Raw genomic sequence first — 224,019 nt, forward strand, 5'->3', positions numbered from 1 at the left:
AAAACATAACACATTCATTTTGAGACATTAGTATAATTACAACACGACAACAGCTGCATTTGAGGTCCCTGGACCTGATTTAGCAGGACCTCAGGTGGATTGATTTACAGCAGAAAGTGAAAGAGGGGACTGTTCTCCCCCTGTTAATGAAGCTTAGTTTATGGCGACAGAAAATGATTAAAGGGGAGAGCAGTGGATGAAAAAGTCACTTTAAACTTCCTAAGGGAAAATACACTCAACAACCAAAGCCATTAAGCATCAAAATGGCACAATTATAATGAGATATGACTTCTTATCAAAAATGTAGCAGCGATAATTATGTCTTTTTAGATAGAAAATATAGACAAGTGTTTTGAAGTTATAAAACTACATGTAATAGAAAAACGCCCTTTGTAGAAGTCTAAATCCTGTATGACTAAAAGGACAGATTGAGGAGACCATTGAGACCATGATAAGATAAACTAAAGACCCAACCAATGAGAGCAGGGAGATGAAGTCGGGAAGGCAGAAGGAAGACCTGATAATGGAGGAGGTCAGTGAATGAGGTCATGGAACAGAGCAGGTCAGAACTCAGCTGGTTCCCGCAGGGCCATTGCTCCCCTTTTGTGTCCATATATACACACACAGTGTAATTCTCAGAGGGCTTTTGCACACACACTCACACACTCACACACTCACACACTCAGCACTGGTCAGCAAGCCCTGAGGGGCCAATGACTAGTGCCTCTAGACACGTAGCAGAAAACCAGAGCATGAGAATGCGTCCGGGTGTGTGTGTGTGTGTGTGTGTGTGTGTGTGTGTGTGTGTGTGTGTGTGTGTGTGTGTGTGTGTCAGCCAAGTCTACTTAACTCTTCTTCAACATAATGTGCGCAGGGGGATGCAACTTAATTTGCACATTTCAAAATCACCACATCTGTTGTGCTGTAGTTGATTGATTTTTAATTTTATGCCTCACAAAGGTCAAACATCACTTTAAGATCCCCAAAACCAGGAACCATTAGCAAGGAATGTGAAGGTCAGGGCCTGGTCTGATAATATTCCCATGATTGCACCACCATCATGTCACATGAGAATGATCATGTTCTTTTTTTTTTTTTTTTTAAATAAACCCTGAGAGGGTTTCAGTTAGAGAACTAATGAGCCAAGCATCCGCTGGACAGCTAATGTCATTATTATTATAGTATCAGTCTATAGTATCAGTATAAGTCCTTTGGGCGTCTTTGGAATTTAACAAAACGTCATTAGCCTTGTTCCAGTCCAGGTTAATTTTTTTTTTTTTTTTCTTTTGTAGGTGTGAAACTGTAATGTAACACTTACTGTCACTGTTCATGATGTGGCTGAAAGACTCCTTCCATTTCTTCAGCTCAGCTGCAGTCAGGACCCTAAAACACAAATGAAGAGAGGTTTTCTAAATAAGGTTGCACAGAATCTTAAATGTATGAATGCAGCTATTCCTATGTGTATAGTAAATTACACTCCAGAGATTCACACAATTTGTGTTCAGATTATGGTTTAATTCAATGTTTATCCCATGCAGGATGTATTCCTATTGGTGGATTTTGTATAAAACTTCAATTAACAAGGTCTAATGAAGAGTTTGTTGTTACAGTGATTCCTCCACTGAACAGGTAGATAAACTGCTATGCTGGCTTCCTGATATCCCATTCGAACAAATACAAAAAACTGCATTTGATATATTGTCTCAGTGGTATTTACATCACAATATGGCATCTGTGTGAGGAGGTTTCTTTCCTTTTAGAACTAAATGAGTGCAGTTCATCCTGATGCCTGCTGCATGAATTCACTGATCAATAACGGCAGCAAATCTAATCATACCGTCATGCGTCATCCGACATTTGCACAGCAAAACCTATCATCGAATAATTTTTCCTTAAAGATTTAATCGCCTCAGAAACAACAGCAGTAATCAGAATAATTAATAGCTTCTGCCCTTTTAGGAAAGAATAATCTATATCCCTATAAATCTCTTGAATGGTGCGCAGCTCTAAAGCATGTCTGTGTTGTGAAGGGGATGAGGGATACAGCTGCTAAACAATCACAGCAAGGCACCTGAATACTAATTATCTATAACTCCCTGAATGGGCTCCACCATTCTGAAAAGGAAAGGTCAGGGTGAGTGTCATCGATGCTAACCTGCTCATAAAGAACAATAAGAGGGAACACGACCGGAGGACAGGTCATGAAGTCCAAAAAGAGGCTCAATGTGTTCTTCGGCAGATGTGATTCAATATCTCAAACTACACAGCGTACAGAAGCAGTGAGCACTCCAACAAACTAATATCAGTCATTTTCTCCATGGCACAAACCAACACCTGCAATACAACAAGGAGATGAAGGCTGTTTTAAAAACAAAAAAAGGAGGCATCACTGAACCTAAATATTAAAAAATGAAGTGATCTATTTCTCATGGAATGAAATGGCTTCTCAACTATGGCAGTGCAACCTCTGCTTCCACTTCACCCCTTCATCTCTCTGAAAACGAACCCTTAACAACTGGAGGCAATAGAATAAAGAAAATGGTTCATTCAGGGGCCTGTCAGTACAGACAGTCAACAGTTTGATTTTGACCTTAAGACTTGAGCCCCTGGTTTTTGGAGTGTAAATTGTCCTCAGACTCAAAATGTTAAAGCTCCCACCTGCAGTGTTTAAAGATAACAGCTGAATTAATGGAACAAGTTTATCATGAAGCAGCATTTATCACTTTATAATCAGGCAATGTATCTTCTTTGAGGCTGCTACCACAACCACCTTCATCATACTTCCCTGCGCAGCACTTCCAGATGGAGACACATTTCATGAATTCCCTTTCTAATGCAACACACACAGAGTTTCTCTCAAGACACATGAATGAAGGGTTATAATCTGTGTGACTGGGGTTAAACTCTCTTTGTGAGGGAAGCTTAATGCGGGAACTGAAGAATAAACACAAACCAGAACAGATGTGTTAAACTGTACACAAACTGAAGCAGCAGAGATGAGTTCCTCTGACCTTTTTGCAGCAGCAGCAGCCACGTTCTTCTCCTTCAGCTGCTTCTGATCCGCTGTTTGGGGGTCAGGCTTCTGGAGTAAGAAACTTATTTTGTGCTTGATGTCTTTGGCGCTGTGGAGAGGCAGATGAGAAGGCAGTGAGTGAAACTTTAGTTTGTTTGCATTAATAATATCTGCACAAAGGCTCGCTTGTGTGAATGTCTACTGGTTCCTTTTCTGCTATATATAACTGTTGATTTCAGGTTTCTTTTTTTTTTTTTAGTACCAAGTGTCAAGGCACCCGCATTTGCACAGATCATCCTGAAATATTCAAAAACTACATTTTGCAGTTAGTTTTGCAGTAAGATAATATCAGTACCCACCTGTTGATGAAACCAAATGAGTCTTACCTTTTCAAGCATGTTGCCGGAAGTGTTGCAAGTCCTTTACACATAGTGGACTGTTAAAGATCCAACGTCAGTAATGTTGCTGCTGTGAATGACAACAGGGAGACAACAGTGTGACTGCGAGGAGCAGAGTTTTTACAGCAGCACTCTTCAGTATTAGGCAGCAGGCTGTGGGAGTCTCCACCCCCAGCAGTGGCTTTATACCTCCAGTCTGCACGCTGACAGAGAACTGACCAATCACACCAAGCAGGGAGAGAGAGAAAGTGGAAAAAAACACAGTGAGGGAGGGAGGATATACTGGGGGGAATTTAGGGATCATATATAACCAAAACAAAAGGTGTTTTCCACTGAGGGATTTTAAGAATTGATGAAGTCATCCCTCTGTGGAAAAAACAGACAGATTCATCAAAGTGAGCAACAATCTGATCCAAGCAGGGACACAGCTGCCAGTATCTTACATTTCAGCTAAGTGCATTCAAGGAGGTAGGACGGTGTTGTCATGTGTTTTTCTTGGTCGGCCCACCCTTCCTCAGCACGCAGCAGTGAGAGTTTACAGTCAAGCACCAAAGAACCTACAGTTCATTATGAACCCCATTCAGTCTAATACAACCGTCCTACAGTACAGCCTCCCTCATCAAGGTTATAATGATCAGTGATTCAGATGTGTGATCTTTTGGAGGCCGTAGTTTGACCAGCTGTTGAACTGTATCATTTCTGTTATTCAGCCTAACCTCACTGATATAAAGGGGCTGGGCAAAATAACAGAAACACTTATCGGTATAACAACTTTTGAATCGTACTGCCTGTTAAACTTCACAAAAAGGATGTGTATTTATTTGTTTTTATCCCTCAGTTTTATGGATCTGTCTCTCCACAATCCACAGTTTGTTTCAATGTTGTTCAGCTGTTAGTAGCTCCCTCATTTCCTCTGTGCATTGCAATGTGAAACAATAGTGTCCACCAGTGCACTCAAACCAAGGAAATGTATGTCCCAGTTTCATACCAGACACTAACTGCATACGATATGTACTATATTCTAGAGTTCATAAGGACTGATATCACTATATGTAAATAATATTTTTTGAACTTATGATGCCAGTTCCAACCAGGTCTACTAACAATAACTAACTTGGTCAAGTGAAGATGAACAAAGGAAGAAAACTTGAAAACTGACCTTACTTACCTGCTGAGGAGCAACAGTTAGATCCAGATGTCCAGACAGCTGGACTTTAGATGAGCCCTCTGCATCTCTCAACATCACTGTCTGATCAGGACCTGTTTCAACCTCAAGACGACCTCCATCCATCCATCCATCAATCCAAAACCAGCTCATCAATATAGCGAGGCCTGCTCTGGTGTGTTTGCTGAAATGGTTTTGCTTTAGTTTGGTCTTCCTAGCCGAAACTATTGCCAGAAATTTTTCTGTTTACTAGCCTACCATAATTGATATAAATGGGAGTGATAAAATAATAGAAACACCTCTCTGTATAACACAAAACAGTTCAACAGCACCACAAACTGCTGCCATAAAGTTGTATCACCACATCTGTAAAACAGTTTCAACACAAACTGAACATTATAACAGTTATGAAGGAGGATTTATTACAGGACTGTTGTGTTAGTTTTATCTAAGTGTAATAAACTTTCCAACACGAATACTGGCCCAACACAAATGTTATTGAAGGTAAGTTTGAAAAGTAAACTCAGAAAAATACTTTGTGGCAAAAAAAGTCTTTATCAAAAACCATCTCTTACAGACCAAGATAAAATCAATGCAGATAAATTTGATAGATAATAAATAAAACTGAAGTGTCAGAGACCAGGTACACATGCTGTCAATCAGAAAGTTAGGGAGGCCAGTTGGACAAGGAAATTGTGATGTTTTTACACTCTGTTTGCTTCCTGTCTCCTACCGACAATCAGCACTGGCTTTCTGTTGACCATTTCCCAAACTGTAATGGCGGCAGATCAGAAAATGTCCTTTATCATTCAGGACTTTTTGTGACTGAAACACAATCTCTGTGCAAAGTTGTTTTGAAGATCTTGCATGACACTGTCTATGAGGAACTGCATAGTTTCATACTTAACTGATGTTTTCACTGCCCAGTTTCCACAGCTACACTGTCAGAACAGTAAATAACCTGCAGAGAAGCAAAAGCCAGGGAGGCTCCAGCATGATCAAAAATATTGTTTGGTTTGCTTTTGTTTTCAGTAAGAATTAAATATTAAAACTTCTTCAGTACAGCTTGAAAGTACACATCATTGTTTTGAATGAGGTATCACCTGAGCTGTATTTTCATATCATCATCTCTTCTTTCTAAGTGTTGAGGGACTGTGAAGCCTCAGACTTCAAGCTGTGCAGGATCAAACAGCTGCAGCCTCACTCTCGAGTAATAAATAAATTACATTAAGCTTTAGGCAGATTTAAGTTCAAAGCCTGAAAGATAACTTTCTGCGAAAAGCATGCACGAAAATCAGCATCACCTCCTTGTTTCCGTCTCTCTGACTCCTGGCACCTCTTGTACACATGACTTCATATCTAAATCTGTAGCCCTGAACCTGTTTTCTTTTTATTTGAAGCCTAAAAGCAGCTTGGATTGTTTTCTCTACGTGATCTAAGAGCAGCTGAAGCAAACGTACCTCTCTGATTTGTTGCTAACATATGTAGACATTTAAGGCATGGAGGACTGCCAAAGGTTTCCTTTAAAGGAAGAATGAACTTAAACAGTGTGTCCAAGTTTTTAAAAACTGACTACAATCAGAGAGGAGGTCATGGTGGTTGTTTGTACATTAGGCAAATGGTCCTCTGATACCATTCTAAAAACTTCATGCTTAAGAAATTGTGTTTGTTCTTTAATTTACACATAAGAGAAAATGTTCAAACGTTCACAGTCAACATTTCAACTGTATTCTTCTTCCTTATGCATCACTGGGATCTAAACTGATTCAGACAGTAATTTAATTAGGTAAAGTAAAACAGCAAATAGGGAAAATATAAGTTTTCACACCACACACAGTCTTCATCAATAAAAAGTTGTCTGTATCACTCATCTGTTATAACTTAACTTTTAAGTATCACGGTTCATTTTTGACATTGTAAAATAGTAAACAGTAGAATCCCAATCCAATATCTGCTGATGAAGATCATTTGCTACAGCTGAAACCTCTGGAAAGGTGAATATTGAGTTGGGATTGTTGTGTCAAACTATTATTTCCAAGCTCAAGAATGCTATCAACTATTTTGTTTAGTTTTTTTCATCTTTAGGTATTAAAGACTGAAATTAATATAAATACATAAGAAGAAAAGTTATCAATTTTCAAAGTCATTCAAAAGAGCATTTCATTCATTATGAATCACTGATATCAAATCATCTCAAGTATTACATCATTACATTTTATTGTTTCAATGCTTCATGACTTTGCCATAACCAACAGGGTGGAAGACATTAACAATGTGATCAGTGTGATAAATAATTTCTCCATCTTACTGCCACCAAGGGAATGGTGACGTGCAACATCATCCTCAGCTGGCGACGGTACTGAGTGACCAAAAATAAACTGAGCTTTACAAACTTCAGATTGGTGAGATCGGCAGTTTTTCTTTCCTTTCTCGGGATAGAATACAATCATTTGTTCCTCCTCACAGTTGTCGGCCAGGTAAAATATCTCTATTCGTTTTCTGTCAACAAGGGGTTGATTATCAGTGTAGCCGTTCAATCTCCTGTTGCTAACCAGCGCTCATCCAGACGGCAGGATGTCATTAGAGTGCCAGAGGCACAGCTTACACAGCAGCAAGATGATGATGATGATGATGATGATGATGATGATGATGATGATGATGGCTCTGTGTGTTCCTGGCACTTACACACTCTCTGTCACACATTGCACCCATCTCTCAACAGGCTTTTTTAAGCCTCAGTACACCTCATCATACACCGCAGCAGCTACACACAGATGTGCAGGTGTTGGGTAAGACCTGTCGATAGACAGCAACAAATGCACAGAAAAAAAGAGCGTGTCTAAATTATAGATGAAAGACAAGAAAGAAATGTAAGCATGTGCACCACTATATTTTACCCAATATATTTTGTGCACATCACAGTTGTATGAAAACCTCTAATAACATTTTATTATTGTAAATGTTTGGGAGCTTTAAGACAGACTATTTGCTTCTGAACCAGTTTGTGAAGAGTATCAGTTCTTTATGTACTATAATAGTAAATATGTTATTATTATATAAATTATATATTATATGTGTGTGTGTGTGTGTGTATGTATATGTATATGTATATATGTATATATGTATGTGTATATATATATATATATATATATATATATATATATATATATATATATATATATATATATATATATATATATATATTATTAGTGATGGTTCTAAAACTGATGGAATTTAACAAAAGAAATAGGTCAAATAACCTCTGATGGGTTCATCCTTTGGAAGAGCATGAATTAAATGAGCAAATTTCTTAGAAATCTGCATTTATGAGATTAAATTTATGAGATTATACTGTGTGCAAAAACTGACTCCTTGATATGAATATATATATATTCATATCAAGGAGTCAATTTTTGCACACAGAGTGTGTGTGTGTGTGTGTGTGTGTGTGTGTGTGTGTGTGTGTGTGTGTGTATCTGAAAGACAAACCTAGTCATCTGCTTCCAAAATGACCTATATTACTAATCCACAATGGATTCATATGGGCATTTTTTCTGATCCGCACCCCTATAGCGGGTTGAGGCAACTAAACTTCTTGGTTCTGGTTAGGGAAAGATTGCCTTGATTGCCTTGATTTTTTTCAGGTCCATAAACTTGATTTTATAAAAACGTTTTTTTTGTTTTGTTTTTTTTTTAACAGTTAAAGCTACACTTAAAGACTGTAAAGACAGATGGCAGTTTACCATACCATGCACCCACAGTCTTTGGCACCACAAGGGGATACTGCACAGAAAAATATAGGTCACTATTGATCATGCTAAACCTTCATGTAGGTAACTTTAAGTCAACAGGGTTGTGGGTAAAATGCTATACCCACAACTTTACCCCTTTACCCATGCTTTAACCTCATTAGTTAATTAGTAAATAACATCAGGTTATTTTTTTCTGCCATTTTCTGTTGCTGCAGATTACAGATGTCCCCTAAACGCCTCACCAGACCACCACCACATCATCAGTGGTCCCACTTAGGGGGTTTTGTATAGCACCTTTATGGGAGATTTAAAGGCTTTATAGTTCTAATAGTAAAATGTGCCAATATGAGGGGCCATCAAGGGCCCCATTCCCCCTGGGGGCCCCTAACATTTGCCTCTCCTCACGGTGTACTTCCGACCTTTCATTTCCATTTCTATATTCTACATACATTTGGATTTTTTACTTTATTGCAATTGTACTGACCATAAGTTACCTCAGAATACCCTTGTCCTGTAGGTCATGTGAGGGGGATTAGCCTCCAGTGTTTATACAGATTCAGATTAGAAATCTTTCTCTTCAACTTTGTACTGAAGGTTTTGATTAGGTTGTGTTTCCAAAGCAAAACATCAAAGATGACACGAGTACTGACAAAAACAAGTCTGCTCAATGAGGCCAGCAGCATTTGGTAGGAAGGCAATCATCAGAGTTTAAAGTGTGTGTGTGTGTGTGTGTGTGTGTGTGTGTGTGTGTGTGTGTGTGTGTGTGTGTGTTTAATGGACGTGGGACACACCACATTTACAATTTTCTATCCATGGCTTCAAAGGTCAAGAGAAGCCAAGGTAGCATCAGGGCAGTGGATATGGACCCTCATAAACCACATAAGTTGACAGGGAAAAGCCTTGGTAATGGCTTAGTCTCAATAAATTATGCTACTCATGCCTCGTCCCAACCTGACAGATCTCACAACTCCTCAGAGGAGGGACAGTACAGCCCTTCATAAGCCATCTACTCCATTCCCATCAGTTAGCGAAGGATAATTGCACGTCTCATATGGTCAAGAGCTGCATCTATCATCTGGAGAGACACTCAGTGAGACAGGTAAATCTGTCAGCCAATGATGTGGAAATTAAAGCAGGGGAGCTAGCAGTCCCAGTCTGACATTATTATTGCTTTTTGACGTTTCTTGTTTACTGTGCTTCTTTTACAATAAGATAATACTGATAAGAATCTTGAGAGAACCAAAAGCAGTGGCTGGTAATGTATCCCAGTTCACATGTGGGTCTGCATTACCTCAACATTCAAAATATCCTATTCATGGTCAAATTTCAGATTAGGACATGACCACATGATCAGTGTAACCTATATAACGTACATGTCCTTAACCTGAACTGATAATAATAAGAAGATCCATTCATTATAGTTGTCCTCCCATTTATGACTCATCAGGTAGATACAGCAGAGCAGGATCCATTTCGTCATCCCCTCTCTGGCTCAGGGTGTCACCTCTAAGGTGACAACATGGGCAATAAATTTCCCCATGCAACAACTTTACCCTCATATGGATGAGAAGCAGAATGTGTTCATGAGAGGAAAAAAAAGGCTGCCATCTTGTTTATATGCCGTGATAGTAAATTATTATTTTGAATATTATGAATGATTTGTGCTCATCCATCGCATGATTAAGTTTCAAGATTCATGGGTTTTTATTTTTGATAAGTATACAAAAACATTTAAGGGAAACGTGAGCATTAAAAGCTGTTTACTTAAGTCTGGAGGAAAGATCAAACTTTATTCCTTTACTCACCAAGAGCTGTCTCCAGCAGTGGAAAGTGACACTCTGTTTTGCCTCTATTTCTATCACTTCTGTTCTTCTACTGAAGTTAGCATGCTAATGGTCTCACTTTCCGATACCGAGTCACTGTAGCATCCAGGCTGCCCTGAAGAAGAAGCATTGCTCAGACTGCACATATAATCTCTTGTACTGTAAATGCAGCAGAACTGACAAATAGACTGTTAAACTTGGTTGGTCACTGGCTGAAAGTTGTGGAGTAATACACTTTGTTCCCTTCTTGTTTGCTAGCAGCAAAGGTAGTTGTTTTCATGAAACTGCTCCAGTTGTGCAGCTGCTGCAAGTGAAGGTAGAATTTTTCGAGTAAACACAGACTCATTCTCAAACCACGCAGGCTCCACATGAGGACATGGACAGGACAAGCTGTTTGAAGAAAACATCACACATGGTAACTTGTGGCATGACAGTTTAAACACCAGCTCCAATAATAAAAGGTTGCTCAGGGATTACCGTAAGGACAGCTTTCATTTTACGCCCTGAGCCGTGGCCCGTTAGCATATCGAACCCAAACAAAGAGGAAAACTTTTCCAGCTCCAGCTAAATGACCCGTGGCACAGAATTCCACGGTGCTGGGGCAGAGGAAGAGAGTAGGCTAATGATTATTTAAAGTCCTGGTCAGTTAAGTCAGTCCATAATGAGCTGTGATGAGGCTACGTGTGGAACAGCATGCAGGTTCAGATACCTATCAGGATCGCTGTTGTTGGGTGGCCACACTCACAGCTTTGATCAAACACGGGGACAGCGCGATGATGGATGAGTCACTGACGTGTGTGTGTGTGGTCGCGCATGCTTGAATCTGTGTCATGTTTGGCACTGAGTGAGCGAGTTTGCTGTGGGATTGCCTGCATGTAGTGTGTAACAGCTTTCTCATATGGGGAGAGTTAAAATGCTTTGTCTCCTCATTTGTATCAAAGTCATGCATACCTGGTGTAATAGGAGCCGCACTCACTCGATGACAAATGGCGTGAAACTGATAGATACATGTACACAAGGCCACACTGATCCATCTTTGGCTTGATGTTTCAATTAAAATTTCATTTTCAACCCCAGCAAGGCTGAGCTGCTGTCATGTCTCAGTTGCTTTACGGCTCTGTCGACTTTAAAAATCACACTTACTAGACTCACTTTGTCACATTCGCAAAATGTCACAAGACATATTGCTGCCACCCTCTCATTGGAAAAAAGAAAGGTCAATTTAAAAAAGTACTGCTGTTACTGAACTTTCTTCCCTGATTTGTGATGTTTAACATAAGAAACTATGAATTATTCTACCTTTGATTGAATAATTACAGCTTGCTGGCCTGCACTAGACACATAAAATCAGTTGTCTGTGTTTAAGCCTCTCCAGCACAGAATTGGTTCCTGTGGGCAATTTTGAAATATCAAATTTATTACTCAGGAAGACAATTTAAAACTAGAGAAGTGCTCTCAGAACTGCTGATCCCATTAAATCGCTTCTTGTACAACACTATATACACAAATCATTTGTGCTGGTGATGTGAAACCTGCCATGATGATAAGATCATTGATGCATTTATTACATTGCACTCATTAAGCTCTGCTAGTGATAATTACCAGTCAGTGTACTTGACCTATAATGGTTACAGTTTAATGCTTCATAAATGATGTGGTGCATGTGGACATAAACACACACACCATCTTTCTATAAATATAATGACATTTGTGGTTATGTCATATAAACACTGACTATTACAGTCAGAGACTGATTGACCATTGGCCCCTCTGGAGACAAACTTTAAGACTGCGGGTCTGCAGACGGCCTGTAAGTGTTTTCCGGTGCCATGATGTGACCATCAGACAGCCATGTCATAGCCGCAGGCCACAGCAGCTGGACTGGAGGATGATCTGTGTAATAACAAATCCCAGAGTCTCCTGTGACAGAGAGAAAAGGGGAACCTCTGCGTATTGTGATAATGTCAGAGTGCGCATGGTTTATTACGCATCCAGCTTGTTTTAATATCAGCAGACTACCTGCCAGACCTTGTATTTCTGCTTTCCAGTGCAATATATCAGCAGTAAATATCTACATGGCTCCTGAAGGAAAGTAAACAACTCATAATGCATTGTGGGTGTGATGATGATGATGATAATGTTATATTACAATACAATACTTGGCACAGTGAAATGCGGTTGTAGCACTGCCATGCTATAAACACAGAAAATATCCACCGGATGTTGGAAACTTTCCTTTGAGATTCTGCTCAATGATCACGTCATATCATTTCTGCAGATTTGCCTGCTGCACATTCATGTTGCCAGTCTCCTGTCCTACCACATCCCTGAGGTGTTCTCCTGGATTCAGATCTGGGTGGAGACTGGGGAGGCAGTGAGTTCACTGAACTCACTGTCATGTTCATGAAACCAGTTTGAGACAACTTCTGCAGTGTGACATGGAGCATTATCCTGCAGGAAGTAGCCAGTAGAAGATGGTAAACTGTGGCTACACAGGGATGCACATTGTCAGCAACAATACTCAGATAGACTGAGCATTCAAACCATGATTGATTGGCATTACAGAGCTCAAAGTGAGCTAAGAAAACATTTCCCACTCTATTACACCACCATCATTCTGGACTGTTGACACAAGGCAGATTAGGCCCATGAATTCATGCTGTTTATGCCGAATTCTGACCCTACCGTCCAGTGTTGGTGAGCCTGTGCCCACTGTAGCTTCAGATTTCTCTTCCATTCTGAGATGCGTTTCTGCTCACCACAGTTGGAAAGAGTGGTTATCTGAGTTACCGTAGCCTTTCTGTCAGCTCCAACCGATCAGGCCATTCTCCTCTCTTTCATCAACAAGGTGTTTCCTCGACAGAGCTGATGCTCACTGGATGTTTTTTTATTTTTCACAACACTTTGAGTGACAGAGATCAGCAACAATTATGTCATGTTCAAAGTCGCTGAGATCACACTGTTTCCCCATACTGATGTTTGTGTGTTGTGAACATTAACTGAAGCTCCTGAGCTGTATCTGCATGAATAAGCAGGCGCACACGTGTTACTAATAAAGTGCTCGTATGAATGAGTGTGCCAGCATTTTAGTTGGGTTGCACTTACTCATAATTCAAGTGTACAATCCAGTAAATATTGATGTCTTATAATCATTGCTTGTCCATGTGTGTAATGTATTGTGTATTTCTGTCTAGTAAATAACGTTGATTCAAAAAGCTGTGAAATGAGTTTTCCTATGCGCAAATCTCCTTTATGTGCGTGATCATGCATATGCACATGTCAGAGTGTGTGTGTGTGTGTGTGTGTGTGTGTGTGTATGTGTGTGTTGTCTGTCCTTTCCCTGCCAAAGAAACGGTCACACCAGGTCCTCCATTAGCTGGTCACGAGGTGCTTAATTTGGGGCATTAGGCTGCAGTCAGTGATGCCGTCTGCCTGTGTTTGTCATGGAAAATGCTACTTCAGGCCATTTTCCTCTTAACTGTCGTTCAGCTCTCACAAGGACAAGGAGCATTTCAGACTACAGTGTGAAATTAATTTGGGATTATGCTTTGAAAAAAAAAGAAGCTTCACCATACTTGAAAAACAAATTAAAGTTTGTCAGTTAAAGTTAAGTTTTTTCTAATTTGTACAGTTCAGCCACTGTTTTTTTTTTTTTGTTTTTTTTTTGGTTTTGTTTTTGTGTTTTGGACTGAGTATCCCTGCTCTGTGCTGCAGAAAATAGTTTTTTGAGAATCTGCGTTGTTATGTAATAATTCAGTGTCAACACGGATTTATAACTAGTACAAAAAGGATCCGGCTTCCAGGGTCAAAATGCGCACAACTAATCCAAGTTATATTGATGTTTTTTAAATCAACAGGTAAATTTTACCATCCCCCATGAATTATTCAGATGCTCTCTCCCCAGTCAGTAACAACATGTACTGTTATCTGACCATGTCATGGTCCACCTGATTCCCAGATACAGGCAGAAACTAAAACTGTGTAAACCTGTTGTTTACAAGAACCTCCAATTGCACCAATCACCAAAACAAATTCCTTGTATGTGGAAACATACTTGGCAATAAAACTGATTCTGATTCTGATTCTGATCTCCTTACAAGGTTCATTAAGATCAGGCTGGTGGTGCAGTAGCTACATCCTGTAAAGGTAATTCAACACATGAGGGAAACCTGCTGCTGCGCTGCTCTTTACAGGTCAAAGTGCTCTGATCCAAGTACCAGTACCACAATCAGACAGTCCATTACAAGTAAAATTCATGCTTTTCAAATTAACTTCCCTAGAGGTAAACAAGTGATATAATGCCCTAAAGTTTTTTAATATGAGGAATAGCATGATTGTTATCATGTTAATTGATATTTGGCCACTAGGGGGCAGAACCCAAGCTGACAGAGGTGCAGCTCTAACATATTACCACCTTATTAATGTACTAAGGCTGACATGAAAGGGAACAGTTGCTTTTTTTTACACATTGAGCAAACACAGAGCATCATTGGCATTAATTTGAAATATATACATATACATACACATGTTTTGTGCACCAATATTCACTCACTTCTTTTAGCTCCGGTTTGTTCTCCTCCAACTCAAGAGAAAAATGTCTGCCTCTTTAGCTGTTATATGTCCTACAGCTGCTCACCACTGAAAACATGATGATATTGTTGAGACTGAAGCACACAATAAAAACTAACAATAAAAACTTGGCACTTTAAAGAAACTTTTTGTGTGTGTGTGTGTGTGTGTAACCCATCCTGAGCTTCATTTATTAGCCGACATTACGCTGAATGCAAATAGTTAATCTCCTCATTTTCATTGACAACAATCATATAAATGTAATGGTGTAAAAATAACTTATATATATAATATTTTCTTAAAATGTGGAGCTTTTCTGATCAAGCGTCAGTACCTACTAGTTTGAATACAGAGCTTTTGTATTTGGTCCGTCTCTGTACTTCTCACCACACACATCAGTATTGGAAGTTAAATGTTGATTACCGTACTAACTTTTCACCAATCAGAAAAGAACAACATCTTATGTAACACCTACAAGAGATTTGTGTGTGTGTGTTACAGATGGGTTTGACATAGTGTATAGAGCACTCAGTGACCTGTGCTGTATGTCCTTGAGGGAGGACTGGCCCACCAGTGCAGTGAACACTTGATCCCACAGGGTCAGCACAGAGCAGCACTGGGAAACATCAGCAGCTCTAATCTCATGTACAGCTCAGTTCATCAGAGATTAACCCACCTAAACTCCTTAATGTCCACTTCTTTTCTTATTTAACATCATGAATATGAAATTGAAGATAAGCACAGGAAAAGCTCCTCTTAATGGGCTGTTTCTAAGTCTGTGCATAACTATATTCAATTGTACATTATCACAGCAACTACCCTGAGGCTTTACTCTAGTTATCTCACTGGTGAAATGAGCATTATATAAATGTTACACTGTGGCCTGGTATAGAGAAATAATGGGCATGGTTGTTCTTCTCCTCCTCCTTGTATTATCACTTACAGAGAGCTGTATTAAGCTAATTCCATTTATTTAGTGTTTTAAATATATTATTGCCTTTTGTGGTAAAATAATACAATAATGTTTTCCTGAGAAATGACAGTTTTTGATGCTTGTTTGTGAAAGTTTGCGTTTGTTGGACAAAGATACAGTAAAAAATTATGTAAGTAAATTATGATTTTTAAGTACAGTTTTAAATCCTTTGATTTGTCTTGTACAAAAACAGAAGACTAACACAGACTCTATCACTATATACCGCGTCACCTGACTCCCTCTGAGTCTTTATTAAGCTGCTGGTGCAGTCGACCTTTGGGGTCGTCCTTCACAGGGAGGAACAGTCTCTGAAATCCAGATGTATTATGTCATACACCATCTAAAGAGAGACTATCCAGGTGTGAAGTGACAGGCGAGACCTGAAAGTGAGATGAGATTAACTGAGCCACAGTTGTTCCTCATCTTCCCTTTAACTTTTTCTTTTTCTCCTGCACTGTTCACTGCCCTCTATTATGAATCCATGTGGTCTTTGATGTAAATATACATATATTCCGAGTAAACCAATAAGGCCTCCTCAACACCTGCTGTAGCATTACCTCACACTTGTAAACAAGCTATTATAACCTCAATATGTGAGTTAAACCAAGTGTCTGTTTTTGGTCTGATGTTGCATTATACTGTAGCACCACCTTGTGAGAGAACCTGAGAACTGACACAGTATTTCTAGGACCACTTGGCTAATTTCCAACCTTATCTTTACATCCTTGTCATAGATCCTCATGATTATATATACACTGTTATTTTTCTGTTATTTACTCTACATACATGTGCAGCCACAGTCCAAGAGGTAGGTTTTCTTAAAGGCAACTTTTCCCTTTCTTCTGTTACGTCCGGCTCAGAGACCGCAACAAAGTAGGGAGATTAACACTGGAGTGCGGCAATCATAAACTCATATTTATTAAATAAAGAACAAATAGTCAACAGAATAACAAGAATCAATTAGGTGTGGGAATCAGAATCAGTGGTGTGTGATGGTGTATGAAAGGTGAGGGATGAGAGGTGCATGTTGTCAGTGTAAAGCAAAATAACCCAACCAAACAAAGGAGAGCGTGTCGAGCTCGGTGGTGGGTGAGAAGACCACCCGTGGCATCTAGACTGGAGGGCTTAAGTAGCTTCCAACACTGGCCAGGTGTTGGAAGTTACTGTGATGTGTCCTCAGCCCCACCCAGCCAAGGACCTGCAAGACAAAACAACACACACTACACTGGGCAACCCATATATTTCTATTATTTTCTATAAAAAATACAAATGAAACAACTAAGTATCAAAATATATAATACAAAAAAAAAAAAAACAACACCTCACCATTTAAGTTTCCCACAGAAGCTTACTAACAAGGAGCCCGGGACAACGCATCCGCCACAACATTGTCCTGCCCCTTGATGTGTTGGATGTCCAGACTGTAAGACTGGAGGAACAGAGCCCAACAAACCAGCCTCTGATTAGGACACTGTAAAGAACTGAGAAAAGTTAAAGGATTGTGATCTGTAAAGACCACCACAGGCGCGGAGTTGATGTACACGCTGAAGTACTGCAAGGCCAATATTAACGCTAATGTTTCCTTTTCTATAACTGAATAACTCAGCTGATGTCTGTTAAACTTCCTAGAAAAGAAACAAACTGGTTTGTCCACTCCCAAATCATCGGCCTGCAGCAGCACCGCCCCAGCGCCCACGTAGCTGGCATCTACCTCAAGCTTAAACGGCCTATCCCACCGCAGGGCAGCCAGAACAGGAGCACCACATATGAGACCCTTCACACTATTAAAAGCTTTTTGGCACTCTGCTGACCAGACATATTTAACCTTAGCTTTTAACAGGTTTGTAAGGGGCGCGACAACAGTAGAAAAATTCCTACAAAAACACCGATAGTAACCAACTAGCCCCAAAAAACACATAAGCGCCTTTTTAGTCGGTGGCGGGGCGTAGTCACCTTAGCACGTACCGGGCACACTCTACCTTGACCCACTACACGACCCAGATATGTGACTGTAGCCTTTGCAAACTCGCACTTAGCCAGATTAACAGTTAATTGTGCGTGAGCCAAGCGGTCAAACAGTTCCTCAATCCGGACAAGATGACTATCCCAATCATCTGAGAAGACGACCACATCATCTAAATACACTGAGCAACCTTCCAGATCTCCAACAACCATATTCATTAAGCGCTGAAAGGTAGCCGGTGCATTCCGCAACCCAAAGGGCATTACTGTGTAAGAATATAATCCTGTCGGTGTAATGAACGCAGCAATCTCCCGTGCCCTCTCTGACAAGGGAACCTGCCAGTAATCCTTCAGTAGATCAAACTTACTAATGTACTTCGCCGCCCCGACTTGATCGACGCAGTCTTCCATCCGAGGAAGAGGAAAAGAATCAGATTTTGTGACATTATTCACCTTACGGAAGTCTGAACAAAATCTAGGAGTGTTAACGGCCTTTGGCACAAGCAAACAGGGTGACGCCCAACTGGAAGAAGAAGGCTCCGCAATACCATTGTCAAGCAAGACGCTTCTCCGGGTGAACCCGATAAAACCCGATAAAACCTCTGCTTAATAGGTTTACTATCCCCAACATCTATATTGTGCTCCACCAAATGTGTACATGTAGGTGTATCTCCAAACAGACATGAATACCGCTTAATCAAGTCAATCAATTGACTGCGTTGGGATACCTCCAAATGGCCCAACAAGCTCTCCAGATCCGTCAGCAACTCGGAATTCTTCAAACGACCACAAAGTACAGCCTCATCGGGTCTCAACAAGTCTTCCCCCCCTTGTCCTGCCACAGCATGAGGGGACACAGACACTGACAAACAACACGGATGTACACCAGAAACCTGTGCTTCCTGATCGACTGACTGATTTTCACGAGAATAGTATGGTTTCAACAAGTTAACGTGACAAAGCTGAGTAGATGATCTACGATTTGGAGTGGCTATCACGTAATTCTGATCCAATACTTTCTTCAACACGAATATGGACCCGAGAACTTAGCCTGAAACGGAGAGGTAACAATAGGCAACAGAGCCAGTACCTGATCTCCTGGGAGAAAAACACGATTCTCAACCTGCCGATCATAACGTTGCTTAATTTTTCCCTGTGCAGAGGCCAAATTTTCCCTGGCCACCCCCTGAGCTCTATACAACCTATACCTAAAACCATTCACATGCTCGATAAGGTTTTGAGGCGGCTGTGCCTCTTTCCAGTTGTCCTGCAGAAGCGCCAAGGGACCACGTACCGTATGGCCAAAAACAAGGTCATTGGGGCTAAACCCCGTACTCTCCTGGACCACCTCCCGGGCTGCTAACAACAACCAGGGCAAACCCTCCTCCCAGTCCCGGCTCATTTGGATGCAGTACGATCGCAACATGGACTTGAGAGTTTGATGAAAACGCTCCAATGCGCCTTGGCTCTGCGCATGGTAAGCAGACGCTTGATTATGGTCTATACGCAGTTGCTTCAAAACCTGTGCAAACAAACGCGAAGAAAAGTTTGACCCTTCATCCGACGGAATGACTCGAGGAACACCGAAGACAGAAAAAAACTGCGACAGTGCACGCACCACAGACCTGGACGTAATTCTGCGTAAAGGATAAGCAGCTGGGTACCTCATACCCTGGCACATTACTGTAAGTAAATAACTAGCACCCGACTTAGATGGAGGCAAAGGGCCAACGCAGTCAATAATTAGATGTTCAAAGGGTTGACCCATAGCTGGTATTGGGCAAAGCGGAGCAGGCTTTAACCTCTGATTAGGCTTACTAGTTAACTGACAGACGTGGCATGACTTTATATAAGCCGAAACATCTCTTTTCAGCCGAAGCCAAAAGAAATACCTCAAGATGCGATCATACGTCTTCCTGACTCCTAAATGACCAGACTCATCATGGGAAATCTGCAACACCATGCTACGAAACCTAGAAGGCACAACAACTTGATGAACAGGTTGACCAATAACATGACCACTATGAGGAACCCATTTCCTCATCAGTACATCATTCTGAATGAAGTACCCCTGCACATGATTTTTTATCTCACTCCAGGGCCAAGCCATCTCCAGCAACATCTTGAAGGAACCATTGGCGCGCTGCTCCCTCACCAACTCATCATAAGACACAGACCATGGGAGCTCAGGGACTAACACTGATGCTAAAATAAAAGATCAAAAGCACCAGTGTCCCGTAATATCCTGACAGGCACTTTTTCCTCACTGCCCACCAAAGAAACAAAACCTTCCGTAATGAAAGGCAAGTAAGACTCTAGGTCCGGACCACGCACCTGTGATTTTAACTCATACGCTGGAACCTCCAACAACTGTTCCGAAACTGGCACAGCGCACTTCGCCGGCTTGGGCTTACTACCAGGTACAGACTGCTTATTCCGAGATTTAAAAGCGAAACAGTCTCTTCAGTTTGTCCCCGGCATGCGTCAGGACATAATCGTCCGCCAGCGCAGCGGCCTCAGCTGCCATCTTAACCTTGTGCTCACTGATATAGGTTGCAATCCGCTCCGGAACCGAATTTTTAAACTGCTCTGGGATCATCAGGTCACGCAGAGGCTCATAAGTGCCCGCCCCAGCTGCACAACATCACCGGTCAAACTGGGTGGACAAATCGCGCGCAAACTCCAAATGGGATTTATCACCCCTTCTCCAACTCCTGAACCGCTGGCGATATGCTTCAGGCACAAGCTCATACGCCCTGAGAACCGCAGACTTCACCACTGCATATTTCAAACTGTCACTATGGCTCAAAGAGGAGTATGCCTCCTGAGCTCTACCAGTGAACACACACTGCAACATTAATGTACAAGTGGAATCAGACCACCCACGTGCCTCGGACACACGCTCAAAGAGTGAGAAAAAAGTTTCAGGATCCCTCTCATTAAATTTAGGAACTGACCTCACATCGCTCATATCCAACTTCTCCGAGGTGCTGCTGACAACAGAGAGATCAGTTTTTCCTTCTGCACCTCAAGCTTAGCCTGGTCCATCTCCTGTCTCATTTTTTCCACTGACAGTGCCTTCTCCAACTCGATACCCTGCCGCATCTTCTCCACTGCGACCTCCTTCTCAGTTTCTAATTTAATCCGCAACAAGAGCAATTCTTTTTGTTGCTCAAAAGACAAACCCGCACCAGGACTCACTAACGGCGGGGACGAGTCCTCTGTAACGGCTCCAGCCACATCCAACACTTTCCTTTTCAACAAATTAAACTTCAAATTTGCTTTCACGGTCTCTTTATTCCGCTTATCACCAACATCAACACTGTAATAATCAGCTATTTTAACCAACTGATCCTTGATGCAGTCATCCAAGAATCTTTCAGCTGGCGCCTCCACAAATGCTTCACCACTTCGTCCAATTCCCCTTAACCTGACGCAGGAGAGCCTAATCTCCCCATTAAAGGATTTCCCCACGCACAGATAAAATTACACCTTTTATTCTTTTAAAAGAAAAAAATTGAAGTCTCTTGGATCCAGTTCCCACATTGCCCCTTTGCTGGCTTCAAGATGTGGCCTGTGCTCATACATATACTGTATATAAATCATTACTGTGCCCACTTTCACTCAATCATAAAAACACAACAACTTATGCTAAAAACACTGTTCACCAATGCAATAAAGATGACAAATATGTTTCTCCACCTTGAATTCAACTTGTAAAAAAACTGGAAAACCCTTTTGTAAAGGGAATATGTGGAGATCCTGGTTTTGAGTGTCCACATACTGTATGTAACCCTTCACCTCCATTCACTTCAGTTCTCAACTCATATTGTTGTGGTGTTTAAACTACTCCAGTTATCCGGTATCACCCGACCCTCACTGTACATGCAGACTCGTTTTAATTTGAATCTGTACATTTTAAAAAGAGCACTTTTGGCACACTGCATTTCCCTGCAAAAGCTCAAATATTTTGAAGTGTATTTCTGTTTGCGCCTTGAATAAGAACTGTCTTTTTTTTTTCTTTTTTTTTTTTTCAAAAACTGCAAGAAAGTGCCAGCTGAAATGTTAACATGTAGTCAGCACATGAAGTATGTTTTTCTTGTTTTAAGTGTTTAACCTTTACTTTCAAGTTTTTCAAATATGTTTTACTGATTAGCTAACATAAGAAAACGTCATTTTTGTGATAGTCTTCAGTTGTTCAGTTGTTCAACACAACAATTGCATCATGCTGTATCATTTGCATTTCATGCATTCACATATACAATATGACCTCCATCGTGACCTCCATCTGAGAATCGGTGCTTACTTCATTCAGATCAGTGTGTATGAGTCCAAACAATTCTTATATAAGTGTACCTGATAGAAGTTGCAACACAGCAGCTGCACAGAAAACATTGATTTTTAGCCTGGTGATTTCATGGACTGTTTATTTTGTTATGACAAAGGTTAACTTGATTCACTATTAGATTAAGCAAAACATTAGTACAGATGTTGATCAGTGAGGACCAAAGACTTCACAGGTGAATTTGAAGTGGAATATACCTAAAGAAGGTCGACTAAAGTAATATGTAAAAATGTCTACTCTATTTTCTACCTTCATGAAGTATTTTGAAGTCACCTTACTTAAAGCCTCCTCTGCATCTAGTATCAGCTGCTGTCTTGTAGAATAACAGGGAATTTCTAGCTGTGGTTTAAGGGCTCCCTGAGTAGAAAAGAAAATCACATCTAATCTCACAGAAAAGTACTGAATCAATGGAAAGAGTGAGGTCACTGCTGCTACATTCCTCCGTGCTTTACTGTGATATAATCATGGACTGACCCTGGAGGCATCAGTTCATTTTAACGAGGACAGTGCACACCTGACACTGCTTTGGTCAGCTGGTAGCTGGTTGTAGAGTGTTTACATCATTCTTTTAAACAGTCACTGTCTTGGCAAAGCTGGTTTCCTGAACAAGAATTAAAGAATGCCGAGAGTGGATCAAGGGATCCCCTACCCTGTCCCCACTGGTCCCAGAGAAAAGAGTATGACTGCAGATCTGATCATCTCCCTACTGATAAGCTTCATTGTGCAAGTCTGTACAGTAGCTGATTGGATAGATCAACAGATGCAGCATTCCTTGATAGGGCCGTGAGTTTTGAGAGGGGGTGGGGGGTCAATGGTTATATTTACTTTAGTTGACACATGAGGGCAGTGATTTTGTGAGTGTGTGTGTGTGTGTGTGTGTGTGTGTGTGAGAGAGAGAGAGAGAGAGAGAGAGAGAGAGAGAGTGGGTGTAACAGTTGCAGGATATAAAAGGTCACACAATCCCCATCTGGGTATCTCAACGGAGGCCTTAACCATGAAGCAGTGTGTGCTGTTGTCGCTGTTGTTGGCGCTGGGCTGCGTGCACGTCCACGCCGCACCGGTGGAGCAGGAAGGCTTGGAGCAGGGGTCATGTGAAGACGCGTCAGCGTTGGGTGCTGCAGGACTGGCTCTCACCAAGATCAACCAGGACCGGCAGGAGGGCTACATCTTCAGACTGCACCGCCTGTCCAACGTGCACATGGCAAAACATGTGAGTCACTTCAGCGAGCGCTACCATCATGTAAAACCATGTAATATTCTTAAATGCAGTGTTGTTTCTCTTTGGAAATTGACCAAGGCTGTTTAGGAGGGGAATCCCTTTTCTTTCTTTTCTAGCAGAATCACTGCCCACTACAACTCCAGTTTGTTCAGCCATTCAAACAGAATGAAGGACTAATGCCTGGAGTTAAAATAATCAGTTTGATTATCTGTCTGATTATCGTAACAGTCTGTGGCAGAATCCACATCTGTCAAACATTTCCCGTGACAGCATCAGAAACAATGGATTCCACTAAATAAATTCTCACTATCAACCAGTTACTTATTTAAAATTAACAACAAATACTGACCGTTACATTTTTCTATTACAATGTAAAGTGTGAAACATTAGGTTAAATTTGAACCAAGAGATAGCAAACTTTTTATATTGTATTTCTACACTTAAGCTGACAGATAAAAGATTATCATAACAACTGATGAAGGCTAAAATCGTCAAAATAAGATCCATGCGTCTTAAAAGAGGGAATTCTTCATGTGATTGCAGGTAGAGCTCCACCCAGAGACTCAGCTTTGTGTTAGTCCCACCTGCTGAGTCTCCACAGTGAGAGACTCGGATAATAAGAGTGTGTGAATTATATCTTAGCTGTGAAATTCATTATAAGTTAATTAAGAGTCTAATTGTTATTAATAATGTGTCAACTGATTCGTTCTGATTCTGTGAAAGATCAAGAGATACCAAGGATTACTGGAAGGGTAATGGTTGTCATGGAAACTTAGGGCTTCATTTATCATCATTTAAACAGTCACACATTTTCCCAGGATGTTACTGACTGTGATTACTGCTCCCTGTGTGTGTTTGTGTGTGCGTGTGTGTGTGTGTGTGTTTGTGTCTCACAGGGAGAGAACGGCATTGTTTTCTACCTGACTCTGGATGTTGTTGAGACCAACTGCAGCGTTCTCAGCAGGAAGGAATGGAAGGCCTGCGAGGCTCGTCCCACCCACGACACACCGGTTAGAAAACGCACACAAACACACTTTTGCATGCACACATAAATATGCACTCATAATCAGCAAAAGTCCCCATTCATTAATGTTTTACAAAACACAAATACAAGGCTTATTTTGTTTTATGTCCCAGGTTTTCTTTTCATTATGTCATCTTTTCAGTCCTGTGAAAACCTAAAAACCTAAAAATCTAAATATAGGTCAAATTATTTTGCTCATGCATGTGCAGCTCACTAAGATATTGTATGTGCAATTATTGTATTTGTCTATGCAGGTATATGGACAGTGCAAAGCTGCCATCTACATCAGTAAGGTGCACAGAGTGGTGCGTCTCTACAAATACAGCTGCACTGTCAGACCAGGTAAAAAAAATGAAATAAAAAAATACAAATACAAATAATAAAAGCAAACACAAGACCTCAGTGTTTTCTTTTAAATTCAGCTGAAATACATTGTTTAAACCAGAAAAACAGATAAGATAAATTCTGCCAGTAGAGTGACAGTTTCACATCTCTTCAGCTCTGTCTGACATGTTTGACTCTTGGTTTGAAAATGAGAAAATATAAAACTGATTTCTTTTATTTTTGATAAAAATTGCAACTCAAAATCTTCTCTAGAAATCTTGAGATATGTGCACATTTAAAAAAACCTTTTCTCTCTGCTTAGTTCCTGCAGCTAGGGTGAGTGAAACCTGTCCCGACTGTCCATCTTTAATGGCCCTGGACAATGCTGAGATTCAGAAGACTGTGTCTCTCTCACTGGAGAAGTTCAACAAGGAGAGCGGGCTGGGCAATCGTTTCGCTCTGCTCAAAGTCACACGTGCTACCGCTGGGGTAAGTTTTCCATGTGTGCAAAACACCAAGATGTCACATAACGTATTCTGAACACACAAGCCATGCAGAGAACATGGTGGCTGATACAGACAGTTATTTTGAGTTGGGGGGAGGGCGTGAATGCTCCTGAGGCTACCAACAAAACCATCTAAAGCCTTGCGGAGTTTATAGATTGTGGATAAAATCCCACAAACAATGAACTTGTAGACTGGTGGAACACATACCATTTAGGCTCAGTCCTTACCGCAGTGGCCTGGGTTCAAATCCAGCCTGGGCCCTTTGCTGCATGTCACTCTTTCACTGTCCCTATCCCAATAAAGTAAAAAAACACTGAAGAACTTGTTGCAGGAGTTGAAGAAATGCAACATGTTCACACTGTACCTATAATAATTGACTCAAACTCTCAGACCACTCCTGCAGGAAAATCCATTTTCACGAAAAGCTGACCATGAAATCAACAGTATCACCCCCACCTGCTTTTCTATTAGTCAGAAGCTCACTAACTCACTCACTTGCAACCTCAAAAACTCCCGACCAGATACATCATATTGTTATATTGCAATGCTTGTTCCTTTGCTAAAACCTTTCTGTTTGTGTCCGTGTGTGTAACCAGATGGCCATGAGGATGTATTACCATGTAGAGTACTCCATCCAGGAGACCACCTGCACCAAGAGCACAGCGGAAGAGGCAGCTGATAAGTGCCCAATCATGGAGTGCGAGTTCGCTGTGAGTCAGGACAAACTGTTATTTCACTGTATTTTTTATTTTATTTTATTTTATTTTTTGCATGATCAAATGGATTATTTTAACTTCCAGTTTAGCTGAAAAGAGACATAGGACACCTTTGTGTTTATTAATGCTTCCATCAGTTAAACATTCAGCTCATTTTCTCATTCAGCCTTTTGAGTGAAATAATTCAATTTAAGTCGGATTTTTATTATGGCTTTCTGGGTTTAGGTGAAATAAATCAGGAGATTATTTGTTTGATTTTTTTTTATAATGCTGTAACAAAAGTCCTCCCAGAGCATCCTCTTTTGCTCATAACTCTGGACCAGAATATTTTGGATTCACATCAAGTAGCAGAGGATTACTTTGAAATTTGGTAAATCCACAGGCATGACCATGCCTCTGCTCTGTCTTCTCTCTTATTTGTGTTTTCTTGTTCTCTCCTCAGCACAAGGGCTTCTGTAAGGGATCCCATTACCTGACTCCCACTGGTGACAGCGAGATCAGTGTAGACTGTGAGATCTACGAGCCTGAGGTAAGACTTACAAAGCCGACACTGTCGTACTGACTTACTAGGTTTTATTGAAAAGAGATAAATGGAAAAAGCAAACGAGAATTCTTCTGTCTTAAATGTATGAGAATTCAATTATAGCAATAATGAAATGTCATTCTATCAGTGCTGTTGACTTGAGACTTTGAGTCAAGTAACAAAAAAGACAAGGCCAAAGTAATTAACAGATGTGGTGGATCATAGGTTAGAGATGGTCAGTCGCCAGGTCAGACTGTGTGGTACTGGGCAGCTTCCAAGTATGAATGTGTGTATCTGTGTGAATTGAACAGGGAGTTCCTGTAAAAGAGAAGCTTTCTCACAATAAAATTATCCTCAATAAATAATGGTTAAAGATCCAATATTGTATAAAATGAGATTTCAATGTCTTTTTTGATGATAAAACGGGTCTGAGCTCTATATTAATACTGTGAAAGTATCAAAGCCTCAGTCCACAGAGAAATGCATACAGTCTGCATTCAGAAACTGAGCCTTAAAACGAGCCGTTAGGACTTATGTAACTCTGTGATGTCACAACAAAGCAGTCACCCCCCCCTCAGCCACGCCCCAAGCCCCATCCACCTCGACCCACCATCCAACCATGCAGGATTTGCTTTCTCTGAGTGTTAACCTGAAAATCTGCTATATTTGTATTTGATCACACAGAAATCAGTCAGCCAATCAGAAGAGAGACTCAGAGCTTCTCTTCTGATTGGCCCATCAATCTATTGTTGCTAGAGCTCCAGAGAGAAGCCTGAGGGAGGAGATTCAAACTATATTGAGATGATTTTTAATGGTTCTTAAAACAAATATATCTTCTTATGGATATCAACACTTCAAATAAAACACTGGAAAAGGGAAATATGGGACCTTGGGACCTTTGCTGAGACTTCAGTGACGTCCAATAGGCCAAAGACATTCACAGGTTGTCTTGCTGGCGTCCACGGACTGATAAAAATGTTATCACATTCTGTGATATGGCAATGGCCAAACCTACAAAGATAAGAGACTTGAGACTTGACCTGGACTTTGCCAGAAAAATGGGTGTAGTAGAAGCTACACACATGTTCAATCTAATTAATACAAATTATCCACCATTAATCACTTATGTTACTTTTCTGTGTTCTCCAGGCTGCTGAGAGAGAGAAGAAACTGCACCTGCTGGGCGGGGAGACTGACCACAGTCACACCGATACACACACACTTAGCGGCGACCATGACCAAGCACACACCGCCGACCAGGCACACACACACGACCACGTGCACGACCACACCAAGAGCCACACTGATCACGTCAAAACCGCCACGCACACTGAAGACAGCGATCACCACCACACTCACGACCACAACGTGGGTAGCGCCCACAAGCACGCTCACGATCACTCCCACGACCACGGCCACGGCCACGATCACGTGCATGCGCATCACGCCAAAGCACACAACCACAGCGGCGACTCCCCCAACCACCACCACGACTACAAGCATGCCGACGGTGTGCACACCCACGATCACGACCACGAGCTCGCTCTGGACCACGACCATAAGCATGCTCATCTGCATGAGCACGAGCACCACCACCATCACCATGATCACGACCACGAGACCACCACCCACGACCACCCAGAGGGCACAGTGAGGACGCTGCCCGCCATAGACCAGCCCATGACCCTGCCCTCCTTCCCTGATGCCCCCGTCGGTGAGGTTGGAGTTGTCCTGCCCCTCAAGCCCGACCCCCAGATCCCAGGAGAGACAGAGCCTGTAGTGCAGCCTTTCCCCACCTCAGTCTCAGCCCAGTGCGCCCCCCCAGCGGCAGGAGAAACTCTGGTGGAGAAGCTCTTTGCTGAGGACCCCATGTTCAAGCCAGCTGCATAAGGTGGTCCATGGAACTCAAGTAGAAACTGAATGGAAACTCACCCACAGGCACAGACTGCAGTGTAGTAAAAGCAGGAAAATGTAACACTTGACAAATTAATAGACAATGCAACACATCTGGATCATGTCATAAACTGAGCACATTATAAAACACCACATTAACAACATCAACCCTGTTTCTTTCCTCATTTTCTCCATGTAACAACAAAACAGCCGACCATATTCACATAGAGGAACCTTCTTCAACAGTATGGACCTTCAAATTGTCACTGCGCAATAAAGAGCAAACATTTTCTGTGTTTGTATATTATCTGTGCTTGGCTGCAAAGAATAATAAAAGATACCACAAATCATCCCCGTTTTCTTTTTTATTTTGTGTTTATTAAGACCATAGGTGGCATGGTGGTGCAGTGGTTAGCACTGTCACCTCAGAGCAAGAAAGATTCTGGGTTCAAACCCCGGGTGTGGGGCCTTTCTGTGTGGAGGCTGCATGTTCTCCCCGTGCCTGTGTGGGTTCTCTCCGGGTACATACGGCTTCCTCCACAATATGCAGATCTGGTTAATTGGGGACTAAATTGCTCGTAGGTGTTACTGTCAGTGTGAATGGTTGTTTGTTTCTATATGTCAGCCCTGTTATACACTAACGTCCTGTCCAGGTGTACCCCGCCCTCACCCAATGTCAGCTGGGATTGGCTCTAGCCACTGGTTCGTATAAACAGTATAGATAATGGATAGATGAAGACCATGGTAATCCATTTAGCCAACATCCTGTTTCTTTTCACTGTGATCTCACTATTGTTAATGCTGTCAAATGATCTTCAGATGGATTTTCTAACCAATCCATTATTCTTAGAGAAGTGCTGTTTCACGAATTTGCTGACACTGAGTACACCAAAATATGATATGAAATCAAAATATCTGTTTTAACAGGCGTTTTTGTGATCATATCCGTAACATGTGCGCCTAAAGTATATAATGTAAACAATGTATTTAAAAAGGCTGACAGAAATCTTTTCTCCTTCTTATTATATCTAAACTGATTCAGAGCTTTGAATACTGTGTGCATTTTTTTGCAGGCCTAAACTTCCTCAGTAGCCTCTTAACCACTGACCTCTCTTGTGTCTCTTTGTACAAAAGTCCTTTTACAGACCACAGAATAATCTAAATTTGTTGTTTAAATACTGTAATGAATACATTTAATAATAATTATTATAATTTTGATGATATTAATCCTGAGAAATACGAGTGCTACACCGGGACTTCAAATTTGGGTTAAACTTTGGTGAACATTGATAATAGCAAGTACTGACAAGAGCCCATAATAGAGGAACCTATCTTTGCTTAAAGCTAAAAAAAATATATATATATATATATATATATATATATTTTTTTAATGAGTTATGAGACAGGGATCAATGGTACAAACACATCTTTGAAATAATGGTGTGAGAGTCCAATAAATTTCATAGGATAGTATGAAGGTTTATTATTTATTAATTATGGCTTAAACAGAGCCCGGAAGATTCTGGCAAACCAGTTATTTTGAATTGTGTGAAATATTTACCAAAAAAGAACTGTGATATAATGCCATTTGAGACTCAGATGAGTTCACAAGATCCTACTAATTAGAATAGGTAATGTTAATATAGGTTAACTGTGGAGGAAGAAGTAAGGGTTAACTTTTTGTTGCTGTCACACTGCAAACACAACAGCAGCTGAAACTATTCACCCACTCTTGTAACATTAGCTTTACACACTCAGCAAACAGCTCTTATCTTTGGTCTGTAGCCTGTAAACACAACCCAGACCCGAGTCACTGCTGCAATCCTGGTTAGCTGCAAAAATGGGTAGAAAAACAAATGCTTTCACAGCAAAAAACTCCAAGTACAATGTGCAATAATGTGACTTATGTAGGTGATCACGGATTATGTTTGTCTGCTTGTTTGTTTTTATGGTCAGGTGAGCTCACAGGAGGTTCAATGTACTTATTACATTTTTACATAAAGAAGATGCAGTGGCCAGTTGGACAAAAGGATAAAATACCTATTGTTCTGTATTTATTTGACCCCCACCTCTGCTAAGAGTATGACATGCAAAAGACTTTATGATCTTTAAACAGATGGATTAAACTGTCTCATGAGGGCGCCCCAGTGGCTCACACGGTAGAGCGCGTACCACAAAGGCTTGGTCCTGGCCCTACCAGTCCCCCAACCTGAACAACAACACAGGTCATTTTTTCAACCCTCTGGTATGACCCATAAGAGCGTCTCCTGAAATAACACCCTTAAGGTGGCAAGCATACTGCACATTGGTTGTCATGGTTACAGTGATAAAGATGCTGACTGTATTGAGAGCACTGTTACTATAATAATACTATACTTATTACTATTAATACTATAATAATGGTCATGGCTAGTGTAGGTTTAGGAAAAGATGGTGATTTGGGTTCCTTCCTCATTCCTTCCTCAACATTAGACAATCTTTGTTGTCATGGTTACAACAATAACAACGTGGTTAACTTTGTTGAAGGGTCACGGACATAGACTGTACATAATAGAAACAACATAAACTACTACTCCCTCATGGGAATCAAAGCCTTGTCTCTTGTAACAATGTCATATGTGTTGCTGACCCATCCATCCATCCATCCCAACCTCCTCCTGACATGGACTCTGTCACCTCATATACTAAATCACATCACTTTTCCCTTTGCTCCAGTCATAATTTTGTTGGTCGCTAGATGTCACCTACCAAAAAAATGTAACTATGGGTCATAATAACCTGCTGCACAAACGACCTATGGGCTCATTTTTGACAATCTCCCACCAGGGTGAAAACAGGTGTAATGCACACTGCTGGTGATTAGAAGGTGACTGGTTATCTGTGCCTGCCTATTCATCGTCAAATCAGGTTTGCCCTGATGAAGGCTGATAGACCAAAAGCTTAGAAACTTAAGTGAAGACAACTGTGCTCCTTCACATATGTTTACATGACTAAACTTCCAAACTACCAAACAATCCCCAGGTATGGAGGAAATAATACAACATCCAGTTTTGTAAATGCTTTAATCAAACAATCAGTGTAAGGATTGTTGGTTATAACTATCTTCCCATTTTACTTCTAGGTTACAATTTCTTGTCTTTTGTGACTAAATACATCTTGCAGGAAAGATGAGCCCTCCAGCCAGTCAGAGTATTAGTTCTTCTATACCCAGATTGTGCCTGCATGGGCCGGGGCAAGAACTGGCTGCTGGGGCAGATCTGGGAGAGGCAGGCTGCTCCACCACAGTCCCAAGGGAGCCCCGTGGCCTGGAGTCTGAGCTGGGTGTGGCTGAGTGCATGTGCTCATGGGGGTGCAGGTGTGTGTGGTTGTGGTGCTGATGCTCAGTGTGCCCACTGTCTGCTTTTGCATGGGCCTGCTCCTCCACAACAGCAGCCTATAGAGGAGGAAAAAAGAAAAAGAGATGGCGTGGTCATCTGCTTGAGCTTCCACTGGGATATCAGAGATGTGGTTCATAGATTAATGGAATTACTTGTTGTTTAAAATCTTGAGGAACAGATATATTGAGACTTATTGTGTGGGTCATCACTGAATTGAAGCAGGTACCTGAGGTTCATAGATCTCACACTTCACAAATACAGAATTCCTTTCCTGAAATGAGCTGTCTTTGTTTCCAGCAGAGGGTTTGTGTACAAGCATCTCCTTACGCCTCATGTATGAGCCCACACACAAGCCTCTATGCTGAGAGAAAAGAAATCAAGAACAATTAAACATGGATTTACAACCTGTTGGCATCATGTTTTTGAAAGCAACTTTGAGCTTTCTGGCATAGCTTCGGCTATTTTCAAGGTGCATAGAGAAGGGAAAAAGCCAAAACTCCAGCAACACTTGCAGTAAACAGAAGAACTTTACTATAAGACCAGACATGTTTCAGCTTGTGGCCTTCATCAGGGTCATCACAAAACACATACACATCTGCCAATAGGGCTTCTACAAAGACAGATTAGGTATATGGTGATGTGGCTTTAGGCCAATTGTTTTCTCAGGCTGGTAGAAAAGTTCAGAGCCTGAAGTTCTTGTGTAAATTTACATGAGTGGAAATAAAAGCTGACTGTGATATACATTTTGTGTGTCCATGTCTAATGAACTCTTAGAGCCGTCCTTCATCAAGACTGTAAAACAAGTATCTAACAGCCAAATTGCATGTCACTGTAATTTCACATCCAGCAATCAAGTATTCCCACTACATCTGTGTGCATGTTACTCACGGCAAACTGGCAGTCCATAGGTGGGCAGCTGCTCAGTTCACTGGCATCTGTTTTATTTGAACACACTGTCTCCACAATGGTGAACTCCACAAAGTAGGATGGACCAAACACCCACTGACACAAAGTACACAAAGACACAATGTAATAATAATGCAAGTGTTAGTATGCAAATTACTTAAATCATGAAGTATACAAATGGTTAATGGTTGGGAAGGCATCTAATTTAATCAAGATTTCTAAACCATTACTTCCTCACTGAGATGATTATGACCAAATATCATCAATCTGATAAATGTGTTACACATCGCTGCCACATTTAACAATGAGTCACATTGGTTAAATGATTACTTAATTATCTTTTAACCTGTGAACTGGCTTTTGTGATGTTTTCCAGAGTGAAGTAGTTGGCCAGACGGCTCTCTTCGTTGAACCTCTGCAGGGAGAGATTGGCTGTCTCCTTGACAGCGGGCTCATCCAAATTAACAGCTGTGGGACAGTCCGGGCACCGACGCCCAATTGCACTAGCAGGAACTAAACACAAGGACCAACAGGGTCGAGGTCAATGGGACGTAGCTGAGGCAAAAGTTGATGTTGAGGATTGAACCCACCCAGACAGAGTGACAGGTACTTCTTCTCTAACCTCCATCCTTCAGCATCTCTCTCTCTCTCTCTCTCTCTCTCTCTCTCTCTCTCTCTCTCTCTCTCTCTCTCCCCCTCCCTCTCTCTGTTTACTTGCCTTATGGTGGTATTTTTTGGGACAGAGAACATTTACAGAAAGAAGAAACAACATTTATCTACCTTCATGAAGTACACAGGAGTAGCTTTGAAGTTTGACGTGAGTGTCGACAAAAGCAGATACCTCACACTCTCCATACACCTGAAGAAGACAAAGACACAGGTACAGGAGCAGACACATGCGCACACTGGCAGCCAGGCCAACAAAAACTCAGAGTTTTGTGTTTTTTTTAACCTGTGAAATGATCTAATACAAATAACATTTGCAAACAATAAACAAAACTCAAATTTTGTATCTCAAATCATGTTTAAAAAGCAGATTGTGTTATAGTTTGGCCTTGGGATGAGCTGAAGTCGATTGTGGCCCACAAAAAAGCACTAACTGTGTTGAACCTAAAGAGTGAAGATACACCATGTACTTACTGGAGATTCACTAATATGTCTCACTCTACATTGTTTCCAGGGTGTTCTGCTGATGATGTGGCATTTGGTCTCAATGACATCAATGGTCAGATTGTAGAGCGACCCATCTTTGTCCTGAACACACAAACAGGCACACTCACATATTTTAATACTAATTTTTTTTTTCTTCTTTTTTTAGGCTCTGCACACATGCTGCTGGTCCATCCACCCTCTTTCTGCAAATATTGTTGCATTTTTCAAGATGCAAGATGGTGCAGAACCCCCTTCATGTTTTTGTGCATGCATACGTGTATACCCTCACCTTTTCAGGAGTGTGAGAGAGGTCGTACAGTCTGTTGAGGGACAAGATGTATCCATTTGTCCGGTCCTGGTTGATCTGCTCCAGAACCTCCTCTGCCACTCTCACTGCCTCAGAGCTGTTGCAGCCTGGAGGGTCTGGACTGGCTCTTCCCTCCTGCTGCAGCAAAGCCACACATAGCACCAGCAGGTACACACTCATCCTCTAACACACACTCTGAGGCCAATAAGAACCTTAATTTCACCCAGCTGAAATGCTGAAGCCTACCCTGGTAGATAATTTAACATTCAGGCTTATAAATGCCCTGGCCTGTAAATCTCCCTCTGTGAGACCTGTAATCCTGGTTTTTCCTGACAGGGTTTGGACAGACATGTGAGGCTCATGGTGGACTTTCCCCTGTCTCCCAAAAGATGAGCAAACAGCTGCTATCTGCTGCTCTACAGGTCAATGGCTGGCTCAGACTGATTCAAAGGTCATAATGCACTGGGGAATAGGGGAAATTAATTGAATCATTAAAAGCTCCTCAAATACAGCACAGCTCATTTTGATAGACTGATAAATAAATAGTACTTTATTGTTCCTAAAGGTTTGTAGCTTCGTCGTAGTAAATTTCCCTATTTTTCGCGAAATGGGATTTGAAGAAATCTTGTTCCACCTGCAAAGGAAGACATTTGCAAATACTGTATGAACTAGATCAAAGATCCAACAATTTTACAAGTCCTGCTGTGGGGACATATCTTAACCAAGTGACTGCAATGGTGTACTCCTGAAAGTTGTAAAAGCATTTCTCCATAATAGGAAGCAAACCCTTGAAACATATGCTGTCCTTGATGATGGTTCACAACGTACCATTCTGCTGCTCAGTATATCCACCTGAATGGTAAAAGTAAGAAATTATTACTCAGAACTGTTCATCAAGATGTTTTTGTTTTTTTACTTTCTAATTCATTCAGATCTTTCCTGTCACATACCCTAAGAAGACTGTCACAGTCAAACATGCCTTTAATGCAAGTCAGATCAATTCAGACTATTCTTATCCTGTAACATCCCTTCAAAGAAAATAAAATCACAGAAGAATCTTGGTACATTCTTCATCATATGGTAACGCATAACAACAAAGATTGCATAGTATTTGACTGCTCATTCACTTTCCAAAGAAAATGCCTTAACAAGTACCTATTACCAGGACCAATCCTTGGGCTGTCAGTCCTTGGTGTGCTGCTGCGCTTTGGGGAACATGCTGTGGCAGTAAGTGGTGCCACATGCATGTTCCACTAAATTAATCTCCTACCTCAAGAAAGGCCTCTTCTTCGATTTCAAAGGTTTGACGTAAATAAAGATGCTCCCCCTTCAGTGTACCAATGGCAGGTTCTTCCTTTTGGTAACACTTGTAATCCCTGCTATATGATTTATGCTCTGCAAAGGTACAGAGCATAAATAAAAGAAAGATGCGCAGTATTCAGTAACCCAATGTTTCTATGACATTTACCTCCAAAGCTTTCCCTCATCAGTGACAGCTCAAATACTCCTTGACAAACTGAGACCTACCCTTTTGGCAGGGGGCTTTGACCTCCACCAGTGGGCGAGCAATGATCCCTCTGTGATCAGCCATTTACCATCCAAAGCAAGGTCTGAAAACAGTGAACTCTGGCTCTCTGAAGATTGGACTGATCCCTAAGTGTGTACACTGGGATTGCTGTGGAACTGCAAACCCTACCTTTTCAAGTACAAATACAGAATCTTGGAAGCACATTCCATAACAATGCGACACATCTACAGAGTTCTTGCTCATCTCGATGATCCATTAGGCTAACTCTTACCTTTCACAGCTGGTGCAAAAATTCTGGTTCAATAGCTTTGGATAAAAGAGTGGGAATGGGATGATCCCCGTCCTCCACATGACCTCCTAACAGCTTGGAAATCCAGGGAAGAAGAACTCCATTATCTTCATCAAGTCACCATCCCTCGCTGTTATACTTCTGAGAGTTGAACTTCATACTAGTTTGTTCATGCATCTCCCCAAAATGTCAGTTGTTCATCAGATGAACCCCATGATGATCAAGCAAAGTTGAGAAAGTTTTACTTCTGTGTTGCCATCAATACCATTGCTAATATTCCAAACACCAACAGTTTCAAGATTTACCAAGACCATCTGGATGTTACTACCTGATCTCTCTCCAGTGTAAATCCTTCTGCAGCTGACTACCTTAAAGCAGACCAGGATCGCCTATGACAAGCACAGAGTGATAGCTTTGGTGAGGGTTGAGCCTACCTCCAATTACAAACCACTTCCTCCATATAGTCACTTCAACAGTTCAGATCTTGGAGAGGAACACCAAGTGAGTTCTTATGTGATATAGGAACCAACTTCAAGGGAGGTAACAACTGATAGACCAAAAGCTTTGAAAGTGAAGACACTGCATGAATCTAAGTGTGTGAAATCTTTGCAATTATTTAGGACTCAGAAAAAAGACATAAACCAGTGGTATAAATATTGATGTAAAAGGGTTTTCAAAGTCTGACAGCACACCCTCAGAAAAAACTGAGACCACTGTGCTCCTTCACATATGTTTGCATGACTAAACTTCCAAACTGCCAAACAATCCCCAGGTTGGGAGGAAATAATACAATGTCCAGCTTTGTAAATGCTTTAATCAAACAATAAATGTAATTTGATTATTTACAAGGATTACTGTTGGTTATAACTGTCTTCCCATATTTTACTTCTAGGTTACAATTTCATGTCTTTTGTGACTAATTACATCTTGCAGGAAAGATGAGCCCTCCAGCCAGTCAGAGCTTAGGTCTGTCTATACCCAGATTGTGCCTGCGTGGGCCGGGGCAAGAACTGGCTGCTGGGGCAGATCTGGGAGAGGCAGGCTGCTCCACCACAGTCCCAAGGGAGCCCCGTGGCCTGGAGACAGTGAGGTCTGAGCTGGGTGTGACTAAGTGCATGTGCTCATGGGGGTGCAGGTGTGTGTGGTTGTGGTGCTGATGCTCAGTGTGCCCACTGTCTGCTTTTGCATGGGCCTGCTCCTCCACAACAGCAGCCTACAGAGGAGGAAAAAGAGAGAGAAAGTGTAGCGGACTGCTTGAGCTTCCACTGGGATATCAGAGATGTGATTCATAGATTAATGGAATTACTTTGTTGTTTAAAATCTTGAGGATCAGATATATATTTAGTCTTATTGTGTGGGTCATCACTGAAGTCAAAGCAGGTACCTGAGGTTCATAGATCTCACACTTCACATCTACAGAATTCCTTTTCTGAAATGAGCTGCCCTTGTTTCCAGCAGAGGGTCTGAATACAAACTGCTCCTCAAGCTCCATATGAGAGCCCAAACAGGAGCCTCTGTGCTGAGAGAAAAGAAATCAAGAACAATTAAGCATGGATTCACAATTTTGTAGCATCTTGTTTGAAAGCAAAGTAGAGGTTTCTGGCACAACTTCAGCTACTTCCACAGTGCAGGGAGAAGGCAAAAAGTCGAAGGGGGTGAAAAAAACTCTTAAAGTAAACAGAAGAACTTTACTAAAAGACCAGACATGTTTCAGCTTGTGGCCTTCATCAGGGCCTTGACAAAATACGTCACAAGCAACATTTAAATAGGGTAATTATGCAAACATATACATATCTACCAATGGCACTTCTAAAAGATGGGTTGGGCATAAGGTGATGTGGCTTTAGGCCAATCGTTGTTTCAGGCTGGTAGAAAAGTGAGAGTAATGTCCAAAAGAGGACATGGGTGGCACCATATTTAGTTTAAAACTTAGAAAAGTGCACCAAGGGGATGGTATGTGAGTTTATATAAAAGAAACCTTGCCTCATAATGTGGCAATTGGCATGGCATAGGCCCACTTCAATAATAATAAAGTTATTCTGTATATGGCAAGTGTTGCTGGAGATTTGACGTCTTTATGCATCTTGTTGCAGCCATAAAAGATTCAGCAGTGAAGTGTAGTTTGGATGGAAGCAAGGTGATGTGCACAAGCAACATCTCCCAAAAAGTCATTTAAAAAGTGATAAATTAGCTTTTGAGGCCTGAAGGTCTCAGGGACGTTTCACATCCAGCAATCAGCCTTTTTGGTGTTTGCCACTTGTTAAGCTTTAAACTTTAGCCCTGTTTGTGCTGAGTGAGTCTTATTCATTCAAATATTCCCACTACATCTGTGTGCATGTTACTCACGGCAAACTGGCAGTCCATAGGTGGGCAGCTGCTCAGTTCACTGGCATCTGTTTTCTTTGAACACGCTGTCTCAACAATGGTGAACTCCACAAAGTAGGATGGACCAACCACCCACTAATACAAAGTACACAGAGGCATTATGTATACACACGTACATGCACTTGTGTTAGTATGCTTAACAGCTGCAAATTACTTAAATCATTAAGTATAGAAATGGTTAATGGTTGGGAAGTCAAGTTTTAGATTCAGTCAAAATTTCTAATCTTGTACTTCCACATTTAGATAATTATGCCCAAATATTGTCAATCTGATATAATTGCTACACATCGCTGCCACATTTAACAATGAGTCACATTGGTTAAATGATTACTTAATTATCTTTTAACCTGTGAACTGGCTCTTGTGATGTTTTCCAGAGTGAAGTAGTTGGCCAGACGGCTCTCTTCGTTGAACCTCTGCAGGGAGAGATTGGCTGTCTCCTTGACAACAGGCTCGTTCAAATTATCAGCTGTGGGACAGTCCGGGCACACATCCACCACTGCAGTTGCAGGAACTAGGATCAATAGGGTAGAGGTCAATGGGACGTAGCTGAGGCAAAAGTTGATGTTGAGGATTGAACCCACCCAGACAGAGTGACAGGTACTTCTTCTCTAACCTCCATCCTTCAGCATCTCTCTCTCTCTCTCTTGCTTTATCCAAATGTATTCTACTTCACTTTGCCAAATTGTTCACTTGCGAGAATATTTAGAGAAAGAAGAAACAACTCCAATTATCTACCTTCACGAAGTACACAGGAGTAGCTTTGAAGTTTGACGTGAGTGTCAACAAAGGCAGACACCTCACATTCTCCATACACCTGAAGGACACAAACACACATGCGCACACTGGCAGTCAGGCCAACAAAAACTAAACTCAGGGGTTCTTTTGTTTTGCATTTTTTACCTGTGAAATGATCTAATACAAATAACATTTGAAAACAATAAACAAAACTCAAATTTTGTATCTCAAATCATGTTTAAAAAGCAGATTGTGTTATAGTTTGGCCTTGGGATGAGCTGAAGTCGATTGTGGCCCACAAAAAAGCACTCACTGTGTTGAACCTAAAGAGTGAAGATACACCCCCATGTGGTACTTACTGGAACATCACCAATATCTCTGATTTCACATTGTTTCCATGGTTTCCTGCTGATGATGTGGCATTTGGTCTCCATGACATCAATGGTCAGTTTGTAGAGAGACCCATCTTTGTCCTGAACACACAAACAGGCACACTCACATATTTTAATACTAAATTAGTTTTCTTCTTTTTTTAGGCTCTGCACACATGCTGCTGGTCCATCCACCCTCTTTCTGCAAATATCGTTGCATTTTTCAAGATGCAAGATGGTGCAGAACCCCCTTCATGTTTTTGTGCATGCATACGTGTATACCCTCACCTTTTCAGGAGTGTGAGAGAGGTCGTACAGTCTGTTGAGGGACAAGATGTATCCATTTGTCCGGTCCTGGTTGATCTGCTCCAGAACCTCCTCTGCCACTCTCACTGCCTCAGAGCTGTTGCAGCCTGGAGGGTCTGGACTGGCTCTTCCCTCCTGCTGCAGCAAAGCCACACATAGCACCAGCAGGTACACACTCATCCTCTAACACACACTCTGAGGCCAATAAGAACCTTAATTTCACCCAGCTGAAATGCTGAAGCCTACCCTGGTAGATAATTTAACATTTAGGCTAACAAATGCCCTGGCCTGTAAATCTCCCTCTGTGAGACCTGTAATCCTGGTTTTTCCTGACAGGGTTTGGACAGACATGTGAGGCTCATGGTGGACTTTCCCCTGTCTCCCAAAAGATGAGCAAACAGCTGCTATCTGCTGCTCCACAGGCCAATGGCTGGCTCGGACTGATTCAAAGGTCATAATGCACTGGGGAACAGGGGAAATTAACTGAATCAAATAAAAGCTCATCAAATACAGCGCAGGTCATTTTGATAGACTGATATATAAATAAATAGTACTTTATTAATAGAACTGAAAACCCACTGCGTGTTTTGGTCGTCAGGTACATTGTGAAAAGTGTGTTGCTTGCTTCTTACTACAGCTTTGTCAGCTTGGACAACAACAGCTACAAAAAAATCTATGAGTCATGGTGATAACAAAGATCATAAATTACTAACTCTGCAAAAAGTAACAGCAGCATAATCCACTTCCCCACTGTCCGTTTGTATGGTAACCTTTCGAAGACTGGTGTCTGTTTTGTGGTTAATGTGGATCAAGATGGTACACAGTGACAGTATGACACTTAGTTTTAAAAATAGTATATTTTATAGTAATATTTTTTCTAAGCCCGAATGCAAAAAAAAAATTAAAAAAAAATAAAAAGTCACCCTTAGTCAAATCACAACTACGATTTAGCTTCAGAGCATGAACAGAGAAACAAATGTTTTTATTTCTGTCCCTACACACTGCTCTGGATCAGCTGTCGTCCCCTGTTCTCCGGTCCCGCGGACAGCTCGCCGTGATCGTATAGTGGTTAGTACTCTGCGTTGTGGCCGCAGCAACCCCGGTTCGAATCCGGGTCACGGCAGGTTTTTGAGGAGCGCCGGGGCAACTGCTCCATGTCAGACAGACTGTGGAAAATACAAAGGCACACAACAGCGGACAAAGCTGCCGAAAGTCCACTAAATCGCATCCACGGCAACGACGTGATGCTCTTGAACCTGTGTGAACACCACAGGATAAGAATCGGCTGATTCGTACACACACAGTCTGCGTGGATGTAGCCCTATGTAACATATTGAGGTGGGATTTCTGCAAATGCAGTCCAACTATATATTCTTCTCAGGTTCAAAAATTCTTCATCCCATTGTTTTGATTTGTATCTCCTTCCACACGCTTCAACATAGAAACTCCATTCAAACTTTAAAATGTTCATCTCAATTAGGACATTATCAGATGTAGGCCTATTCAGTTTTTTTGCAACATTTCATTCTTTCCAAAAGTTTTTCTGACATCTTTTCCCATTAAGATGAATGAACAGAGTTTTCAAAATTTCCAGTTTCACGTCTGTCTTCTGTCAAACAATTTCACCAAGATATAACTAAACGGCCTAATTGTGCAGACACATATTTTTATAAATAGACATTGTTTTGGTCAGAGAAGCTGATTGATAAAAATTCTGAACTTCACCTTGTGTCCACATGGTGTCACTCTTACTTTTGCTTTCACTTCACTGAATTTGCAACTAAAGTTTGATCAGATGTAATATGGTCTATAAGATGAGGTTTGACTTTTTATCTTATGTATTTTTATCACAAAAATAAATATGGTCCTGCCAGAAATATAGAATAGACTTTTGATTGGAAAATACAGAGAAATACTGGGTACGTCCACATCTTGAGGCTTGTGAAAATTGTTTAAATGAGCTCACTGGAGTAGGAAAGTTACGGTTCATGTCCATGCTAAGGTCATCTGTGAGCATTATAAGTCAAAAAGGCTGCAAACCACTGGTTGTTTTTATTGTTCTGAACTGTTAATTTAAAACCAATACTTTTCTCCTTTTGCAATGAAAGCTGGGACATTCATGTCCCCCTCAGGATGAACTTTAATAACTCTGGTGACCCCCTGATTTTCCATCAGACTCAGCTGTCTCATGTGTTAATTAGCAAATGTTAGGATGCTAACTTCTCAAGCCTCTAATGGATGGTGCACCTAAGCCATTAAACTTCTCTACAGTCCAAACGTTTTGTCATAAATAAAGCATTAAAATGGATTCAATAAGTACAGCAATATGATTAGTGTTGTAGATGTCGGTTGCTAAAAGTTATTAGCGAGCCCTCTGGAGTCTAATTTAACCAAACATCTCTGTGAAGGGATCCTCTTTTTCAAACATATCAGCTGTCTAAACTCTAAATTTTAATAACATTAAACTGAGGTATTCAAGTGAGTACTATGCTGAACATGCTTCCTTTTGACTGTACCCTCACATTTCCATTTTGGTGCCTCAACAAACACACAAACAAAGAGTCATTTAGCTACACTCCAAGCACATTACTTAAATGAAACTGGGTTGTATAAGTGTGTACTCTAATCAAATCATTTTTCAGCTTGAAGCACTTGTTGTCTGTCCCGCTGTTTCCCTTCTTGTCTGTCAGCTCTCCAGGAGAACTCAGTCTAGTCCTCATGTTGTGTGCCCCACATTCTTTAAAAATCGCCATTACTAATTCAGTTTAAGAAGCTCTCAAAATGTGTGTGTGTGTGTGTGTGTGTGTGTGTGTGTGTGTGCGTGTGCGCAGTGTTGTACACACACAGTCACTAGTGTGTGCTTGCAGTTGCTTGTGGCTGAGATAAATGCCACAGGGAGGATAAGCAAGGTTCAGCACTTCTGCTGACACACTGACCTCATATTGAATGCAGCTGGCACCAAAAGGAAATATTACCTCTATTTCACACTGAAACACAAACTAGGTGTGTTCAAGAGAAAAGAGAGAAAAATCCAGGTTTTGGATGTGAAAAATGTCAGTTTAGTGTGGACACAGACAAAGATGAGTTTTCAGATCGAGCCAGATTACTGTGAAAATAGGCCCAGACTTCCTGAGCTAGCTTCGTGTAGCTCTTCGTGGACTCATTTGAACCAAGTGGGACCGCCATGAACACAAATAAGAAAGAACAAAATAAATACGATTAGTACAGTAGGTAGTGATTCTAGCAGAACTCTCAGCTGCCTAAAACAAAGTGAAAATGTTAACTCTCTCTTCACTGTGCTAATTTTTTCATCATACTTTAAAGGCCCCCCGTGTAATTTTCTTGTATACAAATTATGTTATGTTTACATTCAGTGTTTCACTCCAAAACCCACTGCATATATCCTCCAGGTCCAACATAGAGGTCCATTTCCATATAAACGTTCCAGGGCTGACTTTTCAGGCTTGTATTGTTTACGTACTGTACATGTTTACTTAGGCTGGCAACTGCTGTCTTTCTCGTCTGTGCTCTCATATTGCTCCAGTCTATCGCATGTTACCACCTCAGATGATCAATAAGTGGAACAGTGTGAAAGTGTTCGTTGTCAGTTGCATTAGAAACAAAAAATGCGGTAGACAGCAACTCATGCTGCTACCTCTCTTCCCTCTTCTATGGACCGAAACAAGGGACACTGTAAACCAGTTACTTATAACATAGACTGCATTGTCTCATTTTTCTACAATATATACTGTATGTCGTCAGAATACTTGAAACATGCTAAAAATTCTACTTCAAATGGTAGAAAATAATGCACTTTGGGGCATGCAACACAAAACCTGAGGATTTGCAGATGCAAATGTCGGGATTACACACCTTGTTAACACAGACACCCATGAATATCAGCCATCCATTCTTGTTCTAAACCTCCTGTTTTATTCAGTTTCTTGGGATGCTGAAAGCTATCCCAGCATGCACTGGGCAAGAGGCCTTGTGCACCCAAGACACATAAGCAATGTTAAGCTTGACACAGTTCACCTCAAACAGTAACAATTTTACCGTATCCTCTAACCTTAAGGAAGCACTTCTTTAAACCTAACCGAACCTCGACCGCTCCACAACATTAACTGCCTGTTTATTACTGTTACCATGACAACAAAGGTCTAGTACACCTGCTGCTGGTATATTCCTATGGGTCCTATGTGTCTGAGCCTAAGGACAAGTGACCTATATGGTCAATTAGGTGGGAGGACTTGTTGAGAACACAGTATTACAGCCAGGTTTTGCTACATGGCTTTGAAATCCTTGCCTGTTGCCTTTTGTCTTTTAAAATGAACAGTGCTTTTTTTGGCATACTGCTTACCAAGATCTACTTCATGAAGGCAGTGTATGCTTTAAAATCCAAAACCCTAATCAAAAGATCACATGTATTTGAAGACCAGGCAGGGATTAGATTGCTCTCTATCCCTTTTAAGAGCCTTAAGAGCACTTGGGGTCCCGGAGCGGGGAACTGGTTTTATTCAGCAATAATTCCTCATGCAGTGACAGCAGCTGTTCTTGTCTGCCATCTAGTTCCTTTGCTGTCACGAGGGTAAGAAAAATAGTGCAATACAGCAGTTAAATGGAGATATCCTTGAAATATCTATCTATAGAATAAACTGTGGCAATAATATGAGTACTGTGTGGGCCTCATTGGCAATGTGCTTGAAAACCTGAGGCTTAGATATTTAAAACCTGGAACATTTTGCTTCTAGTCATTTTGTCTGTCTTCAGTTGCTAAATGGGGAATTAATTTTGATGAATGATGATCTTTATGTTTTAATTTGACTGTATTAAGTGAAGCAAAGCAATGATCAAGAGGAGGACTGACAAAATCTAGTAGCCAGATCCCAGTTTTGAACCCAAGAAGAGTAAATCATGTGCAGCATCCTCCTGCTATAAGCCCTCAGGTCACCATTAGCAGCAGTGCTTGATATATTTCTGAAGAGGTAGTGAGAATGTGAATTACTGCTGCCCCACTTCCCCTTCCCTCCATGCCTGGGACCACCTTGAGGGGAGTGCTGCATCTTTACTCCCAGGGTGATGCAGATGGTCTGTGCATTATACAACATGACAACTGCATTAAACATGAACACGGCTCGAGTGTGCATACTGACCACGCACCAGTGTGGTTTGTGAAAGGTCTTCATACTGGAGATGCTTTCACAGAATGTGCGGAGAATGCTCAGCGTGGAGAATCTCAAACACTTCTTTTTCTAGCATTGTTCAGTATCTTAAAATGTATTCCTGACCCTTGCTGCTGCAATTCTGAATCAGTGTTATGTTTGTTAAGTAGGCGACAGTTTTGATATTACAGAACCCACAGACGCTTGAACAGCTCTTTATTATTAATCTTTGTGATTGTTGCATGAGCATACTTGTTATAACCTCTATGGCCTCAGGTCATTTTTGCTGTTTTGCCTTGCATTCAGAAATGAATAGAAGTCCTTACCTAAAAGCTACTTGAGCTTTTCATATTAAAATGAAGGTTAAAAAAATGCCTTTAATCCTTAAACATTCAAGGATTTAAGTGGGTTAATTTTATGTGTCTGCCAGAGAAAGAACAGATAAATCATATCATTTCTTATTACATTTTCATCTTTTATAATATCTCTACAGGAATTCCTTGTATCCCAGGTAGGTGCTAGCAGATATGGCCACTAGTTGGTAGCCTCGCTCTTTTTATTTAATTCAGAAGCACAGATTTGTGATTAATATACAACCACCTCACCTGTAAAACCATGGCAACATTTCTTGTTCTCATTTACTTCCTGGTGTGCAAGGAGCAACCTCATCTTCTAGCCAGTATCATAGGTGATGAATAAAGCACACATTTTCTGACGTAGTGTTGTTTTTCAGTCAAATAGAGGCTCTTCCTTTTGCATTTTTATTTTCCCAGTGTGCATGTTGTGCTTAGAAACGTTGCAAGTTAATGTATGATTTCTGTTACTAACAAAGCCAGAGTTTACAGAATAGAAATGTGAGTGTATAGTAGGCTACACCACGCCTTAGTTTGGAGGAGTGACATTCAGGTTTTCCCTGTGTGTGTGTGTGTGTGTGTGTGTGTGTGTGTACTTGTACTTGCTACACAGTGAGGACCAAAAAAAGTATTTTACTAACAGAGTGAGGACATTTTGGGAAAGTGAGGACATTTTGGCCGGTCCTCACTTTTTGAGACACCTTCAAATCACATTTTGAAGGTTAAGACTTGGTTTTAGAGTCATGGTTAGAATTAGGTTTAGGTTTAGGTTAAGGTTAGGGTCAGGCTTAGGGAATGCATTATGTCAATGAGTGTCCTCACAAAGATGGAAGTACAAGTGTGTGTGTGTGTAAAAGAGGCAGGGCAGGAGGGGGCAGGTACCAACTTTGGGCCCCGCCTCCACAGAGCCACGGTGAGCCTGTGTTCCAATGGAAACAGGTGGGATCCCCGTACTCCTCCAATCACACCCTCCCTCTGTGCGGAGGGGAGCTCTGTGTGGGGGGGTGTGTGTGTTTGGGGGGGGGGGGGGTCAGGACAGGAGGCAGGACCCAACCAACTTCCACACTCACCACTGGAAAAGTCGGGAAAACACACTTGCCCCGCTCCCGGCATGTCTCTGTGTCTGCTGGCCTGCGTGTGTTTTTGACGCTAGTACGGTGAACCTTACCGGGGCGGCAGGTCGCCGGAGCGCTGGTGGAGCAGTTGCCGCCACTTGTCCGCTGTTGAAGGCGGTGTAACAGCCTCACGGTGCCGGGACGGTTCGCTGCCACGGAGAACATGAACTGACTTGGATTTGTGATTGTTTTCTCCCGGATTACCCGCTGTTCAACCGACCCGGGCCGCTTCCCGTTGTCGCTCTCTCGGTTCGTCTGGCTGTGTGGGAAGTATTAAATACTTTGAAAATGCCTGGAAAAACCAAGTACAACCTCGTCGATGATGGACACGATTTGAGGATCCCGTTGCACAACGAGGAAGCTTTCCAGCATGGGATCAACTTCGAGGCAAAGGTGAGTCGACGAGCAACTTTTAAACGCACACGGTTCAAGCCGTTAACGTCTGATTCAAACCGAATTCACCAACGTCTACATTCAAATGACGCGTTTTTGACCGTTTGTCTTCGTTAGCCAACGTGAGTCAAACGTTTAACGCTAACACTGCTGGGGGAAGCTACCGTATCCAAAACCCGCTGCTAAAATAACCGAGATAACGACCTTTTCTGAAACCGAAATGTAATCCTGCAAGAGATCTGACTGGCAGGTAAAGTAAGTTAAAGCTAGTGGAGAATTGTGCCGAGTTAATCAGTTATCTTAAGCGAAAAACTGAGTGAAAGCTAATTAGCGATCTAGTTTAATTAATGTGTTGTACCTGCCGTGTTTTCTTTTTTCCACCTTCGTGTTCACAGTACATCGGCAGCCTGGATGTGACGCGGCCGAGCAGCCGGGTGGAGATCGTGGCTGCGATGAGAAGGATACGGGTGAGTGGAAGCTTTCAGAAGTTCCATTCAAAATCTGGCAATTTAACATATCTTCATTAATCAGCCAATGAGTATATCAGTGGGAGTACGGCCTGAGGTGCTTTTGGATTAAGTGGAGCTCACTGTTACATTCGGCATGAATATGATTAACCAAAGAGCTGCTTAGATCAGGAAAGCGTTAACTTTTTGAGTTGGTTGACTTTCCACCCTGGTGAAATTAATTGTGGTGGAAGATTGTGAGCCGACTGAGGCAATATGTGGACTGAAACATTACTGAAGCCGCCTGTGGTTTGAGTTTTATTTTTAATTCAGAACCTAGGAAAACAGTCATTATAAAAGTGAGATGTTGCTTTTGAGAAATTTGCCCTGATAGAGAAATTTGATCAGTTTAATTGTGAAATATATTTAGTGGGGTCCAAAATTCTGAGTATTGTTTACTAAAGGCAAGAATTGGTGGTTTGAATAATGGTTGGACCACTTGGTGACCTTCCCCACTAAGGCCGCAGAGAATGTCATGATAAATCACCACAATGATTCATAAAAAGTGTGACAGAGTTCATTGGACGCACAAACTACAGTGTTATCACTGAAACATAGAGATGGTGTGAGTGGTAGTTATGAAAGCACCATGGAGTTGAAATGAACAGGCTTTGTACTGTCCCGGACTCGGGTGGCCTGGCTGGAGGTTTTGGTCTCCCATGTGCTCCATCACAGTTTTGAAGTTTCCTTTGAAGCAATGCACTGGAGTGTGATCTCTCTCCCTCTCTCCCTCCCGCCCTCTCTCCTCTGCTATGTAAACCTAAGATGTGCAGCTTTTTCAGCTCCTGAGAGTAGACTTAATCTTAATCAGTGTGTCTGCCAGCTTGGCAGCAGTTGGTTTAGCAGCCTAATATAGGTTGTGCCAGTGGTGTGGAGGTATTTGAGGATTATGGTGATGAACTAGTAGGTGTGCTGTGTAACATCAATGATCCCTTCAAGACCTCACAGACAAAAACACACTTATGGCTACACAGGCAACACAAGTACACGTTTTTTTTTGTATTTTATTACCTAATAATTGTAAATAAGTTTGAGAGGAAAAATTTCAATAGGGTTAAATACGGCTTTGCAGTTCCTGAAATTTTGTTTCAAATAGCTGCCATTTTTTTATTCACTGACTATAGGTTAGCAAAGCCAGTGGCTGCTGTGGTGAAGTCTGTATCTGTTGTTATGTACTGATGATCATTCCCGCAGGACACTCACTCTCAGATACATGTGTGTGCACACAGTTGAGCAAAAGGTGCAAAATGTTCTTATTGCCCTTTTTTTTGAGAGGTGACCCGCTCCTGTAAAGTGGACCTCCCAGTGTGCTGCCATGGCAGCTGTTGTCGTGGGCAGGAAAACAGACTTTGGTTTGGCTCCTCCAGTGTCAAAATGGTTTGACACTGGCTTGACAACACAATCGAGGGAAACCACAGGTACCCAACTTGGAAGGGCAGTCACACTGGAAATCATGGGACCACTGAAGGAGCTCTGAAACCATTTATTTTACTTGGGTCGCGAGTAAGCCAAAGCTTACTTGAATGTTGATCTAATGGCAACAAAAAAAAAAAAGGTTGTTATTATACCCTAAACTGCTGGATGTGTTTTTTTTCCAGCAGTTTTTGTCCAGCAGCTACAGAAAGTGCTGGAGTGTTTGCTGACAAAGGCACAAATCAGAGGCTTCCACTTCTATCTGTTGAATGAACAGGAATATACAGATGCATCAAAACAATGACAGTACAGACTGCATTACTCACATGCAGTACACAGACTTTTATTTAATCTATGATGGTCCTTACAAAGACTTAAAAGCTTTTCCACGCCTCACAACGCCTGTTCTGTCACTACAAGATGTGGGTATAAACTTTTGGAATCAGAAGAGACGTAAATTCATTTAATCATGTCGTCTGGCAGAAGTTTAACGTCACCACAGAAATTTCTTCCCCTCAAATGAAGTTAAGCTGACACTGCTATTAGTTGCATCGAGCGCAGTCTTTGTACCACTTTCTACTTCAGGGACATCGCAGCAAGGACAGACTCGTCTGGTTTCTCGTTTACGATTTCATGTAATCTTTCGATGCCTTGTGGAGTTTCTGAAAGAAAGTTTTGCAAAATGATGCTCCCCGCACTGTCTGGTCTTTTCCAAGATTTCTATCAGCTCCTTCTTTCTGCAGAGTCAGTCAGAGCTGATCTGGTTGCCAGGCAACCGGGTTGATGTATGGTGTCATTGTTCATTGTGTGCATGAGTCACCTGTAAGCCAGTAGCTGATAACAACCTAACGACATGGCGGAGCAGGAAATAGATACCTACAGTGCAGCACTGCGCACAGCGCTGCAGGATCGGTTGTGGTTTTGTTGCTCTCACATGTTCGTAGTCACACACGGACACATACACACACCTTCTGTTGTTCATGCTATTCTTGAATGATTTATTCCTCTTCCCAGAAATGAAAGAGGAAATACACTTTAGCAAAGATTGAAATGCAATTTAAGCTTCACTTGGTGAAACTTCCTGCTTTTGTTTACTAGTATCTGAATTATGTTTAGGGTTGCAAATCATGATTACTTTGATTATTGATAAGTCTGTTTGTTTTCTTGTGATTATTTGATAATTCAATTCATGTTTTTTTCTATAAAATGTCAGAATATAGTAAAAAAAACATTTCTTTCGAAGAACGTGAGACTGAAACCAGCTGTGTGACATTTTTGCTAGGTAAATGACTTACGAGGTGTATTGAACAAAATATTTGATGAATTTTCTGTCCATTGATAATTGGACTGATAATTGCAGATGCTTTAGCTATGAGAGATTTGTAGGTAAATGATGTAAGCGGCCTGATATGGGCTGAAGGATCTTTAGAGAGAGACCTTCATGAAGTCTTCTTGTCTCGCTTTTTCACGCTGTCAGCTGGAGTCCACACAAAGGTGAATGTGCTGTACAGTGTAATATACAGCTCTTTATAAATTAGATTTATTATTCTCATCGTCTGGCAAAGTCTGGTAGCTGCTTATCTGGTTAAAAGGAGGAGACCTTTGCAGTGAATTAAAGGGATTAATTTCTCATTAATCTTTCTTTGCTGGGTTAACTGACTGTAGGAAGACTGAACAGCATGGGATGAGGAGATTAGATGTGTCTGAGGAGACGTCAGTAGAGACTGGAAATGCGCAGTGGTGGTGCTGGAGAGGGGGTAACAGAGAGAAACGGAAATGCTTGGGCCATCCCTCGAGCAGCCAGGCTGAACAAGGTGGGCCAGGACCTTTTGTGCCTCCACTGGACAGCTAGCGCGCATCTTTTTGACACTGGTGATAAGAAAGCACAGTAGAGGCTCATTAGTCTGGATTTCACTGTACATTTTAGTGTCCCATGATCCTCTTTTGCTTTTCATGAGTTGTGTTCTGGAGTGCAGAAATGTACAGAAGGCAGTCTGATCACGCAGTATATCAGTTTAATGATGCATCATCGGAGAGCAATAACATGAACAGTGTCTTTGAAGACAGTTTCTCTCCGGGTGGGTGGTAGCTGGGATCTCTACAGCATTGACCGACGTGTTGTGCCACTGGGATTGACATATAACACTTTCATCTGATGGCTCTAGTGGGAACTCATCTACCCCCAGGGCCTCATGCAACACGTGTACAACAATGTTATGAGAAAATGTGAAGATCATGGAAATGTTAACACCTGGTCTGAACAGTTTGGTTGAAATCCTATCACCAGCGCTGCAACTAACTGTTATTTTCATTACTGACTAATCTGCCGACAAATTTTTTGACGAATTAATGACTTTTTTTGTCTATGAAGTGTCTAAAAAATAGTGAAACATGTTGATTAAATGACAGATTCATCAACCAGTAGATTCAGCTCTAATCATGATCTTGTTATATATCTCGAAATAGTACATTTCTGGAAAGTTAATGGTATAGTCACAACTGCTAACTTTTGTAGCTCACTCAATGAATTAAATATCTGACAAATGAGGTTATTTTGTCTCTTTGTCAATGCAAAAACTCTATGAATTAATCCAATTCCAAAGACTCATATTTGTGAGCACATGATTTTTTGTCAATCAACCGATCAAATGAATTTGTGAAGTTTGAAATGATTGAATATCAGCGAACAGTGACTTAATTCATCCATCCTCCTAAACTGTCTCAGCTGGGATCAATACAGTATCACACTAGCATGAACAAGCTATAATCATTGTGGTGAGGCAGCGCTATGACCTAAGCTAAGATGAATGACTCAGTGAAGTAATTATATGGTCGTTAGGGCCTTTGACTTAGACGATAATATGCAAAGTCTATCTGCTATGTAAACAGGAAAATACACTCATACAGTCCTTACACTCATGATGTCGCGGTGACTGTATTTACCAGCCTTTAAAGGGGCCTTCTTATTTGTAAGTCCTGACATGGATGTTTTGATATAGAACTAGTGTGTGATAGAGGAAAGTGAGCAGCAGAGGAAAAGAGGAAGAATGAATGAGGTAGAAACCTGATGATCATGATACACTATTGATTCATGAAAGCGTCAGCTGGAGCGTTGTTTATTTCGGCCACTATCTCACATCTCTCCTTTTAATGAGTGGCAGCTGTGATTAACCTGGCTGACTTTGATTGATGTTAATGAGACATAGAAGCTCTGCGTCTGTCTAGTTAATCCACTAGTGTTAATAAAAGTGCTTTTCAGAAGAGGTGTCTCGCCTCAGGAAAGACATCAAGCACTCCTTCATCAGCTATCTATGCTCCCGTTGAATGCAGGGCTTTTTTTCTTTACTTCATGGCTTAAAGTTATTTAATCAGCACTCAGTAGTGTCATACTCTGCAACCTCAGTTGCTGTGTAATTATTCACCGCAGCTGCGATATTGAAAATTACTTTAGTTTGTACTTGTAATAATGGAAATAAACTATGGTGTGCTCTAGCCTTGGCTCTGGGTTTATGATATAATTATATTGCTGTATTTTATGTTTCAGTTAATTATATTATTGTATTTTATGTTTCAGGAATAAGTCATGCTGCCACTTAACAGCAGTTCAGAGTTTTATTTGCTACATGCCAAGGTACAATGTACAATAAGAAAAGCAGTGAAATGAGGGTCAGACTTGGCAGCAGCAGACTGTGCAAAACTGAAAAGAAAAATTAAAAAAAAAAAATTCAGTGTCATCAACTCACTGAAAAGTGGTTTCATCCTTCTTAAAAAATATATTGCTGGAATGTGTTTCAGAGAACCAGCATTTACTTTGAAATACATCTGTGCAGCCAAAAACCAAATGGGAACAAAACCAAGCTCAGTTTATTAAGGGCTTGGCAAACTTGGCTGCCATTCTCCATACATGCTTGTGTATGATCCCCTCTCACCACAGCAACAGTGGAGTAGCAGCTCAGTGTGTTTAAACATGTCTGAGTAACACACGAGTCTGAATCACTCTCTGAGGAGCAACGCAGCAGACACAGCACTGTCACTGTCGAAGTCGGAGGAAATACACTCACGAGCCTGTTCTGCTGCTTCTATCTGTACCTGTCATCAGCCTCACGTGCCTTCCTATTTTACCTAATTGTGCTAGAAACCATGAGGTGGAGAGGAGTAAGGCTCCCTAAACCGAGTTTTTTTTTTCAGTTGCAGACTTGATATCATTTTTGGGCTCTTGACTAAAGTAGCTCTGTGCCATTTCCTTTTTAAGTGTGGTGCTTTGAATGAAGGTGCCCTTCACTTAAGTAAGGTCTTGACCTTACCCTGTAAAGTGCCTTGAGATAATGTATATTATGATTTGGCGCTATACAAATAAAATTGAATTGAATTGAATTGAATTCACTTAGAACCAGAGAGGTTATTCATTCCCTCAATTAAATCCTGTTTGCTGACCCCATGTAGCACTGGCACTGACTGTCAATTGTCATCGGGTTCCTAAAATTGCTCTGAATAAGTGGGTCTGAAACAGGAAACAGCGTCATTTGAGATCATGTTTTCATCCAGATGTCACTGAAGAAACACTGACACAGCTTTACAACAGAATATCTTTGACTTCTGTAGCAACACTGTTTTCATGGACAAACTTGTGAAAAACTTTTTGTTGTATGGTTACCCTGATATGACATGAAGTGGGCGGCTTTAATTAATGACCTCATTCAGGCTGCAGTTAGGGCTTCAACTTATTTTCTTCCTTATTCAATTTACCATATAATGAAACATGAGAAAAATCCTCATATTTCAGAAGCTGAAACCATCACAAGAGCAAGAAGGTTCTGGGTTTGAACCCCGGTCCTCGGGCCTTTCTGTGCAGAGTTTACATGTTCTCCCCGTGTCTTTGGGTACTCTGGCTTCCTCCCACCGTCCAAAGATGTGCACGTTAGGTTAATTGGTAAAACTTGAGTGATTAGAGAGATTTATGTGTCATTACCAGATTAATGTGTCATTACCAGTGTAATGTGTCATTACCAGTTTAAGTCACAACTTCCTCAGTCAGTTAATATGTTGCTTTTACTCTGTGAGAGCCACTGCTTGTTTTTCCTGAGGCTTAGTATGATATTTGATAGTATTTGTTGTATGTTAGCGGAGGGCTCTCTGTGTTTCAGGTCAGATAGTTAAGTGTCTTAGAGCCTGGCGTGCTCTCTCTGTGTGAACTATCAAAGAACCAGCCTGCAAAATGCTGTTGATGTAGAAACAGACAAAAGAAAAAAGTGGAGACACGGTCTTCTCACTGTGGGTTTGTTTTGAGCCTTAAATCCAGGCTCATTGGACATTCATAGTTTCGGGGAGAATGGAGGAAAATAGATAAAAAGGCATTATTTCACCCATGTGGGACTTTGACCAGAAAAGCGACAAAAAGAAACAGAGAGTCAAAAAGACATAACCAGATCAATGTTTAAAAGGTCTGGTTCTTGGTGTCTTGGCCTGTTGTTTGCATCATTGTTGAAAGTTAAACTGTTTCTCTCCTAAATAGGTTATTAAGGTTAATAAGTGGCGTCTCCTTTGATGACAGGTGTGGTGTATTCACTGTCCTCTGGTCTGATTTGTGAGTCATTTCTGCCTCATTCATAAATGTCACGATTCAATGAAATTACAACATGAATGGCAGACATGCAATTCACCTCAGGTAGAAACTAGAGAGCAGGAGCATCTGCTATAAAGCTATAAAAGGTTATTACCACATTTTTCAGACATGTACGCTCACCAGGGGCCTATTAGAAATCCGGCAGTCTCCGGCACATCAGCATATGAAGAGGCCTGCTTTTCTCGCCCCTTTGCAAAACATGTTTTTTTTCCTGGAGAAGATGACCTTCAATTTATGTTAGTCTTCTTAGTTTAATTTATATTTAATTTTTGCAGAACATTTTATTTCTGAATAGAAATGAAGATTATTGTAAAGCATCTCTTTGTATTTCTTCAAGCCCTTTCTTTTTTCTGCCCTGAGCTCTGACATTGTTCAGAGGCTCTTTTTTTCCAACTCAGGGTCACAGTTGAAAGGTGAAAAAGTGAGCCAATAATGACCCATGCATGGTCGATTACCCACTCCCTCCCTTTTACTCCTCAACTTGTGATTTTCCTGCACTTGAGGTGATTGCATTGGTGGCTCTTTTTGAGCGTGATGGGTATTTGTGTAAGTCACATTAATGTGTTATTCATCACTTGCTGGATGCCACGTTTATCCACGCAGTTGCCACTTTCTCCTGTCCTTGCTGGCTGTTAGTGAAGTGCTTCGGAGGCAGGCTCTAAATCCTACATAAGCCGAGTGTATTTGAAAAGTGGCTAATGCTTAACTAGCTTTATTGTTCACCAGATAGTAAATGGGTTGGCGAGCTGCTGATTGTTGGCAGATGACATGTGCACAGCCTGATAGAGCGTGAGTCAAAGTGGAAGCTGTCAAACCCTGGAAACTTGTCTGTTGTAGCTACTTATGACTCGGCCGCCTGCTACAAGATGCAAAATGAAATTACTCATAGCTAAAGGCGCAAGTATGCAAGGCTTTATTAAAAGTGTTAAGTAACTCAATTGTGAATTAAATATGATTTATGCAGCCTGATGCTGCAGGAGGCTACCTTGCATGCCAGCACATCTTAAAGGAAGCTGAAAACAGGCTGAAGTGAAAGGAGTAAAAAATAGTAAAACAGTTCAGTAAAACAGAAAAAAATCAGATGAAACACTTCAGTGTCACGCACGTCCAATTTCATGCTTAAGATGTATTATTCATCAGGTATTTGGTCTTTGTCAGGTGCTTGATGAATCTTGCATTAGGCGGCTGGGGTGCGACCGGGGATCAGTGTTGCATGTCGTTCCATTTCTCTCTCTCTCTCTCTCTCTCTCTCTCTCTCTCACTCTCCCACTTTCCCCTCCTTCCCTGACATCTCTCATAATTGTACATTATAGTTTTTAATCAGGAAACAGTCTGTTCATAAGCAAATGCAGCCGTGCATTCTCCTCCTTTTAGTCTGGCCAGGGTCACAGTGGCAGGTAAGCTAAGCACATTGCGTTCCACCTTCACCTGAAGGATCCCAAGGTCTTCCAGCAGCAAACTGGATATAGAACTGAATGAAACCTTTATTTGTCAGCCTCTGAAGCAGATAGAAACTCAACTTGAAATAAAAAAAAGCATTTCAGACCTCAAAACTTTGTCTTTTATTGTAAATCCTTGGATTTACCCTACACGATCAGTAAATATTATATCGGGCTGCTCTTATCCTTCTGTGTGTTTTCTGTCTTCGACAACTCATTCCCTTTCTGTTACTTGCATACACACACATACGCTGTATACACACACCTCCTGTCTGGTTTTCCCATTGAAGCTTAGGACCTTAAATCGACCATAAAGACAGTTTTCTCCTGACCCCTCTGCCTCTCTGCCTCCTACAGCTTGAACTTTTTCTCTTTCTCATATTTCTCTCTCCCCTGCACCTTACACCCTATCCCCTACCTTTTTCATTTCCCCCCTCTTGGTATCATCCAGTGGGGCTGGCCTCTCTCCCCGTCCTTTTCCCCTGAGCAATCTGTTAAGCCTGTCACATTGTCCTGCCCTTCATCAGAGGCCGAGTGAAACTTTGGCTGATTCACGATTCCTTCTCTCAGAAACAGAGGGGCCTTTGTGAGTCCTTGCTTTAATTAATGGAGACACTGACTTAATTCGATCCCACCCTTCTAATAATTAATGTCCGCCATGCCACCGAAATATATCTCATCCTGCAGAATTTTTATTAACATTTTAATTTCGGGAACATTAAATAACCAAGAAGTAGAGCGTTCTCCTTTACTCCTGGTTGGAGGAGCAAGGATTGTGCTTCTGATAATGTTGCTGTAGGCAGGAAATTGGTTGACAGATTAAAAAAAAAAAAAGGAGGTAGATATTTTTCTTTTTATTCATTTCAACCTTGCGAGGATATGTAACTGATAAATGACAGTTGATCACATACATTTTTAGGATGTTTTGTCTCTTACAACATTTTAGAGAGTGTCTTTTTATCTGTGTATGAAAGATACATGGTATGTTTGCTGCTGGTTTAGTCATGGAATTAATCCTGATCCAGTGAGTTTGAGTGTTTATGCGTGATGAAGACATTCCCAGTTTGAGGAGAGCACACACCTCCCTCTTCAGCCTCCAAGCTGGAAATGACAAACTAGGCAATCGGCCTCAAACTGAGCTGTCAGCAGTATTAACTGCACTCCAATTACATCTTAACCTCCTTTGATCCCTCCCTCCACTTTTTTTTTTGCTTGTATTTCTGGGATGCTTCTCAGATGCTGCTGTTCACAACCCACCGCTTTGCTTGCTCATCTTCTTTCTCTGACAAGATAATGTAATGTAATAGCACACAGATGCTGCAGGATTCCCTCCCAGTGTTTCACTTGTCCCACCCCACACAACACCGCACAATGTCACCCCCACGCACAACACCTGACTCTCCACCCCCCACCCCCTCCTGTAAATGTCAGCAGTAAATTGGAGAAGGAGTCTAGCTTGTGCCCTGAGCCAGGAGGCGAGACGGTGGTGATCTAGGAGAGTTGTAAGGGGATGTTAGAGCGCTGACTCGGTCGCAACTTTGACATGGTTGCCCTGCAGCATCAACATGGGAGGGTGCCATCGTGCTGGCAGAGAGGGGAGAGCTTTCAGATGTAGAGGGAAGGTCAGCTTTAGAGGAACATCAGTGTGTTATCCATCAGCTGTCAAAAGTAAAACACCTGCTTCAACATAAGTAAAGCTGAAGGTTTAATTTGCTGAAAGTTTTCAATCTTCTTCATCATCTTTTTTTTCTTGATCTGCTCTGCTGCCAAGTCTGACCCTCATTTCACTGCTTTGCTCACTGTACATTGTACATTGGCATGTGACAAATAAAACTTTGAACTGCTGTTTGGTGGCAGCATTACTTTTACCTGAAACATAAAATACAATAATATCATTATATTATTTTAAAAAATCCCCCTCACCTGGGAAAAAAAGGTACATGCCAGTCAGTGTCATGCATGAAATGTATAGTAAATATATTTCATGTAACTGGAGAGTTGTAGTGTCAGATGATGATCATTTCCAAACTGAATACTGAATACAGTGATTCTTACATCCCTTCTCCACCAGTCAATGTGTCACTTAGAGTTTCACATTATTGTGTCGCCAGCATTTGTATGTGTATGTAATGTGATGTAAGCTTTGTTTTTGAATGGTTCATTTGAATAAATGAACTTTTTAGCTCAGCAGCCAAATGTTATTGCTTTTTCTACAGAACAGAGAAGTGATCAATGAGGGAGCCAGTGAGCTGAGTCTTAAAATGAAGCGATCATTTGTTAGGTCTCTGTTAGTTAACAAGTTACGCTCTGAGCCTTTCTTGCAGCACCATTTCCTGTAGTGTCAGAGCAAGATATACTGCAATACTAGTTGCAACAAGTGTGTGTTTCCACGTTGCTTACTTTCTCAATTGAAATTATTGCTCATGTTAATTGATTAGAAGAGTGATGGAAAATTAATTAACAATAACAATTACACTGCCCTCTGCGTCAAACAAAAAATACCAAATACTTTCTAGTCAAGTGTTAGGATTTGCTTTAGATAATTGAATTTCTATGGGTTTTAGAGTGCATTTTGTGTTTTGATGAATAATGCAAATAAGCACCAACACTATTTCGACCACTGAGGGGCTTGTCTGTAACCACGGTGGTCTGCAGACCTCTGTGTGTGTGTCCGGCAGTTTAGAGAAGTGTGAGGTGTCCCTGCTGAGGTGTCAGGGTGCAGACGTTCGATGGCTGGTGTTTCATTGCTGTTGCTGTCTGTAAGTGCTGCCTGGATGCCTCTGTGGTTGTCCACTGTGTCTGTTCAGAGGTGTCACTCTCACTGTCTCTGTTTTCAGACTGTGAGAGGGAGGGAATTAAAAGCTACAGACTCTGGTTCTTCTTCTGCGCTTCCTCGGCACATTGGGCCATTAGGCAAATAAAGGCTAAGAGGGCAAGATCGAAGGAGAACAAGCAGTGAGACAGAGATTACAATGAGGTTTTGGCACCTCCAGCAACCGTTCTACAGGATTACAAACCGCTCACTGACAGACCACACACACGATTGCTCCTACAGCCTGCTTTTCAGCCTCAGTGCTCCTCCTCCCTTCAAAGCCTGCACCCCTCTGCTTCCATTGGCCTCTTCATTATCTGCAAAGCAGCCACTTTACAGTTGAAAGTGGACTATTTATGATCGCCTTCAGGAACAGGTTGAGAATCAAGACATTCAGCGTTGTGCAGGAACTTCTCCCTCTGGCTGCTTTTTCTGCTTTCCCTCCTCTTTCGCGTCTTCTCATCCTTTCTTCTTATCTGTTTCTTTACTTATCTCTCTGGATTTCCTCTCCCAAGATCTGTCCTCTCCTGCTGCCTTAGCCTCACCCCATCCTTTAGCTTTCCCTCTCCTCCTCCACTTCTTTACTTTATCTTTTCTACCTCCTCTTTTAACCCTATCCCTCCCCCTCCTCTCACTTTTTTATCTTTTTCTTCATTCCCTCTGTTCCCCTTCCCCCTTCACTCCTCCCCTTTGTATTTTTCCCTCTCCTCTTCATTCTTCTTTAGTCCTTCCTCCCTCTTCATTCCTCCCCTCCTCTCATTCTCTTCATTATGCTCCTCTGCCACCCCCACTCCTCCCTCCTCAGTGTACTTTCAATCATTGTTGGAGAGTTCGCTGTCCCTGCATAGCGCCTGCATACTTAGCATGGTTTTCATAGCTCAGCCCTCAGCTAGAGTGACTCTTCCCGCTCATACACACAGAGCATGTGCGTGTTTCCATATTAACCAAAGGTACATCAGTTAATTAATTAACACTTTAAGCAAAGATTGGCCCAAACTCTGTTTAAATGTACCACTGGACAATGATAATAAGTTGGGTATGAAATTAATGGACTTACTTCCACAAGTTACTTGACCTGAAAGTGACATTTTCACAACAGTTCAGAACCAGAAGAAAAAGAGAAAATCACAGTGTGTCACCTGATTTTTCTGTCCACAAATTGTTAATAGCAGAATAGTAATCTAGGAATAAATAGTAAGAACTAAACCATTTAACTTAAGAGAGGCTTGGCCAGTTTGTCTTTTATTTATGAATACAGCCTTTTATCCTTTTATAAATACCAGTATATTTTTCTTACTTTCCTTGTGATTAATAATTTTATGATTTTACAATAAAACACAATCACCTGGAAAATCTGGAATACGATTGACCAGTTTTCCAGTCATGGAAAAGTAAAATGTCCTGGAAAATATTGCATTGTTCTGGACAATTATTTCAGCATTTTCCTATTTTAGGTCAAAGCTGTGTACGGGATCATGTCGACGTTCAGATGGTAGGCGAGTTTACGGATGGCAGTGTTTTGAATAGTTTTTGGCAATGATGCAGGTTGGATGAGTTACAACTGAAGTGGCCAAAACTCTGGAGAATGTTATATATTCATTATAGATGAACATATTCTTCCCAACTTTACTCTTTTACTGTTTAACTGTTGAATAATGGGTTAGCATGTTTGGTTCAGTTGCTGAAGTTGACGTGCTTGCTAGCTTGTTTTGTCTATAGCTAAAGGTTTAAGGTTTGTGATACAACTCTGCAGGAGCAAAGGTTTTAAATGTGTGTTGAGTCATTGGTCAGGGTTTGATAACAATAAATTGGAAGCCGGGGTCAATACAACGATGGGAGCAGTAAATTAGTCAAACACCGGCTAAATACTCACTAACAGCACTTTTTATTTTGCTAGCATCTTTGATAGCATCACTTCAAACCCCAGAGTATGTTGTGCAGGTGAAACAGACCATAATATGTAATAACTTTTGTAGAGGTGGCTCACAGTGGGTGTGATTAATCTCCTTAAAGATGTCACTTCCTGTTTGTAGTAAAGGGGCTGAGGTGTGATAAACTGTAAGGCCCATAGACAGTAGATAATATTAGCAAATTCAGCTTTGAATCGTATCTTCAGCTATGTAAAGTTCAGTTTCGATTTGTCCATGGGGAAACTTATAGGCTATCAAAAACATCATGACAGTGATGCGTAGAATACTTAAAAGTACAGCATTACCAAACAAATGTATCCCTCAGTTACTTTGCACTTTATGTAATAGATTACTGTTAGTTTTATGACCTGGAAATGCAATTAAACACCTGATAGATAAGAATGGTACTGCCCCCATTTCAAGTGATTCTCCTCCACCTCATCAAGCAGCCTTTATGATGATTGTTCTATGGCAGCCAGGTGACCAAGAGAAGTGTGCCGCAAAGATGAGGCTTTCCATTCTTTGACAGGGAGTTTCCATCCTATTATAAGAGGTTCCTTTTATTATTATTATTACTATTATTATTATTATTATAATTTACCGTTTCACATGTAAATGAAAACCCATGCAGGTCTGAGAACTAGTTCTCAACTGTTCCAGATATTGTGAAGCCGAATGTTGACATTTTGGGTTGAGTTGATGAATATGTATGTGGTTATCTCTTAGCTGAAGACGCTGAAGCTTATAAAGAGCAGATAAAGACGACCATCACTTTCAGCCAAACGCTGAAGTCTGAGCTGGACACAAACTGTAATTAGATAAATATCGGACTTCTACCCATCATCCAGACTTGGATGATACTGCCTGATGCTTTTGGAGTCGTTTCAGAGTCAGGCTGTGGATGTTTCCAGCTGTGTGTTGTGTTGTGGTTGCATAGTTTACATTCAGTCCTCGTAGATTTATACCTGTTCATCCTGTAAACTCACAGATGTATGGATGTATAAAAACACACACTCAGCAGCACACCGCTGAATTATAATGTTATTCAGTCATCTGCCTCTCCCAGGCTGACCTTGGAGCTGCCCTCATCTATCAGCCCCGGGGCCTCTGCGTTATCTGGCCACTGTAACCATCCCTCTCCCTATCTCCTCTCTGTGGCTGTGTCTCAATCCTGCAGTCGGCCCTCCTGCCCTTATCTGCTTCCCTCTGCTGTATCTTAATGCTGCTAGTAGCATTAAGATCAGAATACCTCTCCTAACCTCGGTTGTATTTCGGGGCTCCCAGTTCTTACCCTCTCTGTCCTCTGCTCCAACTAACCTCCTCGAATCCTTCGCATTTCCTTTAGCCAAATTAAAGTCTGCCAAACAATGATCCCCCTTTAAAATGTCTTTTTGAGCTGATTGGAAATAACTTTGTTGTTGTTTGACAGCCACTTCTATAACAGTGTTTGAAACCATCATCCATGGTACATCTGTGAAACAATAACGATATTAAACGCTATACAGCTGTCTTGAATTCTTTACTCGCTCTGCTGCTGTGAGGGTTTCCTCTGGCTGTAACTGCCACCACATGGGCTATAATATTTTCTGTGCACTAAAAAGAGAAAAATTGGCAAGCCGAGCAGAGTATCAGAGCACATCCGCCTATTGCTTCAAATGATTCCCCTGCCTTTTAGATCAGCACAAATGAAAGAGAGTCAAGGAAATAGGGAGGTTACAGAGATTGTTAGCTGTCCAGAGTGAGAGTGACTGTGTGTGTTTGTGTGTGTGTGTGGGCTGCAAGGATGAAAAGATGTTGCCCTCCAATATGGTTTTAATGAAACCTTTTCTCCTCCACAGACGTTTTCATTAAAGCTGCAGGCTGCTGCTGCCAGCCCTGCTTTACCCACAGCCACTATGTGGATAAACTCCTCCTCAGGAAGCCCCCCAACCCACGAACACTCCTCAGTCCAGTATTATGTTTCCCTGTCCTTTATCTTCCTTTGTTTTCATCTCTCTCTCTATTGCTTATTTCCATCTCCCTTTATTCCCCCATCCATTGCTGACCCTCCTGCTTCTTATTGTCTCTTTCAACCATTTAATTGGCAGCAGCAATTGATCAGTTATCAGCAACAATACAGACAAAAGGCACTTGTAAAGTACAGTTTTTAAATTCAACATGTTGAGATGATTTTATGCTCTGAAAAAATCTAACATATACCTGTGACTAATTATTTTATTTAGGATTTTCTAATTAATAGATTAATAGATTAATTAATAAAATAAAATTGTATTTATAATGATATATAGTAGCACTTAGAGGTAATTTTAAAGTTAACTGCTTTAGCATTTGAAATATTACTAACTATGACTACTAATGCTCACAGTAATGATAATAGTCTTATGACGTAGTGTTGCATCCTTGAAGAAAAAATCTATTCAGAATTTTTAAGTAATTCCCAATTTGTGTTTGTGTTATTAATCAGTCCTTAAAAGATCTCATAAAGTGAGATTTCTATTGCTTTTTTGATCATAAAGCGGGTGAACCTAGACCTCTAGGTTCTCTATTAATACTGTGAAAGTATCAAAGCGCTCAGTCCACAGAGAAATGTTCTCAGCGTTATTCAGAAACTGAGCTTTAAAACGAGCCGTCAGGACTTCTGTAACTTTGTGATGTCACAACAAAGCAGTCACCAGCCCACCTACACCCACCATCCAGCCTTGCAGGATTTGGTTTCTCTGAGTGTTTTTAACACTTGAACCTTTGGTGGTATAGAAACAATCTTAAGACCTGTGGTTTCTGGGAAAAGTTTTTCTGACATTTCAGTCAAACTATGAATCATTAAATTTAAGAAAAAGCGATTACCTGATAACAAAAAAATAACCATTGTAGCCCATAGTCTCCATTGCAGAGAGGGGCGACAGTGGTTTGATGTCTGTCTTGGTATCAGCCCAGATTATCAGACCCGCTCACTTATCTCTGTAACGCTGTTTTCTTGCTGTCGTCTCTTCACTGTGCTTCTTCACCCGGCTTGACAAGGCTGTCATTTTTTCCTGCCGTACACGTTGTCAGAGATGGAACGAGGCGAAGATGATGTATATCTTGCTGATTGTCTCTTTTACAGCTTAGAGAAGAGCACAGCGCTTAATTGATTCTGGTTTAGTCTTGGGGGGTAAAGTAGCATGGAGACCATCCATCACTGTCATCTTCACCCGCCACCTCCCAGTGCTGGAGGTGGAAAGGCTGAAAAACACAGAGTGAGGAGGTGAGAAGCTCAGCGTCCCCTTTTATTCACTCTCCTCTCTCCTCAGGGTCTCTTATGTCCTGAAAAAGTCTGTGGAGGAGATTAGTTGGCATTGCATGTTAAGTTATCTTTATTATTCCTGCACCCAGCTCCCATTAGCTGTTACGAGTTAAGAAAGCATGGAGTATTACAAGCATGCAAACTCGCTCTGAAAGGTCTTGAAACATTTTTCTGCTTTTCAGTTTCTTGAATTTTATTTCAATGGGCTTTAAATCATCTGAAACTTGCAGACATGCTGACTTTCCGTCTGCTCTCTGCTGTTTTACGACACCACAATTAGAAAGTGATGAATTCACATTGCTGTCACCCTGCTTGTTCAGCAGCTATGGAGCTTAGACTTTTGAGATGAATCCAGTAGCTAACATTTGATTTCTGTATATGTCTATACACCAAACATACCTGCACTTTCTTCTTTTCCACGTTTGTTTCTCTGTGTTGGTGAAGAGTTCGATCACATAGTTTGAAGAATCCTGAAAGTCTAATTATAACTCTCTCCTCACCCTGGTTGTTCAGCCTGACCTGTCCATCCAGCCCAGCCGCTTTGTTGCCTATTTCCACCAAATATGTCTGCTTATTGTGCTGTTATTGTCTTTGATTTTTTTTTGGTGAACTGGAGAACTAACAGTTTTAGCTTCATCATTAAGAGTGACACATGGAGTATGTGCTGGGGAGCAGCCAGAGACTCATGCCAGCCTTAAATTCTGTGTCAGATATGCACAGAGTAAATTTATTGATCAGCATCTTCAATCTCTGTTGTTCAGAGACTGAGCTGCATAGAATTAGAGTTCTGTCAGTGACTCTGCTGGAAGTGATGCAGGAATCTTGTTTGCTGTTTTATGATGGCAGCAGTACAAATCATATCTGTTTAAGCTGTACTGTTTCCATGTGGTGTATTGCATTGAGCTCTATTGAGTCTCATTGGGTCATGTTATTTGACACAGATTGTTGCTCTGCTTGAATCAGCTTTGAGAAAGAAGTGGTTGGAGCTGCAACCTGCACTTAGTGAGTCAGAGTTATATATTTTTGTAAGGTAAAAATAATTTATGCAACAATGGAAATACCTGTTTTTGTATGGTGGCAAAATCTACTTGAATAAATTCAATGTAGAACAAACACTATGACATCAAACTCGGTAAATGGAAAGCTTAAGAGATGATATGGTAAAGCACTTGCTGCTTAACTTTGCATATCAATGAGGAAAAACTGATTATTTTTTTAAACGAGGATCAGCCCTTTATCCTTTAGGTGCAAAGTTAATGTTGCTGCCACCTGCGCAAAAACTCACACACACACACACACACACACACACACACATTACTATGTTTTCATTTTTAAAACAGTGTTTAAACGGCTCGAAAACTTGTGGATGAGAGACGAAAACAAAGTAGTGTGGATGTGGCCCAAGAAATTGCAGAGCAATGAAGAATGAATTGGCTTCATTAGTTGCTTAACTATCGTCAGGAATTATGTGAGTATGTCACAGTGTCTCTTGACTCAGTTGAGAAAAAAAGGAACTTTTGTTTTGAGAAAGCAAAGACTCTGTGTATTTTTTTAATATACCTAAATGCTGTTTGACCTTTGCTTAACTGCAGAGTTTCTCAAATGTTTTTATGCCACAGATGCTGCGCTGAAAATGCTGAGAGCCACAAACCCTTATTTGATCAAATTTAATCCAATGGAATCCTCGCACTTTAGCGTGCGAGAGATGATGAGTTTCATCAGCTATACTTTTCATGGACACACAGTTTGCTGAATATTGTTTTACTCTAAAAGGGTTGATTTGGCGCTTTCAGTGAAGTTAATGGCAGTCAGATTTTTATACCTACATTCTTTCTTGGCCAGCTGCCAGCATTTATTATCTCATGTTAATGCTCAAAGTGGTTGGCAAAGTTCTGTTTTTTAACTCAATGAAATGATGTTTCTGTGATAGTAAAACTCTGGGTTAATGCTCTTAACACAGGGCTCACGATCGCATGGCAGATCCCATTGCAATAATTTAATTGAAACTTACAGAAAAAAACGCTGTTATTGGATGGCACTGACCTCCTTAACGGAAGAGGCGTAAAACCATACACAGTCTCATTCTCACCATCTCCATTAGATCTGAGCCCTGAGTGATTATTCAGAGTTGTAGTTTTTCACAACACTCATTCATTTGCAGTTGATGTCCTGTTCCTGATTTTTTTTTTTTGTCTCTACTTACATTCCTTTGCCATTGTGTACCCTTTCTACTGCATTGCAGAGCATTGCCTTCAGCTGTCCTTACATGAGTTCAGGAGGTCAGAATTATTTCCTGTTAACAAGCTACTTCCTGGTGTGGAGTTGAAATTCACTGGAGACATCCAGATCGATAATAACAAACCTCAACTTGCACAGTGCTTTTCATTTGCGGCAGATTTTGAAATGTTTAATTAATGCTGCTTTTCCCACGTGTCCTGCCCCCTTAGTGTTCTCGAATCACTGGTGAGCAAACAGAAAAGTTAGAAATAATTCACCAGTTATATAAGCTCGACAAATATAATGAATGGAAGAAATTGTCTCTTAAATATTTCAAATAACAATGTTCTCAAGACTAGTGAGTCACTGGACGTGCTGCTGTGAAGGTAAAGCAAACAGACATTGACAGCGTGAGACTTTAATGTTTGATTTAACTCTAAGACTCTTCTTCATGTATCTAGTTATGAGAGTTTCAAGCATAAATCCAGTGATCCAGCTCCCCTCACATCCCACAGGTTTTCATAAGACAAACTCCGTCTGAGTGGAAATCATTTTCTGGGTCTGCTGTGACTCTTCCAGCTCACACTCGTCACACAAATTGCCCCTGCAAAGCAGTATGATGAAATTTCATCAGGATAACCCACCCCCCCACACTCACACACACACACATTCTGTCGTTGAATCAGAATAACTTCAGGGGCAGCTTCAGACCTCGGCTGCACTTGGTTAACTTCAGCAAAGTTTACAAAACTGCGTCTAATGAATCAACTTGTGCTGTGGATTTTGAGTCATCAGAGGCCAGCTGCTGTGTTGATAAGGCAGCATCAGAGAGCAGACAGTGCAGTGCCCGTGCACACAACACACACGATCAATCACTTAAGAGATGTGACTGCTGTGTTTGTGTGTCTGATTTGCTTTTACTGATCAAGGCTGCTTGTTTCAGTGATGTGGGTTTTTTTTTTCTTTTTTCCTTTTCATCTCATTAGTTGGTTGTGAAATATAAAGCCAGTTAGAGGGAAGATCACAACTTCACAGCCATCATAGAGAGAGAGTGAAAAGTATTTCTGAAGAGGAGGAAAAACAAACAAAACAAGCAGCAGGAGACAGAAAGCAACAAGGGAAGAAGAACCTGTGAACAAATGATGATTTGAAGGAAAAGAATTTTCTTCTGCTGTTGAGGATTTGACTGGAAGTCGGGGGTTGATCGATGAAAGGCCGGTTATTAAAAATAATAGTGTTGAGGCAATAGACAAACTGAGTCTTACAGAGTAATATCTAAGCATTTACCAACACACTGTTATACCAGACTGCAAAGGGTCTGAATACTTTTTTAAATGAGGCATTTCAGTTTTTAATTTTAAATTAATTTGCTAAATGATGAGCTGATAAAATGCTGGTTATACTGGACAGCTGCCAGTGGCCAACAGCCACGTGCTGAATTTAAAGGCAGCTCTCAGGTGTGCATGAAAAGAAATACAGGCATTCATTCAGTCATCCTCCGGAAAGCAAAAGCAACAAGCCCTTTTAAAACATAGAAGCAGCATTTTCTACTCCGCAGCTGGACAATCAAGTCGCTAAGAGGTTAACAAGGTTCATGCTGACTGGTCTGTCCTTTTAGACTGGTGCTACCTCACTTAAGAACCCATCGTTAGAGTCGAAAAACCTCTCTCAGTCCAAACAAAACTAAATGCACATTGCTCTCTTTTGGCACACACTTGAGTGTCGTGTTTACCCCAATACAAGTCCTGTATTAACAGATGGAAAGAAAAACAGGCTGAAGGAGAGCCAACATGTTGGAGTATTACCATAAATCACCACAGATCAATAGACCAATGTTATGTGGTATTTGTGCATCATGAATAAAACAAGATGTTGAAAAGCTGTACTCACACAGGCAGGGCATACTGTACACATAACAAGATCCCATGGGAATGTACCTATTGTTTGTGTGTGTGTGTGTGTGTGTGTGTGTGTGTGTGTGTTGGGGGTGGGGCTTGGGATTGGGTGGGTGTCTGTTGTGGGTAAAGGAGTGCAGGTAGACTTGTTTTTATAATGCTCAGGATGTGTGCAATGTCAACATTTCCTTTCAACCTCCCTCCTCTGTTGAACTCTGGGATAGCTTTAATGTAGTTTACCAGTTGGTTACTGTGTGTGTGTGTGTGTGTGTGTGTGTGTGTGTGTGTGTGTGTGTGTGTACTTGTGTTTGTGTGTTTTTGTTTTTGTGTGTGTCTGTGCCTGTGTGTGTCTGTGTTTGTGTGTACTGGAAGTATATGTCGGTTTCAGGAAGGAGAATTTATGGAGGGGAAATGGGAGAACAATACCTCTGACCTCAGAGTAGCACAATCTGGTCAGTGGGGCTGTGAGCTGGCAGACTGCACTGCAACAAAAGGACACACTCAGCAGGAGAAACTCAGACTCTAAAGCTGCAAGATTTTATTGCATTAAGACCTAAAATTGAAAGGCTGCAGCATGCCTTCTAACATTACAATATGAAAGTCTTTGAAGGAATGGACGGACGAGTCTACCTAATTGAATGTTGGTCCATGTCCTCCATGTTAAGAAAATCCAGCATACATTTATAGAAGAATGTAAAATGTTGTTACAAGGAAGTCACTGCATTGCCAATGTTTCCATAACATGAGTTTCTGACCTGAGTTTATCCACCACCATAGTCTGTGATTTTGATTTTGGAAAGTAACAGTAGACAACAGAAGAGGGTTAGGTTCCTGGCAGATCTTGTTATTTTTTGCAGTGCTTTAAGCCTGGTCGCTCTAATTTAAGGAACACTACACAACAACTGATGAGCCTTGAAGGAAGAAAGAAAGGAAGGAGTGGAGGAAGTGGATGAGGAGCTGTGAGGCCAAACATAGCCCAGACACTGATGGAGATAGCAGAGCTGCACTACAGTCATTTTGAACAATTAAGTTGCATTCGTTTACTGAATGTGGTTGAAAGTGACTTTTTTCAGAGCCTCTGTACTTCAGGTTTCCTCCTGGATGTTTTCTGTGCTTTAAATCTTCTAAAGCTTCTCTTAAAACTTCCAATGGTGCCGAGCTGTCGTAGAACTGAGCTGCTGGAATGTTGTTAGTGACTACAGTCCTGATCCTCAGTGCTCCTTGGAACTGCTCTAATTTGCCATCTCTCCAGAGACTCAGGGCACTTCGTTCCTGTGAGGGATTACCTTCCGGCCACTGCACAGTTCACATTAGCCAGACGCAAACTGCCCCCCCCTTCGCGTGATCCCAGATACCACAGATCTGTGAGCGAGGTCCCGACTGGAGGCTGGTTGGTCAGCACTGGGCTCATCACTTTTTGTTTAACTGGTGAGCCGATTTGTATATTGATCGATTGCTTACTTTTTTGTCCTCCTGTGAATCAGAGCTGTACTGATCTTGCATAACCACCTAATCACTTCTATCTAGAGGCTTCTTTGTAGATATCTACACACTTTGCAGGATCCTAATTGTCCTGTAAATAAAATGTCTTGGTATTTGGGCCGTAACTGACACAGGAAGCCAATGGTTTAATGTTAAACAAACTAACTGTGTAAGACCAGCCGGCCTGCTCAGTTATTGGTTAAATGTCACTGGACTTTTAGTTTCTTGGTAGACCTGCAGGGCTGAGAGATGTGGAAGGGGCTGATATATCAGGATATACAGTTTAATTCAGTAGATGCATGTAAACACCCTAAGTCTGATTATGCACTAATGTAGCGGCTAACGAGATATTCTCCACAAGCAGCTGGTGCAGTAGGGTTATTGACATATTTACATTCTTTTGCATACACTTATCTTTGAAATGAATCGATATGGGAAGGAAGGCAAATGATGGCTTAAGGTTCTGTTTTACGCTGACGGCACTTTTTCCTCAGGTGCTACATTAACAACATCAGCAAAAAACGTGTGACATGAAAAATGGACTCATTTGGAAATTTCAAACCGCAGCTTCCCCTCTTTTAATCAGAACATTTAGTGCTGGAAATCATTAATAACCTTGAGTGTGACAAATTACTTATTATAATGACAAGGCCAGATTCAGAATTGAGATATATACGCTTTTGCAAAAAACGTGGAGTAGCATTTTGTTTAAAAATCATTTTTGTAAGAGTATTCGTCACTGTTGCCCCTCCACAGGAGTTTAAATCTCAGCTGTTGTCCAGTCTGAGTGCAGTTTTTTTGTCCTCTCTATACTCATGCATTTTCCCTGCAAATGCAGGTTCCTGGAAATGAAATGAAGACACTAGATTTAAATGTGACCCGGAAAGCGTTTCATCGTTTGTGTGAATTAAGCCATATATACAATCCAAATCCGAATTCAGCAAACTTACACAGGTTTACGACCAAAAACAACTGTGTCATCTGGTTTTACCCTGCCAGACTTTCTGTGATGGAATTCCTTGTATCCAGTTGACCATCTTCCTCCTGTGACATTTGTCCTTGTGTCCTCTAACCTCTGGTGTGGACGCTTAAATTAATATTGCATGGACAGGTTTACAGTCAGCTCATAATTTTAGCTACAGATTAATGGATGGACAGATGGTTGGATCAATGATTGATCTTTGCTCATTATAACATCATAAATGCCAGTATGAACAACCATAACAAATCCCATTCATGACTGTGCGGCCTCTGATTTAACAGCAGTTATATGCAGCTATGTTATTAGGTAATCTAGTGGAACATACACTACCAGTTAAAACTTTTATAACCCTTCACTTTTTGCAGCTCTTATTTAAATAATTGATAACCTAATGTGTTTCTGAAATCATCATTGAATCATTGAATCTCCTTGTTGAACTAAATTTAATCTAAAGCTGGATTCACTCATCATGTTCTTGCTACAATGGAAACAAAATGTTGTTCAGAAAGTTTGTCCCAAGACTTTTGCAGAAGCTCCCACAGATGTGGAGCGCTTGCAGGTTGCTTTGTTTTCTCCTTCTGTCCAGTTCATCTCAAACTAGCTCCATGGGGTTTAAGTCTGGAGACTGAGCTGCTCTTCATCATGTTCTGCTAATGTTCTGGCTCGTCATCCTACTGTAGGATGAACCTCTGGCCACCCATCTTTCATTCATATTTACCTTTTTCTCACCATTCTGATAGCAACATATGGGTGTAGTTACACAGTTTGTTCCAACACTGCCTGCGTACAGACAGAGGGTTTGTGAGTCATCAAAGCTGTAGGGATTGTTTGCATTAACTTTCAAGACTTCATTTATTTCCATTGCTGCAAGAAAACTGGAAGTTCACCAGTTTCTTAATCCCTGATGAAGTCCTATTTTCTATGGAATTGACAGGATTTTTCAGGTTTTAGTGACCTAAACTTTTTTTTTTCTTGGGCAGTTAATTGCTGACCTTTGTACCATTTAAAGTTATTAACTGGACTTGAACTGCTGCTGAAATTGCAACAAAAAACTGGATAAACCTTTGACCCGTCGTGTAAATGATAAGTCAAGAGGGTTCAAATGTCTGTTTTCCTCAAGTCTGTTTGAAGTAAGTGGTCAAGAAAAATTTCAGTATACAAAAACACTTCAAATACCAAATAAGGCTATGATGTTATGTAAATCTTACAAAGTGAAAAGCCATACTATCTCACTGTTTGTGTTGGAGTTCAGTCACATTTAATTGCTTGATGTGTGTCACGTTGTCACTGTTAATTTGGCTGCAGTAAAATTATTAGGCGCTCCCGGGGGGATGTACAGTTTTGAAGTTTGATAGCACATCCTCAGAAGTGAACATTGTAACCTGTTATTAAAATATTCATAAGCTCTTCTATCACAGAGCTTTGATGTGCACTCGCACCTGTGACAGAATTTCCTATGAAGAAAGGCTGCTGCTCAAAGCGTGCTGCATATCCTGCTCCTGTGTGGAGCCCAACAATGGCATTTTGAATCTTCCTGAAAACACTGTTTGTCGGGGGGTGCGGGGGGGCTGGGCTGTGGGGGACGACTGATATCCCCAGCTGATGTCACAGCACTCTCGAGGGACAAGATTGATTATGTGGCAAAAAGCCATCAGAGGACAGTTTGTGAATGTGTAGCTTTCTGCTCTAATGCTGAACTCAGCGTCAACTCCGTACTCAGCCTGCTGTCTTGTCCACATCCCTCCAACCCTTCAGTCCTTGCAGAATTTGTTCAGTCTGCAACATAATGCCCCTCCTGCCCAACAGGAAAAAGGGTTTTAGTCAGTCCCTAGAAACAATGGTGTGAGTCAACAGGCCCTCAAAAAAGTCCTAAAAGTCCTTCAGTAGCCACCCCTTTTCTTTCATGCATGATTGGCTAATGAGTTGTGCCTGGCATTAGCTCATGTATAAAGACATATAGGACTGTGCTCTTGGTGAAGGCCTTTCTCCTGCAGTGTACTATGTTTCTTCTTTAGCCATGCTATTAAACATTGATCGTGTGCTAATAAGGGGTGATGGGATGCGGACCACTAGCTTCCCCTCCACTACCCCTCAGTGATGATAAATTGCCCGATGCAGTGAGCCGTGATAGCACAATTAGTCACTGCAGCACACCTGTATCCTTCTCCTCATTAATGACAACCAAAGACAGAAAATATAAATTGGGATCAACTCCATTTTTCATTCACGGTCGTGCTGTGCGGCTGATGCAGTTAAAGTGGCTCTTGACTTCCTTCAACTTCACTTTATTTGTTTATTTATTTATTTATTTTTTATTTTTTGGAGATGTGGATCTCCAGCCTGTCGTCGCTGTGCTGTGCTGATAAACAACATGAAATAAATCCAAGATTGTCATCAGAGCGTTTGCTTTGAAATGACTGATGAAGTCTGCTGCGATATAAGAGGAGACGGCAACACGTTCAGAGCTGCAGGTTGAAGCTGCTCCATGCATTAATTATGAGGACGATGTTGTGAGTTCATACAATATTTTCTTTGACTTAGAACTCTCTTTGATTTTTCTTTTCCTCTTTTTATTTATCTACTTGAACAAAACATCAAGAAAGGAATAATAAAAAAGTGCCGCCTGTGCCTTCGAATAAAGTCTAAAAGAAAATAATGAAAGGTCCCATGTATTACACTTTTCCGGTGTTTTATTTGAAGTGTTGATAACCATAAGAAGATACAAGTACCAGAAAACATCTCAATGTAGTTCTACATCTCCTCTCTCAGGCTTCTCACTGGAGCTCTAGTAACAACAGGTCGATGAGCCAATTAGAAGAGAGGCTCCAAAGGGTTCTGTTGTACTGATTTTGAATGACCCTGTAATAAGAAGAGAGGCTCTGAGCCTCTCTTCTGATTGGCTGATGTTTTCTGAGTGATCAAATAAAAATATAGCAGATTTCAGGTAAACACTCACAGAAACTGAATCATGCAAGGTTGGATGGTGGGTCCTGGTGGGTAATTACATGGCAAAGCTGGCACAGAAAAATCTGCAGCCACCATGAGTGTTTGTAATCACAGGCTTTGGTGAGGGTTTACTGCAAATAACAAGGCCATTAATGTTGTTGTAGATTTGCCTGAATGGGCCTAATGTCCTGGTTTAGTGTTGTACTGATTTCGAATGACCCTGTAATTAAGCTTCCTCCTGATGGGCTGGCTCATTTTCACATTTAACACGCTGAGCCTGCACCTCAGAGCTTTCACATCCACAAGATCCTTTCCATATTATAAAACACTGGACAATGAATATGAATCATATTTTAGAATCCCATCATTATAATTCACATGGTGTAAGACTAAAGTGTTGAATAGTGACGTATAGCTAATAACCGTGCCTTGGATGCATGAGGTTGCCTAATTGGTGTGACTCTCATGCAAGAGCTGCTTATTTCTAATGTGCTCATGATAATAGACTTCAAAGTGTTTCCATCAGAATGATCAAAAATAATTACAAACCCCTGTAATGAATCAATTATGAGGTGAATATCGGTACAGGAGAGCAAACAACTCCGAAGAACACAGGAATAATTACGGGTCTGAAACGAGCAGCTCTTACACTCGCTCAGGTTTGATTTGGTTGAGCCTTTCTGCACGAGCAGGTGAGTCGTCTTTACCATCAGAACATCAGAATATTATTAGTGGCAGCTGTGTCTTCAAAACTAAGACCACATTGAACCCTGTTCCTTTGGGTGCTTCCGTCACCCTAGATTCTTTCATCTTTCACTTCCCTCAGCTGACGTTAATGAAAACTTTGAAATCTCCAACTCTGTTCACTTCACATCATATCTTCTTTTTATTCACCTTCCAGAGATGGCCTCTGCTGAAATAGCAACAATCTTTAGTCACCCCCTCCCACCCCTTCACATACCAATGAGCTGTGAAAATGAAACCCAGATGTCATTAAAGCCATGAAATATGTCACTAACTGCATTAGATACACAACTAGTTACACACCTATAACTGCATCAGTACAGTGCAGGTCTCTCAACACTATGCTCCCATCATGTCTGAGATGAAGGTAGAGTTGTTGAATATGAACAAAAACAAACTGTCAGAGCTGTGTGTTCCTCTTTCCAGACTAGCAAGAGAAGTAATATTGATTAACTCCTCCAGCCAGAGAAGGGAAGTTTGGGTTTTTTCTTCTTCATTTGTCTCCTGGCCGAGCACGTCCTGCTGTCACACTGAGACACACAATTACATTATGCCAGCTGAGGACTGAGCTGTTTTTCACTTTACTAAACAGAAAAACATTTTCCATACCACTCCTGGCCAAAGTGCTTTCATGAATATAGAAAGTCTGATGGATTAACAATATATATCACACATTTTTACACGGTGGTGTCCAAAAGTCTGGGACCACTTTCCCAAACTGGTCTCAAACTTTTTGACCCCTCTGTATCTGTTTAATGATTTTTGCTGTATACCTGAAAGCCATATTCAGTTTTAAATGGAATTTGGGGAAAAACCCTAGGCTTTATATAAAGATAGAAGTAGCCTCTGTGACAAGGAGCGGTCTTGAGGCTCAGAGTGGGCTGTCCGCTGTTGCCATCTTGGCAGTGCCTGACTCCACCTCACTCCTGGCTAATCAAAAAATTGCCAAAGAGGTGGGGCGTGTGTGGAGCTGAGACTTTGCTGCATGCTGTTTTGTGGCAAACATACGCTCACGCACACCCTCAACTATGCATAACTTTAAACCTTGGTAAAATTTAAGTTATATAAAAATTCACCCCCCTGTTGCCATGAAGGGGGAAATTAGTTATAGAGACCAAAACTGTAGACACCTGGCACAGGGTCATTATTTCTATAAGCTTGGCAGTTTTTCTCTGCCTCCCTCAAAAGGTGTGAAGAATGATGTCTGATATTGTAGTTACAGTTTTTTTTTCTGTCTCCAATCTAGTGGCGTGTATGGCAGAGCCCATCCTCACTCATTTCAGCTCCACGTTATCTCAACAGGAGACTAAATGAAATCCAATTGGAGAAATGAAACTAAGTGTCCCGCCTGGGTTGTCTGGTTCTCCAGGCGAGTGTCATGTGGGGCTTATCAACAGCAGGATGCTAGCAGCTCTCTTGAGCATTTGAACGCTTTATTAGGATGGATCTGTCTAGCCTGCCCTGTGCTGACGGTGGAGACACAGGCTACTTGTCTGAGCCTCCAGGCCCTAACTGTTACACCTACCCCTGGATGCAGGCTTTTTCATTTCAGAGAGAAATTGAAATAGGCCAACTCAGTTAAGAGGCTTGTAAGTGCTTGTAAGGTATAATTATTTGGCAGCTGTATCCCTCCACCTCACTCCAATCTAACTCAAAACTCTCCAATGTAAAATCTTCTCCTTTATTCTCTCTTACGTTTGTTACTCACTTTCTCCCCACATCTGTTCTTATCTGCTGTTATTTTATAAGTCAAGATACTACACATGTGTAGTAATGAGGCAGGAGAAATGAGAAAATGGTCTCAATCTTTGGCACAAGACACATCATTTGCACTCCCTCCCTCCGCACTGATTAGTTGATACAGCTTCTGATCATGCTAATTAAAGTAGATATCACCAGTGATGCTGAAAGAATTAAGAGGTTTTGAAATTAAAACTTTCTTTTTTTTTCAAAATCTGTTTCGTCCCTTGTGTTTATCACACCACGCGTAATAGATTGAAGATGTGGCCCCATTTGCATTGCTAATTAAATTAGAATAAAACGTTAACTGTGCCCATAGACTCAGGCCAAGTGTAGAAGGAGAGTGGAAGTGAGTTTTTTATACTAGTTTGTTGCTGGATCAGATCCTCAGGAAATCTCTGTGGAGAAACACTTGTGGTAGTTTCCTTGGATGAAAACTAAATCCCACAAATGCCCTAACGGCCCAGTGTGTGAAACTGTGTCTTGAGGCAAACAGACCATCCAAAGCAATCTCGGGTACATAAAAGTACATAAACGATCATAAACTATCAGTTTGGATTTGAGGTGGAATTTGTGTAATGTTATCAATCCCAGTGTGTATGTGTTCTCTTGTTGACCTCTTCTTGGGCAAGGAGCCAACAGTATGTTAATCTTGGGTCATTTTGAAAAATCAGTCCATAGTTCCTCAGTCCAACTTCATCTGCTTAATATTTATAAAAAGTGTTATAATGATGGTGGAATAAGAATGAAGTAACCCTGGTGTGAAATTGGTACTGGTCCCAGATTGGTAAGAATTGAAATACCAATAAGCTACTGGGCAGATGGTGGTGCTAATGGTATTTAAAAGTAATTCATTCTCACACTGCCTGGGATATTTTCATGGCGGCTATGGGTTCTGTTTTTGGTCTATGGCAGATTAAAACAGTCTGAAGTTCACTTTAGCAAAGTTAGTGAAAATACCACCCCTGATTAATTATTCAGTAGATGAATATTTCAACTTTAGCACATCATGGGGCTTTAAGAATTTTCTTCATAAATGAACACAGACTGGAGGAAAGAGGAGTATACTGTTTGTAGATCACGTGCCAGTCCCAATTTCTTCAAACCTGATTTTTTTCAAAAAGTGACTGCATATTTACACAGGCTGTCTTCCATATACAGTAAGTGCTACCTAGCATATAGCTAACATCTGCAGAGTTGGATCATGGGCAAACATGGACACACGCCACATGAACATTCCAGTTTGCATGAATAATGAAAGGTGAAAAATTTGCTTTATGTTATGTGAAACTGAAATGGAGCTAATTTTACTCCTAATGTTCCATGTCAACATATTGGTGCAATGTTTGTTGAAACAGTTCTGGACAGTGTGTTGGCCTTCAAGCTGTGTGCGAAATGGTAATTCTGCAACAGTCAGATAGATATTGTTTCCTGTGAGAGTCCAACCTGCAAGACAGCACCTCTCCTCACACAGGAGAAAAAATACTGCCCTGAAGCCAGATTGAAAACCACTTGGACTCTTATTAACACCCATTTATGACTAACGAGTCCCTAACTGTCACATCGCTCAGAGCTCATTTGATTTGAACCATACTTTTAACTGTTACCTAATGACAATGTCCACAGCTAATGCAATTCCCCACCCCCTGTCTCATTGCCAAAACTTTCAGTAGGCCAGAGTCCATCCATCAGAAGAAGCCTCATCAGGGCCAGCCAGGCAGAAATGATGTGCTTTTTATAATAGGATGGCCATAATGTTCTTCACAGGTTGGGGGTATTAACTGAGTTCATGCATCACTTACACAGCAGGAACTGAAGGCCATTTTGACAGAGGAGCACCTCTGGGACGATGGGGGGGTACTCTGCATACCATAGGTAGCTAATGATCAAGATAACTGCAGTGAGCTAATGGGAAAAGTAAGATGAGTGAGTAGGGTTTTTCCTCATGGGCGTTAATTAAAGGTCAGGTTGTTTCAAAGTTTGTCTCGTAGATACTTAAAATGTAAAGCATGTTTGAATACATGAGGGAAAAGTTAGAAAGATAGAGGAAGATGGTGTGGGAAAGAGGTTTAGTGTTGAGTAAATGAGGTTAAATGTCAAAGAAAAAAATAAAAGAGGGGATATGAGCAGTCAGTGTCAAACATGGATACAGGAAACAGACCTCCTGCCCCAAGAAATGTTCCTCTCTGTGTTGGAAAAGCCTCTGAAACAACATTTGAGGAGCTTCAATTCAAAAACAAGATATCCTGTATCTCAAGAAAGCACGACGCACTTTTTCCACATGGCTGAGTGAGAAGGAAAGTTACACTGTGGCACAAACGAGAAGGAGGGCTGCTCCTGTTGTACAAAGCCAGCTGAAACGGCACAGAAGTAAAAAGCTCAGTGTCTTTAGTGATTGTGCAATACCAAGCTGATAGTAGTTCTCAAAATGTATCCATGTCTCAGACACAGAGACAGTTTGAGAAGATCGATCTCCTCAGGCATCGACTTGGCGTTCTTGGACTGAATGTACTTTGATAATGCACATTTGGCAAGCATACTGTTTGAAGCCACATCCCCCTTTTTATCCCTATCGTCATGAAATGCACGTTTACTTCCACCACCAAAATGAAGAAACGTATTGGTTTTGGTGACTGTAAACCCTCCCAGCACCACCAGCAGGCCACACTTTAATTTTCTCCTGGGACATTGTTCATTTAGGCAAAAACCTCTGGAAACACATTCATGGTCCAACTACAATCGGTCCAACCTTCCAGATGAGCAAATCTCATTAGGAATTAACTGTGAAGTAGATTTCAAGTGGAGAAAATACATTTCCACACTGACCTCTTTGCATCAAAAGGTAAACCTCTGTTTTTTTTTTTTTTTTTTTACCACTTCAGGAAGGGCGTGATCAGATGAGAACTGTACTTGCTTTGTACGAGCTTGGGGGAAGTAGAGTACTTTCCTGCCCGCACTGTGGAAGCAAGATTATTAACCTGGGTACAGTTACTTCTTATAGCTCAATCACAAATGCACAGTATTTGTGGTGCTCATTCTTGCCCCCAACAGAAACAAACCTTTTAATTTGATCAACCCCAACACCAAAGTCAGGTCACAGTATCGCTGGCTACTCTCTTATCTACCCAATGATTGATAGAGCAACAAAAAAGCAATAGCAAGCTGGTCTGCAGTCTTTTTGCAGTGCTTTCTTTAAATGTTTAAATGTTTTATGTTTTTTTCTTCTGTTTTTATCATGCTGTCCCTTTTTATGTTTCAAAACTTCCTCCTACTCTCGGTTGTAGGGAAGTGTTGTCAACTTTGGTTTTATTATTGTCGAGAAGTCAGTTTTAAGTTGTACTGAACCAGTTGTTATTTGGCTGTCTGATACCTGCAGAAAAAAACTCTGCAGCAGCACAGTGTAGTGTGCGCTGCAGTTTTCAGCCTTTCTATCTTAGCCAACAGTCCCAATGATACATGGTAACACCTGCTGGGCGCTGGGTAACCTCATGCCAGCAGCAAGACAGGGACTGATTACAAGAGAAAAATTGAAAAAGCAAGGTAAAAAGGCAGACATTCCTAGCCTCTCCGAGATTTATATCAAAACCAGATTAGCATTGAACCAAACAGAAGTATGTGGTTTGTATTTCTGGGCCAGTGTTAACCATCTTGACTAAAACATAGAGCAGCACCATTTGTCACCAAGGTAAAAAGTTTTAAATAGAAGCAGTGTTGCTTTGGAGTTGAATTTATTACACAAGCATATAGGCTATTTACAGTATGTGTAGGATCAGATTGAGGCACGCTCACATCTCCTAACTGTGTGCTGTATATAGACCAGCATGCCAAGAATTTCCTCATGTAATCCCAGTCTCCTACTATGGATCAGACGTGATAAACTGTTGGTCCTGAGGAGAAATTTGAGACTGTTTCGGTCTGAATTGTTTCCTCGCCACAATTAGTGTGCATACATTCTCCCGAGCAAATCTTTCAGCAGCGTTCTCAGGCATTTTCTTACAGAAGCAAAAATCAGGGAGAATGAGAGCCCCTGATCAAATGAGGAGGAAAGAGAAAAGACATGAACCCTGAGCCGTGTAGCCTAACCTCTCCAATCTTAGCTTCAAGATTGGAAACACAGGACTTGGTGTACAGTGTTCTGTACAAGCTCAACTGCTCCCTTTGGTTCTTGCTGCCAATAACATCGCCAAGACAGTGAAGCGTGAAGCAGGAAGTGTAGAGGGAAAACTCCTGTGGGTCATCCAGGGCAGACACACACAGGCAGGCGCTCTGTCAGTGCCGGTCTTAAGGAGGAGATGAAAATGTCCTGGGAGCAAACAAGACATACTCAAATGCAGAAACATATTCACACCTGTTTTCATGTGACCATGTTTCCCGTTTTTTTACATTTTTTTTCCAAATACCGATCTTCACATCTGCTGATTATTCTTCAGCCAGCGTGTCCCCGCTCGGCAGCAACACCGTTCTTCACATTATGCAAATCAGGATATGATCAGAAGATTGGTAGAGGTCCCGCAGTTTACAATCGACAGTGATGGCAATGATGATAATGAGGGTAGTGACAGCAAAAGTCCAGTGTGGTGGTGGTGGTGGAATGTGTTACCATAGTTACCATGCTAAGTTGCTGAAGGGTAACAGCTGGAGCTGTAGGAGGATAAGAGAGGTGTAATTGAAGAGAGGCAAAGGAGAAAGAGGTGTAGACTGAGACTGATGATGAGAGGAACATACACAGAAAAATTATAGCAACCAGCTCAGGTAACTGTTAAAATTAAAGCTTGTACGAAAATAAATAAATAAATCAAAGATTGTCTAAGCAATTTTGCCAGATAATTTAAAGATTCTCAGACTATTCATGCACATATTCACTCACAGCTGTAAATGAAAGGGACTGCAGTCAGTGTGGTTGTGTTGAAATCTGCGAGCAATAATGACTTTGCATTGCATGCAATGGAAGTTGAGGCCCCAGCTGTGACACTAGAGCGCTCTCTCTTAAAATGAATGCATTTATTTGACACAGTGCTATCACTAATTTATAATTCCTGTTATAAATCACATTATTTGTATTCCAGAGTCACCAGATTTGCCTTTGATGGCTAGAATGTCACTTTCCCCATTACAGCTTAAAGTCACAAAAGAACTCGTCGAACAGAATAAAAGAAGTGAAGAAAGTGAAGTCAGTCGTGCATGCCTATTTTGTGCATCTAGCAAATTCCTCAACAGCTCCGAGTTCACTGAGAAATCCCGTCCTGAGACCCGAGCTCATTATGACAAATTAGCAGTCCTGTCATGTGTGACCCACCAGAGGTTTGGCCCCTGCCCCCATTAGGGCTCAGCCTAGAACATTCAGAAGCACAGGTTTAGATAATGAGTGACTGTATCATTTGTCAGTAATGGAGATTTGTAATTTTTGTTTATGTGTCAAGGTGTGAATTATTATTTCTTTCTGTAAATTGACCATGCCCATCTAATGAGAACTTAATGGCTCTATGCCCTCACAGTCAGCTGATTAGCTTGAGTGTCCAGCTTTTTACGTGAATACACTGACATCACATCTTTGTTTCAAAATGAAAGTGAGAAAAAAGCCTTTTTCCTTTCAAGTCCCATATTTTACTTTTCCAGTATTTTATTTGAAGTGTTGATATGCATAAGAAGATATCGAGCTTCTCTCTGGAGATCTAGTAACAACAGGTCAGTGAATCAATCTGAAAAGAGCATCTGAGCCTGGGGCGTGAGTGAGAGCAGTGACTGTTCTGTTGTGACATCACAGAGTTACAGAAGTACTGACAGCTTGTTTAAAGGCTCAGTCTCTGAATGCAGGCTGTGTGCATTTCTCTGTGGACTGAGCACTTTCATACTTTCACAGTATTGACATAGAACCTAGACCTGCTTTGTAATAAAAAAACATGGACATCTCATTTTATACAATGTGGGACCTTTAAAGCATCAGAACAATAAACTGCCATGGAAGGAGGATCAGACTGAATCAGTATTCTGCTTTAAATGTACACTCATTTTTCAGATACTTTAGTAGATGTACAGTGGGATGTAAAAGCCAGAGCCACTGGGGAAAACTGGATTCAGGGAAACTGGATTCTCTGACTAACTTCAAGTGATGCTGGAGGTACAGAAAGAAATGATTTCAGTGTTCAGTGCTGCTCTGAAGCCAGAGTTGGTAGTTGTGTAGCTCAGAGTGGAGCAATGGCCCGTGAGCTCGGCAAAAAGAAATCCAGCAACTGCTGTCAGCTTTGATACCATTCTTCTGCAGAAGCTGAGGCTTTGAAAGACACTCCAATTACAGTTAGTTCGCCTCGCAAAGCAAAGCCTGTATCACTGCGTAAGCCTGCCAGCCTGCCCTGTTTTTATGCTCTGTATAAGTTCGAGAGAGCTGTCTGAGCTCGACTCTACCTGCGTGAGTGCATGCATTAATGAAAACGTGTGTCAAGAGAGCGAGCGAGACCCAGCCTGACTTGGGCTGTGTGTCAGAGTGCTTGCTGACAGAGAGGGAGTGCTGCGAGGGGATGTGTGTAAGAGCTTCCCATTTATACCAGCACCCAGTAGGAGATGGGAGGGAGAGGAGCGAGGTGGCATAGTTTGACAGAGGAGCAATCACAAACATGCAAAGAGTAGAAAAAGTCATTTCAAATAAGCGATTGCAAGATACCTCTTAGTCTGCCATGGACAGTCGTCTTAGTTTGCAGCCTTAAATGACTTAAAGTGCAGTTGCAGGCAGACACTTTAACATCTTAGCTTACAAGCCTCAGGTTGGTGCATGAAGACTGAGATTTTTGACAATTAGTTATTTGGACACAATGTAAATATGAATGAACATTGAAGAAGAGGATTATGCTGCAGCTGGTGTGAATTGAAAAGTTTTGGTGGATGTTTTTAGTATTTTTTTCTCCCTTTCTGAAACTGTCACTGCTGAAACCAACATGAATTCAAGATGACCACAGTGACTGTGCTCTCTGAGGAATGAACCTCTGTTACACATACCTTCTCAAATTCACAGCTGGCGGCTCTGTGATACTGACATCTGTGATCACTGACACAGCTGAACAGGCTGCGGTGTCAGTAAGTCATGTGTAGGTGTAGGTGTTCTCCTGCTCCTCCTTGATGAGGCGCCTGGGTCTTTTTGGTTTCCCTGAGAAATATCAGGAGCAAAGCAAGCTGCCAGTCAGACCTCGGCCACAGTTTCCTTCTGCTGCTTTCGCTGCGGTCTGCTGAGCATGCACGCGACCAGGTCGGCCCCACAACACAGTGTGAACAACTACCATTGTTAGACCATGGAAGCATTTGCAGCTGTTGGATGTTATGTGTTTCTTACACAAAGGGTAATCTGGTAACAATGCAGATGATACAAACGTTAATTAAATATCATGCAAATAAAGGTGTTGCTTGCAGGGCAGTCAACCACTTGATTGGACAAATAAGAAAGCTGGATTAAAACCTGCACACCTGGATCCAGAGCCCAGCTGCTCCAGTGGAGGATGGCTTAACACCCTAAATCTAACAGCATCAGTGTCTCTCCATTGTTCACTGGCACCTCCAGATGCGAGGGAATTCATGTGTATCCCTGTGATGAAACGGGAGATGAGGGGAGATGGTTTAAACCCCCGAAACCCTTTGGAATAACTGAAAATTAGATTACTCCACTCTCTGTGGAGCAGTTGAATAATAATGTTGGAGCATTAAAGGAATTTTTAATTTGCAAAAAGGCACTTTGACATAACTCCCTTAATCATGGCCTGTTTTATCAGGAGAAACATCGATAGGGGAAATTTACGATGCCCTTTACTAATGGAAATGCCTGTATGGAATGTTTGATGTGTGGTTGTGAGGAAAATGATCATCAGATTGGGTTATTGGGGAATATTCTTAAGAGAGCCTGACTGAATTACATAAGAATCTGCTTTCAAAGAGTTTTTTCTTGGTACATGCGAGATGCTGAGCTGAGTATTTAGATTTCATTTTCCTATACTGGAGGACTTGGGTTGAGATGGCCTTATCCAGGCTTCTGCTGTAATGGAGGGGATCATGGGGGATCACTATCGCTAATGCAATATTCTCTATTCCACACCTAATATTATCTGTCTGTGGAGAAGACAGACAGCTGTCTGTCTGCTGCCAGCCTGTTCTGATTTTCCTGCCACACCAAAGTCAAAGTGCTCCATACTTTGTAGACACTGCACCGTTCTGAATTAAGTTTTCCGCATTTGTCTCTCCTTTTCTTTCTACCAGTTACTGACTCCACACGGTCTGATTCAGGCAGCTGCATTTTTCGCTATTTTTCCATGAGTGTCACGCCTGCCACCTGCTCGTATTCAAGAATCAGATTTCTCATATCCAGAGAGTGGAACAGCTCGCCGTACCTTTCTGGCTCCCTCTTTCTGGTTATTTTGTTCAGACAAAGGATTTCCCCTCCTCCTCAAAATCCATTTAAATTCACCAGCAAGTGCTGTAAGGGAAATCCAATGTTGGCCACCATCTTATGGAGTGGAAGAACAAAGCGGGGCATTTGCATGGAGCACAGGGGAAATAGTGTGCTGCGTGGGAGATGAGATTGAGAATTCCCCTGATTGCTTTACTGATCCCGATATTGAATAGGTGCAATAGTGGAATGTAGATTAAGCGCCTGCAGAAATTGCTGCAAAGAGAGAAACTGGCTAAATAAACCAAAGAAAAAATAAGAAAGGACAAAATAATTAGATGGCGAGGAGGTCAGGTATGATTTTTGAGTTGGATATCGTTTGAGTGAAAAGGTTTCTGTCATTTTTTCAGACCTTATCAGTAGAGTAAAAGCTGCTTCCTGGAATGAAATTGGCTTATAAGTGAATTGGAATATGACAATGGGTCAGGCTTGAAACCATTTTGAGAGCGGAAATGTTCCAGTCTTCTGAATTGTTGGCTGTTCACTGGAGCAATCTTTGATTGAAGAGAAGTAAGAAAATAACAACTAATGTAAGTCGCTACGTTCAAATTTGTCACTCATATTGCTGCTGTCAAAATTGCCCAAAAATGACATTCTATTATTCTTCACACAAAAAACTACACAGTTTCAAGAAAATGACTAAACATAACTACTTGTACAGGTGCTTATTTGGGTGCATATTTTCAAGATGTGCCTCCGGGTTGTTAGTGCTGGAAATAGTGGGCTAACTTTAGCTGAGATGGCTTGAACACAATTTTATCTTGATTTATTCTTGATTTAAAAATGACTCATACTGCACTAAAACCTTACTTACGCCCAAAAATCATTGTTAAACTGGAGGAGCAAGATGGTTTTTGGTTTAATATTTCCATTGTGTTATTGACTGAAGCGGCCTTGAAACAAGAAAATAAAGTCATTCTTTGTATCAGACAAAATAATTATCTTCATTGCCCACTCCAGTAAGAGGGGATAAAAGGTACTAGTTTATTACTGGGGGATGGTAAACCAAAAAGTAAACTAACACTGATCAAGATGTGGAAATATAAGTAAAAAAAGACAAATTTATTCAGCACTAATTGATTTTTTTTTTTTTTTTTTATTTCAGCTCAACATCACCTTATACATTTATTGTGGTGAGCATGTTACATACAGCATTCAGTTACCTATTTACACATCGTGCAGACACAGAGCAACATTCACTAGCCATCCAACTAGGGCAATACTCAGTCTTCTTTGAACTCTCTCTCTCCCTCCACTAGCTTCTGCCATTTGGTGCTTGGAAGGTGCACAGTGCATTTTTCAAAGCGTTTCCTCAGCTTCCTGCTGCGGTTGTACACAAGGTTGACAATAGCACTGAGACTAAACCAAAACGGTTAAAAACAAATGAAACCAAAACAATGAGGTGAAAGAGGCTAAAAATGTCCAGAGCTGAGGGGAACTGCAAAGTTGAGTGACAGTTCTCTGAGGGTTTATGATGACAAACGACCCCGTTTCATGTCATTTTATCCAATGTGAGTATAAAAATAGCCGTTATTGCAGCTTTAAACTTGATTTTAATGGGTTCAAACAATTAGTCGATTAACTGATTAGTCAAATAAAACAAAAATAAAAGTGATTTATTCAGACAAAATGCCAATTTACTGGTTCCAGAGAAACTATGAAAAACAATCATGGTGAAAATAATCACTTGTCCCTTTCTGTCCATAATTTAAATTGCATTTATTTTAATTGTTTATGATGTTAGGAATGAGGAATGCCTCTCTCTCTTTGCCCTGGAGCTCGCTCTCCTCCCGCTTCCCTGCTGGGAAGTGGTGGTAGAGGTGATAAGACTGTTGAACATGGAGCCTCCACAGTCACACAGGTCATCCTCACTGGCTGTGCAGATGAAAGCAGGAACAGGCTGTTAATGCTTCTTGTAACAGCAATACCATGAGATAAGATAGCTGAGGAGAACAGGGGAACTCTCTTGCCCCAAGTGCCTGGAATATCAGTAACAGTAAAGAGTGGACAGAGCTGGCACAGTAAATAAATACACTCTGCCTCTGCATGTGTGCGCTGTGTGTTTTCTGTGTCTGACAGATACCACAGCTCCCCCTGACTCTGTGAGGTTCCTTCCTTGTCAGGTTGTTTCAGGCTTTGTTTGGATTTGGGTGGAATAATCTCACTGGAAGAGGAATAGCTGCTGGGAAAAGTGTGTCCTGGAGCGTCCTGCCTCTTTATTTGTGTTTTCTGCAAGCAGTGACATTTGTCTGTGAAAATCCCTGTCCTTCCCAGTGTTTGCATTTGTCTGCCTGTGTGTGTACTTGTGTTTTGTAAATGCTTGTAAGCGTCCATGGTTGTGTGTACGTGTGACTTTTTTTTTTTTTTTTTTTACTGCGGGGGTGTGTGTGTCTGTCTGATAAGTGGGTTTGTGGCAGCAGTGTCAGTCCAAGACAATAAAAAGACCATTTTCTTGACTCTGCATGGAGCAGGAATGCTGCGGTCATCAGTCTGGTGCCCATATTACTGTGCGGCCTTTAACAGGACCCTTTATAGACGGAGCAGAAATACTGACCCCTGCGGTCGGCTGCTGCTGTCTTGGTTAGCAGGGGATCATGGGAAAGAAGGAAAGAGCTCTTTTCTGCAATTGTGTGCATGGAGAGACGCTTTTTGAGACAAGAATGTCTGGAAGTAGAGTGCTTTGGTCTCTAATTCTGGATGTATAACCACTTGGTGAAGGCTCTCATCCAGAGCGCCTTACATTAGCCTGGTTGAATAACATTTTGAGTAAAAATGGCCCCAGCGGGAGTGATCATCTGAAAGCCTGAAAGCACTGCTGCCTTGCTCTCCTCAGACAGCGTCAGTGCGGCTGGCGAATCCCAGCAGATGTTACTGCCCAACTGTAACTGTAGACATGCTAGTGGTTGAGGAGCAAAGATCGCCAGTTACATAACAGGCATTTTCACATTTTCAGACTTGTGGTCTGGAGGTAAATAATAGCCAGTGTCACATCCAAACAACCTTAATGGCAAATAATGAGAAGCTGGGCTTTTGCCAGGACAAACAATGGATGATTCTGCTCTATTTTCCCTTCCTGTCTTGCTTCCTCAGCAAGCTCAGCGTAGCAAGAGATGAGTGATACAAACACAACTTTGTTTGTTGCACACATTTATCTTGAGGAAGAAGTGGAAGGTATTCTGCTAAATATTCTCGAGAATTTCAGCATTAATTATTTGTATGATGAGTTTTTGAAGCATACATGTGTGGCACTATCTGACTCACTGATATATTAATTACTTCTGGTCAGCATGTTGCCTGTGGTGGGACAATTAGAGCTGTCATCCACAGCCACTACTCATGCACTTAAGCCTCAGTTGTGATATGTGGTGACAGGTAAACCTGCAGCTCATTCTGACCCATCCTGGTCTCTAAGCTGGTGCAGCTCTGGTTGTTCATTTGTGTGTTATGAGCAAATAACAAACATAGCATGACCACACACATGAAGCTGATGAATAAATCATTTTATCCCACTATAGCGCAGAGACTTGACACTACATGTAGAATTTATTTATTCTGTTTCTAAAAACAACAACACACTATTTGTTTATTAAGGACCACAGCCGCAACGATTAGTTGATTAATCAGCAACCATTCTGATAAATGAAAAATTTAAAAATTTAAGAAAAATTGCCAAGCACTGGAGTACCTGGTCCATAGTGAGAAAGCACTGTCTCTAAAAACCAGGGCACAGACTGTCACATTCTCAGATGCTCACTTTTGTCACCGTGTTTAGAGGGGACTCTCATGGACATGTAGATGACAGAAAGTTACGTGACTAGGGCTGGGTTGAAGAAAACTGATTCTCTGCTTCAAATTGATCTTGATTTGAATAATTCAGTATCAATTCATAAGATCATGGTCTTATGATATGTGTCTGTTACAGTCTCCTGTGGATGTGTGAAGCTGTAATCCTATTTGTCTCCCGTGACCACCCTTCTTGTGACCACACAGCAGACGTGGCTCCGCTGAAGGCGTCAGCACGTCTAAAGGCAAATGTGTGGTTGCATCTAGGATTTAAAAACTATGAAGACAGTGAAGAGCTTGACAAAAAGCAAAACCATGTGAAAGAAGAAGCTGACAGGAGAAGCACTGTGTACCTGTTCGTACACACTGTAGCTGGTGCACTGAGGTATATTAACAATGCACATAGCTTCACTACCTACTATTTCTGGATGTTTGTCCAAACTGTTGGTCAAGTTAAACTAAAAAGTGCATTCATGTAACTGTGTTAGCTCTCTGAGAATCTCATTCATATCCAAGAGAAACTGGTATCGTAACTGAAATATCTCACACTGAATCAGTATTGAATTGGAATCGAATCAGGAATCACATCAAATCTGGACCTTGTGAACTGGAATCGAATCAGTTTGGGAAATCAGTGGCAATATCCAGCCCTATACATGACCCAGTTCCTCAAAGCTACGCACAAGCAGAAACTATAATTTGTGGGTGTGGGTTTATTTCAGCAGCAGTTACTTGTGAGGATATAGCAGCCATAATGAAAGAAACTTGGCACAGGCATATTCCTGATAAGACCCTCTTCAGAATGCAAGTGAACTTAAATCGGAGCAGTAATTTAGTCTGGCCTAACACGATATTGATGACCCTAACTGTACATCCACACTGGACACACACTAAGAATGAGTAACTTCAGTCCCTCTGAAAATGTGTGTAATGGCTAGAAAATATCACCTCACACACACTTACAGCTTGAGCAAATCTGCAAGTGTGAAAATCCCCAAATCCAGATGTGCCAAGCTGCTGCAGACACATCCAAACCAGAGCTGGAAGCTGTAAAAGCACCCTACCACAGTGTCCTTACTCATGAGATGAAATAGTTATTAAAACAGATACTTCATCTTCATCTTCGGCCCTTTTTAAAAAATGAATTAGGATTCAGGCTACAGCTTCACACAGTGCTGATCTTTCATTACCTCAAGGCACTACATCTTTTAAATGGAGAATTGTGTTTATATAATGTGATTGAAATCCCCTTTCAGGTTTTAAAGCTATATTTGCGTAAGACCTGATGGGCCATTAAAGTGGATGACTTCCTCATAACGATAACATGAATTTACCTCTGGAAACCCCTCAGGCCTCCCTCATTGGCAGATGCCACCGATGATAATCCCCAACTAATACTCCCCTTGTTATAGTAGACACTGTTGTGAATATTGTTCTTCCTTAAAAGCAGACACCTTTCCCTAATCCCTCGCTAATTGCCCTTGTAAAACGCAGCTTACCAGTGTTAATGATATTGTAGGGAAGTTACACGAGTCGTTTTATACGATGCACTTTGAGTGATGTGAATATGATCTCTGCTAATGATACTCTTCGCAGTCTCCTTTCCAGCTAATATTTCACCCCGAGGTGTAATTGATGTGTACAAACAGGATGTCTGCCTTTAATGCATTTTCAGAGACATTGTGGGCGACTTCATTAACCTGCCAATTAAAGCTGTAAGAGCTGATAATCATTTGCTTCTGTCTTCAGGTGGGCTTTATCATGACAGTCAGCCAGGAACTGCTCAGCCCACGCTGTAATTTAGTTCCAGCTAAGACCACCTTGTCAGCAACTGAGGTTCCTCCCTGTGATTGGTTGTCTGGTGGGGTTGCTTTTTCTGCCTCCTGTTTGTGAATGTACGTCTCGATGTATGTGTTTCTTTCTGAGGTAAAGAGATTTAAGCTGTTATGCTGAGCCTGGGTACCACAGAGGTTCTGTAAGCGTTGTTTTGTGTTTGCTTTGGCTGTTTCTCTCCTGTGTCCTGAAGTGTCCAGCTATTGGCTGGCCCTCTGTTGAGGTTTCCAGTCCAGTGTGTGGTGTGTGCTGGGATATGGAGGAGTGCTGGTAACAGGGGATGTGCAGTCTGACAACTTGGCTTCGCAGCAGGATGCCATGATTTTCTGAAGCAACAAGCTGTCCCAATGGAGTTTGCCAGCTTCTAAAACATTTGTTTTCCTGGAGACAGCAGGGAGATGACAGGATTGGCCATTTGCTCAAACATGACCTGTGAACAACGTCGTATGTTGATTGTGGGAGACCGCTGGTCACATCCTGTCTCCCACAACAGTTGATGTTGGTGTCTGACTATCTTTTATTACTATCTTTCCCTAAACATTACCACGTATATGCAGTTTCACCAAGTTATTCTACAATTTTTAAATCCACCTTTTACTTTAAAGGACCATTTCTGTAAATGGCTATAAAAAGAACAACTGAATGGGCTTCAAAGAATCATTTGAATGGTTTTTTGAGACACCATTTCTGCAACAGAAGTAGGTCATTTAGGAACTTTTTTCAATCGATGTCTTTTTGGACCCAACTGGTTCAGTAAAAAAGTGTCAAATAATAAATGGCTCTTTGAGAGTTCATAGTCGCATTAATATAAAGATTAGTCTTTGGAAGTTTTCTCTGCCACTGAATGTGGTTTCTTGCTGGGAGCGGCTGGGGGTGATTGTGGATTGACAAGAGCTTCGGCCATTGTTGTCTTTGAAACGCCAGATGTTATAATAAGTCCTCTGAGCAGCGCTACGTCCTTAGAGCAGATTGGAGGCTACAGTAAGTCACTCTGGGAAGGTGACGAGATGGGCTGATGCAGGCTGGGGCTAGCTGATTAACATGCTAACTTCATAGGAAAAGACATTGACGTCGCTTCCTCCCGCTGGGGACAGCTCTTGTCAAGCAAAGGAATGAAGGTTGATGCTGAACTCGTAACATTTCCTCTAGACTGGTAAGTAAACAGCTGTTAATGCTAATGTTGTGTAGCAATTGCAGAACGCACAAATAGCTCCTGTAAAAACCATCTATTTTCTGTGTGTAGTTTGTTTACAATCTGTCCCTAATCAAATAGTTTTAGATGTCTAAATGTTAAAAGCAGATCATAGTAGAGGCTCATTAGAATGTGTTTTTTTTTCTGTGGCCATTTGCTATGTTTTTTAAAGTGGGTGAGAGCACCAGATCGGATAATGGGACTCTTTCTGACTCTTTCTCTTCTGACAAACGGGCTGTTTGGTAGTTTAGGACTGAGGACCAGTTGTTGTTGTCTTTGAGCAGGGGTGTAGTGCTGTGTAAACCTGATCAGTTACATGTTCGATGTCCAAACATCCGCATAAGATAAGTTCACAGTCCTTTGTCACAGGAACAATGAAGAACATAATTAAGAAGTAAAGTCATTCCATAGAACAGTCAAAGGACATTTCATGTCTGTGGCTAGCCACATTTTAGCAATGTCTGCAGCCTCCTGTATATATAGACGCTTTTTAAAAAAAAAAGAAAATACACCCATTATTGTCTGAAAAGGCCATTTTTGTCTTACAGTCCAGTTTTATTCCATCTCTACATGATATTACCTAGCACAGTGAGAAGCTATAAGCACTTTCTCTGGTATTGCTTTGCCTCATCACGGACTAGTTTTGAAGTTAAAGTGACGTATCAATGATCCCTGGAATCGGGAATAGCTGTCTTTTGTGTGTCCCTTCGAGGTTAAACCTTTTGGAAGAAACAGAACAAATAATAGAAAATGTAGAAGTGTTTTTTGACTTGTACTTCATCCACACCCATTTCCATCCGTCTGCTCCTGTTGTGCCCTCCCTTTTTTCTTTTTTTTTGCATGGTCTGCCTTTCTGATTTATTCAGGCTGCAGACAGTGCCTTGAGTCCATCAGACTTAGAGTAATAAATGGGCCCAATGCTGGAATAAAAGGCTTTTATTAGCTGCATGCTGAAAGCATCAAACCTCCCTGCCATACTGCAGACATAAATAAAATGAATGTCTATGGAGGAGAGCAGCCACCCCACATTAAAGCTACTGTAGTCTGTGAACACACACAGAGTATCTCTTGGCATGTGTCACTTAGGAGTTTAGGGTATGACTGGCAGCCTTTGACATGGTAATGAGTGTCTTTCATTGGACCAGACACTCACTGCTAGTGAGTCTTTACAGAGAAAAGGCTGGTGTAGACTATTCAAATAACTACTGTCAGACTTAATTGCAGCCCATATTCACGCACAGTTTGCTCACTACTTGTCGGGAGTTGGCTCTGCTGTCACTCATTTTACCGTATATGACTTAATTCATGTTATTTTATCACATTTAAAATGGCTGCCTGGTTTTCTGCATTGGTTTTGGTATTTGGAAATTATAAACTACCTCTTCATGAGAAATAAAGTGAATGAACTGGAAGCTCTTCTTGTTTTTTTTTTTTTTTTTTTTTATAACTTTCTGAAGTTGTTTGAGTTTAGCATCATCTCTGGTCCCAGAGCAGACTGAACTTCTAAAACATTTCCTATCAAAGCTTTGTTTTTGTTGGGACTAGTCCATCTCAAAAGTACAAAGAGATAAGAAGAAGACCCTGTTGATTTCAGATTTGGCATATTCACAGACAATAAATAAGACACAGATAATGAACGAAATGCAGACAGAATCTATTTTCCATCCCTCTTGATATCACGCTGTGCGTGAGTCAAATAAACAGAGGGAAAGAAAAAAGTTTCCATAACCTACTTCCTGGCCCTTCAGGCTTTTCATCCTGCTGTGCTACTCAACAAGTTGCTCTGTTACTGATGTGGGTATTCAAATACGTCTCATTCTCCAATTAAAATCTCTGTGGTACTGATGTGACAGTGATGTTTTTAATTACATTATTTTATTTTTCTACTGCCAGACAGCTTTGGTTCCCAATTCTCCAAGTCACAGTTCTCTCTGATATAATCACTGTGGCAGTTATAAAACCGGGTCTTCTTCTGTCTGCCGTATTTTTACTTTAGGTAATATATAACATAAATTGGTTTTGGCTTTTGCAGGGTTCTCATTTTAAAAGGGTTCATTCGCAGATGCAGTTTTCAACCATCTCAGAGTTTGTGTCACTTTCGCCTCCTCCTGTCTTAAACAGAGGACAAAAATTGTTACAAAAATATCTACTAGTTTAAGATGGTATATCTGTCAGCAGTGCTAGAATAGAAAGCCTCACAGGCAGAGCAACAATACCTGATGGTGCCAGGGTCAAGCTAAGGGTCAACTGGCTCTGATTATAGTGGGGTTTTAGCTCAATTCTCTAACAAACACAGCGTTCTTAGCCTGCTGAGCCCCCATTAAGAGGAGGAGTACAATAAATACGATGGGCTCACTTTGGCATAATCAGTGGTTCCACTTTCCTTCGACATGTTCATCATCAAATAAAATCTATTATGTATGAAAGAAAGCTGTAATCTCTCCAACAAACACGGGCCATTAGCCACTTCAGCTTTTATACAGCGGGGCCCTGAGAATAAAAGTGAGCCGTAATGATTTGTCGATATACCAACTGCCTCTAAATTGAGTTTGTCTCTCTATCCTTTGGGGAAGCGAGAGATTTCTCCTCTGACATGGTTCAGTAAGAACAACGAAAAGCCTCCGTAACTCATCTCCTCTGTCCTCCTGCTCTTATGGCTGTAGGTGGAGGAAAACTGAGGGATAAGTTTGAAGTTGATGAGAGAGACTGATGGAAATGACCTTAAATTACCTCAGAGATTTGCCTTTGATCATAAAACTCCTCTGTAATTCATCATCATATAATACAAGATGTTACATCTTCAATTCAGTTTCCCACAAACAAGCAATGTATTAATCAGTTTCACAGAAAGTCCAGCGACAGCACCACACCAATAGTAATAAAGGTAGAAAGACTGGCCATCAAGGTTTCTGATGATAGAATCAGATATATAGTCATCTTAAGGGTACTGATCGGGCTGACATGGATCTCTCACTCTCAAGTGAGATATAGAGATATTTTTGATACCTTAGGTGTCATGATAAGCATCTCTTGTCTTTGAAGCTTTTCTGTCTCTCTGTACAAATCCATCCAGCACAGTCACAGATGTATGACCTCAGAGGAAACAGATGGTAAGAATGATGATAAAGAAAAGACATTGGTCAGACGGGAGGCAGAAAACGTGGAAACCAGAAGCCAAGAATGGGAGGCAGTGTCAAAGTGACAGAGGAGAAGGTCTTTAACTATGCATTAACGCTGTGACAGTGGACAAAAAAATAGATTTTTCTTGTTTCCTATAGGACACAACAGCGAAACTCTGCCAACAGTCTTGGAACGTGTCATTCATCAAGCCTGATGACTAAACTTCTTTTCGGATGTTGAATTTTTCGCACTGGAGACGGTCCAGATGTTGGAATGTCTTGTTAATTGGATGCAATCACTTTTCATGTATTTGTGATGCATGTGGGAACAAACTAGCTTCTCCACTTAGCAACGAGAAAACTGGTTGCCAATATTTATGGGGATGTTTTTTTTCTGCTGCAAAATATGCTCATGAATGTGGTGAACAGGTGTTGATGCAGAATCCAGCAACCGACAGCTCACTGCTGTAGACGACCAGTGTAAGACTCTGTAACTGATTGAGTTGGCTCACACCAACAGTTCCCCAAGCTCTTTAGACAGTTAATCAACTGTTCGCATTATGTCTACTAAGGCATAAAATGAAGCCATTTGTGCTTTCCATTGTTCTTTTTCCCAAGCTTTGCTATGTAAGATGTATATGGACAACAGAACAAAATCTATGGAAACCCAAATATTTAACTTTTCATTCCATCTCATTCAAACCATGGGTGTTAATCCACTGCTATTACAGCCTCCACTCTTCCGGGAAGGCTGTCTCGAGGATTTCAAAAACTGGTTACAGGGACTTAACCCAAAGCCACAAGAGTGTTAATGAGGTTGGCCGCTGGTCTTAGCAATAAGACCCGGATCACAGTCGGTATTCCAGTTCATCCCAACGGTGTGGGATGAGCTTGAGAGGTTGTCATGGCTCTAGCTATACAGACCAGTCAAGTTCTTCTACAAGGACCATGTAGATTCTGTACCAGGGGTACTCAAATACAAATCTTCAAGGGCCACAAAGATGATTTTCAGTGACTCAAAGGTCCATTTATTGAGGTCGGTCAGGCCAGTTTACCATTAAGTTTAACAAAAATAAATCAGCACCTCCATAGAGTCGTAACAGGTAACAAACAAACATATCAAGATCTCAGGAATCAAATATAATGAAAAACTATTTTACATTCTAAGTGTGTCAGTGTGAAACACAGCTTAATGAGAGAAATTTTTCAGTCCATTGTTCTTTGAATTGGCGATTTTCACTGTCCACCTTTCTTTTGGCAGATAATTTGGAACACGCCATTTTTGTGCAACCTTTTTTTTTTTCGTGCGTAATCTAGGCTCCCTCCCCTGCTCTCTGGCAAAGTGACAATGTGAACGGCTTCAAAAGCGAAAGTGAAACTTAAAAATGCAGCGCGACCCATTAACAGGCTGTCTGTGTATCGTTGGCATGGAGACAAGTCCCGATAGGTATAGGTGTTGACCCAACCAAAACACATACTGAAGAAATAACTGTTTGGGGGCCACAAATAGATGGCCGGCGGGCTGGATGCGGCCCGGGGGCCGCCAATTGAGTACCGCTGTTCTATACTATGGATTAATTTCTAACATGTCAGACAGGACAGTCTGGTCAGCTAAACGTGCAGATATGAAAAATCTGCAACTGTTTCGTTAAAAGCCACAAAGAAAAGAAACCATGCAGTTTGAAAACTTCTTGATCTTGGTAACAGCAGTTAGCCAAACAGTCTCACCTCCAGATCCACTTAATAGCTGTTCTGGAGCTTTGGATCATATTACAGGATCTTCATCACTAAATAGAGTTGACCACTGGTCTCCAGATTTCCAAGTTGAGATCAGAAGTTCTTTCTAGACCTTCTGTAGATGGGATCTTGTTCTGCCAACTGCTGGAATGACTTTTCAGCCTCAACATTAAGCCAACATTGCATGAATCCATCTGCTAAAGAAGATCATTAGATGCGAAATTGTTTCGCCACTACACACTTCAGTAGAGCCACATAATACTGTTTAAACTGTTTTCCTTTTTATAGCACATTGTATGGAAGGACAAACTTTTTTTAAATCGATGTGATGTGATTTTAAATTGGTTTTCCTGCTGAGTTTTACAATATATTATGTTTTTCTTGTTAGACACTAAATGAAAGGGCCTTTTGTGTATATGTTTTTGCATATGTGTTTGTGTGTGCTGTTGGTGTTTATACCAACTTACATTCAATTGTAAATTTTGGCTTCGATTCAAAAAACACTGCGGCGTTGCTGAGATTGATGAAACGTGATGGACCCTGTCGCGTCTTGAACACAAATGGTTTTGGAAAATGAAATGCCTTTTCATAAACAACATTGCTTGAGATTGAATCAGCCACCGGTCTGTGGAGAAAAAGGGGAAGGCAGGGGGGCGGGGGGCGATGTGGAAAGAAAATATAAAGAGAGGGAGAGAGTGGGACGAGCATGAGTATAAAAGAGAAAAAAATATGATAAAGCAAGAGAAAGAGAGAAAGAGAGAGAGAGAGAGGCACAGAAGTGGCCCCGTGCTCCATGAATATGGCCGTGGGAACGGGAGAAAGAAAAATGACAAAGCAGGAAGAGATGGAAAATGAACGTATGCAGACACACTAGAACGACCAGCAGTAAAGAAATAAGATTAAGATGGATGGTTGAAAGGAAAAAGCAGAATTCAGCAGGGTTGATGTACAGAGGAGAGAAATCGATGAAAGCTTTGTGTTTAGTAGGAGAGAGACAGGTATATGGTGGTAGATCAACCTGAGAAAGACAGCGTCTCTGGGGAGTTGAGATGGAAACTGTGGTCTAATCAAAAGATGCAGCAGAAGCTCCTCACACATGAATGGAAATACAGCAGTGGCTGTTACTCTGGTAGCAGATGTACCCTGTACTTCTGAGTTCAGTTTTTTTTTTTTTTTTTGTTCCAACATGTTCCTGACATTGGTCATTCATTTTAGAGTCTTTCTGTGAATTGAAAAAAGTCGTACTATGTTTTTATGCCTCCATGCCAGCGACAGCCAGGGCCAGAGGCATTACTGTATGTGTTTGAGTTGTCAGTCCGTCCGTCCGTGCCATTCTTGTGGACACAATATCTCAGTAATGGCTTGAGAGAATTTCAAATGAATTTAGCAAAATTACCTGATAGTTTTCAGGCAGAAGGTGAGTGGTCAGCCTCCTGCTGCTTCTAGTCAATCCTCAGGGAAATGGTTAAAAGCACAATAATAAACAGAGATGTCACTTTGTACATGATGTCATGACATTTTAAAGACTAAATTAAATGATTAACTGAAGAAAGTAATCATCATTTACACATCAGTTTCCTAAGAAACAGACCATGCTCATTTTCATAATTTAAACATAGGTCTATTTATGTTGTAATTTCTCCTTTTTGTTAAATGTCGTCATTCTCTGCTGTGCATACTGCAACAGCACAGGGGACTTGTTGGAAACATCCAGAATAAAATAGGGAACACAGAGATAGTTGAGGAGGGAAAAAAAACTAGAATGTCTCTTGTAGAAAGGTTTAAGTGAAGTAGGAGGATAAAACTGAGGTAAGGATGACACTGCTTCTCTCTGCAGGAGTGCTCTAGTTTCTTCCAGTGGTGGAGAACAAAGAGAGGGAGCCTTTCATATAGCATCTGCGGAGGCTCGGCTCGTCCTCTTACAGCTCTGATTGTTGGTTTTTTTCTGTCTTCATCTGGCACTTCCTCTGCCTTTCCCTGGGGGGCAGCGGTACAGATCCTGTCTGCTTCCCCTCTCAGGGTAATTTCAAGTCACTGATTGGTTCATGGCTCTAAGGCGCATCTACACTCGGACCAAGTGCCCAGTGTCTCCAGTGATCTAAACCTACTACTACTTCCTACTACTCAGGCTCTGTCCTTGTCTTATACTCCGGTGATGCTTCCTCTCTGATCTTCTGTCATCAAGCCCTCATACAAAATAGTGAAAGACACAATAATATTGTTGTTCTGGAAATGACAGGTATTTCTGATCTCTCACCTCTGCAGTTAAGACATGCAGTGTGGAGGAGAAGCAGGTGTGTAAAATGTGCATGAGAAAATGTTTTTTTTCTTCTCGCTCACGTGCCTAAATTAGACTTGAACATTGCGGGTACACATCACCTGGGCATAAATTACTGGTGTTTGCACACCTCTATAAACATTCCCATTCATCTTAACAGGAAAGTGGTGTTTGCATCCGGTACCAGTCAAAAGTATGGACACACCTTCTAATCCAGTGATAAATCATTTACCTTGATGACAGCTTTGCACAATATTGGCATCATCTGAACCAGCATCATGAGGCAGGCGCCAGGAATCCTTTTCAGTCAACACGTGGGCCTTGTTTAAAGTTAATTAGTGGGATTATTGAGACCATCAGTTGCGTTGTGTCATGGTAGTGTTGGTTTACAACTGTACTAATCAGTATCATGTCTAGAACTTCTCAACTAAGAGAAATGACATTCCGTCATGATTTTAAGACGTGTTGGTCAGTCAAGGTCCAAACCTTGGACTGGGACTGCTACGTGTCAATTTAAGGATGTATGTAAATATCAGACATTTAACTTCACAGTTGGACCAGGGAATTGAACCCTCAGTAACCCTGTACATCACTAAGTCATATGGCCACAAGTTCATTTTCTCTTCCAGAGATTGATCTGTGAATGTACATTTAATGCTGTCAAATGACAAAGCTTGTTGTGTCAGGAGAGCACAGAACTTAAGATGAATGTTCAGCTGGATGGATGATTGATTCAGCAGCAGTTTGACTTGTAGAGAGAAGTGAGAGAGAAGAAACATCATCTTTCAGTGCATCAGCAGTAAAAAAGGTGAGCAGCACCTCCAGGTGCTCTATGAGGGATGAAACCACATGCTTCTCAGTTCATCAGGCACCTAATGACAACACGACAGTTTGCACATCTAAGAAACCTTGACTTTTCAGTCTGTGTAATAATGAGCTTAATGAGCTGAGCTGTTAATTGAACTTCTCATTCTCACTATGTCACTGCTTCTCCCTCCCCCTCTCTTCTCTCTCATCGTCTCATTGTCACTGTTTTTTTTTCTCTATTATGCTTTACAGGCCTCTTTATTTTTTTATTCCTCTCTCCAGAGCAGTCGTGTCATTGAGTTGCATCTGTGCTCATGATTGGCCACAGAGGAAACTCGCTGCTCAAAAGGCTCTGGTTTGGAACAAATTGGCATGTGGCATAGTGGAGCCTCTTGGCCGTGTGTGTGTGTGTGTGTGTGTGTGTGTGTGTGTGTGTGTGTGAGTGTGTGAGAGTGTGTGAGTGTTCACGTGCAGACAGAGGATGTCTGGCTGACTTAGCTGGGCTGGATACCACAGAAGTAGAAGCTGTGTTCCCTGTGTGATGACCAGAAGTTGGACACGTTACAACGCCACAGTCATGTCAGAAAGGCCTTTGTCAATGAGCTAAATAAAGAGCTTGTATAACAGCAGACCTTTACCTCATCCACCACTCTGTCTGCTGCCCTGCTGAGATCGTCAAACACTCGCTTTGATTGCCGTTATTTGACCCAGCGTGGTGGCATACTGTATATGTGTAAGTGTGTGTGTGTGTGTGTGTCGGCATGTGTCTGCATATTTATTTGAATCTTTTATTTCGCCTCCCTGTATGTTCAGCCTTTATTGTGCTCTCCTGGCTACCGGCTGATATTTCAGTGAGTGAAAACAGGAGTGCTGGCTGAGGACACTATTGTGTGAGTGGGTCTCCACGTCTTTGTTGCCAAAATGATGGATTATACTGGAAACAGGAGGAAGGGACCTTTAGGAAATAACGACCTGTTTATCGGGAAACAGTGGCTGCAAATGTTAAGACTGACTTATTTGCATGATGGATGAGCCTATTCTTAAGGCTTAAGTATTCATTTCATTTCACTTTGTTTACATGCACGCCAATATCCTGTCACCGTCACCAAGTGGTCCACCTTCAAACCGCTGCGCGTAAGCGAATCCTGTTTACTATAACCCAGAGCCAGATACAAGAATAAATCCCTGTTAGCACAGGACCAGTTTTACCTGGGACGTCCTGTTGTTGGTTCACTGTGTTCTTAGTCATATCTCAGTTTCTATTATTGTCAAATGTAAAAAAAATAACATCTGACATCTTTGAATAGTTTTGCTGAACTAATGTAGCAGTAAAAAAAAACTGACCCCACTTGAGGTTTTAACCAAAAAATGTTTTATCTTCATTTGATAAATTCTTAACAAAACTGATTTGTTTTGTTATTTGTGTAGTTGAATAATCAATGAAAATATTGACCATAGCTCACAGCATATTTCTCCAAGCACATAATTCATTTGAAAACAAAAAGGAGTATTTAGTATTTGTTTTTAATCAGTCAGCCGGTGATGACTGTCACTCCTGATGTTCAGAGCAGGGAGAGTTTCATGAGCTGATTCTGGAGCTGCTGCTGATTCACCACAGTGTTTACTGTCTGATGTCGGAGCGCAGTGTGATGCTAAAAGGTAACATTTCAACAAATCACAGATGACATAAAAGACATAATACAACATCATGAGGTCCTGAATAAACACGCTGGAAGCTCATACTGTGTAAACTTCATGTTGCCTTGATGCATTTAATAAAAGTGGATGTTTCTCCATCAGATGAGGCTCAGTCATAAATGCAGAAAATCCAGATGTGTCTGAAACAGTTTATAATGGACCACAGCTCTGGATTTGTGCAAGTGTAATTACATTGTATTTATTTGTAATGACTGACATTTTTATCAACAGTAAAGCACTCTGAGTGCAGAGGCCTTCATTCCCGCGTTAATCAAAATTTCAGTCATTTTGTTGTCCTGTTTTGTCCCCTGCTCGCTTCCTGCTGCTTTACAAGCTGTGAATCCAGGCAGCTCATCTAGAGACATTAGGGATTAAACTAAATGACCTAAACTGTGTTGTGAGCTGTTATCTGTGCTCATTAAAACACCCCCACCGCCTCCTGTTGGAGCAGAGGGGCTGCATTTTGGGGAAAGTCAGACTAGATAAATTGCCAGTTGTGTAAAATGAACGCCTGTGCATTCATTCCTCAAGTGGAGCTGTTTCTGTGGTACAAGTGTTTTAATTACATGAATTCATTTTCTCATATACAGATAGATGCAGCAGTGATATAATAAATCCTATTGCTGTTGTGTCCTGGAGTGGAAGCTTGAAAGCACCAGGGAGGGTGGGAGCCGTGCGCTGGTTGATGCAGATTCAATGATGGGGGTCGTATCAGACAGGAATAGACAGGCTTATTAGAGATAAGTGCTTTCTGTCATATTATTCTGCATACACTTAGCCAGTCAAACCCTGTGTGAAATTTGTTAAATTGCTGCTGTAATCATCTCCGCAGAGGTCGATCATGCAATCTATCAGGCACACCAACATTTAAATCTTGCATGTGCAGCAGTCGGCGTTACAGCAGATTACAACATGGCCGTAAAACCAGTCATAAAACCCTCACACATCAACATTCATGCACTTTGAGAATTGAAAATAACAGCCAAAGTGCCTCAGTTTTCTCTGTTTTACTCTATGACAATATATTCAGAGAATTTGAGTGTGTATGTGTGTATTTTCTGTTTCTTGTTGAAGTTTTCAACAGGGTGTTCAGTACAGCGGTTATAAGAGTACTGTGTCTTTTTCCAGCTTTTTGTTGCAAGAAAATGAGCCACATCCTCTGTGCAGATTGTGCTGTTGATATGTTGATATGTTGATATGTTAGCAGATTTTTTTTTTTTTTTTTTTGTTGCTACAGGGGACTTATTTAGTTTTGCCTTACCCATCAGTGCGAAATGACCTCAGCCTCACTTAAAGACATTTTGAATAAATTCGAAAGGGTTATTGAAACCTGTGTTGTTTAAACTGGCTTGTGGTCAATAAGGGCTTCTGTATGGTCCCTTGAAGTTTGTAAAGTTTGCCAAAATGTTTCTGTGTCTCCATTGGGATTTGATGCGGTCACACAAAGGGGAAAAACTGAAGGCACACGCAGTGATTCCCACAGAATTAGATTGTGTGGTGCAGAGAGAGAGAGAGAGAGAGAGGTGCTGCTAAAGAGACAGGCTTATTATGATATGATTATTATGGTCAGGATTCCTCCCAGAGCTGCTACTGATGGCCAGACTGACCATGTATTTGTGAGGGAGCGAGCGAGGGAGGGAGGGAGGGAGGGAGGGAGAGAGAGAGAGAGAGAGAGGGAGGGAGAGAGGGAGAGAGGGAGAGAGGGAGAGAGAGAGAGAGAGAGAGAGAGAGATATGTTTGGAAAGCAGGAAATAGGAGAATCAATGCTCTGCTCTACAATGAAATAAGATTTTAATTAAATAAGATTTGAAATAGTACAAATATAGAAAATCAATAAGGGGTGGTCAGTGTTGATATTGTGGCAGGCCATCACAAATTAATCAGTGTATGGGAACCCCACACACACACACACACACACACACACACACACACACACATCTACGTCTGGACCGTCATTATTACAGCCTGCTAGAGAGGAATCACTTCTCCTCAGTCTACAAACTGACATTACACACAAAAATAAAACGATGTAAAAATATTCCTCTTAATGTTTTTGGCCGTCACCTTCTGGTGACATACTACACAGCCTAGTTTATTAGCTCCATACTAGTTGATGGTAACGCGTCTAATTTGCATTTTCTTTGTTGTGACATTTCAGTGAAGTTGGCTTCATACTTTGGCTGAGCCATGAGAAATCTCGCTGCATCACTGCTGGACCATCAGAAAAATCCATAACGTTTTCACCGTCCCTGTCTGTCTCTTTCCTGGCCCTCTCTGTGTGCCGGTCATTCACGCTGCTGCCTGCATGTGCTGTGACAGTCACAAGGTGTAATCCACCCACACTGACCCAGCCTGTGGTGGGGAGGGTTGTTTGACACAGCGTGAATTAATGGGAGAAAAAAAAACTTGCAGTGCAGCACCTTGTAAAGAGCATTATGTACAGAGTGTATGTTATAGTCAGCACACTTTGTAACCCCGGGTTGAGGAGCTGATTGAGTTCTTGTCCAGCCTTGGTAAAGCTCCTCGACTCGTTCTTTCTTTCTGAGGCCTTGAGTCCTGCGTTGTGTCATCTTCCATTATGCTGCACCCTTTCATGCACATGGAGTCACTTTGTCAGCAGGCAGGCTGACACATTTCAAATGTTCTAGTTATTTTATGCTGCCTGGTACAAACCAAGGGCACAATTACAGCAAAAATCTGAACTATTATAGGTGTTTAATTTATGCTGTGGCTCAGGGGGTAGAGCGGCTCGTCCATTAATTGGAAGGTGGGGGATGGAACCAGCAGCAGCTCCTCTAGTCCGCATTTCGAAGTGTTCTTGGGCAAAATACTGAACGAGGAATTGCCCCTGACATATCATCGGTGTGGGACTGTGTGTGTTTAATAGAAAAGCACTAAATGCATAGAAAACGTGCTGTATCTGTGAAAGAATGGGTGAATGCAACTTGTGACTCAAAGCACTGAATGGGTGATAAGAGTAGACAAGATCTCTCTCTCTGTCTCTAAGTGCAGTCCATTTATTATCATCACTATTTTTACAATATATAAAATAGCCTGATGATGGGTTTTCATTTGAGGTATCACCAGTGTGCAACATGGGGGTTTTTGAACCTTGCTTCTTGTGGTCAGGGGGCGAGTGAGTGAATCAAAGAGATGCGTACAGCTTTTTTTTCTCACAAGGGAAATGCAACTAAATTGGAGAAAACTAAGTCAATATTGAGTCAGTGACACTATACAGAGCAGAAGAAAGCACCATCTCCTGACAGTCAGGACGACTGACAGCTACAGCAGCAGGAATATTGACAGATTGATTGACAGGAAGTGCTAGCAAGAAGGTGGGAAAACATGACAGATGAGGTTCAACAGAGCATCTACATTCAGATTTGATTTAGAGGTTACTGAATGCAAACACAGCAGGTGATAAACGCAATCATTCACCATCAAAGACATTTGCTTCTGTATGAGTAAGTGTGTGACAGTGCAGTTTTTTTTCAAAGTGTTGCCAGAAAACCTTGATTTTTGGCAGGGTCACTATGAGCCGCTGAAGGATTTCATTAAAGTGAAAACACATCAGGTGGCAGTGGTCAACTAAATCATCATTTTAGTGTCTGCTGGAAGTGGTGAAGTAAGTCGGGCATCATCACTGAGTTCAGCTCTATGTGGATTGGTATTTCTCTCACTGCTGTCTCACTGCTTAACTTTCGATTTCTCACTTCCTCGCACTGAGCAGTTTTCCCACGAGCATCATAGAGTTTAATTTGAGTTAACAAGCGGAATTGTGCAGCATCTCAGGATTCGAGGCATATGGCTCATAATACAGTTGTTTTTCTACATAAGATAACCACCTACTGCAGCGTTAATGAGTGTCCACTTTCAGAAGCCCAGTAAGGTATCACCCAGCGAGACACACCGACCAACTCAGTGAGATTGCCGACAGACACAGACAGACGTACAGACGGTGTTTTCTCTCCAGGCTGCAGTGACAGGTGGTTCTGTACAATCCAATCACATCCCAATCACATCCCACTCATTTCAAATACCAGGCATGAATATTAACACAGGATTCCTACAACAACATAAAAGCCACTCAATCCACTATTTACACCTGTGGAGTATTTATTATGCAAACAGTGTTTTTCCACACAGTATTGACTGTGGGTTCCTGCTGGAGTGCTGTTGTCTGACAGTGCTCATCGCTCCATTAGAGGCAGCAGAGGTGATGGAAGCTGTCTCAGTGTGATCTATGGTGCGTGGAGAGACTGTGGAAGAGGTCTGCCGACCATGCTGTGTTCATTCACCAGGGCTATCCGTCAGTTTCTGTGACAAATCTGTTCTTCATTAGTGTGAAATGTTGAATTGGAGTGGTTGGTAATTCCTGGTCTATTATTAAGAACACTGCAAGTAGATTTTTGAAGTGTTTCTTAAATAGAGTCTGTGCTGACAAACGCATACACACGCACACACAAACACAAAGACATCCTGTCAGTGTGTTCATTACTTACTACCTACAGCTACTGTCTGTACATCTGGTATCTTTGCTGTTCGAGGCAAATTAACACAAACTGGTCGAAACTGTGCAAGAGGTTATAAGTTTCTTTGTGTTTCTGTCTGAAAACACATCTTCAGACCTGCAGTTTGACAGTGGTATAATTACATGCTATTGGCAGTGTGAAAGGATGTGTCAGTACTCCCAACACAGTGATCACATCTTGTTCAATTATTCTTTGATCAGATATTATATGATTTCAATCAGAATATTGTTAATTTTATGTAGTATTTTATTAAGGCAGAGTTTTGGCACTAAGACAACATTAAACTTTAATGAGAGGTTTGCTCTGTTTTGTCCAGGGCTGGGTGTTGAACTTTGATACTTTTATGCATCAGCTGAATTGGATGGATACTTTCGAGGATGGAAAATTTACCACATTTCAATATCTTAGAAGTAAACACAAACATGTTTGAGTGTGTAAAGAGCTTTTCAAACAAAGCTTGAAAATAAAAATAAATTTTGTACTGTAAAGTGTATTGTAATTTTCTTTTTGTTAAAACAGATTTGATAAAATTGATATTGAAGAAAGTATTGTTAAAAATCAGTATGAAAAAATGTTTTGTTTTATTAAAGTTGTTCTAGTTTTGGTACAGGTGTGCTGTGTAGGAAATGTGAATGTAGAGAAGACTGTAAGGTTCCACACACATGGGAACTGACTGCAGGGATGTAAAGATGATATTTCATGATAGACACATGAGCAGAAGGACACCAGCACGTTTTTGTATCCACTGGTGATACTGAAGGTCATCCATGCCTTCACGTTTTCAGTCTCAGGCTACAGCAGCTCTGTGTGTCTGGACTTCAGCTCATTTTCTGGTGGGAGCAAAGAGAAAGAATCTGTTGGTGTAAAAATCCCAGTCTGCACAATGTTGTGGCTTTGACTACGTGTTAGGATGGATGTTGCTCGGTCTTGTGATATGATTCTTTCAAACAATGAAACAAAAACCTGGAAGTGAAGATGACTTTCTTCCACATTCTCATTCTGTCCTTTATCTCTCTAAGCTGTCTTCTGCCTCCAGACATGACTCATCGGGCTGACCCCCTCCTGACAAATATTTGAAAGGATGTTCCAATGTCACCATCGACCTTAATCCACCCAAATACTAATACGTCTGTGTCTGTCTTCTCTCTGCAGTATGAGTTCAAGGTGAAAAACATCAAGAAGAAAAAAGTCAACATCGTGGTGTCTGTAGACGGCGTGAAGGTAGCCTTGAGGAAAAAGAAAAAAGTGAGTGACCCTTATCATCATCATTTCATAATACAAGCAGCAGATTTTGATCTTGAAAAATCTGAATATTTCATGTCCCAGGGGATATAGGCTGCTGTGACGTGGATTGGATCTCCTACTCATTATAACAGCATATGAGAGTTTCTTGTTGTAATGATATACAAACTTCTTTTGATTCAATAAGCTGATATGTTGTTATCACAAGAAAAGTTTTCTTGTTCAAATGAAAAGAGTCGTTTTATGTGACGATCATCAGAAAAATATTATTTAACTTCAGAGTTTCTTCTTATTAAAAGAACCCCTCTCTCATAACAACGAGAAAATCAGCTGATTTTTCTTCTCTAGTGGCGACAGTGCGCCGCTCTTTGATCCTGTATAGGAGCTAATAATGATATCAAGCAGGTATGGTGGGGTGATAATGTAACTAATTTGATTAAAACACATTTTTGTACTTCTCTGGTGACATGTCCTCAGTGTGAAACTGTAGTCATGACAACCAAAAAAAGTTATTTTCCATCATAAATCTTACCTCTTCCTGCACTCAGGTTCCTTTAGCTCTGGCTCTTTACTCAGCTGGTAACTAGTTTTCAGTCGTGACCGTTCTGCTGGGGAATGATGAGGCGTCAAAGTGGCGCTCAGTGGGGCTGCAGAATTAATCGAAATATTATTGAAATCAAAATATGTCCAAGTGCAATATCCAAATGGCATGGAAGCATGATGGAGGACAAAAAGGAGTGACAGATTCTGAAGAATAAAGAGAAGTGATGGAAAGAGAGGAGGGAGTTAAAAGAGGAGAAAACCTGAAGAAACTGGAGGGGTGGGCGCTGTGGCTGGATGTGTTTGTCGGTGCAGTGAGGCTGACAGCCGTAATCCACAGAGACAGAACTGAGTGGACTTCACCTGCCCAGAATCACAGAGAGTCTGACAGGTGGACAACCAGTGGCTGGAAACAAAGTGAAGCTCATTTAGTCGTACCATCCAGTTTCCTCCCCAGCATTAAGTTTTTCATCTTAATTCATTAAACCAGACTTTAGGCCGTTCACTGTATTTTAGAGCTCCTCTGAGCTATTTAATATTTATTGTAACACCAGCGACTGTCAGCCATCATCTGGTGTTTAAACGGTTGCTCTATTCAGACAGACTATGTGTGCAGGGCCAGAGGCTCTTGTTGAATTGTTTTACTAGTCTGCACGTTGGGAGAGAGAGAAAGGGAGAGAGAGACGGTAGCTCAAAAATGTGATTGGCTTCTGAGAACTGAAAAGGTCAGTTTGGCCATACAGTCCGGTTGTTTACCGTTCACTCCATGGCAAATTTCCCTGGTTGTTTTGTCAGGAAGAAGACTTCAAATGACTTTTTGATCCTTTTGCATGAAGCATGAGGTTGGATTTGAATTGACTTTGTGTAAAACTGCTACCAGAGCTTTAAGGCTGCCAGCAAACTCTGCTGGAAAAATGTTGAATTTATTCATTTAAATTGATCAAACTTGAAATTTTAACATGCATTTATTGATTTTTATAGTCTTGCTTTAGTGCCTCAGCCTGAAAAATAACATCGTTTGAAAGACTGTAGATACTGTACGTAGTATTGACCTTGACTTGTTCTTACTGCCAGATGTACTGTACTCTACTGATATACATCAGTGTCTCATGAAAAAGAGGCTTCATTGAGTTGTCTAAATGGCCCTCGAAGGAATGGCCTTTTCATTACAGCAGTATAACTGATTAGTTATGTAACTGTGTGTGGACCTGAGAGATTGTCTGCATGTCCACATTCATTTGTGTATGGAAATCACAGAATTTAGAGAATATTTGGAATACGACTAGGATCCATACAAATTACCCTGACTGATATTTTTGTGTCTTGGGACTGTCTGATAGCTGATGTAGCGTTGGATGATACGCCTATAAATATTATATCACAATACATGATGTATATCCTGATATTGTAAAATCTCCTCTTAAGCACCTCAGATCATTATACACCAGGATGATGATTCTAGTCTCTGCAGCATTCGTCTGGATTAAAAATATGATTACCTACTATTTAATCATTAGTGGTTTCTATTGGAACAGTTAATTTACAAAAAGGGGGAAATCACAACCAAGTGAAATCTGACTCTTTACAAAAACAGAGCTCAAACTAAACAAGTGAATTCAACAAGACAGACGTTTAACCCAGTGCTGTTTTTTTTCCTGAACCATTTCGTCCATCTTCATCTTCAATTTTCCATTTCTGAACACGGATAAACTCAGTTTGATGCTTCACTTCTTTCGCTCCACTCCAGATACAAAAACACACATGCTTCACCTACCTCACACACACACACACACACACACACACACACACACACACACACACACACACACACACACACACACACGCCCAGAAGAGTTTTCTGGATGGGTGGGGGGCTGCATTGTCTGTGAGAGAAGAGATGCCAAAGCAAATTTCATGCCGGCAGCGACTACGGGACAATTTGTACTTGATGTCCACAATATAGTCATTAACTACATCCCACGTAGAACAAGTATATTCGTTATATCGCCCACTCTTGGTATGTGGAACTATTGCACTTCTCCAGTTCTTTTTTTCCTACAGAGTTCACTGTTTCTCCAACCTTTGAAACAACATGCAGACCATAAAAACTCACTACTGAATCTCAGAAAACTCCTAGGTCAGTGGTCTTCAAGTAGAACCATCACACTGAGCGAACAGCTACTAAAATCTGATTTCTCTTTCATAAACTTTTTACATAGGCAAGGCTCCATCTTTTCAGAGAGTGTTGATATGACTGACGCTGACTGATAACAGAGAAGATCATTAGCGACTGAATATACCAGCAAACGAATCTGCACTCAGCAGGTGTGATTTGTTTTGGAGTCCTCACAGGTCCATTTAGGTCCAAGTAACTCAGACTTGACTTGCTCTCAGCTCTGATCATGTTGTCTGCTACGATCATCTCAGGAGAGAAAAATGTATTGATGGAGGTGAAATGGAGCTTGTGAACTGTGAAGAGCAGGGAGGAGGGACATGTCTGCAGGGGCGTGTTTGGGCTGATCTCAGAATGAAAAAAGAAGACCTTGAGAGACCTTGAGAAAAGTTCAGATGTAATTAAATCTATTTTTTTAGACTATTAGGATCGGGTCTGACCTGAGTCTGCTCTGCTTTGCTGATTTGTTGTCTTTTTTTATTATAAAAAATGACTTTATGCACATTAGGTCAGGGTAAGTTTTCCAGAAGTCTGTTTTCAGTTGTCTGAAAAGCAAAGGAGAGAGGATGTGATGGATTGATTTGACTGAATGGCCCAGTTCAAATGTGTTGAACTGGCTGATTTGATGTAATATTTAAGCCATCATCATCAAAGGGTCAATGTCAGAGTAATTGACTGACTGTATTGAAATGCCGGGCAATAGAAGGATCTTCACCTGTTTTCTTGTCTTGTTTGACTCCCTGGCATGAAAGCTGAAATGTCAAGCGTGACAGGCAGAGATCTATTTCTGAGTATGGTGGAGGCGATGAAAGACAGGAGTGACTGGATGATTGACTTAGCTGCGCTCTGTGGAGATAGAAATCAATATGAATAATTCCTGTGCGCTCGCGTGTTGACATTTTGATTGTGACATTAAACTGGGCGGTAGATTTAATCAAATGGACATACAGACAAAAGGAAAATGTAAATAAATCTCTCAAAGATGGAAATGTTAAAATCATCATTAATTTTATTTTTACGATATTTGGTGTAATGTGTAACAAGTTTTTTCCTCTTTATTCTTAGCTTTATGTATTAAATAGGCTCAGGCTGATATCCCCACCACCCTGCGATACTATTGTATATCACAATATTTGGCCTGGATTACATCAAGATATAACATTTTTGATATTGACCAAGCCTGGTATTAAAGGTTCCATATTGTATAAAGTGAGATTTCCATTTTTTTTTTTTTTAATTATAAAGCAGGTCTAGTTTCTGTATTAATACTGTGAAAGTATCAAAGCCTCAGTCCACAGAGAAATGCTCACAGCCTGTATTCAGAAACTGAGTTCTAAAATGAGCCGTCAGGACTTCGTGGACTTTGTCATGATGTCACGACAAAGCAGTCACCGTCCTCAGTCATGCCCCAAGCCCCGCCGACCTGGACCCACCATCCAACCTTGGTGATTTGGTTTATCTGAGTGTTTGCCTGAAATCTGCTTTTTATTCAATCACTCGGAAAACAGTCAGCCAATCAGAAGAGAGTTTCAGAGGCTCAGAGCCTCTCTTCCGATTGGCTGAAGGACCTGTTGTTACTAGAGTTCCAGAGAGAAGCCTGCAAGAAGAGATGTAAAACTACATTGAGATGGTTTTTTGTTCTTAAAACCACAAATATATGTTCTTATGGATATCGGCGCTTCAAATAAAACAGGAAAAGTGTAAACTATGGGACCTTTAAAATATTTCAATTTGGTGATCATGAACAGTTTATATTTTGTTTCCACAGAAGAAGGAGTGGACATGGGATGAGAGCAAGATGATGGTGATGCAGGATCCCATTTATAGGTAAGTTGGCCATAACTTTTTTTTTTTTTTTTTAATAACAACAAAACATTGCTTCCGCTCAACTTGAAAATGCTAATTTATTTTTGGTTTTAATCCTCATTGTAATGACTTCAAGCTTATTAGGCCTTTTCCCAAACAAATGTTAATCCAAACTTGATTAAACGCACTGTTGTCGGCTCAGGAAATTAGAATCTTTTGTCTCTGTCACAGTAAGAGCTGACATCTAGGAGAAAGAAAGATATTGTAGCCCGTTGATGACTCTGACTGACTCCATCACAGAGCGCCACAAAGAGAAATGAGATGAGTTCTTAGGTATTGAAACAGAATTGTTGATAAATAAATATGGTATACAGGAGAGTAGAGGAACATGGAATTTAGAAATGTGACAGAAAAATGTGTGACCTAAGAAAAGGGTTTTTGAACAGTGTATTTTTTTAATATTGTATTTTGAGAATGTAATTTAGCAGAAGCTGCAGTAAAGGCTTTTTAAAAATTCAGTTTAGTAATGCATGGAATAAATGAGAGAAGCAGAGGTAATGGAAACAAGTCCTCAAATGTGAAACTGTTATTGTAATCAACACAATAATGACAAACTTTTTTTTTTTTAGTGTTGATATTTTCAGCCTTTTTATAATGTTATCACCTCGACTCTTAATTGTTCAACCATTGTTTTTAACAAGGCAGCACTGTGTCACTCCTGCAGTAGTCATCTATGCATTTGTTTGTAACAACACAGTTCTGTCAAAATCACACTGTGATGTTTCATGCACATCTCACAACAGCCTGAGTGTCTCAGGGTGGCAGCTTGAACTGAGGAGCCTCATTTACTGCAGATGGTTTTTGGATCAAAGTACCGTGAGCCCATCCTGAGTTAGTTTAAGTTTCAGTGGCAGATCTCTGACGTCTCCAGAATGAGCCTGTGCTGCGGTGGTAGCTTCACTTTTATACCCACATCAGTTGATTTATGGCTATGTCCTGAATAGATTTCATACTGTTTTTATTTTGTTTTGTTTTTTTTTTTGGTAAGTTTTCTCCATTTTCTTATCTTGCATCCTGAAACTTTTCAACTCTACCTCATCCATCATTTCCTACAGCAGGACATTATGTGTTATCACTTACTTAAATAGGAAATTGAATGACACCTACGTCAACATGGAGAATAATGTCCTCTGTTAACCTTGTAGTAGTTATTACAACATTATTAGGTGACTACTCAACACTCTTGGATCACATCACATCCATCTCCAAACTCGGCCTTTATTTTGATCTCAACTCCACACCTGTAAAGTTTAGTGGCTGCATCTGGCAGGTCGTGACAAAATCTGTCCACAGACAGTCAGACAGACATACAAACACCTGCCACAGTACTTAAAGGCATCTCTCTGGTAGTTTCTGCTGGAGTAGGTGTCTCCTGGACCACATTTTGCCACGATGACACACACACAAACTCACAGGGTGAAAACAATCCCAGCCACACTGTCACGGCCGGTAACAGTGAAGTAGTGCAGCGTGAATCTGAGGCTTCACCAGGCTGAGGAAACCTGGTTTAGTTGTAAGATCAGAATTAGGATTGCAGTACGTAACAAGGTTTGTGCTGATGTTGTGGAAAACACAATGGATCTAATCAATGGATAGACCTCATGAGAACAGAATTACAAGGATTTATGGTTGTGTGCGCTCGGTTCCAACCTCACAGGACTGTGACCATGAAGTCCGGTTCATTCAGACCACTTACTGCAGGGCTGTTATTCTTTGATTTGAGCCCATACCACAGTCTGTTGTTATCAGAACAGACATGCTATACACACACACACACACACACACACGCACACTCACACACACACGCACACACACACACAGATACACACAGATACACAGTACTGAGAGGCAGCCTGTGTGAATTCAGTGGCTCAGAAAGATTCACTGAGAAATGAGAGGAATACTTTGAGATGTCTGCACCATTAATCTCTGTTTCTCACAGACACACACTCATACATGCAGCCACACAGAGGTTTGGTCAAACCAGTAACGGGTGTATGACTAAACTAGTAAACCTTCAGGAGAAGAAAGAAAACCGAAGACACACCACACCACAGACACACACAGTTCATATTCTGTACTGACTCATACTTTATCCATTCTGTCTGTCCTCACACTCACACACACACACACACACACACACACACACACACACACTCACACACACACACACACACACACACACACACACACACACACACACACACACACACACTCACACTGACATGCTCAGTCCCAGGCGGGTACAGCTCAGAAGTGCATCCAGGAGCCCAGTTGGGGGGTTCTGGCTTTGGAAATGATTCTGTCAGAAAGATGGATTCTGGCCGGCTGTTTGTGTAAGCATCTCTGAGCATGGGAATTTAGAGAGATTTAGTTTGGTTGGAGATGCCTTATCTTGTCCCACACATTTCAGCCTTGTGCGCAGTTTTTAATATTTCAGTCACAAAGTTTCCCCACAGGAGGAGGTGGGGGGGGGGGGTAAAGCAGAGTATGATGGGTAAGACTCACTCATCCATCAGTCGCTGTCGCGTGCTGAGCTGAGTCTGACAGGTCCTCGTGACTTCTCATCTTTTCTGTTCAACAACTACATCCACACAGTCGCCTCACTTATTAAAATGTACTCTTTACTTCTTTTTACCTGAACTTTTACCTGAAGTGTGAGTGCGTGCCTTTCCTCTGATCTTAGTGGAGGCTAAGGCCAAGGAATTGTATTTTAATGATTCTTCTTCCTGGTTACAGCTCTTGGCTTATTATATGAGCTAGAAAACTTAACAATAGAAAGTATGTTCAAATCAAAACTTTTCAGCAGATCCAGGCTTCATTTCCATTTATGAGAAATGATGAGATATTCTTGTTTCTGATGTGTGTCCTCTACCATATCTCAATCAAGTGTCAACAAACTCAGGCTGTATTACATTCAGTGCACCAAACCATCCCAGAGCGCACCGAGGGCAGAGTCTTCAATATTAGGGAAAAAATTACTTGTTGACTCCGACCCATACGCTTTCTGTTTACAAACCTGTGGTAAAGGCCAGGCTGCCAAACTTAATGACCATCATGACTCAGAAATACTGAGCAGGTGAAGACCACTAACAGGCTAGTTTGCCAGTTTGCTAGCTACTTAGCTTGTTAGCTAACTTGAATTTTGAATACAATAGTCATTTTTGAATTTAGGTCTAATTTGGCACTGATGGTCTCAGCCTTTTGAAATGCTCCACTTCTTTAAAGCCACAACTGTCAGTAGTTTTGTGAAGAAGTTGTAAGATGAAGATCAGGACAGTGAAGAAGTATTTTACTTAAGAGACAGGTTTCATCGGGAGACGTACAGTGTGGTGTGTGTCCGTGTAGCTTTTTTTCTGAGCACCAGTGTATTTTTCTCAGTTCCCAATGAGCAGAGAGTGTGTGCCGCCGCCTGGAGCCTTTTTTTCAGAGCGTTTTTTTAATCGGCCGCTCTCAGCGCTGATTTAAAAAGGTTCCTTCTCAGGCAGGACTTGTCACCCTGGTAACCAACGAAATAGGGGAGAAGCTTGTTTTGGCTGTTTCTGTCTATCCGGAGCTTTCTGATACGTCGGACAGAAACTACATCAACAAGGACAGAAAAGCCTGGTGGGAGTGGATCAGCCAGACAGTGAACGGTGATATGTTGCCAGAGAAACAAAACCCACACATAATGCTTTTTTGACGAAGCATTGGGACAAGGCAATATGGACGCACGTCCTTACTGGTCTCTTTTATCTCGTCCATTCTGCCCTCATTCTGTGTAAACATGCTTTCCTAAGAGCCGGGGCGATCCTGGTGGTCGCCTGTGGATTTAGTGATCAGGGTTTTTTTTGGCAACAAACCTAAATGAGGATGCACCGCTCCACTGTGGCTCAGAAAGGAAACACTGTCTGTGGAATCACAATGAATCACAACTTTTGTACTAAAAGAGGTGTCTCTGGCTCAGGAGGTGGAAAGAGCTGTCCACTAGTGTCGGCTTCTGCTGTCCATATGTCAAAGTGTCATTGGCCTGGACACTGAATTATTTGATTAGAGGTGAACCCCTCCGCTGTGAACAGATGTGGAAAACCCTGAGTCATACCAGATGAGAGCAGCAGTCAGTCTCTTGACCTTGTTCTGTTATCAGCCAGGGGATCCTGGCGGCTTTGACTGATCCAATGAAATTAATAATCAGTCACATTTTCATATAAATTAATGATACCTCTCTGTTCTGTTCTCCTCACCTGTCACCTGTCGCAGTTGGGACAGTACTGTGATGTTTGTAACCTTGGACGTTAATTTGTTATCAGTGTGCAAAGACAGCAGCATGTACAGTATATACAGTATCTCTCAGCCAACCTGAGCGTCGTGTATCAGGATTTTTTTTTTAGAAGTGATTGCATGCAGCGTGCTGTCGAGTTGTAAGAGAGGAGAAGGATTAGTCTGTAAATGTAAATGTGTGAAAGCTTTTGCATTTGCATCAGCCTCATATCGTCAAAGTGTAAATGAGAAGGCTTCCCTCAGCTAGTGGAAATCCCCGTGTGAGAACACATGGTGTGAATGTAACCTTTTGATCTTATATTTGAATTGCAGCTCTCTATAAACTAATGTGATCCATATTTGCATCTTGCCTCTCAAACGCAGAGAAAAATGCACATCAAACACCCTGGACTGTTTTCAAATGCTCCTATGGGAGTTTTTCAGATGCACAGAGGCCTTATGCCGTGTGTCTAAATCATTTGGGAGGATTTAGCTGAGAGCTTTGCAATTCTTTACATTCCTTTTCATCTTCAGCTGCTGTGTAGCTGGAGCTGCTGGCTCACTGCCACTGAGGCTGTCCACTGCTTCATGTGCAACATCAGGGGGTGACATGGCACATTTAAACACTTAAACATGTCGAAGGACACTTGTGGTGATATTCCACTGACATTTATTTACCACATCTTAACTATACATCTGCTGTAGTCCAGTAACAAAGAGACAATAAAGAAAATATCTTCTCTCTGAGGGTCTGAAACTCAGAGTGTTTCTCATGAGGATGGAACAACAAACCACATATGTACCAACATTAACATATGGGCAAGAAGAGCTTCTCAGAAACATGCACATACCAACAGACACAACTTCAACCTCATACATATTCATTCAGACAGTCACAAGTGCGCACACACTTGAATGGTTTATGTACAGTCCTTTAGAACAAACCACAGACACTTAAGCAAGAAGACAGTTGACAGCTTTCGGACGCTGCTCGCAGTCCCATGCTGCACTGCTGCAGAAGCCTCCACACTGTCACCACCAGCTGCTCAAACCATCAATTCACTGACAGAGAAGGCAGGTTTGCAGCTGGGGAGGTGTCTGGCAATGTGATGCCCCCCCCCACCCCTGAATCATTGAAATGATTCAGTCCCGGAGCAGCTGACAGTGTTGCCCAGCAACGGTAAACATTCTAGCCCTAAACACCCTAGCCTAACTTTAGCTAGCATTCTACTGTTGACATTAAACTAAATTAAATTCTCACCTCAAGTTCTCACTGAAGTATAGACAACTCTGTTGTTGCATCACAGCCTCCATGTGATCACGTGACGTCAGATCATGTGAGGTGGTGCACTGCTGATTGCTCCCTCTGGCACAATAATAATATCCTGAGAAGGTGGCTGCAATCTACCATCCCTCCAGGACCTGTACACCTCAAGGACTCTGAGGCGTGCAGGGAAGATTGTAGCCGACTCCTCCCACCCTGGACACAAACTCTTTGAGACACTCCCCTCTGGCAGGAGACTGCGGTCCTTCAGGACCAAAACCTCTCGCCACAAAAACAGCTTCTTCCCGTCTGCTATCAGCCTTATCAACAAGGCTAGAGAGCCCCACTGTCACTGATCCCCCCCCGATCCCCTATTGCACCAACCACCAGCACAAAGTTATTTCTCAGAAAAAACAAAAGGAAAAAACAACTTCATGATGGCCTTCATTTGCTTAATTGTTGTGCCCCTGGTTTTGAAGTGCTGCTAATCTTTATATTCTAAAAATATATTTATGAGTTTGTTGAGAGATTTGCTGCATTGTTCTATCGAGTAATAATTGTGATTATTTTGGTCCACACTTGAGTGTGATTACTGTTTGCACCAAGGGGGAAAACGAACCAGATTAAGAAGTGCAGGTGTGAAAGCACCTTTACAGTACTTTGCTTGGGAAGCAGGTGTTATAAGAAACTGTAATTGAATTTTTCAAGAGTACTGGATTCACATCACAGAGTAGACTCAGGGAAGACTACAATGAGCCACAACATGTGCTGTAAAATACCAATCTAATCATAAAAAAACTCACAAATTTTCCCTGATTCAAAAACTACTTGGGGGTGACTCTGCACAGTGTGAAGCCAGTTTCAGTCAGTGTGCACTGAAAAAAAAGACATATAAAGACAGCCCAGATAAATCAACATAAATAAAATCAAGCAAAAAGCCAAGTACAATCAGAACATTCACTTCCAGCAAAGAAGACGTTTCATTGATGATACTGATAAAGAGAACTGTGGTGTGTTGCATTGCAAACTAGTGTTCCTCTTCCAGAAGTGACAGACACTCCTTTTTTGACTTGCAGGCTTCACTATTGTTTACTGAATACAGAATCATTGTTATTATGCCGGTCCATTGTCTGCTTTGTGCCTCCACTGTGCTCCAGCACAGATGAGTGTTTGATTCACAGCTGCTTTCAGCTGCCACTGACATCAAACAAGCGTATAATCAGCCAAAGTCTTCGTATTATGTCAATTCTAAAGAGAGGGACCATTGTAGATTATGGTATTATCGTCAATCCTGTGCTAATTCTCAGGTGTTTGCAAAAGGCCAATGAGAAGTGATCATCTCAGAGAGGGTCGGAGGGTTTCAGCTGCTATAACTCACATGCATCAACTTTAGCCACAGCTTGTGTTAGCACCTAAATAGTTATCTGAGTCACTTTTTGGCTTGTGATTCCCTAGATCTTGCAACGTCTACAGGTTTTGGCCATATTGTGGACATGAGTTCTGAGCACTTCATGAAAGAGTAATTTTTCCTTCTCAGATTGTTCAGTTTGAGGATGGATTGTTTTGAGGACTAAAGAGCAGAACATTTCTTTCTTTGTGACCTCTATGATTTCTCTTTAATCCACACGGGGCTGTTTTTGTAGTGGGCTTGGATCCAGTAATCAAAACTCTTTTGCTCCGTCCGAACAACAGGAATGCCATGTTCCCATCACTCATGTCAACCTAATGTTGCATGGCAACAAGAAAGATGTAACATTGTGCGTGTTTAGAATGCCAAAATGTCCACAGTGTCTAAGGCTCTAAGAGTTTCCTCCTTCTTAAAATCTGACGACCACAAAAGAAGAATGGAAATGTTTTCTTGAATAGAACTGGAACCCTGACTCACTCTTTGTGAGCAGCACACTGCCCCAGATGATGGAGCACACCACTATGCACTGTTCTCTTTGTACCGTTGTGAATAATTTCCCTGAGGGGGAGCCAAACGATCTCTAACAATTAAAAAGAATAGCTGCTATAGAGAGGGTTTATGTTGCCATAATTTGCATCAGGGATGATCCAGTTATATAAGGGGAAATGCCTCCTTTACTCTGTGGCTGCACACACCATCTGTTTCTTACAGTTCATCTGTACATCTACAGAAACACTGGATGGGCACAAGCCATCTGATACAAAACATTTATCTCATAGATGTATGAGATGGATGTTTCAATCAAGTGTCGACATCTGTTTGTTTCTCTCCCCTTAGGCATATTGAATATTGACAGTCAGGAGAAACTATGAAATGTCTCCTGGTTTCATTATAAAGGGAACTTGGCAGTGAACAGGTGCGGCTGCTCCTGAAGCCCCCGAGCCAGCAGGAGTGTTTGGAGAGACCAACCTGGAAACATCCACAGAGAGGACTGTTGTTCTTAATGAGAAACACATTCAGTTAATTTAGCCCCATCGGAAACCATCTGATCACAATGCCCTGCAATGGAATAGCACCTTTTTCAGAATGTCCTTGTTGAACAGGACCTTGATGTATTGTCAAGGGAAGAAAGTAACTTGGGGTGTGTTGTAGTCAGGCGGCAGGGGAATAACTGTGGCAGAGCTCACTTCTGTGTTGCCAACAAAACAACCCTGTCTCCTTTATCTTTATCCACTGAAATGTTTTCCCCAGTACATTTTCAGACTATTATTTTTTTTTATAACATTAAAGGAGCTTTTTGTCAGTTTTGCTATTGCTACATAGCCAACAGTAGCAGTAACAGCTGTTTACTTCATCATTAGTTCAGCATCAACATTCATTCCTTTACCCACCAGGAGCTGTTTCTCAGTGGTTGAAAGCAACCCTCTTGTTTGCTTCAATTTCTACAACTTCTTTTTTTGAACTTAAGTTAGCATGCTAACCAGCTAGCCCCGGCCCATTCCGACTGCCCTGTAACTTTCTGATACGAGTCACTGTAACGTCCTGTATGTAAAAGCAGTGCTGCTCAGAGGACGCATCATAATGTCCTGTCTTGTAAACGTTCGAATGGATTTTTATTACAAACAAAATGATTGATATGAAGGGGTAATGATACAGCTTTAATTAAAAGATCCCTCTGTTTTTCTTAGCAGGAGGACAGAACAGTTGTTTTGACATGCAGGCCCCCCTATTGGTGTATCTCTCGCTCCCGTCCATGCCACCAGCTCAGTAACACTCATATACACTAATTGAAGAGGCTCATACTTTTCAAAGCTCCCTTTTATCAGTGAAATCCTTGTTTTAGTGACGCTGGTGGCATCTTACAGCCGTGACACTTGTGTCTCATAGATATCACACAGTCAAACAAAGTAAATAGTATTTATTTTTGCTAGTTCACTGATAGCTGAAAATAGCTGAAAGCCAGGGAAACTGGCTTTTGTTAACAATGTTGATGTTTTGCCCATAAGAATGAGCAAACTGTGAAAACATTGTAAACCAAATGCTGGCTGCTGCAGGAGGTGTTAGAGTAAACACAGGTCTTGACCATTATAACAACAGCAGAGGACGTTTGCAGTGGGTGGAAGTCTGCCACCAGGAGGAAAACTTTTAGTCACTTTGCTGTTGTTGTTGTCGCTTGACATTTTACAGGTGTCAGTCTCTCTGCTCTGCTCTCCTAACACACACAGACAGGGTTTGTGTTTGTGTGTGTCTTTTACTTTCTGCCTGCCAGAGAGCCACAGCCTCAGGGCAAAACCAACAAACCAACTCAGTAAGGAGTGTATCAGAATCCCCTGGATCAGGTATATACACCCCCACACACACATCAAACTGACAGCCTGAACCTTTTTTTTTTTTTTTAAGCCATGGTCACAAGGTTGAAGACTGACACAAATGTCCACATACACACAAGAGAAGTATCCAATCTGAAAAAAACAATAAATCTTGATTTTTCTCTGAAGCACTCATGCACACTCATGCACACTACTATATGACTGGAGGCCACCCACCAGGTCAGGGCTGGAGCTGCAGGGGAAAAAAAACAACACCAAAGTCAAGCCTAGAGTGCTAAATACCTTTATCCTCCATAATTTAGAAACTCCTCAAACTGTTTCATTTAGGACTCAGTCTCAAAATCACCATTTGTTTCAATAACCTCACCTCAGGCCTCTTTCTACATGTGGAAACCAAATGTGCACATCTACTTTTGTCTGATCTCTGCTCTGTCGAAAACACACCCCAGATTTTCCCTTACACCAGTTTGCCAGATGCTGTGGTTATAAATTCAGGAATGCATATATTATTATTCCTTATAAATGGTTCGATCAATAATTTCAATGACATCTTAAGAGCTCTTCTCACTGTAGCCAGCCATCATAAGAGTTAAGGCTGAAATGTTTTGTAATAGACAGATATTGCTGGTGTCCCCATCATCTGTCTGAGTGCTGGCAGGCGCACAAGAGAAAGAGATAACACACACATTCGATCTCTGAAATGAACGCAAGTTTAAACTGACAATAAAGCTGCTGGATTTCTACAGTTCCACTTTTCAGCTTCCTTGAATCACAGGGTTTTTAATTTAGTGCACATTAATACATAGACTGGTGTTCGTGGTTTCACTTGGTTAGTGAATCTGCTGAACTTTTTTGAGAACTCACTTATTTTTCCCTCCCTGGTATTTTTTAACTCACTTAGTCCCACAATGAACAGATGGCACAGACGGTAGTCATAGCAGCAGATAATAAAGGAAGCATCTTAAAGGTCTGGGATGCACCTCGCTGTCGATGCACCTGTTTCATCATCATTTTACACCTGATTATTCTCATGTGGAAACTGATCAAATTAACAGGCTTGATCTTTCATATGTTTGAGTTAATCTTTCCTCTTATGCAAAAAACAACTTCTAACTCTTGGTCAATTTAGACTGACTTCTGAAAACCTCTTCTATTTGTTACCTACAACACATTCTCATAGTTATATTCCCTTTTTTTTTGTTAGCTCCCTGTGAAATTACAGCTAGCTCATAATGTCAGTTTTGAATTTGAAAATAAAATGACCATTAAGTGGGTTCGTGGATAAGTTGGTATCCTGGCATCTGAATGCACATTCGGGCATTCAAGATTTAATATACATAATATAATATATTTGTAATAATACACACATTATTTTAATAACACCATGATCTAAAAATATGAATAATACGAATATTTTAAGATAAGATAGAGGGGGAAATTTACAAATTTTGAGACTATTTGGCAGCATCATCATGTCTGAATTAAAATCATCGTACTGGAGCCTAAATTGGGTTCTATTTCATAGGACTGGGTATATAAAAAATAATTTGATACCGATACTGTGACTTTCTTCTTAACAATACTTTTTTGCATACCAATTTTTTCAAATCAATTTTGACAATAAGAAAATAACAATACACATTACATTTTAGTTTTACTTTAATTTTATTTTCAAGCTCAGACTCTTTACACACATTTGTGTAAGTAGACAGACAATCACCAAACGCAAACATCTATATCAGTATCAGGTTTAAATAATCCAGAATCATGGGGACTGCAGCTGTGACAGTGTGTGTCTCAGATGTTATATCTTTCCGTGTTGACTCTACACAAAGTTTGTGGGTCTCACCAACACTAAACATGACTCCACTAAGCAGTGTCACCAGACTTGAGAACCACTATGGTTGGTGACTTGCAGTGTTTGTTATTGGGTGTGTATCAGGACGTTGGCAGGAGTGAGACTTTGTTTAGTGTGTGTGTGTGTGTGTGTGTGTGTGTGTGTGTGTGTGTGTGTGTGTGTGTGTGTGTGTGTGTGTGTGTGTACGTGTGTGTGTGTGTGTGTACGTGTGTACATGCAGGATCTGTCTCGGGTTATAACTTCTCCGGCCTTCAGCTGTGGTAATTGCTGTCACTTTCTGTGAGAAGCAGCCCGCCCTCGCAAACTCCCACCCAACACTTCACAGTAGCAGACACTTAAAAACCCTCCAGTGAGAAGTTCACACCCACCCAATTAGAGTCAAGTCAATCTGATGTTTGTGTGTTCGAGAAACACCCTGATTACCAGATATGGAAAACAAACTGTGATATCAAGTGTACACACACACACACACACACACACACACAAACTTTGATATTTCAGCATGCTCATGCCATCCTGATTACATACTGCGTACCCATTATGCACACACACACACACACACACACACACACACACACACACACACACACACACACACACACACACACACACACACACACACACACACACACACACACACACACACACACACACACACATACATACTTGTACTTCCATCTTTGTGAGGACACTCATTGACATAATGCATTATCCCTTACCCTAACCTTAACCATCACAACTGAGTGCCTAACCCTAACCCTGACCCAAACCTTAACCTAAACCTAATTCTAACCATAACTCTAAAACCAAGTCTTAACCCTCAAAATGTGATTTGAAGGTGTATCAAAAAGTGAGGACCGGCCAAAATGTCCTCACTTTCCCAAAATGTCCTCACTCTGTTAGTAAAATACACACACACAGCACACACACAGCAAACTCATACACACATCCGAGCCCATAAAACTTCTCACAACCTCATTCCCTCCCATACAATCTCTGTCTCAGCAGCATCCTGTGCTCTGAGCTAATGGACTGTCCAGTCAAATGTGATGGCTTACTTCGCTAAAGGGGAAACAGCTAATAAAGAGGAATAAAGAGGAATAAAGAGATGGAGAGAACCATCTCCCTCGGACAAAAACACTCCCAAAGCTGGTAGATGGCTACATTTAAAGGGTCAGTGCACTCAAATTATAGAAGAAGTGGTCATGCGAACAGTTTCTGTGTGAAAGTGCCCAGATTTTTAAGACATCCTCATCTGAAAACTTCTGCTACAATTCCAGTATAATAGAGAACAATGTCATTTGGAAAGCAAGGCAATTCTTGGTTGGTTGGTTGGTTGTTTGGGATAATCTACAGACTCACTGTAAACTCTTTGTAGGGACTATTTCTGCAGTAGAAAGTAGTTCCAGTGAAAGTTAGTGTTGAGTTCATTCAGTGGCCTTTTTTTTTTTTTTTTACAGGATTTGAGCACCACAAAGTAAATTATATTCAGCTCCACTGTATTGAAGTTACAGCAGAAAACACAGACACATTTACCTCAAAATCAAACGCTCTAAATGACCAGATGTCACTTGAGGAAAGAGAAAGTTTTGTCTTTGGTAATTTTTCTGCTACAGCATTGAGGAGAATTTGGAGTCAGACAGTCCTGATCAGCTGCTCTAAGGTTTAGACATATCAGAAAATCAGTCCCTATAGGAATTAGGGTTGTAACTAATCATTGTTTTTATTATTGATTTATCTACCTTTTATATTCAGGAATAATCATTTGATTTATGAAATGTCAGGAAATCGTGAAAATTGCCTGTTGAAAGTGCATTGACGTCTTCTTGTTGCAAAAGTGGTGCTGAACCCAAAGGCAGTGATTTTACTGTCATGGACTGATAGAAACAGGAAATATTCACCTAAACCAGTGAATTACAACCATCTCTGCTTCAGAAATCACTTTAACGGTTGATTATCAAAATCGTAGCTTATACATTTTCTGTTGACTGACTATTTTGTTAATTAACTAATTATTTCAGCTCTAATATGAATATTACTTTAAACTTTTTTTTATCCCACAAAGACAGAGGAATGCCATTGTAAGTTGTAACCCAGGTATTTTCAACTCAGACTGGTTTCATGTTAAAAGTGGCATCACCCTGTATAAGGAGACACAGACTGGTGTTGATAAAGTGTAAATTCATGGACTCTGTATTGATTGTTAAAGCAGGAGAGTATGAAAGGTGGATTTTAGAACTTGTACTTTTTGAAGTAAAGGATAACGGTAGCTGCTAAAACATAGTGTAACCATAGTACCAGTAGCAGTGGGTAAAATCAGTCAGCAAACAGAATCAGTGATGTCAGTTACGCAGCAATATCTATCTGAAGTCATCATAAGCTACTGGTCATACCAGACCAAGTAAGGCTGTAATGGCAAAACAATTTTTATTGCTTATGAATTAAACATTTCATTTTGAGGAGGAAGAATATGTCATTTCTTTTTTTCCTGTTACTGAGTCAGCCAAACCAATATGTCACTGGGCTCCAGTTTTTGAATACCTTCTGTCAAAGGAGGAGGTGAGGTAAGCAGTACTGCCAGCCAATCAGAGTAAGGGCTGGTGAATAATACTTCCAACTGGCCTGTGTCAGTAGAGGCTGGCCTGGAGCTTTGAAAAGCACAGAACTTTTGGTAAAAGGAGACAATCTTTGGTCAAGATCATGTGTAAAAAAAAAAAAAAAAATCATGCCACCAGTGTGCTTCATTGACACTCAGTAGTCAAACAAATACCGTGTATAAACACCAAAAGGTGATACCTTTAGCACAGACAGTTTAACTGCTCGTCATCACGCATTGTGCGCCCACAGAAACCAGGATTTCATTAGTTAATTTATTCTTTGTGCTGTGGATCCTGAACCCAGTGTTTAGCACAGCCAGCCGAGCCTCTTCCCACACCCAGATCAGATGGACCCTGTGGTTCTCTGCAGTATTATAGTGCTGGGCAGTGTCCAAATCTGAGAAAAACAACATGGGTAAGACTTAATCATTAACAGTCTGAACACATAACAGTGTACCCCACAGCCTCCTCTCCTCTCATGGTATTCATAAAGGAGAAGTTAGGGGAGAAGCAGTGCTAAGTAAAACCTCTGCACCAGCATTATTCCTCTAAGTCCTTTTGTGACCTGCGTGACTTGGCCAACTTTTATCATTTCTGCCCCCGAGGGAACAGATGTCACCTGCTTAAATGACTGGAGACCTGTTTCTTTAATTTCCATGATAATGAAGGTCTGGATGCGTGACTTCTACATTCTTATAATTTACAGGATAAGACACCTTCCTAATTCAAACTGCTTCCCTAACACTAGACATATGTTGCATCTTTCCTTCATGAGTTATGTTTTGTCAAATATCTGCTTTGGCTGCCAGGTTTGTAAGTTCTTAAATCCTTTCTTCTTGAACCCTCCCAGATGCTCTGAGATTCACAAAACTTTTAAAAAGCACTGTTTTACCTTTTTGTTTCATAGCTTCCAAAGCATTGATCACCGCTGAAATTGAACTGTAACACTAAATTAGCTGTTTGGAAAAGGGAAAGCAGCAGCGGGAGCAGCAGAATGGCAGCACATTAGTTCTACAGGCCTGTAATTGTGTATGAAACGACCTTTAGCTGTTAACTGTGGCTGTGCAGCTCACAGAAAACAGCACTAACTGGAGAAAATGGCTACACAGCTGCCACTGTTATTGGATTTACTGTCCTTGCTATTCCAAACAAAACACAAATATCTGGAAAGGTGTTGCAAGCCTTTTAATCACTTCCTGTGCTCTTATTACAAACACAACAGGCCTTTTAATGTGACTTTCTTTTATTGGTCCAGGTTTAAAGCTTTTCTTATGCAAAGCAGCAGTCCGGAGTATTTTTTCACTCATTCAGTAAATTGATCATCTGAGCCCTCATCTAGATTAAAAGGGTTCAGAGGGTATAGCACCGTGTTATTACCATTGCTAACACTTAAAGAGATTGCATTTTCTGGGAACGCAAGTGCCTCAGTTTGTGTGTCTGCATTTATTTATTTCTTCCAGAGGCTCCTGCGCTCCGCTGCTGCAGCTGCTGCTGTAAACCTCTCTCAATTGAATGTAAATGAAGATGAAGACGGTTCAGTTCTTGTTTTGCTCCTCTCTGCCCACTCACTGCTTTCCACTGCCTCTGGGCATTGTGTCTGTTTGTGTGTAGCTGTTTGAGTGTGTGTTTAGGTATGTGAGCATGACCTTGGCTTGTGTGACTGTATTAGAAGACAGTCCACATTCTCCTGGGTAGATCTTGGTGTGGTGCCTGGATATGACACACACACACAGACACACACACACACACACCGACACTGACTGATCAGCACACAGAACAGGACAGGGTTGATCTGTCTTTGGGTGTCAGGGCTCTTTCTGTTTGTCCTCATCTTTACACAACTGTCCTGCACCGTATAGATACAGCTGTATTTAATTTTTACTGCTTTCATTTCTCACCTTTCTTTTTTCCACTGAAACGCACTTTGAATTTTAAAAAGGAGTTGCTCAGTTTAATCAGATTTTTCACAGGTTATTTTCCCAGGCATGCAGCAGAAGTTTCTCCGTCGCCTGTTGCAAGATTTATTTGCACTTAAATATTAATTTCTTTCATCCAGTTTTGCCTTCCCTAACTATGTGTTGTCACATGGTCCTTCTGTATATATAAATATTATATATATATATATATATATATATATATATATATATATATATACACACACACACACACACACACACACACACCAACAAACACATTATATGCAATGCATTTCAACATTTTACACCATGAACATACTGCAGTATTGTTTGCTAGGTGCTCGTTGCAATCATACTATGTTATGTGTGTGTGTGTGGGTGGGTGGGTGTGTGTTTTTGCACGTTTTTACTATATGCTTACATAAGGCATGTGTGCTGCCTCAGCTTAAGCTCTGCAGACCTGACTAAGGATGTAAAGGAATTACCCTCCCACCCAGCCAAGTGATTAATTTTCATAAACAGTCATGACAACACTGAGTGTTACACACACTCATTCATATTCATTCACACACAGTGGAATAGACATTACAGTTAAGTTGAAACCTGACTTGACGTATTTAGTGTGTTACTCCCTGAAGGTTGTTCATATTAAACCATAGAGTGCATTACCACTTTATTGTATTGTTAGATTGCAGATTTAATGCATTTAATTTGTTCTACATAAGTGAGTGTTGACTTACATGTTAAGTTAGACCAAAGCTGGATCTTGTAAAGATGAAGGTTGAAAGCTAAGTGGAGCTTTGAGTTTAAATTATTTTGTCACAGGTTCCAGTCTCAAGTCAAAAGTTATTAATTTCAACCATAAATATTCTGTGTTTAGACAGGTATTGTACTGTAGAGTCATGACTATTGTAAGAATATAGTATGAGTATTTTATTGTATTATTGTACAATTATTTAAGTATTTATTGTATTAAAGTAATTCAAGGTTAAAATAGATGAAATTATGAGAAGCACATTTTAATTAGTTGTTGAAATAATGTTTTAACCTCTGTCCTTGGGAAGGTTGTTCACTGGCACCACTAATGCCCAAGTTCCTGCTCAGACCTGGTGTTAACATCTGTCTCAGGTGATCCCAGGTGATGTTCAGGTGTGAACACCCAAGATGAAGTGAGGATGCATTTCACTCAGATCACATTCGGATGTGGTCTGAGCCACATGTGACCACATTTTTTTTTTTTCCAAGTGTGTGAATGCAAATGCATCCTGGGCCCCTGCTCTCTCTCTCTCTCTCTCTCTCTCTCTCTCTCTCTCTCTCTCTCTCTCTCTCTCTCTCTCTCTCTCTCTCTCTCTCTCTCTCTCTCTCTCTCTCTCTCTCTCTCTCTCTCTCTCCATCTGACTGGCTAAACACAACAACACATACCTGTTTATTTGCATATGAAGCAGGAAGTGAGATCTGATTACAAGTGGTCACTCATATAGATGTATGCAGAGAACTGCTGACAGGGACTTCCTGTAGTCTTTCACACTTTTATGCATTTTGAATTGATGTAGATGTAAATATCAGTCACACACTCAGAGCTGCTTTTTGCTTTGGCAGATAATTGAGAGTATCAGATAAATTCCACTTTTAAATACAATAATATTTACTGTAGGAACAGAATTTTAAATATGTGAGAATCAGGTCTTTGCTGTTTGCACATGGTGGAAAAAGTGCACTTTGAGCAGGAGCTTCAACTGACTGAACGTCTCTCCCTCATATTTATGATCCTGTGCATTGGTTTTCTGTCGCTTATTCTGCAGTTGGTTCGTTTTCATTTGTATCCCTGAAATGATTTATTAGCTCAGCTTCTCCCTCTCATCCTTCTCTTCTGTCTGTAGTTCTCAGGAGACCCAGAAAAAGGCAAAACCAGTGTGCTGGTTCATACATTGTTGTGTTAACAGAACTGCCATCACATACTTGATCCATTCGCTGACCTCCAAGATGCTGCTGATGCATCATTTGTCACACTTTTATTTCCATGTTGCACAAGTTCTTTTGAATAGAAGTGAAAATGCTGTTTTTCTAAGAAGGACAACAAATGGCAAATGGAGTAAACAATAAATTGTGAAAGAAGAAGAACTAGATTGAAAAAAAAAACAGCGAGAAACAGTTTAGATAAAGGAGACACTGAGGAATGGGATGACAGTACAATAAGAAATTCTAACTTCACAGCCAGATATTGAGCAGAAGTTTTAGTAAATAATCTAAAATTTCTTGTCAGTATGAAAACCTCCCCAATAATTTCATGTCTCACTGCCTGAAGAGCCTAATTCAGGCCACAAAGGTTCCTCCAATGAATATATTCTGGTGGCTGAAAAGGCTCCGTCAGTGCTTCTTGGGGAAATCAAACTGATGCAATTTTAGAAATGTATCACCTTTTTAAAATTCATATGTTTTGTTATTTATTATAGCACTCGGGTAGCTAAGATTTGGGGGCATTTGCTGTTGTCAACTTTGCTGTTTTGATGGTTTGTTATTAGTATTTTGTGCTCTCGTCTGTGCACTGATGCAAACTGCTGAGGTACTGGGTAATGACTGGGTGTGACAGAGACACAGTGTCTTTGTCACTATCAGTATAAAAGTTGTGCTAGTTTTTCATGCCACAGTAATCCTGTTACTTTACATAAAGATTATCAGAAAGAGCTGAACAATAAGGTATAGATATTTTAATCTTAGAGAAAAGAGAGCAGTGTTTTTTTAAGGAACAGGTATTGACAGATGCCTGAGTGTTTGGAGATTGGTCCATCCCTGAACATTACTCAGTGTTTTGGTGCATGCAGCATCCTCTAGTATTAAAGTCCAGATTTGGTTGCACATATCAGGACATGTTAACACACACACACTCACACACTCACACACACACACACACACACACACACCAGTGTGTACACATGACCAAAAACTCTCCTGTAGCTCTGCGCCTTTGAGGCAGAATATAAAGACGTCCTCAGTCTTGATTTGTTTTGAGGTTTGTGTTTGTGTGAGAGAAGGTGAGAGTTTTATTTATTTCGTCTCAGCTGACCTCCATTTACTGAGGTATTCATTTAGTGATCTCGTTTCTCATAAAAGATCCCAAAACATACTAATAAATATTCACAAACTAAAGTGTTTACCTTTTTTAGTAAATAATGCATCAAAGAATAACAATGAGACTGAGCTGCTAACTCTTCACCTTGACTTTTACAGGTGCTGAAGGAAATTGCCTGTCTGCTGGATGATTAAGTCTGTTTTGTTGTGTTACTTTCAGAATTGCCAAGTCTGTGCTATAAAATTTCAGGGGTGTCTTTATGTGGGCACACGGAGGTTGAGCTCACACAGCAGCTTTTCTGATAATGAACCTCTACCTTTTCACCCTGCCTTTTATAGTCACTTTTAATCAACATAATGCCTGATCAGTATGCTCTGTAATTAAGTCTGGTTTATCTCGGCGCTGCCAAACCCATGCTGTTCTGGAAAAAACGTTTTAGGTCAGGGCTGTATCAACAGCCGCTCTGTGTAATAAAACATGTAAGAGAAAGAACTGAGCTTTGTTTTTGTGAAGCAGAACAGCGTTTCTCCTACTACTGAACGGCCTTTTTATATGTTCTTTTGTTTAAAGCAACACTCAAATTCAGCTGGAGAGTCTGTTACAAGGAAAGAGACACTGACCTGTGGAGCCTCCAGAACATAACTGAAGCCGGACGTTCATTCACACACTGACGTCTCACTGGTTTTTTTCTGTCAAAAATGTAAAAACCATTCAATGAGTGAGAGTCAGCGATAAACTGTAAAGTTCCTCCTCAATATTAAAACTGAGATGAAGATGCAACTTTTTGTCCTAGAGAGGTGCAGGGTTCAAAGATATAATATGTAACTTTTTCACATTAAAATGTAAAAAAATAACTTAACGGTAATGGTCCGTTTCATTCAGTCGCCTGAGATGGCATCATATCACCGATGTGCATGTGTCAGCGTTGTGGTTGCCTGCCAGAGGCCTCAAAAGAGAAACTGTTTTACAATACATTTTTTAGATCTGGGTCATTTTCAACCAAATAAAAGGGTTTTAGGGGTAAAAGTACTTTAACCAGATGAAGGATTTTAGTCCTTGCATGTCTGGATCTCAAGAAATAGCTGCTGGTGTGTTTGCTTTGGAGCAGAGGACACCTCTGTGGATAATTCAGATAATTCTGGTGAAAACCTCCTCTTAGATGCTGTAGTTTCTTCTCGTATATAAGCTGGGAACAGACCTGAAACTTGTCGATATCTAAAAAAAACACATCACATATAATATCTCTGCTAAAATAGAAAGGGACAGCTATGAGAGAGATCTGGCCTTTGTGATTTATGTCAGTCTGTGCAAAAAAGAGAAAAACGCTGGAGGATAAAAGTTTTGATGAGATGGTGAATGGAGATATGAAGCTGACTGTAGATGAAGTTTTTTTTGAGGGAGTCTATAAAATTATCTGTGTTTCCCATGTGGAGTTTGAACTGAACTTCCAGAGATGTCACTTCCTGGCCCTGTCCTCTGGCACTGGAGCACTAATAAGCCTAATGTGCTGAGCATGCTGTAATTACAGGTTCCTTAGAGGCCGTAAAATCTCCTCTGTGATGCTGATTGACACTAAACCTGTCAATCGAACCCAGCCAATTTTACAAACAGGCCTAATTATACTCATGAGATCAGACTGTAAATCTGAACGGACAGATTAACAGTTTAATCTGATGAGGTGTAGTTCTTAATTTTACACCACTTGTTACTTAAAGTTTTTATCTCAAACACCGCTGCCTATAGTTTGACCAAAGCTGCAGGGATGATGGAAGTTATTAATTATGCACTGGTTGTGTAACATAATTAAGTCTTCAAGGCGTCTCTGCTTCATTTTGTCATGTGCCGTAAAAGGGACAAAATGTTTTATCCAGAACCAAACTAAGATGAAAAGCCCTTCAGGAGCCGGCAGGATGTTTATGGATGTGCTCAGTGGTCCACCCAGCCCGTGGTCTCAGGATGACCCTGCTGTATGTTTCATGTTACTGAAGCTGATAGATTTCCAATGACAGGTTGTTGAACGCTGAGAGATGATATTAATCCAGATTTGGCTTCCATTCCTGAACACGACGCTGTTGCTAAAGCCTGATCTGGCACAGGTGCGTTATGGTATTGATTCCGAGTAAGTGTGAGATTGTCGATGCGGTGCGTGTGGCACATTGCCTCTTAGCTTTTGATTTATGGCAGCTGCGTTTCACAAGCAGCGATTTATCAAAGAAAAAATGAGCGAGGCCGCCGAAAACAAGCCCACTTCATTACTCAGACATCACATCACAGCCCCCTGCGCGACGGACTCGGCCTGTTAACAACAAGGGCTTATTAACAAGGTTAGCTGAGAGTGAGTGAGTGAGTGTGGTCAGTGAGAGTGTTGGTCTCGCAGCCGGGGCCAGTCGCTGTGTTTCATGTATGTTTCTCTGTGCATGTGTGACTCGTGTGGCCTCTCAACACATCCTCTTCTGGTCGTGTTTTGCTGATGGAGATGAGGCTGCGGCAGGTTAAATGTGTTTTTGTCAAACTCTCAATGCACAACTGAACTTTAACTCGCTGGATGAGTCATGAATCATCTGCTTTGCGCCGGCGTCTCCCTCTCTTCTCAGCTCCTTATTCATGCATAATCTCTGTCTCTCCCTCCTCCTCTCTCCCTCTCTCTCCCTCTCGCCATTCACTCGTAATCCCTCACACACTCATTTCCTGCATCTCTCCGTCCTCTCTTTTTCTTTGAGTGTCCATATCTCTGTTTCACTCACTGTCTGAGCTTTCAGTCACAGTCTTTGGTTCTTCTTGTCTCTGCCTCACGCACTCTTTTTTTCCATACAATGTCCCGTCATTAACAATGAATTCAATCTAGGCACCGCTTGCTGCTCATGGTGGCAGAATTGTTCTGAGGGCTTCTTTTAAGAACTTAACTATCTACATTTTTTTCAGCTCTCTTCGTTTGTACTGTTGTTGCCTCTTACAGTTAAAACACTTGAGAGCAGTTGAAGATAGGGTTATAGCTCTCTGTGACACCTCAAAGGAGAAACTTTGACTGTAGAACTTGATCTTGCGAGATGAAATGATTAAAATAAATCAAGCCTACATTTGAAAATCCAAAGCAAAACTAAAAGAACTGGAGCCTGACTGGTGGATGATGTGATATATGAGGCAGACATAACAAAATGAGACATTTTTGACTGAGGAATACTTCGTAAACCAAGATATTTCCCTGTGGAACAATAGACTTTTTGATCACAGATGGTATGAACAGTCAGAGTAAGATGGAGTACATTTGAAACTATATGAATGATTATAAAAAAAATACAACTAAAACTTACTGTTACTTTAGGAAAGTAAACATTTTTGTGCTGAAGTTTTTCTTTATTTACCTGCCAACATGGTCACAGCCTGGGCTGTAGAAACAGTGAGGACACAAGTCCAAGTCCCAGCTGGGGCCAGCCCTACAAACACGAATGTCGCTGACTGACTCAGTGACTGAGTGATGAAGTTACACCATTGGTCGGCCAGCTGAGTGTTGGAGTTTCCTCATTGGCCATTGGGCTTTCAAAATGATCTGGAGCTAACAAGCAGTGTTGCCAACTTAGCACCTTTGCTGCTCGATTAATCAACTTTTCAGACGTCTCAAAAAAAAGTCACCAAGCAACAAATGTGGTGACTTTTTGAATAAACCATAACAACTTCCCATAGGAGAGAGTCACTAGTATTGCCTGGCGAGCTCGAGGTTGGACCTTCCCTCCACAGGCGTGTCTCTCTATGCAGCTGAATGAGCTTGAACGTGAACGAGCTTCCAAGCAGTTGGTGATCGCTCTTATGATCATCCATGATCCATCAGCACAACCCCAATGGAATCAGTCCATAAAATATCCACTGAGGCTTGGTTTAAGCTGTAGAGTGTAGACCGTCCCCAGCAAACTCAGTGTCTTCAGTGGTGTCACTGAACTGAGTTGTCACAAGCTGCATAAAATCTGGGGCCCCTCAGGGGCTCACCTGGTAGAGCGTGTAGCATTCAAGCTTAGTTCTGACTGCAGCGGTCCGTGGCCCGAATCCAACCCGCGGCCCTTTGCTGCATGTCATCCCCCCTCTCTCTCCCCAACTTTTCTGTTTCTCTCTCACTTTACCTACAGATAAAGACATAAAGAGCCAGAAAAAATAATAAAAAATAAAAAAGAAGCTGCATAGAATCTGTCCATTATGTGGCTACATTACTAATAGGATGGCAATGGTAGCTTTACAGGTACCAGACAATTCATTCTGGTCTATTAATGCAGCTGCTGGTGGAAGATCTTGGCCTCTTGACCTTTTTCTTCAATGACTTTCTCATAGTGTGATTGTTCACTGTTGCTGAAAAATGATAAGTGAGGAGCAAGGCAGATGCATTTTGATCCCGAGGTGCTGATGTAAAATCATTGCCTGTTGATTTTTCAAAGAGACGCAAGGGCAGATTTTAATTTAATTCTTATCTCAGTTTTAGATTTGTCCTCCAAAAATTGATTAATGCTGACCCCCACAACACAGAATGAGTGAGTCTTTTTTTTTTTTTTTTTTTTGGCAGAAAAGTTTTGCCTCATGTTTGAGTCCTTGATCCATCTTTACTTTTTCTCATTTTTTATTTTACTGGTGGCAGATCACTGTTTCATGTGTCACTGGTCTCTGCTTAATTTCTGCCAGCAGAGTAAACAATTGCATCTCAATCTCAGCTGCCTCCGAGGGTACGAATAAAACAAAACACACCTCTTTTGTTTAATTGTATTATAGCTATTGTAATAGACCTTCCACTATGTTGTGGATTGTCACTTTGAACAGGAAGGGCAGCCCCCTTAAAACACAAGATGAGAGGTTTTCTGTCAGCAGTGTTTGTAGTCAGATTTATTTTGCCGTAAACCGTCTTTGACTGCTTTCATGTTGGGCTTGTTTCTCTTATTCCGAGAGCTGATCTATCTGAGGCAGCTGTTGGAAACAGTTGATAGAGGTGTATCTGAGCTGTCATCTCGGTGCTGCTTGGGGATTTGTCAGCTAAAGCCAAGTCAGCCAGGCTCACTTTCACTCACTCTCAGCTGAGCTTCACTTCTGGCAGGATATAATGTTTCTTTTTAACACTGCCTACATTTTTTTTTTTGAATCATATTCAGTTCCCTGTAGGCAGCAGTTTGGCACAGCACAAGACCTTTTCCTTTGTTTTAGACATAGAAGAAAGACTCTGTTGGGGGACTGATTTTTATCACAGTAGCTGGAGGTTTTGAGGAGGGAGTGGTTGTGTGATGGAAGGGTAAAGACAGAGTTGAAAGAGGAGGCAACTAAAGGGTTTCTGCAAAGATCAGTCAGATGGGAGCGGTCAGTTTTCTCCCAGTAGATGACATGGGCTGATAATAGAGACTCTCTGTGTTTGTTGACATAGACACGTACAGAAACACATTAAGCTGTGGCTGCCCCCCCTCGCCCCACCCTGCCTGACTTTTCACTGCCTTTTTTTTCTCTTGTGCATGTTGTTGCCTTATTCCTGAGCGTTTTCCAGCCAGTGCCTCTGTCAGTCTGAGTTGTCACAGGAAGATCCACATCATTTGCTGTCTCAGTGGGGACGTGCAAAGCTACTGTCGATGCTAACTCGTGCCCGCGTGTGCGTCACAGTAAATGTTTTTTAATGTGTGGGCAGTGGTCTGCTTCTACCGTGAAGCTGGAGAAAATACTGACCTGTTCGATAAGCTGACCATGTGGACCTCAGATATTTGCAGCAGCACACTGGAGCAGATATCAGGCAGAAAGTGTTCAGTTCTGTGTGTGTGTGTGTGTGTGTGTGTCTGTGTGTGTCTGTGTGTGTGTGTGTGTGTCTGTGTGTGTCTGTGTGAGTCACTGCAGATAGCCATGTCTGGTATTTTGACAGTCTGCTAAGCAGGATTGACAAAGACTCCATCCATACCACAAGACCTCAGCTCGTCTGGCTCCCGGAGAAGAGGCCAAAACAAATACCACAGAAATGTCACCGAGTTTATAAACGACACCCCTGTTTTCGAGTACAAAAACACACACAGACACACAAATATGCACGTTGATACAAAACGAGCACACTCAAACGGACACACACTGGGACTGAGACCACTGGGTCATTTGCATAATCTTCACCTAATTTCTTGCTCTTGCTCTTGTTGTCCATTGTCTCACTGTAATAAACCTCTCCAAATTTCTATCCACTAATTGCCTAATTAGGAAGCTGCGGTGCCTGAGGTTTCTGTTACTTCCTGTAGCCACTTGACATTTCAAGTTCACTGCATTGAGCAACGTCAAGTGTCAATTCCTTCATTAACCTTCAAAATTCAGCCATACAGCCTCTTTATTTTTGAACAATCTTGAAAAAGTAAAAGAATGTGACACAATTTTAATGGTAATCACTTAACTTATTGAGATGTAATGAGGCTTTTAGAACTCTTTGGAAATATCTCAGCATGACGACACTTAAATAAGTTCTTTACAGTTAAGATGAGGGAAACTTTGCAACAGAGGGCAACCAGTCCCCAACCTGAACAATTGAACAACCAGAACCAATCTTTTTTTTTCAACCCTCTGATACGACCCATAGCAGTGTCTGCTGAAATAGCCTACAGCGGCAGGCGTACCAGACTTGATTGTCATGGTTACAGTAATACAAGTGTACTTTACCAACAGCAGTGTACCTACCTTCACTGCCGTGGTTGCTATAATAATGGTCATGTTTTGGTTAGGTACAGGAAAAGATGGTGATTTGGGTTAAAATAGGTACTTCCTCAACATTAGACCAACAAATCTTACAAATTTTAGCATTTTAAAATCTGTATTATCGCTGGTATTCTATAATCTATGATGAACATAGTGGCCAAATTTATAACTACTCTGGTACTAGTTACATTGACAAAACAGACAGGCCTACAAAATTAGCAGTCTGATGGTTTGCATGAGGATTGAGTTCCTGTCTATGAGTATACAGAAATAGTTCTTTACAATAAAGAAACTTTTTGCAAAGGAGAGCCTTGCTTCTTCAAGCTTGTGTGCACTGGTTTGTAGTCGGAGCAGCCGGCAGCAGACAAGGCTTTTTCTTAGCACTTTTCAAAGCGTATTGATCCATCTCTTTGTCAGGTTACGCAGCGATCAGGTCTGAAGTGAAACGCAGAGGCTGAAAGTATAGTTTCGTAATAATAACTTGTATTGTCATCGCTTGCTCACAGTGGACGCAAACCTCCGGCCCCTTTGGAAAAACCTCCTCACTAACTTCTGTAGACTCTTGAAGAAATGATACCTTTCAGAGATGTAGAGTGTTTGTTGAATATAACCAACACTGCTCTTAGCTTCTGTTTTGTTTCTCAACATGACATTTCCCAGCATCTTGGTTTCAGTCTTGTCATCAGCGGAGTTGTATCTGTCCAGCTGTGTTCTTTTGTCATCATAAATTAGATCAGCTCTGGCGCTTAACTCATCCAGTGTTCTCCTTCATGCAGGTTATCGTGTATTATCTCTTTTGTTCTCTCTTTTGCTCCCAAACTTATTTCTTCCTATTTACGTGCTCTGCAGGATATTGTAAATCTTCTCACTGTCATTGGTACCCACTCTCTCCGTACCAGCGGAACTCTATTTTTGTCTCAAACTTAGTTCCCCCTGCATCCTCCTTTCAAACAAGAAAATGTTTGTTATAATAGTATTACCTCCTCTGTTTCCTCCTCGCGCTGTTTTCATTTGAAGTATTATTTTTGCTGGGGAAGTTAACCTAACTTTCAATGTGTGTCACTGAGCTTCTTGTCCCATATTCCCTTATAAATAATAGAGAAATCTGTGAGGAAGTCTGTACTTGCCAGCTTATTTAAACATTTGATAGTTGATCCCCCCCCCCCCCAGACAAATCACAACTTTCTTAACCTTTATATATTTTTGTCACATGGAAACTCCAGAGAAACAGGCTTTGTGCCGATTTTGCATCTTAAAATACATTTAGAAACATTGCCAGGCTCTGATTCTGTTTTGCATCATAATCTTTTTTTTTTTTTTTTTTTTAACGTCTGACCTATTTTATTTTCTATTTCAGGATATTCTATGTGTCTCATGACTCCCAGGATCTGAAGATCTTCAGCTACATCGCCAGAGATGGACAGAGCAATGTCTTCCGCTGTAACGTCTTTAAGTCCAAGAAGAAGGTACGGCAGCCTGCAAGAGTTTTACTCTTCCTCCTTTTGACCAGTGATGAACCCCTGAAATGTTATATGAATGCAGAGCCTGATTCAGGGTCGAGGGCTTGAGAAATGTTGCCTGACTCTGACTCTGTGTTGACTGGATCCAGTTGGATTTAGACACAAATACCAAACTCCAGAAACCTTCAGTGACCCTGTCTGAAACAGAAAACTCTGAAGGGATTTCATGTAAGGCATCTAGATATTTGATTGTTTTTGGTCTGTTGTGACTGATTTTACTTTTATCAAAGAATTTGCAGCTCCTGCGATTCAGATATGGCCATACTGTGTTTTCAATAATATTTCGATTAATTGATCAGCCCTGATAGGAACTGAATTAGATTTGACAAATTTAGTGTACGAAAAAAAAGACTTGTTTTTATTTCTTGTTGTATAAGTGACAGAATTTGTGTTTCTGCACATGTTGCAGAAGCCAACTCATCAAACTTTGTTTCTGTATCATGGCGAGATGGAAAAAGCCAAAGTGTGTCATTCTCAGGGTTTTTACTGTCTGTTAGTCGCACAGTGTTTAGAGGAATTCCTCCGCCTGTCTTAAATCATGTCACTGTCTGAGTCACATCCTGACAACCTCCAATAAAGAGACATGCGGCTGTCGAGCAGCAGTGAAACCTCCCGGCACCGCGGGCTTGACAGCGATGAGGTCTGAGGAACTAGCTGTTAGTGCATTTGGGGAGGTTGTGCCGCTGCAGAGCTGAGCTGAGCAGAGACGAAGTGAAAACAGTTGTGTCCAGTTGTGTGACACAGTTAGTTAGAAAATGTGCTCTCGTTTTGTTTCTCTTTAGCTGCCAGTTTGTAGAAGTTAATGCTTAAGTCCAGGGGTCAGCTGGGTGAAGCACACACTGCCTCATTATCTGTAACAGACAGAGCGACACTGAAGCATGAGCGCGCATGCGCACACGCACACGCACACACACATGCGTGCAGGCACACACACACACACACACACACACACAGGCATATCTGTTCAGAAGGCAAAATGGAAAGTGACACATTCCAAAATTCTCAGGGGTAGCAGTGGCCCTTAAGCCATTAAGCTGGAAATATACTGTGTGTGTGTGTGATGTTTTTCATAGTATAGTGGTGAAATGGGATATATTAATTTTAATGAAAAACTTCATTATGTTTTGTGGCAGAAAGCAGCTGCCATTGTTTCAAACAGCAATAACTGAGTTTTAAGACAGTATGTTTCTGAGGTATGTTTTGTTGTAGGTGGGGAAATGTTTCTGTTGTGGCTGTCTGGTGATTGACAGAATGGGGGCAACCTGCGCTATGAAAGCATTCGCACTGGTGCAGCAACATAAAGTTACCAAAACAAAGAAAAGTTCATTTGGCTCAACTGTGAGGGATGTTTGTGGCCACTTGGGGGAATCACAACAAGCTGTAAACACACTAACATAGTACCTCTTCACAAAGGTGATACAGCAGAACATGGAAGCTGTTGCCTATTTACTCATCCAGCAGACATAGTGCAGTTATTTTAATTACGAATTTGGAATCATTTGAAAACATGGCAGATAAATCCAATATTCACTCTCCTTTCAGCTCTTTTTTTCTCACTCTAGCTCTTTAGCAGCTCAACACTCCACTGTGTTCACCTGCTAACTGCAAACTACGTCTGTCTGTCATTTACTGCTGGTCAGGTACAGTACAGTGAGTTTAGTGAAAACAGCTGTGACTGGAAACAAGGTTGATGTGAGTGGTAATAATGAACCAAACAGGGAAATTTTAAGGCTGGTGAACCAAAAACAATGAGCTCAAAGACACCAAAAAGCTCAGCACAGCAAAACTGAGGAATATTTGGTAACAATTTACTTGAAGTCTATTGATCGTGTATAATCAACATTCAAAGTATTCATTAATGTGCAGTATTTATCAACAGTTACAACTGTTTTACTATATTGTCTCTCACTATCTGTTTATACAGCACCATCCACTTATGGGTGTCTATAGCAGGACTTACAGCTGTTAATAAACACAAATCAACGACATTATAAGTATGTTTTAAACTAGGGCTGTCAGGATATCAGATTTCTACAACATAACAATAATATTGGGATATCTATAGAAGATTTAAAAAATGATAATGTTTCTATCAGTCAAACTCATCTTTCCTTTTGTTAATTGTGTGTTTTGTTTCTTCTTTGGCAAATACAAATGTAGCGAGGTAGAGAGAGAGTCCGTGACCTTAACTGTGCAAAAGCGAACAAGGACTTAATGGATACTGAAAAGGAAAACTGATGAGCTGATAAACAAAGGATCCACAAGGCTATTGATATTATCATGTGTGTATTAAATAACACAATATCAATATATCATTCACAACTATCATGATTGTCATCAATACTGATTTATTGCAACACCACTATTATAAACCATTTATTAAGTGTTTATTGACTGATTACAAGTGACGAATGGGAGTCTTTAAATTTAAGTGTCCCCTCAGATCTATCTGAGGATTTGTTAGAACAAATGACACCTTTCATTTAAACCATTGCGAATATAAAAAAACGTATCAATGCAGCTTTAAATATAACGGTACAAACATACATAAAATAAAACATTAGTTTGAAACAGTCTTCATACATATGCAATATAATTCTGTCTTTTAACACATTGTGATCATTTCTGAACAGCAAAGTTTCAGAAATTTGACTGAGCGAGACAAAAAGAGAATGAAACACTACCATAATGAAAAAGGGATATACATATCAAACATGCAATAAAAATGTCATCTGAGGCAGTGTGTGGTTTGGTGTGAGTGTGTTTTGACGTGTGGAAGGTTGTGAGTGTGAGATTGAGTACAAGATTAAGCAGACTTTATTTCCCTCTTAACTACCAGCAGTGAAAGAATGGCTGCGCTTTAAATCACAGCGACATAAAAAGACTTTAGTGGCCTATCACTTCTCACACTCAGACAGGCTGTGTCCCCCTCTCTCTCCCATTCTCCCTCATGCTCTCTCGCTCTTCCCTCTTTCTTCCTCGAATCGACAGTTTAAAGGAAGCTAATGAATGACCTGGCCTCTGATAGAACTGGAGAGGGAGTGATCAGAGAGCAGGGAGTCTTCATCAGAATACTGAATGAGATCAGATGAAACGCTGTTGACCCCATGGAGGGAAATTTCAGCTTTACAGCAGCAAATCTAAACAAAAATCAGACAATACATAACAAGATGAGAGCAGAATATAAAAGGACATAACTATATAAATACACAATATACTATATACAAAACAAAGAAAGATTCAGGACCTGAGATGTAACTGCATCAAAGTGATGGTGCATTAATATATAAACACAGAGCACAGAGTTGAGCAGTTCAGTGTCCACAGACATGGCACATTACAGTGATAATAATTATTACACTGGTAATAATGAAAGGGCACGTGTGAGACCTGTCTGCGAGCAGTGCTGACGGCTGTCGCAGAGTCTGACCGCTGCAGGGGCAAAGGATCTACGTGGGTAGAGCAGCCTGTTGCCGTAGTAGCTGCCCAGGGTACACAGGAACCTGTACAGGGGGTGGGAGGTGTTGTCCAGGATGACCTGAAATCTAGCCATCATCCTCGTCTCTCTCCACTTCCACGGTGTCCAGGGGGGCAGCCGAGGCCCTGCGGGCCAGTTTGTTCCGCCTCTTTTTTTCCAGCAGTGCGACTGCTCCAGCAGACAACAGCAGAAAAGATGGCTGATGCCACCACTGCAAATCCCTGAGTTGGAGTGCGGATTTACGCCGGGTGATTAATAAATATCACATTTTTATTAATATGTCTGTGCACTCTGAACAAATGATACTGATTCTGAGGTCCGCCTTCCACCCTGCTGTCTATAACCACAGCCCCCTGTCACAGTCATGGATCCTTAGAGTTTCTGTTTATACACAAGAAACACAAAGATCAAATGGGACATAAAATTTACACACATTTAGCACGTTCGTGATCCCCAGGGGATGAAGCCTGTCTGTGATCTTTCATCCTCAGGTCAGATTCTCAGTTTTATGCCAGTGCTGAGCGTTGGGATTAAAGACGTAAAACATAAAACCCAGTTATGGTGTTTTAAACCTGATAATAGACTACAACACAAAACATCCAATCACTGCTGCTGAGTGGAAGCCTTGTAGCTGCCAGATGTGCTTTTATTATGTTGTCATTGTAAGTATTATACTGACAGGCCACACATTTTATTTATTTATTTTTCTTAATAAGGAAAGTTATGCAAATGCACTTAACACCCACTACATTGAAATCATAAAAACAACGAATAATGGCGTTAAAAACATCTTTTGGTCTTTTATTTATTTATTTGTCTAATGGTTATGATGGATAAGGGCTCATCTCTCCTCCACAGCTGGTTGATGAGATGGAGGGAGAGCTGTGGTTATTGTGTCAAGTGTTAATTGAGTTCCCTCTCCCTGGATAGATGCCCTCCAACCATACGCTGTCATTCTGTGTCAGCTAATGGCTTCAAGATGACGAGTTTAATCTTCTGCCTTCGAGGATGATTACAAAGCCCAAATGATCCCGAAATACTTTATGAACATTTTTTATTTTTTGAAAAATTGCTCAAAGATAATTACATCTGAAAATACTGAGTGAGCTACATGATAGATAAAAGCAGTCATGGTCTAAAACGATGTTGTGAGGTGGTGTAAAAATGTGAGCTGGGTTTAGATAGTAAAGAGTGTGTGTGGGTAAAGCTCCAGGACTGGGCCTGTGACAGAAGCTGAGAACCAATGGTTTCATTATTGACACCGATATAAAGTGACATGAGGCTGTTTCTAGACAGATTGATGGTAAGGACTTTTTTCTGGACACAGCTTGGTTAAGATATTTGGATTTAATAGCCTTTCAGCAGTTTGTATTGAATAACCATATATCAGTGAAATGATCTGTCTGTCTTAAGCTTTTATTCTCTTTCTCTGTCTTATTTTTACTCTCTCTATCTAATTTATCCTCTTTGTCAAGGCTGTGGTGCTTTTACAGCAGAGGCTGAATTCAGTCATTATTGAGCATGTTATTGTATACATAGTGTATGTGTGTTTTGTGTTTGCATCATATTGACACAGCAGGTGAGTGGTGTGCTGTATCGATCATGAGGTGTCAGAAGTCAGATGTAAACACAGGCAGAAGTCAATACTGTTTTATTGGTCGTGTGTACCTTTTATGAAACATGATAAAGTCTGTCGTACTCTCCAACGTCTCTGACTCTTTCTCTTTCACTGATTAGTCAGACCATCTGAGGTGGAGGGGTAGGTTGAGTCTGGCATTTAGGTGAACTGCAGGACACACCTTTAATATCTGGATACACTCCAGCCCAAATACCGTGATTTACGATGTTATGCTGCCACTAAACAACACTTCAAAGTTTAATTTTTCGTTTGTCACATGCCAGAGTTCAATATACAGTATGCAAAGCGGTGAAACTCAGCAGCAGGGCAGACAATGCAAAAAAAAAAACTAATAAAAATCTGGTTTTTATATCATGAAAAGTATCAAATTAATGGGAAATATCATAATATTTAGTATTATTGAATATTGGCCCAGGCCTATTATCCAGCCTGCTGTCTACTCAGTCATCTACACCTGAACCCTGTCTATGAGAACAATAGACCCCGACCATCATCATCTTCTATACCTGTTTTTTCTGTCCCAGTGTTAACACATGTAGGCCACCACATCTACACTCAAATTCACACTGCAGTTCCCACTTTTCCTGACCTGCCTGTGTTGTCACTGTGGGAGGAAACAGAAGTATTAGGCTTACAGGTCACACTGGCTGAGGCAAACATTTTGACATTTCAACTGCTTAGTGAATTATTTCACACCAATTTCTTTAATGCAACCTGTCAAAATGTCTTATTAGTTCATCTGAATGGGTCAGTGCACCTCAACCCCTCATCGCTACCCTCCTTCTGACCGTGGTGGGATGAGCTTAAAAATGCTGTCCAGCTGTTCATTTAATCAAACAAATCCAGGAAAGAAGAGAGAGAGAGACAAAAGGTGGAGAGAAACAGAGAGGAATAGAAACTTTTATTTTGTAATTATTCAGCAGTGTATGGAGCTAAACTGGAGTCTCTGCTGCTGTGACAGCTGTTACACATGTTCAGCAGACCTGCTCCATATGCTGCTCTGCTGTGTTACTGGTGTAGGCTCCGTACCCAGGTCTAGTTTGAGGGCATAGTGTGTGACAGTGTGTGTATGTTTGTATGATGTTCTCTGGCTTTGTGCACAGACTGGAAATTGAGCTAATGGTTCAGAAGAGTCACTGAGGCATCATGAATTCATTTCTTCTCACTTCACCTACCTCATGCTCACACACACACACACACACACACACACACACACACACACACACACACACACACACACACACACACAAACAAACGTGTCCATTGATTAGTACTTATTTTACCCACAGTTCTCTCACACACTCACACTCTGCCCAGTATTATTTCTCCCACTAAAGCATTCAAAGCAAGCACAGTGTTTGAACATCAGGTCCGTCTGTCCCCTGATCATTAGAGTTTCACCACTGTCTCGCTGATGAAAGTAAAACTCTGCTGCTGCTTTAAGTTGGATCAGGTTAGTGGGAGCAGAAATAAACCAGAGGTAGCCATCGCTGTGGTACATGCGCAGAGTAATGGATGCATAAGTTGTAGAGAGATGGGGTGAATATGTAAACACAGAAAACAAGAGAGAAGACACATTAATGTGCTCATCACCGGAAGAGAGAGTCAGAGAAAAGGCTTTAATCAGAAGTTACTCCCCTGCCATCCTCCTCGTTGTTTACCCTGATTTTTGTGGATTGCATTATATTCCCTTTTGTCTCTTTGCTTGTGCCAAAACTTCCAAGAGGGCAGAGAAAACACAGCTGAACCTCTGTGGGTAATCTGGGATAAATAATGCATCACGCTTTCTGACTGTTGGTCCTATCTGCTACAGAGATCCAGCTCTCTGGCAGCTTGATATATAGAGAAGAGAGAGAGATGCAGAGAGGGTACATTTATTCAGTTGAATTGACAGAGGGGAAAAGTGATGGGGAGAGAGAGAGAGAGACAGAGATAGTGACAGATGTCCAACTTAAGAGCTGGTTCATATCTTTACAGCAGGATATACAGTCTTAGCATTTGAGTGACAAATCTCTGAGGAGTCTTGTCAGCAGCTGTAATTGGAGCTCCATTGGAGAGTTAGCAAAGAAGTCCAGGTACAGGACAACCAACCTGACAGAAAGCGAGTGAAAAGATGAAGATGAGTGTGTTGGAAGTGACAATCCATTTAACAAAGGTGTAAATAACACTGAATAGTCTGACGGGGCACATCTATAAGGAGTTTACAACATACAACTGTTCAAGAAAGGGTTTTTTTCTGATCAGCCACCTCTGTGGTTAAGATGTGGTTACCAAGTATAACTCAGTGGTTATTGTAAAAAGAAAGATCACGGTCATGGTTAAAGTTAGGAGTGGTTAAAGTTAACAGTACATGTGTTATATATGATATTTATACAGCCTAATATCACAAATCAAAAGTTGCCTCAATCAGGGTTGAGTGATACAGCTTATGAATATTATTTCAATATTTTTAGGCTATATATATATATATATATATATATATATATTTAAGTCTCCTTTAAAGCACTTTATAAATGTGCGATTGAACCCTTTGATGCATAAAATCAAATCAGTATGATGATTCTAGTCTCTGCAGCATTTGCCTGCATTCTTGTCTAATTCATTTGTGGTTTCTATAGAAACAATTTTTAATTAGCAAAAATGGGGAAATCACAACCAATTAAATTTGACCTTTAACGAAAACAGAGCTCAAAGCAACAAACAAATGTATTCAACAAGAATCACTGAGGAGACATTTCAAAGGTCTCATTTTTATCACATCCCATGTGGAACAAGCTGTGATACATCAAGTATATTCGTCATATATCACCTCAAAGGGCTTAGGTCCACACTTAAATGACCCCCCTCCGAAGTCGGATACAGAGAAGCTTTTGCATGTTTTTATTACAGTTTGGTTAAACTACTCTAATGCATTCCAGTTTCCCAAAAAAAGTCCATAAAAGACTTGCAGTTTATAAAAACTCTGCTGGTAGTGTTTAACTTGAGCAAAGAACCCACCTCACATCTCTGCTCCTTCTAAGCCTGCACTGGCTTTAGGTTTTTTAATATACATAGATTTTCACACTAGCACTTGACTGTATAGTTGATATGCTCCAAAGACATGTCTCTGACCTCTGCAGTGCCCTCAGATGCACAGACTCTCTTCTGCTTCCTGTACCGAAGATTAAAGAGTACAGTGAAGCTGCCTGCTGCAGTCTTGGATCTAAAGTACCTGCTAAAAATTCACCTTTTTTTACCTAGAAGCTGTTATTACCACTACATATCAATCCTGCACTTTTGTGTTCAGTCTTAAAATATTAGAAATAGGGGGTTGTAGAACGGGGACGCCATCATCTTGTGCCAGAACTAGAAAAATGGCCACAAAAATGTTGACATTTGGATGAGATTTTGGGGTGAGTCGGTACATTTCTTTTCTTTGAGGTCACTGAAAAGTTTCAGTTTGGGCTTAGAAAGAGAGTAAGGTACACATAAAGGAAAAAAAGCGTGGGCACAGTGTTGTGTTTGATTGTGCATTTTCCAGACGGTCAGACAGTATGACTTAGGGGAGCCTGAGCCTTTGGTGTGTTGACTGTGTACAATAACACCAGCGTCTGCTCTCGTCCCCTGTATGACTGGCTCTGGAAACCTCTTCAAAGGAAAACACATATGTTTACTGTCAAGCTGAGGACCAGCATGGAGTGAAAAGACATGAGTAGAGTGTCCACAGAGCAGGAAGAGAAGACAGGTGAGTGGCTGTGGGGATGAAGAAGAAGAGAACAGCACAGCGTCAAGAAACTGAACAGTGGGTGTGAGGAGGAAGAGAGTGAGAGAAAGATGAGAGTGAGGGTATATATTCCCATCTCCGAACAATCTCATCATATAAAAAGTGCAAACGCAGTTATACCCCATAAAGGTCTTAAACACACAGGACAACACTCCTGACTGAGTATTTTTATATGGCTCTGTTAGTTTGATGTGTTGTCTGCTCTGAAGCAATTTTTTTCTTCAACTGACAATAGTTCATCTTATTCTTTCTCGATGCTGTCAGAGCCATCTGTCTTATCTGCTTCAGGGTATTAATACTTTTGGCCAAATTGGAAAAGAGAAAAAGACAAGTGTCAGAAGGACAAATGAAGAAAGAGCTAAAGTTGGTTTAGGCTTTTTTTAATTTACCATCATGGTGTCCGTCTCTGGAAAGTTAAAGGTGCCTATCATAGTCACACTCTTCACACTATTCATGTTCCCTTTCAAAACATATCAAGACATAAAACTAGAATGGAGCGCATACCTTAGCCAGGGCCAAACAATCCTACACGTCTGTGGGATCCAGAGTATTATTACTCTACAAAGTCATAGTAGAGTTTTAGTAGAGAATTAATATGTCTGTTTTTTGTATTTACACCAATAAATTATTTTCTGAGAAATTGATAAAATTCTCCAAAAATGTTGCAATGTTAAGGAAAGTGATAAATATAATTCCTCAATCTGCCTCTTTAACTGGATTAGCACCAAAATTAATGGCTCCTGCTCTGGCTCATGCCCCATCCCTCCACCAAGTGTGGTACTAATCAGTTCAGTATGTTTTATGTAATCCTGATGACAAACAATTAAACAAACATGGGTGAAAACATGACCTCCATGGTGGGAGGAACAGCTCTACAAACACAAGATACTCTGTAGTTAGTTTGCTGTAATATTTTTGTATAAATACAGGCTCTGATGATCTAAATTTGATTTCAGTGGACATCACTGTGCTTTTTATTTTATTTTATTATATTTTTTACAGTAATGCAGATCAGATATGATCAGAATATGTGTGTCTGTGCCAAGGCCCAGGACCTCGATGATGCAAAAACTAGGCTCCATATTTAATAAAACACTCGGGAGCAACTAATAAAGTGTAGTTTTTCATCTGATTCTGTCTTAGGTCACAATATGTTTTTGTGAACACTCCAGAGTTGATCATGGGGATGAGAGAGGATTTTTTCCTTTGGCAGAGTCTTGATTGTGCTCTGGCTCTCAGGCCATGAGGCATCTGTTCTGCTCTGTGCTTTAAAATGAAATCTTTTCTGCCTCTGTACCTTTCTATTGTCTGACAAGCCAGACAAGAGAGGGCAGACGGCAGATAGATGTCACCTAAGTTGTTTTCACTTGACCGGACTTTTCAGAAAGGGGCGGAAAGAGGAAGAGGGGAGATAAGCAGACACGTCCGAGCTAATTCAATGCACCACGGGATATAAAATAACAATCCATAGAAATGACCCTGTGGATGGTAAACACACACAACAGTGACACTGAATTCGAAACTGACTCTGTGACCTACATATATGAAATGCCTAATGTGTCTGTTTGATACTAAATACACAAATTTCTGTTCACATCTGGGTCCAGTCTGAATCTGACACTAGTGGAAAAAAGCTTAAGACTGTAGTGTTTCCTGGAAACAGAACTGGGTTGCAGGATAAGTAAAGAAAAGAAACTAAAAACCAAGGAAAAAGACATAACGCAGGATGAAATGTGTGATGTTTGACTGGAAAACACTGCACAGTAATGTGTGTTTTGAAACAAATGACAGCTTAAAGGTGTTACGGATTTCGTTCTTAGAATTACAACAGTATTTCTGTCTTTGTCTGTCTCTCCTCACCCACCCAGAGTCAGGCCATGCGTATCGTCCGGACGGTCGGCCAGGCCTTCGAGGTTTGCCACAAACTGAGTCTGCAGCACACGCAGCAGAACGCAGACGGACAGGAGGACTGCCACAGCGAGAAGAACGGCAATGACTCCTCCGTCACAGGTACACAAACACACACGAACACACAGACCAACACGCACCTGCCACACAGTCAGCATCTCATTCTTTCTGGCACTGCGTGTAAACGTTTAGTTCTGCTGCGCTGCTGCAGGAGTTATTGGAAAATCTGACAGCTGTGCTGAGTGCTTGTTCACTTCTAAATTATATGGTAACTTTGAGGAATGAGAAGGTGACATTAGACAGGAGGAAAACAGAGTGCAGGGGGAATGTTTGGTGTGGGGGCGCTGCGTTTTGATCAAAGGAAAAAGTACAGAAAGTAAAGAAGTCTCTTATTCTTCATCAGACTTTCATCAGTAGTTGTTCTTTTCTTACTTTAGTGTCATTTAACATCAATTTGTTGTCATCAATTTACACATCAGACTCGCGGGGTATGACATCTTTCCTGCACAAAACACAGTAGGTGGTTCAACAGAGGTAAACACAACAGAACACAAGTTTTTTTTTTTGGAAAAGCAGAACAATAGAGAAAATGCAGAGGCAGTCACCTGTGAGTGGAGTTGATGTAACGGTTCAGGGTTCAGTGTGCCAGAGAGATGAGTGTTGCTGATGGAGGAGACAGAGGGTGTGTTTGGATCCAGATGGAAAAATGTTTGAATATGTCTAAAAATTGAGAAACAAAACAAAACTGTCTGAATAGAGAGACACACATGGCAAACAGAAGTTGTGCTACCTTGCTAATCTGTGTTTATATGTGTTGTCTGACCACCACTGGCTGTTCAAACTCTAGTTGTAATGTTATTTTTATAGATGGCCATTGGCTGTGGGTTAGAATCAGTGTACTTTTTGAAGAAAGTCCATGAAAAAATGTTGTTAAACTGTGCTGATACTGTGTGGGAGTACAACCTTATTCCTCCACAATATTTTACATCAAAATATGTTAAAGGTCCAATGTTTTACACTTTTCCTGTGTTTTATTTGAACTGCTGATATCCATAAGAAGGTAAATTTGTGGTTTTAAGAACCAAAAACCATCTCAATGTAGTTTTACATCTCCTCTTTCAGGCTTCTCTCTGGAGCTCTAGTAACAACACTTCTGGGAGCCAATCAGACGAGAGTCTTTGAGTCTCTAGTCTGATTGGCTGTTTTCTGAGTGATCAAATAAAAACATAGCAGATTTCAGGTCAACACTCAGAGAAACAAAATCCTGCATGGTTGGATGGCGGATCCAGGTGGGATGGGTTTGGGGCATGGCTGAGAGCAGTGACTGCTTTGTTGTGACATCACAAAGTTCCAGAAGTCCTGACGGCTCATTTTAAGGCTCAGTTTCCGAATACAGGCTGTGTGTATTCCCCTGTGGACTGAGCACTTTGATACTTTCACAATATTAATATAGAACCTGGACCTGCTTTATAATCAAAAAAGATATGAACATCTACCTTTATACAATATGGGACCTTTAAAATAGTTTTAGTAGAGAAGGCACATACTATATAATGATCACAACGTCATGATGCGTCCTGTTTCATAATCAGTTTATTTGCCAGATGGCAGCATTAACAGTTTTCTCATTAAATGTATGGCCTCTCTCCCTGAAAGTCCATGTTTAATAAACACAATATTTTGTATACTCAAAAAGGTGTCCTGACATTTCCACGTTGTTGAGTTGAGAATTGTTATCATCAATCATAAAACTGATGGTCGAGCTGTGTACAACCTGAGCTGTAATAAGCTGCAGTGTTCCTTTAAATCATTTAAAGGGGCTTTGGAGGGAAGTGGGTCAGGAAGGAAGAGTTCCAGGGAGCAGCAGCCAGGATCCATCCACCCCCATGTGAACAAGGTTTCAGCTCAGCAGAGGTGCAGAGCTCATTCGTCACCCCTCTAGAAAGACAAGATAAACAAACAAGGGTGGAAGTTTATTTTTAGGTCATCCAGTAAAACAAAAAAACAATGTAAAAACTGTATCATCAAGGACACGGTGGAGATGGTGGAAATTGAATGTACAGTCCAAAAATAATGGAAAATCTGAAGCCTCGTCAACACATCCTCCACCGCGCACAAACACCTACACAGTTCTCACAGTCATATCTCATCAGCTAGCACAAACAGATTGTGCTGTACATGCACACACACACACACATAAACACACACAGACGTGGTTCCTGCCTGCATTGTGCCCAAGTTGGCAAGCAGGAGAGCGCAATGCTTGGGTTGAATGTCACGGATGAGTCAACCCAAAGAAAGACTGCACAACAACACTGGTGGGATGAGCTACTTTTATCCGCTGCCTCGTGCCTGGACAGGATGGCTTTCACTGCAGCGCGGGGACACGTGGCTCCGAGGGGGGTCCGAGATGACAGACACGGAGATTCAGCAGTTGGAAGAGTCCATGAACTCGGCTCTTTTCAATCCACCGTTCCAGTCATTACAGCAGCCAGTGCTGGTCAGCCCTCCCCCTGATGTGAGAGCATCAGGCTGGGGTACAATATCTGCACAGCCTCCTCCAGCCCTCCAGAGACGAGCTGGCTTTCACATGCTGATGAGCCCAGAGATCACCCACATGCTATAACTGTACATCCATGCACACACACAGTGAAATGACCCCACATGCACACAATTGCAGTCCTGCACACACAAACACTCGCGCACTTGCTGTCATGGTGTGTTAAGCAACACAGGAGCCGCCGTGCACAGCCAATGAGCTTATCTGGAGAACTAATTATCATAGCAATGAAAGGAGAAGGGATAGGAGAGTGGGAGATCATGGATTAGTGAAACAGAAATCTGGATAGCATGGATAGGGGAGGGGAAGGGGGAAGAAGAGATGGATATTAGAGGAGAAAGGAATAGAGGAAGAAGAAAAGATGAAATGTAGAAGTGGATTAGAGAAGAGGAAAGAGGATGGAGAACTAGGCTGAGCAGCAGGGAGTCAGAAGAAAAGAGGAGAGAGAAAAGTGCAGAAAAAGTGATGTTTTGCTCTCAGAAAAAAAAAAGTTTTTTGCAACGTTTCAGAAAAATTGTACAAAGTTTTACAAGATAATATAAACAATATAATCTCATTAGAAAATAAACAACCATGTATAGAATGGCTTACATCATTGGAACTAATAATGCCCACTCAGTGGAAAACTATCATTATAGTTCACATTAGCATAAGACATAACGGTGCCACAGGCAGTTCCATTTAGCCGCTCAGTGAACGCTAAGTACTGAACACTGAATTAAAGCCTGCAGGACACATGATGGAGGTTCTTACTGAATATTGCTTGTCAGCAATATTCACTAACGTTAATGTTGTCTGTGGAATAAATCTACAGAACAAAAAAACATTTATCCAAACAAGGTATTTAGACTTGTTTCCAATGTAGTTTCACTTCTTTGAGTTATTTAAGTGGTGAGTGACTTAAATAAGGCAAATTATTTCAGTTCAGTAGCATGTTATTATAACTTCTTTATCTCCAGAGGAGAAACCAGAAAATGACAACTCAAGAAAAACAAATCACACAGTTTGCAACATACCACTGATTAGTAGATAAGATAAACTATTCTATACTGCACATTTAACATATAGTAACATTATAATACCAACACAAAGAGGATAGTAATGTTGCTCAGGGGTTCATCTGACCCCACAAGGTAAGATAAAAATAAATCTAAAATACTAGTAGTCCAAGATGCATACCATATAAATGCAATGTCTCCAATTTCATTTTTTTCGCCTCTGTTGCATGTTATTCCCCTCTCTCTCCATATGTTTCCTGTCTATCTGCATGACAGCAAACTACCAAAATAAATACTTAACTAGAATTACCACCTTGTGTTTGTATGCCTCCACCAACCAGCCACATTGCAGGAAATATGGTCACAATCTCCCCTTCCTGAGTGACAGCATTGAATAATAGCCAGAGGTGTTTATGATGTCACAGTGAAGTTGACCTTTGACCTTTTGGACATAAAATGTCATCACTTTATAGACATTTCAGTAATATAGTGTGTGAATTTGTGAGTTATGGCCATAAATGTGTTTTGTGAGGTCACAGTGAGCTTGACCTTTAACCTTTGATCACTAAACTATAATAAGTTCATCTTTGAATCCAAATGACAGTTTCCACCAGATTTGAAGAAGTTCTCTCACGATGTTACTGAGATATCATGCTCACGAGAAAAAGATGATGTCTCCGGCCCTGGCTGTCACTGGTGTGGGGGATTAAAAATGATTCACTAACGAAGAGTATATCACAGGTGATTACCCTGTAACAAGAGCAACAACATATGACCCCGTAACCGAAATTCAACTAAATCTAAACCGATGCAAGTGAGAGGAGGTGAAATGGAGGAGGGGAGGAAGACATGTCAGCAGCACAAAGTGGGAGGAAGGACAGCACAGCACAGATCTGGAGGGAACGGGAGGAAGAGGAGCAGTAATGGGGGGTGAAGTGAGGTTGGAGCTGGCAGCAGGTTATCAAGGATGAGGTTTTGAGGAGAAGAGGGTACGCTGTGCATGTGCCAGATTGCTGGAGATAAGATTTAAGTGGACTGACAGGATGGCGTTAATAGCTGGGTGCTGAGGAGGAAGAAGTCAAGCTTAAGTGGAAGAAGAGACAGACAAGGATGATGGTGGAGGGAGGATGGACAACAGGGGTAAGAGGTTGAAGGAGCAGCAATGGAGATGAAAGACAGAAAACAGCTAGAAAATATGGGCACCAAAGAATATATTGAATAGCTGATCAGATCCAGTTTGATAAAAATATGTGGCAAGGCAGATCAAGCACATTTTTAGCAGAGTAAACATTCAGTCTAATTCTCCATTACAATCAAGTCTCTTTGGGTGAATAAGGAAGGAAAAAGATCACTGACCTGGCAGCTGAAAGGAGAATATGAGAAGAGGAGCCAGAGGAAGAGTACTGTGGTGATCAGGAAACTGAGAAAAATGTCACCTCCTGTTCAAAGCACCTCCAGCTTTTCTTTAACAACCAGGCTAACTGTCACCTTTTCCCCCCTTCCTTTCATTCTCTGTTTCTTACCCGGTTCCCACCATCTTTTTGCCTTTTTCAGCAACACGTTACCTGACTCACTAATTCTACTGTGGATTTTTTTTTCACGTGTCTTAAAATTTCTGTATGGATTAATTAAAAAAAATATTAGTGATCTTGATATGTGTTACCAGATGAGTCGAAAGCCAGTGCAGATGTTTCTTTTACGTGATAAGCATATTTCCCGAGATGGTAAACTGTTCCCCTGATGTTTCCAAACAATACTGGTTTTACTTAACATGCACTTTCCCTGATAAACGAAGTAGTCATCAAGGCCTAGTTTAATTATTGAAAAGAGCTCCTTGCTCGTAATTGCTCATTTATGCTAATTTAAAGGGGTGAGATGTATTTTGGTGAAAACATTATATCAAAGACGTCTATGTATTGTGTTGCAGAGTTATCTACTGAAATTAGCATGTTAACCAGCTAGCCCCAGCCTGTCTCATAATGTTAATTTGTACCTCAAGACTGTCTCACTGTAGCGTCCAGTCCGGCCGCTCTCCAACATGAGAGGATGAAGAAGTAGTAACTGTTAGTAGCTGTAAACCTGTGTTGTAGCGTCATTCCTCCACTCCGTCTTCAAGCTCAGCTGTCAATGCTGCTGCCCCAGCTGCTCTCCCTCACATTCCTCCCACCACCACTACATCCTCCCAGTCTCTCTGACTGGGCAGACTGGGTGTGAAGTCGTCGCTATCAGTCTAACAATAACCGAAATAGACAACCAGTTACATAATCAGACTGTGAGATAAACCAGTGTGGAAGGCATGAGTCCCCCATGAGTCAACTTATTCAAGCTAACGTTAGCTTAGCGTGAGGGGCAGAGTTGAAACTTTGTTGTGATTGGCCAATGATCCCAGCCCTAATGCAGCATGTTCTCATGTGCACCCTGAATGACAGGCACACAGGGAGGGCAAGTGAAAACATTATGAATTTTTTGCCCACCAGGATTTCTCCCATTGTGCCCAGTGGCAAATTTGACTATGGCACAGAGGAAGGGTAAAGGGCAGGAGGGACCAAAGGGTGCATTTTGTTGATTCTTATAATACTTTCTGGTAATATGCTGCCCCCTGTTTGTTTGGAGGATGAATTCGAGAGTTGGCCAACTCTTACACATTGTCCCAATAAAGAAAGAAGATTTTTGTTTGTCATAAATGTTTGTGTCCCTGTTTGCAAAGCATATAGTGTGATCAACTTATTTTGAGTAGTTTTCATAATTAAAATTATTATGAAATGAAATTAAAAGAAAATTATTTCTTTTTACTGGAACTGGAATAACTACTTGACATCTGTTTTGTGTAGAAATAGTTTTACCACTTAAGTGACCCCAGTCCCTGTAGTGCCTAGTGCATCTAGTTATTTTTAGTTGGCAGAAAGCAAATGCAATTATGTCTCACAGGCAGTTGTGGATAACTTTGCTTTACAAATGCAATTAACAATGTACCAGAGCTCTGGGATCTTGTAGTTTTCCAGTTATACAGTTTACTTTGAATTGGGTGAGGTTGTGATACACAGCCAACAACTTGAGGCATTGTAGTCGAGGGAAGGAAGTGTTCCAGCAACTGTGACAAACAGTGTTAGGGTTTTTGTTCTGGTGAGGCAAATCAAATACACTTGAAATAGTAAAATGTTCTGCACAGTTCGGACCGCTGAAGGCAGAGACAGTCTAAAAGCTCTGAGAAGGTTTTCAAAACCAATCTGGTTAAATCAACACCTTTCAGTAGAAGTTAGACTTCTGTGTTGATTTTATAGGAATATTTAAAATCTTTCAAGTGTTTCAGTGAATGATTTAATACTTTTAGCGTTGTTGATCTCCACTGTTGATTATATCTCCTTCAGTCAAACCACAAACTGTATCCCATTTGCACCAATATGTCCCATTAAAAATGCATTAACCGCAACTCGTATGCTGTTTAAAAACTCAGAACACTAAATGGAAACACCCAAGAAACAGGAGAGTGCTGTCAGAGTTGTATATTCGTATTTGCATTGTGTTGTAGCTCTTTGTGTGGAAATATGGGGACAAATCTCACTGTTTATTTGCTTGAGAGTTGCACTATTGAACAGCTAAAACACTTGGTCTTTAGGCTTATTTAAAAGACATAGTCACACATATGTGATATTATGGCTGTATAATGTTTCTTACTCGAGTCCATTTGTGTGTCCGCCTCATGTGTGCGTGTGTACATGCTCATGCCCACATGTGTGTATGCAGGCGTGCGTGCTTATCCACCTGTGTGTGTGTGTACTTTCCTCGGCTCAGCTCGGGAGCTAACAGGTGCAGAGAAGACGACGGTCGCCGCCGAGGAGACGGACATCGATGCGGAGGAGGCGAGCCAGGTGTCGGCGGCAGAGGAGTTAAACCTCAACAGAGGAGTGACTGATCTGGACGCCACAGCCAAGACACCTGATCTAAACCACACAGACAACAAGGTAAATTACATCATGTATGTTTATGTACAGTATGTGGAGTTTTTTTTTTTTTTTTTTTTTGTTCCCTTTGAACAGCAGAGGCTTTTAGGTCAAATCTCCTACTGAGCTTTCTCCATGTGTGGCAACAAACATCACATTGCTGTGGACAAATGGCTGTTAACAAATAATGTCTTGAAAATGATGCGCACTAGAAAGAACTGACAGAATTATAAGTAAAACTGAACTATCATCAACTTATTTTAGTTTCAAAGTGGTTTGCTGAGATTTGGGATTTTTCTGGGGAAGATATGCAGCCTGGGAATAAGAACCGATCTCAGTGAAGATAAAAAAAAAATATTCCTTTGGCTTTTGCAAGATGGCTTTCCTGAGGTCAAGGTTCATTCGCTCGAGGCTGGTATCATTGGTCCTGAATTGGAATACTTATTCAGAGAAGGGCTAATTGTCATAGCGTCTCTCTGAAGTACACACAGTATTTCAAGGACTGGACAAAAGTGCAGACTCTGACAGAAAAGGCTGGACTTGGTTGAATGTGTATTGCACCTTTCCTCATTCAGAATCCTTTCCAGCAGTTTCTTTCCACCATAGGTCTCTAAGATCTGCAGGAGCTGGTCAGCTAGTGGTGCCTACAGAAATGACTTTCAGCCGCTGTGCTGCCCACTGCTGGTACCAGCTCCCAGTGGACATCACATCTGCCCAAACTGTGACTGTCTTTAAAATAAATTGCTAAAAAGTGCTTTCATTTAATCATTTAGTCTTGTGCTTTAATTATATATCAGCTGTTTTATAATCTGTCCTTTTATACTGTTTTCCCATTAAGCTTTTTATAAGGTTAACAACTGAAACTCACTCAGCCTGAGCTCTGTGTGCAGATCTGACTTCTGTCTTTGAGCTGCTCAGATAAGTCTCAGCTGTTTCCTGCTGCCTGTGGCTCTGTTTGCTCACTGGCTTTTGGTCATCTGTAACTTGTCCCTGATGATCCACGTCAAATACAAAATATCTCCATACACTAGTCAGGTGTGTTTTTTCTCTCTGTGGGCCTGTAGCTGCAGCTGCGATCGCTGCTGTAATTCCAGCTGCTGTCATTCCACATGTTGTTCACTGTGCCTGTCTTCTTCTTCCCTTGAGTTTGTAGTCAGACTGGGACACATGTAGTGTTATTACACTGCTCTCGTCAGTCCTGGAAGAATCACATCTCCAGCACCTAGAGTCAGGTCCATAAATATTGGGACATCAACACAATTCTCATCTTTTTGCCTCTAAACACCACCACAATGGATTTAAAATGAAACAAACAAGATGTGCTTTAACTGCAAACCTTCAGCTTTAATTTGAAGGTATTTACATCCAAATCAGGTGAACGGTGTAGGAATTACAACAGTTTTGTTTATGTGCCTCCCACTTTTTAAGGGACCAAAAGTAATGGGCCAAGTAATGGCATGGGCATGTATAGCGGCCAAAAAGATGAGAATTGTGTCGATGTCCCAATACTTATGGACCTGACTGTATGATATCTACGGTACCTTTAGTACCTACGGTGCTGAAGGAAGCATCACATTTTCAGAGTTTTGGCACTGACTTCAAGAAAAAAGCAATTATAAAACTAGGAGGACATAAATAAAACTACTTTTTCTCTAATACCATGTGTCAATACACGGTCATAGTCCAAGAAAAACATTTATCATGATCTTGGCTCCTTCATCTGGCAGCTACTGGACTTTCTTTTTGACGAGCAATGTGAGCTTTCATGTCCTTAAATCTGACATGCTGCTAAAAGGTACAACCTGAGCAAAGAAGGATATACTGACATTTTTCTCGACAGGCACTTCATTTATGAAAAGAAGATATACTGCGGGTGCTCTAGGGGGGTTGACTGCTTTTAAAGTGGTTAAGGTGCTCACCATGAACCGTGACACACCTGCACATCCATCTGGGAACCTCTCTCCTCTCTCTGCTGTCAGCTCTGTGGTAAAGGCCAGACAAAACAAAACAAAACAAAAAAACATTAACAATATCATAAAAATTGCCTTGATGTTAAATGCTGTTGAACTTTTTGGCTTAGTCAAAGAAAACAAATGGGGTTCAGGGAAAAGAAGTCAAGGAAAAAGCTCCCACAGACTTGATACTAAAGCGTATCAAAATCTGAAGTCAGCTCAGGTTGAGGTATGGAAACCTGGCAGGAAATCAGAAATCTGTTCATTCACCTCCTGCCAGGCTGACCCCCGAGTGTAACGCTGGAAACCCAGAGTTTACACAAGATTTTCTACTCTTACGTGTTTACTGATGTGTTTCCTTGAGGCCCCAAATGAAAAACCGTCTCTGACTTTGATTTGAAAACACATTAAGCAGCAGTAATGTCACGTTATTGCCAAGTGTAGAAATAGCTCTCTGTCTGCCACTATCCTGTTTCTGTTCAGAATCTGTCGGCAGCATGTTGGCAGCTGAGCTCCTGGGCTACTGCACTAGTCTTCTAGTTCACGTGTTTGTGCGGCCTGATAGTGTTAGAGATATGATACAGTTCAGTCAGACTCAGAGCCTCTGCTCTCTGGCCGGGAGCAGTCTATCTATAACTAAAGAAATGCTCTCTGTCCCGGCTGGAGGTGTGTGAGTCCGGCTGCGTGGCTCAGCTGGCGGAGCAGCATAGTAGCTGGGATTTCCAGTGCTACGCTGAGGTGTAATTGTGTTTTTGATGGAGGCAGCAGTGGGAGGAAGACATTGCATGATGAGGGCAGAGAGGGGGGTACGGGGTGATGTTTATTACATTACTCTTTGGCTCCAGACCTTGAGCTCTGCATGGAGCTGGCAGCAATGTTTCATCATAATCATTTTATTATCTTTTTATTTTTTTTTTTATCACTTCCCACTCCTGGGCTCTGCTGAGTGAGAGAGGGGGCACCTGGACCGGCTCCAGGTGCTCCATCCTTACTGCATTGTCGAGGGGAAATATAGTTTATTGTTTCAAAACAATTTGGAGAAACATTATTAAATACACATAAACATATCTGCAGAACATTTCATTAGCTTTCCCCAAATAGCTGCTCCTGGCAACTAAAGTGTGATTAACATGTTTAATTCTATGCAGGGAAAGATTATGGTTTTGGTTAAATTCAATTCTGACTTGAAGCATGTTTCCCACAGAGTGGGCGAGACAGTCCTGGATGCTCTCATAGAAAAGCTCTGGGCAGTGGCTGTGCACTCCACTTTAATGGAAGGGGGGGGACGGTTGACATACATTTGCACAACCAATCAGTCATCAGCCTTGAAGTTTCTGTCATTTGGGAAAGTTATACCCTTTTTCAACCAAAATGCACATGCACTTAGAGCATAGACACAGTAAAACTGACTTGTCACATCTCATCTCCAGGTTGGTGCTCCCCTAAAAGTGTTGGAGCCTCCGTGTGAGACGCCTCCATCTGAGATTGTGCCTTTTTAAAACTCATTTTGAGGCTGCACTCTTCACTCTTTCATGCCTAAGTGCAGTGTTGCTGCAGTGTTTCTGTTTTAACAGCACCGTGCTGGGCAGGTGTGTTTGCAGTGTCTGTGCTCTGAATGATCACAGCAGGAAAAGGGGCAGGAATTAGCTTATTCACGTGGGTGTGTGGGTGGGTCTTTTGACCCAGGTTTGTACCCTTTTCCACTGTCAACAAAATCCAGATGTCCGCGGGTTTAGTGGGTTTTTTGACCAATGGACCAATGGAATCTTCAGCTCACTGTGGTGCATCGAGCTGAGGACTAGCTGGTTGGTTTTGCAAATGTGTGTCTGGTTAATCAGCCCACCGCCATCAAAGCACAGCCACTCCCTGGAGCTTTCCACTGTGAACTTCCAGGCCTGAGATAATCCTGAATAAGGTTAGAGTCGTGACACTGACTTTTTCAAAACAGTCCAAATCCACAATGTTTCCCCAACATTGATTAAGTGTTTTAGTGGCCTAAAGGTCTTAATATGCCTCAAACAAAGTTTATGTCTCATTTGTAGGTGAGTGGGGCTGCGGCCAACAGTATTTATACCATTCTGAATTAGACAATCCAACAACAAAACCCACTTCATACAATCATTGTCCAGGTGTGCGGAGGTGCATTTGAGCTTCTCTCTAAAGTCCTTTTTTTCACATTATCCAGGTGTCATTTATGCTTTTTAGAAGTGTTTGGATCTTTGAAGCTTACTGCAGCTTTAAACCTAACGACACACAACGCTGGTGTAGTTTCTAAATCAACAGAGTAAAAATGTAAAGAAATCATTGCACCAACATTCATGAGAGCTTTTGAGAGAGAGGCTGTGGCTTGAAAGTTGCAGCGTTTGTCAAGGTTGCCTCTTGACAAACAAATTATCTCAGAGAGCAAATCTGTCAACACAACTAAAAATATGTCATGTTCTGTTTCTGGTTTCTGAACAAAACCTGATTCAAAGAAAAAGTTTTTAGTTTTTCAGCTCTCCATGTTGTTTTTCACTTTGCCTCTAAAATTGTCCTTTGCAAGAAACGCCCTGATCTGTAGTTACTTCTGGGTAATTTTTTGGTTCCTTAGGCAGTCTCAATTAATGGTAAATAATTAAACAGACAAGCTGCTAGGCAACACTCCCGGCCAGAGTTTCTTAATTTTTTCATCAAGACCCCAGTGAGAGCGATATGTCACCTCAGGCTCCAAATTCACTGAAACAAACCTGTTTGCTCATATCACCAAAAGTCACCAAAGCAGGACTCTGAGACACATTCTGGGTCCTGACACAGAGTTACAAAAACCGAAGCTATTCAGCTGTTTAACAGTCTCTGGGTCCCATTAACGTAGAGTTATGAAACCTTTCATTACAGCCCCTGATTGAAAGCAACATGGCGTGAAATCACTGAAACAACGAGCTCCCAGCAATGACCTCTATTCTCAGGTCATTGGAGGAGGTGTGTGTCTGTGTGTGTGTGTGTGTGTAGCTGCTTTTGTGCGTACATATACTGTATATGTTCTTTTCAATTTTCCTACTTGGACAGATTTGTCACTCTTAACAGTTTGACAGATTAAATGGGAATGTGCAGGGACAAGTGGGGGAAGGTAACACTGAATAAGATGTGTGTGCCTGTGTGTATGCATCTTTAGCACAAAGCTGTGTGTGTGTGTGTGTGTGTGTGTGTGTGTGTGTGTGTGTGTGTGTACGTTCGCTAGCAGAGGGATTTGACGCACTACGGGGTTTCTCTGGAAGCTCATGAAAGGGAAAGCAGCCTGTGAGTGTTAAAGTTCATTCTCTTCCTGTCAGCTCCCGTTAGACTGACAAGTCTCTCGGCGCCCTGCGTTCAAACGCTGCCAAAGGACTTGGGGAGGACGCATCAATCCTACCTGGGGCTTTGTGTCCACAGGGTCGAGTCAGGACGTTGGCTTTTAAAGGGCTGGAATTAAATACAAGACAAATTGAAAAGACAAAAAAATCACAGTTTAGAGATACCTACACTTTACAGGTTTCAAGAGATGAACTGTTTTGTAGAGGCAGGTGGTTATCGATGGCTTCAATAAAAAGCCAGTTTTGTGCATTACAAAAGAAAAAAAACAAAAACAAAGATCAGATTGTGCCTGAGGCAAAATGTCAAGATGATTTCAAAGCCTCGAAGCAGAATTCCCTTCTTTTACATCAATCTCGTGTTTATAAGCTGCCGTTCAAAAACAGCAGATCAGTGCAATAGTGAAAGTGAGAGCTGTTGCTTCCTTTGTGTGTAAATGAGACGTGGAGTGTGTGTGTGGCGTGTTCACTTGGGCTTGTGTGCTTTAAAGTGAGGCTGTATAACAAATGCTTTGATAGAGGTTTTTGCCTCTGGCCCACTTTCAGATGCTGTCAGGCAGGTGTAAACACTCTGATCTCTGGGTGTAGCACTACAGGCAGTGCTACACTGACAGCACTCCTGTTCTCTTTCTCTCTCTCTCATCCCATCATTAGTTTGCCTCATTTGGTCCAGACCTGAAATTACAAACACAGCCTTACATGGATGGATTACTGAATGGGCCTAATGGGCAGAGGCTTAAGGGTCCAAAGGGTCAGAGGGCCCTCTGATTCAGAACCTCTGTTTGAAGTAGGGATGTGTCTGTGCCTTTTTTCAGACTCTTCAGTACTGAGTATTTCTAACGAAGTCTAGTTAGGTATTTGTTTTTGATAACTCCTTATTTACAGATTCACTGTTTCCAAAGACATAAATAAGACATTTACACAATGGAACTATGTAAAGCCCCTTTTCCAGTGTTAAAAAAACCCACCAAGACCCACTAACATCTGGCTTTTGTTGGCAATGGAAATAATTGATAGAATTGGCATTCACACAGTATTTATCAGCTCCAGCTCCGACTGGCACTGATGTAAACAGAACACCTGGGTGAACACGCTAGTTTTCGCCCCTTTTTCCGTCTTTCAGAGTCGTACACTGTAAACAGACATGTCACCTGTCCAGCACAGGGCTGTTAAATCAGAAACACCACGGCTACGCTTCGCTTTAAAACACACAATCACCGATCGAAGTCTCACACAGAGCCTCAGACACGGGGATGAGAGATTGCACGGAAGATAACAGCTCTCTCTTTCTCCCCTGTGTTTGTGTGGGTGCTCTGTAACTGCATTTGATGACATTTCTCCCTGGAGTTGCGTGTGTCCTCAGTCTGAGCAGAAAGCCAAAATCTGCTGCCAGTGTAAAAGGAGTCAGTCGCTTTTTTTTAGCAGGTGTACCTGTGTTTAAAAAGTCTGCTTATACCTGCTAATGTTGGTGTAAAAAGAGTATGATTTAGAGACAGTGATTAGTTGTTACATTGCTAATTAATCAATTTAAATGAAGTACTGTCTGAAGTACTAACAATTCAGTTCACAGCAGATGAGCATGTAAACATTTGCATTACAAATAAACGTGAAGAAAAACATTTCCAAAAATAAAAAAATAATGAATTAACATTCACTCTGGTTTAGGGACATTCCTCTTTTCCTTATCATTCCTTTCAAGGAAACTTACAGGAAATTACAGCCCGGTAAAATAAACTGTTACATAGTTTGGGGTTTTTTTTTGGCCTTTATATTACAGCTGGACACCATACTGAGACTATAGTATCATTAAAATAAGTAAAATGATTAAAGCGGTTTAAATGAAAACAGCTGAATATCTCAGCTTTAAAAAAAAAAAAATTTACCCAAGTCTCACAATTTCCTTTGATGGTTTACCATATTTTCTACAGCGTGCTGTCGTGTTTAGTATGATATCAGTGCGGAGGAGCGTCAGAGTGAATCTGCTGAAACCGGAAGCTTTGACAGCTTCTCTTTATCAGCAGTTTAATCCTAATACTGAAGTTCAGATGCTGTTGTTGAGCCGACACCTGAGCTTTCTGGGTATGCAGCCCACGTGTGGTGGTTATTTATAGGTTGATCATTCAACACCCTGATCTAATGAAGACTTTACACTTCTAGCCCTCCTTCCAAGAATAGTCAAATTGATAGTGTGTTGTTCATTCTGTCCAAACCTTTGTAGTTTGTGGTACAAAGGTAAAATTAGACTTACAGAATGTGTTTCTGTTCAGTGTAATCCATATGATAAAACTGGTCATGAAAGTGCTTGTGCAGTGCATGTTTTTAATGTTGAATTCGTAGTGAAGAGAAGTAGTAACCCTATGTCAGAATCTTGACATGATGATGGTTCTGGTAATAAATTTCAGGTCCCTTTTTCAATAAACCTATATTATAATTGGATTATTATGAATGGTGCTAATATTTGAGAAATTTGTATGCAAATATAAAATTGACATAATTGACATAATTGACTCCAAGGATGTACTGCATTACTTTAAAACACCCCCCACAGTGCAGTGCAGAGTTTTAGTACCAAAGTAGCAATCTCTGTTCCTCGCTCTTAAAGCTTTTATCCAGTGAGACTGCAAACACCATGAATTTTGTTTTCACACATAAGATTATTTACCTGGCCTCAGGACAACGGTGTGATGATGACATGAAGACTTGTGTAGGAAGTAGAGAGGAAGTGTAAAAATCACAGTTTTCTTGTCTGTGTGACTTGAAAATGAAATGTGTCGACGTACATCATGCAGCCATCGATCGAGAGGAGAGGCTGCAGAGCTTGGAGGATTAACGGTGAGTTAGACACAGGACAACTTCCTAAAATGCAGTCGATTAAGTTTTTGAAGTTTGTTCACACAAACCACAGATGCTGAATGTGAGTGTGGAATAGAGAGAGTACACTGTACATATGTACACTATATGACTATCATCAATGTAAGTCCCTGAATCAACCAAAGTTCTCTGAAATGTATAAAAACCAAGGAATTCATTACATAAATAAAGTAAAACATCATCTGCATACAAAGATGTGACTTGGCAAACATTTCAAGGATTAGATTAGATCTGATCACGGAAGCAAGAGGAAATAAGCCATTCTCTCTCTCTCTATCTCTATCTTCTCTCCCCCCTCTCAAATATTGTCAAACTCAAAAGGACTCATCCTGAGGAGGCTCAAAGACAGTCTGGACAGAGCTATTAGCAAAACAGAGAAACTTCAGAAAACACACGTGGGAAAGCTGAACAGTCCAACCAGTGTGATTAGTTATCCAACTAATTTGTTTCCAGTATTGCCAGGATTCAGCCAGTGCTGCTGTGGCAGCTGAAGCAGCCAGAGAGAGGGTGAGGAAGGGATAGCTGGGATGACAAGAGAGATGTAGGAGAGGAGGAGGCGGAGGAGGCAGAGGACGAGGAGGACAGCAGCTAACATGCTGCTGTGGAAGAGTCAGCTAGGGCAGACGTGATAGGTGAGATTGGCAACAAACACAGAGATAGAGCTGTATATTGTTCATTTATTTATTAGTGACAAAGTACTTGGCAATCGAAATATCTGCAGTGGAACTGCTTATATACAGCCTTTTTCCCTGGCTGCGTCCTCAGCAGCATTACAGGACAGAGATTTATCTTTTCAATACTCTTCACACACAAGCATGAAATAAAAATACAGCCTATCTGTTGACCCATTTATAACAGAGAGAGCAGACCTAGTTTTCTACCGCTGGGGTTGTTTCTCCTGATAGTCTCACAGTCTGATGATTTGATTTCTCAGTACCTTGCACATGGAAATGTTTTCCTATCAGTTGACAGCTGATAATAACCTATAAAAAATTATCCAGTGAGAAGAATAAAGCAGTGGCCTTTTGAGCCTAGGCAGAGGTGAAATCAGTCCAGGCTTGATCAGGATCATCTAACTATTTTTCAGGTTTCCACCGGCTCAAATGATCACACACACATTCACTTCCACACATGGGCCTTGTTTCCCCCCTCTGTCTTGCTCTGTCTGTGCCTCTGTCACTTGACTCTACGCTCTGTTAGCTTCCATTTTGTGCTGACATTCAAACTCTTTTTCCAAACTGGGCCGTGCTCATGCCAGCAATCAAGTATCCAGTGCAGAAGTCTCTCATAAAAGATTTAGACACCCGTGTCCACGAAATGGACAGTTTAACTCCCTGGAAAACAGAGAGTGACAAACTAACAAGACTGGGTCAAAACCTTATATATGGCTGGACCACTTATGGACAATGTGTTGAAAAACTGTAGCTGAAAACTGTTGTGGAGGCGCAGTAAACAGCTAATGTCAAAGGAAAGTGGCTAAAGCCCACTCAGAAAATGTCACTAAATGATTAATCTGTCTGCTCCTCTGTGGTCACATATACCAAATTTTAAAACAGCTGAATTCCCAACAAAGCTGCTCTCATTTACATGTTTTTCTATTTCTGTTGTAAGACAATGAAACAAGCTGCTGCTCTGCTGCTGCTAAAATCCTGATTTTATAACCGCTGGTTTATAAGACACTGGTTGGTTTGGTTCACTTTACACAAGGAAAGGCAGCATGATGAGGGGTCTTCTTCATGGCATTATAGCAGGTTCTCTATATAAAAGGGGCTAAAAATTCAGCTTAGTTTGACCAGCAAGTTTGCTCACACTTGGAAGCCCAAAGTCAAAGAGGTGCTTTGCTATGAGGTGAATACTTCTGTAAGACCTTTTTTGAAATTAGCTCAGAGTTAGTGCACCATTCATGGAACTAAATAAAAAAAAATCTGTGACACTTAAAAAAGCATAGCTTTGTGATGTAATTTGCCTCCTACTGCCCATGTTCTGTTTTTATTAGTGCTGAATAGTATTGAGACATTTTCAGACGAGGCAGCAAACTTTTATATATATTTTCATTTTAAAATGCTGTTTAAAACAAAAACGTGTTAGCGTGGCCATAGCCTCAAACTACTTCTATATGATGACGGTTAGAGTTGATGGTATGATCTGATATTACAGGCAAAGCACAGTAGAATGATCTCACAAGCTGTTTGCTCAAGAGCCCCAGATAAAGTTGAAAATCTGTTGCTGAGGCTGTCTCCAGTGAAGGAAGACAGACCCTGTCTAACCTTTTAGTGGTTTATTGCCTGTGTCTGTGTCTGTGTGTGTGGGAGGGATTGTCTGTACGACAGAGACCAACTAGTGTAATCACAGCTGGAGGGAGAGAAATAAAGACTTCCTTTATCCCATGTCATCTATCTTTTGTTTTTTAAACCTTCTTTAACGAGAGGCTAAAAGATAAAGGCAGACTCCAGCTGCTTGCTAACATCCTGTATTAGCATGTGTATGGGTGGGAATTAGATGGTAATAGCTGAGTTTCTCTCAGACAGACCAGACTTGAGCAGTTATCATGAGGATTTTCAGTAGCGGGCTGTTTTTCTCCCTCCTCTTTACCACCCTAAGTTTTGAATATTCTGATCGTCTGTTCTCTATAATTGGCTTTTACTGTGCTAAACTGCTAAACAGCTAAACAGGATTCAGTGTACATAGCTGGATTGCTGTTTCTCATTTCGCACAGTAAACACAGTGGAGAAAGGCTAAAACAATGTTTGACTATGCAGGTTTCCACTCAACAAACTTAGAAAGACTGCGTTTGTGTTGGGATGTGGCCTTGTGTGTGTGTGTAGACATAGTTGTACAAAAGCATTCATGATGGATTCAATGCTTCTCTCAGTTTTTGTCACTGTGGATTTTCATCCATCCTTCCATCATCACATGACACCTCCAAGTCAAACTTTGAAAGATGATGGATCACTTCACTACAGAAGCATTTTTATGAATATTTTTTTTTGTTTCCCAGTGCCCGTACATACCGTAATAAGATTACAAATGTGTTTTTCCTGAATAATCTTCATCCAGTGGGTGCCTCAAAATGCCCTACATTTTTTTCATTTGCCATCATGGTCCCTAGCTCGTTCACCCATTTTTGAGGAGGGACTCCAGGTATCGACTCCTAAAAATAATTTGCTGTCCATTCTTCATAGCTGCTCAGGCCCACTGTGCCATGGCATTTTTAAAATTATAGTAATTGGCTCAAGGGGACGCTTAAATTACAGGTCAAAACAAGGTGACATTTTCCAGCAAGAGAATTCTGTTTTGCCCAGAAGGAGAAAACGTTACAAAACAGCTAATTTGCTTTTTCATTGCCTCTTTATATGTTTTGGCTGCTTTTTAATTTGCTGTAAAAGCTGCATAATGGGATTTGTGATCACCAGGGGGCAGAAATATTCAAAGCAACGTCACGTCCCGATACACTTGAATCCCTAGGTCCTAAGGTCACTTAGCTCTTATAGCTAACATGTTAGCTAAGGGTTGTCTACTTACCAAGCAGCTGAAAAATGAAGCTAAGACGGAAGTGCCAAAAAGTGCAGTTCTTCTAATGGCCAATTGAGGCTGGCTCCGAAAGTGAGTCGTAACACTCTCATGTTATAAGGCCCAACTTTACAGCAGAAAATAACATGTTTACTTGCTTCAAAACCTCTCTTCAGAAACTCATTGGTGACATCATCAAGACTACGTCCTCTATATCCAGTCTATGCTACTTACACATCCAGCAGACACAGAGCTACATTATCATCCCATTGAATTTAACTTTCTGTTCACCACAAATGCAAGTCCAATATTCAGTCCAAGCCTCTGAATTGCCGACCACTCCTCCTAATTGTTCAGCAGTGCAAATGAATAATGTGGAAAAGGTAGCGTGTATTGTTTGAGCTCTTTTGCTGAAAACAGCTGCCTACAGTGTGATATAGGAGGGCTGATGGCAGCCATCAAACTTAACCTTAAAGTCTGTCACATTTCACATTAACAACAGAGAGCAACACTATGAATCCCTGTGACATGTCTGTGCTTTCAGTCTGTGCTGTCATCCCCACATTTAGGAAACATCACGTCTCCATCCTCTCTCTGTATCGCTATAAACACCTTTGATTTCCAACATGGTTCAATAACACGCCATACAAACCACTTCTTGTCTATTATAACCTGGCGCTTAATATCACTTTTACATTAAAAGTAGTCATTTGTGTCAAAAATACAGGATTTGAATTTATTCTCCGTCTTTGGTGCTACATGTTTACTTCACTGACTGAAAATCTCCATCCAACAACTGTGGAAGGTTCTGCTTATGTCTTTTCTGTGGTAATAGGTTAATCAATCATTGTTATAAGAACTGGTGGGAGAGAATAATTAAGTAGATATATTTTTATGGGATATTGTTAGAGATGACTGCTCACGTACATTTGGAATGGGACTTCTTTTCTGCCTTCGCTCTATCTTGTTCTCCTGCTGCTGACAGTCTGTTTACGTCTGTCGTCTCTTTCAGTTTCTCTATAATTGAGAACAGTTCCTGTGTCCACAGTGCTTGAAATCCAAACATGTCACCATTTCTCCCCTCTGTTAGTCTGAGTGCTGAATCATCTTACCCACTCTTCCACTTACTGAACTTTCACTGTTTGTATTAACATCCCTCAGTTAGCAGCTGAGCAGTCTTCTCAGGCATCCGCAGAAGAGATACTTCAAGAGAAAGTGAGCCCACTTTATATGATCTTTAATGTGTCTGAGGAGTCTCTGCTGACAACTTTTCTCTTGCTCTTTTTCTTTCACACATACAGACACGCACAGCCATTCATTACACGATGGCACCAAACAACCCCTTCAACTTGGATAATTTCCTCTCATTAACCTAAAAGATCCGCCTCAGACAGGCTATCAGTCACTCTCAAGGAGAATATGTCTCATTGTTTGTGTGTGTCTGTGCCTGCGTGCAAACCATTGTCTGTGTGTCAAGGAGAGACAGATGGAGAAGTGTTTTGGCATGGATTCCTTAAGGCAGGTTCAGGTTCAGTTTAATCAGGTGTCAACTTTGTTTGCGGATCCCTCCCTGCGTCCAAACAGTCACTCTGAAGAACCTTGTGTGCCCTGTTAGTCATGTGACATAGTCTGGATTCAGTCAGCAACCTAATTGTTCAGATCTGGCAGCAATGCAACCAGTTGCTGTGGATCTACTGTAACTGGTACAAGCTGGAGGAAACGGGAAGTAGAGGTGACGACTTCAGAGACCAGTAAAGCTAAAATTGTACGGCCAATCATAGATGAACAAGCAGTGCACATTTCTTTTAGCTTCAGAAATGTGTTCTCCAACTGCCAGTGAAGCAGGAACTTGCCAATTAGCCAACATTAGCTCTGCAATAATAAAAAGCAATTGAAATCACATTAGCCATTTCAGTAAGGAACAAATTTGTCCACATTATTCCAACATAGAGCTGAAACGCATCCATTTTCATTGCTTGCCTTTACATTTTTTGCCCACTTCATGCATTTCACGTTTGAATATATTTTCTGGCTATTTGTCCAGTTGAGTAGTTCTTGAAAACGTAAATGTGTAAACGCATCTAAAATGCATTAGAGATAGACTGGATTGCTGAAGCTGGGCTGCGACACATTCTGGCCAAGTGTTGAAAAGGCGTAAATGTAGCCATCATGTGCTCAAACTAAATCGTTCATGTCCAACATGACATTCCACCTGTGTCAGCTACTTCCTAGATAGCACTGGGGCAAACAAGGAAGTTTACTCTTTGCCACAAGATCCCATCTCCTTACAACTGCCCCAACCAACTGGTGGGAGCCACAAGTGCATCAACATGGATATTATCCCTCACTGGCTTCCCAGTGGGCGGTCACCAATCAGTTATGTTTTGAACATTACCAGTTGTTGATGGCAAGCAATGGTATACAAGTGATTTTTTTTCCTTTTCAAATCAGCAGGAAAGATTAAGAAGGACAGTTGAGACACTGACCAACTGCAGGAAGAAGAGGTGAATAACACCTGAATGTCGTCATAGGAACATCTACATCGTTTAATTTAAATAATTTTTTCCCCATGCACTCTCAGATGTTGCTAGTTTGGATCTTATCATCATCCTCAAATACCAAATGGTGCTGATGCTACAGTTTAGCCACAGAGTGATCAATTCACCACATCTGCATAACAAAAAAATGTTTTGGAGTGGTAGAAAGATGGAGGGAGCATAATGTGTCATTGGTTACAAGAGCCTTGCAACACTTAGGATGCATGAAGGCGTTAGATGAAGGAGAAGTGAGTCTCAGAACTCATTATTGTTGGAGCGGAGCATTTCAGTGCTGCCGATCTGCATTCTCAGCACTGGTGCAACTAATCAGCAATTCTACATTTCAAATTCACATTCTTGTTTTGATGATGTCTTGTTCTCTAGGGCATTTTTTTGATGCTATTGCTTGTCCTGATTATATATTCATTAGTGTCTTTTCTGTGTTTTTTGTCTTGTGTATTTGCATCCTCAATCTGATAACTTTTTGTGAACTCAAGTTTTGAAAACTGATAAAACTGATTGTTGTTTTGAATATTAGTTTTGTAGACACCTTTCAAGCCACATCTGAAAAGTATATAATTCGAAATAAAGTTGAAAGAAGTTGGATTGTGCAGTAATATTTCTGTCAAGGCAGTAATTAGCCCCCTGCTAAACCTTTTAATTTTTTATATAATGGTGATATGCCAGCTTTTCACCCATGGCATGAATGGTAATTAAAAGTTTCCAATATGCGTCATTTCTCTATCCTGTTTGAATCTTTGTAGAGTTCATGTCTTAGTTATTTTAGGCCACTAAATGTTGACTTCATCTCTCTGTCTCTGTCCCTGGTGTCAGGCTTCAGAGGAGGCTTCTCTGCTGATGTCCAGCCCCAGGATGCTGCTCCCTGCATCGGGCACGCTGCCACCAGGTGCACCCCTGTCTGTCCACCACCAGATCCAACTGCTCCAGCAGCAGCTCCAGCAGCAACAGCAGCAGACTCAAGTGGCTGTAGCACAGGTGTGTTTCTCACACATACACAAACACACCCTTTTGTGTGTTTAAAACTATTGTATCTCAAATGTAAAACTGAAAAAAAGGTTGAAAGCATCATTATAAAGAGCTAGACCCTTCGAATACGCAACTTTTAATTGGCCAGCCATTCTAATTGCTAATAATTGACGACAGCTCAAGCAGAGTAATCAACTATTCAGTAATTAAAATATCACACCACTCACAGGCAATGCACACAGTGTGTTACTGAGTGTTGTGATCTATACAGACTGTAGTGCTGTTCTTATGCTTGTGAACACACTCTTACTGTAACTATAGATTTTCCTGGATGGCTTTGTAAGAGATTTCATCATTTGCAAAATTCCTTGTTCTCAGTCAGATTACAATTCAACCAACACCTGCACACAGTGTGGTGGTCATTACCATAACAAGTGGGACTTTAACCTTGACTATTTGTTGCCTTGGGAACTACACCGGCTGCTGCTGCTTCTTCTAGAACTAGAGCAGTGACAGCAGCATTACACCCGACTCACCCTCATCTGATTTACATTTGTTTGAATAATGTGAACACTGGTTGTGTTAGATAAATAGACTTTATAGTTCCCAGTGTAGGAATTAGTTTCTACAGTGTGTGCATTGTCCATGGATCAACAGTATAGATGCACCCACATCAAAACCCATATATATGACTACATATACAGTATAAATAGATGACAGAGATGTGTGGAGTGTATGACTGTAATCAGCAGCACTGTGCTCTTTTCTATTTTGGTATTCCATACTTATATCTAAATGAGTATATTAATTTTATATTATAGAGAAATATATCAAGATTCAAATATTAATTTGGTCTTCATCAGAGAAAACAGAAAATGAACTTAGGCCACTGACTGTGATAAACTCTGACTCGACTCCAACATCAGAGCGTCAGATTGTAAGACCTCTGACAGAGGAAAAGTGACACCCACAGTCGGACCCAAAAGTGGATGAAGTCCCGGTGAGTGTGTAAAGTCACAGTAGTACAGAGTGTACCTGGCATCAGACATCAGTCACCAATCATTGGCTGCAGTGAAGAAGTGACTGGTAACAGCAATGGCTTCGGGCTTATGTGCCAGATCAACTCACACACACAGACACACACACACACACACTTTATCAGCCTGCTTGCAAAAGGCCTCAGGACTAGAAACTGCTGTTTGAAATCTCCGCACACCGTGTTCCTCATGCACACTCCCACACTCTCCTGACCCAGAAGTGTCCCGGACACTTAAATACTGAAGTTTCGCTGCTTCCAGAGACGGATGCAGAGGTCCTGATTAAACTGCCAGCTCACACTGAACCTAGCTGTCCTGACCTGAGCGGCGTTAGACAGGCTGCTGCTACAGCTGACGGCTCACACATTCAGGTAGAGCGTGCCCAGACATAAATGCCAGCAATTATAGCTTGATGAAGCCAGGGGTCACTGTCCGCTGGTGTCGATGTTTTTTAAATGAGTCCAAACTGCTTTTTGCACATAAAAGGAGTTTTTTTTTTTTTTACCTAATGTGGGATACTTCAAATGAGTTTGTGCTGTCCAGAAGAGTTTCTGTCTGACCTTGGGCTCTATTGCCATTTAGCAAGGTTTCCCGGTGGTCCTAACTTGGCTGAGCTGCTCGTACAGTTTGCTCCCACACAGCATCTAAATTAGTTTCCACTGACTCTTTAGTTTCTTTCTTTCAACGCTTCTTTGTCTTGTGAGTCTAACTTTGTCTGCTGCTGATGCTTTTGTTTATTCCTGCTTTTAAACGCACATTATGTAACTTCTGCCACTACGAGTCTCTCAATCGAAACAATAACAATAGACAATGCTGGGTGATCTCATTAAACAGCATTGGAGTTGTTGTCTTCACCACCACTGCCATCAGTGGTTCAGGGGGTTTTTACCTGGAGCTGAATTATCTCCAGAGGTTTCCTCCTCTCAGTGAAAACACAAAATAAAGCAGCAGTACTTCTTTGCACCTGTAACAGTTATACAGTTATTTAACGAAAAGAGTGTGAGATGTTTAAAGTCCCCTTTCAAGCAAAAATGCCAAATATTATCTGGTTCCAGCCTTCAAAAAGAGGATTTGTTGAGTTTCCCTGTTATAAACATACATCATAAATATCTTTGGGTGTTGATGGAACAAAATGAGATTTGAAGATGTCACCTTGGGCTCATTTTTTTTTATTTATTTGTTTATCACAAAGTCTTCAAATCTTATTAACTGAATGATTAATCCATCAATAAAAGAAAAATCAACATTAATTAATAATGAAAAGATTTGTAATGGAAAATGTTGTGTTGAAATAACTTGTTTGACTCTGGTCTCACATCATTCATTATTGTTTTAATGTGCGTCCTTTTTTATAATTTCCATAATCAAGTCAAATTGGAATTTAATCAAACCAGAATTAATTAAAGCCACGCAATGTAATTAAAAGCAATTTACAGCAGCTGCAGTTTAAGACTTTTCTCCACTGTTCAGGCTGCACACACGAGAACATTTAACATCACGACTTCATGGTAGTGTCACTCTAGTGTTTGTGTGTCCATGTACACACAGACACGCACCCAGAAGCATAAAGACATACAGTATTTTTTCACAATTTCTCACCAAGATTGACTGGTGGATGATTTTAAAACATGTAGAATCACGTGCACACAAGTGAGCTACAGTATATCAGCGTGCTGAGGGGAATCTCAAGAGGGTCAGACATAGTTAAGTGCTTACCAGAAGAGAGAAGGAAACTCTTCGGTCTGTTTGTGAACATAAAAATATCTATGGTCTCTCTGTCTCTCAGGCAGTCTCCCTCTCACAGGTAAAGTTGCCTGAGGCTACTTCTAACCAGCTCTAATGAGGGGGAACAGCTAACTCCACCACTCAAGGTTAAACAGTAGAAAATAATAAGCTGATTAGTTCTGCCCTGATAATGCACATGATGGATGAAGACACAGAGGAAGAGAGACACAACCTGCCTGACACACCAGTAGAATGTGTGAAGATGTGTAGGTGTGTGTGTTCATTTGTGTTTTTGTATGTCCCAAAACTTGTTTCCTCTACAGAAGAAAATTGCTTTCCCTGGTGTCTCAGATTCACACCAGAAAATAAAATGACAAGTAACCTACTTAGTTATGTTAAAAGCAGATATTGCTATTGTTTATGATTTGATTATCTTAAACAGCAGCTCCCCACTGACTTTGCAGCATTGTTTGGCTTGAGGGCATCTCACCCATGGTGATGTTGTACAGTGCCAGCACAGCTACAGACAGCAGTGATAAACAAAGCCATACGGCCAGGAAACAGCTAATTTTTTTTTTATTAAGGAGTTCTCATTTTGGCACAACACAGGTCCTACTTAGCTGCTAATAAAAATTATTATTCATTTTGTGCAGCCTTATTTTCCTTTAATTTGTCACCTATCTGTATTTGGCAAATATTAGTTTGGTCATCTCGACAGCTGTATTCCAAAGAGATGTTACTTTTATACATGAAAGCAAATCGCCAGCTCCTTTGTTGTCCCATCTAATTATGAAAGAAATTCGTTAAAAGGCTGAAGTAGCGATTATTGTCATCGTTGCCCCTCTGTGCTGATGAAAATGCCTGCAAGTTCATGGCCCCACCAGGGAACTGTGAAAATATTCTTGATGTTGAACCCTGCCGCAGAGCCTGAGCGGAGGTCACAGAAAATGGAGGTAAATTAGCGAGCCAGCTAACACTAATCACTGCTCACTTAGGGATGAGTGGAAGTGGAGATGTTTAATTAAGTCAGGGAAGTGAGGGAGTGCATTGACTATCTGTTTCAAGATGAAACTCACTCTGCAGACGCTGCTCTGTCACTCCTTAATGAAATCTTACCTCTTTCTATCTTTCTAGTTTGCTCCCTGATTTAATTCCTTTTATTTTGTTTATTCCATACTTCCTTCTTTCCTTTCCTTTCATCATCCTTTTGTTCCTCTTTCAGTTGTTTCCTCCCTTTTTTTCTCCTTTTTCCTCCTGTTGTTTTTCTTCTCTTCTTTCTTTTTTCATCAGTCTTTGCTCAGAGTGATCATTCTTCCATCCATCTTTGCTCCCTCACTCTTTCCTACATTCTTCCTCAGACATTTCTGGTTTTCTCTCACTTCATCAAGCACTTACTCGCCATCTTACTCACATTACAAGTCTAAGTGCAATTCTAATGGTTTCCTTATCATTGCACCAGCAAAGCGATCATTTCCCCTTCAGTATTTTCATCCAAAACCGCGATTAAAACAGAGACAAACCAGTGTTGGAGGGGTTTGAAACACTCCCACATCAAAGGGACCTGGCGTGGGCAGGCAATGCAGTGATGATAATCCTGTGTGAAGAGTACATCCTCGGCAACCAACCCTGTGGAGTCACAGCACACGAGCATCAGTCTTAATCCCCTTACACTACCAATGGGAGAATCACAATTTTTCAGTCTTGTCCGCAAGGGAAAGGTTTCATGTAAGCAGTCATATTTCCCATTTTCTACTATCTCTGCATGTGATTCAGGAGGTAAAACACAAACTTGTGAATATTAAAGTTCAAAGTCTTCCAGCACTGTCCAGGAATTCAGGCTTAGGGCCATTTTAGATTCAAAAATACATAATTATATGTCTATCAAAAATATTTGCACAGCAAGAATATGGCTGGATTTGTATGTGAACAGCCATAAGGAACCTTATAGTTAGTATTAATATGGTAGACCAAATTTATAAAAATACAACAAACTTTGTTTACACTATGGCTCAGCAAAGTTTCAGCTCAGGAATACATGTTAGCGCTCCACTTTGACAAAGCACCAAAAGAACAGGCTGTTAGTTTTGTTTTCATATCATTGTCGCAATCTATTGCACTAATTTGGTAATTGTTTGAAAACAATAGGCCTATTATGATGCATACGTTGTTTATGGTTTTGAAAGTTGTAGTTAATGCAGTTTTTTACCATTTGGCCCTTCAGGATAATATGAGGATACACCTTTAGAAATGATTAGATTGGTGTTCATGTCTTGTCCCCATGTGCACCATATGTACAATGTTATTTTCTATTTGTATCAGCTGTGGTAGTTAACATGTCATAGTCAGACTGGCCATCAAGTATACAGGAGCAAATCCTGGTGAGCCGCCACATTGGTGGGCTCCGTGTGCCCGTCATTCGGGGTGGTCGTGAGAGCCTGGTGCGTGCTCACTGGGCTCACTGGACTATGACCCCCAGCCCCAAACAGAAATGTTCCTTGCTTTAAGCCCTGTGTTTTCATCTCGTCTCTGCTTGTAGCACCAAGTGCTCTCAGCTGTAGTGGTTTGACAGAGCACTTTCCAGTGATAACAGATCATCAGTGTGTCTTCTTTTTATTGGATTTTTAGAAGTTTGAGTTTCTGTAAATGGCTGTTTTTGTCTTAAGCCCTGTTGGTTTTCAACACTCATCCTAACTGCCTGGTTCCTGTAATTTCTCCAAATGAACAAAAAAAATCTTAAACAAGATATATGACAGGAAAGACTTAACCCAGCATTTATCAGAGCCAGTGTGAATCACACCTCTAAGACTGGTCCTAAACTTGAGTCAAAGACTTCTAAGTAAAAAGGAAGAATTTTGAAGCTTTGTATAAAGAAGCTTAAAGTCACTGCAGCGACTCTTAGGTGTTGTTAATAAGGACAGTTCTGTCTGCTCACAGTTACCTCCCTCCATCACTGAATCAGTTTATGTGTCATGGCTGCGTCACATAAACCTTCACAACCTTCAACCACACACGAACATATGCATGTATCGATTTTGAAATCTCTCATGTCTTAAACGTAATCATGTTGTATAGGAGTGTGAGTTTTATCACAGACGTCGAATGGTTAAACAACTATCATAAGTTTCCAGAATGTGGAACATGCATAACTACTGATCAGTCCTGAGGAGACCTCTGGAGCTCTCTAACATAATTTGGGAAATCAGACTGCATAGCATTTATTCTAAATATCTGTGTTATTTAAAAAAAAAATCTTGGTTTTTGTGTTAAAATGAACTGAAATATGGAAGGAAATGAGATAGAGGAATGTTGTGAGAGAAGGAGTTGGAAAGATGAAAATTGTCCTTGGGCACTGCTCGGTTCTGGAGAACAGTTTTGAACAAAGAAAGCAATAAAAAGGCAGAGAGATGCTGCTGCCTAATTAGAGCTTTAAGGAGCCATTTCAGTCGCTTGAAGTTCCTTCAATTTCAGGACACTCAGATAAGAGGGAGGAAAACGTTAAGTAGCAGCAGGTTTACTACCAAGGGACCACCACAGTGAAACACAAGGGGAGCACCTTTTAATTGCTTTTTTGTCTGAGTTCTACTTTTAGAAAGAGATTTTAGTTCCCCCTTCATTAAAGGGAATACACACATTATTGGTCTAAACGAGTGGGTTGTGGTCTAGAAGTGGATTGTTATACTGTGACAGTCTGGCTGATTGTGTCCATTCTGCTTTTTGTGCAGTTGTACTGTAATCCTTTAATGTCTTTATTTCAATTTAGACAGGCAAGAGGAGAAGAGCTAACCTTATCTCCCCTTTTCTTGCAGCGTATTTGTTTTTACCTTGATTAAACCAATGTTCCACCCATCCTCTGTTTTTCGCCAACTGATTACGCTGTAATGACACAAACAAGGCCGCTGCGTGTTAGGTCTTAAAATGTGTAATGCAGAGGGATGAAATTATGTTTGTCTTGATACCAGTCTGTTGCATCACTGATACGCACATCCATAGAAAATGAAAAACATAATGTGAAAATTGGAGCTATAACAGCACTAGCATTACATTTCCACATGCAAATTAACAATCACTGTAGAAATGGGAGAAATAATAGACTGAGTAATGTGTCTTGCAGTATGTCCTCCCTCCAATATTAAAATCAGGTCAATGTAATACGTCAGTACCATGGCAACAATGACAGACTCACATTTTACCACAGACTGGACTGTTCTGTTTTTTGGAAGTTCAGACATTTTTTTCCTTCCAGTTTATGGCTCAGACTCATACGCACTTTGTTATTATACATATATCCTTTCTAATTAAAAGCACATTATACATTAAATTGAAGAAGTCCACTTCTGTTCTCAAGGATTATTTTCCCTTAGGTATATTTTCCTGTTTAGGTGCAAATCTTTTGATAATGGATGATTGTCTTGCAATATATCAGGTATCACAGACTCTCCAGGATTGTGGTAACATCATGATCAATGTGTCAGTTTAAACTAATAATGTATCATATTTTGATTTAGTCTGTTAATCTGTAAACCCAGGTGAGATTACTTGCACTGTTAGCGTGAATCTGCCAAACCACAGCAAACATTCACTGTTAAAGTCTAAAGCAAAGATAGAAGACACTAAAATAATAATAACTTGGTAAGAATGAAATAATTATTAACATTTTAACATTTTTCACATCCAATCTTTTGCATTTACCTGAAAAATAGCGACGGGAACAATGACAATAATATCACTAAAAACTATCTTGGATCAAAATGTTAGAGTAGAGTCACCTCAGGTTAACAGCCTCCCACAGACAATCAGCAAAAAGAATATCTATTTAATCCCAACAAATAGCCCCACTAAATATTGTATTCATCTGCGAATGAAGTGACAGTCTAGTGCAGGTGGGACAATAGAAAGAAAATGAAGTGGACACACAGGTCACCAGACAAACAGACACACAAATGGACAGATGGAAATCACCAGAGAGATCAAGCTGTTATAATTTAGGTCTTAACATTGCTCATCTTATCTGTTTTTCATTTATTTTATCTGCAGGACCAGGCTCTGTTTCTGCATGTGCCAGGTCTGATCATTTGCAGAAGAAAACCTAATTTAACCTCGTGTAGCTGCTTCAGAACCAAGACTTTGTGCTTTTTTTCATCAGATATCCAGAAGAAAAAGCCAAAGTCTGGCTTTTAGAAGAATACGTTTATTCTACCATGTTCTCTGCTTTTCTGCATGAAATTATTCTGTGTCCTTTTACCAGCCGGTGCATCTCAGCTCAGTGAGACATTTAATATGGACAACATCAGGATAAATGTGACACTTGCTCCCAAGGCCTCAGTATAAACCATGAGGAGTGGCTGGTGCGCTATTAGAGTTGTCAGCAGGGCAGCGCATGTCAGAGTCGAGCTCCACTCTTCCATAGATCAAGATGAGGTCCTGTCAGCTGTAAATTACACCACCAAAGTCATCATCAGGGTGTCAGTCTTTACAAATGAGGTCTGCAGAGGCAGCCTGGCCTGAACACAATCTGGAGTCGCCTCTATTTGTTGCTAAGTGCAAGGATAATGGACGAAGATGACTGCCTTCCTCGAAAACTTGTTTTTCTGTCTGGTGGCAAGTGTGTGTGAGAGAGGACGAGGAGGAGGTGTGGAGGCCTTGGGACAGAGACGGTGAATTTTGACTCCATCTTGTGTCTTTCTGCCTCACTGGCTCCTTGTTAGAGTGAGGAGGTCTCATCATAGAGAATCAAAAATTGAGCCTCCATCCAAGATGGAGAAGAGGAAGGAAGGAGGCAATAAGAGAGGAGGAAGAAAGACAAGGAACATGACAGAAGCATAGAGTAGAAGAGATTATGGATGATTGATTTTGATTTTTTTTTTTATCAAAAAAAAACAGGAGATATTATTGTCACCATCAGAGATGATGATGGGCATTTTTCACTATTGTCTTACATTTTACAGACCAAATGATAAATAGATTAAATCTTTCAATTAAAAATTTCTCCAGGGGTTAATCAGTAGCTCAGAGTGATATTTTTGATCCTTTATTTGGTATTAGTTAGAATTAAATGTATATGAAAGTACAAGCAAAAAGTCAGTTTGAAGATGATTTCACTCTTTGTCCATTAGTTTAATAAACAGAGATGGTGCACAGTAATAAATATTACAGCAGGTTAACCATCGCTGGCAAAAAGGCCAGTAGTACCTGGACAGATGTTACACAGTCACCCTGAAAACCCTTCAAAATAAAAGTTATTGAAGTAGATTCGAAGCATGAGTCGTAAAGATATAAAAGATATTAATGTTGTTATGCTATGTCGTCAGGTCCTCATGAAAACAACAATACACAACATGCAGAGCAATAAAGACAACATTGTGCAACATTTCCTTTATTTTGCCAGGAAGTCCCATTCAGTTAAAAAAGATTTGGCCAAGATCCCAGCCATACAGACTCACCACATATTAAAATACACCTCAAAACATTAAATATCATATCCACAACGTGAGCAATTTGAATTATTAGGTACTAACTGATCTAAATAACTAAACTAAACTGTGTAGTAAAGTAATTTAAATGGCTTCCAGTCTAAATATAATACTAAAGGGCTCTCTCCAGATTCTCTGTGCTGCACAGCAGTGTTACAGGATGCTGAAGTGTCCTCTGTGTTTTGTTCCAACACCAATTACAGTTCGTTTTGTAGTTTTTCCTTTGATATTTGTCACTGTTGGCATCTGGAGCCAAGAGCCTCCATGCCGCCACAGTAATGACTTCTGTATTACCACATCAAGCTGAAATGAGGAACCAGGGAGTCGTTATGAGTGTCAGTGACTTGCACCTTGTACCTGCAGCTCAGTGATTCACAGCATTCTGAAAATACCCTGCCGCTGCTGTCGGCCCCTCACAACAACTGCTCTCCTAAAGATTTTTACGGGCACCCATTCGGACACACTCTAGTATTGATTAAGCTATTTATATGAACAAAACAGACAGCAGTATTGCACCATGCGTGTAGAGTCACTGGGTAAAAACTTCGTTCAGCACCTCTTTGCCTGCTACACAGCTGACATTTGAAGTCCCGTTGGACCATGTTCAGACTCCAGGGTAAAGCTTCATCAAACTGTTGAGAGCCCCGTCAGTTGTGCTGTCAGAAAATCATTAGTAAGTGGGCTCCTTCAACACACTGGGCTCATTCTGAACCATTCTTTTGAATTGAAACCTTGAGAATTTCTTCTTTGAATTTGTTGAAAGCAATTATGTGCTCACGATAGGAGAAGGCTAAAAGAGGGTGGGAGGTGGGGCCCCTGACATTTGATTTGGAGGGTACTTTGAAGTAAAAGTGGGGAGTCATTGCTCCTACTAAAGCTTTTGCAATATGGGTGTGTGTATATGTGTGTGTGTGTGTGTGTGTGTGCGTGTCTGACTATGTATGCACTGAGTGAACGCAACCTTTTTCCTGTCCCTTCCTTTTCATATAAATGATTCAAAGTGAATAGAAGTGTTAGCCTTTCTGTCTTAAATTGAAATAGAGTTGGTGCTTTAATCTTGCAGACCACAGCAGACTGTGGCTTTAAGGTTACACGAGGATCAGAGCTGCGACAGGAGCTACACCGGTTCTGCAATAAAAATGTAATAGAAGATTATAAAACCACGGTGATTACAAAGACGTAGCGTCTGTCACTGATGTTTCCTCAGCACCTTGGCTCTCTCTGATTCTGTATTTGTATTTAGTGAGTATACGTAATGGAAAGGGATAAAAAAAATCAGAAGGTCAAGTTAAAACCAATCATTAGTTTTAATTACTGATCAGTCCGCTGATTATTATCTTGATTAATCGACTAATTTCCCAGAACCCAACTCTCACAACTCGTCTTCTGAGCTTGAGCCAAAACCGAGGTTCTTAGATAAATTACCCATCTGTTTAATATCTAACTTTAAACGACTTTTTCAGCTGATAATGATCAAACTTCAGCCCGATGTGCAACAAGCACTGCTGCTCTGTTTGTTGTGTGGAGTTTTTCTTCACACGTCCTCACTGAATTGTCACTGACTGATCAGTTTTACCTCCAACTGGAAAAACACTCAGAGGGGATTCTGTCTTTTTTCCTCCGACTTTGCTTTGATTAATTAACAGGCAGTGAAAATACAGTGTGATTGATCAGTCGCTGCCACCTGCCGAGCTGACTCAGCGAGTTCTCGTCTCCTGATGCATTTGGGCTCCAGGTGGAGGTCTGAACAATAGCTGTACTCGTGAGATATGTGACTTTTGATGTGTGCAGTGGAACTTTTGTCCATTTTTTCCTGGTGCTGTTTTTCTGTTTTTCCTCCCATCTGATAGATGCCAGTTGAGTTCATGGATTTTCTGAAATTTAACCCTTTTGCTGTGTTTCTAAAGTTATTACTTCTAATATAGAACCACATCCTTTACTTACTGTTCAGGGTTTATTTCTTATTCCTCATCACACTAAAAAACCTATTTGACATTTTAAAAAGATTTGATTTGCTTTAACAAAGTCTTTCAGTTTGGTGGAATTTAGCAAACCCTCATGAAGTAGCCTGCAGCTTCAAATTAGAAAACTACTACTCAATAAATATAAGTTTGAAAATAAAATTGTATTAGATATAAAATACCTGATGGGGCGCCTTCAGAAAAATCCCACAATAAATTAAAAAAAATTGTACCACCCCAAGCATGTAAACTAACTTTCACTCAAAATCCCACAATGCAATGCTTCACCATTGTTCCTACAATTGCAGACATAAACATTACAATTTTGCAACACTACACTTGTCAAAATAATTACATATAAAATCCAAAATATCAATGTAGTTCTTACCACACTGCAGAGGATCCCTCTGCATTCAGGGAAACACGGACACAGCTCAGGAGCCTACTGTAGTCCACTGTTTGCCTTTATCTTTACTCAAACATTTGAAGTAAACAGCGCTCAGCCCTGATTTCCCTGATAAGCTAATAATGTTTGAAAGGTCAGCACACTTTGGCCGTGGCTTTCAAGTGGAGTGGTGTGTACTTGTATCTGTGTTTTCTCAGATAGTGGTGCTGACTGTGTGAGCAGTGACCAGGGGAAAATGTTTGTCTACTACTGCACTGAGCATCTGTTTCTCTCCCTTCTTCTGTTTTTTTTTCTTTTCTCCTCAATCTGTCCATCTCACCAGGTCCACCTGTTGAAGGACCAGCTGAGCGCAGAGGCCACGGCTCGGCTGGAGGCCCAGGCCCGAGTCCATCAGCTGCTGCTGCAGAACAAGGACCTGCTGCAGCACATCTCCCTGTTGGTTAAACAGATCCAGGAGCTGGAGACCAAAATGTCTGGACCAAACTCAAGTGAGTGGATTTTGTATGAGCCTCGCCCACATACTGCACATCCTGCACGCTGGATGCCTGTGCGCGTAAACGTACATGCATAGACATCTACAGTGTGTACAGCTGCAGATGTATGGGGCACTTTTGCCAAGAGGAGAGTTTTTATACAGAGATATAAAATGTTGTCCAGTGTGTGGCAGAGCTCCAGAGCCAACTCATCCCTTCCATCCTTCTTTTTTACAATGTCTTATTATTATATATTATTATACAAGATTTCTTATTAACTAGACAAACATAGAATGTTGCTCTGCCCAGACAAAAAATGTTTAGATATTCTGTTTTCCATAGGGATCCACATCTGATTCTAAATATACACAGTTGATGGTATAAATGTGTCAAAAAAAATGTTAGAACTAAACCTATGTTGTAGATTTAGATTTGAAAGTGGCTTGAGTTTAACATCATCAGGATGTTAGTTTCATGTGTGTGCAGCCAAGCAGCTGAAAACAGCTGTTTGGTTCTGACTGAAGATACGATCATGATACTTCTCCTTAAACATCTAAGAGATGAACTGGGTTTATGTTCTTTAAGGAGATCAGAAATGTTTTTTGGCCCAAGGTTGTTGGAAAATAGTGAAAAAGCTCAAAATCAAAGTCTTTGAAGTCATCCTGGGTTTGTTCACAATTTAAAGCAATACAATGACAAGGAGAATAAGATGTCAGGCAGAATGGTTATTCAGCCTTTAAGCCTCCAGGTCCAGGTCAACACATGCCTCCACTGTCAGGTGAAATCTGCATGTGACAGATCAAACGTTCAGCCCCACACGTGATGACCCACACGCTGACAGAGCCGACATATTCAGCTCTCTATCAAACAGACAGCAGACAGAGGGACGGCCCTGCACACCCAGACAGGCTTCTAAATGGAAATCTGTGAGTGCCAGTGTGAGAGTGTCACCGCTCTGCTTTGTCTGTCTCCACATTATGTCCCGTCGCTGTTCTTTCACCCACAAAATTTCAGATGCACAGAGAGAGGAGGCAGATTATATTGCAGGAGGTGTTTCCGAAGTTTCTGTGGATGTATTTATAGATTTTTGAGAACCCTGTAACTACTACTGTTTGATCCTGAAAAGATGAACTATTCCTTTAATGTATCTTTCTATCAGTTGTCCGGCTGCAGGTCAGCTCCCTGTGCCCATAAAGGATGCAAAACATGTTTGGCTGTGCAGCCCTGATGATGATGAAATGCTTTGAAATGTGTTTTTTTTTTTTTTCTTCTCTTTTTCTTCCTCAATACAAAATGCATTGATTAATAGGTAACACAGTGATGGATTTTGTTAAGATTCTGCTTCCCCACAGTTCATATCACATATATTATTCTGCTGTGATCCAGCAGCAGGAGAGTGGTAGCAGAGGAATTTAAATCAAGGCACAGTGGAACCTGTGAATATGTTATAAATATTTGATCTGTCTGATCTGCTTATTCATCATTTGTTCCCTCCTTTATCTCCTTTTCTACCTTGTCTCCTCCAGTGGGCTCCCAGGACAGTTTGTTGGAGATCACCTTCCGATCCACAGTCCCTCCGGTAATCTGTGACCCCACAACCCCTAAACCTGAGGTGTCGGCCCTCAACCTTCCTGCACTGGGCACCAATGACGGGACCAGCAATGCCTTCTCATCTTCCAACGGGACTCTCGGAAGCCCCCTAGGTAGGGACCAGTGTCTTCTCAAACTGGAGTGTTTCCGTTTCCTCCCGGGACCGCCGGGGCCTCCGCCTCCTCGACTTCCCTCGCCTCCCCCGCCGCTCAAGCTGAACAGGCTAGAGATCAAAAGCCCTGATGTCTCTGAGGGCACGGCAGAGTTGTTGTCTCATGAGGTCAAAGTTCTGGGCTGCCTGGACTTTGCCAGGTTTCGCGAGTCAGGTATCGCCTCAGAGTACGAGTCGAACACAGACGACAGCGATGACAATGAGGACGAGGGGGAAGACGAGGAGGAGGAGGAGGAGATGGATATCTTTGGCTGGGGGACGGACGAGGAGACACTGAGGCTGCTCAATGTCCTCAACAGACAGGCAACTCCCGACTGTCTGGGAGATGAAATAGCGGTCTAACACATTAACCTGCCCCTCCCCCTCCCCGAAGAATCCTACTGTCAACACAATAGCCTTTAACTGTTTTTGTCCATTCACTTCAAACTCCTCTGCAGGAACAAGATGTAGCAGGATAACCTTAGAAGTGAACGACCATTTCATCAGTTTGTCAATTTACCACAGAAATATTCAGCCACTATTTTTATTGTATTTGATTATTGCCACTAAATATCAGATATCAGCATTAAGGTGCCTTCAGTTTGAACATGAAGCAAATTAAACCTGTCAGTGCAGGGGGTCTCAACAAAAACAGTAGAACCAGACTCCACACAGTTATACGTTGGTGCACGTGCACAATCCTGGTGAATACCTTTAATGTCAGCACCAAATTCCAACTATTTATCTTGTGACTAACGATAAAATTGTTGCTTCAGAGATGCTTCAGTCTGGGAGTGTTAGTGATCTGTTGTGCAGTGTTTAAGTGTCTGATAAGACTTTAAAGGCATTAATCTGTTGAATTTCACGGCTCACCGGTGCCTTAAACAACACACACCCACCAATGCAGCCTCCTACACTGTTAAAGGCAGGCCAGGCCAAGTAGACACAAAAAAATTATAAACTAGGTGAAAATGCATCAACTTGAGAAGCCTGATGTTTCTGTCCCTGATGGCTGAACACCTGAGGACATTAGAGGAAACCAGAACATCTCAGTTTTTCAATCATTCAGAAAATTTGCAACAGGAAAAAGTGTTGAAAATAAGAGCTCGCTGTGGGGAACGCAGTGTTTTTTGCAACTATTCAGGTGGAAACTTTAATGTCACGTGGGGGTAAATAAACCAAAAAAACATGAGTTTCTCAGAGGGAATTCTTTTCTTACTCAAGAAATGGATTATTATTTAATAACTATTTAAATTATGTCATACTACCACTATTTCTGCTACTACAGTCCTGGTTCAGGGCTACAATTACAGTTAGATATGATTCAGCTTGAGTCACACTTACCTGAAGCTTTACAGGTAGAACTCCATGAGTGGACAGGGACAACAGGAGAAAACATGAGTGGGGGAGACAAGAGATACAGGAGAGTCCTGTTATTAAGTGACCCACACACACACAGCACACACAGACACACACAGACAGACACAGAAGTCTTAAGCTGTTACATTTACATTCTGTTTCCTGCCACTAAAACACATTCAGTCAGGTTTCTGTGAATAAAACTAGACAACAATTTGCTTCACATTCAGTCTGAACTCACCTGAAGAATATTGATATCACTTTAAGGATGCATCTGGGGCACAACAGTGTGAATCTAATCTCTAATCCATATGCATAATCATGCATATACTCTGGTTCCTTCTAGTCTCTTGCTTTCCTTTCCTTTCTTCTTCTGCCTCTTTTTTTATTACACAGGCCTTTTATCCACACACACTCACTTACACACTCCCAACATCCTACCAGCTCACTGTTGCTGAATTTCAAATTGTAATTCAGGGGCTCTATTTAAAAAAAAAAAAAAAAAAAAAATCAGGTATTTACCTTAAAAGTGTCAGTACAGGAGTCTTTCTCCCTTGCAACAGATTGAAATTCAATCCAACATCAGTCTGTGTGTGTTGCTCGTCTTCATCACGTAGATGTCAGGATATAACAGAAAATCAAAGCAAAAGCTAAACAAGCTCCTCTTTAGAAATGTACAGACACATTATCTCTCATAGGTTAGTTCAGGGGCAAGCTTTCAATTTGTCAGGATTGGGAGCGTAGCTGTCGGTCACGCTGACAGGAACAAGACGACCGGGGCCGGGGACCGGGGAGACTGATGAGCTCTCGTCCTTGATGGAGTGAAAAGTGACTCTTCTGACGAGGAAAGATGAACACTCGGGCCAAATCCGGAGAGGAACTTTATCACAGTCTCTATGTTTGGAGGGAGAAACTCTTTTCTCGCTCTGTTCATAATTAATCAAAGACTATTTTTAGACAAAAACCTGTATCTGTCCTGTGTGTACAAGCTTTGTTTTCTACGTCATCTCACAGAACTGTTGAACTGCTCCGTCCTTGACTCCCGCTGGCAACCCTCTTTTTGTCTCCTCTTAATTTGTTGACTTGGTAGTCAGAGCATGTTTGCACTCTTTTCACTCGTCCACACATTTCCACTGCCTTTTAATTTATGTAAAGCCAGGATTAGTTGGACCTCAAGGAACGCTGTTTGTTTCTTTTATTCATTCCATAAACAAAAACTCTTCCCTCGTGCCAGAACGGCGGCTCACAGATGACAGCCAAAAGTGGTCTCGTTTGTTTAAACCCAGCTCTGTGTATGGCGTCCAGGCACAATGCAGTATTAAAGTGTTCATTTTGTTTCACGAGGAAAGCCACAGAGTTTTATTTCTACGTGTTTATCAGATCAGCAATCCTGTCCAATCAATGCAGACAGCCCAGTGTTTTGCGAAAAGTAGATGCTGCAGAGATTTAAAGGGGAATCAGGCCAATTTTTAGCCTCCTTTTACAAAGAGCTTTAGCCTGATCTGATGGAGTCAAACCAGTCCAGTGAGAGTCCAGTAAACTTACTCCAAGTTAGCCACTCGCTTTCTGAAGGATTTTGTATTAACGGATAACAGTGATTCTATCAGAGTTTCATTTCTCTGAAAGTTTGCGTTGAAATTTGAGTGTGTGTTATTCTGTGAAGTGTGTTCAGCTGAAAACTATTCAGACAAAGGGCTATGGATCAACATTCAGTCCAAATATTGGTCTTTGCAGGTGCAAATTTTGGCCTTGATCCAAAATGGACCCGTGGAAAACCTGCCTGAACCTGACGTGAGAAAATTCATTTTCTAAATAAAAGACCCAATCTCACAGAGACGCCTGGAGTCAGACTCCATTTGAAGTATAACAATGAGAAAACTGACTCAAACAGAGAGAGAACACTGGCAGCAGAATAGTGCGCCACCAATTAACAAGCAGCGGTGGATGAGAAGAATAGCAATAAATACGTGGCATTTCACACTCTTCATCTCACTTCCTGTGAAGATGATGAAGCACCATCTGATCAGAGCTGGCAGGAAGTCCACTTGGATCCATGTAGACATATTAACACAGAGACCTGAGACCTGCAGCAGTAAAAGGGGGACCCCACCCTGATCAGAATCATTATAATTTTGACAACAGGAAGATTTTACCTGTTGTTTTAATGAAATTGTAAGTGCAGCGTCTGTTCCTGAGAGTAAGTCTTTGCACTATTGCAATAGTGATTACATGTTCAGTACTCTGGTATCTAGAAATATTTAATGCCTTTACTACAAAGGTGACAAGTAAAGATGGGAGACACAGATCATGGTTCATAGTCCATGCTTTATAAGCCATGAGGGCACCCTGTCATGACACTTTCTTTTCAATTAAATTAAAAATAAACTGAACATTTGCTGGAAATTATCTGAAACACACTCAAAAATCTCCTAATCCCACACTGACTGTTTCACCGTTATCTTTCTTTCTCTCTGTTCCCTTGAAGCACTCGCTTTGCTCTTAAAGTGTTTAACCAAGACGACAGGAAACAGACGGATCAGACATGAGTCAAACCAGCAACAGCGTGAAGGATGTCCTCTCTGACACCCTCTTCTCTTCTCTCGTCATTTCCTGTCTTCCTTATTTCCTGTCTGATGTTTCTTTTGGTGCAGCTCACCACCAGGGCAAAAGATAAGAGTGGGGTTCATGGGTAGAAGACATTAATAAACAGATGTTTCATCAAGTGGCACCTCTGGACTGTAAAAATGATCATTTTTAAATCATGTTCCAGCCACTGATGCAATCAATTCCAGATAATGTGATAAGTTAGAATGTAATAAAACCGCTATTGACACTGACAAAAAAAAGATATTCAGACCTGTTGTAATAAATCGCCTGTTAAACTCATCTTCACACTGATATTGCAATAATTTAAAAAGGTCACCCATCTCATGATTTAATGATGGCTTGTAATCAGAGAATCTGTGACATTATCAGGGAAATAATGACTTCAATATCAGGCTCTGTAGAATAAGGTTACCTGCAAGGCTGGAGACAAGGGTGTGTCTGGAGAACAGGCATTATAAGACTGTCAGTAAGTTATTGTAGTTTTAGTTCCTCCCTCTGTGACCTACACCCTCAAATGTGATTATTTATACGTTCATCGATATTTTGTCAGTCCAGAATTTCACAGTCATTCATCTTAAGTTGTCATCTAACTTCAAGCTGAGGAAGTTGCCGCCTGTAAAGACGCCTTCCACCCAACACACATTGAAAACTCTGCAGGAAAAACGTCTCTAACGTCGGAGAAATGTCAAAAAGAAACTGTTTGCACTTCATGTTTAAAATGAATGAATACTTAAACCTAATTTACAAGTTGTTCTACTATTGTAGTGTTTGACTCAATGAAGGACTTGCATCAAAGTGGTTAGCTATAGTTTAGACCTGCCTCACTGAAAACCTCAGAGGGCTCCATCTCTCACTAAATCTAATGTCTATCATCCAAAAACAAAACTCCAGTTTAATCCTGGCACATTCATTCGAAACTGCATACAAACACCTGCCTAATAGGTGTCAAGGTACACGGTCTATTTACTAGAAAGTAATGGGGCACCCGCCAGCCAATCAGAATGAAGAATTTTCAGTGGACATTCTTTAAAGGTCCCATATTTCACACTTGTCTGGTGTTTTATTTGAAGTGTTGATATCCATAAGAAGATATATTTGTGGTTTTGAGAACCAAAAACCATCTCAGTGTAGTTTTACATCTCCTCTCTCAGGCTTCTTCCCTGACCTTTGGTAACAACAGGTCAATGAGCCAATCAGAAGAAAGGATCTGAGCCTCTTTTCTGATTGGTTTTCTGTTTTCTGAGTGATTGGATAAAAATATAGTAGATTTCAGGTAAACACTAAGAGAGACCAAATTCTGCAAAGTTGAGTGGTGGGTCCACGTGGGCGGGGCTTGCGACATGGCTGAGAGCGGTGACTGCTTCGTTGTGACATCACAAAGTTCCAGAAGTCATGACAGCTGGTTTTAAGGCTCAGTGTCTGAATACAGGCTGTGTGCATTTCTCTGTGGACTGAGGCTTTGATACTTTCACAGTACTAATACTTTAAATCTTTGTTTCTCCTGCTTTTTGTGCACCAAAGATGCATTTTATGTAGTGGAAAAACTGCTGTAAGAAATGTGTTTGAACATGTGTATATATCTGTATGATCCAGGCAATAGCACGAGTCCTTCTGGCATCTTTTCTCTACCTACTTGATCCACATCTTTGTCAGTAAATAATCCTGAGTCGTTACTACAGCCTGGGGCCACCACTCGCAATAAAAGCTAAAGGTGAATGACAGGAATAGGCAAGAGGCTTCATTTCACTTAAAGTATAACGGAGCTTTTGTGGCTTTGTAAACAAATAAAACCACTGTTATCTTACCTCAAACACACTGCTCATCCTCTTGTAGTCTCAAGAGAGAGAGAGAGAACTTTCTTTTTCTTTTGTTAAGAAGTGTGAAAAGCAAAATATCCTCAGTGCTGTTAGAGCTTGAGAGACTATTGTTGACCAGTTGAAAGTAGTGTACAAATTTGTCATTGGCTATCCCCAGCAATTTTGATAATGGATTCATTGTTCAAGTCATTGTTCAAGTAAAGTTTTATGCAAAAGGACCAAAATTTTCCAGGTTCCAGCATCTTATCTTATTTATGAATATTTTCATGTTTTCTTACTTTTCTGTGATAAGTGTCACAGTGTACTGTTTTGTTGGACCAGACATTTGAAGCTGTCACCTTGGACTCTTGTGAGGGGTGGTTTTCAGTACTTTCTCTTATTTTGCAAAGTAAATAACTGCTCTATTAATAAAAAAATAATTGGTAAAATTTATAAATGCAAATTTCAATCAGTCATAATGGAATTTTGATTTATTGATTAAAGATGTTAAGACCTGTCAATATTTTCTCATCTTCCTGTCCCTCCAAGGACATTACTATAGGTGTACAACAAACAGTAAACACATGAACACACACAGTTGACATTTCTTTACTTGCATACCCTAATTTTAAACTTCCTCTTTCATGTACCCAGCCTGCCCTTGACTCTGCTCTTTATTCTTGCCTCCAGGGTAAATGGTCTGTGTTTCTCTCTCTTCTCCTTCCCTTTCATATCATCTGCAGAATATTTCTCCCACATGTGCTCAACCTTCCTTTGTCGCCTCTTGGACGTAGCTCTGTCTCCGACCTCTCCAGAATGTCAGATGTACTGTATTTCTGAACGGTCTGTTGTTGCTGATTTATCTATTAGTTATTCATGTCGTGTGGTTGTAAAAACCTAACTACAGCCTTTGGCCTTTTACCTTGACAAAGACGCTGGAGCTCAGTAATCCCCATGTGAAGGGCCTGTGGCCGAGAAGCTGTGAGGAGCAGATTTTGACTAATATTAACCAACTGTTCAGGGGTTTGTAGTGAGAGCCTGAACAGAAGCAGAGAGGAGATGAGTTTCTTTGTTGAGTTACTGTGTATTTCTGTGTCAGGTTCAGGAAAGTTTGAAAGTTTAAGCTCATTCCCACATTTGTAAATAGTTATTGATTCAGCCTCTAATAAATGTATGGGGTGCAGTCGGATTCTGCCAAGAAGACAGTGTGTGTTTGCATGTGTGTGTGTTGTTGTTGTTGGTGTGTGTGAGAGAGTGAAGTCAGTCGAGGTCATGCACCATACCGTACTCCCGTGTCAGCAGACAGCTTAGATAATGAGCCTGAATAGTTTGGATCATGACATCTGGATCATGGTGGCCATATTTTTAGTCCTGGGCTCCAGGGTGGCAGTCAGGGTGTCCTTTGTGTCCCTCGCTTTGGGAACTCTTTCTAATAAAGATTTTCTTTCACCAGTGTTTCTGAAAGGTTTTCTGTCCACATTGCAACCCGTGATCTACTACTGAACTAGAAAAGAAAACTACAACACCTTTGATGTTTCATACAATGCAACCATAAAGCCTATCATTTCCAAAGCTTCTGGAGGCATTTAGTTATTTTTTCATAGGTTGCTTACACAGCTGTAGTTTGGTTCATTTGGTCTGGATCAAGATTGAAAAAAAATTTTAAAAAATTATTCATTGCTGCCTCTTTGCTCTGGTCCATTTCATGTTCACACCTGCTCTTTACAAACAAACCAAGAGCTGTCATGCAACACTCCGCTGCTCTCTGTTTGTATATTTGAGCATCACTGGTTGAGACTGCGACTCAGCCCCATGAATAATGACAAACAGCGTTATGTTACAGGAGGGACCGCTGCTACTCACTGCCAGGGTACACAGAACAGGGCACAAGCAGAGCACGCCGCAGTGTCAACTGCTTTAACTTTCTGATTCAACAGAGACACACACACGTTATCAGCCTCACTGCGGCCTTTGGGGTTTTTCATTTATTTTAAGCGTCTGAAAGCCCGTAACAAGTTTCACAATGTTGAATATTCAGTTTTGCAAATGTAAGACTCAAGAGTCATTAAATTGTCCTGAAGCTGTCATGTTATTTTCAGCAAACTTCTATAATGCTTTTATATTTCCTTTTGTCAGAATTAGTCCTGTTGTAGAAACATGGGACTTGCACATTGACCTGCAGAGAGAAATCAACAATGACGTACTTCAGAAAGCAGCCATTTTATCACATTCGCTCCTGGCTGCTGTAAAGTATCTCAAATACCTCTTCTGTTTGTATGATGGAATTGGGTTTTGTTGCAGGTGTCAGCTAATGTTCATTAAATGTTGTGACACTATGCAACATGGCCGGTGTGTTGCATTTAAGCCTTTTAATTGGCTTTTCCTAATCCTATAGTGTCAAGACTGAACCCTTTTTCTCTATTCTAGTTTGGTCTCATTCCCAGTTTACCTCTCTCACCCTGTTGTGGTTTCCTCCCTCCTCTCCTCATTCATTAATTGCCCGGCAGGGCTCATTGTTGCCACCTGAAGGCCATGTTGGCAGCCAGTCCGGACAAGCAGAGCCGTGTTTGGTGACCTGTATCAATTTCCCCATCAAAGGCACATGTTGTTTGAAACTGGGGTTAACTACTGGGACAGCAAGGGAGCAGTGCGGATCAATACATGTCTTTACAGGCCCGGTCTGTCAGCTGCGGGGACACACTCCAATACACACATATTGCAGGATCAGACTCAGCCAACCCAGGCCTGACACACTCTTATATATATTTCTACTGGTTGGCTGTGACATGTACTGTTCAGTGTTTGGGGATTAGAACGATGACACTTTTTCATTACTTTGGTTCTGTACTCTGAACTACAAATTGGATTTGAAGTTTACAATGAGATTAAAGTGCTGACTTTTATTTTTAAAACTGTTTGACGTTCAACTCCCATGTTGGGTGACCAGTAACTGGCCTGTAGCTCTTTTTTGATAATGTAGATAAAACAATGATTCTAAACATACAGACAAAGCAGCCAGATACTGAGACACATTCATTATGTCAGGGTCTTTGTGTGAACACCACACACATACACAAAGAGCTACAGAGCATTAACTAAGTGTCCCCTGTGCTTGTGAGTTGCGGGCTGAGGTTTTGTTAATGTGAAATAGTGCTGACAGAGACATGTGAGTTAGTGGGTCATGTATAAACAAACACTTGCAGCAGACCCATCACTGTGCCAAAATTAATGACCATGTCTGCACCAGAAGAGCAGAGGGAATAAAGAACTTTAAAAGCCAAGCAATTAATCCTCCTGACCTCAACATTAATGATCAGAGCCAAGCCGGACCCTGCCAGACAGACGAGATTCACACTAAGATTATAACAAACGTATCTGCTCTTTATAGACTGCTCTGATGATGGGCTAAATTTGTGTACGCGTTTGTCCTTGTATTTGCCTCTGTGTGCATTATCATCTTTTATTTATGAGCTTTCGGTGCTCTTTAGTCCAGACAGAATAAATTGATTAATCAATAATCAACAGAAAAGTAAGAATACCAAACATGTGCTGGTTCCAGCCTCTAAAATGTGAGTATTTGGTGCTTTTCTCTGCCTTGTGTCAGTGTAACTGAATGTCTTCAGGTTTTGGGTTGTTCCTCTGGACTCAGGAATTTCAAAATATACTCCTATGCAACCCATGTGTAATTTTCTTTAAACTTTATGTCTGTCCGTCTTTACCATAGTTTGCAACTGAGTGCTGCCCTCTACAGCCTTACATACACACTACATGACCAAATTTTCCCACTGGGCCATTGGATTTGAACTGGCGACCTTCCACTCACATCTCTACCCTCTTTGCTGCTGCTGTAGAGTCAGATTAGCCGTCCTTGTGGAGGCGTTTTTCTTGCTTTTGCCTCACCACTCACACAAAAATCCATAGACATTTGGAGGCAAAGCCGTGTTCATGTTCTGACTTGATTTCTGCCGTGCACCGACATCTGGATGTGGTGGCAATCTGCTTTGATGTTCCCATGATGCAGAGCTAGAGGCCATGCTGAGTGGCAGCTTGGCGTGGCCCATAATCTGGAACATGTGGAGCTCCAGATGTAAAGAGCTAAAAGAGCTAAAACTGATTTTGAATCGCAGCACAGCTGAAGGCCTGTCTCAGCGACATCTGTCTGTCAGCCCATCTGTCTTGTCCTGTTTCTTCCCCTTTTTTTCTGCACCTTCCTTTGTGTCTCCTCACGTAAAGGCCCACAAAAGAAAGCTGACAAATGTAACATGCACACATGCTGAATTTAAAACAGAGGTGAAAGTCGGCATCAAACCTCAAAGAGAACAGCTCCCGCTGAGGCACGCAGCTGCTGAAGGGGAAAGACAAGAGATACCTCTGATCGTTTGTAGCTTTTAGTCGGTAATATTCTAACTTTTTTGGTGTTTGATGTGTCATATTAAGACTTAAAATAAGACACATTAAGACATAGAAGCCCCCTTTTGTTCACGTCGTCTCGTTAACAAACTCAGATTAGATGGTGCTGGACACACAAAAATAACACAGTTTGTCTGGCTTGTCAGGCCTGTTATGCCTTTGATTCACTGCCTCGCTGCTATGTGTGGACACAAACACCTGTCCACATGTTTTTGAGCAGTTTTATTTGTTCTGGAGCTGTTTTTCATGGTTTGGGCCTTATTGCAAGTGAAGGGGATTCTTAATTGTTCAGACAATAGTATACTTCAGTTTGAAGAGCCCCTACCATCACCTCTTATCACCTACCATCAGTGGCCACTCTCTCTAACTCATCACATGTGGGTGTAATGTTCAGGTGTGCACATACTTTTGGCCACTTAATTCTGATTCAACTACATCCAACCTCTTATCCTAAAAATCTTTCGTTCAGTCCTTTGAAAAGTCCAGGCTGGAAACATGATTTCACAGATATTCTCACAAGGATGGAACCCCAAGGCCACAGGCACACAGACAGACACAAAGAGGATCAGAGAGGGAGGAAGGCAGAGAGTAAGCCAGTGCCAGGAATGACAGATACATTGTTCTGCTGCAGCCTCGTTTCCCTCGCTGCTTCACCCGTAGCTACGCTCGTACTTCAGTCTCTCAGACGCTCACACACTCTCCAGGGAGCTGCGGGGTCAGACAGACAGTGATGTGGCAAATGGCTGAATGAATTATTGATCTGATGACTTTGATACAGAGGAGACAGAAAGCACCCAAACATGTCTGGCAACAACCTGCAATGCTGTTTTCTCCTCTGCTCATGCCATCCCTAAGATTCGCTCTCATAAACCCAGCACTAGATAGTCCTACAGTGTTGTTGCTCAGCTGATGTTTATTTGTATTTCAACAAGTATTCTGTGATAAAGTTTTGTAATTTACTGCCTTGGCTGCATCTAGTTAGGTCAGTGATTTCCCAGAATGCTTATGAACAAGTGCCAGTAAATGGAGTGAACTCCCTCCATGTGGCCGTGGTTTTTACATGCGTGTGGAGAGAGTAAACATGATATTACCGTAATACTGTTCCGAGATGAAGAAGCAAGCTCTCCCAGCTGAGAAACACTGACATTTGCTCCCTTTAATCAAAACAAAACGTGCTGTGTCTGCATTGCAGGGTGGTTTTTTTGAGGCTGTAGAAAGAAGAGAAGTCGGTATCGTTTCTCAGGATCTTTTTATGTTGGGGTTTCTTCCTGTGCGTTATTAGTTTTGAAAGACAGTGGAACACAGGGAATCTGAAAAGGAAGCGAAAAATCTGACATTCACTGTTCATGCTTTTGCACTAAAACTCTCTCGATTATAGCTGCCTCTACTGGAAATGTTTAGACAGGATGTTACATTGCAGGTCAGGAAAATGCAAACACTGCAGAAAAAAGTTGACTCAGAAATATAAAATATTTCATGTTTTCTGTGGATTTTTGTATTTGACTTTTTAGCTAAGCTAGCATTGTGGCTTTATGGATGGCAGTGTCCGTCAGTCAGCCGGTCCACCACACTGGTCCAGACTGGATGGGTTACCATGAAATTTTGTACAGATAGCTATAGTGCCCACAGGATACATTCTAATGACTTTAGTGATCCCCTGACTTTTCCTCTAGTGCCACCATGAGTGGTTTTAAGTGAAATGTCTCATTAACTGTTGGATGTATTACCATAAAATCTGGTTCATTCATGTTCCCTTCAGTTACATTGGAACATTAACGTTTCCTCCAGCACTGTCATCAGGTTGACATTTAACTTTGTCCAGTATTTTTTGAGACCGATCTAAAACGTATTAATACTATTCCCATCAGCCTCAGCTTTACTTTTTGTGTGGTGCTAATTCGCACATTTGCATGCTGACACGCTAAACTAAGACGGTAAAGATGGTTAACATTATATCCACTAGACATCAGGGGCTGGTTGCACAAAACGCAATAAGACTTTCCTTAAAGTCTTTTCCCTAAAAGGTTCACTGAAGTATTTTAGTCCTTCTTAGTCTTATACTTCACTTTAAGAATCTCTTAAAGTCAGTTAAACAATTGCACAAAAGGGCAAACCAAAGGTATCTCTGACTCCACCTTAACTGTAACATGGCTGAGTTGATGGTGATAAATGAAGAAAATCAACACATCCCAAGAAGAGTGTTCCACTTGTTGTGGGAGATACCCTTGACAATGACGAACTGATTTTACATTACAGGTTTGACCAGCAGTCAGTTTGTGATTTGTCCGACCGCCTAGAGTTGGATCTCTTGACTTTGATCTTTCTCGTCAGGCATAGTTGAGGTGTTTGTTGTTCTCAGATCAGCGGTGTGCTGGGTCACTCGCCGAGTTAAAATGCTCTTACATCTGCTGAACACTGTGTTCCCATCAAAACCACATGAGGATGGGATCGCGGTGCACTTCCTTAATGTTACCGGCTTCCCAAAAGTGATAAGAGGTATAACAGAACTAATGGCAGCAAATAAACAAACTCAGTGGAAACAGTAGAATTTTACAGCTGTAAAATATTTTTTACAGCTGCAAATATCGTAACTTCTTTACGTAACCAAGGAAACCTTTTAAGAGATTCGAAAGTAACTCCCTCTGCCGAGGAGAAAAAAAAAACTCAAGTTTCATACTTAAGTAGAAAACATAAGGTGTTATCATTGTCATCAGCACTTGCCAGCTCAAAGAACCACTGTGCAGTCTCCCAGAGCTGCTAGCATGGCTGTAGACTCTGAGTCATGTACATTTATAACTAACTTTTGGTAATATATCTCTGTTCAGGGGATAATAGGTGTCATGACCTTTGGGAAATGCAGGACGCTCAGGTTCTACATGGCCTGGAGTTGATGACTTTTGTGTGGTTGGACTCATCAATGTCCCAGAAGTTCTGTGTGTCCAGTGATAAATGCATCCTGCTGCGTGTTAAAGCACTTTCTCAACAATTAAGTTTGTGACAATGGGTCTATAGAATGTGTTTGAATAGTCAGTTGCAGAATATTTGTCTCCAGTCTTTCCTGCTGACCTGGTAGAAACTCTCTGCAATGGGCAAATTTAAACTTCAGCACAAATTGGCTGTGCTGTGCTTTCACTTTTCCACATTCTGCTCTGTCCTTGTCTGACCTGTATGACCTCAATGCACAGAACCCACCGAGGCTCCATGTCACTGAGAGACACTTCAGGTACAAGAATACTCTGGCTGCTCTTTAAGAGTTTATGGAGAATAACATTCAGGTTGAATCTCATTTTTATGAGCAGTGGAAAAGCGACTCAGGTATCTAACGGGGTCTGCAAGGTCATGACAGGATAAGAGGTGTATGGCTTCCAAGACAGCAGGATAAATAGTTCATGTGAACCAGCTAAGAGCCAATTTAATCCAATGTTTTCCAGTCTACTTTTTGGAGTCAAATAAGGTATCTGTGTGCCAGCTGATTATGAAATTGATTACAAATCAGTCTTGGATTCAGTGGAGATTATACAGGATTATTCATGGCATGGTGTTAATTCTATAGCAGTATCAAATTTTTAGTGCTAGTCTTAGGGTTCGTGATGGAGTTGTGGTACAGAGTTTTAGCTTTTAGGCTTCTTTCAAAGATTCATTAGTATTGTTTCATTTGACAGTACCTGCCAATAAAAGCGGGGGCACATTATGTGAAGAGGTTACCTTAGGTAGAGGAGGGAAAGGCAGAAGAAGAACAGGAGGAGTGGGAGAAGACAGGTCGATTTTGTAAATGGGGCGTCTGTTTTCCTCTGGAACCGAGGTCAGACTGGGATGCTCAGCCTGTCACTACAAGACAGATGCTGACTGATGTTTTTGGGCATGGAATTCAAAGTTTGCTGCCCTGCTCTGTTTACAATTAGGTAGGTCAGCTGTGACACAAGAGGAAGAGAGGTCAGCTTTGTGTATGGAGCCTTAGTCATCTGCAGAGTTCGGAGTTTACTGATTTGCTTTCAGCCTCTGATTCTCCGCTGAGAGCAGGGGAATGAGCAAATTTGGCTAATTAGATCAGAGAAACCTGAAATGATGTCCCAGGGGGGGATTAGGCTGCAGAAAATGTTGTAGATAAGATGGAGACAAAGAGTGCTGAAGATGAACAAATTAAAACAACTGAACACTGACAATCCAACAACAAATAAGTATAACAAAATATGATTCAGTTAACTTTTATTCATTTAGTATGATTGTTATTTTTATATTCATGTTTTAATGATTTTTACAGGGAGGAAAAACACATACTAGAACTTGAAACAACTTTAATGACTGCTGTCTCTCAGAAGTAAAGGTGGAAGTAGCATGATGTTCACTGTTATTGCAGCAAAACCTCTCAACGAGTAGGGTGGGGTGGATGATCACCATGGTTTCCATCCCATTTCCCTCCAGCAGTCGATGCTGCACTCTTTTTAGCCAAAACCGTGATCATTCCCGAACCATTACCAAGAAGTTGTTGTTTCCTAAACTAAACTAGACCATAAATTTAGACTCTGTTATAGCTGCAAATAATGATTATCTTCATTATTTATAGTATAGTAGTTTGAAATTACATGTTTATCAGTCACTGGGGGCAGTAAAAACACTTTGAGCAGCTGTTCTAACAGAAATATACAACAGAAGAAGAGCAACTTAAACACATCTGCTTACATTACAAATTTGAAGTCTTCATAAATTGCTGTAGCTATACTTGAACTGACTAACGCAAGCCAGCTGAATCCAGTGTAGGAATGACGGACTCTGCCACTGAGTCAATGCCAATGATTGTAAATACCTTACATTAGTGACCATTAATTAATGGCTTAGCAGAATGATAAGCTAGAAAGACACAGTCAAAAATTGTGTTTGATTTGATTCAAATCTTTAGGGTTATAACTGGGATCAGGAAACACTAATAATGTTTGTCCTGGTCCTGATATGAGTCAATTTGCAAGGTGAAAACAAATGATTTTGTTGTTAGGTATGAAAACAATTAATTATTTACATTCTTATGTTTACATACCCATTTAAATACCTATTATACAATTTATGAATATATACAAAAATAGAATACAGTACATAGTTATATTTCCTTTAACAACAACATTTTTTACTGCTGTAAACAGAAAGTCCTGAATTTTACATTTGATCTTCCATAAAATTGGCTGTAAAATCCAGACAGAAAAAGACTAAAAGCAGAGGCAGAGTGATGATGTAAAAGGCTGCATAACAGTCAGAGTTTAGTCAGATAAATCAGAAAGTCCTGTCCCTCATCAATCTGAGACAGACCCCCACCAGAGCCCACCCACTTTAATCAGTCATGTTATAATGAACCCAGGTTAAAGATTGATTTGCGGCTCTACCTTTTGTGTGTGTGTGTGTGTGTGTGTGTGTGTGTGTGTGTGTGTGTGTGTGTGTGTGTGTGTGTGTCTGTCTGTGTCTGTCTGTGTCTGTGTCTGTGTGTGTGTGAGTGACTGCCAGAAAGAGAGGGACGTATTTTTCAAATCGCAGATACCCACACAGACACACAAAGACACACATGGCCAAGTGAGGAGCTCTAATTTAATACATCAGTGATAATGACCCAGTCTGGCTTGAGGATTAGTGTTTGTGTGTTCAAGTGAGTGTGTTTCAGGTCACTCATCCTCTCAGCCTGGCACTCGTCTCTCACACACTCTGCCCTCACAGCAGCTCAGTCTGATGCAGCTTGCACCACAACATCATCACACTCGTTCCTTTTAGATTTTAGATTAGAGGAAACAGCCCGAAGGTGTTGTGATTTCAGGTTGTCGCTTCTATTCTCATGAACAAGAGATCTCAGGAACGTCTTGAGGGACTGTCTTCTGGTATATCTGGTACCGCCGTTCACTTAGATTTTGGTGGTCAAAGGTCAAGTTCACTGCAACCTCGCAAATCACATTTTTGCCCATAACTAAAGAATGCATATGCTAATTATGACACAATTTAAGACAAATGTCTAACAGAAGAAAATGTGATGTGATGACATTTTATATCCAAATGGTCAAAGGTCAACCTCTCTGTGATGTCATAATGTTCTACAAAAACGCCTCTGGCCATTATTAAATGCTGTAACTGAGGAAGGGGAGAATGTGACCATATTTCCTGCAACTTGGTTGGTTGGGTGGTTGGTGGAGGCATACAACCATGAGGCGGTAATTCTAATTCTTCATTAATAAATAGAAACGGCAAAAAATTGATTCATATTAGGATTATTAAATTGCAAAATGCTATCCATATAAGTCATGTGTAGTTCCCTGTTTGGTTTTTACTTTGGCAGACCAGTGGCAGAAACAGAAACTTTTGCCTCACTTTTTGAGAGCAGAAGCACATCTTGAGCCGTCCTCACCACCCAAACAGAGGATTCTGTTTAAACTCTGTCTGAACACCTGTCTTAAGGCCGGGACATGCTTTTACCGGGCGTCACGCAGGCAAATGTGTGCAGGCGTCATTCAGAAATGTTCATGTCGCTGTTTGTTATACTATACACTCCGTATGCATAAACGTCTCTGGGTAGGTTTATGTGAACCTGCTCAGAAGAATAATTCTAGTTTAACTTTCTTAATGTGTCCTCAAAACATTTTGTCATAAAACTAGATAATATGCAGGAGACATCATGAGAGCAATTTTAGTAGAAGAATTGTCTAGACGTAGTGTAATGGAACAAGACAGAACAAGCAGATAAATGCACCAGCACCAGGAAAATGACCCTCGATTCCTCTTGTTTCTCATTGTTTTTTTAAACAGTTTGAATTTTCACTTTTTCACTCTTTTGACCATATTCAGTAGAGTAGTTTCCTCAGCTGCCATGGAGGCGAAGATTTTTCATACATATTGAATTAAAAGTTTCATTCAAAACTCATAGTCCACTTACTAGCTTTTTCTAGACATTGTGACCATTTCACATGGTCTTCTTCAGCAAATTGAGTTGTATGTTTGGTGGCGTTTGGATCTCAGCTTCCTGACGGGGGCGTGTTTTATGGCTCAAAGCTCCAGAATATTCGATAGCTTGACTTGCATTAGAAATCTGTGAATTATCTGTGTTTGCTCTTTTTTTTAAATAAGGTATAGAGAGTCAATAATTGGCACACTCATGTTTTCACTTATGTGTTGAGATACTGCGAGTTTCTCGAATCCATGTGAAAGTAAGATTAAACTGAACTCCTTAATGTAAGAGGGAAAGACTTATCTATATGCTTCAGACAAGAAGAAGCAAAAGGTCTGTGTGTGTGTGTGTTTGTGTGTGTATGTGTATGTTCATTCTCAGTGACAGAAGTGGGTTACCCTCAGATAAGAACAAAGCTAAGAGTTTGGCACTTTGATGGGTTATGCCAAAGCGAGCAAAGCTAATTACAACCTCATGCTGGTTGTCTGGCAGAGTCAATGCAGAGTCACACAGGGAGCTGATTTGGCCAATTACCATTTCCACATGAAAATTAAAAATTACAATCATAATTACATCATTATTCATAATCATTCCTTTTTAAGAGAAAGCATGTCTGTGAAAAATGAGCCTGCGGTGAAAAAATAAAATGTTTTCAAAGTGTGAGGAGCAGAGGTGTCGATCTGCAGTGTGTCAGGAGTAATCACACTGTAATTAAACATTAGATTGAGTGTATATATAACACTCAGTGATTAGTCATGGTACCATAGATACAGAGCATGTAGGGACATTATGTTTGGTTTATAGTGGAAGTGGCTGTGGATAATATGAACTTGATTTTTTTCCCCTGTCTAATGCAACATGATAGTTTTCAGATCTTTAAGCTCTTGGAAAATCAGCCATGAAACTCCTCCGTGTTATTTAATTGTTAATATATACAGTTAAATAGTCTTTTTACTTTTTCTCTTACAGTCTCAGTGAATTCTCTCTTACACCCAGACTAGTTTTATTTTCTTATATTTCCCTGTCACTGGAGTTGGTCTGGACTCTAGTTGATCTCTTGAGACGTCAGTTGTTCGCACTCAGGCTAAACTATAATTACACCATGAGATTAACATGAATTTTCCTTTTGGGGTAGATTTTCCTATTTCGTTAGTGTTGCAGAAGATTGCATTATCATTTCAGTTGACTCAGCCGGGCTGCCCACTCCCATCGTTGCATGAGTAGACGTGAGAGCTCTCTGCTTTGGTTTTGTTGACCATTTTGTTTTTTGCCCAATAAATATCTCTTTTTTTACTGCTCTGTTTCTCATCTTCCTCTGATTAAATCTTATTGCAAAAGGTTTGAAATGAGTGATTATATATGGTAAAATTGAAATTTAACAGCAAATCAGAAGAGGGTTTGTGGGGAGGGATTACACATTGAATTACACCCTGAAAATAGCCTTCCCAACTTTGCTTTCATAACAGCGTGAACATTCTGTATCTGTTTCCATTTCTAATCTGGCTGTTGTTTGACTAATGCTGTTAATCCACAGCAGCTCCTAGAGACAGAAAGAGAGAAAATCCTCATTTCAGTCTTAATGAACGATAATTATTACAGATGGAATCCTTCAGGCTTGTTTGTAATTAAAAGACAATATAACACACACGCTAGCATGCTAATCTGCCAGTGGTACACAGTCCTGCTGAATTAAACAAACAGTCTGCAGGAGTTCTCTGGAGTGAAAGTCTCTCCAGCTTTTATGTTCACTTTGATTAAAGCTTGCTCTTTTTTATGCCTCTGAGCCGGCGACAGCTGTGGCCGGAGGCATTATGTTTTCAGTTTGTCTGTCTGAATGCTTTGTACCAAATTTAAAGACATTCCCTCCAGGCGTTACTGAGACAAACATTCACTTGGATTCAAGGATGAACTCATTAGACTGATCAAAGGTCAAGGTCACTGTGACCTCACATCCGTCCCATATTCACAAGCACATGCGATCACCTAACCCTAACCCTTGACCTTTGATCATTAGGTGCATTTCCGTTAACCTGCTGAATACGCAATTAGAAATTGCAAACTTAAAAAAAAGTTATAGAAACGCATGCATGAATTTTGAAAAAACTTTTTAAAAAATTATACGATCACAGGAGGTGGTTTTTCAGGCTGTTCGATAAGGCCATATTTTGTAAAACTGAAATGGAAACACTTTTCACATTCAAGTCGTGGCACCTGTCGTATCATGCCCCAGGGAGCCAGTTCCAACCAAGAGGAAGACTACTGGAACCCATTGTCACTTGGAATAATAATAATAATAATATTGCAAGAGGAGATAATCCAGCTTTGTTCCCATAACATCACTCAATGGAACCACAGACCATTCGCAATTGTGTTTTGTCGACTTTTTAAAAAATTTGCTTCTATTTTGCGCAGAAGTACAGTGGAAACCTGGCTACTGACCACCAAAACCAAGAGGCCAAAAACATGTTTTGTGAGGTCACAGTGACCTTGAGCTTTGACCTTTGACTACCAAAATCTTATCAGTTCTTTCTTTATTCCAAGTGACAGTTTGTGCAAAATTTGAAGAAATTCCTTCGAAATTCCCAATCGGATAGGTGAACAACCCAAAAACAAAATGCCTCTGGCCACAGCTGTCGCCAGTGCCGAGGCATAAAAATGGTGCCATAGCAAAAGTCACTGTCTCCACAGCAGTTATATACTTCCAGTGTTGGGGGGTTGCAGTTGTCTCAATTTTGTCTTAGGTAATACCACAGAGCATACTCTATGTGCTAATGCTGTTAATACACGATTATAGCAGTTATCAAGCAAAACCATGTTTTACTGACATAAGCCAATTTGTGACTTTGAAATGCTGTGTTATACTTGATATGATTTTATTACTTTTTTCCTGAGCTGCCAATGGAGCTGTTACACCAGAGTCTATAGTTTCCTTTTCACTTGGATCAGCTGTGAGTAACTGTCCTGTGTCTGTTGTGGCACAGCAGTGCACATCAACACCACACTCAGATATCAAGTTTGGTTTTGGTTTGCATGTTGGCAATTTTATGTGTGTCTTCATTTTGTTGTTATGCTGTATAAACAAAACATTGGTGGATGTTGTGTATAGTATGAAGCTGGGACACAGGTACCTGACCTTCCATCAGGTTTAAAGTGAATTTCATTCACAATAATTACTTTATGACTGAATGTGTGACCTGAAATATGCACAACGCCGTTTGATTTAAAACAGTCTTCACGGAAACACAAGGTCTGCTGAAGTTAGAGTAGAGTGCACTGTTATTTAACAGTTACTTGTCAAACTGTGATGCTTCAGTGAGCAAGATTTGTAGAAAAAACACAGTGGGGCTGCATCACACAAGTCTGTCCCATTTCCACTAATTGGGAGGACACAAATTTACTATTTGTCCCAAATGCAATTTGTTCTTGTGAGGTACAGATGCTTGTGGGAAATCTCAGGACGAGAGGTGACAAATTGAACAAAGCGTCTCTACAGCAGTGAATAAGAATCCTGTCGGCAGGAAACACGACTCACTAACATTAGATCTTTCAATTTGAGGTTATTAAAATAGCATGACCTCCGGAGAGAAATGGCAGTGTTGGTATTTATGATTCAGCCCACTGAAAGAGAGAGAATGGTCTTCACCAGGTGTTGTGATGGAGTGAAGAGACCTGTGCCTGTGCATTCCTCAACATGGTGGTCACACAGCACAGGTAAGAGAAACAGGTGCAAAGAGACAGATTGTTTTTGCCTTGTGGCCTTGGCACCACTTTACGTTCCCGAACTTATTTCCAGCTAACTTTTAAAAGAACCTCTCCTAAGGCTTGTTCCACACAATCAGAGACAGAATCACTTTCCAGGTTTATACGCACCACTATACTCCAGTCAGTTGCAGACTTGATCTTGTTTGTCCAATACTTCTCAATATACAACCAATGAGATAACAGCTGTCCACAGTGTAACCTGAAAACAACCCATAATGGAGGAGAAGCTCAGTCTTAATTTCCTTCAACATTCATGCATGTAAACCCACAACATACACATAAATACACACAACAGTTAATTGGGAAGTATTACTGTTGGATATGTAAGGGGCCGCTTCCTTTGGAGGACTATGAAGGTGTGGCTCTTCTTAGTCATTGTAGACTGCGAAGGCCGGACCGAAATGAGATGGTCTGGTCTGTGGAGGATTTTCGCTTTCCGTCACCAGCTGTGCCCGCCCTTACCGTTGCATTTCAAAGTTTGGCTCTAGTTGCCTAGCAACCTTGACAACACGTAACTTTTTTTCATAAAAACCTGAGGTTTTAAGGCTCTTGGTTTTAACAGTTGTACCATTAGCTGTTAAACTGAGCTGTAAACTCAATACTTACATTTAAAAGTGTAATCCACGGGCTCTTGCTGATTTCTTTTTCATCTTCCTCAATTCTTCAACTATGACAAACACCTTAGGTCACTGCTTCAGAGAATACATCCCATCTGCATCACTCATCCACCCACATTTCACATTTACTGTCTTACACATTGTTTTGTTTAACAAATATCTCGACATGCTCCTGTTGCCCGGTGCATGATGTTGACACACTATGCTACAGTTTGCCCTGGCACTGTGCCATACTTCGGACTTGGCAGTGGCCACAGCTGACAATGTGTCGACAGACTTCAAATCAGCTCCCGAAATGCACAACACTCAGCCAGTTCTTGCACTCAGCAATCTTAATATCCACATAGATGCAGAGTATACACCAAAATGGATGATTTGGAATTAAATTAACTTATAATGAAATAAATGAAGACAAGTTTGTTATTCTATTTTCAGGGTGAAGGGTTGCTTTTAGAACATAGATAGCTTAAAGATGTATATTTAATTTAATGTCTTTAATGTTTTAGAAGATAATTTCTTGTTTGATTCCACCTCCATGTCCGTTTATTTGTTGTTACTGTAAATATTAGTATCACAAACACACATATAACCTCAGCGTCCCCTCTTTGAATGTAATCTTGAAACCAGCCATATCTACATCTTCCTCCAATGTAATTAGTTCTAACTCCAGCATCACTCATGTTGTTTTTTGTTTTAGATTTCACTGAAGGTGTGTTTCTGGCCTCAGTTCTGTCACTGTAACTCTCTTTAGCTGGGACAAACTGACCTCTAGTCTCAGTGGACATACTGGCATTTGCACTTTATTCACCAGCCTTTGAGAAAACTCGCCTTCATGTGGAGTGTTCAGCAGCCATCACAGCAAAGAGTTTCAGAGCTGGCACTGGGACAGTCCAGCTGACAAATGTTCATAAATAGTGATGATAAATCACATCTGTGTGTTAATGAGCCAAACTAAGACACCTGGGCTCATTTCCAAACAGCAGGTTTTACCTTTTCAGCAGCATGGCTTTCTAGGCATGTTGAGAGAAAATCTGTAAGGCATTAAATGTTGAATTATACATAGATTTTACAGCGCACATTGTAAGTCTGGTTGCACAAACAGTTTCCCTTTCTAGTGCCCTTCACAAAGCCCTCCACAGGGCTTACTACATTACAAGTCCATCCATTACTTCTCCATTAGGAGTTAAAGTGGGAGGAATATGCGGCCTCATTGTCTGGAGGGATCAATAAGGATGTTTTTATAGCCTGTGCAATGTGACACAATCGATCCTGAGATCACTTGATGACCTTGATGTACAGTCGGTACACATGAATGACCTTGGCAGATAGGCTGAATATTGAACAAAGACTTAATGCACGTAAATGATGTGCCTTTTCTATCACAGCTATGAATAGGCAAGGGTAAAACCTACACAGGCCGTAAACTGTCCACAAAGAGTTCCCCCTATCAGTGCTCAACGGTTCGCAGTTTGTAAAACTGCAAGAAAAACAGAATATGCAAACACAAATCACAATCCATCCAACTCGCATTACAGCTAAACCAAACTTTTACCAACAAACTGCTGAGTCATGTGACAGGCAATGCTAATAACTAGGTACCAGCAATGCTAGCTAATAAGTAAGACTTAATTTGCAACAAAATGCAAATTTCACAGCATCTGATATTTGTTTTACAGTTTCCTCTACCGCGCCTCATTACAAATGAAGAACGACAAGGTTTTTCTTGACAAAGGCAAAAAAAAAAATGACGGCAAAATTCATCACACTTATGTGGTGACTGCAAGGTGTTTTCTGTTTTCTCCGTACTGGGTCATCTGTGTTCCCTGACATTTTGTTCTCAGACCTGTGCAATATCTCATTCAATAAGGAGTTGTTACTGGGGAGGAAAAGCTCTCCAAGCTAACGAGGTTGCTAGCAGACGTTTACATGCTTCATGCTATTATAAACCAATATACACTGTTTTGTTATGTGATAAGCCTTTAACCCTTTGCATTTGTTTTTGTAACTTGACTTCTTGATCATATCTCATCTTACTTCCACACCAGTGCAGTTCTTGGCAGTGCTAATGTTCATTAGCCTAATCGCAGTTATATTGCAATATTGAACCTAACTCAACTATTCCCACTTTATCCACACTCACACCATCGCAGCCTCTTGCAATTTCTAACACTGGACTGTTTTAGTCTGAACACTCACTGATGCTGCAGCATGACCAGGGGAGACCATGTAACACTCAAATTTTCATTGTAATTATCCATTATCATCTTAAATGCACTGAAACACAGTCCTGAATGCAGCTGCAATACCTGCATATCTGCACACATACACACATAAATCATCTGTATTACATAATTACATTTATTATGAGCCTTGGTGTGGTTTCACTTTGCAGCAGTCTGTTGTAGCAATTGATTTGTGATTTGATGACTTCTAAGAATAAGAGCCAGCCAGCTTGCTGTAAATGTGTATCTTTCCCTCTGTTCTTCTCATATCTCTAACATCTTGAGGTTACTCTACAGTATGTGCCCTCTGGATCATGTTGATTCATGATATTGGATCACTTTTCCACTGGCTCCTGGCTAATGTGCTTTTGTATCTCTATATCTTGATTGGGACTGTAAGTGAAATGCTTGTGTGTGCAATGTGAAGTCAAGGTTACCTACTCCGTAAATTTTTGATGGTCTATCTGATTCTAAATGGTATATTATTTTCTCTTTATTTATCTGGCCAAGACAGTGTACCTTTCAGATATGCGTATACAGTTCTTGGCTCATACTCATTACCTCCCCTGACACATCCCCTCATAGATCACGAATCAGCAACATTTTTATGAGAAAGCTAAAACAGTTCAATAATCTGCTTCTTTAGAGGTGAAAGGTCTGAAATGTGATTCTTCTATGATTCTTCTCATTAAATGCCTTCTGAGAAACAATTCTCTCCAAGAGGTAAGAACTTCTGTCGTCAGTGGATTGACAACCACCTGAGCCCCCTTTTATGTTCTGTTGTTTCTGATCCTGCACTTTGGTGTATTTCTGTTTCCTTTTCATGGGTCTTATTACTGTTTGTGTGCATGTGTCATTACTTCCTATTATTTGACATGCAGTGATACTGCTTTGCCATGTGGACCCTGTATGTTGAAGTATTCTCATGAAATCCCTTTGATCCCTTCCTCTGGTGGTGCAACATCAGTTTGTGTGATACAAAGCAACACAGGAAGTCAGGTTTCATTCATTCATTCTCTGCCTGCCTTTTCCATATCACTTACTATACTGTCATTTTAGACCCTGCCACACCCTGCAGTAACCTCGCCCACCTACTCACCTGTTCCCAGTTCCCTAATCAGCTCTTCGTATTTATGCCGGCCCACTTCCACTCGTTCCCTGCCAGATTGTCTCTTCTGCTGTGGCTTTCCAGCCTTTCTGATTTTGCCCTTTACCTGCTGCTTTTGCATTTTGGTTTATGTGCCTGCCTGTTACCAGCCACTGCTTATTCCCTCGCTTCACCTACTGTTTGCCTTTGCCTGCCTCTGCCTGCCGAGCCTTAATAAATACCAGTGTCTTTGAGTCATGCTATTGATTTCTCCTCAACCTGAGCCATAACAGCAGGAAAAAGAAAAGTATTCATTAAAAAAGTTTGCAGTTTTCTTATTCATGGATGATGGCAGCAGAAGTCAGCTTTGGTTCACTGCAATTAAAGTGGATTTAAATTCAAAGAGACAACAAAAAATACTAGAAAGAAACTTTTCAGTGTAATGCACTTCCCAGTACATTCCAACTAATTGTGGCTTTGCCTGAAATTGTTAAATATGCTATTTATCAGCAGAGTTTATATCCATTATAACAGATGACAAGACAGAAGTAGCACATTTGGCCATGCTGAAGAGAAACAGGGTACCTTGAACATGTTGAACATTTCAGTGAACTATTCCTTTTATTTCCCTTCAAGAACTGAGTTTCTGCATCTCATTCTCAGAGCAAACATCCCATCGATATCACCTAGTTCTTGAAGGGTCTGCAGCTTTGTAACCACAGATACGTACATCGACATCTTCTGTTAAACCCTGCTTTGTATTTACTTTTCTATCTTTCTCTCTCTTGTCTTCTCTCTTTTTCTCAGTTGATCAAAGTATGTTTGAGAACTCCATTGCCCAGCAGCAGAGTCCCCAGATTTCCAGGCCAGGTCCGCAGTCGGCCCGACGCTCCACAGCATCATCTAATCCTAACCTGGGGTCCAGCTCCGTTGACTCTCCATCTTCCGGAGGCCAGCAGAGGCTGAAAAATGCCATTAACCTGGGCAAGGCTGTCGGGGCAAAGGTTGGTATGACATAAACAAAAATGGAGCTTTGCGACCAGCAGGTCTTAATGTACATACGTCCTTTGTTCCTTTAACCTATGATAGAAGGTTATGGAATGTAATCAGAATACAGAACCCAGTTCAAGTTTTATTACGTTAGTGTCACATCAGTTCAGCTGAAACATTTGACTAAGAGGTCTGTCTATCTTCGTCCCTTATTTACTTCCTTCCTTCCCTCCCTCCAGGTAAATGACTTGTTAAGGCGAAAAGAGCCCAGCCACCTCGGGGACATCGGGGTCACTGAGGTCAACAAAAACGTTGGTGCTGTGTGGAGCTGCATGGATCAGATCAACCAGACTAACAGGTAGGAGGAAGTGTTTCAAACCTCCAACATACAGCTGCTGCTAGTAAAACGTATACTGGTCATATTAGCACCCATACCAACGGCCTGAGCTGGTAGGAGGACTAAAATAATTTATACAAGCTCAGTTTAAATGTAGCCTCATCTAAACTAAATTTAACTTTAATCCTAATCCTAAATTAAAAATCATCATAAATCAAACATTTACTCTCTTTTAATAGTTTTCTTTAGTGCTGTTGTACTTTTAGGATGAATATATGAAAATCACTTTCCAAAGCTACACATTCATTTTAATGATAAAACCCCTGAAAAACATGATCTCAATGCAGGCAAAAATATTAAATTACCTTTCCTGAAAGAAGTGTCTGTCAGTGCAAATTAAGCATCAGAGGCATCAGGTCAGAAAAGGTGAATAATTTAAGCTTTTTACTGTGAAATGTGGTTTTAAATTAGTGATGACACATCAAAGGCTCCTCTGAGGGGTCTGCAATTGAATAAGACGAATGATTTTTTTTTTCACTTCTTATATTCCTTCTCCATCCATGGAAACTTCTTTTTAATTTTGGATTCATTACTTGCTCATGTGTGCACACACTGGTGCGTTTCAGGTTGCGATTGTGTGTCTGAATGTGTGGATTTGTTCCAGAAGCATCGATGTGTTGTCTCTCCAACTGAAGATCATTCAGGCAGAAGTCCCTTTTCAGCAGCTCTGCTCTCATTTGTTTCCATTTACTGGACTGTGAATATATTTTCTTTAATTTACCGGTGATGATCTGTGACGAATTTGCTGGACCACCAACTGCTTCACACGGGAAGAGCTGAGAGTTTTATTTATTTTATTTTTTTTAATTTTTGAAGTAATAACTGACTGACCCCCCCATTGTTGAATTTTGACTCAAGCCCATAATGTTCTGCCATTTTCTTCACGTGTCCACTTTGAAATAAAAAGTAGAATTAATCTTATGAGGTTTCTTCCGGTATTTATATTGTAATTCATCTTATTCATCATTACAGAAGAAGCCCGAAATGTTTCTAACCCTTTAATAAATAAAGGTATCTGTGCTCTTCATACTCTCACACAGCACAGCAGTGTTTATTGAACTAAATGTGTCCCTGTCAGCTCCGGTGAATGATCATGCAGCAGTGATAAGATGTTGGTTGTTTTTTTTGTTGTTTTTTTTTGTTATTTTTAATCACCATGGAAAACAGTTACCACGGTAATTTTCTGTCATTGTTGTGAACAGCTTGAGAAATTAGTCTGTTTGTAAACACTTTGATTGCACCCACTGAGGAGCCATTAGCTGTAGCGAATCCTTCCTGAATCAGCATGAAACCTTTAAATAACAATTACATTGAATATTTGACACTATTTATTATGTATTATGCTCCAGCAAATACTGACGCGTTAGTTTTTCAGCAGAAATCACACAGTTAGTCATCAGAAAATGTGATGTGTTCAGAAATGTTGATGTGTATTAAAGGTGCAGAACTTGATGTACGTACGTGAAGTGCCTCTGTTCACTGGTGGACGCTGTTCAGCTCCTCGACATGAAATCTACATCACAAGCCTCATCTAGTCGTTGTAGGCTAGAGGAGGCTCGTGATTAATTTTGTCGCCTACGGTGACTAAAATGGTAGAAGTCTTAATGTCAGTGTCTCTGTCTGTAGCCTCTGCAGCTTACAAATATTACTGCTAATAATATATTAATGTGTTTTATTCAGAAATGTAGCTCCACTCAGAATTATTACTCTTTGTATTTTCTTTTATTCATGAGAAACATCAGTCTACTTTGTACAGACGAGGCTAGAAATGTACGGACATTGGGATGCTCAGGTGACTCACCTGGTAGCTTGCATACCACTAAGGCCCCGCCCTTACCACAGGGGCCCGAGGGCCTTTGTGTCATCCCTCTCTCTCTCTTCCTGACTTTCCTGTCTCTCTCTCTCGCACCGTGGCTATAATAAAGGGAAAAATGCCTGAAAAATAACTTTTAAAAAAAAGAAATGTCCTGACACTGACAAAACATCTCTGATGTTTTTGTCTGCCGTGCACACAGTGACGACAGCAGTGGAAAGCAAGGTTAAGCTCTATCAGTTTGACATGAGCAGTAATTCTGTTAGTCACAAACACTCTCACATCAGCACACTCAAAACAAGTCACTGACGTTGCATCACATTCTTTGTGTTGTTTTTTTTCTCTCATTGTTATTGTCATCACCATTGATCATGTGTGTTGCCCAATTCAGGGTCAACACAAATTGCAGCATTTGGGAAACTAAATGTTTTCAAGTCGCTTTAACTGCCTCCATCAGCTTTGTGTCACAGCCTCTGCTGCTGCTCCAGCTGCTGATGGTGTTGAACATTAATCACTTACCATCATTCTCAGCAGACAGACCTACGCCTGTGCCTTTCACCTCAGGCAGTAGCTTTGCCTCATGTCTCTCCCTTTGCACCCCACCTCTCTGCAAGTCCCCCGCACCCCACACCCCTGGGGAGGCACAACTCACGGTTTGAAAACCTCTGGTCTAGTGAAACAGCTGCACATCAGTTGTGTTTGCCTCTAGCTAAACAACAAACTCGGGTGTAACACTTCAGCAGGTTGCCAGTTTTAGTATAAAGCCTGGTACTGAATGTTTATACTACAGGTGTTGATGGCGCCGTACTGGCTTCATTTCACCTGCGATGATCACAACTCTTACTTCTTTACCTCCCTTTGTCTCTGTGTTTCTCCATCACTCCACCTCCCTGATTGTGTTTACCTCCTGTCCTCTCCTCTCTTCCAGTCACATCTCCTCCTTCGACTCCTTCCCTCGGCTGGACCCACCACCCCCGTCCGGGAAGAAGCGCCTCCCTCGAGCACTGAAGACCACCCAGGACATGATGATCTCCTCTGACCCAGTGGTCTCCTCTCCGGACGCTGCAGACCCTTCCGCAATCCTCTCTTCCCCCGAAAAGATGCCCCTCATCGCCAAGGAGGAGCTGAGGCACAGCGAGGAGCATCAGCAGGGTGAGAAGGAGGAGGAGGGGTCGAAGGATGTCACATTGCCGCTGAGCGATGCAGAGAAGAAAGTCACTGCTCACCCAGAGACGACGGGGAGCAACATCAAGGTGGATGGAGTGACAGGTGGAGAAGAAGATGACACGGAAGACAGGGGCACTGAGGGAGACGTGGAGGAACATCAACCCCAGATCCAGCTCTCTGTGCCAGACCTCATCAATAAAGATCCCCCTCCGCTGGAGCCCAGAGCCAAAGCCTGCGACATCTGGCAGAAGGCGACAGGGCCCGACTCCCGGCTTGCCTCCACCCCCTGCTCAGGGAAGACTCCCTGCCGCATCAGCCTGGGCGAGGAAGTCCTGCTGGGTAACGGCGCCCCATGCAGTAAAGGCACAGCAGTGAGCGCTGAAGATGCAGAGCCCCACCCAGACCTGCTTTCCTTTGAGTAACGAGCAGAGCCGGGGTCCAGATACCATTTCAGTATGATTCCAAAAGTTTGGAACTTTTTCTCTTAATTTCTACTCAAGAGGCTGCGGATGTCTGTGGCAGTAATTCAAACAGACTGCAATAAGTAGTGAGGATCAAATATTCACTGCCACTTTTTGAATATATAACTCGCCCTGCTCCAGGCTTTGCTGTAGGGAAAGGGAGCGAGTAGGTCCAGGAGCCGGAGCAGGAGCTGAATCTGTTGCTTTTTCACTTTTCAGCAGCTTTTCGAAAGTGTGGATGAGTTTAAAGGTCATGCTAATAAAATCTGGTCCTCCAGCATGGCTGATCTAGGGTCAGTCAGACATTACAAGCTTCTTCTTAATGAATCAAAAAAAGGCTGAGCAGCGCTGGATGATGGATAAGCAGCAAGAGAGAAGATGGGTTGAACTTCATTTTAGTGCAGTGGAAATTCAGATTTACTTATCATATTAATAACATGTCATATCTGCTTAAGTAATGGCAGATAATGTAATAATAAATGTAATTAGTCTTATGAAATGTCCCTTTAATGGGCTGCAAATGTAAAATCAATGGTGAGCAGAAATAACTTCTAAGATATGAGACACTATGTCATCAAGCAATAAATTACAATATCATCATTTTTAATCCATGTAAAGGGACATTTTGTTACATATTAGTGATAAATTCATATCATACAAAAAGCTGCTGCAACAAAATCAGTTAGAAACTGCAACTAATATGACAACCAGAGTTACTGTAAAAAGCAGAGTGAGAGGAAATATTTGAAAACTGAATGCAGACTCAGGAAGGAGGAAACGAGTGTGAGGGGCTGAACGAGTGTGGATGTGATGGAGAAGGAGAGGTTTGGGGGGAAGCTCACTTTGATTTCAGTCAGTACAGAATGTCAAGCAGCCGTATCTGCCAGAGTGAGATCAGGCCTGAAGCCCTTCTGACCCTTGGCTTCATACATGTTAAAACATCTCATTTTGGTCCTGCAGGAGATGCAGCAACACCAACAGAGCTTGAGCGAGACCCTGAGATTGACCTTTTAAAGCTGGAAATCTTCGTTTTAAATAATTAAAATATTAAAATTAGATGAAGAAAATGGTGCAAAAATTAATCTTTTGGTACTTTTCTGGAACTCCAACTTAAACAGAAGCTGTTTTGGAGCTTGTTTGGCTCTTTTTATTCTACTCTCTTCTGCTATTTTTCACTGTCAAGACTTAAAGGCCGCATTTTTCACTTTTTCTGTGTTTTATTTGAAGTGTTGATATCCATAAGAAGATAGATAAGAAGATTTGTGGGTTTAAGAACCATAAACCATCTCACTTTAGTTTTATATCTCTTCTCCAAGACTTCTCTCTGGAGCTCTGGTAACAATAGATAGAATATAGCAGATTTCAGGTAATCATTCACAGAAACCAAATCATGCAAGGCTGGATGGTGGGTCCAGATGGGCTGGGCTTGGAGCTTTGTTGTGACATCACAAAGTTACAGAAGTCCTGACGGCTCATTTTAAGGCTCAGTTTCTGAATACAGGCTGTGAGCATTTCTCTGTGAACTGAGGCTTTGATACTTTCACAGTATTAACATAGAACCTAGACCTGCTTTATAATAAAAAAAATCTCACTTTATACAATACGGGAACTTTAATATAATATTTTTTTTACCCAGTGCACCAAATAAAATTAGTCAGTATAAACAAAATTTAGCAATTTATCTCTTTGATAAGAATCTAGAGACTTCCAGTTGTCGGCTGCTGATAAAAACAGTTTTTCTGAACTGGCTGAACTGAAAGTGGATTTTTATCACCCCCCAAAGCCTGAAGGCGAGTGGATGGAGAAGCGGCATGTGGAGGGCGGGCTGGTGAAAAGTTGTTTTTGAGCAAAAGAGATGAAAGATAATTAGTTGTCATCAGCAAGAGATGAAAGAGGTATGTTTTATTCAAGCAGATCATTATGTGACAGACCAAAGACACAAATTAGTGGATCAGTCAGACAGGTAGTTTTTGTCATATTGTTTTTACAGAGCTGTCTGAGTGAAGAGAAGCAATAATTCACACAGAAGAGACTTTTTCTCCTTTATTTTCACTTCAAATGAAAAAGTGAAAACCAAAGTCAAAGCATTTATAACATGTTTAATTCATATCCTTGTTTTAAATCTGACAGAGCGGGACAGGGTCAGGTGTGTTCAGCAGGTGAAAGATGAGTTTGTTGATCATTGGATCTTCAGTTGTTCTGCTGCTGCACAATAAGGGGAAATCAGTATTTTGTTATCTGTGGATCTGATCTTTGTGACTGGATTCAGATTCCAATCCCAGACCTGAAAGTGATGGGTGGCCTCCATAAATGACCACTGTGTCCTTGTAGGGATTTCCTGACCTCAGAAAATAGCAAAAGCTATTCCCAGAAGACACTGGGGTGGACACAGAGCCAGCTGTAGCTGCGGTCAGGTCGTGCCCAGCAGAATGAGAGGAATGTGGAGCCGGACTCCGGTAGAGAAAGGACGCCTTGTCTCTGTCTCCTGTCTCACTGACTTTGTCACTGGCATGAAGATCCCCATTTATTTTAAAGCTGTCACTAATGTCTGATGTTGCCTGCGAGCCAAACTATTAAATCAGTCAATTTAGCCAAATTACAAAAAAAAAAAAAAAATCCCAATTTGTTTTATCTCACACTCCACAGACCTTTTATGGACAGTTTTACTTCTTTTTTTTATCTTTTTTTTTTTAATCAACTTGAAGTTCTGGGGGAAAAACCCTTATTGTGGAAGCACTTGCAGCTGTTGAGTTTTTCAAATGTAATTTTTCAGAGCTTTGAGCAGCACAAACGAAACTCCCTTGTTTTGGAGTGGGATGGAGTTTGCATGGCTGGATAAGATGAGATGAAAGATGTTTTTACTTTGGGCAAATTGAAACAACATATAAAGTTGATGGACTTAATATTATGCAAATGAAGCAGAAAAATAGATTTGACCTTTATTTAACTTGTGCAGACAGGTCACAAAGTGCAACACTGCTCATCAGCACTATGACATTTATAGTTTGAACAGTGAAAATGAGACCAAAACTTCAATCAATCACACACATTGAAAATAGGACATCATTTTAAAAGCTTTTCTTTTAAGTTTTTGATGCTTCAGTTGTGTTTTTTTTTTTAATCTAATTCAACTCCTCCTGAAAATCTGCGTTCAAAGTCTTTTTTTTTAATTTCTCTATAACATTAAAACATTTGTGACTAAATGTGCAACAATCAAACTTAAAGTTTCATCACGACTGTGTGGGTGTAGTTCGATTGACAGTAGCATAGCAACATTAGCAAACAAGCCACCAACTCATTATATTTTAATTCAGATATATAGGACATGGTGTTTTTTCAGCTGAGCTCTGCAAACTTTAAACCAGTGAGAGAAGCTCAGAGAATCAAATATAGAAATCTATCAAGTGAAATAACCACAAGTCTCTGAACTCGAGCAGAAGATGTTGTGTTCATGTTCGACTCCATCACTTACATTAAAAAGCTAATTGAGAAAATATGTTTTTAAGACCTTTAAACAAAAAGTGTTGTAGATTGTAATCTCTGGTTTTTAATTTTTTTGTTTTAGGCAACACTGAGGTTGTTTTTAGGACTCGGGTGATAAACCAGTCTGTCGCTAAGCTCACACACACCTGGATGAACACACACACACACTCTCAGACTTACAGCTGCTTGTATTTAGTCAGGAGGTGAAAGCTATCAGATGCTAAGTGGCTTCAGACTGTCTGGAGAAAATGTCCTTGAAAAGCCGCTGAAGATATTTTTTTAAAACATCTGGAGTAACTTTAGAAAGTTATAACTTTACTTTATAAAAACCACTAAACTAGATTTCTTTTGTATTGCCTGATGAAGGAACAGCAGTGTATATTTTATGCAAATATTCAGTGGCTCTTTTTTTTTTTTTTTAACAATATCTGTGAATATGCAAATTGTTTCTTGCTCTAACAAATGAAGGAAAGTGATTTATTTTAATATTCAGGCGTAGATCTGTTCTGTAGCTGCCTCCGAATCTGATTAAAGAATATGATGATCTTGCTTTCTATTTTTATGTTGAATCTTGTCTTTGTTTTTTTTCGATGATGATGGTGATGATGAATGAAGGATGACTTTTTGAAGCAAACCTGGGACTTTATATCCATTATATCTTCACACTGCTGCAAATTAAGAGTTTTTTATGTAATGAAAATATGCTACAATAATCAAAATGAATCAATGATTTTACCTTTTATTTTCCTATTGTATAATTTTTTTAAAGTGGGGATGTAATAACTCCTGTAATCTTTTAAAAAACTGGAAATAGACCTGATCATGATCTTCTTGTTTTGTCCTGTGTGTCTTTGTTTCTTTTTAAAGATGAATGTGACATTTTTTCTCTCTGTAGAAAAAGCCTCTTTTCATTTATTCTGGGCACATCCGGTCTTTTATGTCTTTCCGTTGTCTCATTCTTGCCTCCCACTTCCTGTTTATAGATGGAGCTGATGTCCTTGTCAGTTTTAGCAGTTCTTTTTTTCCTTTTAAATCTGTGTCAGTCTTCAGCATAGACCGGTCCTTGTGTGTCCTCCCTCTGTTTGATAGAATGTCAAACACGGAGAGACGGCGGTGGCAGGAATTCAGGAGCCGAAGTCGCCCTGATGTTTAATTCATTCGTGTTTGTCCCCATTCTGGAAGTCCTGGTCCTCCTCGTGGTGTCTCCGTGCGCCACTGGCCTCGTGTTTGTTTGCTTTGTGGAGATGAGTTGCAGCCCTGTAGGAATACGACAGAGGAAGAATCCATGGATGGAGACGACCGCCGGACAAGACGGTTTATTTACCCAACTTCCACATCAGTGGTGTAAACAGCCAATCAGCTCATACACACGGGTTATGTCACTGTTCAATAATTCAAACATGATGCATTTATTCATTCTCCACAAAGGAATCTAGGCCTCCATGTATAATGAATCACCAAGTGTGTGGGACAGTTATACAGCCTGTTCAAATACATTTCTTTATTGCTTGTCATAATGTGAGTTTCTTTCTAGTTGGTGGTGAGAAGTATTCAGTAGAATTCATTTTGAAGTTTTAGAGAGTAAACACAGTTCAGTGTTTTGGAACAAATCACCTAAAACTCAGTTTCCCGAACTCAACAAAACTCATCTTAATTCTTTAGCAACACTTTGTGTGTAACGGATCCTCCAGTGATTCAGTATTGGATTTCTTAAGGTGAAAAAAAGTTGAAAGTTGAAAAGTTTGAAAGAGAAATTTAAAAAAAAAAGCAGCAGAGGCCGAGACGTTTTGATTTTTAGTTCTTGTGGTCCACACACCGGCTCCTACATTTCACATAACGCATCTCAGTAACGTCTTTCCTTTGATTTGAAGTGCTCGTGGGTTTCAGCGTGTGTTTCCATCCAGATTCACAATATTTTAACGATTAATTTGTCAAACTTTAGAAAACCCCCCAATCCCTCAGAATCCCAGAAGCAATTATTGAACAGTTTCCGCAGGCTGAGCTTCATGTGTAAAACCAATGGAGTATGTCTTTAAACAAGATAAGCAGCCCCTCAGCCACCACGGGCCCCATAGGATTTAAAAATGTCTTTGGTTTCATATTTTTGAAACATTTCAACAAGCGTTGAAAGTCCCAGGTTGGCAAGCACAGAGATTAAAGAATGATTCATCTGTGAATTCTGTAAAGATTTTGAGGTGCAGCTAAAGGATTTCATGTTTTTTTAAAATATATATATTTATATTTCTGCACTTTCTTTGCCTTTGCACCGGCAGGTTAAGGTCACTGACCTCACAAAAGGTTTTTGCCTTGACATCACAATATCTTCAGAACTCATCAAGGGAATAGCTTCAAATTTGGCACAAACATTCACTTGGACTCAAGCATGAACTGATTAGATTTTGGTGGCTAAAGGTCAAAGGTCAAAATACTTTTTAGCCATTACTCAAGACTTCACACAGCAAATTTCGATAACATGTTACACAAATGGTTATAATTTTATATGACTCTAGATAAACATACGTAATCTGAAACCGTGAGACGGTTGTTCTAGTTTAATTTGCACTTTTCATCAGAACGACACAGTTCTGAACAAGTACCCAGTTGAACAAATCCCAACAAAGGAGCAGCACCCAGTCTAATATTCCTGCTCTCACTTCCACCTAACAGGGTTTTCACATTAAAAGCACAAGGCCATCAGTGTACTGAACAAGGACTTTATTTCCAAACAAGAGCGTGACTGTTTAACAAAACTGACCTATGATTCAGAATTGGTCCTGTCTGATACTTTGTGAGACTTGCATACATTCTTATCCTTGCTCCAGAAAGTGTTGTTGTTTACGTCAAGCTGTTATTTGTCTCAAGCAGAGAGATCTGAAAGGAAAATTAGCACAGCAATCAGACAGACCGCCTTCAGAGCAAACAGAGCTGCTGCAAATGAGCTCTGGAAGCGAGTAACTAGATGTTCCTTTGTGATTGTAAAAAGCAAACCCCATACTGAGTGTGAGGCTGTAATATCTACACAGTGTACATTTAATATGTTCTGTTATTTGACAAGGAACCGCCCCCCTCTTCCCACAGAGTGTCAGTAAAGTCTACTCACCGGGGTGGAAAACTGTGAATCACCAGATGAGGAATTGAATGTCAAACTGATGAAACGATGGGAACAGCAGTGTAATGATCCACAGCCAGCTCTCTCTAAATGTCATATATGATATGTGAGCTGTGCGTGGGTGCAACTGGTTATACAGGTGAGGATGTAAGAGACAAATTATTGTTGAGAGAAAGAGGAATTCAAAGGTAACCCATCCAGGATCCATCTCACCATGCTCATGACCTTTCTAAATGTAGCTTTACTACGCCGCCTGTTTGCTTGTGAAGTCTTATGCTGTCTTCCCGATACTGGTGCCACACACACCTTTTGTGTGGTTTGTCATCCTCTCTCTCTCTCTTTCTTCTTCTCTCTCAGCACTGTCGACTCTCAGGAGGAGCCGTGTGACTGCCAGAGCATTAGTCCCTGCCAGCTGGGAGGATGGAGTTCTTATCAGGTTTATTGATCAGCATGGGGGAAGATTATGGCTCTGTGTGCTGGTGTGTATGTGAGAGAGACAGCCTGAGAGGACTCCGCTGACCCAATCAGCCACCGCAGAGGCTCAAAGCAGCTTCTATAACTATAATCATCAAAGCTGCTGCCAGCTGACGACAACAGCCAAAACTTCCTAGAGTTTCTGGCGATGATTGATTATGGAGAGATGGAATTGACAGACTGATGGGGAAAGATCTTCCAATATGTTCAGCAAATCATACCCAAGGCAGATTTATACTTTTAGCAAAAGGCAACAGCTTAGTTTATTGAATTGTGTCAAAAGTCAGTGGAACTGGGCTGGTGGTTAAAGGTCCCATATAGTCTAAAGGTGGATATCACTGTTGTTTTTGATTATAAAGCAAGTCTAGGTTCTACATTAATACTGTGAAAGTATCAAAGCCCCAGTCCACAGAGAAATGCTCACAGCCTGTATTCAGAAACTGGGCCTTAAAACAAGCTGTCAGGACTTCTGTAACTTTGTGATGTCACAACAAAGCAGTTACCGCCCTCAGCCATGCCCCAAGCCCCGCCCACCTGGACCCACCATCCAACCTCTCAGGTTTTTTTTGGGTTCTCTGAGTGTTAACCTGAAATCTGCTATAATTTTAAACAGTCAGCCAATCAGAAGAGAGACTCTCTCTTCTGATTGGCTGACTGAGCTGTTGTTACCAGAGCTCCAGAGAGCCGCCTGAGAAAGAAGATGTAAAACTACATTTAGATGGTTTTTGCTTCTTAAACCCACAAATATATCTCCTTTTGGAGGAAAAGTGAAAAAGCTGGGACCTTTAATTCAGTTTGGTTTTTACGGTGGTGTTTGCTTGATAAACATCACACTTGCAGAGGCAGAAATGGATCATGAGAACAAACACACTTCAAAATTGTAGATTATTTTCCTCAGGTCAGTGTTCGAGGTATCAGCACAATATTACCCTTCAGTGTGTCCTGATGATGAAAATAACAGACTAGAACAGTGTTATTTGGCTGGTGACCTTTAAAATGAGGTAGTGGCTGCTTGCGACACCTCATCACAGGTTGAATATACAGAATACCTGAGCACAGGGGGCGTTTAGCACTCAAGCTCCTCGGAGGTTTGCATGTTGTCCTGAAATGGGACAAAGCCCCTGCTGTAGTTTAAAAACACGACTGGCATGGAAGAGAAGCCACCAGCGAGCTCGCTTGCTTACACGAGTCACCTTCACAGGAGAAAGAAAGAGAGAGAGAAAGTTTTGGTCTCTTTTTTTAATGTTGTCTTTGTTGCTTTTTTACTTCCCCCTTTGCTCAGATCCAGAGGACGTTCAGGAGTCCCCTGTGGTTTTACTTCCTTTCCTTTATTATTCTTCTTCTTCCTGCCCTCCCCGGCTGCCTCCCTCTCTCGGGGCCGATGACGTCTCAGACGGTAATTGCTCCCGTCTCAGCCCAAGTGTCTGTTCCTGTTCCTTTGACTTTTGCTTTTTGTTCACCCATCACTGACTAAAAAGACAGAATATGAGAAGTGAAGCTGTGCACATCTACTTTACAGCTTCCTCTGTCTTTAACTCAGCCATCCATCCATCCATCCATCCACCCGTCTGTCATCCAGGGGGCTATTGCAAACCTCTCAAAGCCCAGACAGGGCCTCCTTTATGGGAGGACCCTGTCAAAGAGTGCCCTCTAAAACCGGATGGGAGTGGCGGGATGCACAGACAGATAGACAGTCAGACACACAGGCTGTTAACTGTGGCAACACCAGCTGTGTCCGTGCAGTGAAACAAGCCACTGGGGCTTTACTGCAAAAGCCTTATTTTAACAAGCCACTAAATGCACAGTTGAGTCTTTAAAAACGTAATTTTCTTCAGGGAAGAAAAGGAAAGCCGTCAGTCTGACATAATTGTTTCTTTTTTTTTCGATGCAAATTAACATCTTATCTGGAGTTTTTTTTGTCACTTTGTCACTAAAAAATAAATAAGGCAAGCTACAAAGCCCAAATTAGAATAAACACTTTTTTTTTCCTTTCCATTAGATGTGTTTCCCCCAAGGATTAGAGTAAAAATAAACAAGCTCCTCACAAATAAATAAATAAAGGAAGATAAATTCACACACCTCTGGAGCAGCTTTCGGGGAGCAGAGTGCATGTTTTTTATTTTAGAGGAGATCAGATGTTAAATGCTGCAGAACAAAGAGGAGACCTTGTTGTTTTTACCTGTCTGCTCCCGGCCCAACTATGGGTCACACCGGGCTGCACATAATGCATCATCTGCACAAACTGACCGACGTACAGTCCCACTGTCGTCTCTGAGTGATTCCACACATGCTCAACAACTGGCTCTTGACCCTCGACCTCCAGTTCAGAAACTGATACAGCCTCATCCTGAAGTGCAGCCGCTAACAACTCATCAACTTAAA

General features: G+C 41.0%; 6 protein-coding genes, 1 long non-coding RNA gene and 1 other non-coding gene across 12 annotated transcripts in view; 5 read left to right on the top strand and 3 right to left on the bottom strand.

The window, feature by feature from the left end:
* Positions 1-3,572, bottom strand: part of rgs4 (regulator of G protein signaling 4) — a 5,649-nt gene extending 2,077 nt beyond the window's left edge. Inside the window, exons 1-3 of the mRNA XM_071486347.1 lie at positions 3,400-3,572; positions 3,012-3,122; positions 1,319-1,383 (exon numbers count right to left, since the gene is read on the bottom strand). Coding sequence (XP_071342448.1) covers positions 1,319-1,383; positions 3,012-3,122; positions 3,400-3,443 — 220 coding nt within the window. The 5' untranslated portion in view covers positions 3,444-3,572. The remainder of the gene's footprint in view (positions 1-1,318; positions 1,384-3,011; positions 3,123-3,399) is intronic.
* A 19,347-nt stretch (positions 3,573-22,919) lies between these two features.
* Positions 22,920-28,555, top strand: fetub (fetuin B). The gene is made up of 7 exons (XM_071486348.1): positions 22,920-23,210; positions 24,116-24,229; positions 24,498-24,585; positions 24,890-25,056; positions 25,670-25,783; positions 26,232-26,318; positions 27,462-28,555. The coding sequence occupies exons 1-7, from the start codon at positions 22,995-22,997 to the stop codon at positions 28,200-28,202; spliced, it is 1,527 nt and encodes a 508-aa protein (XP_071342449.1). The 5' UTR covers positions 22,920-22,994; the 3' UTR covers positions 28,203-28,555.
* Positions 28,556-31,250: 2,695 nt separating this feature from the next.
* Positions 31,251-34,282, bottom strand: LOC139626130 (fetuin-B-like). 2 transcript variants are annotated; one of them, XM_071486354.1, is made up of 7 exons: positions 33,930-34,127; positions 33,629-33,742; positions 33,269-33,347; positions 32,835-33,001; positions 32,471-32,584; positions 31,809-31,943; positions 31,251-31,638 (listed from the first exon to the last, which is right to left on the bottom strand). In XM_071486354.1, the coding sequence occupies exons 1-7, from the start codon at positions 34,125-34,127 to the stop codon at positions 31,390-31,392; spliced, it is 1,056 nt and encodes a 351-aa protein (XP_071342455.1). In that variant the 3' UTR covers positions 31,251-31,389. The 2 variants fall into 2 exon arrangements, with proteins under 2 accessions (XP_071342455.1, XP_071342456.1); XM_071486355.1 differs by lacking the exon at positions 33,629-33,742 and having other exon boundaries at positions 33,930-34,282.
* On the top strand, positions 33,238-34,086 carry LOC139626131 (uncharacterized). Its single transcript, XR_011692121.1, has 2 exons — positions 33,238-33,368; positions 33,807-34,086. It is a non-coding gene; the product is annotated as an uncharacterized lncRNA (long non-coding RNA).
* Positions 34,283-36,558: 2,276 nt separating the features above from the next.
* LOC139626129 (fetuin-B-like) lies at positions 36,559-39,744 on the bottom strand. Of its 2 annotated transcripts, XM_071486352.1 has the most exons (7): positions 39,547-39,744; positions 39,247-39,360; positions 38,888-38,966; positions 38,497-38,663; positions 38,111-38,224; positions 37,149-37,283; positions 36,559-36,977 (listed from the first exon to the last, which is right to left on the bottom strand). In XM_071486352.1, the coding sequence occupies exons 1-7, from the start codon at positions 39,742-39,744 to the stop codon at positions 36,720-36,722; spliced, it is 1,065 nt and encodes a 354-aa protein (XP_071342453.1). In that variant the 3' UTR covers positions 36,559-36,719. The 2 variants fall into 2 exon arrangements, with proteins under 2 accessions (XP_071342453.1, XP_071342454.1); XM_071486353.1 differs by lacking the exon at positions 38,111-38,224.
* A 264-nt stretch (positions 39,745-40,008) lies between these two features.
* On the top strand, positions 40,009-218,884 carry LOC139626127 (carboxyl-terminal PDZ ligand of neuronal nitric oxide synthase protein-like). 3 transcript variants are annotated; one of them, XM_071486351.1, is made up of 13 exons: positions 40,009-46,842; positions 46,983-47,054; positions 106,136-106,228; positions 110,707-110,765; positions 137,525-137,633; positions 148,436-148,577; positions 155,826-155,995; positions 171,005-171,166; positions 183,079-183,244; positions 184,756-184,932; positions 210,551-210,747; positions 210,973-211,091; positions 213,872-218,884. In XM_071486351.1, exons 2-13 carry the CDS (start codon positions 47,040-47,042, stop codon positions 214,530-214,532), a joined length of 2,070 nt encoding a protein of 689 aa, XP_071342452.1. In that variant the 5' UTR covers positions 40,009-46,842; positions 46,983-47,039; the 3' UTR covers positions 214,533-218,884. The 3 variants fall into 3 exon arrangements, with proteins under 3 accessions (XP_071342452.1, XP_071342451.1, XP_071342450.1); XM_071486350.1 differs by having other exon boundaries at positions 40,009-46,837; XM_071486349.1 differs by having other exon boundaries at positions 40,009-46,587.
* trnah-gug (transfer RNA histidin (anticodon GUG)) lies at positions 40,616-40,687 on the top strand. The gene has a single exon. It is a non-coding gene; the product is annotated as a tRNA-His (tRNA).
* Positions 184,938-187,669, top strand: LOC139626377 (carboxyl-terminal PDZ ligand of neuronal nitric oxide synthase protein-like; the record flags this gene model as incomplete). The annotated part of the gene is made up of 1 exon (XM_071486696.1): positions 184,938-187,669. A coding segment is annotated over one exon (396 nt), but the record flags the coding sequence as incomplete, so codon positions are not given.
* Positions 218,885-224,019: the final 5,135 nt, after the last annotated feature.

This window comes from Trachinotus anak, unplaced genomic scaffold (assembly GCF_046630095.1).
Source record: "Trachinotus anak isolate AG129_WGS33_773 ecotype Australia unplaced genomic scaffold, CSIRO_AGI_Tana_v1 ptg000010l, whole genome shotgun sequence".
Taxonomy (NCBI): Eukaryota; Metazoa; Chordata; class Actinopteri; order Carangiformes; family Carangidae; genus Trachinotus; species Trachinotus anak.

Coding starts and splice junctions, on each gene's coding strand:
- LOC139626127 (XM_071486349.1), top strand. CDS start 46,483: ATGCCTGGAAAAACCAAGTACAACCTCGTCGATGATGGACACGATTTG. Junction 47,055..106,135: donor CTGCGATGAGAAGGATACGG/GTGAGTGGAAGC, acceptor TTCTCTCTGCAG/TATGAGTTCAAGGTGAAAAA. Junction 137,634..148,435: donor TCTTTAAGTCCAAGAAGAAG/GTACGGCAGCCT, acceptor TCACCCACCCAG/AGTCAGGCCATGCGTATCGT.
- fetub (XM_071486348.1), top strand. CDS start 22,995: ATGAAGCAGTGTGTGCTGTTGTCGCTGTTGTTGGCGCTGGGCTGCGTG. Junction 23,211..24,115: donor ACGTGCACATGGCAAAACAT/GTGAGTCACTTC, acceptor TGTGTCTCACAG/GGAGAGAACGGCATTGTTTT. Junction 26,319..27,461: donor GTGAGATCTACGAGCCTGAG/GTAAGACTTACA, acceptor TGTGTTCTCCAG/GCTGCTGAGAGAGAGAAGAA.
- LOC139626130 (XM_071486354.1), bottom strand. CDS start 34,127: ATGAGTGTGTACCTGCTGGTGCTATGTGTGGCTTTGCTGCAGCAGGAG. Junction 33,743..33,929: donor TCTCTCACACTCCTGAAAAG/GTGAGGGTATAC, acceptor TTGTGTGTTCAG/GACAAAGATGGGTCGCTCTA. Junction 33,002..33,268: donor CTCCTGTGTACTTCATGAAG/GTAGATAAATGT, acceptor CCTTGTGTTTAG/TTCCTGCTAGTGCAATTGGG.
- LOC139626129 (XM_071486352.1), bottom strand. CDS start 39,744: ATGAGTGTGTACCTGCTGGTGCTATGTGTGGCTTTGCTGCAGCAGGAG. Junction 39,361..39,546: donor TCTCTCACACTCCTGAAAAG/GTGAGGGTATAC, acceptor TTGTGTGTTCAG/GACAAAGATGGGTCTCTCTA. Junction 38,967..39,246: donor GAGATATTGGTGATGTTCCA/GTAAGTACCACA, acceptor TGTGTCCTTCAG/GTGTATGGAGAATGTGAGGT.